The 288,358-nt window shown below is 43.0% G+C and overlaps 4 protein-coding genes, 1 non-coding gene and 1 pseudogene across 6 annotated transcripts in view; 4 read left to right on the top strand and 2 right to left on the bottom strand.

Annotated features, from left to right (window-relative positions):
• Positions 1-934, top strand: part of LOC147888630 (uncharacterized protein At2g39795, mitochondrial-like) — a 1,658-nt gene extending 724 nt beyond the window's left edge. Inside the window, exons 2-3 of the mRNA XM_087392848.1 lie at positions 1-150; positions 237-934. The exon at positions 1-150 is cut by the window's left edge and continues 202 nt beyond it. Of these exons, the coding sequence (XP_087248974.1) occupies positions 1-150; positions 237-396 (310 nt within the window). The 3' untranslated portion in view covers positions 397-934. The remainder of the gene's footprint in view (positions 151-236) is intronic.
• A 38,125-nt stretch (positions 935-39,059) lies between these two features.
• TRNAR-CCU (transfer RNA arginine (anticodon CCU)) lies at positions 39,060-39,132 on the top strand. Its single transcript has one exon. It is a non-coding gene; the product is annotated as a tRNA-Arg (tRNA).
• Positions 39,133-48,744: 9,612 nt separating this feature from the next.
• LOC147888628 (uncharacterized) lies at positions 48,745-166,202 on the bottom strand. Of its 2 annotated transcripts, XM_087392199.1 has the most exons (12): positions 165,611-166,202; positions 158,979-159,129; positions 158,802-158,892; positions 149,220-149,444; positions 141,569-142,099; positions 107,414-107,574; positions 102,029-102,373; positions 79,736-79,848; positions 79,471-79,591; positions 52,194-52,399; positions 49,568-49,664; positions 48,745-49,304 (listed from the first exon to the last, which is right to left on the bottom strand). In XM_087392199.1, the coding sequence occupies exons 1-12, from the start codon at positions 166,035-166,037 to the stop codon at positions 49,229-49,231; spliced, it is 2,544 nt and encodes an 847-aa protein (XP_087248325.1). In that variant the 5' UTR covers positions 166,038-166,202; the 3' UTR covers positions 48,745-49,228. The 2 variants fall into 2 exon arrangements, with proteins under 2 accessions (XP_087248325.1, XP_087248326.1); XM_087392200.1 differs by lacking the exon at positions 149,220-149,444.
• Positions 166,203-178,881: 12,679 nt separating this feature from the next.
• LOC147888627 (small ribosomal subunit protein uS15) lies at positions 178,882-183,343 on the top strand. Its single transcript, XM_087392586.1, has 5 exons — positions 178,882-179,035; positions 179,518-179,590; positions 182,415-182,553; positions 182,652-182,838; positions 183,003-183,343. The coding sequence occupies exons 1-5, from the start codon at positions 179,013-179,015 to the stop codon at positions 183,034-183,036; spliced, it is 456 nt and encodes a 151-aa protein (XP_087248712.1). The 5' UTR covers positions 178,882-179,012; the 3' UTR covers positions 183,037-183,343.
• A 7,000-nt stretch (positions 183,344-190,343) lies between these two features.
• On the bottom strand, positions 190,344-192,512 carry LOC147888626 (RAN GTPase-activating protein 2 pseudogene; annotated as a pseudogene).
• A 69,098-nt stretch (positions 192,513-261,610) lies between these two features.
• LOC147888625 (E3 ubiquitin-protein ligase UPL1-like) lies at positions 261,611-286,367 on the top strand. Its single transcript, XM_087392192.1, has 15 exons — positions 261,611-261,717; positions 262,259-262,354; positions 262,446-262,652; positions 273,480-281,618; positions 281,729-282,070; positions 282,193-282,403; positions 282,487-282,782; positions 282,920-283,272; positions 283,400-284,543; positions 284,635-284,781; positions 284,877-284,957; positions 285,101-285,326; positions 285,423-285,562; positions 285,687-285,793; positions 285,892-286,367. The coding sequence occupies exons 1-15, from the start codon at positions 261,685-261,687 to the stop codon at positions 285,992-285,994; spliced, it is 11,625 nt and encodes a 3,874-aa protein (XP_087248318.1). The 5' UTR covers positions 261,611-261,684; the 3' UTR covers positions 285,995-286,367.
• Positions 286,368-288,358: the final 1,991 nt, after the last annotated feature.

Genomic DNA, 288,358 nt, shown 5'->3' with positions numbered 1-288,358 from the left:
GATGACGATCAAAATTACCAGAGGCGAGGGCAAACCGTTCCTGGAAATCGTGTGCTGCAATTTCGGAAAGGATATTCACGTAGAGAGCGTGCTCTTAAAAAACCCTAACTGCGATTACAAGGACATTCCATACGAGGGACCCGACATCTCGTAAGACAGATCTTTTGTTTTGCAGCTATAGGGTTCTCTCTCCCGGTCTATTTCCTCCAGTTCTAACTTTTCTATAATTGTTTCAGGAAAGTTGGCGGCGATTTGAAATCAGGCTTTCTAAAGTACTTGGCAACTCGAGGAATTGATGGTCCCTTGGGAAAGTTCCTCATAGATTTTATTTGCGACAAGAAGCAGCGGGAATATGCGAGGTGGCTTAAAAACATCGAACGGTTTGTTCAAAACTGAGTCCTATTCATCGAATTTTCTGTGGCGGGATGAAATGAAGGTCGAACCTACTTGGATATTTCAGGCTTTTCGCCGCTTGTACCATTTGCTTCTCAAGAGTTTTTGACGTTCACATCAAACGTTTACATCATGTGGATTCAAAATTTCTGTAGTTGAGCGAGATAGTTTTCTCCGCAGTGGACAGGGAGCTTTTGTGCTGTTTAAATAGCTACAATAACCCGATGCTCTGCCAACTGAAGAAAGTGGCTGTCTCATTATACACCTGAGTACATGGCAATGAAGCTAGTGTTTAGAATTTTGCCATGCTCTGAACTGCAATGCAAAAAACTCCTTTGCATGCGCCATTTTTGTAGGTTGATTTTCATAGGAAGCCTTTCACAGGTAGCTGATCTGGAATTGTTTCCTTTTGGGGCCAGGCTGACATTGAAGAGCTGACGCAACATCAGCCTTTGATGTTGCCGTTGTAATGACATAATATCAACAAGATTCACTGTCGAGACCCTTAAAAGGGCTTCAATGGGTTTTATTCTTTGTTCTAGGTTTTTTATCCAACTGCCCTCTTTTACTGGCACTCCTTATACTTTAGCAAGGATCTTAGCATTGCACCCTTTGAGCATTCTTATTCTTTTGTCCGGTGCACACGCGCTTTCTTATTCCTTTTTTGGCCTGCCCCAAGGGGGAAGGGTATAGTGAACAGGGTGTGTTCCATGAAAGCCAAAATTCAGAGATTTCTTTTTGTGAAAGTCTAAATTTTATGATTGGTCCACCTCCCCACTTTCTATATCTTTCCCTTGGAATTCTCCATCTTTTTCTCCACTTTCTATTTCTTTCCCTTGGAATCCTCCACCTCTCTGTCTCTCTCTCTCTCTCTCTTCCTCCCCTCTTTATCTCCTGGAGTCTTCCTACACACCATCTCCAGGGTATTCTTTTTCTCTTTTTTGATCTTGGGCAGGCCTTATGAATGATTAAATATCATTCACCTTGTTTTTTTCTTTTGTTTGGTGCGCAAGCAAAAGCTCGATCTGTTGTATCGTATCTTGAGCTTGTCCTCGCATGGCATTTTCTAATGGCTTTAGGCTACTTCATAAGGCTCCTTGTAACAAACTGACTAAATACCAATGTTGGTCCTGTGTCATGAAGGGAATATTGGATTAAAGCGGGCAGCCTTACTTTTGGAATTTGTTCACAAGGATATTTCCAAGATTTAAACAAGGTATTTGGCATACTTAGTTTCATTGGCAAATGATTATGCTATGTTGACTCCGTGTTTGCTCCTACTCCAGACACCAAATGGAATATACTATCAAATTGTGACCACCACAAGGTGCCAAGTTGCAATTGTTGCAGCTACTGACATGAGCCGAGACTGTTTCCCCAACCAAGAGCAGCATAAGGAGATTTTTTTCCCCTAGGGGCTGGGGCATGTGAAATCTGAGAGCATGCCATTGTAGTGGACTTGCTGCTCTTGCACACTTTGTGTGGATGCTCTCCCTATATTGTACTCCACAAATCACTTCCTCTGTGATCAGCAATCCAAGAATCAAGTGGCAGTATAGTTCAAACTGTTTTTTGTCACGTGTTGTCACTCATAGTTGCTGTGAGCTCTCTGCCAATCACTTGCTATTTGACTAGCAGTCGCGGAATCATGTGGCAGTATATTTCGGACACTTAGTTGATCTGCACACTTGTTTCCAGATAGGAGACATTCAAGTTTCAGCCATCTCCTTGACCTTTCCCATGACCTAGTCTGCCTTTAGCCTCTGTCGTCCTGACAGAAAGTAAGAACAGTCTTGACAGAATGTGAGAATAAACACTCTTGCATAACCATAGCATGTTCATGTGTGGATGTGGATGTGCTTATGCATATCTATCGCGTGCTGATGGCAATGGTGAGGATGCCAGGTGAGCAATATGTATGATGGAATTGATGGCTTTCAAGTTTCAACCATGTGGGTGAGCTGTGAGGTTGATATGGGTGAGCTGTGAGGTTGATAATCTGCATGGAGTTTGTGTTTCTTAAGCTCACAAGGAGAGAGCTTAAAGACTAAACAAAAGCAGCTTTTGAAGAGCTCAGCTCTTAAAAGTGTGGAGAGGCCAAAGCTCGATGTGGGCAAGATGAATAAACAATTTCCTCTTACTTCTGAACAAGTCAGTCACTAACCCTTTTTTTTTTCAATGACAACTTAATGAAGGCAGAGTGTTTAATTGGTTGTAGTTGATATTTGATGAGTTGAATATAGCCAAATTATGATTCTCTTTTATGCACGAGGGGCAGGAATTTGTGGACATTGCTTTTTACAAAGAGCTGCAATGGTACCTCTTCAACAGATTTTTCTTGCCCGATATGTGATGTTTGATGGTCAAACATATTGTAAGGTGACCAGATAAGGACAACTTCAACCTTTTTAGAAGTCACAACACGAAGTATTTTTTGAAGAGGGGAGCTTTTTCTTAAATTAATTTTAGAGCAGATTCTTGACACAACTGCCACTGCCATCTTTCATATTGTCAAAAAAGTAGGAAGGCCAGAAGAAAAGCTTTTCCAACGAGTCCCTTTTCCTAAAAATCCATAGTCTCAATATCTAAGGTAGGTGGGGGCCAATTCTTTCGGATCGAAAGATTCCTAGGTCATCCTTGCCCATTCTCATGGCCCCTGGATTGATTGGGATACCTCTCCATGCATGAATGGCCTTCACTTGCCACCACTCCAACTGCCCCAAATGGGGTGGTCCAAGATTGGATTTTGGGGAGCCAATAACAAACCGTCTTCTTCACCCAGGAGCTAGAACTACGGCATTTTTGCCAATTCTAGTGTGCATGCTACCTTGTTGCACTACTCATTCCATCTCCAGCCCAGAAGTGAGGAATGTTTTCTCGCTTTTTGTTGGCGGTATGTGCATCTCATCAAGTTTTATGGTTGAGCTTCATTCTTGGTGCATTGGTGTGGGTTTTGAATTGTCATGATTGCTTTGAATGTATCAAGAGCTAATTGTTGTATTGTTGAGCTTCATTCTTGGTGCATTAGGTGCAAGGTGGGTTTCAAATTGTCATGACTCCTATTGAACGCATTAGGAGCATGCAAGGTTGTGGGGGTGGGTGAGGTAAGTTTGTGCATCAATTTTGAGTCAGTAAGATGGCCATAACCCATTGACCTTTTGTGGTTTGTATGATCGATAGATGCTTGTTTGGACTTTGGAAACATTCATGCATCATTGGTGCAAAACTCTCCAACACAGGGCGGGGGGGACTACTTGCCTTAAAGGCAAAGTTTTGTCGACTACGAAGTTTGGCTAGACTCTATTATCTTTGCTTGGAATGGAAAATGTCTATGTTGGTACACCCATCAAAATGGAGTTTGAAGTGCAAGTTTTGTGCTAATTTTAGCTCACATGCTTTGCCCTAAGGGTGCACTAAAAATGCTAGTTTCGGGGCTTTCTTTCTAGCCTTTTCAATGGGGCTTGCGACCCATGGAACACAAAGATAATGATTGGTTCATGCACAATCATTTGGAAAAGGGTTTTGCAAATTGGCTTGGAAAGAGGGTAAGTGGGCCACTTGTAGCAATTAGGAATTCCTTCCTTGCACCCTTGATTGTGAAGAAACCATTGATCGGATGCATGAAAGGGGAAATAAATGCTACATTTGGGTACCTTAGAAAACTAAAGGGGATGATTGGTGTAAAGGGAGAATCGCCGCTTGATTCATAGGATTAGAAGGTTGTGCAACCTATATATTCCTAAAAGCATTTTGTTCGAAAAGCGTTACATTAAAGAGTGGGTCATATTTGCAAATCTTTGTTCACTCTTGCTTTTGCCCCTTGAGTTATTGCTTGCACTTTTGGTACCCTTATTGTTGAGCGAGGGTTTGTGTTACAGTGGGCTCATGTAGTTCCAAGGGTTGCTCCCCCCCAAACACAAGAGTCAATCTCGCCTCGAATTCTGCTTGCTGACATTCCCAAGCTCTTGCTCACCTCCTTCACCATTGCTCCTTGTTTCTCTACCTCTTTCATTAGTGGCTTGCTAGGCTTGTAGCTTTTGTTTTGTAGCCTCTTGCTCCTTCACTTTACAGGCCTTCATGTTGTCAAATTATTGTTAAGAATTGAGGATTAGGGGGGGTTGGTTGTCCACAAAGAGTAATCTCAATGCTCTCATGATGCTCACCTTTGATTTCTAGCATCTTGCTATTGGACAGAGATACCTCAACTTCCACCGAGGTAGCTATGTAGGTGGAGAGCCTCCACTTCATCCCATGTTAGCATTATTATTAGGAGGTCTTGGGCTTCATTATTGGCTATCCCATATGTATCTACATGGTTGGACTCTCTTCACATATTGCCCCTTCTTCCTCATTAGTCTCTCTATTTCATGTTCAGACATGGTAACTCATCAAAAGATATAAAAATTGGGTTTAGGGGCCATACACTTGTGTTTCCAAATCTTATGGCTACCTTAGAGCTCTAGATGTAACTCTTGTGGATCTAGACATTTTGTACTTGTGTCTAGACAATACATAACTTTTATCTACATAGTATATAATTAGTCCAAATTTAGCAACATGATCCTTCCAACTCCTTTATGAGTATCACTCGAACGCCTTCTCTTACATGACTCCAAAGACAACATGCTACCCTCCATTCCCAAATGATCTCTAGCTAAACATATTTTGCTTATTGCCTTACAACTCCTTTATGAGAGTGTCTCTCCCATACTTCCTCTTACATAACTCCAAAGGCATCACTAGTGTTGGGCCATTGTTGGTTGCCAAGTGGTAGCCCAAGGATGTGCCAGGAATGAGGGATCCCATACCCTCGTCCCCTAGCCATGCAAGCTACCTCCTTTTCATGGCATCGGCTGAGGCATCTTCCTACAAAGGCATCACGTCATTAAGCTCCACCATTAGGGAAAAGCTCATCTGAAAATTTTGGTTTCTTAACCACCTATTATGCAGATCAATGATCAATGCGATCGGGATTCACATATTCTTTTCAAAAAGGTTGTGGAGATTCCTTACATGTGGATGACATAGCACCATTGAGAAAATGTGCTTTCTATAATCCTCATTTAGAGTCCCATCTAGGGGAGCAATCAATCTGTTGAAGTATGTGATGACATTACCTCCTTTTTGTGGCATCGACTGAGGCATCTTCCTACAATTTTATGCCAGTCAAGTCATTGTAGCTTTTGGTTGCTAGTATCCTCTCCTTCCCTCTTCTATCTTGCTCTCTCTTCCTACAAGCTTCATAACCTTGTAAGCATATACTTCATATTCCAAGAAGAAATTATGTAGACTTGGCATGACCCCCCCCAAAAAAAAACCCTTGCATTGCAAAGACAAAAGTATGCTTAAAAAGTCCATAAAATCAGCCATGGTTTTATATATAACTTTAGGGTTGAGCATTGTGTTGGAGTCATGGCTGAAGGAACCTACAAGATGCCATATCTTCAAGAAGAGAAATCAATTAAATTAGCAAGAGAACGATGCAAGCATAGATAAAGTGTCCTAATCAAGCCTTCTCTCCACATGCTAATCTAGTGCTTCTATGTTTCTTTCTCTCTAGAGTTTGAATACTCAGCATCATATTCTCTCTAAACGATTCTAGCTTCACACAATATTCACAACAATGATCTTTTTCTATCCTTTTTGCCAAAAGTAGATAGGATCATTTATGTTTAAGCCATTCTACAAGATTCCTTTTTGCAATCCCTCACTCCTTATTCGATGCTCCACTCCTATTTGACCCGCATATGACCTCTTACGATGCATCTTGATGCGACTCTTGCTTATTTCTTGCTTGGTTCTTCTCTTATAATAGGCCACATGAAACAATATAGACCATGTTGTTTCAACTTATCTTGCATAATGCAACGTATGGAACTGTAGATTACTTTCTTCTCGAATGAGCATAATGGAACAGGGTCTGAAATCTCATCATGTTGCTATATTCACCCTAAGTCTAGAACTCAATGGTAAGAATGCTATGTGAAGATGACTATATGATGCATTCATGATGATTTACTATTGCAAGAAATCAAGTGTGATTCTTTAGGAATAGTTTGCATGAATCAACGATAAATTCCTTTGGAAGAATTTGCAAGAAATCACGTGTGATTCCTTTGGAAGAAATTGTAGGCATGTGTCGGAGCCAACATGTTTTTTTTTAAGGAAAAAAAAGAAAAAACGGGTCGCCTTGATGGACATGGCCACCAGGCAAGGGAAGGGGAAAGAGGGGAAGGGGAGAGGGGAGAAGGGAAGAGAAGAGGGCAAGGAAGGAGGGAGAGGGGAATGAGAAGGAAGGGAAGGGGAGGGGAGGGGAATGGTAGAAAGGGGAGAGAGTTATGATGGAATGAGTGAGGTATGGAAGTTGGAATGAGTGAGTTATGGAAGGGGTGAGAGTATAGGTATCGAAACCCTAAAACCCCTCCCCTCCCATTATGTTCCACTCTCCTTCCTCCCACTCGCCCCCTTCCCTCCCTTCCTTTACCCTCTCCCCTTCCCTCCCTTCGACTCTCCCCCTCCCCTCCCTTCCCTTACCCTCCCGTCCCCTCCTTCCCTACTCTCCCCACTCCCCTTCTCTTTTATCCCTTCCCTTCCCTTCCCCTTCCCTTCCCTCCCTCCCCTCTCCCCCTCTTCCCTCTTCTCCCATCTCCCCCCCTCGTCCCCTCCGTTTTTTCATCCCTAAGAAGAAGGGAGGGGAGGGGAAGAGAAGGGAGGGGAGAAGGAGGGGGAGGGGGAAGGGCAAAGGGAGAGAGGGGGAAGGGGAGGGTGACCTGGATTTCCGGTGACCTCATTTAAGGGGTCGACGGCCATAGCCGCCTGGCAATGCAAGGGAAGCAGGGAAAGGGGAGAAGGGAAGGGGAGGGGATAAGGAGGGACAGAGAGGGGAACGTGAAGGGAGGGGTTGGAAAGGGGGGAAGGGGGAGGGGACGAAATAAATTATTAAGTAATTGTTAATTAAGTAATTTTAAATAATGAATTAAAAAATTAATTAATAATTTTTAATTATTTAAAAAACAAAAAAGAAAAGAAGAAATTGAATCATTTAAAATTTGAAAGGTATTTATTTACACCATTATTAAGTCTTGGAGATGCGATGTCATCAACTCTTATATTTGTCAAAATTCGCTTTAACAAACTACTTTAAAAAACTTTCAAATTTTGCTTACTTTTCAAGATATTTTTGGGTTTTTAGAGGATTCTAATTTTTTAAATATTTTCTTGATGATGAATAACCATAAAAATTATTTTGGAGAGCTCACAAGTCCAAAATTAATGAAATGGGTGTTGATAGAACATTGATTGAGTCTACAATCTAGGCTTAGTTTGGTTGAGATCTTTGAATGAAGAAAGTTGCCACTTTATGTAAGGAAAAACGTTGAGTTCAAGTGATTGGCTCCTTTTAGTTGCATGGAGATTTTCCTTACCTTTGAAGAAATTTTGCATGAACATTTCAAAACTGATGAATTATCACCCCCCATTGTTGTTCTTCTCCTGGTTCCCTTTTTGAGAGGCCCTGCATGGTGCCCCTCTTGCTCACCATGAGTGCTCACTACCCCATCCCATCCCCCCACCCCACTCTGAGCTTCTTTGAGGCCATCAAGACCTCATTGGCATTGGCTAGGTTGATGAATACAGTGCTAGTCCCCGTCACCTTCATAGTGATGGTGTAAGGCTATGAGCCCCAAGGGTCTTCCAAGGCACCTATATCAAGGGCGATTGTCCAAGTTAGCCAAATGACTTGATTGGACCATGGCCCATCCAAATTAATTTTAACAACAAAAGCATTCGTGTTCATCACTGAGGTGTATAGGAGTAGACCAAAAATAGCATCCACAAACAATAGTGGGATAGTGTGGTGGTGGTAGAGACACATTGACATATACAATAGAGTAGATTTAGCAATAGGAACTCAATGAGAAACTTGTTGGGAGGTGGCAGGGTCAATAAAATGGCACCCTTAATCTACCTATAACTGCACAAGTATCACATACAACCCTAAGTGATTAATGGCACATGGAAACCCTAGGCCACATGACCATTTCTGTTGTACACTGACACAATGACACACTATAGGATTCCATTATGAACACCCTTACAATGTCATCTAGCAAAGCCTAAAAGGATCTAATATATGATCCCAAATTTTGGTAATCTTGCATTTGGAATTCATATAACATTTAGTAGATAAATTTAGAAAATATTAATAATATGCCCCAAATAGTGTTGATATTTAAATGAATGTAACTTCTTCTTGTTGTATTCGAATTGATAATCAAAGGGCAAAATAAGTTTTTGTAGTGCATCTATTAGATAGTCATAGATTGGCACCTAGATGTTCAAAATGGAAAACACTATTGGTCTAAAAAAGCTTTGGAGGATTATTAATGGTATATCTATTGCATTCCTACCAAGCGATAATAATCATCAAGCCACATGGGATGAGAGACCTAAACAAGCTCTATACATGATCAAAGTCAATGTGAAAGATGAGAGAGAGAGAGAGAGAGAGAGAGAGAGAGAGAGAGAGAGAGAATATGTTCTTTTGTAAGTGACTAGCTTAACATTGGTTGAAATAAAAACCACCATGTTGGTTGCAACTACTATGCTGGTTGTGCTGGTTGCTGCAACCACCATGCTAGTTGCATAGGCCAACTATGTTGCTGTAGCCACACCATGCTAGTTGCATAGTCCACCCTCTATACATTTTTATACATTAAGTTACTCACTTGTATGCTAAAGCCTTTATAAATACAAATGTTTACATGCACGATTCAAAGATTTGTTTAAATATACAAGTTCACATGCGATTCAAGTGCATAGTAGCAAAAATATTACAAGGCAACCTTATGGGAACTTTATTTGCAGCCCACACAAAATTCATCTTTGCCATATTGCCTTGCAACAAGCCCTCCAAACAGGAATGGGGCTCTTCAGTTTTAGTTGTTGGATTAAACATTTACCAATTTGGACCAATTGACTCCATATAGAAACAAGTAACATATAAAGAAACAAAATGGGTTCATAATTCTATTTTAAAATTTTATTTTCACTTAACCACCATTACAAAATAAGGTGGGATTGCATCTCTGACTGGATTTTAATACACAAAATACTTGCTTAATTAGACTTTTACAATCTCTTGCAAGCACATGGTTGAGCAATGGATGCATCAAGCTGGGATGGCATCATACTATTAGTTTGTTGGCTGTGACAAGGTCTTGCTTCACAACTTCTGGGTTTCAATGATACACAAGGCCCCCTTTGCTTTCTTGTGCTACAAACTTGTAAAAAAATACATCCAACAAAATCTTCATTCAGCAATGGAAAAAGATGACCTTTTCTATGATGGCCTTGAACTTTTCTACTCACGACTTGCATATATGCACCTTCTTCCCTATGTGCAATATTGATGTTCTTCCACTTCTTCTGAACTTTCTAGCTCAACTATTGTAAGGTTCGTGAGCCCTTAGTAGGGCTACAAGAATTTCCTTGCATTTGAGCAGACTTTTGCAACCCATTTTCGCCCAAGAGCAACGAATCTCCTACATAATCATGTTTGTCAAGTGCAAGCTACAATGGATCCAAGTCACAATTTCGTGGGTCTATGTTAGTAGGCTTAGAGGAGCCCATTCCTAACAATACGGTTGCAATTTGAATAGAATGAAAAAATAGTTTCATAAGAATCAAGACCACACAATTGAACAAAAAAGACTTGGTTATATAGTGATAACATTGTCCACATCCAATTCACTCTAGGTTTTAGTGGTGACATGTTGTTGCCCACCCATCTCACTTCGGACATTACCTTATATAACGAAAACCACACATTATTTAATATCCCTGAGATGCACAACAATGAATCACTTTATTGAAGGTGAAAAAATTCTAAGAAGTGATGAAGTGATGTAAAAATTCAAAGAAATGATGAAGTGTGATATCTCTTTATTGCTTTATTGGCAAAAGCCATCGACTCAATGATGTTATTATCTATAAATATGAGTCAGACGTAACTGAGTATGACTATCTAAAGTTACTGTTAAAATAGATTCATTCTAACATTTTGCGTGATAGAGCTACGTATGCATTTATATGAGTATATGGAACTTCTACATAAAAGAATGATGGTGGTTATTATTTAACCACACCGGGATAGTCAGTATAAGAAGTACATTGAGAATTAGCTTGTGATTAGAGAAAACTAGCTTGGTGTTTTGCAGCCATCCTAGTGTTTGTAACCAGCATGGCGATTGCAACTAGCCTAGTGGCAACAAATAGTGTGGTGGTTTCTACAAGGCTGATCGCTTGCAAAATCTCTCTCTCTTTCCCTCTCTTGCATAAATCATAGTGCATAGACAATAGTGCTAAAGACTCATAACAAGTGTCCTAAGATCCCTAAAAGGTGTCCAAAAGTATTCAAAGGTGTTTAGAGAGTGCCAAGGGAGATGAAGAATCATGAGAAACTTCTTGGTAGTCTTAAGTAGTTCCTACAAGTGCAAAAAGTGATTAAAGTGGGAACATTGCCTAGAGATCAAGCTGAAAAGTTACAAGTACTTACAGAGTGCTAAGGGAACTATGTAGTCTCTAGCGCTAACTCACATGTCATGGGGATCTTGGAAGAATGCCGTTGGAGTCTCCACACCGGGCAACTCCAAGTGGGAGCTTTGCATGCACGAGCCTCACACTTGTGTCGCCCAAGTGTCTGTTAGATTGTGTTCATGTGATGCCACAAGAGTGAAGAGTGGAAGAGCGATGAGGGAAAGGGGAATGAGAGGAGGAAATGGGGAGGAGAAGAGGAAGGAAGTGTGGGGAGGGGAGTGGCAACCACAAGGCAACCAACAATGGAAACAAGAGGACTCAAGTGTAAGAGAATGTAGAGAAAGAAAGAGAGCTTGTATCCAAATGTTGCAAGTACACAAGGAAGACCAAAGTCAGACTTTTGGTCTAAATACATTCCACCTTTTGAAGAGAGGGCTAACCCTTGTACTCTCTTGTACCTCTCTCATTCTCATATTACAAACACTTGGGCCCATATGGCTCCAAGGAAGATAGCATATTCTAATCCTTACCCACTCCTACTTCTCTGCTTACATGAATTGTTAACTGTTTGTGAATAACATGCCCTCCTTCTTATTCACAATCCATCCCTAGATTGTGTTTGGTACATAATGTCGAACTTCAAGGCATTTTTCATGATTCTATACTGATCAAATGTCCTATGGGAGATTCGGAAAAATGGGAGGAGTGGCTTTCAAAATTTTCTCAAACATGTCTTCAAAGGTTTGAATATGATGACCATGAATAATCTCATAACTTGAGGAAAGGCCTCCTCATTAAAGTTGAAAAGAATTTTGGAGGTGTGGGATACTTTGACAAAAATGTATAGCACAAATACGCAATCCAGGAAAATGGAGCTCAAGCAGTAGTTGCATAATGTGCAGAGAGAAAATATGAGCATCAATGACTACCACATGAAGGTGAAGAAGATTGCAAATGCACTTGCTTCCATTGGGTCACTAGTGGAAGATGATGATTTAGTTTCTGTGACCTTGAATGGTCTAGGAAAGGATTATGCACAATTCCGGACATCCATTGCCGTCCGTGAAAAATTTCCTGATTTTGAGGAGTTGATTGCTCTTCTAATTTCGGAAGAGCAGAGAAATGGTGGTGCATCTTCTTCAAGAGGAACTTCAAAAGAAACTGTCTTCTACTCAAATGTTGAAAGAGGTAGAGGCAGAGCAGGCCGATTTGGAAACCATGGTAGAAATCATAATATGTAGCAAATTCAAGAAAACTAGTCCTATGGAGGAGGACGTGGTAATCTTAGAGGCAGGGGGAGCCAAAGAGGTCATGGTGGATGGCAGAGAGGCCAAAATGCAAACAACAATGTTGAATCCTACTACTATGGTAAAATGGGTCATATGGTTAAAGACTGCTATAAAAAGCAGAATGACATCATGATTGGAAAATCATAGCAAGGCAATTATGCATCCTCTAGTAGACAGGGTGATGATAGAAATGAACATTTGTTTATGGTGCACCATATGACCAATTTTGTGACAAGTGCAGAAGAAAGCAATGATGTGTGATATGTTGACTCAAGTGCATGAAACCACATGACAGGTCATGTAGAATGGATGGAGGATGCAAGGAAAAATGAAAGACCAGGATTTGTGGAGACTGGTGATGATATTGAACATCCTATTGTGCAGATTGGTAAAATTCCTTTGTCTATGCAAGATGGGAAAAAGAAATACTTGTTTGATGTATTTCATGCCACAAATATCACCAAGAACCTAGTTTCTATTGGTCAAATGGTTGAGCAGGGCTTGCAGGTCAGATTTAATCCTCATGGTTGCTTGGTTGAGGATAGCAAAAATAAACGTCGCTTGATAGCAAAAGGGAAGAAGAAGGGCAGGATGTTTACGTTGGATGTGGACATGCCTGAATTGAGTGTAGCAATGTTTGCACATGGGACCGGTGTAGTTGAAGATATTGATATCTAGCATAAATGCATTAGTCATGTTAATGTACAACAACTTAAATTAATGCAAGCCCAAAATATTGTTGCAGGATTGCCTAAGTTCAAGGTTGCAGAAATGCATAAGGTATGTGAAGCCTGTCAATTTGGAAAACAGGCAAGGAAACCATTTCTTAGACATGTTCAAGAGAGTAAGAGGCCATTGGAATTAATCAGCTCTGATGTGTGGACTACTAAAGCTGCATCTATTGGAGGCTGTCATTATTTTGTCACTTTTAGTGATGACTACAACAAAAAAGTTTGGGTGTATTTTATGAAAAAAAAAAGTGAAGTGTTTGGGCATTTCAAAGCTTTTAAAGCTATGGATGAAAAAGAAACAGGCCTGCAAATAAAATGCCTAAGGTCAGATGGAGGGGGAGAGTACCTCTCAATTGAGTTTGCAAGGTTCCTGTAGGAGCATGGCATAAAGCAGCAATATTCATGTAGTCATACCCCATAGCAAAATGGACTTGCAGAAAGGAAAAATAGGCATATTGGAGAGGTATCTCGTGCCATGCTCAATGGAAAAGACTTGCCAGATTATTATTGGGCTCCCACTGCAGCAATACATGGCATAATGCCACAAGAGAGGTATACTGGTAGGAAACCAGATATTTCTCATTTGAAAGCTTTTGGTTGCATTGCCTATGTTCATGTGCCAGATGAGTTGAGATCCAAGTTGGATCCAAAAGGTGAGAAGTGCATCTTTATTGGTTATTCTCTACAGCAAAAAGGGTATAGATGCTATAACCCTTCTATGAGCTACTCATAAGTTTACAGTGAGCAGAGATGTTGTTTTTGATGAGATGAGCAGCTGGTATAAACCAGTAAATGTGATTGACAATGTAGGTGCACAGAATAGTAATGCTGCACAGAATTCAAAGCAGCAATCACAAAATATTAGTGGACTTATAGTGTCCTCTAGCAGTGGTTCACATACTTCGCCATGGACAGGTAGATTGAGATCAGGAGGATCTCCTCAAAGCAATGCATATAGTGGTATGCAAGTATCACGAAAAGGAAAAGAGAAAGTAGATTAGCACATGATTGATGTGAATGCAGGTCATTCTTTTGTGGATGGTGAATCCAGTGGCTCAGAACAGAGCCTTGATGATGAGTTGGGTATTCCTTCTATTGTTACACCTGGAGTAAGGAAGATAAGGGATGTTTTGAGAGCACCTGGTAGTGAACCTATTTTGCGTAGGTCTACCAGAGCTAGGTATCCTATGGATAGGCTGAAATATGATGGATTTACAGCGATTCACTATGCCTATATTGTCAAAGTGATACATGAACCAGAACCCGCTTCTTTTGCACAAGCCATGGGAAAAGAAAAATGAGAGAAAGCCATGGATGAAGAAATGGATGCCTTGGAAGAAAATGCTACATGGGAATTGGTGCCTTTGCCTAAAGATAATAATGCAATTGGCTGCAAGTGGGTTTATAAGGTGAAGCATAATGCAGATGGTTCACTGAACAGATACAAGGCAAGATTAGTTGTCAAGGGGTATGCACAGACATATGGCATTGATTATGAAGAAACATTCAGTTCGGTTGCAAGGATGGCAATCATAAGAGCAGTCATTGCTATGGCTGCATCAAAGGGATGATTTACATCAGATGGATGTAAAGAATGCCTTCTTGCATGGTGATTTGCAAGAAGAGGTCTATATGGAGCAGCCACCAAGTTATGTTCATGTTGTTCATCCTAATTTTGTTTACAGGTTGAAGAAAGCCTTGTATGGCTTGAAGCAAGCACCTAGAGCATGGTCTAACAAGATAGGACAGTATCTTGTCACTATTGGCTTTCAGATTTCCAAGGGAGATTTCTCACTTTATGTGAGATGAAGATATCCTTCATGTGAAAATGGTGTTGAAGTAGAAGTTTGAGATGAAGGATTTGGGAGAGCTGCGTTACTTCTTGGGCATTGAGGTGATAAGATCCACAAGTGGGATATGGCTCTTGCAGAGGCAGTATGGATTGGACATGCTGTCCAAATATGGGATGACCGGCTGTAAATCTATTTCAGTTCCTTTGGAGCAGAATGTGAAGTTGAGCACAGATGCAGGTGAGCTTCTGGAAGACCCTACTATGTACACACGCATAGTAGGAAGTTTGATTTATATGACTATTACCAGGCCAGATTTGAGCTATGCTATTGGGTTGGTAAGTCAGTTTATGCAGGCTCCAAGGAAATCGTATTTGGACGCGACTAGATGCATACTGAGGTATGTGAAGTCCACATTGCAGTATGGACTATTTTATGAGACTGGGGTTCAGATACACTAATGTTGATTGGGCTGGTAGTATTTCTAATAGACGATCTACCAGTGGATATGTGTTCTCTTTAGGGAGTGCGGCAATCACTTGGAGCAGCAAGAAATAGCCTACAGTTGCCTTGTCGAGACAGAGGCTGAGTACAGGGGTGCAGCAATGGCTGCATGTGAGGCAGCTTGGTTGCATAAGCTACTTTATGATATGCATCAGTCTACAGATGGGCCAGTTGTCATTTATTGTGACAACATGAGCAATATACACTTGGCAAATAACCCAGTCTATCATGCTAGAACAAAGCACATTGAGGTGCATTATCACTATGTGCAGGAGAAGGTTCTACTAGGTTTTATTTATCTAGTTTATGTCAGCACAGAGGATCAGGTAGCTAACATAGTGATGAAGGCATTGGGAACAGAGAAGCTGCGCAAGTTCAGAGACCTGCTTGGTGTGCAGGAATTGGGATTGAGCTCGAGGGGGAGTGTTGAGATATCGATCTCCACTCGTGATATGCCATGGTGACCTTTGTGCATTTATCTCATCGACTTGTTAGCTACGGATGCGGTTGGTACACCGCCCATGAATTATTAATAGCTATCTTTATGTACTCTAGTTAGTGGCTCAGTTAGTATGCCACCTAGGTTAGCTGAGTTTGGTTTGAGACCCACATATAGGGTTCACCTATTCCTTTTTTGGAGAGAGTTCTTTTGGCTTTCACAGCTAAGGAGAGGAAAATTGTTTTCAACCTCCACCTTTTTTTGTATTCCCCCATTGTATATGTGAGAAAGCTGCAAGTGAGACTCCTTACTTCTCTCCCACTCTCTTCACAGGTACAACTTACACTTCTCAAGGACTAGTTTCAGGTATCTTAGGTGATCATGCACAGGTCATCCAAGAAGAATTATATGAAGTCCCTTAGGTACTCGTTGTAGATGGTGATCATCAATTGCTAAAATGTGGCAGGCACATTGGTAAGTCGAAGTATCTTTACTTTGGCTTCATACACACCTCCCACTTGGCTACAAAGGCTATCTTATGTTGATCCTTAGTTCAATTAAATCTAGTGTACAATTAGTCATGTACAATTAGTCATTTGTAATGTGCTCTCTAGCTATGCCCTCTCTGCTCATCTCCACTCTTCATAGGAGCATGGTTCTGCCTTCCGCTGAGGCTGTGAGAGAGATTGAGTGATTGAGAGATTGAGCGATCGAGTGTCTTCATTCCATTGATGAGAGAAAATGAGGAGAAAATTCTATCCATTGTGTTGAGAAAATTTCCATTGAGAGAGAGTCAAGCCCTCTCCATGAGGCACCTTCATCAATCTTTTCTAACTCTTTTTGTAGAGTAGCTTTTCACCTTCATTCTCATTCAAGAAGCTCTCCATTTTGCTTTATGGAGCTCAAGTTATAGGCATTTCAATCTCTGCCTGTTTTTGAAGGATTTGAAGGGTTTTGTACTCAGATTTTTGAGTTTTTCTAATTGGGCGTCCTTTGGAGACCCCAATTCTCCCCTAATGAAGTGCATGTTCGTTCACAATGAATGGTAAGTATAGAAGGCATTGTTCTCAATAGTGGTTTTCTCAGTCTTTTGTCATGTTGTAATTGTTAAATCAAATTATCTTTGCGTGTTTCCTCTTGCACAACATTTTTTTGTCAACGTTGTAGTTCGTTGTTGCGAAATCAGCCAAGCATAATTAATGCATGTTGATGTTGCAATTGGAGTATTTTTTATTTGATCATCAAAGAAAATATAAGGATCCATTTCTCCAATTGATGGCATTGTTTTAGTAGCAATGTACGTTCGTCAGTAGTGCTCGTATTGATGTATGTAAAGTTTCTCGTGCTACTTGTTAGTGGTAGAGATAGTGCAATGTAGACAGCTTGTTGTGAGTTGATATGATGTGTGTTGAGGATTGCATTCCCCATCTTTCGTATTCTTTTTGTTGCTAGAGCATTTGTACTAATATGTGTTGTCATTGCTTCCTTGATTGCCTAGGTTGTCACCTTATCTGCTTTGGTTATGTATGATGTACAATACACAACTGCACCATGCAAGTTCAAGATGTATTGTATATCAGTATTTGCACTCCACAGTTTAGTTATTATTGGATTGAAATTGTTTGTGTATACATCCTTAGGTTGCCTCTATAGCAATATTGTGGGTTGTACAACTCTTGCTTGAATGCAATAGATATATTCATCTTCTAATATGTTTAACTTTGTCAAGAAGGTATCAAAATCTAAGTTCATGATTGAAGGGCCTTCTAAGGTCTTTTCAAGATTTTTAACATTGTCTTTTACTGTATGTGTCAACAGCCCAATCTCAAGCGGAATGATTATCATTGATTTTTGCATAGGTGACCTAGGGAAACCAAATTTGCATTTCTTGCTCCTCTTTTTGCATGTGTGCCTGTGTTTATGTGTTTGCAACTCTATGTTGCTTGATGCCACCCATGTGTTGTCTGTTGTAATGTATGTGTCTATGAAGTTAATAACATCCTCGTCTGTAGTGATGCCATACCGCAGTGCATTTTAAACCATAGCAGACCATGGTCATGTTGGCTCCCATGATTTTGGAATTCTGTTACAAAGAAAAAGTCAACCACTTTCCCAATAATGCTGTCATCTCGCTTTAGCAACCTCTTAATTGCTTGGAACTTGTTGATGTAGTACCTTGTTATTGTGACCATATTTGATTTGATGAGCTCTCTTGCTATCATTTGTGAGGTGACTCCCTTAGTATTGGCGGATGTGTTGTGGAGCTTTTGAAGGCATGTCATTAGTGGTTCCCAAAGTCTCTTTGCAGAAGACAATGTGATGAAGAACATAGGATGTCCCAATTGTCTAATCATTACAAACAAGTTCTTCTTTAACTTGTACTTGTAATATAATGATGTATGAAGGCATGCAAAGTCTCAGTATCCTAAGTTTGATTGTAGAAGCTTCTCGATGTTTGTGTCTTCTATTGTATCCCTTGCTTTTAGCATTCTTCCACGTAGCTATACTTTTCTCATATGCACCCACGTCAATGAGAGAACCTACTGCACAAGAATTTTGACTGTCTTGAAGAATAGGTTCTCTATATAGTATGCAAATTGATAGTCCATGTTCATGAGCTCCCATTGAGCTATTTCTTGGTAGCGCCTTCCTGTAGGGATGTTGTAGTTCCTTGAATTTCCATAGAACAAGGTTGGGAAGATGCTGAGTGGAGAAAAGCCCTCTGAGGGAGCAACTATGGTTGTCTTGTCCTCAAAGTCAACAACTTGTTGTGTGGTATATATACCATGTACCAATGTATCTATGTAAACTTCATCTTCAAGATCAATGCAATTATTGCTGCTTGTGGTTTCTTCGTGGTTGTCCATGTAGTCTTGCAAGTTAAGTATGTGATCAATCCATAATGGATTTAATTTTACATTGTTTTCCTTGTACAGTGGTTGTTCTAGTAGCTCTTTCAATGCACATATAGTTAATGTTGGATGTATAATCCCGCTCATGTAATTGTGCGTGTACACAAGTTTTATTTGTATTGTTGCAACAGCCACTGTGGAGTCATCCATGAGGAACCTTGGAAGAACTATCTAGGCCCTATCGATATTTGTGAGAATGTTTATGTTGTGGCCATGCAACCCATATTGTCCATCGTATGATAACTCTCTTATTTGAGCAAATGGGATTCATATTGCTATGAGCCTAGCTTCAATTTCATTTAGTTTGCATGTGTATGCTATTTTGTTCAGTAGGTGCATGTTTTCTTTTGAAAGTATAGGTGCCTTGTGTTGTTGTAATTACTTTGTACAAAGTGAGCATAATTTTCTTTCTATTTGATTGCTACTACAATGGACATTCTCCATGTGTTCATCTGCAGACACAGGTAAATGTTGCTTAAGTCATACCAATACCATTCATAGCATTCATTTGTAATGCAATGAATCTCCTAACTTTGTAAACTTTCCTCTCTATAGCCTTTATGATGTATCGATTGCCATGGAGACTGTTATGAAATAGTACAACAATTCCTAAGGTAGGCAAAAAGTTGCGCCTTCTAACTACATAACAAAGTATCCCTCATCCTTCTCTGTCCATGTAATATACACTTGTGCTTGTTGATTTCTTGTCAAAGGAAGGATTACATGGTTTGCTAAAGTTTGATAAACTAGAATATGATAGCATTTCGCATGTTTGGACCTATTTAAAAGAAATACCCTTTCCCATCATACTTTAATAACTTGAAAGAGACATTGAATGTTGTTCATAAAAATTTCAAAATGTGAAATAACAACTTAGAATTCATAGCACTTTCATTTAATTGAAGGAGATTTACCATGGGTAATGGTTGATGGCTTTGATAGTGTACTGACAACTTGTACCATACAAATGTTTGATCTTGTTTGTTGTACACGCTTGCTAAAATCAAATCGAGAAGCTGATCAAATGAATAATCTTCAGAGAAGAATCTTATGCATTGAAGAACATATGTATTTGATGGATGTTTCATCTTGAACTCATTAAGCTTCATAATGTCGTACTCATGTAAGTGTGTGGTTTCTTGGTCTATTTCAATCTTTGCGAGTACAATCACAAACTGCACAACAAAGGAGGATTTATGAGAAAGAGAGGTAGGTTGTTGTGACATTATGTATTCCTCTCCATACGATTTAATGGACCAACAAATTCAGACTCATTCCTCTCATGACGATTCAATGATCAAGACCAACCTTCAATAATGTGAGCATGCCACAAGAAACAACTCTACAGCCCGTACAATCTCACATTAGTTTCAAAATACTAGCAGGAGGGGTAGTATTATGATAACGTGTGTTCAAAGCACAGTGCAAGTGTTTAAGCAAACACATTCAAATGGCACCACTGAAGCATGGCACCCCACAAATTTTGTAGCATTGGTATTAAATGAAACTCGATGTCAGTGATCCTTGATTATTTACAACTCCTTCTAAGATGAACAAATTTAGCATGTACACTCTTATCCATGCAAGACACTTGGTCAAACCACATAATACGATATTAATTTTCAATTGAAGGGCTGCTTTGTTACTACCTCCATATCCTTATGAAGAACTCACCACCTTTGGAGAATATTGAATGCGCAATCAAAGTGTCCTCAAAGTGTCTAAGGTAACACATTTGAAAAACAACAGAAAAGTATGTTGTAGCTGGAATTTTCCACCAGCTGTATTAAAATCAAAACTGGTCCGGTGCTGTCATTATGGTTTACTGGTGGATCCAAAAGTTCAGCAATGTCCAACAAGAGTTATCCAAATGCCAACAATCCAGCCTATAAATGAGGGTCTTTCTCTCACTTTCTTCTAGTTTATGTGTAGTAGTTGTTTCACTTTGAGACAACTATGAATGTAAATTCTTCTTAATGAAAGGTTTTTATGCCCAAAAAAAGAGTGTGTGTGTGTGTGTGTGTGTGTGTGTGTGTGTGTGTGTGTGTGTGTGTGAGAGAGAGAGAGAGTGAGAGAGAGAGAGAGAGAGAGAGAGAGAGAGAGAGAGAACCTGGAATGTGCATAGAATTGTGCACTTAGAAAGAGAGAGGAAGGAAGAGGCTCTTTATAGGAAATTCATTGTCAAAGCAGGCTCAAATCTCTATTGTAACTCCAAGGCAATCTGCAATAGTTCGTTGTCTCCTTTGGCTATTTTACTGGTTCGCAATTAGCTGTAGGTCTAGCATGTAAATGCTATGGGTTCAGTCACAGCAACTGTGGCTAGTCAGTAGTGTAGAGACTCTAAAGGAGATGGAAGCATAGTCCCTAGAATTCATGCTTTTGTTTTTTGGAAAAGCAAATATGAAAGCAACCTAATAGCAAAGGAAAATTGACCCCCTAGCTTTTGGAAAGCATCTAAAAGAAATCTTATACCTTTCTAACCTATAGCCTTGTGTAGGGTCCATTAAAAAAAAACACTAGTCAGGAATCGCAATTTGCAGCAAATTCCCATTCATCTTTTTGGACGAGTATTCATCCTTCTCTATGCAAAACATAACAGCAACAATAGCATTACAATTCCAACTACAATCAATCTTAGATTCTGGTGGAAAAATGATCAAACTATTTGATCTATCACATTAAAATCGGAACAATACAGTATCTTGAGCTTGAAACTTTTGAGCACATGTACAAAATGAAATGATAAAGATGATTAATTTCAGTAACATGGCATCAGGAGCATGTTGACTAAGCTGTAACATTGACGTGACATAATTAAAGACTGCTCCAATCGATTTCAAAGAAAAATTAAAGGTAGAAACAAGGAGAGTGGAAAATATATTGGGACAAGTCAATGTTTATAAGGCAAACTGATTTTATTTATCGTGAACTAAAAAGTTCGAACAAACAACTGTGCACACAGGTTATGTATATACATCACCCAGAAAAAAACATTGATCTTCCATGTTAGTGGGAAACCACTTATTACAGCACAAATTATTTAGGAAGGAGCTCAAGCAACTCGGTCCCTCGTGGTGTACATCATCATCATACATTGGGATCAAATGCTATGATGGACCTAACACTGTTCATAGTAAAGTTGCCGATAGGCTTGATGTCGAGGACAACAAATGAGTTTGTACAACGTTGGCAACATGAAGTTCTAGAAATGGAGTGTCTATTTGGAGAAGAGCACTGACATGGTTCTCGCAAATTTGTATGGCAACATATGATGCATCCGATAGGAGGATCCGTCCAGTGAGGTAGGGAGTTTTGACTATACGCTACATAGAGTCATAGGTAAAACAAAAAGGATGACCCGACTCATGGCTCACTTGTATGCCACCACAAGAAGTGCACTAGTGGTCAATAAGCTAAGTGTTTAGATGAGTGAAATGAAGCACTCCCGTCACCTATAAAAATTACTACATGAATCATTGAGACAAAGAGAATAATGTACGTACTAGACACCTTTGGAATGTCAAAATAGGATACCTTCCGCCCATACCCCAAGTTCAAAACTTGGCTCGTTGTGAATGCTTGCTGCAGTTCTCTCTTTTGGTCGTCTAGAATCTTAGCTAGAAGAGTAAAATAAAAAAAACCCAAGCCATTTACTAAAGTGACATGGGCCGCTTTCCAACACCAATACCCAAGCTAAATACGAAGAAACTTTTTTTAAAAAACAAGTAGAAAGTGTCAGAATGTCCGTCAGTGTGGACATCGCAAAGAACTATCGGTGCGAGAGTCGGTGTCACCGTCGATAACATATGGCCACCGATGTCGGTGTGGGCGTCAGTGTAGTTGTCGGTATATAGCGACACTATAATGTCGATACATGTGTCAGTATATACTGATGTTTTTACATAAGCAAAAAAAAAATTTGTGGGGTAGGATGGGGCTTGTTTTAGTCCCATCCTGCCCCACATAATTTTTTTTTCATTAGAATCATGATTCAATGTTACAAATGAGGAGGTGTACATGCTACAATTTGCAAAGAAGGTCTACAAAGTAATAGCAAATCTGCGAAAGTAATGTGCTACAAAATAGCAAAAGTGCCAAACTCCAAAATGGCAAATCTGGCGAAGTAATGTGCGAATGTGCTACAAAATGGCAAAAGTGATGAACTCCAAAATGGCAAATCCACTGAAGTAATGTGCTACAAAAGGGCAGAAGTGCCGAAATACTGAACGACAAAAATTTTCTATCCTACTATTGCTCCTCTTTGTCTTCCTCGCCCTTCGTGCCCTGTTCATCCTCCTTGCCCTCAGTCTCTCTATGTGTGTGCTCCTCACCCTCCTCACCCTCGATCTCTCTACATGCGCCTGATCCCTCGCCCTCCTCTTCTACGAGCCTAATCGCTTCTTCTTCAGGCTTAGTCTCTTCGTCCGGATCTATAGATGGGTCGAACGTGCCTCGCTAAGAATGAAACAAGTTAGAAAAACTAAGAATGTTGATTGTATGACAACAGTGATAGTCAAATGATAACAAAGAGAATAGGGTATACTCACATGATGTGCCGCCATCCTTTCCCAATCAATGTGGACTCTGTCTTTCTCCTTCTCCTTAAACCATGCCTTGGCTCCAATCCTGAATGCCCTTCTGTACTCCTCATTGTTTGGAGGCATTCCAATCATAGATTCCTATGGATCCAGATTCAATTAGTTAGATATGAATAACAAAACATTTGAATGATTGAACATATTAAATTTTTAGTAGAAGATAAATATATACTCACCACCCATGCCTCGTTGCCAAGCCTGCCATCACTCCCGAGGTGCGAAGGACCTACAATCTCTAGGCGTATCCTTGTCGCCCTTTGCTACGGCTCAAACGCATCTGGACTCTCCTTGTGCTCCTTCTTCACTCTCTTCCAATCTTTTGGGCCCACCCACCCTAGCTTATGCTCCTTAACAAATTCCATTAATTCGTATCTATGAGACTTAAGAGCTCCCCTATCTGTGTATGGCATGGCGTTTCAATCAAACTCATACCTTTTAGGATTTGGAAATTGTCTCGTGAGGGCATCTATGATGGCCTCCTTGGCTCTATTGTCCTGTTGGTGGTTCTAAGGTTTGAATATATTCTTGGGGAAGTGGGTGCTCACCAATCTCCTCATGTATCTTGTGACCGCCTTCTCATCATTATCATGTATAACCTTTGCAATGATGTTCACTTTGTAAGATAAGTCCTCAAGCGAAAGAAAGTCTGAAGGATGTGGATGGAGTAGCAGAGCTAGAGCAAGGGGTGGAGTGAGCACTTAAGGAGCGAGGAGTAGGGGAGCGAGTGGTCTCTAGGGTGTTGTGGCTTGTGAGTGGAGAGGGCAAGGGACCACACTGCTATTGCATCTCATGATATAGGGGAGACCTGGAGCGGTGGGAATGTGTAGACTCATCTACATCTCCTGTGCCACCAGAGCATCCTCGACCCTTACTACACTTTTTGGACATACGATGGGTACGCCCGGATGATGATCCCTCAAAAGGGGCTATAGGGGATGGCTATTGAGTAGGCAAAGCCATCGATGTCCCTAATCTACCCCCGAGGGGTGTATTAGAGAGAACTATGGAGGTCCTCTGGGATAGGAGAGAGAAGAATCTCATTGCCTCCACATCACTCATGGCTGCGACAAACTCATCAGGTTTCCTGACGAAGCCATGGGCTACTAGCAAAGGAGTTCCCCGAGGGGTAGTCCCCTGAGGATTTGGCCCATGGGGAATCCACCCAATGGTAGTCCCTCGAGGAGTCAACTGAGTGGAATCAAAGTCCTCTAGAGAGTAGAGCCCATGACGTCTCCTCCTACAAAGGGGTCGCATGATCACGGGGTACGTGTTCTTCGGACATGCGACGTGATGACATATCTAATTTGGGGCGATTGGACAAACAAGAAAACAAACACAAACACAAGAGCGGGTAAGAAGCGAAAAAAGCAATAAATACTTACACTTTACTAAAAATACAATTTACTACTTAAAACTCAAATTCAATTTACTAAAACTATGAAAAGACAATTTACTTAATATTTAATTATATATTATCATATATCTCCATAAAATACATTACCATATGTATCCAAAAAGAGTATTCATATACAAAATTTGTCTCCAAAAGAGTGTTCATATACAAAATGTACTCCAAAAGAGTATTCATTAAAAAAAAATATCTCTAAAAGAGACATTCTCATGCATATGTTAAAGAAAGAGGAGGTCTATTGATCTACATTACTATCGCTCGTAGTGTCCTCCTTCTCATGGCTAGATGGGTCACTTGGGACCTCATCTTGCATGCCTTCTAATATATACTGAAACTCTTCTTGGACGATGTATCCATGGTCTAAGAAGATGTCTACACAATCAATGATGTCTTTCATAGTCTCCTCCTTGTTTATTTGTGGCTCGAAGTGGTCTCTCCAAAGCTTGCGACGGATATCGTGTAGGTTGGTTCTTGCGACCCTCAAGTAATGCTGCTCCCTTGACAATCGGTCTCGCCCCCACCCCCACACTTGCACTTTGACATTAAACTTTATCCAATCTGCATCATGCAAAATTTTTTCTGCTACATGTTAAAGCAGAGTTTTCTATGTGCCGAATGGTGGCAACATGGGGAAGCAGGTTGGAGTTTAGGGAATACTGTCGAGGAGGAGGGCGGGCCATTTATAATCTATTGAAACAACCAAATACGACATATAAAATACATTACAAATCATATTAGGGCACTCATTCAAGATCCGTAAAAAAATTCAAGGTACAAACAAGCTACGATCACATTCACTTCTATTCAAAAAATTAAGGGTACCAACAATTCAATATATATCACACATGCCAATATATTTTGAAATGATCATTCTAAAAAACTTTATTGCATCCACTCTCCTTTATTCCACAATCTTTGCACCACACATCCCCAATCACTTTATTCCTCTTTATCCTCCTCAGCTTTTGTAAGTTTAATTCTTTGCTTTTCCCTTCTCTACTTCATCCTCCTTCAATCTTTAAACTCTCCCCTTGTCTCTTCCTTGTCTCACACCATTCCCCTGCTATATCTCTCGTCGTTCCCTTCCGGTCTATTGCTCATTCCCTTCTCGTCTCGCTCTCTCATCGTTCCCTTCTTGTCATTCCTCTCCTTCCACTCCTTCAACTTTGCTACTACTGCTGGTTGCTCTCTCGTTGCTCTCTCGTCATTCCCTTCTCGTCGCTCTCTCTCTGCTACTCCCGATGGCCCCTAGTAAAGAAGCCTTGATAACATACTTGGAGGAGTTGTATCATCAGTATTATGATATAAAGGATGGGGAGGTAGATGTAGCATCATTCCTTGGGGCACATCTGTTCCCTCCACACATGGCACGGACATGGATTATTCTGACCATGACAAGATAGATCATGAAATCTTGGAGGATTCTATGGAGTGTATGATGCTGAGCTAGCTACATCCAAGATGAAGGCCATATGCCCAAGGAAGCTCCTTGGAGTAAGGAGCAAAAGAAAAAAGAAGTGAAGAATAAGAAGAAGAAGAAAGATGGAAAAGGAGAGGGTAGCACTTCATCAAAGACCAGATGATGAGAGGACCAAAGTATTATAGAGAGTACTCCGATTTGGAGAATGTAATTACAGTTTCTAGTATATGAGAGGAAGCCCTCTCTTGGATATTTTTAATGCTCTAAGAAGTGATTATGTTGTATCCCCCTCTTGGATATTTGTTATGCTCTATGAAGAGATTATGTTGTATCCCTCTCTTGGTTATTTTTTATCATGTATATTTTTGGAAAGATGAAAGAACTAATTATGCTAAAAGAGAGAAGAGAAGAGAGGAGAGAAAGAGAGAGCAGAAGGAAAGAGAGAGTTGAGAGAAGAGAGGAGGGAAAGAGGTGAAAAGAGAGGGGGGAAAGAGAGGAAAGAAAGAGTGGAGGGAAAGAGAGGAAAAGAGAGTGGAGAAAGAGAGGATGGAAGAGGAAAAGAGAGGGGAGAAAGAGGGAAAAGAGAGAGAAGAGAGGAGGGAAAGAGGTGAAAAGAGAGGAGGGAAAGAGAGGAAAGAAAGAGCGGAGGGAAAGAGAGGAAAAGAGAGGGGAGAAAAATGGTGGGACCCCGATCCGATAGAAGGAGTTAATGACTAGGTTGTCTCTATATTCGGGCACATATACATGTGGCACAACCAAAGTGACAGTGTCACAATTGTCATCGTCAGTAAAATCAACCCTTAAACATATGGGATATGATGCCTCCCTAGACTTATAAGTTCCATATTTGACTAAGAGCCTCCCCTCAAATGCAAACCGGAATTGTATGAACTTGGACAACTCTGCAATTCGCAGTACTACAAGTACATTCCCACCTTGCACAAAGTTAGGTGGAGCAGCAATTAGTGTTGTGGTGACACACTCTAGTGCTTGCAAAGGAGGTTGATAAATGGACCTAGCTACAGGATCACTCAATGAATTCACATCATCGGATGTTTCCTTTTTCACTAATGAGTTTTTACTTACTGCAAGCAAGCGAACAAGCATGTTAGATGAAGATCAATAGAATTGAAACATTTTCTACACATACTATTGTGCCCACTCGTAATAGCACTTAGGTTGTAACAATGACAAGAGTGCAAGTAAGACAATGGAATCTACAGCAAAAAAATCTCCTAGATCCAATCACTTCGACATGAAAGGTCAGTACTACATTGTATGACCAAGTTGTTCTCAAAGTCTCCCAAATAGGAAATTTTGCTTGGAGTATTAATTAAGGCACATAGATCACTAATTCTATCCCAAAAACAAATGAAAGAAAATCAATTACCACACATTCAATACACAATGTCGATGGACTAGAATGGTACGAAAGAGGGAATCCAATTGCAAAAGAATTTAAATTCAATGTCAAACATGAATAAGTGGTCATATATTAAAGAAATGTTGTTTCAAACAACATAAAAAACCTCATAAACATGTATGTGCTGCTTGTTGAGAATACATTTCTTTATTTCACGAATACAGACAAAGAAATCATGTTCAAGCACTGGACATAAGTCCATGCTACTTGCTTTTAAACAAGAAAATTAGTTACTTTGAGTCTCAAAGAATAATAATTTTATGGACATTTCAAAGCAGCATTACAATTCTGTTTATTCTTCCATGGGTGGCACATGGAAAGAGTTTTTGGACACAAAATCCTCAACTGTCCTGGCATGGTTTGCCAATCGGTGTAGATAGGGAAAGAGATGTGAGTGGAGAATTGTATCCATGCAATCCCCCATAAAACTGGGTGGGACAATGTACATGTTTGTGGGATTTTGATCCATCTTCTCTGCATTGTCATCCACAAACAACATTGCCAAAGGGTCAAAGTGTTGCCAATCGATGTCGAGCAAGTGCTTCCCAAACTTGGGCTTCGCACACCCTTGTCCTCTTCCTACATCTGTGGCCTATGTGGTACATATATCCTGGCTATACTCAAACACAAAGAAGGGTGTGTAGCCAGTGGATTGGCAACATTATCCCTTTAGTAGGCCCAACAATCTCTGCAAATTGTCCTATTGTACCGAGCTCCAAATAGCCACATCAAACTATGTTCCCACCTCATGTAGGAACTCGGCCACACTAGGTCTTAACAGGACCTAGTGGCTCCGCAACTCTAACGCCTTGGCCGACAAGGCACCCTAAGTCTTTAGCCTCCTATGCAGCAACACCCCATTCAATTAAAAAATCACCAGCTTCCTTGAAGCTGGGGGCAACTGTTCATAGCCACAAGCTTGATGAGATTACAAAAGTGCAATATAGCATAATGGAAAAACCAAATTGTACATAGCTGAATTTCAACAAACATTCATGCATATGTCAAACTCAAATCCATACTCTGCCTCTTAGAAATCGTGCTTCCCCTCCCTCTATGGCGAGGCACAAGACTCTCTACCCCTCTTGCACTACGGCTTCTACCAAATCTCTGCACCCTGCATTGCAATCGAGGAGCACGTCTCCATGTTCTGAGAAGGCCTGCAACAACCTCATCCAAAACAATCATCGACGCTGCATGCCACCTACCATGACACTAAAAATCAATGCAAGCCCAACTTGTGTTTCAAACTTTGCCAAAGCTATTACACAATTGCTAACCAGTACCTCGCATGGGGATATCATTCGCATCACGCACCCATTCCACAGTGCTGATCCCATCCTCCACGAAGTCATCCAAGGGGGTGGCCCTATGCTCCTTACCTTGGCACATGTACACCATTACATGCAGCATGTGGACCTACATATAACACATACATGAACAAATAAGAATATGTGTAACATATGCACCATTCTTGAAAAACCCTTTCATGATTACAGCATGTACCTCTCGTCATAGTGTCCTACACATGCATTCATTGCCTTGTCATCAAACATATTATGAAAACTAGAGAAGGAAAGGGAAAAGTGTCCCATTATTGATCCTTACCTTCCACATCACCTGTACGATGATTGGAAGAGGGTTTTTGTACCAATGCACTTTCGTAGTGCCTTCCTCCTGTGGGCATCCAGCCACTCTTTCTATTTAGTTGACAATCTTCGGTGGATTGCCACATCTGATACGGCACCCAACACTCTCGCCTCACAAATCAGGTCCAAAAAAGTGGTGGTGACAACCCCCTTCTATGCTAGCTTGGGGTCGAAAGCAACATATTAAACAATCCTTCAACAAGGGCAAGGCAGCTAAAGGCTCAGTGCATTCATTAGGAATCATCGAACTCACCTGTAGAAGAGCCACTTGTTCAATAGGCCACACGAGTAGCACGTTCTCTTTGAGGTCTACTTCAGCCCCATCCTTGTTGATTCCTTTCAATGGGGCCTTATCATACATGCACGAAATGATGACACCAATGTTGTCGAATCGAATGCCTTCCGCCTCATGTGTCTGACGGATGCATGCAGAGCCATAGGATCGTATTTGTCATCATACAAGATGACGATGTCACCTCACTTGAATACGGGTGATGTCATTCTTACTAGGATGCGGATTGAGGATACGGTACAAAGTCAGGGTTTGCAAGACCTACATTCATGGCACAAAAACCCTCATTACAAGACAAAAAATGGAAAGATAGGGGGGGAAAGATAGAGGCCTTTCTGAGGCATGGAGAGAGAGAGAGAGAGAGAGAGAGAGAGAGAGAGGGGGGGGGGGGGAGGGAGGGAGAGAGAGGGAGAGGGAGAGGGAGAGGAAGAGGGAGAGGGAGAGGGAGGGAGAGAGAGAGAGAGAGAGAGAGAAAGAGAGAGAGAGAGAGAGATGTGTGTGTGTGTATGTGTGTGTGTGTGTGTGAGAGAGAGAGAGACAGAGAGAGAGAGAGAGAGAGAGAGAGAGAGAGAGAGAGGGGTACCTTGATAGCTCACTAGGCAGTCGGGGGGGGGTGGGATGGGTGGGTTTATATAGCCAAGGGGAGGGGGGTAGCTTTTCCCAAAAGCATGTTTTTTAAGTTTTTTAGAAGCTTTTTTTTTGTAAAAAATCTTCTTTTAAAATAAAAAAATTTAAATAAGGGGCCTTGCAAAAAAAACATGGCCCCTTTTTTAATTTTTTCTTTAAAAAAGAGGCTTTTTAATAAATTTTCAAAAAATCTCTAAACAAAGGGTGAAGTTGGTGCCCAGAGGAGGGCGCCGACTTCACCCTTTTTTTGGAGATTTATTTGCAAAAAAAATTTCTAAATCTTTAAAAAAAAAATAAAAAAAAGGGCAAAGTTGGGGCCCTCCTGTGGGTGCCAACTTTGCTCTTTTTTTTGTTATTTTCATCCCCAATTTTGTTTTCAAAAAAGTCCAAAAATGAAAAAAATTATGCTAAATTTTTTACCCCCTAGTAAAGACGGCCCCTTTTGAGGGTCTTCCACTTCGAATAGTCAAGAAGCTAATCTCCTCTTGAGGAGGGGTAGACCACTGTGAATTTTAGAGGGGATCTTGTTGATGAGGCTGCGGACTTTGCCATCGAATCTTCTTGGAAAGAGGTTTGGCGGGGGTCTCATTGTTGTTGAGGCTAGCATTTATTGCTATCTTGCATACACATTGGCTGGCATTGCACCCGTATCATTGAGCTTGTTGATAAGTTTGTATGCAAGTCTGATATTTTTGCATTTAGGCGACGGCTATGATGTTTGGCGGGGGTCTCATTACTGAGGCTGCAGACTCTTTTGCCAATTCATCTTGAGTTTTGGCGTAGCTTCTTGTCCTACTTGTGAATTCATTGCATGCTTTGAGAGTATGGAATGAAAGTGTGTGATAATATTATTAATGCAATGTATTATGTGCCTATGCAAAATCGTGTTAGTGCACGTGATGTGTTGATTAGGTAGGGACTAACTATATGCTTATTTGTGGGATTTGATAAGGAAACTAAGACTCAATCATCCCTAATACGAAATTGATTAGGTCTTCCTAAATGTGCAAAAATGTGCATATGCCAGTGAGTGTGCGTGTAACAATCTAGTGCAATCTATATGTGCAAAAATGTGCATATGCTAGTGAGTACGCATGTAACAATCTAGTGCAAACTATTGAAGACTTAGGATTCCTAAAAATTTATTATTGTTGGGGATGGCTTGCGTGTTGATGTATTGCTTTAATCGGCTCTTGTTTATGGTAGTGTGGAATTGGACTCCGTCTAATGTTTCTAGCAGCACAGCTTGAACTTCAGACTCTTTTAGTGGTCTTGGCATTGCTATGGGGACACTGCCACTTGTGTAATTCTTGAAGTACTCCAGCACTTCAAGATCAGTCTCTGATGGTGTTGAACTAGACTGACATGTCTCATGTTTACTAGGTGGCATAGTTTCATTTACCAATTTGTTAGGCTCTTTTTGACTTTCTTTTTTTGAAGTCTCTTGATCGAGTTTCATCTGCACATGTGGCTTATACTTCCGAAACTTCTTATGTTGGCAACTATGGGGTAACTTTTCCACTAGTAAGGTGTTCCCAAGTAAGGGTTCATTTGCTATGCATACTCCTTCTAGTCCCTCAGGAGACCATTCAAGAGGTGGTGGTTCTGATTTTGAGTGAGCTGTCTTTGCAAGATACAATTCCACGATCCTTGTTTGGACTCGTTCGAATTCATTGAAGTGTTCGGCCTTGGCTTTTCTGCGATTTCCTACTTTCTTGCGGGATCTTCTGATGTTATTCAACTTTGGAGGTTCAACTTTTGGGAGCTCGACTACCATTAGGGCATGCAAAATGGCTAAGTCATTATCAAAGACTTGATCTTCAATTTTAGCATTCTCAGCCTTAGTTTCAAGGTCCCAAGGAAAATCGGAGTCATCATTGGCATGGGTATCTTCTTCAGGTTCATTATTCCACTCGAGGTCAGCCATAAAGAATGGCACCTCTAGATCGATTGGTTCTTCATGTGTAAGTGGAGGATCTACCTATAGCACTTTAGCATCTATCTGTGAGAAGATGGGGTCTAATGAATGGCAGTTGTTGATGGTTGCCAATGTTTGTATCCAATTATTTACATTGCTTTATGAATCGCCCACTATGGCATGCTGTTGCAAGGGAGGAGCTGATTTACTTGAGATTGTTCATTGAAGATGTGCCATCCAATGCTCTAGGCACAATTGGTTTTATAGCTGTTGTCCCCACATTCACCCTGATTGCGGTGTCATGATTTTGGATTGTCAATCTATTAGTTCCCCAAGTATGGAGGACTGATACTTCCCATAACCAAGGATGTCCCGATAAGATCTGATAGGATTTCTTGGAGAGATTCAAGATTGTGAATTAAAGGGAAAAGAGGACTTCTGCGACCTTTGTTGACACGCCATTCACTATTCTCAAGGGTTTAGCCCGTGAATCATAGGCAAGGCGTATGTTGAAATTAGCCTTTTGCGTTGGTGGGAGACCCCATTCATCATAGAGCTCCTTTGATAGGACATTTACACTTGCTCCACCATCCACTATGGCTTGGACTTCATTATATGCCTTGTGGATCAAAGGCACAATAATGTTGTGTATGTCATCTCTCTCACCCATCCGCACAGGGATATCTTCGATGTTATTCATAGGTGGAGGGGGATTTGCAAGTTCAATCCATCCTTTGAAACTCTCCGAGAGATTGGGACAATTCTGTAGGAGGATTTTAATGGGAATTGACACAAGGCAACTCACGATGCTAGAGAGTGCGGCTCCTTCAACTTGACGTGGCTATACATTATATAAGCTCAAGAAACTGATAGCATTGGAGAAACTCCAATCTCTGAGGGACCAACAAAAACTCACACAATAAACCTCTCCCTTGAAGGGGAGGAATCGTCCTCAAGACCTCATGTATGAGTTTATATTGAAGATAATAGAGTTTTCTTCACAAGCTTAATTGTTCATCCATCTTTTTTCATTGGGAAACAGCTTCGACAAGAAGATGAAACCAAACTCAAAGCACTCCTAATGGAATATCGTGACTGCCTAGCATGGTCATACAACGAAATGAAAGGAATTTCACCAGATGTGGCAATACACACGATACCTATAAGGGAAGGTGCCCACCCTAAGGTATGTGGACCTTATCGCACAAATCCTAAGTATGGCACCATGGTTTATGAGACGAGCTGGAAAAACTCCTAGATGCCGGATTCATCTACGAGATAGAGCACACTGATTTCACCCATTGTCATTGTGCCTAAACGCACAAGAAGCTCAGAATATGCGTAAGCTTAAAGAATGCGAATGCCGCCACAATTAGGGATCACTATACCCTACCCTTAACAGAAACAATGTTGGAAAAGGTGGTGGGCTCCGAAATATATAGCTTCTTGGATGGCTTCAATGGTTATAACCAAGTGCAAATTGCTCCTAAAGACCAATAAAAAATAGCATTTGCTACAGAATGGGGAATGCATGGGAGACCATGAATCCTTGAAAGAAAGACTCTATTAGTTGGAGAAGCATATAGAGACAAGACTAGTCAACTACCATGCCATGACAACAGAAAAACGCATAAGAAAGGCATGGTTTAACAGAAATCTTAAAGCTAAAGACATCAAGGGAGGTGACTTGGTCTTGTTATACAATGCCAAAGTATACAAGGGGAAACTGAAGTATCTAGGTCAAGGACCCTACCAAGTAAGAAAGATGAATCCCATCGGAGCTGTGCTACTAGAAACATTGGTTGGAGTCCAATTCAACACAACAATAAATGGGAGCTGACTGAAGCACTACTACTTCAACACGCAAGCCATCCCTGACAAAAACAAAGATTTGGGAAACCCAAGTCTTCCTTAGTTAGGATTAGATTGTATCACGAGCACTCACTTGCATATATACGGCTTCACACATATAGGTAGCATCAATCGATTTTAACCTAGGGCTCAGAAGTGATGCCTGAGTTCTAGCTGACCTATGAAATCCCAGCAACAAAAAAAAGCATATAGTTAGTCCCTACCTAGCTACTAGGTCACATGCACTCACACACTTTCGCTTAGACACATAGATGATTGCATGAATAATTGTGACACACACTTTCATTCCACACTCTCAAAGCATGTATAAAAATAAGATCTCTCACAAACACACACAAAGGCCATACTTGCATGCCAACTAATCTAATGATCAATGGTACACCACATGCACATGGATGTAGGTTCAAAAAAAATGCGGCCACTAAAGAGGATGTGCAAAAAGAGCCCACCGCCTCAACCACGAGACCCCCTCCAGAGTTCGCAACCATCTACATCCTCTCAACCATGGCGACCACAGGAATTTGTGGTCTAGAGCAATAGCTCCAAGGAGGATTTAGTGCATAACCAAGAAGAACAAATGCCACCCTAGTCACCACCGGCCTACACAACCATTGACGAGGCCCAGTCACTAGAACTTGTTTGGCCACCTACATCGTCTTATGCTCTTTCCAAGGAAGCAACATCTTACTTAGAGCAAAGGGGTCTAGGCAATTTGCATGAGAGCCTAAAATCCTTGGAGGATAGTCCTACAATGACCACATACATGAGGGACTTTCTCCATTCTTACCAGTCTAGCAATGCACAGGTTGGCAAGTACGGTACCATCACTGTATATCAGAGCCCACTCAGCATTATCATCCAAGGTACATTCATTCAAAGGGCTTTCTCACTCGCAACTCAAGGTGCCAAATACCCTACATGGCCTGCCGATGCAAAATTTCTCAAAGTACAGCCTCTCCTTGCCAAGGGCACATTATTCCATAGGGACGGCATATTACTTCACACCATCCTTAACCATCCCCTCAGGAAAGCAGCACAATTCCTATCCATAACTCTGGGGGCTAATTGTGGCAAGAATCGATCCCTCCACTCCACACATGTGTTTTGCTGAGTAAGACGTTAAAGCAAGATTGGATCTAGCACTTAGTCATCTTCTTTACAAAAAAACTAGATGGTACATCAGGCCAAAAATGTAAAATTCCACACTTATTGGCTATAATCATAAAAAAAGAGCTACAGGAATGAGAAATGGCTTTGCCCCAATCACCAAAACCAATTGAGGAGTTGGGCATTCCCTTCTCACCAGTATGGGAGCCATAACCAACTTCTCCTACTATCACATTGGCAAGTGCAGATGCCTCAGAAGAAATGCCTATTCTGGAGGTCGGAATTGCTGCAACCAATATATTTTCAACAATAGTAGCAACCAAAGCCTGAGGCAAGATCAGCACCAGATTGTGAGGCTACATTAGCACCAGAACTGCCCATTGATGCCATGCCAGTTGATGAGCCACAAGGGGAGCTAGTGCCAGATCAATAGTATGACTATTGTACACAAGTGACTGAAATACCATTGGAACAACCACCCATAAGGACTATAGAATCATCAGGATGGCTACATGGGCACCATTTGTATCAACAATGTCGTCAGTCCTCATCACTGTCTATCATTCTCCAACATTAAGCTAGCCAAATGATCCAAATGTTCAAACTATTCACTAGCTTGGCCAAGGAAGAATATGAAAGAGAATTTGACAGACAAACTGCAACAGAAATCGAAGACCAATTCCAAGCAATCACCATAGAGGTCAAGGCACTTTGGGTGTAGATAGATGAGAAGGAGGTAGAAGAAGTGCCCATGAACCAAGCTCTCCAAGCTCAAGAGAAGGTAGTGAGACCAATTCCAAGCAATCGCCATAGAGGTCAAGGCACTTTGGGTGTAGATAGATGAGAAGGAGGTAGAAGAAGTGCCCATGAACCAAGCTCTCCAAGCTCAAGAGAAGGTAGTGAGGGATGTGACCTCCAACCTCCACCAAAGTCAAACATAGCTGACAGCAGTAGTACAAGCAATGGCTATCCTATAGACCTACTATAACTCCTTGACCTCTGCACATGCTCAGTAGACGGAGGTAGTGGCACAAGCTCAACTCACTCTAATTCACAAAGAAGAAGAGGTCTAGGATTGCAAAGACAAGCTTGAAGACATGAAACAGTCTTTGGTAGTACGTGCCTTTAGCATTGACGAGCTTACAAGAGAATGCAGAATCTTAAAGGACCAACTTGCTACCGCTAAAGAGGCTAGCCCTTCACAAGCACAAATCTTGGACCAATGGTCCAATACCAGTGAAGACATTCCTCAACAAGCGAAGGTCACCTTGCAAGTGAAAAAGCTTAAGGAGGCATATACATCCATCTACCAAAAATACAAAGAAAAAATGGAGGAGATGCACTCCCAAAAGATAATCATCTCCAAGCTTGAACTCCAATTGCTAGTGCACAACAATGAGGCAATGGAAGACAACACCAATGAAGCCCCACTACAATGCACAACGGTGGAGTACGAAGAACTTGTGACTACTCTACATGTGAAGAGGTTTCTATTGTCATGAATTATTTCCTTAAGGGTGACCATATTATCCACATAGGATGTTGCATTTGCTAAGTGTTGTAATGAGATAGCTAAGAATCGATGCAAGGAGGGTTTATTTGCATCTACCAATGTACAGCTAAAACTACACCTGCATGGAATGGTGGACTTCTAGAAGACCACCACAACAGGAATAAATGGCAAAACAGTAGTGATGACTACTCTTGAGGAAATAGAACCTTCTAATCAAGATTTGTGATTTGAATATTGAAGTACTGGAATTTTCTTACTATCTGCCGTTGTCATTTCCCTAGGGTACTTCATGGTCTTCCATAAGCACCAGAGTCATGGTGTTAGCTACATCGGGAGATGTGGGATATGAGAAGCAAGATCCAAAATGGACATAAGATGGTTCTCCCCATTCCACCCATTGCAAAGAGGTTCCTCCCATCATTGAAATTGCCATTGCAATCCAAATAAATGAGGGGACCTGGACGAAGAAGGTGATACTTGTGATGAAGTTCCACTTGCTATTTGTATCCCCTTAAAATCCTCCATCTCACTATTTGTATGCCCCCATTTCTCTCTCTTTCTCTCTCTCTTCTTCTGCGTCTTCTTCTTCTACTTCTTCTTCTTCAATTTCTTCTCAGCTTTTAATTCCCTCCCTTTTGAGTGCACCATCTACGACAGGCCACATGAATGAAATTCATCTTGTTGTTAATCTTTGCTTTGCTTGTATTGCTTGCTGTTAAGGCAACTTCTTCTTGAGCTGCTTGCTCTTAATAGCTGCTTTGCTAGTTTGATGTTATGTTTTAGCTACGCTTCTGCTGCTATTGCAAATGTACTGCGATGCACTGTTGTATCAAGGGCTGGCGACATCAGATTGAATGCACAATGGCGACACAAACAGAAAGCATGACACTAAGGTATTGGACTTGCAAAAGAAACAGGCGGCAGACAAATTTACGCAAACACGACTACCAGCCTGCCCAACTGAGGTGGCAACATGACCAACCTTGAACAGGAAGAACTCAACGGAAAAAGCCTTCAAGAAGGTTTTGATGCCATGTTACAAATTAGAGCGCAATGGAAAAGGAGACTAAATCTTGCGAGAGAGGCAGCTAGATACAAAATGTGAGTGGGGGAATCCCATACGCTGTCACACTTCAAGTGTGTATACAAAGGTTAGGGTTCCTCCCCAACTACACACTCACACACACTACAGCAGTTAGCCATACATGTTCAACTTTTAACTCACAATACACAAGAGGTTTCAACAGTCAGCTCCCCACGTGCGAGGCCCCAAATGAGGAGGGCATGGGGGAGGAATGACCTGTAGTAAGCTAAGTGGTCAAAGAGAAGACATGTAGGTGGATGAGAAGGCTGAGAGAGTAGAGAGTTGCCCCTGCGTTAGGATACAGTTTTTGACATGGGCAGTAGATAAAGTAGTGCAACTGGTTGCAACAGTCCCTGAAATGGGCAATGAATCAGTATAGCAGTTGTATGGCTACAAGACAGAAGGTATGGGGGCCTAGAGATGGTTGACATAGCAGCTATAGACAATAGCTATGGACAAGTCGATAGAGAGCAAACAAGTGGTAAATATAGTCAGGTATAGGTGATTGTACAACCATACGGTCGGTCATACAGTTGCTACTGTTTGCAGATTGAGAATAGGGCTAGTCCCTGATCAATACAATCTGTCATATCAGGTCAGCTATTCTATAGGGTTTTGGTTGGCGACATTGAGGCCCTATAAAAAGCCCATTTAGGAAACATTCAGGTAGTTCAACCTGTTGCAATTTCATGCACCCCTAGGAGCACTCAGGAGGGTAGATCTACACGTAAGTGGAAGAGCCTGGCAAAGGAAGGCTGATAGGTGAACTCAACCTCAGAACTACTGGAGTGTTTGGAGGCATATGGTGAATCCCATAGCAGAGGTTACGACATACAGAGTTGTTTGTGGTATTGTACCTACAACACTTCTACTCTTTGATGAGTACGATAGGTTTCTTTTATCGACTTTGACATATTACATGGATGACGTTCCATTTAATGCTACTACAATTCTAATCTTTGATGAGTATAATAATGAGTTTTTTATTACATGGAGATGTCTTTATGGAGACTTTTGAGAAGTTTCATGTGATTCATGATCATGTTGCAGAGCCATATGATGATGCTGGCATGCCCATGCAGAAAACTATTTATATTTATAAGTTACGCATTTCTCATTCATCAAGTCCTGAGAAAAAGTTAACCAAAGACGGACTCGTAATTTGGCCTAGGTAAATCCTTAAAGTACCCTTCAAATCAATCTTGCCATAAAACTGAACTCTTATAAAAAACTGTGGAATTCATCAGGCACTAAACTACAGTTTTTTCCAGCTTTGCGTCTGGCAAAAGCTTGAACACTTCTATGTTTGATGGTGTCCTTGATATAGACGAGCAGTTCATTTTTCCTGATCAAGGGCGCCAAAAATGGAGTTCACTAGCCACTGGAAAGTTGGTGAGTGATGGAGGGAAGCAAGCTGAAAATTTCCAGCGCGGGGAAGAAGAAAACAGCGCAATGTATGTCGATAAACGTTGAGCTAACGTCCAAGCCGCTGCAAGGATGGTGGAAATTGTATATATTCTAATTAAAGTAGTACAATATCGTTTTCAAGTGGCGCCTGTAGCTCAGTGGATAGAGCGTCTGTTTCCTAAGCAGAAAGTCGTAGGTTCGACCCCTACCTGGCGCGTTTTTGTCCGTGGGCGACTCTTTTTGGAAAACTCTTGAATGCAAAGAGCAGTCCTTCAAATTTAGCTATCATCAAAGCAATCGGTTTCAAACCATGCTGCCTTCATGTCTACGGGCTGTTACGGGTTGCATTGTAGCATGAGCTGAAGAATTGTATTGCATCTCTTTTTTGGCTTGCCCCCAATGGATACGTCCTTAGTACACGTTTGGTTGTGAATGAGAACTAGAATGCTTGGCCAACTGCTAATTGATTTAACGGCTTCGAATGTGCCACATGGCTTCCCAAGATTTTAACGTTTCATAAAACGCTCTAGTGCTAGCCAAGTAAAAATGCACAATTTCTTTCATTTTCTTTAATCTTGATTTTACGATTGGCTACTATGCTAACAGTTGCACGGCGGTCTGTGTCGGGCATGGCTTCTCAACACAATACATGCATGGTGGTTTGTGGTAGGTATCTGCTCTTGAGGTCTTTGATGGTATCTATACCGTGGCGTAGTGTCAGGGTAATCGTCGAAGCATGGCAGTCTTTGTATGTCTTGCATGGAGTGGTGTGTGGCGATCTGAGGGGCATCTTCGATTCGATCATGCATGATCTCGCTTTGGTGTCCGGTGAAGCGCTACATTTGGGGCTTCGTCATGGAGGTCTGTTGTGCGGGTATTCTTTGGTGGTGTTTAAAGCATAGTGGATTCAAGGTTTGGTGGCCTTTGTGGGTGTTCATGGATCTTTGGCATTTTCGCTACCTGGAACTGTTTCACATCTTGGTTACCTTCAATGGAGCCTACATGCAATTCCTAATTGCATGTAGGACTTGCAACTTCTACATGCAATTTCTACATGCATGTTCTACCTGCAAGTCCTACATGCGATTCCTACATCCATGTTCTACATGCAACTCCACATGCAACATGCAACATGCGAGTTCTACATGCAACATGCAACTCCTACATGCAACTTCTATATGCAAGTTCTACATGTAGAGAGAGAATGTCTTACAATTCCTACATGCAGAGAGAGAAGCTCTCCAACTTGTATAAATACCCCATAATGGAATGAAGCCCACACTCTTTGAGGCATTGTGTTGAGTTCTACTTTGGTATTCCAAGCAATTGTCTACGCTGCCTTTCATCAAATTGCGTTGTTAAATACACTGCCTTTCATCAAATCACGTTGCTAAATAATCCACTGAAGTAGTCTATGCTTGCTACGCTGTCTTTCATCAAATTGTGTTGCTAAATACACAAACAACACCAATTGATCGAAAGAGTCTGTGAGCCCGAGATGACTTCAATTGCGGGGCGTTCTCTTGCCTAACGGGCGTCATGCAAAGAGGGCACATTGAACTCGCACCCAACGGAGAAGAATGACAACACAAACCACTGGACTCCGAACTTGCATCGTAGGGTTTGTCATTTGACTTCTCTTGTTCATGGTTTCCAAAGTTCTTCCCCAATCTACAGGAACTCAAGGAAAATGTAAAGAAGTAAGAAAACGAATATAAATTTGAAATGAAGTAAGATGAAGCAAAATGAATGAAAAGTAAGAAACCTCTCCCAAAAGTAGTGCTTTCAGTATCCATGGCCTCTACAATACCATTGGTTGTCTTGCTGGCCTCCATAGCTTGTACAGAAGATAAACGAAAGTACACAACTCGCACAATAACAAGTAGGACTTGCACGTAGGAGTTGCATGTAGAACGCGCATGTAGGAATTGCAAGTTCTAGCATGTTGAGGATCCTAAGAGAGATTATTTCTAGCCTTATGCAAGTACAAGCGGAGCTTTGCCACTACTCTACACACACATTCTGTGCTACCTAAGTCCATGTTGGCACAGAGACAACATACTCCCGGATCCATTTGATTACCCGTCCTCGGGTTATGGCTTATTGCAAGCACGTAGCTAGGTTGCCATGCCTTTAGTCCAGTGGATGTGGAACTTGTGTCGTGCCAGTCGATCCTGCTGTAAAGCCTTGGCACCATACAATTTTTGCTCAGTTTTCAGGTAGCCTGTATCCACCATTTGTTCGAACAGAGATATGTGGCATGCTTCTAAGAAGATCACTCTTTGATAGAGTCGGCTTGTAATCTGAGCATCGACCCGTTCATTGGGATTGAAATTGAGTGGAGGCAAATGGCCATCGAGGTATCATGGGACCTCCAGAATGTATTCCAATGTTTTACAGAAGATACCACTTAGGTGAAGGAAGCGATCAATGTGTGCTTGGATCATTGTGCCTTGGAAATTTCATTCTACACTAGAGTATGGTTTGATCATTGGCCAATTAATGGTGCGACCTTCATCCAAAGTGTATATGTTGGCTTCCCATTTTTTACATTGTGGAACTGCATAGAACTTGGGATGGGTTCTGAGACATGGAGGTGCACATAGGTACTCTTTCAAGAAGATTACATCAAAGAGCTTGGGATGGTGCTAATCAGGTTGTGGATCCAACTTGCTTATCCAATCTTCACTAATTTGATGCTGACGAATGTTGGTAGGGAAGTTGTCCAGGGTCCATCTACCTCGAGTTTTCATATCAGGATATTTGCTCCAAAACTCCTTGATGGGGTTACTGGGAAGTGGTATCTCATCAAAATCATACCCATCATTGGAACTTGGCATGGGAGTGCGAATTAGATTATCTAGATCCTGATATTCAAAATCAAATACTGTGTCATTTTCTGCTGATGGAAGCACAAGTAGTGTCGGAGGTGATGACGAGGCAGGGAGAGAATCTAGGGACATGGGGGAGAAATACGAAAGAGTATTAGTTGTGGAAGGGGGAGCAGAGGGGAGGGGGGGAAGAACTGGGCAAATGGTTTGGGCAGCTTGGTAATCCTCGAGGGTAGGATTAGCAAGGGAAGGGAAGAAGCTAGGTGTGAGGGTTTCATAAGTTTGATTGTTGGGTTAGTTGAAAATGGTGAGAGGCATGAGCAAAGAGACAATGGAGGGAATATATGTTAGGATGGAGCTCGAGGAAGGTTAAGAGGGTGGTAGCAGCAAGGGTAAGTGATGTTATGAGGTTGGCAGAGAGAGTGGTTAGATATGGGAAGTTGGATGTGAGATAGGCCCTGTCATCTTCTGACACTTCTTTCTACTGGTGCAATGGGGTCATCAGCTGCATGGGTGGGATGTCAGTTATGTCATGCCATGCAAATAATAACTTACCTTTATATTCATGTGGGGTGCTAATATATTTGGAAAGATTGTGTTGGTACATGCCTATGCTTTTGGACTTTGTGTTTGAAAAGTGGGAGATAAGAAATAGGCACCTAGGGTATCAGAAGCACAATGAGTTCAAGTAGGAGGCAAGTTATCACAAATCAAGCTGATAACATCATAACACATTGACATCACTCATTGATATTGCACACAATATGGTTGATGAGACTATGGTTGGACTTCGTAATGCAATGTCAATCAACAAGTACAAATGGATGCAACATCCTCCCCCTCCCCACATAATGTTCATGAGAGTTCCAGTCAAGGTACAGCTATAGAATTTATTGAGGCTTCTCGAGTAGCATAAAGGAGAGAAAAAAATAATGGGAGTGAAAAACATAAGTCCGTCGACTCAAAATGGGAGTTTGCAATTAATTTGTGTGACTATGTTGAACGAAAATGAAAATATTATAATGAAGTGACATATACAGGTGCCCCTTGTATAAGGGTTCACCTACTTGGCTCTATAAACAAATCTATTCCACTTTGCCATGGTCCAAAGGCAAGCGCAACTACTCGACAATTAAGGGAAACTATGGTCAAATGGAGAAAGGCAATAAAGAACAATTTGGCAAGTTATAAGTGATAATTCCAATGTCACATCTACCGCGGTTCCAACAAAAGCTCAAACTCCATCCATACAAGTTATTGCATGTAGTGAGGCTACTTAGGCCCGTTTCAGTAGTGTTGGTGTAAGCATGTCTCAATCAGGGAATCAAGAATCATTGGCATCTATAGCACGTAGAAATAGAGTTACTAGTGGGAGTGCAAAATAAGACCATGAGGCAACCATCAATTGTAGAGAGTATTTGGGAGTAGGACCTAGAGATGGCTCAATATGTTCTTGGTCGATCAATTTTGCACTCTAGTTATCCTTTAAATATGGTTGATAAGTTGACATGCAAGATGCATGGAATTGCATTACGCAATACATTTATAGGCTTATTACAAGGTTTTGGATAGTATTGAAGACAAGTTGTTAACTTGACATAACTTACTACATCAACAAAGTAGTGGTTGATTAATGAACGACTCCATAAAGCTGCTTGATCTCCTTGAACTCTATGTGCATTATACCTTCGTCATCCTCACATAGTGACTACGTAATTTGCACATGGGTATACATGGGCTACATGAACAAACATGGGTTTTCTCAACATATTGAACCTCCTCCAAATGACAATGAGGGAATTCCTCTCAAATGATGATGAAAGAACAGGAACGAGGGTCTTACCACAGTTACCTTTCAAGGATAGTGTCTACTCATTTACAAAATGTGGAGACATAACACATAATGAAAATGACCTCTCCGAAAAATCCCATAAGGATTTGCTATTGAGACTTCACCTAAGAACATGGACGAGTCTATGAAGCAAGGTGAACTTGTCATCGAAATAGCCCTTGACTTGTTATTGAGTGTGTGCAAAGTTTCTCTTCTCTTGTAGATTGCATGTGTGCCTAATTTTCCTTTTGATAATTCTTGTTTGTCTTGTACATGGTATGTTGATGCACATGTTGAGAGGCCTTGTGTTTGATTACCTTTTCTGGCATCAAATTTGGCTCACAAAAACAAACTCTTTTGCCTGATGCTTTATTTTTGTATAGAATGTATGTCTTCTTGGATCTTGGAATTTGATTCATTGTTTTTTAAGAGGAATGCTTAAGAGAGTAAAAGATGAGGTGTTCGATGATGAGGTTTAGCACTTACATGTATGGATTTGGAGCCCATGGGCAAATATGTGGTATTGACAATGTCAATAACTTGAGTTGAGTATACCTAGTTTAGTATTGATTTGCATTAATATCATATGTGGTACTTATATCAAATTCCTATTGTCACCTAAAGATTGTGAAAGTGCATGCTTGGAGATTGTTGGGTGTTTTGTGCTGCCTAAAGCAAATATTCAATATGAACACTTATTCACCTAAGGACTCTTGAGGAGTATGCCTTGAGTTTGAGATTGAGTGCTTGACATGTTAGTGTCTTTCTTTTTCAATGGGGTTTTATTTGTACATCTATTGTGTCTAAAGTGGAAAAACTTGTGCATGTGTCTGTGGACCTAACCTATGTGTTTAGGTGCAAAATTACAAGGTTGCAAGATTCAAGAGAATCATATCTGCAAGTTTTATTCATTGATGCCATGGTTGAGAAACCATGATAGTATTCATGGTTTGGTCCCCAAATGGAGTTTTACCAAATTCTACACCTTTATTTGTTTTTATCTTTACCAAAATCAAAATTGGGAATAAGTTTCTTGGAGAAACTTTTGTCATGTTTTTCTTTGGATTTTTTTGTTGAAGCTTTCTAGTCTTGTACTAGAGTCAATAGGCATGTTGGCAAGCTGGACTAGTATAGGGAGTTGACACTTTAGTTCATATCTAGATATGCTTGTGGCAAAAGTACCTCTTCATTTTGTAAGATGGATGGTTGAATTGTGTTCCATTCTTCAATGATGCATGCCTCTACTGATTTTTCTGTCTTTAATTGGGACTTTTTTAACTAGGAGTGTTTTTTTGTGGACAAGCCTATGACTCCTATCATTGATTGTTGTGGGCCATTGATCCATCCTTGGACGACCTTTTGCAAAGTCCTTGATTTGGCCCACGTACGAGACTTTTTCAGCTTTGTTGGGACCCAGACAAAGTTGAGATGGACATCTCGGAATTTGACTTACAAAATCGTGCAAATTTTTTAATATACCACTAGGATTGATTATATGATACTTGAGTGTTCTAGCAATAACAGCCTAGCAACCATTGGCAATGTAGTGACCAAGACATTACTCCATGAATTTTGTAGTGGATTTGCAAAATGAGTGGTCATAATTAATGTCAACCTCCTCAATCTTAATAACCTTATAAGAGACTTCATTTCATGTGGTATCAAAGCCAGCTCTATGCCCTAAGTAGCTTCGGACAACAATGGATAGGCATGTGCTTATTCACCTTAAGAGAAGTAAACTAAAGAACTCCTTAGTAAAGGTGGCAAGAAATTAGACATTAAACTATAGATGAGCAAAAGGTGGCACATAGCCATCCTCCCCATCTCTAATTGCATGTAGTCTTTGCATTCTAATTAGTGCATCAAAGTGGTGCTAGCATTTAAAAATAAAGTTCGAGAAAGACATCCATTCATCTCTAATTGCGTTGTTTCGTCTTTCTCACAAACTAAGAGACATTGTTGATGTTTGTGGCTTGGTGCTAGTCCCTTTCAAATCATCACCCCCCAATGAATCGAAGGCCCAATAGGTGCATGCCTTATTCTACCAAAAGCGATTGATAACTTCTTTTTCCAACTCATGGCAATGGTTGCTTGTTGATATACCTTTAGGACCTTTTACTTGTTGTAATCCCACATAGAGTTCTATAAAGCCAACTTCTTACCATCAAATTCTTGGGCAACAGTCAAGTCAATCTTGCATGCCTCTATGAAGTGGATCTCACCATCTCCTCTCAAGCAATTAATCCAAAGCATGTTGTTTTTTTCCACCTATACCACAATGATGAGGTCCTCAGAGCCTTGAGATATCAAGATACCTTTGGCATCCTCAAGTATCCTCCTCTTTAAGTTATCAATCTGCTACTAAAAATTTACTATTGTTGTTGCTAACTGCATCCCATCTTTACTGTATTGCATACCCCCACAAAAATGCCTCTCGAATAGTCTCCTTTACTAACTCGTGCTATGTCTTATCCCAGACTTACCCTCAGAATTGAAGTAGCCTTGTTGCATGCATGTGCAAAAGTTGAAGCTTAGGTGTTCATGCAAAGATTTGCATTTGTCAAGCTATAAGATACACATGTTAGTGTATTTTGCGAACATTGATAAGCCAAACTAGCTCTACTCTATTTTCTCTCCCTACCTAGTTTATGATTAAATCCCTTGATTTGCACACCCTCAATCAATACTATAGTATCTACTCACATTTGCCAAATGTTACAGTATGCTACATATTTACATTTAGCAGACATATAATACATGAATGCAATTAATGCACGCAATGCAACAATGCATGAAAACACAAGGATAATACATGCAACATATAGATGTAAAAGAAAAGACAAAATAATATCCCCTTGAATGTGGAAGATTCAAAGAACTTGGATCTAGGTTGTCATATCAATCCAATAAAGGAAATGGAATACCTCATTCAAGCCTTGGAGAGTAAAGGAGAGTTACCTCTTCTTAATCCATTGACAATGGACTCTATTGAGAAAAAATATATTGGTGATGGGTCTAGTACAAGCGATAGTACAAGCATTACTATTGATAGTATCCCTATAGAATAGTAATAGGCCTTGACTAATGGTAACAATCACACTATCCTTGATTATACTAAAACTATCTTTGAGACTTTTTTCGAGAAAACTAGCGATGGTTATTGCCACACCACCAGCGATAGTATTACATATCCCAACTTTGAGGACATTACATGTTACAAGTAATTTTATGTAAAAGTATGCATAATATTGTCCATTGTATGAGGGTATTTTTAATCATAAACAATTTCATAAAAACCTTTAACCGAAAGTTACTAAAGAAACTATAACCTTTTTAGTGAAAGGCCTATCTACTATTAAGTAGCCTACTCAAAAGAAAAAGCACCATTATAAGAGTAAAATTGCAAGCATCATTCTAAATATTATAGGGATTAATCTTTAAAAACTTATGCTATATCAATCTTGCTCTAATAAAAGCCTTAAGAATGCCAAAAATTTCCCTTTATTCGAAACTAAAAAAGAGCCCCTTATCCAAAACATATGGAGTCTTAGAAGAGCCTCTAATTATGTTTTTGTCAAGCAAAAAGGGATTGACTCAAAACATATTGGGTCTCATAAGAGCCTTAAATTGTATCTTTATCAAGTGGAAAGGGACTAAATCAAGCAAAAAGGAGATGAATTAAGCAAAATTGGTATTGCAAGGCAACCCATGTAGTAATGCCAAAAGTAGGTCATCAAGCTTTTACTTTGGTCATAGCATGAGATGCCTTGGGTAATAGTTTGAGTCTAGAAAGACACTAAATGCATCATGCTTCACAAGGAAGATAGTAATATGACAAGGGATCCATTATTACAAGGGTGTAATAACAAATCTCATGATATGAATTAAGGTAGTGGTGTTTGTAATTGATGAAAGTAAGGAAACTAGATGTAAGGATTCAAAGGTGCAACATTCCAACAACTTATACCTTGCCATATGCACATCATACTTCCACCATGCCAAGGGTGAACTCATGCTCTGAGATAGTGAAGTTCATAATGGAGAGTTAACAATAGTTTGGTGGCAAAACATGACATAAAAGTGTCCTTTGATGTTTGGGTAAAAAATTCACAAGTTGATCTAGATATATTTTTTGAGGATGCCCTTGAGGTAGACTCGTAAGTCTATTTTTTAAAAATATGAGGAACATAAAAAAGCATCATAAATGATTACAAAGTACCCACAAAAGTGTAGTAACACTAATTTTCACCCAAGGAAGATTCAACACTGGTTCACAGCAAATCTTGTTTCAAGAGTTTTGAAATACCCACAAGTCTTTTACATATAAGCATTTTTTATTGCTATCACTCATTCATGACAGCCCTCTAGACCTTTGAAGGTTCCTACGATATCACTTAATCCTTGTACGCTGAAATTAGATAAATTGCAGCATCACCAACAATCATAATAAGGTTTTTTGTTTGGTTCTACATCATGTTGGGTCCCCTAAAAGCTCATTTGCTCCATAATATCATATTAAAGGCATATACTAAGTATGGTTGAGTGTCAAATAATGTGCAAAAGATCAAATATACATGATTATCAGCATTCATAAAACTTAATTTTGAGTCCATAAATCATAGTAAATATGATTATAGCAATCTAGACATATATGTTATAGTTATAAGTAGTCTATGGGACTTTAAAACTATGGAAAAACCATTTTAATTAAGAAGTTTGGCCATTTTATCTAGAAGTTGAGAAAACAACTTGAAATTTTGATGCCAGCTCCACCATAAGACTTAGGTAAAACTCAAAGTCATACATAATAATTCCAAGTTTTTTCAGCACTTCAGCTATTATGGTCAATAATCAAAACCCCAAAATATATTAACGATTCCTTAGAGTAATTCTAAGAATTGTAACATGATACAAAAGTGTCTGAAGATATTTTTCTGTCGTTCTACCAAACTAGTGTTAAAGAGTTGGTAGGAAGTAAAAAGTGATTTTGCCTTCCCAAAAATGATCTTGGTGGAGATCTTACATACCAATTGCACAATTATTTATAATCTGTGAAGAGAGACACATTGATACTGAGTATCTTACAAGATAAAAAACGGCATGGAGGATAAACTCACATTTTCTATTTACTAAACACACCAATGATTGGACCCAGGTCGATACTTGCTCCTGGAAAACTAGGCATATTAGAGCGCAGGCAAAATTTTCATGTTGAAATGCCTGACATACCCAGCCAATTCAAAAGTAAGTTTGACTACCACCAGTTTGCAGACTTCTTGCTATTTATCTTGTATCTATTACTGTAGCTGTGAAATAAAGTTCCAGAAGGTACATAGAAAGTCAATGCCAATAGCAGTATGAAAGACTTGCATGGATATTCTGCTTTGCATTGATTTCAAACTTCTAACAAATGATGGTTCACAATGCAAGGAGGAGCATGATCAGCTCAATACCTCACACAAATGTATGTATGTACAATTCTTTGTGCGTGGCAACCCTCTCTAATCATAGACACAAGACAAGTTCACTTGCAGAGGTTGAAAGCAAGTGCTGTCGAAATTATATACAAATTTACCACTACAGCAAATGAGCTACAGTATTATAATGATTGGATGCTGTATCTATGGTACAATTTGCCCAAATAAGGTGCTTCACCGGATGAGACGAGAACTCCGCCGCTTGTTCCTACTTGCAAAGAACTGGAAGAGCAATGCAGTTGACATGACACTGCCAAGTAAAGCAGGAGATCAACATAAATATCACATTGTAAAAATACACATGTATTCAAATGCCAGCTTCTGGGAATCCATTAACACGAGTATCAGTGTACATTGTAACCATGCAACATTGCTGTGAGGTGTAGCAACAAAATACATCGTCTTGAGCCCAATGATACTCGAGGTCAACAAATAACGTATGAGCCTTCAGGATGGCATAAATGCATGTTAGGACCTTTTGGAGTCACTAGCCTAAGATAGTTAGGATCATACCTAATGCCTGCAATTGATATCAGATTCCACAGGAATCCTGTTGGCTGAGTCAGCCCATTCTGAGCATGGTACTGTACCTCTAAGTATCTGTGATGAGCTGCACATTCCAATTTTACAAGGAAATAAGTAAGAACCGTCTCGCACAATCGACCTTTCAGAACTCTCGAAGATAAAGACATAAAATAGAATGGTAAAGGTCTAAAACTCGGCAGTATTCAAATTCTTAGGGGATTCATACACAGCATAAGCCTTCAAAGCTGATGCCAGAGGAAGAGATATTTCTGATTTGAAGTTGAACCGTGTGAAACTAATGCAAAATAATGACGCATTTCCTGACAGATGCAGATAGTGTATCTTGAATTAAAAAACCAGCCCATTTGGTAACATTTTGAAGACAACCTAACCTTGTTCTAGACCTGGGATAAATCGAAGAGGGGGACGCTCTTTCAGAGAATCTAGTCAGACATACAGATGGCAATTGCCTTCCAACAAAAGCTCTATGCAGTGCATCTGCACTTCTCCCAGATGGAGCAGGTATGTGCACTGACCTGGTCTCATACATGGATGACAGTCTCAGAAGGACTCAACAGGTAAGGAAGTGACTTGCTAAGCTGACTCCCAAAGATAACACCACTGTGCACTCCAGCAGCTACCTCCAGGCCAGTAGAAGGAACTAAAAAGGACTGGGGGGGAGTTTCTCCCACTCATTGTGCCCTTACGTTTTGAAGTGACCTGCAATAGACCTTCAGCTTTCCTGCGCCATACTCCTTAGACCCTCTCCCTACACACTATCCCTAAGCCTCGGGCATTCAGTGCTCTAGAGGCCACTCCTGAATTGAGCCTTTAAAAAACCATGCAGCCTAACCTTTGGATTTCCACTTGAGATCTTTCTTAGTGCTTGCTTGAGTTGCTCAATCTTGCTTCTTCATATGTCGCTAATCAGTCCAGTCTGCAATAGTAATAGACATAGCGGCAGGTGATATCATGCTGGCCACCAAAGGAGCTATACTGGAAGTGCTCCATTTTTTCAGGGCTACTTGTAAGAAATGTTGGAGTGCCTCCTCATCTGGCAGGCAGGCTGTTGATGAATCATGCTGTAGTAGATTGAGGAAGAGCCTCAAGAACCACCCATATTATGGATCATTGGGTTGGGCATTCATCTTTGGAGCAGTAGTGTGCAACTCTGCAATGCTCTCCAAGCTTCATCCTGATGGTCGAGAGCTCATGCAAAAACACCTCACTCAAACTTTTCTGATTTGAGAGTCTGATGGAATTTGCCTTGCAAATGATGTGAACTGGCCTGCTGAGAACCCACTAACCAGCGAGGTAAATATGTAGAGGATCACAAGTTCCGATTCCACTCCGTTATCCTTGCAGGCTGTCCTCACATGAGCATCTGCAACCTCATGGAGTGCCAGTTCAACATTTACGTCTTCACACGTACTATGTTCCGAAGTTCTTGTACCCTAATACTCTCTACAATTCAGGGAGCCAAGAAAGATGCAGCAAAGAACTCCTTGTGCTGGTCGTGGGGGTGTAGGTGCCCATCCCACTAGACATGTGAATGCCCATCATTCTCTTGTTGGCTGTCTTGTTGTAAAAACTCACTGATCATGCTCGCTGAGTAGGGATCCGAAACCATCTCTGAAAAGGCAGTGATACCGACCTCTAATCTCGTAGTACACAGGGCATCTAAAACGATATGCTCCTTTGACCGATCTCCCGGGAATTGCACAAGGTGCAGGAGTGACCCTCTCTAGGTATGCCCTCCGCCCGACCACTCAATACGGAGACGGTGTGATGAGACCCAGAACTGCCAGATCAAAATCCTCATGGAGTGGGGTAGGTGGATCCACGTGCATTTTGTTGGGTCGATGAAGCCCTCCGCTGAAATCCGTAGGCAGTGGTCCCTGTAGAAGTTGAGCTTCACTGGGAGTTCAAGATGTGCCAACCAAGTCTTCCTGTAAGAGATCCTCTCGGATGACCTGGTTCACCTCATGATATGTGAGCGGGATAGAGGGAGCCTCCACGCTATATTGGAAGGGAGGTAGCCTATCTATGTGGAGCCCCAGACTCTCAAACATCTTCATGTACGTGCATATCAACACCTCTGGTCACCCTCTGCTGCCAGTGCCCATGGAGGAAAAATTCTTTGGAAGACCAAAGGGCCTATGAGACTAAACAAGACCTAATACAATGAGATGAGGTGTGGAGTCTCTAAACAAGCATCAACACCCATGATGAGCATGAGAAAAACCATGATCATAGCAATACCGATACATCAAGTTAAATTTCCACCACAATACAACCCCTAATTGGGAGGCGAGATAAGTTATGCACGCTTCTCACTCCTCTTGGTTTGCTAGTTTCTCTCATGAGGATGCAGTTATATTGATAGGGCTATACCCTCAATGTTGTTGGTATTTGTCTTGTTTGAGAATCCATCTACAACGTACAATTTTGTGATCCATACTAACATGTGGTAAGTCTTGAGACTGTTATCAAAATCATACGTGTATATATCATAACACTTCTAATAAGAGCATGTATGCAAAGAGAGAACATTTTTAACCCCCTAGCATCCAACCAAGAGGAAAGAAATTCAGTCCAAAAGCTCTTTGAATACCTGGATTGATTGCTGGATCCATTTTCAACACACCGTCATGATTACAGGAATGGCAGTGCAAACCTTCACCATTGTTCTCCCAGGATGATTGTTGTGTTACATCAGGAGGGTGACTAACATTTCCGCTATTCTGTGAAAGGTGCCCACTTTCTTGTATAAGCATACAAGGCAATGATTTGCATGAGTTTTTAGGATGTTGCTTGGCTCTGCACCACAGATGGGTAAAAAGGTTAGATCAACAATTAAAATGCTTTCAACTATCATGTGAAAAGACTGTATTTATGAGCATGAGCAGCAAAAACTACATTCGACCACCAACCCAAACTAAACCTATGTAAAAAGAACTAATCACCTAGTGCAGTAGGACTGATTTCGTTTTCCATTGCTATACGCTAGAAGAATTGCCTTGGCAGGACTCCACACATCAAAAAACTACCTATAGATCAAGGACTTTGTACGAAATGGTGATTCTTCATTGTGGCATCATCAATTTAAGCCTTAAGTCATTGCTTCATGCATCTTTCTTCAGTGTGCATGTTGCACACCTGACCTTATCATTTCAAGGTCGTTGTTTTACCAAGCTCATCTTCTTGGCATATCAATGGTAAGCGCATCCCTGTGAGGCCCCTCGATTGGGCGTGGCATACAAAAAGTATCCCAAAGCCTCTGCCGCGAAAAGGAAAAGAAACAGAGCCAGAGGACAGCCCTGTCACATTTAGAGAGAGAGAAAGAAAGAAAGAAAGATATATTAACGTCCATGGAAGGCCTCGCGGGCCTACTGGACAAAGTGCCGATAACACCAACAGGGAAAAAAACTCATACAAGCCACAAAGGGCTGGAGCAAAGGGCGTTCTAAGGCCCTTGCTGAGTACTATGCTGAAATAAAGAGCTCAATAGCTCAAGCAAAATCACATACAAAACGTGTCGTACCATATCATATCATGTCATGTCATATCATGTACTATTTGAAGTAGGAAGAGAGTTGGAACTGGGAGTGGAACTCAAAACCGAAACCCGGCACTGTGGCGGCTCGTCTATGAGTGGCAAAAATGTCTCGGATCTGCATCTGTCTAGCCGTCCCACGCTATGGTGGCGGAGGGGCATGTGGTCTCCTTGATCTTTGAACCCGGTGAGCTATGTTTAGAGTGACCCCTCGTCTCGGGTGGTCTCCTTTGAGGAAAGCTATAATAGGTCGAGCCTCAATCGAGTGTGCTCTGGTCATTCTCTGTGTCACGGGTAGCCTCTACAATCCTCTCTCAACAATCCATACTGCCCACATAGCAGCTAGCTCCTCCTCCACCTCATGGTGTCTTGGAGCTGACTCAAATGCATAGAAATCAGTGACATCCCGCCATGTCTGGTCAACCTCTATATCCTGTGGTCTGGTCCCCTCCAGTTGCTCCTTGATCTATCATAGCAAGGTCTCCTTGTGTGGGCGCATCTCAAGCAGATAAAGCCCAATACAAACCTGGTCATGGGAGTGGATCAGTCGCAACAATTGGCCGAACTCACTCCCATCGTGATAGAGACAGTGGTATAGCCCTCGGATCTCGCAGTAGGCTGGACAGGCACAGAGAAAGTGCTCCTTTGTTTCAATCTCTCCTAGTGTACATAGCATGCAGATCTGCTGCTCTCTGGGTATACGTGTTGCTTTCCCTGTCTCAATCCTCAACTGATGGGATGAAACCCACATCTACCCAATGGCGATCCTTAGTGCGTGTGAGACTCCTCCTTAGGAATTGTAAAGTCTTCGGTGATCCTGCTTTCTCTCTATTTGGCTTTTTTAAGCATTCTTTGCAGCAATCTTTCTTTGATTGCTTGCAGACCTATTGCATAGATCATGAGATCTTTTTAGCATATACTGAAATTTTCAGTTCATGTAATTGTAGCACTTTATTTTTTTTTTTTCAAGTAAGAGAAAAAACCCGCGAGAGCAAGCTCAAAGCGGAATACATCATGAAATCATGAGGATAAATAAAACCCCCTCAAAGTGAGGTGGAAAACAACCAAGGCTGAGGCTGAAAGTGCCACCTCAACCCTGTAGGAATCTCAAAGAAGAAAGGAGAATCCTTCTATTCCCTGCAAAAAGAAGCCCTCCTAGCTGAGACTGCACGGGAGTCTCCCTGCATACTCGTCCATACGGCCATCAAGGTATGTATGGTGTCTGTCCAGATACTAGCCAATGTTTGCGAGGGATGAACCTGAGTACACTCCAAAGCCTCTGTGCATCTGGCTCTCCAGATATGCCAAGATGCTATGCTCGCTAGAATCTCCCAAGAGGTATCCACAGAGGCATGTACAACTACAAAAGGAAGGTGTGGTACCACATCCAATGAACATGACTCAATTTGATGACGTCGAATCGAAATGGCCCGAGAGGAGTCAAGTCTCTCATAGAATACATGAGGCCCTGTAAGAGAAAGCCAAGCCACTGAGCCCCATGTCATAAAGAATGGGGAGTGGGCAGAGTTATTGAAAATCCTGGCTACCCCCATCCAAATCATCCTTACTTGTCTGCAATCCCATAAGCAATGCTGAATAGTCTCCGAAGCAAAGAGGCAACAAGGGCAAGTAGGGTCGGCTCCGAACCTGGATCTCCAAAGGTTCACTGCAATCCCACCATGGATAGAAAGCCAAAAGAAGAGAGTGATCTTTCTATTTCTGTGGGATTTCCAGAGTCTCCTCCAAAAGCACCTCTGCAGATCCGCAGTGATATCAAATGTCTCCTAATGAGGAACTCTGGAAGGTCTCCAACCTCTACTACTGAGCTGAAATCTCCTGGCATTATTGACCGTGTAACAAAAGAAGGGGATGCTCTTCTCTCAATGTCTTGCGTCAATCCACTCCCACTCTCCAGGGTCCCACTGCAAACACCTAATGGGAACTCCCCCGCAGAGCCAAAGCCTCCAAGATCCGGTGGAGAGTAGCCTGGGATCTGGGTCAAGGAACCACTCTGAATCTTATCCCTGCACCAAAAGACCTACAAACCTGATAGGCTGAAAAGCAGACTCAAGCAAGATGTCCTCTGTGGACCTGAGCAATCTGCCACCATCCTGCACACTGAAAACTAAAGCATCCTCATGTGCATCTCGAAAGGCCAAAACCTGAAGCGGAACACTGCCTCTCGTAAAAGTACCTGCCCAAGTGGAGCAAGTGAGTGGCATATCATCTGTGTCTACCCAATCTGCTGGAAGGGCTGCCTCAATTTGCAAGATCCTCCCTGCACTCCCTCTGAGATGTCCTGTCAATTGAGATTTGATCTCCTCTGGAAGCTTGTGGAAAGCTTTCCAAGATCCCAAAGATGATGCGGATCCCCTCTCCCACCTGGACCACTGCATGTAAAGTGAGGCACCAAGTGGTGGTCTGCCATGATCATCCAAAATACTGTCATTCCACATGATCGGTTGCCTATCAATCTCTCTTCACTAGAGGAAGGAGGAATCCTCCGAAGAGTGCTCCTGAAATGGGCCCATGCTTTCAGAATGGCAACCATGAGAGGAGACGAAGGTGATCTGAAGTGTGCTATGGTGAAGATCCACCTTATACTTCTCATCCAGTCTCCTGCTGAAGAAGGTGTGCACATCTGTATGCTACTCATAAGAAAGGCCTTCCATGGTTCCTGCCCTAGCATAAGTCCCCGCACCACCATCTTGCAGAGTAAAGCTCTACAAACACTGTACATCTGGATCAATAATATTGAGACCCCCTTCCTGTGTAGGGAGGATGAGGGTCTCCCAAGCCACCCTAGCTAAGGCATCTAATGTGCCATTAAGCCCACTCCAAAGAAAATTTCTGACCGGTCTCCTGAGCTGAGTGATGCAATCCCTAGAATGGCACCAGCATGAACAAACAAACCAAGCCGTGGTCAAGAGGACCTGGTTGACCACCACAACTCTCGAGGCAAGATCCAGCTTGACTGAGCTCCAAAAAAGAAGCTTCCTCATGATGCTCTCCAACACGGGAGCAAACTACTGCGTGGAAGAAATATTCAAGCTGACCTGGCAACCCAAATACCTGACAGGCACACCCCTTTGAACCCGAGTGAATCCTATGTCAAGCCCCCAAACTGGAGTGTCCTCATCATTGATCCAAAAGCCATTGGATTTATGTCAATTTATTTGCGCCCCTGCCGCCAAGTAAAATAAATCCAATGCTGTCCTAAAAGAAGTGAGCGTCTGTGGAGTGGCACCCAAGTAAACTGCTGTGTCATCTGCCAACTCACTGTGAAGTAGCTCCTCTTCCCTTCTGATGGAAAGTCTCAGCCCAAAGATGTCAGCTTGAGATCTAACATAGATACTCATAGCTTCGGCCACGAACAAAAAAAGAAAAGAAGCAAGGGGGCATCCCTGACGGACTGATCGGGAAATCTGAAATCTCTCACCCCTTACCCCAGCAATAAGTACCTGGCTTTGGGCTGATCTGTACAAAGAGGAAACACCTATGATCCAAGCATCAGTAAAGCCAAAACGTAGAAGGGTGCCCTCCGAAAAACCCCAATCTACTTTGTCATAAGCTTTCTCAAAATCCAAAAGTAGAATGGCTAGATTCAGGCCGCTCTGCATGGCCCACTCTGAAGCTTCCCAGAGAGAAAATATTATAAAAAATGCTTCTCCCATGCACAAATCCCGTCTCAGTGTCACGAATAAGATCTAGGAGAAGGGACTGCAATCGGAGGCTGATTGCCTTGGCCAGAATCTTGTAACAAGTCCCCAAAAGTGTGATAGGCCTCCACTGGGACACTAGATTTCTGCAACCTCCTTTCGGGATAAGGTGGATGAGACCCTCTGTGAGCGACCTGGGCATCTCGCCAGAGTCCCAAATGCCCTGCAGGACTGAAGTAATGTAGCCTTCAATCATATCCCAAAATGCAATGAAAAAAGAAGGGGTAAGGCCATCCCCGAACCTGGGCACTTGCCCTTGTGAAGGGCTGAAAGTGTAGTCTTGAACTCTGTGTTGGTGAAAGGTGCATCAAGCAAAACATGCATATCCGGTTTCACCAACAAAGGGATGCTCTGCCAAATAACCTGTCTAGCATCCTCTCTATCCCATGTCTCAGGATCAGCAGTAAGAAGGGCGGCATAAAAATCTGAAGCTATGCGCATGACATCATCTAGATCTGTCTGCAAAACCCCATGTGAGTCAATAAGCTCGGATACACTCTCTACTATGTCTAGGGCCAAGAGTAGAGAAAAAGTGTTTATTGACTCTACCACCCATCTGAATCCAGAACGACTCCCGTGCATGAAAGGCATACTTTGCTCTCTGATCAAGCAATATCTGCTGATGAGCCCTTGCTGCAACAAGGCGCTCCTGAATCTAAGCATCTAAAGGCCGTTTCTACTCTTCCCTCTGCAAAGCTACCAACTGCTAGCGAACACCAATCTCACGTCTAAGAATATCTCGTCTCCTGGTATAAGCAACTGAGAGGTAGAAGTTGCTAATACCAGAAAGGGCAGCAGCTACATGTGATGGAAATGGCTGCCCACCCTGGACATGAGAAACCCATATCTACAGGGCTGCCTCTGTAAGGTCGTCCTCTATGTACAAGGCATCCGGAATCCTGATGCTGGCAGACCAGTCTCTCAAGTGAGGCTCTGAGATAGCCAGCACAACAGGAAAGTGATCTAAAGTGGAAACCCCAGCAGCAATGCATACTGATCCACCTCTATCTAGTGCCCAATCATCTACATAGAATCTGTCAATGCGTGCATGAATAGGCATGCTGCCTCCTGTTCGACCAAGAGAACAGGAGGGACTGTGGCTGAATAAGAAAGGCATTGTCCAACCAAGTATCTCTGCCACAGTAGTGAAAAACGAAGGCATCCCAAGCTGCTCTCTCCAAATAGTGAAGTCCTTCTCTATCCCCTTTTTTGTCTGACGGTAACTCAACCATGTTAAAGTCACCTCCAATCACACATGAATCCGCAGTGGGGGCCCAGTAGAGCATACACGTTCCCCTCTAATGTTGGAGGCATACAAGTTAAGGAAACCAACCTTATGCCCTCCAATCAAGAGAATAATCCACTGAGCCCTAGAGGGAATAATGACTCCGTGTCCAACAACTAAGGGGAGAACCGACTGTGAAACTAAAATAGAAGTGCCCCCCCTGGTGCCCAAGGCAAGCAACCAAAAAGTGTGGCCAGAAAGCAACTTGCCTGACTTGGCACAATCTCTAGAATCCAGTTTGTGCTCCTGAATAAATAAGATATCAATGGAACCCCCAGTAACACCTGGATGAAGTTAATCCCGGATCAGCTGTCTATGGCATTGATGTGGGACGCCACCTAGTCCCTATATGTTCCAACTAATAATCCTCATCGACGGGAGGATGTAGAGTGGAACACCTTACCCGACCTAGAGCGAGGAATGGAACCAAGTGGTGGAAAATCAACACGGGAAGACCTCGTGCTCATGGAGCGAGGACTGGAACCCAGTGGCGGAAAATCAACAGGGGAAAGAACATTGCCACCTGAAGAAGAAGCCCCATCGGTAGGAAACCCAATCACTGGCTCACCAAAAGTAGAGGACACAAACTCCTATGGGAAATATAAAGCATCCACCAGGGCTGAAAATGAGTTCCTGTGAATCAAGCCAGACACCGCAGTGCAAAGGATCCCATTTGAGGGAAGAGGATCAATAGTGTAAACCATCCCTTCCCCCTATCCAAGGGAGGAAGTGAGGACTAGCCTCAGAGACCTTTATTGCCTCAAGGAGAGGGTCTGGCACCACTGGTTCTAGGGGAGAAGCTGCAACCAGGGAGGAGGTCGAAGCTGAAGCATCTCAGATTGTGCGAGGTGAGACTGGAGGGACAGCCCGAGGTGAAGCAGAGTCCACTAGTGTAAACCATCCCTTCCCCCTATTCAAGGGAGGAAGTGAGGACTGCTCTCGATCCTATGTTTGCCCAGCCTCGGAGACCTCTATTGCCTCAAGGAGAGGGTTTGGCACCGCTGGTTCTAGGGGAGAAGCTGCAACCAGGGAGGAGGTCGAAGCTGAAGCGTCTTGGATTGTGCGAGGTGAGACTAGAGGGACAGCCCGAGGTGAAGCAGAGTCCACTCGTGTATCCTTGTGAACTAAAGGAAGGATCTGCACACGAACCGGAACCCACTGGTATGCATCGGGTGCTCCTGAGGTAGAACGTCGTGAAGCACTTGAGGTAGAAGGTGGCGGTATCAAAGGAGCCCTCAATGGAAGAGCACTCTAGCAAGTAGGAGCTATACCACCATCCTGAGGAGGACCACCATGTGGAGGTCGAGGAGCAGGTGCTGGACCTGTACCACCCCCCTGTCGAGGCCGAGGAGCAGGTGCTGGACCTGTACCACCATTATCCTGAGGAGGACTGCCATGCGGAGGTCGAGGAGCAAGTGCTGGACCTATACCACCCCCCTATCGAGGTCGAGGAGCAAGTGGTGGACCTGTACCACCCCCTGTCGAGGCCGTGGGCCGGTAGCTGTACCAGAGGGCTTCTTGGGTCTTTTCTTCTTCCTGGGGCAATCCCTAGCAAAGTGTCCAATGGTCCTGCATATCCTACACCGGTCCTGCCTGCCTGTAATCTCTACTCTCTGGCAAAAAAAGGAACCATCCAGGCACTGGATCATAACATGGTCCATCATGAGGTTAGGATCCTTACAGAGGACCCTAACTCTAGGTACCCCATCAGCCTTGGTTGCCTCTGCTACAACCAATGGCAACCCAGGGAGGGGTGGGATCTCAATAACCGCGCCGAAATGCTCCCCAATAACAGAAAGAAGTCGATGGTAAACATGGGGAAGCCTGGGAAATCCGATGAAGAGTGAAAAGGTTTTCTTATCTGCCTCCACTGGGTCAAAACCAATATCAAAGGCATCAAAGAATATCTTCCTGTGTCCCAGGTGTAAAAACTCAACTTTGAGCACAGTGCTCGCAGCCTCTGGAGTGTCAAAAACAACCTGGAAAAAACCTCGTCCCAGAAGACGAACATCTAACAATCGTGGAGTGAGGTCTGGGGGAAGATCCGCAAGCATCCAGTCTCTGGCTTGGGATCTGGAAGGGTGAGACCAGAAGATGCGTGCGAGCAATGTGGTAGAGCATTCAATCTCTACGTCCTTCTTGAGCTGCTGCAACTCGTCTTTAGAAAAAGGAATAGTTTTCGCGGCCGGTGGAGGTGGAGTAGGATTGGCTGACGGAATATCCATCGCCAATCCAGGTGAGGAGGCCGACTCGAACATTTTTGGGGCTCCTTCCGCTCCAAAAAACGCTGCGGGAGACAGGAAGAAGGAAAAAAAATGCCGAGGGTAGGGAGCGGGGTAGAAGGAGGGCTGAGGCAGAAGCGGGGGGAGGGAGCAGGGTAGAGTCAACGGGGAAGCGAGGAAGGGGAAGCAGACTCAAAGGGGAGGGGGCAGCTGAGCGGGAGAGGGTAGAAGGAGGTAGAGAGGGAAGTAGAGGCGGAGGTAGGGAGCGGGTAGAGGGGAAGGGTAGAGGCAGGGGAAGGGTAGAGGCGGGGGAAAGGGGTAGAGGCGGAAGAAGGGTAGGGGGAGGGTAGAGGCGGGGGGAAGGGGTAGAGGCGAAAGAAGGGTAGGGGGAGGGAAGAGGCGGGGGGAAGGGTAGAGGCAAGGGAGAGGGGAGCGGGGTAGAGGGAGCAGGGGAGAGGTAGAGGCGGGGGCAAGGGTAGAGGCGGGGGTGAGGGGAGCAGGGTAGAAGGAGCAGGGGAGTAGGAAAGAGGGAGCAAGGGAGCAGAGTAGAGGTAGCGGGGGAGCAAGGCAGGGAGGAGCGGACTGAGAGGGGAGGGGGCGGGTTGAGAGGGAGAGGAGGGGAGGAGGCAGCAGGCTGAGAGGTGAGGGGGCGGGCTGAGAGGGAGAGAAGGGGGAGGAAGGGGGAGGCTGAGCGCGGGGGAGGGGGAGCAGCTGAGGCCGAGGAAGGGGCTGAAGGAGAGGGGGCAGCAAGGGAGCGAGGAGGAGCAGCAGCTCGAATCCTTGACATATATTTTACATCATAGCACCTTATTTTGAGGTTGCTACTCATATAATATAATCAATCAAAGATTTCACCCCCAGAAAAAGCATGTAAGACTCCTCTGTCCTCTAGGGACTGGGGTTTGATGATGAATCCTATTAGAATTATTATTATATTCTAGGCAGTGACCAATGTAATGTAATAAGTGAGTTAGGGGCACTTTTCCCTCTTAGAGGTTTTTCCCCCTGACCACAGTCTAATCTCTAACTACGGTTAGTGATTAGATAGGATTTTGTCACTTAGACAAAACCCTTATCTCTTTCTTTGTACTACACTTCAGTCACTTCAGTTAAGTACACTTTGGGAGTGAACTACGTTCAGCTCACTCTCCATCTTGCTCACCCTTGCTCTCTTGCTTTTTCTCACATTTGGTATCAGAGCACTTCCTTCCCTGACCTGCTCCCTACTCCTTGCTCTTCTCTTCCAGCTCCAGCTCCCGTTCGTCCGTACAGCTCCATCGAAACCTATCGTTCGTACAGTCCCGTACAATTGTACGGATTCCGTACCAGCTGCTTGCTCCCGCCCGTACACCTGTGCATTCTGTCCGTACAGTCTGTCTGACTATACAGATTTCCGTACATACGTGTCAATTCTGTATGACCGTACGACTGTCGGTACAGATTTCCGTACTATCCGTACAGATTTCCGTAATGTCCGTACAGTTCGTTTGCACAGATTTCCTAACCGTCCGTACAGGATTCCGTACAGTTCCGTACTTGCAATTTTTTGCAAGCTGAAGGTGTCCGCTGTCCGTCATTTGCAGGCAAGGTTCATTTGAAAGTTCAGCACATTGTTTGGCTTAGCTTTTGGGAGCACATTTGAAGCTTTAGCAGACATTGCAGTAGATCTACAAGTTTTAGAGAATTTTGGGGCTTTTGCAATTGCACTGCAATCTGGCAGTAAAATTTGGGGCTTTTCATGGCCCTCTTCTGTATGCAATTTCCCGCAAGAAATTGGGGCTGTTGCATTTGAGTTGCAATTTTGCAGGTAAAAGAGCATTTTGCAAGTTTGCAAGCAGTTCCGGACTCGGTACGAGTCAATTTGCAGACTCTTGCCACTTTTTGCAAATTCTATTTGCAGATTTTTGGCCATTCAATAGAGCATTGAGGTGCATTTTGAGCCTTTGATAGGCTATGACAGTATTTGTCACTGTGGACAGATTTTCTTTGCAGATTTTACTTGTGCATTTGACATCCCAGAAAGGGAATTTACTTGGTCAGTTTGCTGTGTTTTTTGAGATTATCTCGTGAAAATGGCTCAGAACAACCCCAATGAGGTGTTCGGAGTTCACACAAGAGGATAAATTGGATAACACCAACTACTCCTTGTGGAGCTTCATGGTTCGCAATATCTTGGTTGGTAGACATCTTTGGGATTATGTCAATGGAGATGAAGCAAGACCAGATACAGCAGCTACACCTGTCACTCCTACAGCTAGAGGCAAGGGTAGAGGTGCAAATGCAACACAAGTAGTTGGAGCAGCGGCTCCAGGAGCTTTCACAACAGAGCAGAAAAGATGGGACTCTAGAGATGCACAAGCTATTTCAGTGATTTCTCTCTCTGTCAAGAGGTTCATTAAACCTCACATTCGGTCATGCAAGACATCTATGGCAGCTTGGGAGATACTAGAGAGTATGTTTGCAGCAAGAAATGATGCCAGAGTTTCCTTTCTTAAGCAAGAGCTTTCCCATACGCATATGGATGAGGAAGATTCATGAATTCTCACCTCACAAAGCTTCAGGACTTGAGGGAACAATTGCTGAATATTAATGAAGTCATTCTGAATTCTGACATGATCACCACCACTTTGAATTCTCTTCCCTAGTCCTATCTTAGTTTCCACACCTCGTTGAATTTGTCATTGAGGGGGGGCAGCAATCCTCTCTCTTTTCACGAGTTGGTAGGACTTCTGTTACAGGAGGAGCAGACTCGTAGAAATATGGCAACCCGGGCTGGCGAGCATGCCATGCTTTCCAAGTTCGAGCCCAAGGGTAAAGGGCATCAAAAGCCACATGCCAATCAGCCCACACATCAGGATAAAGCTAATTCAGAACAGCCCTCTTATCAGGCTAAGGGTGATGCAGTTAAGCAGAAGAAGAAGGGCATCTGTCATTACTGTAAGAAGCCAGGTCATTATATTGGAGAATGCAAGAAGCGCATAGCCAAAGAGAAGAAAAGGGATTCCGGTATGGCTGTGTCAGATGCATCAGCACCTCATTCTCATGATGGGGGAGATGTTGCAGCCAACTTTGTGAAAGAACACTATGCCTTTCTGTCTTGCACTTTAGATTTTTCAGTGGGTAGTTCAGATGCTACAGCCACTAATGATGATGACCCTTAACGCTTTTTTGACTTGCAGCTATGATCCTTCAAAGGATGCATGCTCTCTCAGTGTCAATGAGACACTAAATACTTGGTATTTTGATAGCAGTGCTTCAAAGCACATCACTTCCAAGAAGAGTCTTTTTGCATCTCTGCACCCACTACCTACCAAAAAGAAGGTGACTTGCGCAAATAATTCTTTTTATTCAATGTGTGGAGTGGGAGACATTATTCTCACATCCACTGATGGCACATATTTCAGAAATTCAGATGTTCTCTATGTGCCAGGCATAAATAAGAATTTGCTTTCAATGTCCCCACCAAATAGAGGAGGATTTCAGGTCGTTTTCTTTGATGATAAGTGCGCAATCAGAGACAAAGAAAATAACTATGCTTTGATGTTGTCTGGCACTTTGTATCGGGGTCTTTTTCAGCTTGATTTATATGAAAAAAGATCTGATCTAGCATTATCAGTGAGCACTACGACTGTTGTGAAGCAGAATGTGGAGTTATGGCATGCCACGGATGCCACGGATGGGCACATGAGTTATGGCAGCTTAATGAGACTTCACAGGCATGATATGGTTGATGCATTACCTCCATAGAGTCGCCTCCTCCTCATGCATGTGAAGGTTGCATCCTTGGCAAGATGCATAAACTTCCCTTCAAGAAGGATGGTGCAGTAAAAGCTACACGAAAATTACAGCTTATTCACAGTGATCTCTGTGGTCCCATGAGGACATCTGCTTTTGGGGATCCTATCTATTTCGTTACATTCATAGATGGCTTCACCAACTACACTTGGGTCTATGGTCTCAAGGCAAAATCAGAAGTGTTTATGCATTTCAAACACTTTGTGGCTATGGTTGAGAATGAGACTGGACTCAAAGTGCAGACACTTAACACAGATCAAGAGGGAGAGTACATGTCTCATGAATTTGAGGCATTTTTGAAGGAGAAAGGTATCACGCATCAGCTTACAGTGAGGCTTACACCTCAACAAAATGGCAAAGCTGAGCGGAAGAATCGCACTGCCATGGAGATGGATAGATGCATGCTTACAAGTAAGAAGTTGCCTCACAAGTTTTGGCTTAAAGGCCTCATGTGTGCCACCTATATTTTGAATCGGGCTCCCACAAAGGCTTTGAAGACAATCACTGCCTACGAGGCATGGCATGGGAGAAAGCCTTCAGTGACCATTTCAGAGTTTTTGGTTGTGTTGCATATGCCCACGTGCCTGTGGAGTTTCAACACGAGTTGTCAGATAAGGCACTTAAATGCATTTTTTTGGGATATAGTTCACAAAGCAAAGGCTATCGTCTCTACAATCCTACTACACACAAGATTTTTGTTAGTAAAGATGTTATATGCTCTGAAAATTCAGCACATACACATGCTGAATTTCAGATTCCAGCTTCTCTAGATGATAAGTTTGAGGGGATGCTTCATATAGCATTTGGTTCTCTCGCTGAAAATCAGAATTTACAACCTCCTCCTCCTGATCCACATGTCCCAATTCAGCCACCAGCTGATTTTGTACCTCCACAAGGTGTGGATGAAGTTGTCAGGCAAGCGATTCAAGAGATACATGCAGCCAAAACAGTCCCGAATTGGTTGCTTCAGACTCTCAGGGAGAGTAGGCTTGAGGCCCCATTGCCTGGCAAAACTCGTAGTGCAGTAAGGCACGCAAGGGGGGCTCTTTCAGTTGCGATAGCTTATGCAGGGACTCTTCTTGATAAAGAAGAGCCTGCCTCTTTTGAAGAAGCAAAGGATAATGTGCATTGGATGGATGCCATGCACAATGAGTTGCAGTCCATAGAAAAAAATCAGACTTGGGATGTTGTGGATTTGCCACTAGGTAAGCATGCCATTGGTACCAAATGGGTTTTCAAGGTCAAGAGAAAGCCAAATGGGTCTATTGACAGGGACAAGGCACGGCTGGTTGCCAAAGGCAAAGCACAGAAGAAGGGCATAGATTATGAGGAGACTTTACTCCTACATCCCGGATGACCACCATACGGTCAATTATTGCAATGGCTGCAAACTTTGTGTGGAATGTCCATCAATTGGACATAAAAACAGCTTTCCTTAATGGGCACTTGCAAGAAGAGGTTTAAGTCAAGCAACCTCCTGGATTTGAACTTTCTGGCAATGCACTTCAGGTTTGCAAGCTTAACAAACCTTTATATGGGCTGAAACAAGCTCCACGTGCATGGTATGCCAAGATAGATGCATTCCTGGCAAGTAAGGAATTACACAATAGTCCCACGGAAAGCACCCTCTACATCAAGAAATATGGGGGGGATATTTTGGTCATCATCTTTATGTAGATGACATGCTGCTCACAGGGTCAAATGAGGATATAATTGCAGATTTCAAAGCTGAGTTAAAAGCTGAATTTGACATGACAAATTTGGGCATGTTAAATTTTTATTTGGGGATCCAGTTTATACAAGACAAGCATGGCATCGTTATGTCTCAATCCAAGTATGTGCAAAAGCTCTTGGATAGGTTCAACATGCATGATTACAAGCCTATAGCCACTTCCATGGAGCCGAGGCTGAAGCTTACTATGTACGGTGCAGATCAATCAATGGATGTCACACTTTACACGCAGGCTGTTGGATGCCTAATTTATTTGTGCAATACTAGGCCCGACATTCAGTATGCAGTATCTCAGGTGAGCAGGTATATGCACAGCCCAAAGACAACACATTGGCAGGCTGTAAAACACATCTTCCATTATTTGCAAGGCACAAAGTCTTTTGGCTTGATGTTTCTGAGGGGGGGTGACTTGCATATGCATGATTACAGTGATTTAGATTGGGTTGGAGACTATGATACCAGGCAATCCACTAGTAGTAATTGTTTCTTTTTGGGCAATGCTTGCATTTCTTGGCTAAGCAAGAAGCAATCTACAGTGGCTACTTCCTCATGTGAAGCTGAGTACAAGGCAGCTTCCTAGCAACAACTCCAAGTCTTATGCAGGTGTTTAAACAAAGATGGATGCCTATTGCCACTAGGGTGTGCTTGAATCCTGAGGTCTACTCAGAGTGGGAAGTGCATTGAATGCAAGTGACATTGAATTCACTGTGTATCGTATTTGCTGGTCTACCCAATTAATAAAGATATACCGAAAGGGGTGCCAAGGGTTTGGGGACAATCTGTGTCCTTATGCTTGATGAGCAGGAGCACTCTAGCTCCCGATTTGTGTTATTTGCTGAATATTTTAATGTGAAAGCATTTGCTGGTTGGTTGTCTAACACCACCCTCTTATTGGCCTTGAGGCTGGTTTCACTGTCATCTCAAATGGCCGGTTTTTACTACTTAAATTATTGCATCATTGTTGCCAGTGATGAATATATCATCCACATACAATGTTACAAGCATTAGATCTGCTCCTTTCCTCAAGTAATAAGCTTTGGATCTGCAAAGCTCTTTCCAAATCCTCTTTGAAGAAATTGAGCGGCAATTCTTACATACCATCCTCTCAAGCCATACAGAGCATTTTTCAACCTGCACACAAGTCGTTCCTGCCCTTTTTGAAAAGAACTTCTCACTGCTCTCCTCTTCCAACTAATCCTTTAAAAATGCAGATTTAACATCTGTTTGGAAGATAGGCCAGCTCTATCGTGCAGAAATAGAACATACAGTTCTACTTTACTGACTTTAGCCATGGGTACAAAAGTTTCACGACAATCAACATTTTCAATCTCAGCATAACCCTTTGCTACAAGCCTTGCTTTATATTATTGAATTTTTCCCTCAGAATCTCTCTTGATTTTGCAAATACATTTAGGCATATTTTTCTTGTGCTAACTCACATAATTCCCTTGTGCTAACTCACATATTTAACTTGTGCTAGCTCACATAATTCCCAAGTATTGTCTTATTTTTTCCATTCCAAAATTTTGGCAGCTTCTTTAAAGAATACAAGCTCCTGCTGCATCCCTCCCGCAAATGCTGCATTAGAGAAGCTTGGATACTTCTCTATCAGATTTTTTACACAAATGCTGCATCCCTCCCACAAATGCTGCATTAGAGAAGCTTGGATACTTCTCTATCACCTTTTTCACCCTACCTTCTAGGTCCTTCTGATTGTGTCTGTTAGGGGTCCTGTATATCTAAATCTTTTATCAGATCTCTGTACCTCCTGGCAACCTTTTTCTCTTGAGTATCAGGAGAACCTTGCTTCTCAACTACCTTTTTCTTACCCTTCTCAACAACATGTTTACCTTTGTCAACCTGTTTGCCTTTGTCATTCTGTTCGGGCTGTTCTACCAGAACCTCAGGATGATACATCTTCCTCTTCAATTTCAAGAGTAAACGGCTGCTGTCTTCCTGCTGTTTCCCAGTCTAAGTGTCATCACGTTCATATAAAACAACGCCTCTGCTATATATGAGGCTTCTAGATCATACAAACTATATGCTTTCTTCTCTTCTGTGGTGATTTTGAATCCAACATTCTCCTCTTCTAATCTAGACCATGCGCAATATGCATTAGTAGTGCAACTGCTGCGATGCTTTACAATTGGCTTTCTGCCAGTGAACGCCTCCTAAGATGTCATTCCACTGACAACCTTTGCTGGTGCTCTACTAAGTGAATATACAACTGTATTTACAGCTTCAGCCCAAGATTATTTTTGCACGTTTCTGTCTTTAAAACATACCCCTAGCCAATTTCAAAATTGTCCTAATTTTTCTCTAAGCCATCACATTTTGTTGAGGGATATCCTTGTGTTCACTTTAATCTTTACAGTAATCATATTGACATTTAATATTATTACTTTGTTTAGCTTTAGGAATAAACCAGTATTTTTTATATTACTTTTTGCTACTAGCCATTAAGGCTGAACCATCCCAATTACTTAGTTTCCTAATTTGTCTTTTGGTTTCCTTGCTCACAAGGTAAACATGGAGCCAAGGGACTGTGGGGGGGCTTCTCTTTATACAAAAGCATGGTGAAAAAGCTGTCCCACGAGTTAGATATATTGTTGAGAAGATAATTTACCACCGTTGATCTAGCATCTTCTTGACATGCTTCAACAGCCGATCGAGCAAGTCCTTAACTTCATGGTCATTTACATTCTACCACTCTCTCATCATAATCTTGCTTAGCTGCCTTTGTATTACCACTGCTTTTTGCATGCTAGCATCCTCATATGTGGTTTAAGGCCTCCCATGCTCTAGCACGTAAAAAACTTTCAATATTTCTAACCAAATGGATAATGTTATCTTAATACTCATTATGTGAGAGTATGAGCCTGTTGACTCTTCTCTCATCATAACTTGAAACTTATTCCTAGGTCTCTTTTGTTTCCCTTCAACTATTTCCGACAATTTCCTGCATTTGAGAATATAGTTTTATAATGTACAGCTTATTGCAAACTTTTGCAGTGTTTGATTATAGCTTGTTGATTCCTATCATGCTTGCCTATGTTTGGTCTCAAATGTCTTCATAGAAGATTGATTGCCATTTGTAGGAGTGATATCAGTGAGCATGATTCTCCGTCGCCGCACGTACGCAGATCATTACTAAGGATTGCAAAAGGCTTTGCTTGCAGCCATTGGTTTCCATTCTGCTACAATCAGCTCATCACTTTTCGTTTTTAAGCTCCTTGTTAGAACCTAAGGGGGTACACCTGTCAACTATGCACATACCCGACAGTTCGCACTAGGTATAGGGGTCCCATACCCTACCCCATAGCCATGTAAAATCCTAGAGTATCGAGAAGACCCCCGGGGTTACTCTAAGCCCTAATACACTTACATTTTATACCAGGCACATTTAGAAACACCCGATAGAAATGGAGGGAGCACGAAGAAAGAGAGCAAGAAAGAAAGAAAGAAAGAAAGAAAGTTTATTAAACTCTTCGGAAGACCGATGGGTCTATGAGACTGTGAAAATCTTGATACAACGAGCTGTGGTAGTGGAGCTACTAAACGAGCGTCCATACCAATGCAAAATGCAAAATACAAAAAATGCAAAAATGCAGAATGGCAGTACTAAGTCCTAAGTACAACATAGTCATGTCAATGGTCGACTATATATATCAATCTCAGCATCATCATCAATATCATCATCATCCCCAGCAACAGCAAGATATCAGGATGGATGAGGCAGTGGAGGCATGAAGTCGGCAATAGAGTGATGTCGGCCACTCAGAGGTGCGGTCCTGGCACGTCTCCTGGTCGTAGCTCTGCGTCTAACCAGGGCTACTGTGACCCCCGTCGGTCGGGCTCCGACTCTAAACAAGGAGGGGATGTCTCCAAGTGTGATCTGTGTGTCGACCCTCTGTCTGGGCTATCGGGTCACAGGCTCTAGGTCACGGTCATGTCGAGGCCTCGTCTCGTTGGGGTCCATGTGATCTAGCTGAAAGAACTCCGTGATAGAGCTCTCAGAGGGATCAACCAAGGAAGAAGTCTGCTCCTGTCTCCGTGCTCGGAGTATCCTCTCGCGGTGTCTAAGTGCCTCATGAATGAAACCTGCCAAACACCGCTGGTCTGGGTAGGAGAGGAAATGGGATAAAATCCCATAACTATCTCTGAAGAGGCAGTGAAAACGTCCTCGGATCTCATAGTACACTGGAAACCTGAAGATGATATGCTCCTCTGTCTCAACCTCCTATATGTCACATAGTGTGCATATGCGCCGCTCCCTGGGTAGGTGCTCTGCTCTGCCGCTCTCGATGCGAAGTCTGTGTGAAGAGACCCGGAACTGCCCAAGAGAGATCCTCATCGAGTGGGGTAGGTGAATTTGTGTGTATCCTGGTGGGTCAATGAAACCCTCCGCTGTGATATGTAAGAAGTGATCTCTGTAGAAGCTAAGCTTCACTGGGAGTTCATTCGGTTCCAACCAGGTCCGAAAAGTATGTAGCTATAGTAGATCCTCACAGATAACCTGGTTGACCTCGTGTGATAAGAGGGGACAGAACGGAGCATCCATGCTATACTGGAAGGGAGGTAGTCTATCCATGTGGAGCCCCAGTCGCTCAAACCATCTCTCTGTACGTGCATACCAGCACCTCTGATCTCCTCCTGCTGCAAGTGCCATAGAAGAGAATAGAGCTATCCATGGTAGCCTGCTACGCCCCGAGGTATAATCCCCATATTCCCTAACTCGATACAGATATGTGATGACCTGAAATGCAGCATCTAGCTACAAAGGGGGTGACCCAAACTCAGCCTGAATGATCTGGTGAGGAACGGATGACTTACCACGAATCATCCGTGATAGCATGAGAACCTGTAGAGCTCCACACAGGCCCACTCTGAATCCGACAAGTCTGGCTCCCAACAAGGGCTGCCGTACATCCCCGCTGGACGAGCCAAGGAGTCAAAAAGAAACCCCTTGGTACTTGGATCCTGAAAGTGTGAGCGATAGCATGAGAACCTGTAGCCGCTCCACACGGGCCCACTCTGAATCCGACAAGTCTGGCTCCCAACAAGGACTGCCGTACATCCCCACTGGGCGAGTCAAGGAGTCAAAAAGCAACCCCTTGATGCATGGATCCTGAAAGTGTGAGCGGAAGCACTGCCTCTCTGGCCTGGCCAGTGAGGCATACCCTCTACTCAAGCGTGCCTGCATCACAGGACTCATAGTAAAGCTCGGTCTGGAGAAGATAACCCCAAGATAAGTGTATGATGAAACTATCTCAACAGATGACCCCACAACCAAAAACTCTGAAGTGATCCACTGATGGCTTTCTCCCATGCCATGCCTCATAGGGAGTGATTGTCTTCAAAGCCTTTGTAGGAGCCTGATTCAAAACATAGTTTACACACTTGAGGCCTTCAAGCCAAAACCTATGAGGCAACTTTTTACTGGTAAGCATGCATCTATCCATCTCCATAAAAGTGTGATTCTTGCCCTCAGCTTTGCCATTTTGCTGAGGTGTAAGCCTCACTGTAAGCTAATGCGTGATGCCTTTCTCCTTCAAAAATGCCTCAAATTCATGACACGTACTCCCTCCCTCTATCTGTGCAAAGTGTTTGCACCTTGAGTCTTGTCTCATTCTCAACCATAGCCACAAAGTGTTTGAAATGCAGAAACACTTCTGATTTTTCCTTAAGACCATAGACCCAAGTGTAATTGGTGAAGTCATCTATGAATGTAACATAATAGAGATAACCACCAAAAGCAAGTATCCTCATGGGACCGCAGACATCACTGTGTATGAGCTGTAATTTACATGTAGCTCTTACAGCACCATCCTTCTTAAAAGGAAATCTATGCATCTTGCCAAGGATGCAACCCTCACATGCATGAGAAGAAGGTGACTCCAAAGGAGGCCATGGTTGTCAGACATGTTAAGACACGACACATTAGACACGCTTCAGACACGAGTGTCTAAAGTGTCTTAAAAATAACAAACGTAAGACACGTCATTGTAATAATAAATATTTAATTAATATATGTATAAGAATACAAGTGTACAACTTGCTAGCATAGCGAGCAGCTAGATTCTAAAAGTACAATAAGTTACACTTAAACAAAGCACTTGTACAATGTACTCAGGACTTCAAAGGTAAAGTTTAGACTCACAGCTCAAGAGCTTGCAAGTCATGACTCAACTTTAAAGATTTAAATTGACAATTAAATCTTGATTTTAAAAATTCCAGATAAACAACTTAACAAGAGCCTAGAGGGCTACATAGATTATATACCAATCATCATAGATCAATAAACATAAATATCATGACAACAATCTGTCAATCACATGTGACATGAATGAAATCTACATCCCGATACATATCATAGGAAACTTTCGACTCTCAAGATTCATCCTAATCCGAATCTGTGAGGTCACTGCCATTGCTAGATCCAAAGTCGCCATCAATGATAGCATGGTTAAGTCAAACTCAATGTTTGTTGTTACACCCCACCCACAAAAAGGGAGAAAAAAATAAGAGTGTCTAAAGGTGTCTTAAGTGTCATATCATAAGACACGAGTGTCTCAACAACCATAAAGGAGGCAATGCATCAACCATAGCATGCTTTTGAACTGTCATTAAACTGCCATAGCTGTATCCATACCTGGCATAACTCCACATTCTGCATCGCAGCAGTAAGAGTGCACACTGAAAGTGCAAGATCGGATCTTTTCAGTGAGAGTGCTCGCTGAAAGTGCAAGATCGGATCTTTTCTCATATATATCAAGCTGAAAAAGACCCCGATACAAAGTGCCAGACAACATCAAAGCATAGTCATTCTCTTTGTGTCTGACTCCACACTTCGCATCATCAAATATAAATTGAAATCCTCCTCTATTGAGAGAGAACACCGAAAGCAAATTCTTCTTTATACCTGGCACATAGAGAACATCTGAATTTCTAAAATCTCTGCCATCAATGGATGTAAGGATGATGTCCCCCACTCCACACACTGAATAAGAAGAATTATTTGCACAAGTCACCTTCTTTTTAGTAGGTGGAGAATGCAGAGATGCAAAAAGGCTCTTCTTAGAAGTGATGTGCTTGGAAGAACCACTATCAAAATACCAAGTCTTCACTGTCTAATTGACACTAAGAGAGCATGCATCCTTTGAAGGATCATAGCTGCAAGCCAAAAAAGCATATGGATCATCATCAATAGTGGCTGTAGTATACCCACTGAAGAATCTGAAATGCAATACAAAAAGGCATAGTGCTCTTCCACAAAGTTGGCTGTAACATCTCCCCCATCATGTGCATGAAGAGCTGATGCATCTGACACAACCATACCTAAATTCCTTTTCTTTTCTTTAGACATACGCTTCTTGCATTCCCCAATATAATGACCTGGCTTCTTGCACTAGTGACAAATGACTTTCTTTTTAGGCTTATTTGCATCACCCTTAGCCTTATAAGAGGGCTGTCTTGAATCAGCTTTATGCTGATGTGTGGGCTGATTGGCATGTTGCTATTGATGTCCTTTTCCCTTGGGCTTAAACTTAGAAAGCATGGCATGCTCGCCAGTCCGTGTTGCCATATTTCTTCGTGTCTGCTCTTCCTACAACAGAAGCCCCACCAACTCGTGAAAAGAGAGAGGATTGTTGCCCCCCCTCAATGACAAATTTAGCGAGGTGTGGAAACCAAGATAGGACTCAAGATGAGAATTCACAATGGTGGTAATCATCTCTCAATCCATAATACCTTCATCAATATTCAGCAACTGCTCTATCAAATCTTAAAGCTTTGTGAGGTGAGTATTCATGGAATCTCCCTCATCCATATGCGTATGAGATAGCTCTCTCTTCAGGAAGGAAACTCTGGCACCATTTATTGCTGCAAACATGCATTACTAGAATCCCATCTTTCCTGCTCTGTTGTAGGAGCCACTGGACCAATAGTTGCTCCAATTACTTGTGCTGCATTTTGACCTCTACCCCTGCCTCCAGCTGTAGGAGTGACAGGTGTAGCCACAGAATTTGGCCTTGCTTCATCTCCATTGACATAATCCCAAAGATGTATGCCAACCAAGGTGGTGTGAACCATAAAACTCCACAAGGAGTAGTTGGTGCCATCCAACTTATCCTTGTGTGAGGACTCCAAACACCTCGTTAGGGTTGTTCTGAGCCATTTTTGCCAGATAATCCTAAAAAACACAGCAAATTGAACAAGTAAAATCCTTTCCTGGGATGTAAGATGCACAACCATAATCTTGTTAGAAACATGGTGAAGGAGAGAGAGAGAGAGAGTGTTAGGGTGTGAGGAAATGACGCTCAAATGAAGACATGACAAAGGCTTTCATTCATTCATCAAGTGTAACAAGACAAGTGAAGTACAAGCCTTATATAGGCTACTCACTCACACACTAGCACCTAGTGCATATGGGATAAGTCCCATGATGACACGTGGCACGCACACAAGACTCACTCACATAGACTAGTACTAGATCACCTAGTACTTCACACTAACACATCACATCACCACACTCTTTGACTATGATATCTCCAACACCCCCCTTCAGAGCAAAGAGGTGTGAGACCCAACACGCAAGAGTAGACCGATCCCCCCTCCACCACAATACTGCAAAGAGCAAGTCCAACTATCCAACACCTCCCATGTGACAGGTACTTCTTAGTCAACTTGTGACAGGCAAGGGAAAACCATCACTCGCCATCCCCCCTTACTCTAAACTGGGTGATCAATACCATCAACCAAAGTAAAACACAATACAATCATTTTTGGGGGATAACCCAGGGCAGAGGACCTCTTATTGACTCCAAAGACATTCAAATTAGAGGGACAACTCAAGGCTGAGAACCTTTATGTGACTCAACACAAACACACATAGCATCACTGATGAGCATCTATCACCTCAGAGAGGGATAGATCATGTAATATAGTAGATAGAGCTTGCTCCTGAGGTCCAGTGGATGTGGCATATATATCCTCGAGCTTGTCCAATGTCTCCTTGGCTGAAGTAGTGAGGTCAAGATGATGAAGTAGTTTGTTGGCCAACCTCAAACCAATAATCGCAAGTGCCTTCTCATTCTTGTCATCCCAAGCTGATTGGTCTTCACCATGAGGATGAGGCTCCATGTGGGCAAACTGAGGTAAGAACTTGGCAGCACCAGATGAAGAACCAGCAAGTATGGCGGCTGGTCTAGGACTCCCAAAATGCAATAGTAGACTCCACGTGTGGAAGTGGGGATATAGGTGGCTGTAGGTGCTCCAAATACAAACCCTGATCAAAACACAGCAAGAATATGCTCCAAAATGCAGAACTGAACCAGAAATGGAGCCCTTGTGGTCGAGACAAAAGCTCCAAATGCTGCAGTAGGTCTGAAATGAGCAAGGCGGCTCCATAGCACAGTCCGAAATGATGTACCACTGTTTGAAGTGCTGCAGCAGGTGTGTAGGTGTTCCAAAGCACAACAGCAGGTCCGAAATGTATAAGGCGACTCTCTAGAACAGCTCCAAATGCTCTGAAACAGCTTTGTTGAAGGCGGCTATGCAGCAGCAGGGCAAAAGTGGTCGAAATTGCCTTCAAGGGCCTCGAAATGCTGCCAAAATGTTCTCGGGTGGTCGACTCTGCTGCAGCAGCCTTGGAACCCGAGGTTCGGCGATGAAGAGCTTCAAAAGGTCTTCAAAGGTCCACACGTGCAGGCGTGCCTTGAACAGTGTGCCGACCAGCAAGCTAGGAGGTTGCCAAGGGAGGTAGAGCACTCAAGGAATAGAGGCCGAAATGGAGCAAGCTATGGAGGTTGCAAGAGGCAGGAATGGAGCAGGCTAGGTGGGCAGGTAGGACTGCAAAAGACTGCAAGAGAAGGAGGCGGGGAACTGAGGCAGCCGCAAGAGAGAAATGAAGCTTGAGCTAGAGTGACGAATTAGGGTTAGGGCAAGGGTGACGTGGCAGCTATGGAAGGTGGCTCTGATACCATGTTAGAAACATGGTGAAGGGAGAGAGAGAGAGAGAGAGAGAGTGAGTTAGGGTGTGAGGAAATGATGCTCAAATGAAGGCATGACAAAGGCTTTCATTCATCCATCAAGTGTAACAAGACAAGTGAAGTACAAGCCTTATATAGGCTACTCACTTACACACTAGCACCTAGTGCATATGGGATAAGTCCCATGATGACACGTGGCACTCACACAAGACTCACTCACATAGACTAGTACTAGATCAGCTAGTACTTCACACTAACACATCACATCACCACACTCTTTGACTATGATATCTCCAACAAATTTGCGAAGGAAAATCTGTCCACAGTGACAAATACTGTCACAGCCTATCAAAGGCTGTGGTGCTCTGCAAATGCCCAAAAATCTGCAAGAAATCTCTGCAAAAATTCCCAAATGTCTGCAATGTGACTCAAACTGAGTCCAAAAAAGCCTGCAAAACTCCCAAATTGCTTTTTCACTGCAAATTGCAACCCAAATGCAAAAGCCCCAATTTCTTGTGGGAAATTGCATACAAGAGAGGGCAAATAGACTGAAAGCCCCAAATGTTGCAAAATTTGCACTCTGCTTGCAAAAGCCCCGAATTTCACTCCAAAATTGCAGTGCTAAAAGAAAAGCCCCAATTTTCTGAACAAATCTACAATCTGTGTGCAATGTCTGTCCAAATTTCTACAATGTGCCTCCAAATAACTCAAAAGCCACAATTTCTCTGCAAAGAAATAACTGTATGCCAGAATAACCTATAATGTTGATACTTGTACGGACGGGACAGGTACAGAACAGTACGGAAGGCTGTCAGGCACCTGTAGAGAACATGACGGATGACTGTCATGTGGCTGTACGGAAGACTGTCAGGTGGTTGTATGGCGCTGTACAAATGCAGACTTTACGTCCGTTGTACGGCTTATAGGCGCAGAACCGTACGTTGTGATCTAAACATGTATGGACGAACTGTGGGTGCACCTGTATGGACTTGCAGATTTGTACGACGTAGACTTGTACGGCACTGAAGCTGATACAGATTGTACGGACAGATACATACGGCGCTGAGCTAATACTGAAATCCGTACTACGTACAAACGATTGAGCTCACTACTGTATGGACGACGCCAAAGCAGTTGTACGGACAACAAGTCCTTCACGTACAAAGACCTGTGTGCTCTATACGGAATGGCAGGAACTGTCGTACGGACGATGACAATGTGGGCCGGGCGTTGCTTGTACGGCTAAGCAACAAAATGTAGGGCTGTAGGGACAATGCAGCGGCAAAAGCTTGGGCAACTCGACTTGCAGGAGGAGCTTGGGCAGGGAGCTAAGCTTGGCAAGGTCCGGGAGCTTGTCTTGCTCTGATACCAAATGATGGAAATGGAGGGAGCATGAAGCAAGAGAGCAAGAGAGTGTGAGCTGAACATAAGTACACTCAATAGTGGACTGAAATGAAGTGAGTACAAAAGAGAAGTGAGGGGCTTTGTCTAAGTGACAAAACCCTATCTTATCCACTAACTATAGTTAGGGATTAGACTGTGGTTAGGAGGGAAAACCTCATAGAGGGAAAAGTGCCCCTAACCTACTTATTACAATACATTGGCCACTGCCTAGAATATGATAATAATTCTAACAACACCTTTGTATATAAGACTATTCAAGCCCCCACTTTTGCCACATGAAATGGACCTTTTTACATCCCCTTTCAACCCACAAGGGAGAATGCTGATTCCCCAACATTCCCACAGGCCAAACATGAGTGAATATGGGCACTCTAGTCAACTCATCATCAAACTACACAAATACTATGATCACAGCACGTGGAGTCCATCATTAGGAGCTACAACGCCACCAGTCTCGTAAACCAAAGAATGTATCAAATTCAGCCACCATCAATAGGCTACTATTACCAACCTCTACGCAAACGAATCTGCTTAGAACAAGGCACTGCCACAGTACACAGGCTGATCTGTCACGGGTCCTCACTTCATACGACAACATGTGCAACAGGACACGAAACAGACGCGCAAGTCAACAGCCCACACAACCACACGTTAACAGCGCAACAGAGGCCAGCCCACAATCCGCCAAACACTCTAGCTCTGATACCATGTTTGAGCTTAAGGGGTACACGTGTCAGCTACACACACCTGAAAGCCTACACTGGGTATAGGGGTCCCACACGTTGCACCATAGCCATGCAGAGGCCTAGAGTATCCAAAAGTCCCTGGAGTGATACTCTAAGGCCCTAGCACAACACTTTATACTAGGCAAATTTAAACACTTTTGTATATGGGACTATTCAAGGCCCCATTTTTGCCACACGTCATGGAACTTTTTGGGTCCCCTTTGCATACCCATGAGGGAGAGATTTCCCGAACAATTCTAACTTCTTCCGTTTGAATCCTCAAGCAGCATCGTGCTTTGTTGACCCAATGCTGCAATGGGCTTGATACGTACAAAGTAGATCAACAATTAAAAAGCCCTTTGTAAATTGCCTTGTCAATTCTTGCAATTGTTGACTCACACTACTTTGCAGGTTATCAATCCGCATATGTGCTTGGTCCCCTCTGTCAAAAGATTCTTTACTATTGTCATTCAGAAGGTTCTAAGGACAGCTGCTCTAGTTGCTTTGCAAGTTGTTGATTTGCAAGTGTGATTCATCCTCTCCATCTTTACTATTGTCCATCAACAAGGTTGTGTGCGCCACCACAGATCTTCGTATGATTTATCTTGCCTTGTTGCAAGTCAACGCTTATCATACACATTTTTTAGGATTTGCCACCATGTAACTTCCTGCTCAGCTGCCCGCAACATAGCAGATCCTAGTCTGAGAGAAGAGGTGCAAGGGAGAAGCCAGTAAGGGTCACGGTCAAGCCTGCTATGTAACACTAACACAGTGTGCCCAATCATAACAAACATACATGCATGCATAAGCTCTCGCCTGATTTTTGCTTCCCTAGAGTGAGCGAAAGAGTGAGTGCATGTCCGTGCGACACATTGTAAAGCCACCAACATGATTGACCAATAAGTATGCTTCTATGTCGCACCCATCTCCTTCATCCATAATGGACGCATGAGGTGGTATGCCACCTCATCTGTCCCCTTAAAAATCTTTAACCTGCTACTGATGACATGATGTCATAGCAACCTAGGCCCTAAAGTCTAGCTACCACTCTTGGAATCTATTACTAATCCTATCCACTAAATCAACCCAAGAAACCAGTGAGTTAATCCAAGTTCATCACCACCTTTTCCAACATCTGACTGGTTATTATGAACTAGTTCTAATGGGTTTCACGTTAAGACGTTTGTTTTCCTTGGCTGCTGTAGAGATTTATTCCTCAACTATCAACGTGGTCCTTTCATTTTTTAAGAATTAGATAGCATTCCCACTTCTGCAGAAAAGTAACTTTCAGGGACACGATGTTTACGAAGGAGAACTGACAAGCATAAGGGAAAACATGTGTTATATTATACTTCTCCTCAATACCACGTCGACCCAATGAATTTAAACTTTGATATAAGAAATACTTCTCAAAAGACCCTAAAGGTCATCAGGTATGCCTAAACCCTGAATGCCATTCCTTACCGCCATTGGTGTGAAATCTTTGCAAAAAGGTCATCCGGTATGCCTAAACGGTTCTCTGTTAAAAAACCTGCTGGCCAAGTGGCTGATAAGAAGTCACCCAATTCAACCGATGAGCTCAGTCCTGCAAAATCGACCAGAAACAAATCCTGAAAATGATCAGCTACTATGATCTCCCCAGAAACTTACCCTAAATGTTGAGAGGTTCCAGTTGTAAAGAATCCACAGAAATAACAATTTAGAAAATAGGATTTCAGGAAAAAATTGCCTATAGATGCTTGCAAGCAAATCTCATTGATGCAAAGCTTTTGTAAGGTAGCAGGCATCCTTCCAGGAACACATCGCCCCTCTCTCACAGCGGCAGCAGCAACTCCAGAAGCCCTTTAGGAAAAACATGTATGCACTCAATCTCAGCAGCAGTTGTACAAGACATATATCATTTGTACAACTAGAATATATCCAATCGTACAAATTTAGAAAATTTGTTGTTCTAAAGTCCGAAAATCTACACAGAAAATAAAAGAGAAAACGAGAATAAAAAAGATATCTATCTACATACAAGATGAGTTCAAACATAGCACTTTGACTTCCATGTAAAGATTGTGCATCCACATTGTACGTGCCAGTGACATCATGATACAATAATTAGAACCCTTTGGTACAAGCACATGTAATTTAATTATGTCACTTCCTAGAAAAAGATGGTTTGTGGTTCCTCACAAAATTACATCACCTGACATTTTTCCAAATAAAAGAAATTTCTATCAATGCTACCATACAAATCAGCAATTCAAAAAGCCATAGAAAACATGCTGTCAGAAGAAACCCTATTTCCTAACAACCTAACTCACTGCCTAGGGAATCTTTGGAACATGGCCTAACAACCAGGGTGGAGGACAATACATCTAGCAAATACCTCGCTCTGTCAAAACAAAAAAGATACATGCGGGCCAAGCCTTGTCGAAACAATCCCGCCTTTTGGCGGTCACCCTAGATCTTGAAGTCCGGCACTCCCAAATGGCACACACGGTGTAGATGATATCCTGCAAGATGGCAAAAAGGGTGGCTGCTCGGGAAACCTGATGGCTTGCTATCACAAAACTGAAACGGGCAACCAGATGTTCCAAGCAAAGATGCTGGACATTGTCTCCAACACACTATCCTCTGACGATTGCAAAGGGCGCAGGCGGCAAGCAGGTGCCATATCCCGTGCCTCTATCCTAAAGACATGATAGCGCTGGATCGCATGGCACCCCTTCGTCAGCCAGCCCTCAAGCAAAATCTCGTTGTAACCTTTGAGTCCTAGCAACACTCCGGAGAGCACCCATCGAAATCCTCTATGTTGCGGGGCAACCCCAAAGACAAAGCAGGACCTTCTCTATATCTCTATCTACACAACGGAGACATCTACAATATGTGAGAGTAGAGGGAGCTGAATGCAAGAGTGAGAACAAGAGCAAGACGTTGAGTGTGCACTAGAAAAGATAAGATGAGTACAGGGTAAGGATAGTTTTTTCCAAGTGACAACACTCTACTAATACACTGACTGTGGTTAGGGAGATACACCTCCTAGTGAGGGAAAAGTGCCCCTACCTCACTTCTTAATAACATTGGCCATAACTCACTTCTTAATAACATTGGCCACTGCCTAGAATATGCCAATAATTCTAACACCCCCTAGCACTGCCAAAGTAATGTACAAGGAAATGATCAATCACCAAAAGAAGATAAGTTCAAGGCACTGCGAAATGCCTCAAACTTTCCATGTGGAATTGCTTTGGTGAAGATGCCTGCAACATTGTCATGTGTTGCAACATAGATCATACTGATCTCCCGTGCATGTAACTTCTCTCAGACATAATGATAATGAACCTCAATGTGCTTCGTGCGAGCATGAAACACATGGTTCTTTGCCACTGCTATAGCACTCTAACTATCAATGAGAATTGGAGACGGACCCTCCAATAAGAGATGAAGATCAACAAACAAACGACACAGCCAAACACATTCAGCTTGACTTGCAAATAAAGGAAGATGCATTTTACAGCATGCCAATGTGTTCTCGTTGGGCATTGCATATACCGACTCACCTGAGATACTGCATGCTGAATATTGGGCCATGTAATGCACAAATAAATAAGGTGTCCAACAGCCTGGCTGTAAAGTGTGACATCCACGGATTCACCTGCATCATACATAGTAAGCTTCAGCCCCGGCTCCATGGAAGTGGCTATAGGCTTACAATCTTGCATGTTGAGCCTATCCAAGAGCTTTTGCACATACTTGGATTGAGACATAATAATGCCATGCTTGTCTTGTATGAACTGGATCCCCAAATAGAAATTTAACATGCCCAAATCTGTCATGTCAAATTCAGCTTTCAACTCAGCTTTGAAATCTACAATTATTTCCTCATTTGACCTTGTGAGCAGCATGTCATCTACATAAAGAATGAGGACCAAATTATCCCCCCCATCCTTCTTGATGTAGAGGGTGCTTTCTGTGGGACTGTTGTGTAACCCCTTTTTTGCAAGAAGGCATCAATCTTGGGATACCATGCACGTCGGGCTTATTTCAGCCCATATAAAGCTTTATGCCGCTTGCAAACTTGAAGTGCATTGCCTGAAAGTTCAAATCCAGGAGGTTGTTTGACATAAACCTCTTCCTGCAAGTCCCCATTAAGGAAATCTGTTTTTATATCCAATTGATGGACATTCCAAACAAAATTTGCAGCCATGGCAATAACTGACCTTATGGTGGTCATCCGGGATGTAGGAGCAAAAGTCTCCTCATAATCTATGCCCTTTTTCTATGCATAGCCTCCTCATATTCTATGCCCTTTTTCTGTGCATAGCCTTTGGCAACCAGCCGTGCCTTGTACCTATCAATGGACCCATATGGCTTCCTTTTCACTTTGAAAACCCATTTGGTACCAATGGCATGTTTCCCTGGTGGCAAATCCACAACATCCCAAGTCTTATTTTTCTCAATGGACTACAATTCATTGTGCACGGCATGCATCCAATGCACATTATCCTTTGCTTCTTCAAAAGAGTCAGGTTCTTCTTCATCAAGAAAATTACCTGCAGAAAGAGCTCCACATGTGTGCCTTACTGCACACTGAGTCCTGCCATGCAAAGGTGCCTCAAGCTTACTCTTCCTGAGAGTTTGTAGCAACCAATTCGGAATTGTTCTGGCTGCATGTATCTCTTGAATCTCTTGCTTGACAACTTCATCCACACCCTGTGGAGGAACAAAATCAACATGTGGCTGAATCGAGGCCTGTGCATCAGGAGGAGATTGCTGAAATTCTGATTTTTCAGCATGAGCCTCAACTGGGGAATCAAAATCTATAGGAAGCATCCCCTCAAAAACATCATCTGAAGAAGCTAGAAGAGTAAATTGAGCATGTGTATGTGCTGAATTCTCTAAAAAGATAACATCTCTACTCACAAAATCTTGCGAGAGGCTGGATTGTAGAGACGATAGCCTTTGCTTTGTGCACTATACCCAACAAAAATATACTTTCGTGCCTTGTTTAACAACTTATGTCGAAACTCCACAAGCACGTGGGCATATGCAACACAACCAAAAACTCTGAAGTGATCCACTAAAGGCTTTCTCCAATGCTAAGCGTCATAGGGAGTGATTGTCTTCAAAGCCTTTGTGGGATCCCGATTCAAAACATAATTGGTACACATGAGGCCTTCGAGCCAAAATCTGTGAGGTAACTTCATACTAGTACGCATGCATCTATCCATCTCCATGAGAGTGCGATTCTCTCACTCAGCTTTGCCATTTTGCTGAGGTGTAAGCGTCAGTGTAAGTTGATGTGTGATGCCTTTCTCCTTCAAAAATGCCTCAAATTGATGAGACATATACTCCCCCGCTCTATCTGTGCAAAGTGTCTGCACCTTGACTCCTGTCTCATTCTCAACCATAGCCACAAAGTGTTTGAAATGCATAAACACTTCTGATTTTGCCTTAAAACCATAGACCCAAGTGTCATCTATGAATGCAACATAATAGAGATAGCCACCAAAAGCAAGTGTCCTCATGGGACCGCAAACATCACTGTGTATGAGCTGTAATTTGCAAGTAGCTCTTACTGCACCATCCGTTTTAAAAGAAAATCTATGCATCTTGCCAAGGATGCATCCCTCACATGCACGAGGAGGAGGTGACTCCAAAGGAGGCAATACATCAACCATAACATGCTTCTAAAGTGTCATCAAGCTGCCATAGCTCATGTGCCCATATCTGGCATGCCATAACTCCGCATTCTGCATTGCAGCAGTGGGAGTGCTCACTGAAAGTGCAAGATCGGATCTTTTCTCATACATGTCAAGCTGAAAAAGACCCCGATACAAGGTGCCGGACAACATCAAAGCATAGTCATTCTCTTTGTCTCAGACTGCACACTCAGCATCATCAAATATGACTTGAAATCCTCCTCAATTGAGAGAGGACACTGAAAGTAAATTCTTCTTTATACCTTGCAAAAAAAGAACATCTATAATTCTAAAATCTATGCGATCCGTTGAGGTGAGTATTATGTCACCCACTCCACATACTGAATAAGAATTGTATGCACATGTCACCATCTTTTTAGCGGGTGGTGCATGCAGAGATGCAAAAAGGCACTTCCTTGAAGTGATGTGCTTGAGAGCACCACTATCAAAATACCAAGTGTTGAGTGTCTCATTGACACTGAAAGAGCATGCATCCTTTGAAGGGTCATAGCTGCTAGTCAAGAAAGCATATGGGTCATTCTCAAGAGTGGCTGTAGGATCTGGACTAGCCATGAAATGCAAGACAAAAAGGCATATTACTCTTCCACAAAGTTGGCTGTAACATCCCCTCCATCATGTGCATTAGGAGCTGATGCATCTGAGACAGCCATACCCAATTCCCTTTTCTTCTCTCTAGCTATTCGCTTCTTGCATTCACCAATGTAATGACCTTCAGTAGTGACAAATGCCCTTCTTCTTAGGCTTCTCTGCATCACCTTTAGCCTTTCGCCAGCCTGTGTTGCCATGTTCTTTCTTGTCTGCTCTTCCTGCAACAAGAGTCCTATCAACTCGTGCAAAAAGAGAGGATTCATGCCTCTCCTCAATGACAAATTCAGCGACTCAGGAAGAGAATTCAAAGTGGTGGTAATCATCTCTGAATATAATCTCATCTGTATTCAGCAACTGTTCCCTCAAATCTTGAAGTTTTGTTAGGTGAGCATTCATAGAATCTCCCTCATCCATATGGGTATGAGATAGTTCTCACTTCAGGAAGGAAACTTTGGCGTCATTTCTTGCTGCAAACATGCTCTTTAAAATCTCCCAAGCTGCCTTCGAGGTCTTGCATGACCGAATGTGAGGAATGATAAACCTCTTGACTGAAAGAGAGATAACTGAAAGAGCTTGTGCATGTCGTGAATCCCACCTTTTCTGTTCTGCTATGGGAGCCACCAAAGTAGCAAATGCTGGTCCTACCACTTGTCTTGCATTTTGACCTCTACCCCTGTCTCCACCTATAGGAGTGACAAGTGTAGCCACAGTTTGGCCTTGTCTCATCTCCAATGACATAATCCCAGAGATGTTTGCCAACCAAGATGTTGCAAACCATAAAACTCCACAAGGAGTCGTTGGTGCCATCCAACTTATCCTCCTGTGTGAGGACTCCAAACACCTCATTGGGGTTGTTCATAGCCATATTTGTCAGAAGACTCAGAAATGCAGCAAACTAGACAAGTAAAATCCCTTCCTGGGATGTAACATGCACAACCAAAGCCTGCCAAAAATTCTGCCCACAATGACAATTGCTGTCATAGCCTATCAAAGGCTTGAATGCACCAAAATGCTCTGCAAATGCCTAAAAATCTGCAAAATATACCTGCAAAAAGTGGCAAATGTCTGTAATATGACTCAAACTGAGTCCAAAACTGCTTGCAAAGTTCCCAAATAATCTGCCAACTGCCAAATCGCATACAAAATGCAAAAGCCCCAAATTCCTGCAAGAAATTGCACCTGAAAGGGGGCAAATCAACCAAAAGCCCCAAATTTTGCAATTATCTGCAAAAGCCCCGAATTTTGTCTGCAAGATTGCAAGCAGAATCGAAAAGCCCCAAATTTCTGGAGCAGATTCTGCAACCTGACTGCAATGCCTGAAACAAACAAAATGCCCCAAATGTTCTCCCAAAAAACTAAGCCAAACAATGGCTGTCTGCAAAAAGCGCCTGCCAAAGAGCGGCTGCAAGTTTCACTTGGAAAGAAAATCTGCACGATGTACGGACACCTTCAAACTGTACGGAACTGCCAGTACGACAAGGTACAGATGTACGGGTTGTACGACGAATGCACGTGTGAGCTGAGCGCGACAGGCAAAACTGTACAGACAGAATCCGTACACCGTATGGAACTGTACAGTGTAGATGTATGGAGCTGGAGCGTAGAGAGAGTACGGTGGGTGTGTACGACGACTGCAATGTACAGGTTGTACGAGAGCTGCACGGACGGGCTATACGGGAACTTCACGAACGGGCTCTACAAGAGCTTCACGGACGGGCTGTACGGCCAAAATGGCGACATATTTTTGTACATTCGTACGGATTGTACGGACAACAAAGTATAGGCTGCAGCTCCAAGATGCTGGCGTGAAGGAGTGGGAGCAGATGCAAGAGCAACCTGCACTGATACCAAATGTGAGAGTAGAGGGAGCCAAATCCAACAGTGAGAACAAGAGCAAAACGTTGAGTGTGCACTAGAAAAGATAAGATGAGTACAGTGTGAGGATAGTTTTGTCCAAGTGACAAAACTATACTAACCCACTGATTGTGGTTAGGGGGAAAAACCTCCTAGTGAGGGAAAAGTGCCCCTAACTCACTTATTAATTACATTGGCTACTGCCTAGAATATGCCAATAATTCTAACACAATCTACGCGTATCTGCTCCAACCATGGGCCAATGGGCAAACCTCCCTGCACCACCATCCAAAAGAAGTATGACATCTTTCGTGGCCTGTGGCTGGTCCAAAGTCATGACTAGAACGGGAGATAACCTCCCACGCAACCTTCTACTCCACCCAATGACGCTCTCTCAAGGGATTCTACGTTGCCACCTCCAGCTATAGATATTTGACCAATGTGTAAAATGTACAAGAAGAAGGGAATACCATCCGCCCTATCCAAGTGCCCTACTTGTATAGGCCAAAACCACTCACTTGGATCCCACAGAGTCTCCCGAAGAGGCCGACCCTCCCATAACCATAGATGCTACTGAGCCGCCTCCTCCCATGCTCAGACTAGAATTGGGTCAATAGTCCGGTCCTTGCCCAAGCGGCCCACTACATTGATCCTTTGCCACTCGCACAAGTACATTGCCTCGTCAACCCCTAGGCCTCCTACAACCTTGAAAGGCCTCCAAGGCCCAATCTGTGTACTTTGGAACGTTAGGAGATGAGGGATTGCTGCAAAATCTAGATCTAGAGGATCCTCTGTCACTCAAGCAAATCCAGTGCCTAGTCAACCTTGGAGTTTCTTGCAATCTCGGGCTGAAGAATGCCTCCAAGCCCCACTATGTGTAGTCTTGAACGATGGCCGAGGTCTTGTGCAGCCCCTTCCACCAATACTCTAGGATCGCAGCCTCCATCTCCACTATCTAAGTGCCTTGAGAGTGCTAGAACTTGTGCCTCTATCTCTATGGGAAGGGGTTCCATGTCCCCAAATAACTAGCTATGCCACTATCTAAATAAACCATCCGATGTGTGTCCTCCGCTCCAGAGAGTGTGTGTGTAGCGTGCGTGCTCTAGTAGCCATGGCGCCGATTCCAGCCCTCACCCGGCTCTGTTGGTGATCTCGACCTGCCCCTACTGCTGCCTATGGTCCGCTGCTATCAACCACCTCTCTAGAGCTCCTCTGGTTTCTTTTCCACCTCATATTCAGCCCCCTGCAGCTCCTCGTTTTGTGTGTATTGTCGCGAAACCTCTGCCTTTCAGCCTCGTCAACGTTTTCGTACACCTGTACGGTTGCCGTACAGATTCCGTACGCTGTCGTCCCGCCTGCCTTTCCATACAGTCCCGTACAATGTCGCCGTACAATTTTCCGTACGCTGTCTTTTCGTTTGTCGTACAGTTTTCGTACACCTGTACGATCACCGTACAGTTTTCGTACAGTCCCGTCCCTAGATCCGTACACATCTGTTGTTTCATGTACTTATCCGTACAGTCCCGTGTTTGTTCGATCCTTTTTTCCTTCTTGTCTTGCCACAGTTCCATCATGGCCTCAAATTTGGAAGTTTGTACATATGTTTGAAAAGAAAGACCTGCAGATTCTAAGCGTCGCCTATCCGAGCCTGCATCGCAAGATGATCAACTTACTGTCGAAGCTCAGTACATGTTTGACACCCTTAAGAATGACTTTCAGCAGTCACGACAAGAATGGGGCAAACCGGTTCCAGAGGTCACGTACAAATTGAAATTGCCGTCCCTCGTCAATCCTCTCAGGAAGTTGTCTCAAACTGCGGTCATAATTTTCTTTCCAGGAAGAATCCCAGCCGCTAGTGATGTCGCACAGTGGATTAAGTCCATCCTTGGGGGATGCCTTGTAGAGGGAGTGTATTTTGCTTCCAGAGGCTTCTATGAAGTGCATTTATCAGATGCTTCGTGCAAGCAGAGGCTACTTGAGTTCTCTCCCCTGTTTTATGGGAAGCAGATGGTACATGCTATGCCCTGGTCCCCAAACAAGGATTATCAAAGTCTTATACGACATCATTGTCCTATATGGGTTGAGGTTGCTAACTTCCCGGATTATATGCGTGAAGAGTTGCCTGGCCTGGCTGCTTCTTTGGGACAGGTCATTTGTCCTCGACGGCCCATGGGAAACCGTAACAGGTTCTGCATTCTCTGGGACACTGATACACCTACCTGTCCTTCTATTGCAGTGGAAGTTGAGGGAGTGCAATTGGGAAAAAAGTATTTTGAATTGAAGTGTGAAGTGTTTGCAGGAGCTTGTTTTGCCTGCCACAAGTTTGGGCATCTAGCCTCTGAATGCCAGATGGTTCTCCATCAGCCCCCTCCCAGTGCCTTGCCACCCCAAAAACGGGACAAAAATGAGAATTTGCAAGCTAAGACAACAAATAGAAATGGAGCAAAGAATGCTAAACCAATCAATCAGGTGCAGTCACTTGCTGGAAAAGGAAAAGATAAAGGAAAAGAGAAGATCAAAGAATTTGCAGGGATTGATCAGGATGGTTTTCAACAACCTAAGAAAGTGGTTGTATTGAAGCAACGCCCCCTTCAATCTCATCAATGGGATGCTTCTTCTCCCTCACCCGGACAGGCTTCTACTTCAGCTCCTATCCTTCAAAATTGGGTGGGGGTACTGAAGAAGGGCATCCCCATATGTGATTCAGAAGAAGGGGAATATGCTGTGTCTTTCATGGATCATGAAGGAATGCTGCCCATGCAGGCAGAGGCTTTGCCTCTCTGATGTCTTGTTTTATTTTGACACTTTCCTGTATATACCTCTCTCGTGCTCCAAACACTTTAAGTGCTTTACATATAATGTACAGAGCCTCTGCAATGTCTCCAAGTGGAGGCTTTTATGGAATTATGTACATAAAATGCAGCCAGATATTGTTTGTTTGCAAGAACATAATCAACACTCCATGGTTGGTCATCATGATTATTTTGGCGGCTATGATATATATTATGCTGGTACCACTATCTACTCAGGTGTATGCATACTGGTTAGCCATGAGCTGGGACCTCAGTTGGCCTTCAATGACAGCAGTGGCAGATGGATGGTCATACAATGTAATGTCAATGGTGATATTTATGCCTCCCACACCTCTGCCATGAGGGCTTCATTATGGGATTCTTTATGCAGATATCCATGGAGATCCAATGCATTCATCTGTGGAGATTTCAATAATTCCCCCCTTCCAAGAGACAACACCACTTCAAGATCTCATATGCTATCATTGGAAAGGCAGAAATGGGACAGCATGCTTGTATTTGTGCACGCTAAAGATTTATGGCTGCTACTCCAAGGGTCAGTGCCTGGATATACTTTTCATCATAATGCACTTACAACATACTGGGCAAGGCTTCACAGATGGTATTTGTTTTACATACAACAATTTGCAGATTTTAGCCCTCATCTCTTTATAGATTTCTCATTGGGCTTGTCAGATCATGCCCATTGTGGATGAATTTGCAGCTTGGCATGCCTCTGGATGATTTGCCACCACTTTCCAGTAAATTATTGCATGTTAATCAGGCTTTATTTCCAACATCACTATTTTCAGCAAATGATCCGATTTGCAATTCATCCCTTGCCTTTGCATGCCCAGGAGGACATGAATTATGCTTGGGACAGTTTTGTCTCTCGTATGCAGAATGTCATTAGGGAGTATGACAAATGGCATATGACTGAATGGAGGAATGAGGTTAAATGGGCAAAAAGGACAGCACAACAATTGACTGAATTTTCTCAGTTAAGGCCTCTCTCTGATTCAGAAAAGGATACCCTCTCACATGCTCAGATTAAATTGACTATTAATGACCAGAGGAAATTGCACAAATGGTAGATCAAGGCAAGAATGAAGCCCCTCATGGATAAGGGCTGCTCCTCAAAAGCCTTTTTCCGGGGCCTGCATGCTACTCGAAAGAAAAACTCATGTCTAATGTTTCCTTGAGGGTTAACTCCACAACAGAAGCATAGGTTGGTAAGGAAGGCTTGTCCCTATGTGGCCCAAAAGAAAGGGGCCCATCCAAAGCCCATGCCGCTCACCACATCCTCGACCTCTATGGTTACTACCACTATTTCACCACCATCAGCTGCCTCATCATCTACGCCACACCTCTCCTCCCCCTCTCAGTTTAGATGCCCCTCCGGTACTCCCACCCACCATCCCGATCGGGCCACACACCAACCAGGTCATTCGAGAGGATCTCCTACAGCTACACACCTTTAGGACCTAGTTGGAGCCGAGGGAGCTTCCAATGAAGCTGAGTTTCTACAGAGATTACTGTCTTCGTATTTCGGAGGAGGGATTCATCACGCCACCGGGGTACACTGAGCTTCATATGCCTCACTCATTACGGATCTCCATCGGACAGTTTCGGGTATCATCACACCACCTCCGCATAGAGAGCGGCAAAGCAGAGGGGATTCCTAGGGAGCATTGCATATGCATATTGTGCGACTGTCAGGAGGTTGAGTCGGAGGAGCATTTTATTTTCAGGTGCCCAGTGTACTACGAGATCCGAGGTCGCTACCATTATCTCTTCAGAGAAGGCTCTGGGCTCCTTTCCAGATTCCTCGCCTACCCAGATTAGAGATGCCTCGCAGCCTTCATTCACGAGGGGGGCCGACACAGAGAGTACTTACTCAGGCGACAAGGCTTGGCCACATCATAAGACACCTCTCAGAGCAGAATCACAGAGTTCTTCCCATCGAGTGACATTGATCGTCCAGTCTCTAGCCAAACATGTGACAGAGACCCCAACCCGACGACCGTAGCACGACACACGAGACATCGAAGAGACACACAGATCACTCTGGGGGACCTCCCATCATTGTTTAGACCCAGGATACGTCCCACGGGAGTCACAGTGGCTCTGGTCTTGCGTGTCGAGCCTCGTCCAAGAGACCGAGACGCACGGCACCCCTTGACAGGCGCCAGCGTCCCATCACCAGCTATGCACAGCTAGGGCGACATGACATACGGAGGATTCCGCTCCGCTCCAGTCTTTTTCTTTTCATTGTTACATCCAAATGTATTTGATTATGTATGATCAGACTTTGGATTCAGCACGGGTGATGATGCTCGTTTCAGTAGCTCCACCCTTACTGTGATTTGTATCAGGTTTTCTTCGAGTCTCATAGACCCATCGGTCTTCCGAAGACTCTAATAAAATTTCTTTCTTTCTTTCTTTCTCCAGCATCTTCATCACAGGTCTCCTCTCCAGTAGCCTCATCACTAGCCCCACCGGCCACGGCTCCACAGTACTTTTCCCTCATATCACCTCTATCTCTCAATCAGCCACCCTTCATCACCTCGTCCGGCCTCGCTACTCCTACATACCACTCCCCCACCCAAGTCACGCTGTCCCTACCCTCAGTACAACCTCAGCAGCCCACCTTCATTCCAACCCCTCTCGAGATCCAATTCCCACCTGAACCAGAATATCTTAGGCCCCCACCAAATGCTTGGGACTCCCTACTGGCTGAGATGCACACCATCCAAGCCCGTCAGGCAGAGCTGACACATTACACTCAGGAGCACGCCCGATACACCCAGGAGCACACTCGCTTTATACACAAGCAGGGCACCCTTATCCAGGGGCTTAGACATGACATCAAACAGCTTCAAAAGGAGCTCGGACCCCTAAGAGCAATGCCTAGAGGGACCCCAATCACAGAGATGGAGGCACAGATAGCCACGATACAGTCGGCTATAGCAGAGACGACTAGGTGGGTGGACGTGGCGAAACGGGAGCCTGCAAAGGCAACCGTTTCAGCCACCATACAGGAGCAGCAGCAGAGGGCTTCGAAGGCCCTCAACATCCGAGTACGAGGGATCACGCAAGACAACACTAGCACCACTACAACACCCATGGAGGCGGCGATCACTTTTGTGACCACCACCATGGGGGTCCCTGACCATGGCATAGAGAGAGCATGGCGTGTTGGGAGAGACCCCAACCAAGAGCAACCCCTACTCATTCGCTTCAGAGATTCACATGCTCGACTAGCAACACTCCGACGCCGAGCTGTTCTACGAGAGCATCCCACCCTGTCCATGGACGAGGATTTGACACCACTACAGATTGAGGAGCAACGAGTTCTTCTGCGACAACGGGATGTTGCCCGCAAGGAGGAAAAATGAGCCGTGGTCCAAGATGGTAGGTTGTTGACCGACACCCATCGGGCCCCCACCCGTACCCCCTAGGGGGACGGGACCTATGAGACTTAGGTTTTCGAGACCCTAGCCTGCACCATTTGAAACTGTAATGGTACCTTATGGTCAGACCCAGGGAACTTCTCGGAGTCTTATACAGGACGAGACATAGTCTTTTACACAGAGACACACCAGAGCCCAGAGCGTCCACTACCGATAGTCAATGGCTACACATGGGAATCAACCTTCACGGATGAGACGAGGGATACAGGAGGAGTTCGAGGATCAAGAGGGGTCGCAGTATTGTACAGGTCTTCCATCGCTGGAGCCATCTCCATTGAGCGGAAGGACGTACACTCCTGATTCATGTGGATCCGGATCCGGCGCACAGCCACTCGTGACCTTTTCATAGCAATATGCTACTTCCCGCCAGACCCATCCCACTTCGCCAAAGTGGCACGAGAGGAGGGTGAGACATCGCCATATGCACCCTTACATCAAGATATCCCAAACCTTTCAGCCCACGGGGAAGTTCTCCTTGTTGAGGACTTCAACGCTAGGACGAGCACGCGCCAGGCACCACTCCTAGACTTTCGAGACGACTCTATCATGCTACCAAACATGGACCTAGACGGAGCAAATATGACCAGGATCTCATCGGACCGACACGGGCCTGTTACACCATATGGACACGCGCTCCTTGATCTGGACAGGATGCATGATCTCATCATTTACAACAGCCTTGACCTATGGCCTTCCTCAGGTGGTTTTACTTGCTTCCCACACGGGGGGGGCACTAGTGTAGTAGATTACATCCTGAGATCCCCTACCTTCACTTCATGTATCACCGACTTCACCGTAGCACCACTCCCTCCAGGAGCTGATCACACATACATATTCTTCACTATCGCCACCCCACGCTTAGCCACACCACGCACACCACATAGGAAGCACAACACCTACCACGACATACACTTTGATCACAGCCTCTCACCTGCCTACTCTAGAAGCCTAAACAGACTCCTAACCTACATCGATCACATACCACTCATAGAGGACTGTGCTGCGTCCAGTTGTACTATGGTCCGCTAGCGCTCTTGCGAGCCCTCCCTCCCTCGCCATAGCCTACCTCCCTATTCCCCTTGCCCGCCTCGCCTGTGACCTCGCCTCGCCCGCCTCGCCCGCCCTCGCCTCGCCTTGCGCCCTCCCCTTGCCTCGCCTTGCGCCCTCCCCTCACCTCACCTGTGCCCTCGCTTCGGCCGCCTCACCCGCCTAGCCCGCCCTCGCCGCGCCGCGCCCGCCTCACCTCGCCCGCCTCGCCGCCTCACCTCGCCCACCTCGCCTCGCCCGCCTCGCCTCACCCCGCCCTCACCTCGCCCGCCTCACTGCGCCCGCCTCACCTCGCCAACCTCGCCGCCGCCCCTTCCTTCACCTCGCCTCGGCCCTCCGCCCTCGCCTCCGCCCTCCGCCCTCCGCTCGCCCTCGCCCTCGCCACGCTCTCGCCTCGCTCGCCGTTTCCTCATCCACACCCAGGCTCCACCCTCGTCTAACTCCTTCCCCTTTTTGGTGGCAGCCTCTTCCTCATCGGAGTTCTCGCAGTTTGTCTTGGCGGTATGGCGGCTCCCTGCCCGGAACCGGAGGCCCAGCCGGACCCCCCCTCTTCAGAAGCCTACCGCGTGATCTTGACAGAGTAACAATCGTCCCGGGTACAACAGGTTGCCAATGACTTTGCCCACACTTCAGTCTATGGCAGAGTCATTGGACACTCCCCCTCCAGACCAGCCATCAGGGATTGGCTGCAATCCACGCTTATGCTAGAGGATAGCCACATCAAGGAGGTGGCCCTTATGGGAAGGGGCATCTTCTGGCTTAAACTCTCCACTGCGAAAGCTGCGAGCAACCTGATTGCTGGTTCCCCCACATCGGTAGATGGAAAGATCATCATGATAGTCCCTTGGTACCGAGGATTCAGCGCAGCGGACTTTGATGCTCGTTTCTGCATACCTCGCCATCCAGTGACGCTAGCATTTCCAAGCCTTGCTGCTGAGTTGCGGCCGATAGTCAGGGACCTAGGTTCCCACTTATGCTGGGTGATGCATGACACTTTTGTCGACGCGGTCGCTGCGGCAGGAGCTCCCAAAGTCCGTGTGGCCGTGGCAGATCCTGCGTCCCTCCCTGCAGTGATTGAGATTGTGACAAATGCTGGCAGCATTACTCAGAGCATGGTAGTCACAGGTCAGCCTGGCCAGTGCCTGAGGTGTCATGGCTGTGGGCACTTGGCTGCTGCTTCTCCGTGCTTCTCCAGCTCCTCTCGGCCCCCCCCGCAGCCCCCTCCCCCTCCCTCCACGCAGCCACGTCGGGAAGAGCAGAGGCAGCCGGAGTCCGGTCCAGAGGTGGCTGGCGGCTGGACCGAGGTCAGAAGGAAAAGAGGAAAGAATAAGAAGCCTTCTGACAAAGGCAAGGAGGCAGAGGTTACCCAGCCGACAGCAGCGCCTCAGAGACCTGACAGGCAGCCGCCCCAGGGTCCAAGGAGAGCTTCTTCTTCGGCTGTAGCCCGTCCTCCGCAGCCTCAGGCCCCCCTCTCCTCCGATCCCCAGCTCCCCCCCACCCAGCCCCAGCCCCTACCCCAGCCGCAGTCTCCTCTTCAGCCCCCACCTCTTCCTCTTCAGCCCCAGTCCCAGCCCCAGTCCCATCCCTCCTCCCCCGCCTCTCTCATCTCTTCCGCAGTGTCAGCTTCACCGGTGGTTCCTCAGCCGCGTGAAGCCCCCACTCTCCCACCTCCGCCCCCCCGCTAGTTGCTTCCGTGGAGTCGGTGTCGCCTACTCTACAGCCTCCTTCCCCTCCCTCACCCCAGGCAGGACACCCTGAGACTGCACCACCCTTGGAGCAGCCTTCCTTGTCAGCTAGCCCGGCCCCCTCAGTTGCAGATTATGGCGGGCCTCAGCTCCAGGAGAGAGAGCTTCCTCGCGACTTCTACAGATCCGGTCCCTGGGATTACTTGGACGTGGCCGATCTCGGGACCTTCCCAGCTTGCCTCGACATCAGTATCTTCCTGCTCCGTTAAGGGGCGGATGGGAAGATCGCAGCCTTGGCCCCGAGGGATGGCCCCAGCTTTGCCTTCACTTTTCTCAGCGACGGCACCGAGATTTGGACAAACGACTCGGTCTGGGAGGCTCTCAGAGAGCAGACGCACGCTCAGATCTGCTCCTAGATAGGCCCGACGGGTGGACAGCTTCTCGAGACTCAGTGGTCCGAGGGTGACGTGCGCCTACGGTGGCGATGCGCCGCCAAGCGTTTCAGACTGATTGTGATCCTCAGGCCCCCTCTATCGTGGCCCCTCCCCCAGGATGTCAGAGCATGGACACCACAAAACTTCGCGCCTTTTACAGGATGACTACTTCAGAGATTTCGAGTTGGCTCGAGAAATCGTTTGTCCATGGCACCAAAGGCCTCACGCCTTTACTAAAAGTTTTGAAGAACGGGCAGGATGACCTCGCCTCCCCCTCCAAGCCCTCACAGAAGCATCAGCGACTTCATTCCGAACTACCAGCCTCTTCCTCGACCTCGGCCGCGAGCAGACAGTTGTTCGCAGCCTACCAATCCTCATCATGAGCTTACACCTTGTCTCCTGGAACGTGAACGGGTTTCATTCTTCTGGCATCCGTGGTCCCAGGAAGCTCATCTTGAGACAGGAACCTCAACCAGCAGTGATTGGTCGTTTGGATATACTCCTACTCCACGAGCATAAGCTTTCAGTGGCTCATACCCGTAGCTACGGGAAGATCCTCCCTGGACGCTCGCACACTTATTGGGAGCCCTCGATCGGTGCACAGGGGAGGAGTGGCGGTGTTTGCACTTCCGTTTGCGAGTCGGTTGCCCAGGTAGTTTTTGGCCATGGTACGTTGATCCCAGGCCGTGCACTTTGGGTTGGCCTAGAGTTGGAGGAAAAATAGGAATCCTGAACATCTATGCACCCACAGACCTCAGACGCAGAACCACCTTCTGGAGGACTCTCACAGAGATTCTCCCAGACATGGACTCGTGGATTGTTGGAGGTGACTTCAACAATTTGGAGACTTTGGAGGACCAGCAGGGCAGAGGACCAGAGTTTACAGGTATAGCTCAGGCAGAGCAGTCCGCTTGGGACTCCTTTCTCTTCACGACAGGAGGTAGGGACAACTGGAGAGACCCGTCCTTCCGCCGATGGCACGGGAGCTTGGACTTCTCATGGGGCTTCCGCAGGGAAGGGGGCAAACTTCTGGAGAGATTGGACAGATTTATATCAGTGATTGGGCCATCAGCAGAGGTGGTCAGGTGGGTGTAGTGCCAGGGACGACGCTCTCCCACCACGCGCCAATGCTCTTATCACTAGACTCGGCAACTTAGTTCCTTCCTCCCCGTTCATGCAGGATTCCTGATTCCATCTTCTCTAGGGAGGAGGTGCGCAGTAGTATCGGTAGCCTTTGGGACAGAGATTGGGACGGGAGCGTGGATCTGGTAGAGTCGGTGGCGCAGGCTCTACAGGAGTCCATCCAGATTTGCCAACTCGCAACCCTTCAGGTTCGCCAGGAGTGGTGGGGCAGAGAGAGAGCTCTTCGTAGGGACCTCGCCTCCATTCAGCGGCTCCAGCAGGCAGCTCCGGGTTCGGAGGAGCTTCGGATCCAGGCCCTTCGAGCCAGAGCCCTTCTTGAGGAGACTCTCCAGCGTCGCTCAGAGTTTTCTTATCATGCCTCTCTCTCCTACTGGGCTCGGAAGGGCGACCGATGAGCAAAGAGTTCTTCAGGACGCATGGCCAAAGGGCAGCAGGTAACCAGCTCCAGAGTCTTAGGACAACGGAGGGGCACATCATTACGGACCAGGAAGAGGTCTTGGGGCTGGCTACCGACTTCTACAGGGCTCTTTTCCGGCAGGAGCAGCTTGCCCCCCGCACTAGACGTTCCCGTGAGTAGGTGTGGAGGCACATTCCGACCCTTGTTCAGCCCAGCATGCAGGCGACGCTGATGGCACCTTTCACCATTGTCGAGATGCAGGAGGCCTTGATGGCCATCGACGGGCGGAAATGCCCTGGGGAGGATGGGCTTTCTAGAGCTTTCTTCACATCTTTCTGGGATCAGATCCATCAGCCCCTCCTAGCAGCCCTCCAGAGGATTTTCAGCAGTGGTCATATGCCAGAGAGCCTCTCTTCGGGATTGATTTGCCTCATCCCGAAGGGAGGGCCTTTAGGACCTGGTTGGAGCCGAGGGAGCTTCCAGTGAAGTAAGTTTCTACAAAGATTACTGTCTTCGTATTTTGGAGGAGGGATTCATCACACCACCGGGGTACACTGAGCTTCATATGCCTCACTCACTACAGATCTCCATCGGACAGTTTCGGATATCATCACACCGCCTCCGCATAGAATCTGCCTGCACAGCAGAGGGGATCCCTAGGGAGCATCGCATATGCATATTGTGCGACTGTCAGGAGGTTGAGTTGGAGGTGCATTTTATTTTCAGTTGCCCTGTGTACTACGAGATCCGAGGTCGCTACCTCTGTCTCTTCAGAGACAGCTCCGGGCTCTTTCCAAATTTCTCACCTACCCAAATCAAAGATGCCTTGCGGCCTTCATTCACGAGGGGTCCGACACAAAGAGTACTTACTCAGGCGACGGGGCTTGGCCACATCATCAGACACCTCTCAGAGTAGGATCACAAAGTTCTTCCCATCGAGTGACATTGTCTCTAGCTGCAAACGTGACAGAGACCCCAACCCGACGACCACAGCACGACACACGAGACATCGAGGGGACACACAGATCACTCTAGGGAACCTCCCGTCATTGTTTAGACCCGGGATACATCCCACGGGAGCCACGGTGGCTCTGGTCTTGCATCGAGCCTCATCTAGGAGACCGAGACACACGGCACCCTTTGACAGGCGCCAACGTCCCATCATCGGCTATGCACCAGCCAGGGCGACATGACATACAGAGGATTTCGCTCCGCTCCAGTCCTTTTCTTTTCATTGTTACATCCAGATGTATTTGATTATGTATGATCAGACTTAGGATTCAACACGAGTGATGATGCTCGTTTCAGTAGCTCCACCCTTACTATGATTTGTATCAGGTTTTCTTTCAGCCTCATAGACCCGTCGGTCTTCCGAAGACTCTAATAAAATTTCTCTCTCTCTCTCTCTCTCTCTCTCTCTCTCTCTCTCTCTCTCTGCACGATGGGGATGTGCTGCCTGCTGGTGGCATGCTGTCTGCTCGTGGCCGCTCACAGCCCCTAATATGCTGAGGGTGCGGGCGCACCCCCCCTCCATGGCTATGGTGCTGCCTTGGGCTGTGTGCCTGCCCTTGGCAGCCCCCTAGCTTGGCCTAGCCAAGCTTGGATGCTAGTGCCTCCCTCTGCTATCGACTCCCCCCCTCTGCTGTCGACCCCCTGTGCTGCGACATTTCAGGAGATACCCGCCTGCAAGAAATTCCTAATCTGAACCAGAAGGACCTGCAGTGGAGACAGACAGTTCAGTTCAGCTCAGTCTCGTGCAAGACAAATGTGAGTTGGTTTCATAGGCCAATCTAGGCACTCGCACATATATTGCATCCTCTGTGGAGGAGAGAGAGCCAAGCATTGTGTGAGGAGCTTGAGGAGGTTGGACAAAGTACATTACTGCATTGGTGGATGGTAATGTAAATCTTGTGAGGACGCTCGAGGATCAGTGTCTCATGTTCCACAATAGTACCTCCATGTTTGGAAAACCGACTGCTTTGCTTCGAGACACACAGTTGCAGCCTATTTCCTAGTGGGAGAAGTATGGCATTTCCACCCCAAAATTGGTAGGGTTCTTATCTCTTTTGGTAACATATTTCGTTGTTTGTATTGTATTCTTTCTATGTCTCTTTCATTGAATATTTGCACTTATTTGTAAATTGCAGAGACACATTGCCATGAAGGTTTTGTTGCAAGACTATACTTCTGGCCCGTGTGGGAGTTTTGTCATTGCAATTTGAGATTGCTGGAGCAGAAGGGGAATCCCATTGAGCCACAACAATTCAATCCCAATAGAATTGACATCAACAACACCAAGGACGTTCCAGACATTCTTGAGGAGAGAGACATTTACTCCATGCTATATGAGGAGATTTCAGCTCCATCTCATGCGACACAATCTTCTGAGAGGGCTCGTACCAATGCTGGACCACCTCCAGTAAATGCAAATAGCAATGCACCACGACCTCCAGCAAATGATGACACCTTTGAGAAGTCATCCGTTGCTAGCGAGTGAGGAGAATGAGGAGAATGTTGAGGATACGGAGGATGACTAATGAGTCATGAGTCGTGACCATTGACTCAGGACACTTTTTGCTACTCTAGTTAGTAGTACTTTCATATTTTGAGTCTTGACTCTTGACTACTTCAGTACTTTGATATTTTGCTATGTACTCTTTTTTTATATTTTCCAACAACATCGGAGTACCTATTTAGTATTAGCATCATTTCAGCTTTGAAAATTGAACCTCTTGTGACTTGTCATGAGTCATGACTCATGTGATGCATTGACATGAATCATGATCCATTATTTATAATTTATGTATCTTTCAATTCTGAAATATGAGCATGTCACCATTGACTCTTGAATGTACAATGATGTGTTGTTAATTTTTAGGATAATTAATATGTTTCAAGAATCAAATTTCAAGTTCTAAAGTCAAGTTCTCACTACTCAGTGACATATCCAATGTCTATGCACTATGTTTCATGAGTTTTTTTCAAGTATTCGAGCTCTAGTGGTAAAAATTTAGAATGTTTTGATTTTTTTGGAAAAATATATATATTTAAATACCCTATTATGCATGAAACGTTTTTACAGACGTTTTGGTTTTGCCCCGAAACGTTTTCGAAACTTGCCGTTTCGAAAGTCCTCGCCTACTATGCTAAGTGCTACCAAGGAAAGCTATCATAAGCAATGATATAGTGGTTAAGCAAGGCTGCCCCTTCTCACCAACTCTTTTCAGCCTCTTATCGATGATTTGGAAGAGTGGATGAGAATACACAGCAAGGAGGGGTTTCGGATTGCAGGATATGCTCTGCTAATGCTTATCTATGCAGATGATGTGTTATTCTTCAAAAAGATTAAGGAGAGCTTGCAAGCACATTTGCATACACTTAGAGAGCTCTACAGACACTCGGGGATGCAAGTCTAAGACAAAAGTAATGGTGATTGGGACATGTAATAAACAGTATGTCACCGTTGAAGGAGAGCCCCTGGAAACAGTCAATAACTATGAATATCTAGGATTGGAATTCATGGACAACTACAAATGGAATACATGTGTGGAGAGGAGGATTCTAGGAGGATTAAAAGCTATAGCTTCCAAAACAAATGCAGGAAGGTACATCTGTCAAATTGGGAAATGGGAAAGTTTATATCCACTATGCATGTGTAGGCAGTAATCCTTTACGGATGCGAAGCTTGGGCACCCGGACGCTCTAGGATCTACTGGGTAGGAATAGAAACTTTACATAAACATTTCCTAATAGGGAGGTTAGGGGTTAAGGCACAGACACCCTACCCTATCCTACTGGCTAAAACGGGTACCAGACCTCTAGAAGGGGAAGTACTATGTCAATTCATGGCTTACCTCGACAAAGTTGAGAAGATGCACGCTGGTATAATACCACACAAGGCAATGGAACCTACGCAAATCATGTTGTGGCAAACAGAGGGAATGAAGTGGATGGAATCATGGGGTATAACAGCTGCTAATATATCAGAAGATGCATGTGAAATCAGGAAGATAGTGAAGCAGAAAATGCTACTGAAACTATGGCAAACCCTGATTACAAACAAATGCAGTTACAAATAAGAAATTAACTCGATGGATAGCTACGGAATGCATAAATACCACGGGAAGACATCAATATTTAAAAGAATCTAATTCTGTAAAATCCAAACCCGTTCACATGATCTTGAGGAGGGGAGGGGTAGGTAGGCAAGACCCACGATCCATAGAGAAGAAAGGACCTACAGAATCTACCCCACAAGGGACGTAGAAAATGAGCAGCATCTACTCCTAAGATGTAGAGCCTACACACACATCAGAGAAGTTTATGAGGACAGCAGAGATAATTTGAAAAATCTGCTGTAGCAGCCAGCCAAAAAGCTAGGAAGCTACTTGAAAGAGGTTTGGAACACCACAACGAGGTACTAGGACTAGCACACAAGCTATCCCAACAGGTACTCATTACATAGCAAGTTTGTAATATTTTCTCCCACTGGATGTAAGGGACCACTATGCTGATAGTGATCACCAGTCCCATAGATCCTGAAGGGTCTCACACAGACTTTAATACAATCATATCATCTCTCTCTCTATCTGTGTGTGTGCACGCACGCACGTGCACACTTTTTTTTTTTTGCAAAAGAAATTTTGCCTTAATTAAAATTTTACATTCATAGCTGTCCCAGAGTGGGGCAGCTACTACTCATAACTAAAAACAGTATACCAAACTGGCACACAAACACACAGCCTTCAAGCCACCTATTCAATGCAGGAAGTACCTTAATGTAACGGAATGATGGAGCCACAAGAAGCAAAATATGTCCAACAAGTGTATACATGATACCTCCAATATCTGAACCAGAAGTCAAAACCAGACACCAAAACAAAGTGAGGACTTACATCTTTAAAGATTCCACAGACTGAATAAGGCCCACCACTGTATGCTTGGCGTGATGACCACTATAGTTTTCCCTTGCCGAAAAGATAACTCCTCCTGAACCATTTAAACTCCAGCCTCGCTCGCCTGATATTAATGGTACAGCTAAACCTCGGGGTGTTGGAGAGTTAAGATAATAAAGAGCTGCTGGGGCATTCAAATTAACAGCAGCAGGCAAACAGATATATTGTGATGGAGCAGCAATGGAAGCAGTTGCATCAACATCCACCAGCCGAAAAGTTTCCCACCTTGATGCACGAATACGACTTGCTATGAGCTGTCCATTAGGCTCAGCTGTCAAGAAACGCCTACACACAATGTTCATGCATCATTGAAAATACCCTCAGCGCATTCAAAGATAAGATTTCGAAAGTATTTGCTTAAACTCGCAATCAAGTCAGCGAATACAATTTTGACAGCATCAAAAATAGCTAAATAGGATAAAGTGTCTATAAAAAGGCTATGAAAATGTCACTAGAAATGTAACAAGGAGCAGAGTCCTACCTAGAAGCATAATATCAGAATCATATGCTTAACACTTAAGAAGGTGATGTGTCAGGAAACCATGATGGATTGAATGAACTTCATTGAAATCCTACTAAATTGGTTAGGAAGCAAAAACAAAAATAAATGCAGAGACTTGAAGCTTCGAATTTCTCAGTCAAATGGTCAACTGTGACAGACATTGGCTTGGATGTTGTTGAAGCAAACACCTCCTGTATAACCTCTATGGTTATGGTCACGGTTTAAAACATTCAGCCTGAACAACATTTTCTTTGATCTTTATGTATTTTAAGTAATACTGCAGCTGTACTACATGGAATGATTGATCAATATGGACATCAATAATCAGCAAAGAACAGTTGCGCCACCAACTCAGATTCAAACCAAACATAATCTCCTGACAGAACCTGGCACGGTACGTGAGTAGCGTCAACTAGTTCGTAGGAAGAAACAGGAATTTATCCACCGAAACGAGGAGGAATTATTGAGCACTTTGTTTAGTAACAACTCCAAAGACTTTTGGTGGAGATTCCTAGAGAGACGACCCCCCTCACCTATAACTGATACTAAAGTTTGGTATGACTATGTACGCACGTTCTATGACATGCGGAATCAGCCTGCTTCATGTACACTTCACCAAGGGGGGTGTTAAGGACGCTGTGATGAAGCTTCATAACGGCCGAGAGAAAGATCATGAGGGGCTATGCATTGAATTCATTGCATATGGGATTAACATTCTCGCCCTGATCTTAGCAAAGCTCTTTAATGAAGTTGTTTGCCTTGGCTTCCCACGCACTTGGACCCGTCACCCTTAATACTATCGCACCCATCCACAAGGCACGGGATCCCATGAACCGGGGAACTACATGACCATTATGATTAGGCATGTTATGTCCAAGAATTATGCATCAATGCTCAATTCTCAGGTCAGTCGATCCGAAGAGATGCGGGGGCTTAGAGCTTATGGACAGGTCGAGTTCCGACATGATCATGGGTGTAGGAATAAAGTGGAGACAAGTTGTGAACACAAGTGAGCAAGAGTGCACACACAAGAAAGCTCCAATAGAAATGTTCAAATGAAACACTACAAGTACTTGGTATATATAGTATCCAAGTACTACTCGTCAACCATAGGGTGGACTTTATGCCTACAACACCATATCTTTGTAATATCTTACAAATCCCCCCTCAAAGATATGGATGAAAGTACCCTGGAAACGTCTCAAGTGTACCTTGCAATACCTAAAGTACCATGGTTGCACAAATTCATCTAGATGGATATGCAACCTATGGGAGTACATGAAAACAATGTCATTGTGTGTCACTTCACAACCCCCCTTGACATTGTGAGAATGTCTCTGATCCCCAAGCCGTGTCGATGTCGTAAGAAAAGATCTATTGACAGGGCTTTGGTGAAGATATCCGCCACATTGTCCTCAGATGGACAATAGATGAGATCAGTGAAGCCATCAGAAATACAATCCCGTACATAATGATAATGATTTTCAATGTGTTTCATGCGAGCATAAAAGACAGGATTGTTGGCTATGGCAATGCAACTCTGGCTGTCACAGAAGATAGAGTTTGCTTCGCCATACTGTGCATGATGCAAGTCATGAAAAAGCTTTCCTTAACCACATTAACTCCGTAGTGGCTGAATTTGCAGCTTTGTACACTGCTTCACTGGAGAAAAGAGAGACTCGCTCTTGCTTCTTATTGAGCCATGAGATACAGGCTGAACCAAATGAGAAGCAATAGCCAGTAGTGGACCGTCTGTCGTCAATGTCCCCTGACCAATCTGAGTCTGTGAAACCACTCAGCTTTAGATCACAATCTGAAGCATAATGCAAGCTAAGAGAGAGAGTACCATGGACAAATCTGAGAACCCTCTTTGCTGCATTCCAATATGTGATCGTGGGACAATGCATGAACTGACTCAAAAGCCCTGTGGCGTAGGCAATATCAGGCCATGTGGAGCATAGATATATCAAACTGCCAACCAACTACCTGTACAAAGTGCCATCAAACTTTTCAGCAGCATCATGCTTACTCAGTTTGAGTCCCTTTTCCAATGGAGTAGCCACAAGCTTACAATTCTCCATTTTAAATTTCTGCAATAACCCCTTCAAATACTTTGTTTGTGACATAGAAATCCCATCATGGGTCTACCAAAACTCAATGCCAAGACAATAATGCAATAGGTCAAAATCTGTCATGTCAAAGTTGTGACATAAAGCGGACTGCACTGCTGTAATTTGCTGCGAATCACTGCTAGTGAGTATGATGTCATCCACATATAGTACCAACATGACCAATTCTGATTTTTGCTGCAAAACATATAGATTTGGCTCTGTCTAAGTGTTTACGAAGCCCTGGGACAGCAAAAACTGATGTATCTTATGATACCACGCACGAGGTGCTTGCTTCAGCCCATATAGAGCCTTCCTGAGCTTGCATACCTTGTGCTCTTGTCCCTTCACCTGAAAACCTTGGGGCTAAACCTTGGGGCTGACGTACATAGACCTCCTCTTTAAGATCTCCATTGAGAAAAGCGGTCTTGACATCCATCTGGTACACTAACCAGTCATAAAACGCAGCAAGAGGGATGACAGAACAAATGGTGGTCATCTTGGCCACTAGAGCAAAAGTCTCCTCATAATCTATCACCTCCTCTTGTGCATACCCCTTGGCAACCAAACGGGCTTTGTATTTCTCAACTGTGCCATCTAAATGGTATTTCACCTTATAAATCCATTTCGTGCCAACCACATTTTTCCCAATGGGCGCATCAACCAAGTCTCATATGGCATTCTTCTCAATGGATTTAATCTCAGCTTCCATAGCTTTCTGCCATGCTGGATTATACTGAGCATCCTTGAAGCTCTGAGGTCATCAAAGCAAAATTGAACTTTTCCTTATTTTTCTAAGTGCTAGCCCTGGTTTTCCCCAAAGTAAGCTGATCCTTAGCATCACCATTTTAAGTAAATTTGAAGTACTATACATTTTGTTTTCCATGACTAAAAGGTATTCCTACACATCAACTGGGACATTATGATCTTCAAGGTAATCATCCATGTCATCAGTGTCCTTGTGCAGAGCCAGTGACACGGCAACTCAGATAGCGGATTGACGCACCGATTACACTTGGGGACATTCCCTCGATGTTCAGAATAGGGGTGACACTAGCAAGGGTGATTGAAGCCCTTGTTAGGTGTAGAGTTGTGACTAGGAGATCTGCATCCACTGGGAGTCAACGACATTCTATATATGCTTTCATGCTATCATTCCCTCGTCAAGGTGAGGATGAGGATGATGATGAGGATGAGGATGAGGATGACTATTTTCCCTGGATATGCCTATGTAGGATACAGTTTTTTTGGCTTTTGTATGGGTGTGGATGCTTGCTTAGTAGCTCCACCCCTCCAGCTAGTTTCTATCAGGTTTCTCACAATCTCATAGAACCATCGGTCTTCCGAAGACTTTAATAAACTTTCTTTTCAGCTTGTATGTTGTTTCATTAAGCGCAACACTCAAAGTCCTACTTTTGCCAATGGGGTGAGGACTAAGATATTGGCCACTTACCGCATACGGGTGATATTTTGTTCATTGTACCAATCTAAGGCGGAGGGTTTTCCCCTAGGTCCAATCATTTTAGGATTTCAACCCCACTTTAGGATAAGAGCTTTTCCAAGTTGCACAGCCTGATTTAGGGTTTCATTCCTCTTACTTGGGCTAATAATTTGCTTGAGCATGTCCACCTTGGTCAGTGCTCTTTATTCAGCAATGTTTCTCTCTTGTTTCCTTCATCAATTTTAGTATGGCTGATAGATAATCAGTTCAGTTTCTGTGTCTAACCTCCCAGTAGTGTTCTAAGGCACAAAGTTGCATTGTTTCTCTACAAACCTGCTATGCAACAATTTGTTCCCAATTTGAAGGCAGCTAAAAGTAGGAAAAAGCTTGCGAAAAGATTGTATGAATACTGAGAATGCAATTTGACCCCAAAACAGCTCAGCAATCAGTTAGGAAGCCACACCACTATGTGAAATAGCGTATCATATAACTTGTTTTGCACAGCCAGAGTGAACATTCACTACATCTCTTAACGTGGTGTGTAGCGGAATGACCCAATCATCTATGTAAAACTGCAAATCCTATCATGCATTTTATGGATGCAAAATTGAGTATTTATATGTATGTACACAATTTTTATTTTAAAAAACATTAAATGAACATTCATGCAGATCCCTTAACATGTACATGGAATAACCCAAGTCATCTATGTGAGTCTGCAAATCCTATCATGCATTTTAAGGACACAAATGGAGTATTTATATGTATGTAGACAGTTGAAAGAAATTTATCGTTTTCCTTGGCAATTAAATGAATTGTATGTTCAATAACACCATAGCCTACCACAATATTCGAAACTCCACTATAGTTTGGTGGTCTCAGAAGACTCTAAAAGAATAAAACTCAGCAGGAAAGTGTTGCAAATCTAGCAAGTGCATGATCTTCGAAACTTATATAACTCTCTTGATTCTTGAAGCAGCAAATCTTTGAGCTTTCCTTGAAGAAGATTCCTAACTGAACCTTTGTGACAATTAAATCATGCAGATTTTCTCATGTTCTACATCAATTGTTTGCAGAAGGCCCACCACATACGACTCAAACATTCACACATCAATTTAAGCCAAACATGTAAATTCTGCACCTCTCGCTCATCGAAAGTCACAACCCTACCATGCAGGAAAACATTCAAAAGTACCAAGACCCAGGTAAAACTATGTCCATTCTATTAGATTAACTAGCTAAACCTAGTTCTTCTAAACAGCTATTCCACTTACTGCTTGCCGTTCACCTTCCGGACAGTCTTGATTGTAAATCCCACTACAGCTGCATCCATATCTACTATTCCACTTGTTGCACCAATGAAGCATGCTGCTGTAGTTGGCTTTATCTCGAACAATGATGCCGTTGCAGGAAAATGTACACCAGGTTCACCAGACTGAAAACAGGAGGTGAAAAATAACTGTTTGTTCATACTGAATATTCTAATGAAGAAGGAAACAAAAAGAACAAGAACTGCTCATGAATTCCATAAGATCAGGCCAGGAACAAACTCTTTGATTTAAGCACACAAGATCAATAATATAACACGGCGTACTAAAAATCAATTGCACTACTTATGGCTACAATGACTTCTTTTTGCAGATTCACAGGCAATAGTCACATGAAACACAGTTGACACCTCCATGGTGCTGAGTTTGATTCTAAATTTAAAATACATTTTTCATTCAGGTTGTCGGTGACACAGGAAAATAAAAAGCATGGTATAAGCTTGATGTATCATTTTTCCTTCCCATGGCAATGATTTTGCCATGATGTCTTGGCCATGTAGATTGATCATTGTCAAGGAAATTCTCACATAATTTTTTCCTAAGAGAATGATTTTCTTTCCAAACGTCTCCTAATTTCAGTCCTTGCTATACAAACCTCTATATATCATGGTGTATACACACTATTTTTCTGGGGTAAAATCCATTTGTCATTATATTACATAGAACAGTCCCAAATAACAAACAAACACACTTTTTTTTTTTAGTGAAATCTTTTATTTCTGCATGAGAAACGCCAAGAAGAGGTAAAAACCCACCAATAAGTACAAAGGAAAAATTTACAAGTATAACCTCAGAGACAAAAACTCCTGAGGTAACCATAGTAAAAAGTTACATATCCATTGGAGCAAGATCCAACAGGACATCTGCCATCTTCAAATTATTATCTTGCAAAAAAGGATGTAACGGAGTGACAATACCATTTATAAAAAAAAGTTGTTTTTTCCCCTTGTGGTTCTTCTTTATATAAGCTGAAAGCCTGAACTTCTGAACCACAGGATCAAAAACCTTCTACAAACAAGGATGAAATGACTCCAACAAAAAAGGAGCATCTGGATCCGAAACAGAGAGGCTTGGTAAAGGAGGAGGCATCTGCACAAGCGTCTCGGTGGAAGGAACATGGAACTCCAGAGAAATATCTGCATCTTGAATAAGAGTATATGGAGCTGAAGGAGACTGTAGATGTTCTTCTACCTCATGCAGATCAACAAAGTCATGCAGCATCGAAGAAGAACTTGACAGAACAACTTCAGTTGTCAAAACAGCAACAAGAACCGGATCACAAGGGACCTGTAAATCTGAAACTAGAGGAAGAGGATCCGGAACAAAAGGATTGGAATCCTGAACCATCGGAGCTTCCTGAACTTTCTTTCAAACTTTAGAAGATTTAAACGCCTGACTTCTTGTGTAACGGAAGAAGAGAGATAAACTGCAAGAACTGAAGCAGAAAGAGCAAGATTCGTATGAACAGGAGGCAATGAAGAAGAAGATGGGCAAGCTCTAGCAAAATGGCCTAATTGGCGACATTTGTAAGAGGCATTAGGAAATGAAGCAAAGTGAAGGGCAATCTGGAGGGGATGAGAAAATCCAAAGTCCAACTCCAGGCAGGAAGGAACCAATTGCTCTATATCCCAAAGAACGCACACGGGAATATCTCTGCTTGTGACCAAGAACTCCTGTTTTGGAATGAAAAGTACAAGGCCTAGCAGAACTGCAAGAGAAGAAACATGCTGAAGAAGCGGGACTGGTAGACTGTAAAAGTAACCCAAACAGGACAGAAGTGGAGAAGGGAGCGTGCTGGATCAAAAAGAGGATCCCAAGGCATAATTACTGCGAAATGACCCGCCCCGTGAACTCCACCCAAAGTCAGCAAATGGAAAACAGTGTCCACAGAGGCACAATGAGCAAAATAAAACCCCTTTCCCATGAAAACAAAAGAGGTAATCTTGCCAGCACCCACTTTACTTGGAGCCCAAGCTTGCAAAGTAGTAACCGACCTAACTCTTCCATAAAGTACAAGCAAACACCAAGTTGTTGTTCCTAGTGAATGCTTTGAAGTAGAGGCTGAGGGGAAATAGTTCGTCGTAGGAAAATTCCAGCAGCAGAAGTCGAATTCATCAAATGAACACATATCTGACAAAGCAGATCTTGTTGAAGCGAGGAAGAAGGGAAGGCAGAGGAGTCAACTTTGATAGCCTTCACCCCTGCCAAACTAAAAGGGGAGAAAGAATCTCTTTTCTTCTTGCGGGCATAGTGAAACATAGAGAAAAGGGGGCTAGAAAGGGGAGGAGAAGAAAAGAGAAGGGATGAATTAGAAGGAGAGGCAAAGGACGGTTGAAAGGAACCAGAGGATGGCAAACAAAAGACGGATTGTAGGGAATCAGATACAAAAGGGTGGCTAACAAGGTACGGAAAGCAACGGACAGGGTACGGATGGCGGCTGGCAAGGTACGGATGACAAGGTACAGGAGGGTACGAACGTTGGCTAATAGGGTACAGCTTGCAAAAAAACAAGTACAAAAGGAGGAATCTGTACGGCAGGCGGAATTGGTACGAACAGGTTCTGATGTGACGGGTAGGGCGATGGATTCTGTACGGGATGCTGGAAAGGTACGAATGTTGGCTGAATAGGTACAGAGGAAGCAAGGAACTACACGAGAAAGTACCGCACATGTACGGTGGGAGACGAAAGAGAAACGGATCAGGGCAAGAAGAAAACAGCGACTGACGGGAGTTGTACGGACAGAGATACGGGCAGCAACGGGGGAGCAACAACAGAAGAGGTCTCCATGGCAATTCATTGGTTTTCTTAATTCAACGCTGTTGAATTAGACCTAAATCAACATTACTAAATTAGGTGGTCAGCTCACATTCAGACTGGGAAATCAAACATTCTCTCACACTAGTTGACCAAGTAGGAACTCATTGGATCAACCTTACCCCTAAATAGCTGAAGTAGAATTTCACAATTGCTAAAAGGAGAAAATTGAAAATTGAACTAAACCTAAATTGAGGAAGGGATCATAAGATTTGGGAAGTGATTAGGCTTGGATAGATCATTTGGGTAATTATTAAGGAAACAACTAAATCAAAAGTGTCAAATTTAGGGGCAAAAAATAACTACAATGCCAAAATGTTGAATTAACCTTAATTTATGACACTGAATTAGGGCTAATTCAGTGCCATTGAATCATGGCTAATTGAGCACCGCACTGAGTTAGCTGAGGAGTTGCCAGTTGGACCTAGTTGACTTCCAATTAATCCTAGGTTGAGTTTCTTGATTGAATAGAGGAAAAGCTAGTTAAGTGGCTAGACCAAACATTGTTGGAGGCACTATCTTCTCGGTTAGGCTCATATCTGCAAGCATCCTTTCGAACCTCATGTGTATGAAGGTGGGTCAAGATGAGTGATCACTTAGGATAGGTACAAGCTATATGAGCTCACATAGAGTGATATCTCAAGCTTAGAGGATTCCATGGGGTTTAAAAGATAAATGGGTGAAAACCCAAATCCAGGGGCCTACAACTCTAGTTTGGTTTGACCCCATGCCCCCACTACTTCCACTAAAACCTCTCGCCTCAAAGAAACCTTTTCCAACATGATGGGGAGGTTTGGATGATCTAATCTTGACATGGTGAACCCATTTTCTAGACAAAATCTAGTGCTAGAGGAGCCAAAAGGCCCACCCCAATCAACCATGATGGAGGCCATGTGGAGTGCACCAAGTCCCACCATATTGGTGAATATGGCAGCACTACATATGCAATTGTATGAGGGAGGACCCTCATTTAGTGACACATTTGAGCCAAGGATGCCACGTGTCTATCGGTCACAAAATCCTATGGCTTAGGTGAATGAGTAGACTAAACCTAGGGAGGACACATTACCTAGAACATTGGATTCTCGGGCCCAATTGCATCCAGCTTGGGAAAACAGCTTAGATAGTACTCCTTATTTGTTGGCTTCTCCCTATAGACCGGTGCCCAACCTAAGCTCTCACACACACACTTTTTTTTTTAGTGAAATCTTATATTTTTGTGTGGGAAACCTCAAAAAGAGGTAAAAACCCACCAAATAAGTTTTTTTAAAAAATTACAAGTAAAGCCTTTGAGCAAAACTCATGAGGCAGCCAAGTAAAAAGTTACATATCAAGCTAGAGGAGGATCAAACACAGCATCCTCCAGCTTCAAATTATTGCTTTGTAAAAACTGATGCAGTGATGAAACCACACCATCAATAAAAACCAGCTGTTTTTTGCCGTTGTGATTCTTTTTTATATAGGCTAGTATCCGAAATTTCTGAATCACATGGCTCTCACACACACACTTTTTTTTTAAAGGTGAAATCTTTGATTGATTATATTATATGAGTAGCAACCTCAAAAAAAGGTGCTACAATTACATCAACTAAAAATTTCAGTATATGCCAAAAAGACCTCATGATCTATACAGCGGGTCTGCAAGCAATCAAAGAAAGATTGCTACAGAGAACGCCTAAAAAAGCCAAACAGAGAGAAAGTAGGATCACCAAAGACTTTACAATTCCTATATGTCCATAAAGTCCATAGTGCCCAGTAGCGAACCCAAACGAAGAAAAGATGAAACTCCGGTCTGGATGGATCATAGTTACCAGCCGAAACGGAAACGGAAGAAACGGAAGAAATGGAGTTTTCGGGCCCCGCCGAAACGAAAACGGAAGAAACGGCAATATAATACAATTTATGTATAAAAAATTATTTTTTATACATAATATAATTATCAATAGAGTGCAAATCATACATAATACAAATTACAATTATCTATACTTGAAGGCTGAAGCTAGCATCAATGCATCATTCATGCCTCTATGATTCTAAATTCTTGAATGATGCTTCAATAATCTGAAATCAATATGTATCATGAGTCATGACTAACAAGTTTGGCATTACAAGAATCTGAAATTTAGAAGTTTGAAGTACTTTAAAGTTTAAACTTAGCACACAAGTTGAAACTTGAAACTTGAAACTTGAAACTTGAAAGTATCCAATGTCCAGACTCCATAGATGATCATGATTCATGATCCACAAATTTCATGATCATGACTCATGACTCATGAGTCATGCAAGACTCAAAATAAAAGCACCCATGGATGATATTAAAAAAAGCAGCAGGACTACTGATCATCTGCATCATCCATGGACTCCTCGTCATCGTCATCCTCTGCATCCTCAGATAAGCTTGAGGCATCTGTGTCACTGTCTGAAGAAGAATCATCAACATCAGGATCAGGACCATCGGGTGCAACTGAAGTACTAGCACCATCTCCAAATGATCGAGTGTATGATCGTGTGTGGTGTGCTGGTGCTGACAGCTCCTCATACAACATGGTGTATATGTCCAGCTCCTCCCGTGGGATATCTGGTATGGCCTTCATCTTCTCCACGTCCACCTTGTCTACATTCACTTGGCGAGGTTCGGGGCAGCCAGCGGTGAACTCAAGGAGACGGAGGTTGCAATGACAAAACACCAACCGCTCCAATTGAGCCGTGCTCAATCTGTTCCTCTTCTTTGTGTGAAAGAGGGCCCAAGTGCTCCGGTTCCTCTCACAAGAACCGGAACTGCAGTCCTCTGAGAGAACACGTATAGCAAGGCGTTTCTACCATAAGCCAATTAAGCCGAGATAAGTATCAGGAACTTGATAACTTTAAACATATTTGTAGTAGATAAAACTTAACGACTAAGCTCTAACTAGTGGCGTTGGAACTTGTCTCTTAGACTCTTACCAAAGTAGGAGTACAGTTGCCATATTTCTCCCACCAGGAGAAAGGTTGCAACTGTGTCTCTCGGAGCCTGGCCGTAGGTCGACCAAAGGAGAGGCTGTGATTGCGGAACAATAGAAGTTCATCCTCCATTCTTCGTTGCATCTCCAAGTCACCACCCGTCCAATTTTGTAGATACTGTTGCATCCCCTCCTCCAACTCCTCATTCTCATATTGCTCTTGACTGCGCCAGAGCGGATGCAATACATGTGCCACCGCATGGATTGGGCGGTGGAACCAATTCCACCGCTTATTCCATATAGCACGGATGGACTCAACCCTAAATCATGCCACAAGAAATTAGAATGCATTATGCATGCAAAATTCATAGACTATAGATAATAGTACATACATAATATATATCTGAAAATTCCAAGCTTCATGATAACAAATTGCCATTTAGTAACTACAATAATTATACATATTACAAAAGTAAAAAGTCTTACTTATCAGGCGATAGGGAAGTCTTTCTGTTGAGGGCCTCTCCAATCTTGTCCATAAACTCGTACAAGAGCCCTAATGTGCTTCCCTCCATGTCCGTGATGCGAAGCACCATGTAGATAGGATTAATCGATTTGATTAATGCCTCCGCCTGATTCCACCAAGACTCATCCATGATCATGCGAAAAAATTTGATAGACTTTGCTTGGCCTCTATCATCCCAATCTCCCCACTCCCGAGACACAACCGTGCGCAACAAACCCTGGCGCACTCGCACAAGCCTCTCCACCACTATGAACATGTAAGCAAACCTTGTGGCTGGAGGTTTCAATAGATCAAGGTCACTGTAAGCCCGATAGATGCTGAGGATTTTGGGTCTCTTCGTAACAAACTTCACGATACTGCGGGCTGTGGAGAAGATGGCATCAATCCAAGGTATCTTCCCTAGGTCCTCGATCAAAAGATCAAGGCAATGTGAGGCACAGGGTGTCCACACAATCTTAGGGAACTCATCTTCTAACATGGCACCCATTGACACACAATTGCTGCCATTACTGTCACCACCTGCACCACACTCAACACCTATCTCCATAATGGCTGCCCGTAAATGCTCCCAAATATACAGCCCTGTAATCACTGTACCTGGAGTGGAAGCGTCTATGGCTCTCAAGAACATGGTTCCCTTGCAAGAAGACACTAAAATATTGTACACATTCCTCTTGCGTGCATCTGACCATCCATCGCATAAGAGTGTGCATCCATATTTTTTCCAAGTCTCTTTCAAGGGCTTCATTTGGTCTTCCACACATTCCCTCTCTCTTCTTAGCTCTCTTGTCCGCAAGGCCTCATATGTAGGCCCTTCCCATTCATACCCAATGCAGCTTACGGCTCTCATGGCCTTCCTCCATCGTGTAGTCTTCGCCACATGAAAGGGTATTGCACACTGTATGAAGAGCTTTGTGAGCTCACTAGTGGGCTCCTTCACTGCTTGCTTTTGCAAGCGTGCTTGAATGCTAGACCTTTGCAATGATCCTCTTTTCCCCACACTAGCATCCACACTAATTGATCCATGTGGCAAGGGTGTTCTCCTGGCACTAGGACCCGCGCTCGATGTAGTTGATGCCCCTCTACTTCTCTTTGCAGAACCCAATGTGCTGGCATCATCCAATGGCTCAGTGTCAGCAGCCTCTACTTCATCTTGCAGCCCTTGTCCTCCACTTTTTGCAGCCAAGGCTGCCATACGCACACGCTTTCATTCTGTTAGGCCACCTTTCACTGGAGTAGGCACGAACTCACAAGGTCCTACATCCTTGCTGGGAACACCTGCTAGATGGTCTTTCACCCGTGTGACAGACCCCGTTTTTCTTATGCCGCAATAGTTGCATCTCCACTTCTTGGAGCCACCGCCCCCTTTATAACTATCCAGGAGGGAGACATGGACCCAACAAGCATCTCTCGGCATTGAGGAGGATGGAGAGGTGAGAAGGAGGATGGAGAGGTCACAAGTGAGAAAGGATGGGAGGTAGACCGTAGAAGGAGGATGGAGAGATAGAGGTAAAAGCGGATGGAGAGGTGGAAGGAGCCTGGAGGATCAGAGGTAGAAGTGAAGGAGGATGGAGAGGAGGAGGATGGAGAGGTAGAAGGTAAGATTAAAGAGAGGATGGAGAAAAGAAGGATGGAGGGATGAAGTCTGGAGAGCAGGCTGCCAAGCTGCAGCTTGCAGGATGGAGAAGATGGAGCAAAGGATGAAGAGGATGGAGAGAGAAGGATGGAGGTCCAAGAGCAAAGGATGGAGGAATGGAGAGCTCAGAGAGCTTAGAGAAGGTGGAGAGAGCAGCAAGGATGCACAAGAGGAGTGGAACCGGCGGGAGGCGGCGAAAGATGAAGAGAGGCGGCCGAAATCGCTTATTTAGGGTTTAGGGCAAAAGCAGGGTTTATGAAACGGCGTTTCTTGATGAAACGCCATTTCCGTTTCGTCGTTTCCGTTTCTGCCCACGAAACGGGCGTTTCGTGCAACTATGGGATGGATGAAACCCAAATAGCCAGAAGAACTTCCCAAACGGAACAGATGGGAATCTTGCTCGCAGGTGCTGTCGAAGCAGATCAAAAAACTCACGAGAGCACGGACAATGCCAAAACAAGTGAGGCATAGTCTCCGTAGAAGCAGAATATCTATGGCAAGTGCAGGAGCAATGTGTCGATGAGCTAATAGATGTCCAGATGACACACTCCCAAAGAACTCGCCACAAGAAAACCTGTTGCCGAAGCGGTACTTTATAGACTAAAAGTTGTTGTAATCTTTCCTCCACCACTTAGCTGGGCGATGCATTCGCCAAACAGAATCACCTCTCTCTGAAACCCAAGGTTGAGGCAAAAGGATTTTATACAATGCAGGTACAGTAATCTGAGATAGCCTCAAACGACGAGAAGAGGACCCTGGAGAAGTCAAAGTCCAATCTTCCAGTCGGTCCTGGAGTTCCAAAGGAGGAATCAGAACAAAAGGCAAAAGCATAGAAGTAATTTGTCGCCACAAAGGACGATAATGAGAGCCCAATCCATATGTAGTGGCTGCTAGAGAAAAGGGGAGCACAGTACTAGCATCATCTATAACATCAGCAACCGAGGTGATGCCTTTAAACGAGACAAAGAAGGAACGTCGAGGTTTCTGTAAAGCCAAGGGAGGCTGAAAGACTTTCAACCAGTGAATGCTTTCAGCTCTCAAAGAATTCCCAAGCAAAGATTGCCGTCCATTCCATTCCAGATGAGAAAGAACATGCTTCCAGTCAACAACTAAGCGGGAGACAAAAGGGCATCCAGTCAGTGCAGCCAAAAAAGAAATCCCAGTGCTCCAGTTGCCAATGACCAAACGCGGAAATACTGATACGAGTGACTGAAGTCCTAATCATAAGAGCCCAACGCTGATCACCTTGCAGAAATTGCAGCAACATTTTCCCCTTGTGGGCAAGAATATGCACATGAATATCCGTGATGATCAATCCACCATGCATCTTGGGAGAACAAATGTGATGCATCGAAAGCACCCTGAGACTTTTTCTGCCATGTTTGGATCGCCAGAAGAGTTCCATAAAGACAAACATGAAAGATGTAAGATCAACCTTAGTGAACATGATCAATGGCAAGTAAAATTGAATATATGCCACAAGGATGGACTGCACTATTCGAAGACGAACGTGCAAAGGCCAGGTTGCCAGTTTCCAATACTCAAGCTTTTTTCTAAGCTTAGCCAAAACCCAATCAGTTTGTTATCGACGAGTGAGTTCCCACCCCAAAGAGTAACCAAGATGACGAACAAACTGAGTGGGTGGAATGATATCCCCGGGCCATAATAGACTATGCCAGTCTTCGGAATGCAAAGGGAGCAGCTTAGACTTCTGAAAATTAACATGAAGACCAACTGCCAAACCATAAATAGAGAGGGCCTGCATCAAGGCACCAAGATCATGGGGCGTGTTCTTCAGGGTAAAGAAAGAATCATCAGCATAAGCTTGAGCAGCCATGCTGCGATTAGCATCCAATTCCAAACCATGAAGTGATCCTGTAGCCACAGGATGATCAATAGATTGCAGCATAAGATGAGTAGCAATAGCATACAATAAAGCACTGAGAGGGCATCCATGGCGGACCGAACAACAAAGAGTCCACTCATCACAGATATCCCCAAAGATAATGCAAGCCGCATTGCTATCTCTCTAAAGCCAGTAAATAACCTGCTACATTTTTTGTCCAAACCCCAAAGCTCGCATAGTTTGCGAGATGAAATCCCATTGAACTATGTCAAAGGCTTTTGCAATATCTACCTGTAAACAACTTTATCTATAGCCTGAATCTCTTTCCCCGCTATCTCGTTAGATCAATCACGGGCGATGGCATTCGGTTGTTCCACCCAGCCAAATTCTCGTGGATAGCAGATCGTCAGATACATACATTCCTTCGTTATTTTCCTTCATACTTATCCATGAGACCCTCATTTCCCTAGATAGTTCTCCTTGCCAAATGTCATCATTATAGCCTCTCCACTTGATGCACCTTTTTACCCCTCTCTTGGAGCACATTAAAAACCACTTGCCCCTTGGCATTATTGCACATTTAGGTGCACCTAGGCCTTAGCACTCAGAACTACCTAGTCAATGCCATTCCACCCTCACCTAGGACCTTGGCAGTTACTTCTCTTGACCATTTCAATTACTCACACATACAAAAGTTGGTCATCTAAGAGAAAATGCCCACCGATCTATCCGAGGTCATGCTATCTCGGCTAGAGCATAACATTCCTTCCCTCTTCAAGCATCAGCGTCCTCGATGATGAAATCTGGGAACGCTCTCCGTAACTGGTATACGGATTCCCAGGTAGCTTCCGATAGAGGCTGAACATGCCATGCAACCAACACCGTGGGTATCTTCCGATTTCGTATTTGCATTGTTCCTCGGTCCAGGATTCTTGTTGGCTTGCGCCTTGCAATATCCTCTATCTCCTGAAACAAAACCACACCTTCGATTAGTGAGTCACCTGTATGTAAAAATTTCTTTAAGCGCGAAACATGAAAAACCGGGTGCACCTTACACCCCTATGGCAATTCTAATTTATAGGCTGCACTGCCTATTCTCTTTAGAATTAACCACGGCCCACAGTATCGAGGTGATAACTTAGGACACTCTCCTGAAGTCAACGACTTCGAGTGCGAAGGAATTCTGAGAAAAACCTTTTCTCCTTCCTTAAATACTCTTATAGACCGATTTTCATCCGCATACACCTTGGCTCTATCCATAGCCTGACGGATATTAGCTCTCGCAAGTGCTAGCATCTCCCGCATCTGAACTACAAAGTTCGCGGCACTAGGCACTTTCTGAGGTACTCCAACTATAGTTGGATTGGCTGGTCTATAACCATAGTTCAGTTCAAACGGACTGAACCCGGTAGATGAATGTTTTCTATCATTGTAGGCAAACTCCAACAATGGCAACCACTTGTCCCACGTATGTTGCCTCAATGACACATATGCCCTCAGCATATCCTCTAAAGTCTGGTTGACTCTCCCCGTCTGACCATCCGTCTCAGGATGATCCCCACTACTCATTCCCAGCTCAGTCCTTAGTGTCTCAAATACCGCTGTCCAAAAATGACCGGTAAATCTAACATCTCTGTCTGACACTATGGATCTCGGCAATCCATGCAGACGAAAGATATGTCTAATGAACAAATCCGCCACTTGCGGGACACTAATAGACTCTCTAGTCGAAATGAAGTGAGCCATCTTGGTTAGACGATCAACCACCACAAGGATAGAATTATACCCTCCTTGTGTTGCAGGTAGCCCTACAATAAAGTCCATGGAAATGCTCTCCCACTTACTTAGTGGTATTTCCAAGGGCTGTAAAAGTCCGGGTGACTTCACCCGCTCAGCCTTACTTACCTGACACGAGAAACACCGTGTCACATATTCATGAATATGCTTTTTCATCTTTGGCCAAAAGAAATCTCGCTTCACGAGATCATATGTCTTCTCGACTCCTGGATGTCCCGCACACGGGCTATCATGGCATTGTCGAATGACTCTCTGCCTGAGATAGTTCTGACCAGGTACTACAACCTTGCCATTTCTAACTAGCATACCCTCCCTTATGGTATATCTTGCATAAGTTTGGCCTTTTCTGGATGCCAGGTCATCCTTTTCACTTTCCCCGAGTTTTAACACATGAGCCTTAGTCCATAAGCTCTGGACAAACTCGTCCACTTTTTGAGTTTCTCTGATCTCGGTCATTAGAGCACTCTCTAATACCGTGAAACTCAGGTTGTGCATAATGCGAGACAACGCATCGGCAACCTTATTGTCTTTTCCTCTTCGGTACCGAATCGTTAGATTAAACTCCTGCATGAGCTCTGCCCACCTAGCTTGGCGGCCCCTCAAGTCAGGCTGTTTACAAAAATGTTTCAGAGTATCATGATCTACATCCACATAAAACTCTGAACCATACAAATAATGCCTCCATGTTTTCAAAGCATGGATAACAGCATACAACTCCAATTCATGAGTTGGCCAATTCCTTTGAGAGGCAGAAAGCTTCTTGCTTTCAAAGGCTACTGGCCTTCCCTCTTGAAGGAGAACTGCTCCTACCGCAATGCCACTTGCATCGGTTTCTAGGAACAACGGTTTCTGGGAATCAACTATTTTTAACACCGGCCCTGAGACCACAGCTTGTTTTATGGTGTTAAAACTTTCCTGTTGATTCTGTCCCCAAATAAAAGGTACTTTATCTGAGGTCAGATCAGTCAATGGCGATACTATTCCGGAATATCCTTTGATATGCCTTCTATAAAACTGGACAAATCCCAAGAATGATCGCAACGCGGTCAGACTTTGAGGGATTGGCCAAGTTAGTATCGCAGCCACTTTCTTCGGATCCATTTCTACCCCCTGGGGAGTAATTATGAACCCTAAGTATTCAAGCCTAACCATACACAGTATAGTTTTCTTTTTATTTACATAGAGACTGGCTTTCCTCAAAAAACTGAACACTACTCTTAAGTGTTCACGATGTTCAGTAATACTTTTACTGAATATCAGGATATCGTCAATGAAATGTACTACGAACTTTCCGATATACGGACGTAGTAAATCGTTCATAAGCATGACGAAGGTCGCTGGAGCATTGGTAAGTCCCAAGGGCATTACCAAAAACTCATAATGACCAAACCTGCTCCTGAAAGCGGTTTTATGCACATCCTCGGCTCTAATCCGGATCTGATGGTAGCCACACTTAAGATCTATCTTACTGAAAATCACGGCTCCATGTAATGCATCTAGCAAATCATCAATCCGAGCCATCGGATACCTGTGCTTAACAGTGATATTATTCAATGCTCTGTAATCTATACAGAGGCGAAATGTATCATCCTTTTTCTTCTTTAATATCACTGGCGAAGCAAAAGGTGAGAAACTTGGTTGAATCTGCCCCAACTTGAGGTATTCTTCCAGTTGTCTACGCACCTCCGCTTCTTCAGCAAAACTCATTCTATAGGGAGGTCTATTTACAGGTTCTGCCCCCGGGATCAGTTCAATCTTATGCTGAACTTTCCGCTCTGGAGGTAACCCATAAGGTAGTTCATCCCTAAAACATTCAGAGAACTCCTCTATTATAAGATTAGCCAGCTTGGCCATCTCACCACTTTGCGTAACATCAGTGCTCGCCGAAGAATCATCCACCAGCTCTACCGATGCTGTGCAAAGGAATAAAAACTCTACTTGAGCCTTTCTGATTTCCATCACGGAAACCAACGGTCCCTGAGGTATATCTTTTTCACCTCGCAAGACATAAAGCACATCATTCATCTTGAATTGATACACGCCATTCCCAGGGCTATATTTGCATGAGCAAGCTTGGTCATTTCAAAATCAAGCTTCTCAGCATAGTCCTGAATCCGAAGCTCCAACTGGGTAACCCTTTGGTCCCATACTTCAGTTGAACTTCCATCTGCCATCCTGACTGTGTACGCATAGTCAGATGGACTTGTCTTTAATTTCAGCCTCTTCACGAGCTTGGAGTTAATCACATTGTGAGTTGACGCCGAGTCAAATAACAGAATGACATCATGACTGGCCACTTGCCCTTTCATTTTAATTAACTCCGTATCATTAAAGGCCGTATACCCCGTTGCTGCGGGCTTAGATAGGATGTTATCAGGTGCACTCGTCACTAACTTAGCAACAGATACACATAATAAACAAGGTACTAACCTCTGAGAAGGTCCCGCCAATTGCATCTGCATATGTTCCGCATTGGGACTCTCCTGCATTTCTACATCGCACATACATTCCTTCGTTATTTTCCTTCATACTTATCCATGAGACCCTCATTTCCCTAGATAGTTCTCCTTGCCAAATGTCATCATTATAGCCTCTCCACTTGATGCACCTTTTTACCCCTCTCTTGGAGCACATTAAAAACCACTTGCCCCTTGGCATTATTGTTGGAACACTGAAAGGAAAGAGTAGAGTTGACACAAAATCAGAATACTTGCATATGGAATGAAGAAAAGTGAGGTCCTTAAGTAGGCACCTCATACAAGCTCACTGACATCACTGATGACCTCAGAGCTCCACAATCATCTCCTCAATCTGCTCCTAGATTCACTCAATCATCCTATGTGGCTTTTCCATCACCTAACTGTGCTTGTGGGCACCTAACTGTGCCTCTAGCACTCACACATAGAAACATAAGGTGTGCCTGAGGCATACACCTTGAGATATCCCAACAAACCCCCCCTCAAGGAAATGCCTCAGGCTATGTCAAGGATACATCTAGTCTCATAGTTTCTCATGCCATCTCATGGTGGTCAAGGATAAATCTATGGCTAGGTTCTCATGCTAGCAAGGGTTCCCTTGGGTGTAAGGTAAACAAAAAGGGATACAAACAGACCTTCCAATGGTTATCTCCCCTATATGTACATGCACACAATGTCTGTAGGACAAGTGGATCTGAAAGTCATATCCTTCATGAGAACAATTATCTTGTCATCTCCATAGTTGTGTAGAGAAGTCTCACTCGGTAGTGTCCGTGTTGATACGCGAGCAGTTGTACAACAAACCTATTTTAGCCGTTGTCTGGAGCGCACCTGCTAATGAGGAGTGTTAGCTACCTCTCTTAGTCCTGTGTTTCAAAAGCCAACATATGAGTGTGGCATGAGGTGTTGTCACCCGATTGAGGGGCATTATTAAAGTCACCACAAATAAAGGCATGTTGTCGCCATGGATAAGTATGCATGGCAGCCCAGATCAAAGCTCTATCACGAGAAGACTGGGGGGCATAAACCAATGCCAATTCAAAAATTTCCCCTTGAACAAGGCATTGAATAATAATCCATCTACCATGGCGATCATTGAGAGCCACAACAGGTTGAAGGTCGTGCTTTACCAAAAAAGCCACTCCAAAAAAGGAGTGCTCTCCAGCATATAAGATATCATAACCAACAAAATGGCCTATTTGACCAATTATGCTCTTGCAAAGCAATTATATCAGGCTGCAATTGCCTAATATACATGCATACCAGTTTCCATTTGCGACCATCACACATTCCCTCTACATTGAGAGTAACACACTTCAGATGATCAAGCATATTTATAGTTATGGGACAGGTATGTAGAGCAACTAACGGGCTGCCTACGTCTGCATTTCCACCTCAATGTCCGGGCCTCTGCCCTGGGATGAAGCATCAGCCTGAGGAGAGGACAAAAGTGCAGCAACTTCTTCAGGAAAGAAGGTCCGATTTGCAATCACAGCAACCCAGCTCAAGCCAACACCAGAGTTTTCAGCAGAAGTCTTCCAATGAGAGGATGCACCACTCCAAGGCAAAGGTCGCCTGGGGGAGATCACTTTGCAGGCACCGCAGCCCAGCTCAAGCCAACACCAGAGTTTTCAGCAGAAGTTTTCCCACGAGAGGATGCACCACTAAGGCCAAGGTCGCCTGGGGAGATCACTTTGCAAGGAGTTTGCCATCAGTCAAAAATTTTTCCCCCTTCCCCTGAGGTGGAGAGGACAAAGGCACAGGGAAAGAAGCATTACCATGTGAGACAGCCAGGGCTTTGCCTTTGTCTTGAACAGAGAAAAACTGTTTGACCCCTTTGTTTTTTACCACAAAAGAGGCATTTGCATTCTTATTCAAACACTGAACCATTTCAGCTTACACTGGCATCCGTGGAGCTCGGGAAGGGCATTGTGAAGCCATGTGCCCAAATTGCTTGCATTCAAAGCAAGCACCTGCAAGCAGCCCCCACTTGAGCTTGTAAAAGGCACTCCCCATGGAAACATTATTCACAGTAACCGAGTATGAAGCTGGAGTGGGATGATCTGTATCCCACAAAATGCAGAAGCAATTCGAATTTCCATTGCATCGCGGTGGACATACCACCTTACCAAGGGAAGCTGCAATTTTAGGTAGAAGAGAAGACAAGCATTGAGAAAAATCCACAACTTCTACCCAAACAGGGCAACGATGCCAAATCAATGCCCAATAATCCTGGGTGAGAGACTAGGGCAGCCATCTGCTGGCCATAGAAAAGAGGAGAGTGCTCCAGCAAAACTTGACGGTGCTCTTCATCAACCATGATGATCTCAAAAAAGCCCCTCGTTGCATAATGAACTTTTTTGACATAAGAACCACCCACGGTTCGAGTCAACCAATTCCCAACATCTGCAGCAGCAGGCATCCGTCTTGGGAAAAAAATTATAATGGCATGCTTTGCATACTCCTTAACTGGATCAAATATATCATCCACTTCCACCGTAATGCCAGTGGTGGGAAGTGGATCTTTCCAACCTTTACGAGTATCTTCAAACCCTTCATGCATAACCTCATAAACAAGCTGATCCTCAGCACAGTCATGGAGGGAATCATCTGAATCCATCACCTGTTTTTGTTTCTTGTTGAAAACCGACTTATCTTTGTGAAAGGTTTTTTCATAGGAATAATCCGCCATTCGAGTTAAGGAAAAAACTTGAAAGCAGCAACGCTTTACAAGGAGGAAAGCACAACAGGTACAAAACTCTACCGCTTTTTCCTTGCTGTACGGACAAAATCGTACGGATTTTTGTCAATACAAAATTTATTTTTTTTCCTAACAGGCAAACTGTACGGATTTCCCCGACTGTACTGACAAAACTGTACGGATTGTGCTGAATTTTCTAACTGTACGGACAAAATCGCACGGATTTTTGACAGTTTAAAAACCTGACATGTAAATTGTACGGACTTTCCTGGCTGTACGAACTGTACGGATTTTTCTTCTCTCGCACACACACACATACGCCACACACACACATGTTCTTGTACATACACACTCCATGGCAAAACATACACCTGATATGGAGGTACATATTGCTCTCACACACACACACTCCCGCACACACACACATACCCATGAACGCACGTTACACTCACTTTTTCTTTGGTGAAATCTTTGATTGATTATATTATATGAGTAAACCTCAAAACAAGATGCTACAATTACATCAACTGAAAATTTCAGTATAAGCCAAAAAGACCTCATGATCTATGCAGCGGGTCTGCAAGCAATCAAAGAAAGATTGCTGCAAAGAATGCCTAAAAAAGCCAAACAGAGAGAAAGTAGGATCACAAAAGACTTTTCAATTCCTGAATGTCCATAAACTCCATAGTGCCCAGTAGCGAACCCAAACGAAGAAAAGATGAAAATCCAGTCTGGATGGATGAAACCCAAATAGCAAGAACTTCCCAAACACAACAGATGGGAATCTCGCTCGCAGGCGCTGTCGAAGCAGATTAAAAAACTCACGAGAGCACGGACAATGCCAAAACAAGTGAGACAGTCTCCAAAGAAGCAGAACATCTGTGGCAAACTGCAGGAGCAATGTGTCGATGAGCTAATGGCTGCTAGAGAAAAGGGGAGCACAGTACCAGTATCATCTATAACATCAGCAACCGAGGTGATGCCTTTAAACGAGACAAAGTAGGAACGTCAAGGTTTCTGTAAAGCCAAGGGAGGTTGAAAGGCTTTCAACTAGTGAATGCTTTCAGCTCTCAAAGAATTCCCAAGCAAAGATTGCCGTCCATTCCATTCCAGATGAGAAAGAACATGCTTCTAGTCAAGAAGCAAGCGGGAGACAAAAGGGCAGCCAGGCTTAGTGCCATCAGTGCAGCCAAAAAAGAAATCCCAATGATCGAGTTGCCAATGACCAAACGCAAAAATACTCATATGAATGACCAAAGTCCTAATCATAAGAGCCCAACGCTGATCACCTTGCAAAAATTGCAGCAACATTTTCCCCTGTGGGCAAGAATATGCACATGAATATCCGTGATGTTCAATCCACCATGCATCTTGGGAGAACAAATGTGATGCATCGAAAGCACCCTGAGACTTTTTCTACCATGTTTGGATCGCCAGAAGATTTCCATAAAGACATACATGAAAGATGTAAGATCAGCCTTAGTGAACATGGTCAATGGTAAGTAAAATTGACTATATGCCACAAGGATGGAGTGCACTATTCGAAGACGAACGTGCAAAGGCCAGGTTGCCAGTTTCCAATACTGAAGCCTTTTCCAAAGCTTAGTCAAAACCCAATCAGTTTGTTGTCGGCAAGTGACTTCCTACCCCAAAGGATAACTAAGATGACAAACAAACTGAGTGGGTGGAATGATATCCCCGGGCCATAGTAGACTATGCCAATCTTTGGAATGCAAAGGGAGCAGCTTAGACTTCTGAAAATTAACATGAAGACCAGCTGCCAAACCATAAATAGAGAGGGCCTACATCAAGGCACCAAGATCATGGGGCGTATTCTTCGGGGTAAAGAAAGAATCATCACCATAAGCTTGAGCAACCATGCTGCGATTAGCATCCAACTCCAAGCCATGAAATGATATTGTAGCCACAAGATGATCAATATATTGCAGCATAGGATGAGTAGCAATGGCATACAGTAAAGCACTGAGAGGGCATCCCTAGCGGACCGCACAACGAAGAGTCCACTCATCAGAGATATCCCCACAAAGAATGCAAGCCGCATTGCTATCCCTGTAAAGCCAGTAAATAACCATCCGATCAATCACCATTTTGGCAATGATCTTGTGAATGACTAACATGAGCGTGATTGGCCTCGAATCACCAAGTTAATCACATAGCTGCATTTTTGGAATCAACTTGAGAAGACCCTTTTTCCATGACACAGTCATCTGTTAATTTTGCCATGCTGTATTTACCATTTGCAGCAAGGTGAATTTAAGAAGATCCTAGAATGCAAGAAAGAATTCAACAGTGAGACCATCCCATCCTGGAGATTTCCATTTGCCACAAGATCTCAGTGCATCAGACAATTTCCTTTCAATGAAGGGATGTTTAAGTTCCAAATCCTGAGCATCAGACAGAATTGGATGAATATGCTATAAAAGAAGCTGACGTGCAGACACGACCCGAGGAGAAAGAGTATCCACACGCCCAAAATGAGTGGAGAAGTGCTGAGCATCAAATAGAATTGCATGAATATGCTACAAAAGAAGCTAACGTGCAGACACGATCCGAGGAGAAAGAGTATCCAGATGCCCAAAATGAGTGGAGAAGTGATGCACACATAAATCAGCAAGCTCTGAACGAGATGTTGACCAAGAACCATCACGCATTTGGATCCACCGCCGACCGATATTGGCAGCATGTCTTTTGTAGTGTAAACTCTTAAAACTTTGCTTCAAAGAGCAAACTTTATCCAAAAAATCCCGTTGTCTAGATCGGATTTCCCATTTAGCAAGCTTTCTGCGATCATTCGATTGAAGAGACAATTGAGCCTGACATAATAGCTTGCTTTCCTCTAAAGACAAAGGGCGAAGATAAGCAAGCTTGATCAAACTCTAGGATTTGCCATAATCCCGAATAACTACTTGCATCCGAGCAACAAAAGCCTGTCAGGCCTAATCCAAACCAATGTGTATATGACGAGAGAGAGGCTGAATAGCATCAGACACCGACCTTCAATCTATTGTCGCTCTCAATGATCGCCATAGTAGATGGATTATTGTTAAATGCCTTGTTCAAGCGAAAATTTTGAAATTTGCATCGGTTTATGCCTCCCAATCTTCTCGTGATAGAGCTTTGATCTGGGCAGCCATGCATAGCTATCCATGGCGACAACATGCCTTCATTTGTGGTGACTTTCATAATGCTCCTCAATCGGGTGACAACACCTCAGGCCACACTCATATGTTGGCTTCAGTTGATCCAGTTTGAGTTTTTGCTTCAGTTGCGCGCCTACTTGATCTCTGGAAGGAATTATAACCCATCCTTCCGGGCTAGGACATGCTTGGACAAATGGTATCAAGTTGATCCACAACATTGTGATGCCTTTACTTGTCAAATTTGGGTTGATCATGCTTTCACACATTCGGATCATGCTCCTCTTTGGTTGAGGCTTTCCTTACATGAATTTCCCACTAACAAATTGCCTTGCTGAAGGCTTTTGCTAATTATTAATAGTTTCGTGCTTTACCAAAAAGCCACACCAGAAAAGGAGTGCACTCCAACATAGAAGATATCATAACCAGCAAAATGGCCTATCTGACCAGCATACATATGCTGATTATGCTCTTGCAAAGCAACTATATCAGTCTGCAATTGCCTGATATACATCCAGACCAGTTTCCATTTGCGACCATCACACATTCCCTGTACATTGAGAGTAACACACTTCAAATGATCAAGCATATTTACAGTTATGGGACAGGTATGTACAGCAACTAACGGGCTGTCTACGTTTGTATTTCCACCTCAATGTCCAGGCCTCTGCCCTGGGATGAAGCATCAGCCTGAGGAGAGGACAAAAGTGCAGCAACTTCTTCTTCAGGAAACAAGGTCCGATTTGCAGTCACAGCAGCCCAGGTCAAGCCAACACCAAAGTTTTCAGCAGGTGTTTTCCCATGACAACATGCACCACTCCAAGTCCGAGAAGGCAACGGTCGCCTGGGGGAGATCACTTTGCGAGGAGTTTGCCATCCATCAGTCCAATTTTTTTCCCCCTTCCCCTGAGGTGGAGAAGACAAAGGCACAGGAAAAGAAGCATTAACATTTGAGACAGCCGGGCTTTGCTTTTTTCTTGAACAGAGAAAAACTCTTACCACAAAAGAGGCACTTGCATTCTTATTCAAAGGCTGAACCATTTCAGCTTGCACTGGCATCCGTGGAGCTCCGGAAGGACATTGTGAAGCCATGGGCCCAATTTGCTTGCATTCAAAGCAAGCACCTACAAACAGCCCCCACTTGAGCTTGTAAAAGGCACGCCCCATGGAACCATTATTCACAGTAACCGAATATGAAGCTAGAGAGGGATGATCTGTATCCCACAAAATGCAGTAGCGATTCAAATTTCCATTGGGTCGCGGTGGACATACCATCTTACCGAGGGAAGCTGTAATTTTAGGTAGAAGAGAAGACAAGCATTGAGGAAAATCCACAACTTCTACCCAAACAGGACAACGATGCCGAATCAATGCCTGATAAACCTGAGTGGGAGACTAGGGTGGGACATGGACCATCTGCTGGCCCTAGAAGAGAGGAGAGTGCTCCAGCAAAACCTGACGCTACTCCTCATCACCATGATGATCTCAAAAAAGCCCCTCGCTGCATAATGAACTTTTTTGACATAAGAATCACCCACGGTTCGAGTCAACCAATTCCCAACATCTGCTGCAGTAGGCATCCGTCCTCGGAAGAAAATTATAACGGCATGCTTTGCATACTCCTTAACTGGATCAAAGATATCATCCACTTCCACCATAATGCCAGTGGTGGGAAGTGGATCTTTCCAACCTTTGCAGGTGTTTTTGTTTCTTTTTGGAAACCGACTATCTTTGTGAAATGTTTTCTCATAGGAATAATCCGCCATTAGAGTCAAGGAAAAGGCTTGGAAGCAGCAAAGCTTTACAAGGAGGAAAGCATAGCAGGTACAACAGCAGCAGAATCTGTACGGACAACAATACGGACGAATTTATACAAAAATCTGCGAGTACGGATTTTCAAACAATACGGATTTTTTGACTGCACGAACGAAACTGTACGCAATTTCTGACTGTACTAACAAAATTGTACGGATTTTTTTGGGTGTACAGATTTTTTTGGCTGTAAAGACAAAATTGTACTTATTTTTTACAGCACGAAATTTTTTTCCCCCGAATTTTCTAAGAAAGCGTACGGACACAAAACAGGCGTTAAATGAAACCTCGAGGGCATCAAACTGAGGGAGAAACAAGCAGCTGCAACGTGGGAGCACGAGGGCTAGCATGGGATCTCTCTCTTACACACTCTCTAGACCAACACACACACAAACACACTTTTTTTTTTGTGGGAAGAAATCTTTTATTACTGTAAAATAATTACATTCATAGTTACTTCGAAAGTGGAGTAACTACTACTCAGCTGAAAATCTCGATCAATCAAACGAGTCTGAACGTAATCATAGAATGATTGCTGCAGAGACCATTTGAAAAAAACAAAAGATGAAAATAGGGGATCACCAAAGACTCTATGATTTCTGTCCATCCATAGAGTCCATAGGGCCCAGTAGCGTACCCATACAAAAAATAGGTCAAAACATTGTCTAGCTAGATGAAAACCAAACAACCAGGAAAACCTGCCAAAAGTAACAGTAGGAAATCTCGCTCGAAGCCTCTGTCGGATGAGAGCGATGAAATCACAAGTGTGTGGACAGTGCCAGAAGATGTGAAGCACAGATTCAGCATAGTGTAGACATCTGTGGCATCAACCGGAGCATTATGTCTATGTGCGAGTAACTGGCCAAATGGAAAAATGCCAAGTAGGACTCGCCAAAGGAAAAGCTGTTGCCAAAGAGGGACTTTATAATGCCAAAGGAGACGTAGTCACTTTCTCCACCACTTTAGTGGGCGATCCATATGCCAAACAGAATTTGCTCTGTCAGAAATCCAAGGCGGAAATAATAACACTTTATACAGAGATGACACTATGATATGTGAGAGCTTCAAAGGACGGGCTGAAGAGGAAGAAGAATGTAAAATCCAATCCTCAAGCCTATTCTGAAGTTCCAAACGAGGTACTGGCAAGAACGGTTGAAGCATTGCTGAAATCCGATGCCATAAAGGACGATAATGAGCGCCCAAACCGTATTTGCTAGCAGCCATAGAAAAGGATAAAAGAGTGCCATCATCCTTAAGTACATCCGCCACAGAAGAAATGCCTTTGAAAGAGAGAAAATAAGAACGTCTAGGTTCTTGTATGGCCAAAGAAGGGTGGAATACTTTTGACCAATAAATATTCTCAACCCTCAAAGAATTTCCCGACAAAGAATCCCGGCCATTCCATTCCAAGTGGAATAAAATATGTTTCCAATCAAGAAGCAGATGAGAGACAAAAGGGCAGCCTCTGATCTTGCCTTGGATAGAGCCAAATAGGAAATCCCACTGGGTAGGCTGCCAATGCCCAAAAGCAAAAGTATCAATATGTAATAAAAGAGAGCGGATCATGAAAGCCCAAGGCTGATCTCCTTGCATAAACTGCAACATCATTTTCCCTCTATGAGCAAGTAGATGCATTTGAATATTGAGAATGTTCATATCCCCGTGCATCTTTGGAGAGCAGAGACGATGCATAGAGAGTAATCTAAGACTTTTCTTGCCATTTTTTGAACACTAGAAAATTTCCATGATAGCAGACATAAAGAAAATCAGATCTGCCTTAGTGAACATGATGAGAGGCAGATACAATTGTATGTATGCTATCAAAATGGATTGCATTATTCGCAAACGAACATGTAATGGCCAAGTTGCAAGCTTTCAATATTCAAGTTTTGCCCTCAACTTTGTGAGCACCCAATCAGTTTGTTGAGAACGGGTGAGTCCCCAACCTAAAGGATAGCCAAGATGTCGAATCAATTGAGAAGTGGAAACAATTTCCCCAAGCCACAAAAGACTATGCCATTCATGAGTATGCAACGGCAACAATTTTGATTTCTGAAAATTGACCTGAAGACCAGCAGCCAATCCATACGTAGAAAGAGCCAGCATAATCATGAACAGATCACTCCGAATATTGTTTTGGGGTAAAGAAAGAATCATCAGCATATGCTTGAGCGATCATGCTGCGGCTGCCAGGAATCTCCAAGCCGTGCAACTACTGGCCAGTGTCAAAAAGGTGGTCCAGATATTGAAGCATTGGATGAGTGGCTATGGCAAAAAGTAAAGCACTTGGGGGACATCCTTCCCGAACAGAACAACCAAGAGTCCAGGTTGTAGAAATATCCCCTGAAAGTATGCAGGCAGCTTTACTATCTTGATATAGCCAAGTGATAACTTGCTGCATTTTTGTGCCAAATCCCAATGCCTGCATAGTCGATGAAATAAAATCCCACTTAACAGTATCAAAAGCTTTGGCAATATCAACTTGCAATAGCAAAACATCCTACTGCATATATTTGGCATATTCAATTCCAACATAGGCATTAGCAATGTTATCTGTGATATGCCTATGCGGAACAAAACCATATTGCGCAGGATGCAACCCATCATGTAAAAACCCCTTTAACCGATCGACAATCATTTTGGTAGTAACTTTGTAAATGACTGGCATAAGGGTGATAGGTCTCCAGTCAGCCAAAGATTCACAAATTTGCCTTTTTGGAAGGAGTTTAACAAGACCTCTCTCCCATGTGTCTGGCATTTTCTGATTTTGCCAAGCAGCGTTTACCATATGCAGCAATGTATGCTTCAAAAGATGCCAATATTCTAGAAAAAACTCAACTGTAAGACCATCCTATCCTGGAGATTTCCATCCACCACAGGATTTGATTGCATCTGACAATTCCCTCTCAGTAAAAGGTTCCTCCAATTCCAAATCTTGAGTAGTGGAAATAATAGGAGAAACATGCTGTAACAGTAAATTTCTTGCAGACAGAACCTGCTGCGAGGGAGGAACCACACACAGACACACACACACACACCACAGTCTCACACACACACAAGTGTGTGTGTGTGTGGAGACCCGCACCAACCATTGATGCTTATGTTCTCGTGGATGATTACTTCACACACACACACACACACATGTGAGCTCTGTGTGTGTGCGCATGCGCATGTGTGTGTTCATTCTTTTTGTGAGAGATGAATTTTTTCCAAACCTATCAAGGACACTTTTATGTGTAGCGTACCATAGCATTATCAAACGAGTATTAAGTCCGCAAAGAGGCTGAATATCCATAGAAAAGAGCCAAGGGGCAAGCTGGTTTTCACAAAGTACATAGTTACCTACATCATTTGGTAGCTTTACGAGACCTCATGGAAGCAAGTTAACTTGGGGAGAAAGAAAGAAAGAAAGAAAGTTTATTAAAGTCTTCGGAAGACCGATGGGTCTATGAGACTTTGAAAATCTTGATACAACAAGCTGTGGTAGTGGAGCTACTAAACGAGCATCCATACCAATGCAAAATGCAAAAATGCAGAATGGCAATACTAAGTTCTAAGTACAACATAGTCATGTCGATAGTCGACTATATATCAATCTCAGCATCGACATCAATATCATCATCATCATCGACAGTAGCAAGATATCAGGATGAATGACACAATGGAGTCATGAAGTCGGCAATAGAGTGCCATTGGCCACTCAGAGGTGCGGTCATGGCACGTCTCCTGGTCGTAGCTCTGCGTCTAACCAGGGCTATTGTGACCCCCGTTGGTCAGGCTCCGACTCTAAAGGAGGGGATGTCCCCAAGTGTGATCTGTGTGTCGACCTTCTGTCTGAGTTGTTGGGTCACAGGCTCTGGGTCACGGTCATGTCAAGGCCTCGTCTCGTGGGGTTCCATGTGATCTAGCTGAAAGAACTCTGTGATAGAGCTCTGAGAGGGATCACACCACTGGTCTAGGTAGAAGAGAAAACAGCCCAAAACCCCATAGCTATCACTGAAGAGGCAGTGGAAACGTCCTCGGATCTCATAGTACACAAGACACTTGAAGATGAAATGCTCCTTTGTCTCAACCTCCTGCATGTTACACAGTGTGCATATGCACCTCTCCCTGGGTAGTCGCTCTACTCTGCTGCTCTCGATGCGAAGTCTATGTGAAGAGACCCGAAACTGCCCGAGAGATCCTCAACGAGTGGGGTAAGTGAATCTGCGTGTATCCTGGTCGGTCAATGAAACCCTCCGCTGTGATATGTAAGAAGTGATCTCTATAGAAGCTAAGCTTCACTAGGAGTTCACTCGGTCCCAACCAGGTCCGAAATGTGTGTAGCTGTAGTAAATCCTCACGGATAACCTGGTTGACCGCATCTGATAAGAGGAGAAAACGAAGCATCCATGCTGTACTAGAAGGGAGGTAGTCTATCCATGTGGAGCCCCAATCGCTCAAACCATCTCTCTATACGTGCATACCAGCACCTCTGGTCTCCTCTTGCTACAAGTGCCATAGAAGAGGATAGAGCTATCCATGGTAGCTTGCTACTTCCCCGAGGTATAATCCCCATATTCCCTAACTCGATACAGATATGTGATGACCTGAAATGCAACATCTAGCTATAAAGAAGATGACCCAAACTCAACCTGAATGATCTGGTGAGGAACGGATGACTTACCACGAATCATCCGTGATAACATGAGAACCCGTAGCCGCTCCACACGGGCGCACTCTGTATCTGACAAGTCTGGCCCCCAACAAGGGCTACCGTACATCCCCACTGGGCGAGCCAAGGAGTCAAAAAGCAACCCTTTGGTGCGTGGATCCTAAAAGTGCGAGCGGAAGCATTGCCTCTCTAATCTGGCCAATGAAGCATACCCTCTACTCAAGCGTGCCTGCATCACGGGTCTCATAGTGAAGCTGGGTCTGGAGAAGATAACCCCAAGATAAGTGTATGATGAAACTATCTCAACAGATGACACAGCAAATGTGAACTGTTCCTTACGCATGATGGCTCGAGATGTATTGAAGATCATGACCTTGGTTTTACCCAAGTTGACCTTGAAATCATGAGACTCACAAAAGGACTGTAGTGCGTCTAGGTGTCTCCGAAACCCCTCTGCTGAGGAAGACAATAGAGCCACATCATCTGCATAGAGCAAAATCTGAATCAACGTGCCCGCAAGAGAGCAACCTACACCACCATGTGTCTGCATCACTGTCTCAAGCTCGTCAATGTAGAGGCCAAATAAGGTAGGCCACAAAGGACATCCTTGTTTGACCCCGATGGTGCTCATGATCTCGTCTGTCCACCCAGATCCTGCTCGAACTCTGCCAGAAACTCTCTCGTAAAGTGCCATGCCAGCCCAAATGATCTCCTGGTCATAACCCAAGTCCTGTAGGCACCGTATGAGGCGAGCTCTCGGAACCAATGTCTTGCGAAAATCCACAAAGCAACAATAAACCCTCTGCTTCCGTGACCTCGTCTCCTCAATGATACATCTGAGCGTGAGAATGTGGTCCATGGTTCCATGATCACGCCGAAATCCAGCCTGTCCTGCTACTCTAAGTCCTCGACACTTTGCAAGTCTACTAACCTTGGAGTCAAGTACTAATGCATAAATCTTGGACATGACATGTCTAATCATAAAGGTCATGTAGTTGTTCGGGCTCATGGGATCCCCTGCCTTGTGGATAGGTGAGATAGTGTTAATGGTCCAAGTGTGTGAAAATCCCAAACAAACAGCTTCATTAAAAGACTTTGCTAAGATCGAGGCTAGGAGGTTAATCCCATATGCAATGAACTCGGTGCATAGCCCCTCGTGATCCTTCGCTCGGCCATTATGAAGTTTAATTACGGCATCCTTTACCCCTCCTCTAGTGAAGAGGGTGCCTGATGTGGGATGAGGCATGTGCGAGAGGTTAGGAACTGACTGATTTGGGATGTCATAGAGTGTGCATGCATAATCAAACGAGATCTGAGTGTCAGTGAGTGGCGGAGGGGACCGTCCTTCTAGAAATCTCCGCCAGAAGTCCTTAGAGTTGTTACTAAACAAAATGTTTAGTAGCTCCTCCTCGTTCCGATGAACGAAGTCTAGTTTCTTCCTCCATACCAGTCTACGGTATTCACGTAGCGTATCTGGTCTGCTCGAAAGACTGTTTTTGGTTTCGAATCTAAGTTGACGGCATAAAGCCTTACACTCATCATCGTACCAACTATTACAAGGTACGGTTCCAAGGGGTGGTGGGCGAGTGGAGCGGATGGTGTGGGAGAAAGCGTGAATGGCAGCCTCGTGTAGTGAGCGGGTGACAAGGGCAGCACGATCCTCTAAAAGGGGTATGAAGTCAATATAAGCCAGAAGTATGTACAGACGGCCAGTGTAAGAAGGTGAGTGATCCCGAACAAAGCGTATATCATGGTAGGTGGAGTAAGCACTGAGTGGGGTGGAAGGTGTTGTGCGAAGGGAGGTGGAGATGCTAAAGAAAAGGTATGTATGATGAGCCCCTTGGGGGAAAGGTGCTACAGTGAAGTCAGTAATGCGAGATGTGAAGACAGGGGATCCCATGATGTAATCAACAACACTGGAGCCCCCCCCCATGTGGAAAGCATGTGAAACCACCTAAAGCGGGCCATCTGTCAAGACCATTATAGATAATGAGATCATGTATCTTGCCGAGGTCTAATAGGCCCTGCCCATAAGATGAGAATGGACCTCGCCTGTCAACCGAAACCCGTAGCATACCTGCCTCCTCAAGGTCAATATCTAACAGTAGAATGGAATCATCTCTGAAGTCAAGAAGTGGTACCTGACGGGCCCTTGTCCTCCCATTGAAGTCCCCCACTAGAAGGACTTCTCCACGGCTAGAGAAGTCAACGATAGATAAAGGGCAGCAAATGAGAATGTCTCATCATCACCTCGGATATCTTTGGCAAAGTGGGAGGTCTCAGGGGGGAAGTAGCAAACTGCGACAAACAGATCCCGACTGTCCATGTGTCGAATCCGGATCCAAAGAAATATGAAATGTGTATCTCTCTGCTCTACTGAAATGGTTCCCTGAAGTGTGGATCTGAAAAGGACTGCAACTCCACCTAAACCTCGAACTCCTCCTGTACCCCTCGTCTCATCTCTGTAGGCAAACTCCCATGTATACCCACTGACTATTGGAAGAGGACGCTCTAGACTCTAATGTGTCTCCGTATAAAAGACTATGCCATGGCCTGTATAGGATTCCAAGAGTTCCCTAGTTTAAACCATAAGGTACCATTACAATTCCAAATGGTGCAGGACAGGATCTCAAATATTTGAGTCTCATAGACCCCGCTTCCCTATGTAGGGGAGGGAGCAGGTGCCCTACAGGGACCTGTAATAAGTCATCCCTCACGTACCATTGCCCACTTCCCCTCCTTTCGGGCCTGATCCCGCTGCTACAGCAAAGAGCGCCTCTCCTCAACCCTATAGAGGTGTGAGATCCTTATCCATAGAGATCGCTGGCTGATCTCGAAGGACTGACCTATGTCGTAAAGCTACAAGTCGTGCCTGAGTGTCATAAAACCGTATGATCAGGGGTTGCTATCGGTTGGGATCTCTCCCCACCCGCCATGCCCTCTCTATCTTGTGCTCAGCCACACCCAGGATAGCGGCCACAAACGCAGTCGCATCTACCATCGGTGTAGCCTCAGTGCGTGGGATCCCTCGTACTCTGATGTTGAGAGCCTTACTTGCTCTCTGGTGCTGCTCCATCAAGATAGCTGAAACGGTTACCCTTGCGGGTTCCCGTTTGGCCACGTCAACCCATCTGAAAGTCTTCTCAATAGCAGATTGCATGCTCGCAATATGTGCCTCGACCATCGGGGTACTCCCTGGGACAGTGTGTATGGCTATGACCTGTCGGAGCTACATGATATCCTGTCTGAGTCCCTGAATAAGACCTGCCTGCTCCTGTATAATGCGGCTCTGGTCCTAGTTGAAGCGGACCTGCTCCCGTGCGAAGCGAGTCAGCTCCATCTCACGCTCACGAAAACTATGTATCTCCTTGAGCAAGGTCTCACAGGCCTCTAGTGTATCAACCCACCCATGTCCATGCTGAAATTGTGGTGACTGTGGCATGAAAGTGTGGGACTGAATCCGAAAACTGGACAGTGACTGAGTGAGGAATGGAGATGACAATGGAATGGATGAGGCAGTCCCAACGAGGTGTGGGAGCATAGGCTGACTGAGAGGGAGAGGGGAGAGTGAAGCATAATGCCAAACAGTGTATGACACCTCCGAAGTAGGGGTCATAAGCTGTGCGAGAGCTGTAACAGGAGAGAAGGGGAAGGGAACAACAACCGGCGCCATGGGCATCAGTATGTCACTGATCGTAGATATAGAGGGAGCTGAGACTGGAACTAGAGCTGAGCCTGAAGGGGGGGACTGAAGTCGAAGTAGAGATAGAGATAGAGGGAGATGAGGCTGGAGCTGAAACCGAAACTGAAACTGTAGCGGGAGTTGAGGTTGAGGTAGAGATAGAGGCTGAAGAAGCTGAGGCAGGTCCTGCCTTTGCCTTGTTGTCTACCCCGAGTCCACTTCAATTGTAACGTGTGTTTACATCCTCTAATTTCAATTGTGTCGTTTGCCTTTTTTTTTTTTTGGTCGTCTTTCTTGGCTTTGTCCCCCATTTCTCTTGGACCCTTTTTTTTATTGTTTTGGTGGGTGCAGGTCTTAGTGTCCGACCAAGAGCGGGAGCACCAGGCCCCCCCCCCCATAATGGGAGGCACATCCAGTGCGAGGTGGTGGAGAGGCGGGGTGGAGGCCTGAGGTGGAGAGGCAGCCGGGAGGTGGAGAAGGAGAGGCTAAGGTGGCGACGAGTTTTTTTTTTTTTTTTTTGAAGAAGAAGAAGAAGAGGAAAAAAAAAGGTGACGAAGGTGGTGAGGAGCTGAAGCGGGAGCGAGAGGAGCAAAGAAGGGGGCGGGGTATGTGAGCAAAGGGAGGGGGTGGCTAGGTAGGCTGAGCGTAGGGGGGGTAGGGAGAGGCTGGGCGTAGGGAGAGGAGAGAATGTAGAGCAGAGCGTGAGGGAGAAAGGCGGGGGGAGGGAGGTGGAAAGGCTGAGCTAGTGAGGGGGGGCTGAGGCGGAGAGGCTGAGCAGAGGGGAGGCAGAGCAAGTGAGGGGTGGCTGAGGTGGAGAGGTTGAGCGGAGGGGCTAGCCGAGAGGCTGAGCGAATATTAAAAGGTGTTGACTTCAAGAAGACTTTCATCATGCTTCCCAAACTCAACCTATGAAGACTAACAAAAGAAATAGGAGTATATTGTTGGGTATGGGCTAACCCCCTTGTGTGGCTTGTATGGTCTAAATGACGAAGGGTTGATTGGTCTCCTTGTGGCACTTGATGACAGGTGGATTTGTGGCATACTAATCCCATCAGCAATGTGGGGGTATTGAGTGCCTTGGATATATTAAAGGATGTAACCCCCTCTCTCACATCCCGAGAGACTTTTTGGGAGTGGGGAAGGGCTTGGCACGGCTATGGAACGAGGGTGTCAGATCCCCCACACCCGGTGTCCTCCTTTGACGCGTGGCGTTTTCCGCGAGAGCCACGATGGTATCAGAGCCCGTTGGTGATAGCTATTGCGTGTGACTGACCCGTGGTGGCGGATGTTGCTGGATAGTCTGGGCTACTGTAAAGGGTTGTGATTCGAGGCAAACATGTGAAGTGCGACTTTGGGCGGCGGAGTTATTCCAAACCGTGGTGGTTGATTGTTGTAAAGTGCGACTTTATGTGGAAAGGCGGTTGCTTGCACCGGCAATTGACTGTCTATTGTGTGGCATGGACTTTGAGGCACTTTTGGCGTCTTTGGTTTGTTGACCCCATTATAATATAAATGACAAAGGGTTGATTGGGCTCCTTGTGGCACTAGATGACACGTGGATTTGTGGCATACTAATCCCATAAGCAATGTGGGGATATTGAGTGCCTCGGATATATTGAAGGATGTAGCCCCCTCTTCATATCCCACCAGCCTTTTTTGGGAGTGGGATAGGGCTTATGGGACAGGCGTGAGGGACCCCATACTCAGTGCCCTCCTTTGACACGTGGGGTTTTCTGCAAGAGCCAAGATATAGTAGCTATATGAGCATGTATGCTGGTGGATCAGGTTGACAAACATGGTATCAAAAGTCTCCACTTTCGATATTAGAGTCACCCACTCTATTTACTCTATTGCAGCTTTGGAAGGCCCAGGGAAGCAAGAGATTATTGCAGCAGCCGTACAAACACCAACATCACAGCTGATTTCCACGGTTAGAGAGCTCATCCAAGTGAAGTGACAGCTGAACCCAAGGTTGATATCCAAACAAAGATCCCAGAACATCACCTTCGGAAAGAGAATGCTATGAAGATTCGAATAGGGGGAAAACCCAATTGGCAACACGAGGATGACACTTTCGAGGAGGCAATCGACAGAATCAAGGCAGCAGTCCCGGCCATTGATTGGTCAGCAAGCCCAACTGATGACAAGAATGATGATGAAGAGGAGTCTTTCCCAGTTTATTTATCGCCTAGGAATGGACACGTTGTCATCACCTTCAACTCGAAGACACTCAGGAAGAGGATTCTACGACAATCCTATAAGCTGAAGGGGACAAAGATATGGATTGCTGAGGAGCTTACAAGAACCCAACTGAAGAACAAAGCTACCGAGCTTGCTAAGATTCGGGCAGCCACGGAAGCAGGAAAATGGGCAGTATATCGTGATGGTCTTGCAGTGATTAGAGAATTTAAGACAAAATCTAAAGACCCTCAGTCTTAAACTGATGTAATGGCCACTCCATAGCCTAGTACTTATATATATATACCTTTGTAAGACTAGAATAAGTCCAATCATACAAATTTATAATTTTTTGTTGTTCTAAAGATCAAAAATCTATAAAGAAAAAAGAGGTAAATAAAAACTTTTATGAAAAGCAAAAGGAAGACATACTTAGCAAGCAAAGCAACACTTATGTCTTTAGAAACCCAATTCTAAAGACCCGCGGAGTCTCTTGGGCAAACCCAGTGCTTACCAAAATACGTCAAATAAACAAAAGAGAATGAAAACAAGAAATAAAGAAGAAACGAAGTAGGTGACTTAAGCAAAAATAAACAAGCAAGTCAAGAAACAAAAACTTCCAAAAAACTAGAATCTCTCTCTCTCTCTCTCTCTCTCTCTCTCTCTCTCTCTCTCTCTCTCTTATTTAAAACATAAAAAGTTAAATGGCACTTTACACTTATGTCTCGTTTCTGCAAAGAGGCAAAAATACATTTCTAACTTAGAAAGCACAAGTATACTCAAACAAACTCTCTTTTGAAACCTAGTACTTAGTTCCTTTTATGTTTTATGTTCTATGTGTTTTGTTTTTTTGGAGGAATTTGATGATACTCCCAGGGAGGTTGCCTATGGCCCTCTCTGTACTGATGTATAAGCAGGTCTCTTTTGTCCCATAGACCTTTTTAGGTCTCCAGTGGACATTAATAAACTTTCTTTCTTTCTAAGCATAGACCCGCAAGAACAAATCATAATGGAATATGCATAAGGCGGAGGGCTCTCATGATGAGGTGCGGCTGATTGATGCAACAACACTTCTACTTATGCAATGGGCTTGAACTGAACATAGAAAAAAGAAAGATAAAGGTGGTTGAAACTCGTTAGGATACTGAACCAATAACTTTTATGGCAGCATCCAGTTAAAGCTATTTGCACTTATAAAAACCTGGGAGGGGAGCTACCTTCCAAACATAATTGTACTATGTCGAGAGAAAAAGGAGGACTGGAGTTGATACTATACCTTTCAAAACACATAGAGATAGCTGAGGAGTGCTTGTTTGATACACTTGTCACGACAGTTCTGCTACATGGGTTGAGGCCTAGGGAGGAAACCGATCATAAAGAAGTTGGAAAATGAGAAGAAATTTCAGTTTCTTGGCAATCAAGAACGCAGTATATATTTCATTTTCCTCCAAGAGGCTATTTGGGATAGAGAAACATGCAGCAACCACTACACCTGATATCACACTGCCCACATTTTCTCTTCTTTGTAATCTTGTTTTTGATCTGGTAGGCTGAACGCCATTGCTTACCAAGGATAGCATGATAAACATCATTGTGTATGTGCATGCTGTGCAGGTGCCTGCACAGCATGCATGTGTCTACATGCGTGTCCTGGCTCACATGCAGATGATAGTTTCTACTGTACAAGTTTAAGCAACAATCATCTCTGTCAGTGCCATGTTTCTATGAGGGATGCTTTTCAAAAGATGAGTTCCAACTAACGCATAATTCATCCAGGAATAAACAATAAACCTAACACAAGATACCTAAGAGACACTTGAGGAACAGGATAATGCAAGAATGCAAATGATAACACAATGCAAGCAACTGTTAGAATTTACCTGCAAAACTCTGCCTCCAGCATCAACGAAGAGGTAAACATCTCCATGATCTCTAGGCGCCGTTGCAGCCACCAGAGTGTAGAGAGAATCACCATGAGCCCTAAGTCTCCAAGCACCAATAGTTGCATCTTCTAAGGAGTTCAGACGACATGAGCAGACCCTTCTCGATATATTGTCTTCTATTCTAGACCCTCCAGGATGTCTAGAAAAAAATGATGTATTCCCATATTCTACATTTGTTTCACTTCCCACAAAACCGCCATGGACACTTTGTATCAGAAGCCGGGACCCATTTGCAAGCTCTAAAACGAATTCTTCCCATTTGTGCCTGTAAACCTTGTTGCATATCACCTTTGACAACGGTTCTGTGCTCACATAGCAAAACTTATCCGACATCTTGGCGTTGTTGCAGTGCATAATGCTAACCTTTGGATGGCTCTTTTGATTTAACAGCCGTATTTTGAAAAATTCATGACCCTGAGCTTCATCAAGTTGCACTGTGGACAGCTTTCCATCGGCTTCTGCACTCAACTGGCCCACCAAAACAAAACCAGCAATTTTGCTTTTAGACTGCTCAAAAGCCACAACTTTTTGTCACATGACCCATCAGCTTTTCTAAAATGTCAAACAATTGCTAACTTTGTTTCCTTCCCTTCATCAGAAGAAGCAATACAATGGTAAGCCATCAGGAAAGTATATTATCACGCAGAATTCATAGCATGGAGCTTTATTCCCACCTTCAGAAAGCATCCTGCAATTCATACCATACAAGTAGACTCCCACAATGTATGCAGTCTCCATGAGTGAGACATCAAATATCCTATGCCATCCTAAAGGTCAGGATGCATCTGTATAGGTAGTAGTCAGCATTTCCTTGGCTTGTACTATGGACTGTGATGCACGGCTAGATGTAGGAGACTGCCTGTGGCCACCAATCTATCCTATAATTTCCAATGATGCCTTCGATATTCTTACTCTCTAATATATTTCACTTTGGCTAATAGCCTCACTCTCTAGGATCTCCCCTAACCCCCAAGGTAAACTACTAGCAACACTCTCAAGTTGAATCCTATTAAGACCTATCTTTCCAATTGTAGCCTTTTATGCACATTCTCCCATCTATAACATTCCAAGAAGCATCTAGAATATGTCCAAATTAGGTCTTCAACTCTCCTAGCTCAACTATAAATACCACCACATCCACCCTCCTTGAAGCCTCTACTAACAGGGAAGACTTTCCTATTTTTTCTTTGTGGGGTTTCTAGTTTCCAAGGTTTTATTAGACATTGGGTATCCACATGCCTTGTAAGAAAATAATACAACGTCTATGCTCAATAGATAACAGGATCTCGTATGCAAGAGAGAAAACAAGATAGCATGGAGAATCAAAAATTTGATTACTGTAGAACTGATACAATAGATGGCGCTGCCTCCCAACCATGCGCTCCTGTGAAAGAAGCTTCGATGACGTGCCGAAAACAGTAGAAGACAGAGACTGGATGCTAAGGAATCAGGGTTGCTGTAGCCAGTGATGAAATGGGCTTCACGGGCTTGCTCTTATATAGCCACCAGTCGTAGTCGGTTAGGCTCAATTGGGTGGCCGACCCAATCCACCCAAAACGGTCGACTGGGGATCGGTCCCGAAATAGGCCACCGGGTGCGCAAAACAAAGCAACTATCCTATGGTCTCCGTTCGGCCCACAACCATCCGGGATCATCTGAGGCTCCAAACGGGCCCCGCAACCCGAGAGTAGGCTGCCCCGGAAAATGCTACGTCTACCCTCAGTGCGGTCAGTCAAGGGATGCCTTCCCGCACTTGCATGTAGCCTAGTTGGCAGTGTGCCAACTCTATCTGAAGCCGTCCAACCATCAGGCCACACATGGCCCCCATCTGGTGTCCAAACCAAGACCTACCGGATAACCGAGCTACTCAAATGCCTTCTCCTCATATGGGGGGCTTACAAGTAGAGTTAGCTGGTTCCCGCGTAGTTACTTAAGTGTGGAGCATTGATATCTAACACCCCCCCTCAATGTCCACCCGCAAGTGAACTTACTTTTTCAGTCCAATGCCAAGTCGATGAAGATGCCTCTCCAGCAAGTCTCTTCCAAGAGCCTTCGTGAAGATGTTCCGCAGGATTCTCTGTAGTCGGGCAGTACACCAAGTCGACCTCTCCATCCATGATGAGCTCGCGTACAAAGTGATATTGAATCTCAATGTGTTTTGTGCGAGCGTGGAACATCGGGTTCTTTGCAATCGCCATGCAACTCTGATTGTCACATGATAACTGCATAGGCTTGTTCTGCACTGCACCCATGTCCCCTAAAATCCTCCTCAACCACACTGCCTCGCAAGAAGCAAAGCATGCAGATTTGTACTCGATCTCCGTAGAAGAAAGAGCAACTGTGGGTTGCTTCTTGCTGACCCATGACACAACACTAGATCCAAGTGAGAAACAGTACCCTGTCATTGATCTTCTGCTGTCCACGTCTCCTACCCAATCCGAGTCTCAGAATCCGATCAAGATGTTACCCTTGGTATAGGTGATGCCATAATCAAGTGTGCCTTTGATGTATTTCAGCACCCGCATCCCTGCCCTCCAATGGTTCTCCTGGGGCTTATTGGAAAACCTGCTTAGTACACCAGTCGCAAAACTGATGTCCGACTGTGTGTTACACAGGTAAATCAAGCTGCCCACAAGCCTTCTGTACTGCGCTTTGTCCCCACCAGTGGTGATGAATCCTCGTTTGAGAGCTTCGCGTCAACCTCCATAGGGATACCAACTGTCTTACACTCAGCCATGCCAAATGCCTTCAGTATCTCTCCAGCATACTTCAGCTATGAAATGAAGATTTATTTCGGCTCCTGCCAAACTTCAATCCCCAAACAAAAATGCATCAGTCCAAGGTCTGTCATTTCAAACTCTCTTCCTAACAAATGCTTCGTCTGCGAGATCTTCTCTTCATGGTTCCCTGTTATGACAAGGTCATCCACATAAAGAACCACGATCATACACCTGTCTCCTTCTCTGAAGATATACAAATTTGCATCCGATGGGCTCCTCCTGAACCCGTTTTGCAGAAAGTAGGGATCAATTCGCTGGTACCACGCTCGTGGGACCTGTTTCAACCCGTAGAGTGCCTTCTTTAGTTTGCAAACTTATCTTCTGAACCGAGGATCTCAAAACCTGGTGGTTGTTCCACATATACCTCATCCTTGAGATCTCCATTCAAAAAGGCGGATTTCATATCCATCTAAAACACGGGCCAACTTCCCTGGGCAGCAAAAGCCAAAACACTGCGAATTGTGGTTAGTCGAGCTGTGGAAGCAAAAGTATCTTGATAATCAAAACCATGTACCTGTGCAAATCCTTTTGCCACGAGCCGAGCCTTGTACTTATCCAACGTGCCGTCGGACTTGTACTTGGTCTTGTACACCCACTTGGTTCCGATTATCTTGCGTTTTCGTGATCGATCTATAAGGTCCCAAGTATTGTTCTTCATTATGGAGCCATACTCCGACTGCATAGCCTCCATCCACCTATCATCGCCCTGTGCCTCTTCAAGACACTTGGGTTCATCAGCACGGATCACTTCTGTCATCAAAGCATAGTTGACCAAGTGTTCATGCGTCCTTCTTTGCTCCTCTAATCTCTTGGACCGGCGGTGTTCGGATAGTTCCTCCTCAATGGCTGGAGGTTCTCTGCCGTCCAAAAGCTGCTTTACCCACTTCGGGAATGGCCGTTGCCGTTGTGGTTCTGCAGACTCTTCTTCATCTTCTTTGTCTTGAATCCTCCCAAGCACCGTTAGGGGAGTTCGGTCTGCTGTTGGTGGCGGTACTGGATGGATATCTTGGTCCTAGTTATCTGGGAAGGAAGCATCCTCCTCCAATTGATGCGGCTGTTCTGAGAAGACCTCATCGTGACTTACAATTACCTTCTTAGTAACAGAGTTATAGAGACGGTAACCCTTCGCCTCTTCACTGTAGCCCAAGAAAATACACTTCCGGCTCTTCGGTTCCAATTTGGTCCTGGTAGCATCAGGGACATATAAAAGGTACTTTATCTGAGGTCAGATCAATCAATGGCGATACTATTTCGGAATATCCTTTGATATGCCTTCGATAAAATTGGACAAATTCCAAGAATGATCGCAAAGCGGTCAGACTCAAGAATAGTGCTCTGAATTACCCATGGCTACTAATCGAAGGGTTGTAGCAAACCCTTGATATGTATCCGACAGTCCATTCAATGTGGTATTGACAAGCTGTGAATTTGGCACCACCTCATCAATGTTGGCAAGCTGTTCCATGAGGTCCTTAACCTTTGTCAGGTATGCATCCATAGAGTCACCTTCATTCATACTGACTTCCTGTAATTGCCTTCTCAAATATGCAACACGAGCTTCATTGCGAATCTGATAGAGAGAAGCCAATTTATCCCAAGCATCCTTTGCTGTCCTACAAGACCCGATGTGTGGAATAATGATTCTCTTGCATGATAAAGCAATGCATGAATGTGCATTTGCATCTCTTGCATCCCATCTTGACTATTCTTGAGTTGGAAGAGCAACAGCAGGAGTGCTAGAGGAAGAGGCATCAGGAGTAGTACCCCTTGCAGAGGGACCAGCAGTAGAGGCAACCAGTGTAGCATTGGCTGGCCTCAGATCAGCCCCAGAAACAATATTCCACAAATGCTTTGGAACAAGAATATGTTTCATGAGATAAGACCACATTGGATAGTTGGTGCCATCCAACTTATCATCTTCACGAAGAACTCCAAATAAATCTTGATTGTTCCCAGCCATAGCAAATGTGATACCGTGAAAAAGACCTGAAAACCCAAAAGCCTCAAGGCTATCACTGCAAAAAGCTGGCTGTCCAAAAATGACAGCAAATATCTGCAAATTTCTGACCCAAATCAAAGGGCAAATGCAAATCTGATCCAAATGTGACTGTGGCAGGCAATGTTCACTTCAAAAACAGCAAATCTGGCAAAAGCCCCAAATTTATTGAGGGCAAATAGGCCAAAAAGAGGGCAAATACAGAAAAGCCCCAAATTTTGCTGAAATTTTTGCAAATGTGACCCAATGTATGCGAATCTGACTCAATGTCCTGCAAATGTGACTCAATGTTCTCCAATCTGTCCCAATGTATTGGAATCAAACGAGAAATTGCAAACCAAATCCCAAAAATAGCCTCAAGGCTTGCAACTGCAGAAATAGGACTTGCTGTCCACAAATTGACTGCAACAGTGCACCTGTCCCGAAGTATAGACTTCAAGATGTAGGCTTTCCAAACTGTTGAAATGGCTTGGGAAGATTTCAAACAGTAGAAGGAGGATGAGGAAAGCAAAAGTCCTCAAAAAGCCCAAATTTTTTAGAATATACTGCAAATAATTCACACGTGTCAAACCTATACTGAAATCCCGGGAATAGTACGATCTGTATTGACAAAATGTATGACTGTACGGTAGTTGTACATATCAGGTACAATTGTACGGAGGCTGTACAGATCATGTGTGCTGAATCCAACGTACAGCTATATGGTACGAATAGTACGATCTGTGCTGATGCAAGTACGAGGCTGGTATGCTTGTACGAAGAGTGTACGGATGCAGGTACGAGGCTGGTTTGCATGTACAGTCAGTATAGAGCAGGTACAAATGTACGACGATGTAGGTACAGAGTTGTATGGCAAATGTACGCAACGCAGGTACGTACGACGACTGTACACAACGCAAGTACGTATGGCGACTGTACGCAACCTAGATACGTACGACGACTGTACGCAACGCACGTATGACCGTACTGGATCTGTCGCAAGATCCGTACATGTCTGTATGAATGTCCGTACAGTTGTACGGAGTGTACGGAAAGGGTGCACATGAAGACAAAACTCTGCTCTGATACCACTGAAGGGTCAGTGAGAATGAAAGGAGCACGTACAAGGTACAAAGGTCAATGAGAAACGCCATCACGTCAAACTAGGATTATTCAAAAACAAAGGAGTACAAGGTACAAGTACCTAGATCTAGGACTAAGTGTCCTAGGTGTCACATAGGACTAAGTGTCCTATGTGGCCTAAAAGACACTAACACTATAAGTGTCTTTATTTATGCCTACAAGGCACATACCATGGCCTATAGGGCATCACTAGAACCACCAGAGGATGGCCTACAAACATGTGCCACCATGTCCAAAAAATACAAGGTATTCTGAGACGTTTCCAGAATACTTCGGCCCATACCATGGAGGGGGGTTTGTAGGCCATCTTCTCACGGTCGTATTGATGCACTCTGGGCCCTGGTATGTGCCATGTAGCTTTAGTTATTGGCACTTAGGTCACCTAGTACTTTTAGTGTCTTATGACACCTAGACTAGTGGTACCACTAGGACACTAGGTCCTAGGGTTCTCTTTTATAGTACTTTGTACTTTCATTTTCATTTCTTCTATTTGATGTGACGGCTTCCACTTCTTGCTCCACTCTTGTGCATCCTTTTGCTTCCGTGAGCCTACAACCAAGTCTACGATAACTAAAACACTTACTCAAGTTAAGCCGCTTTTCTTGATTACCATTTGCCAAGGAGCTCATCCCTCACAAGTTGAAAAAAGCACACTTCTGGTCCTAATATCTTGCATCCTTGTTTTTCAATTTGGGATTCGATTTAGTACAATATGAAACTATGCCCATAGATACCTGATTTCATATATCATAGTACATTCCAATAGCTAACCTTTAGTGAAAGGTGGTGGAGAAAACCAAACTTCAGCATGGCATGGTTGAGTCTGCGAGTTTGTGTATAGGTGGCTGAGCTTGTGGACACGTGGCCAAATGCATGGCCTGCATGGAAGTTGAGAGCATCTACATGATTAAGGGTCAGGTCTTTGCTTTGATCTCGCCCGGTTTTGGGGTCTAACTCTTGGGCTGTTCCTGAGATGTGATCCAGAATCAGTGCACATGATTAGGGGATGCAACTCATTTCTATAAGAAGATTGCCTAGTGTTGAGGTGATCGCAGTAGCTAATACTTTCATCTTGGCATTCTACATCTAGCCTATCTTGTAAACACTCAAATCCTCCAACAAGCCCTGTAGGGATGCAGAGGATCATTGCATGCAGTTCTCTCTGTAAACATTCTCACATGCAATAATCGCTTTTAAGGTTTTGCGGTCTACTACTTCATAGTAGTCAGATATACTTTTTTCGTTTGATTGAATATTGCGTGTGTAGAATTTGATTGCTTTACTTCAGTAGATGCTTAAGGAAAGATTCACTTTCCAACAGCACAACCCCTGCCCCCCCCTTCACACACACAAAGATTACATCCAGCCATTGCTAAGAGCCTCGTTGAGCAAGAGGGAATTTGTACAACTCAATTTTCTGCCAGTCGAGCTTGTTGCATTAAAAAATTTTAGGGAGCCAAAGAAGGATACGATGGAGAGGCCGAAGACCATGCACATTGCTAGGACTCACACACACACACACACACCTTCTCTCTTCCCACAAGAATTAAACGGTAAAGGGGGCTGCTCACCAAGGACGGGAGATGGGAGGTTTGTGTGTGGTTTGGAGTTGGGAGGGATGGCATTAAATTCAGCCAAGACTCCCTCATACAGGAGGCTTTGAGAGCAAAAATAGCACTTCAGAACTTACATTAAACATCCCATCTGCAGTTCGCATTGTACATTTTGATAGGTACGCCAATGCATCACGATCCCACAAAAAGTGCTGCATCTCAGCTTTGATCCTGTTTGTTGCTGATTGACTCCCTGAACTTAAGAACTCGCCATGCACGGCAGATTCTCTCAATGAACCCCAAAGAGGAGGCAGAGGTGGAAAGTTTATGTCGATCAAAAACTCTTCACAACAACATGGAGCCTGCATTTTTGAAAATAAAACCTTTATGAAATAGTCTTAGTCCTGAGAAAGTCCAGCAACAGGCAGTATGTATCTTGGACCTATTTCACAAACAACACAGATGATCAAATGGCAAATAAAACTTCAGACAATACATCCTGCTGTTTGTTTCATGTTGTACTAGATACAAGCATTCGTGCAACACCATCTTAGATCAAATGGCACATCGTGCCGTTTGTTTCATGTTGTACTACAAGCTTGGCACAGATTAACTCCTACTTTCAATGTCAACTATATTGTTCCATTACCACTACTTGAACTTAAATCATTCATTGTCAACTCCACTTGCACCACTTTCAATGTCAACTCCTACTTCCATTACCACTATTAATTAACTCCACAGCAGGGAAATTACACAATTGAAGAGACACCGTCTCCATCACTATAAGCAGAAGGGATAACAATGTATGAGCTTTTGAAAAAACATTGCCAGAGGTCCAGGGATGTAAGTAGACTCATATTCAAATGGACAACTCAATTCACAGCAATTAAAAGTACAGAGCCTTAGATGACAACGTATCTTACAATTGAAGGCACTTGGAAAGAACTACGTTTCACACTCCTTGCCCAGATCAGGGACCCCCTGCTGTCCCCCCCACTACTAGGCTTCTGCTTGCTCCCTCTTTGCCCTTGCTCCACCTCCCTCCCTCCTTCCTGTATCCCCTCCTTCTGTCTTTTATTTGTTACCCTGCTGCAATCATGTAGGACCCCCTCCACTTCTTCCCTCACTGCTACCATCATCCCTCCCAGCTGCTTTTTGTGCTGTTCAACCCACCCGTCTCTCCTATCCTTCAGTCCTGCTAACCTTGGCTAGCCTAGCTTCTGAAGAGTTTTCTGCTACCTGTTTCTTCTCCCCTTTTGCAGCGTGTCTTGCTCCTCCTCACCCTGCTACCCTATTCTACTCCTCTTCCTGCTGCCTGCCTTCTTCTTGGCAGCATCTGCAATGTTTCTGTCTCTCCTTCACCCTTTTTCATCCTCTTCTTGGACTTCCTTTTCTTCTTCTTCTTTTTAGCCTTTTCCTTCTCTTCATCGGGCAGCATCATGTTGCCTCTAAGTACAACCTGCATAGAGGAGTCAGGTGCACCAGCAACAGACCTAAGCACCAATGCAAGCACCCCAGTAATTCCTCTGCTTCAAAGCTTAATCCAGACCCTACAAAAATCTGTGGAAAGTCTTATGCGAAAAACTCCAAGCACAAACATTCTTCAATCGTCCACAATAATCGCTTGATAAACCCAATCAGATAATTATGGACCCTGCAGTTTGCAACTTACTTTTTTATTTCTGTTATTCCACCAGGTGGGATCTTTGACATACTCTCACCATACCCACTCTGCATGTTGTAAATCATTGCACGACAGACCGTATGTAGGCAATTATTGACTACCTGAACTCTGATATGATTAGCATAATACATGAATTGCAGCATGCAGGTCAAGCCCATGAATGTAACACTCCTCCTGTTCGTTTTGGGTACTATTTTTGCAAGGATTTCAAACCATCTTTTCTGTTGCAAGGTGACCTGCAGCATAGAGGTGACGTTGTAGCTGGGTATTTCTATTGGAACTTTCCTGTAATTTACAGGCTTTTTTTTCTTTTGAACAGTGCAAATTTTGGGCTAGCCCATGGATGTAGTAATAAGAACTGAAAAAATGAAATAAGATGAGCTATCCACAGCCTGCTTGCAAGCATATTATACAACACAACAGGATTATAAAGGACAAGAGCATTCCAGGATCCATCAAATTCAATCCAGCCCGTGGGTTTGTCATTTGTTATCAGCTGGTAATTGTAAAAATGAACCAGCAAGTAGCCCTTGCAATCTGTGCGGATGTTGATAAGTAAATCTGGTGGAGGATGATCCAGCTATGGTATGCCCAAGATTGAGTCCCTGTATGATTCCTTCGATGGCTCTACTCCCTCGGCAAGGGATCCACCACATACACTAGCCTAAACCTCACTAACACATACCAGTTGGACGAACAAGAGAGTCAAAGAGACTTAGTCCTAGGAGACTTCGACAAAGAGAAGGGACTTAGTCCTAGGACCTTGAAAATGTGACTCGAAACATTTTCGCTCAAGTCTGGCATACCCTCTTCTCAATCTAGCCTGCATAGCTTGAAGATCAAACCTGAGCAGAGCACTCCCCAATAGGTAAGGACGCCACAATCTCCACTGGTGGCCCATCGAAGGTGTATTGCTCTTGGTGTGCTGCTGCCCAAGATGTGTTGAAGATCATAACCGTGGTTTTCCCAAATCATGTGTCACGAGGACGTGAAAGTATGGGACTTTTGATTTGCGACTCCCGTGATTTGCACATGACTGCCTTGAGCCTCTGGGGCACGAGGGTCCGGCCATGGGGCGGGACTTGGGGAATTAAAATTCCTAGTGGGCCCTCGGAAATAGTGAATGTGCACCCAATTACTAGGCAATTAATTCCTAGGGCCAAAATGTGCAACAGGGGGGCCAAAAGAGTGGTGCAATTAAAAACTGCTATTTTTAGCATAGGACTACAAAAGGGGCCCAGAGCTCTTATTTTGGGTTCAGTTGGCCAAATCAATTTCAGAAGGAGCCAGATCACCAGTTGTGAGCTGCCAGAGCCTACCACGTGCTGCTAGAGCAAAATCACCTTTTACCAGGAGCTTCCAAAGCCTGCCAGGGAAAATCGTCACCAGCCAAGGTCAGTTCCAGTGCATCCAGGGCCTGCCAAAGAAAATCGCACCTGCTCCAAGAGCTTGTTGCAAATTGCGATTTCAGCCAGGGTGTCCTTTGCAAATTGTGATTCCACTTCCAAGTCCTCCGGGCTGTGCTAGGTGACCGCGTCCTGTTCTAGGTTTGTTTCCAGGTGTTTCCAGGCTGCTATAGGAAATTGCAATTTGTTTCCAGGTGTTTCGAGGCTGTCCCAGGGAAATTGCAATTTGCTACCAGGCTGTCCAGGCTGTGCAGAAAAGATTGCGATCTATTTTCTGGAGACTTCCGGGTGTTGTTGCTGATTTTAGTAACTTTCCAAGCGTGGGTGAACTTCGCTTCTAAGCTGCTCTTGGGACTGTGCCAGGGCAGAATCAGCTTTTCTCAGCAAGATCTAAGGTTTTCCAGCCCAGGTGACCTTTCTTCTGTGGATACCGGGTAGAAGAAGTTCCTTGATTGGTTGCTGGCTAGCTATTGCCTTTGGTTTTCTTGCCTCGTGAAGAAAGGTTGATTTATGATGTTGGGCAGTGGCCAAGGAGGCTATAGATTGAGGCAACCCATTAGGAAGTGCTTTGTTGATTGATTGCACCAGAGTTCAGCTGTTGAGGGCTTTGTCTTACAGTTGTTCAGCCGTGTTTGGAGGGTTGGGCACTTGGTTGTGCGATTGTAGGTGTGGCTCAGACAGTGGATTCTATTGGGGTCTCTGTTGCATGCTTTGGTTGGCTGAGGATACAGGATTGCCTAGGGATTGGATGCTGTTCACCGTTTGAAGTTGAGCAAGGAATTACAGGCTGGGCTGGACGGGAAGTCTGAGGGCGTTGGTTTGCCTATGGAGCAGCTTCCTAGAGACCTTTGTAATGAGCCTCTTGGCTCAAATGAATGTTAAATAAATACCTCAAGGGGTGCCAGTGTTTGGGGCCAATCGATCTCTGTGTTTTTTAGTAGGAGCGCTATAGCTCCCCTTTGGTTCAAAAGAAGGATGGTTCTTGGCGTATGTGTATTGATTACCGCACCCTGAATAAAATCACCATTAAGAATCGCTTCCCTATACCCAGGATCAATGATATTCTGGATAAGTTGAAGGGGGGAGCTGTTTTCAGCCGCATTGATTTGAAGAGTGGGTACCATCAGGTTTGCATACATCCAGAGGATGTCCATAAGACGACGTTCAGGACTTCTTTTAGGTTGTATGAGTTTTTGGTTATGCCTTTCGGACTCACTAATGCTCCTGCCACCTTCAATCGTATGATGGACAAGATCTTTCGAGACCACAGAGCCTTTGTGGGTGCTTTCTTTGATGACATGATTATGGGACTTTTGATTTGCCACTCCCATAATTTGCGAGTGACTGCCTTGAGCCTCTGGGGCATGAGGGTCCGACCATGGGGCGGAACTTGGAGAATTAAAATTCCTAGTGGGCCCTTGGAAATAGTGAATGTGCGCCCAATTACTAGGCAATTAATTCCTAGGGCCAAAGTGTGCAACAAGGGGGCCAAAAGAGTGGTGCAATTAAAAACTGCTATTTTTAGCACATGACTACAAAAGGGGCCCAGAGCTCTTATTTTGGGTTCAGTTGGCCAAATCAATTTCAGAAGGAGCCAAATCACTAGTTGTGAGCTGCTAGAGCTTGCCAGGTGCTGCTCGAGCAAGATCGCCTTTCACCAGGAGCTTCCAGATCCTGCCAGGGAAAATCTCCAAGACCAGTTCAAGTGCATCCAAGGCCTGCCAGAGAAAATCGCACCTGATCCAGGAGCCTGTTGCAGATTGCGATTTCAGCCAGGTTGTCCTTTGCAATTGTGATTTCACTTCCAAGTCCTCTGGGCTGTGCTAGGTGACTGCGTCCTGTTCTGGGTCTGTTTCCAGGTGTTTCCAGGCTGCTACCGGAAATTGCGATCCAGGTGTTTCCAGGCTGTCCCGGGGAAATTGCGATTTGCTACCAGGCTGTCCAAGCTGTGCAGGAAAGATTGCGATCTATTTTCTGAAAACTTTCGAGTGTTGCTGCTGATTTTGGTGACTTTCCAAGCGTGGGTATTCGCCTCTAAGCTACTCTGGGGACTGTGCGGGTTTTCCAGCCCAAATGACCTTTCTTCTGTGGATACCGAGTAGAAGAAGGCTTGTCTTTGCCTGCTTTTGATGTTCCTTGATTGGTTGCTGGCTAGTTATTGCCTTTGGTTTTCTTTCCTCGTGAAGAAAGGTTGATTTATGATGTTGGGCAGTAGCCAGGGAGCTATAGATTGAGACAACCCGTTGGGAAGTACCTTGTCAATTGATTGCACCCGAGTTCAGCTGTTGAGGGCTTTGTCTTGCAGTTGTTCAGCCGTGTTTGGATGGTTGGGCACTTGGTTGTGCGATTGCAGGTGTGGCTCAGACAATGGATTCTATTGGGGTCTCTGTTGCATGCTTTGGTTGGCTGAGGATACAAGATTGCCTAGGGATTGGATGCCGTTCACCGTTTGAAGTTGAGCAGGGAATTACAGGGTGGGCTGGACGGGAAGTCTGGGGGCGTTGGTTTGCCTCTGGAGCAGCTTCCCAAAGACCTTTGTAATCAGCCTCTTGGCTTCAAATAAATGTTAAATAAATACCACAAGGAGCGCCAATGTTTGGGGCCAATTGGTGTCTTTGTTTTTTAGTAGAAGCGCTCTAGCTCCCTTGTGATTTGTGGTGTGGTTCACAAAACGAATTTAGACAGTGCACCAGTCCAAAATTAATGAAATAGGTGTTCGTTGTGCATTTATGTCACCGATTTGTTAGCTGCAGATGCGGTTGGTACACCACCCATGAATAATAGCTGGATGACAACTATCTTTATGTACTCTTGTTAGTGACTCAGTTAGTATGCCACCTAGGTTAGCTGAGTTTGGTTTGAGACCCACATATAGGGTTCATCTATTCCTTTTGTACTAAGAGAGAGAGTTCTTTTGGCTTTCACAACTAAGAAGAGAAAAATTGCTTTCAGCCTCCACCTTTGTGTGTATTCCCCTTTTGTATATGTGAGAAAGTGTGGAACACCGGCACATAAATCTTGGACATGACATGCCCAATGATAGTCCTATAGTTTTTCGAGCTCATGGAATCCCCTACCTTATGGATCAGGACGATAGTGTTAAGGTTCCATGTGTGAGGGAAACAGATCCATAGATCAAATGACTGTTAAGACAGGCAATCTCCAAATGCAGAGGCCAGGGCCAAACAACTGGCCAGAAAGGCCAAAACTGACAAATCTCCAAACACCAAGGTCAGGCCAAATAAATGGCCAAAAAGGCCATAACTAGCCAACCAAAACTGGCCGACCAGATCTGGCCGGCCAGAACTGGCCGACCGAACCGACCAGATAGGTCAAGCCTATAAAAGGCTGTAGCCCCCTGGCTACTTAACTCACCTTTTCTGGAACAGGCTGCCGCACACCTGCGCTCCAGTATTGCCGCTGCCTCTGCTTCCTCTGCCTCCACTCCTGCATCCTCTCCAGCTTCCTCTGCCTCCACTCCTGCATCCTCTCTGACTTCCTCTGCCTCCACTCCTGCATCCTCTCCAGCATCCTCTGCCTCCTCTGCCTCAGCTTTAGCATCTCTGCCTCCTCTGCCTCAGCTTTAGCATCTCTGCCTCCTATGCTTCAGCTCCATCATCCTCTCCTGCTGCTGCTCCAGATCAGCATCGTCTTATATCTCTACTGCTGCTGTATTATTTTCTCCAGATCTGCAGCAAACCTTTGCTCTTTTGGCAATAGGTTACTGACCCAGATCTGGTTCAGTTCCAGCTAGTGGAGCTAGTGCAAAGCCCACTTCAGTTGGCTGTTCTGGAGGACTGATGTTTGCTCCCTCCACAGTTTCTTTCTCAAATATTTCTTATCTTGTATTGAGTTCCTTTGGTGATATATATTTCTTCTTCAGCTATCATTAGTCTTCAGTGTTGTTTTATATGTCTCCAAGAACTTTCTTTATATGGTATCAGAGCAAGGTGTGCCTATCGACACCTAAGCCTTGACATGGAAAGCTTGGAAGATAGATCATCAACTGAAGATGTCTTCTCCTTCTTCCCCGAAGCGATCTCAACACGAATCGACCTCTATTCAACCACCACCCTCGTCATATGTCGAGAGAGAGTCTGCAAGGATCGAAGGTGATGAATACGTCTCCAAACTCTTTAAAGAATTTGCTGAATTTCAGAAATGGAAGGAACTTGAAGCAGGTACCCGCACACCTCGTGCTTCTTCTTCTCCACGTTTTCCTTCGATACGTCAACAAGGACCTCTATTCAACTCGGAAGAAGCTGAGCAACATCTCAAGTTCGGTGCCGATGAAGAACAAGTATACCCTGACGAAAGAGGACAGGCCGGCATGAGGACAATGGATTATTCGACAATGCCTATCCCACAAGTATCAGTGCAAGGTATGTTGCCCTATTCCCTTGGTGCAACTCCGTCTGTTATGCAAGGCATAGAAACGAGTAATCACGAGGACACACATCCATACATGCATGTGAACACTCATAGACGAGAAAGAAGAAATGCGTCAGACAATGAGTTTGCTTTTGGTTCTCATTCTTCCTTCCCTCTCATCCCTCTCATATCTTCCGCTGCCATCTTTCCTTCAGTGGCTTCTCATCCTCCATCTTCTCTTATGCCGCTGGGCTCCTATAGTTTATTTCCCTATATCTCTCCCACTGCCCCTTTTTCCCCTCTCATGTCATATCCCGCCTCTCATGTTTATCCCTCCCCCTTAGGGCCTTCTCCGAATCCTTTTGTTCCTCCGATGGTGCCGCCTCTCCCTCCTCACTCCGCTCCTGTTCTGAGTCCTCTCATGCATCCACCGGTTGCTTCTCCCTATCATTCCCTTTCTTCCTCTCACCATGTCTCTGCAATAGCCAAACATGCTTTTACTGATATGACTCGTTTGAACGGGTCTAATTATACCACATGGTCAAATCTCATGCGCCATGTGCTTGATTCTCAGGACCTATAAGAACTCATTCAAGATACTGAACCGCAACCCGATCCTCATGTTTATCCTTATCAGGTACTTCGCTCGTGGCGACATTGTAATGCCACTGCCATTGTCGAAATCATGCAAGGTCTTTTGCCTGAATTTCACTCTCAATTACAGCATTTTGACCTTGCCTCTGAGCGATGGGCACATCTCACTGACCGCTATGCAGCCCGAGATCGTACTCGCCACATCAATCTTGACCACGATCTCCAGCAATTTCAGATCACTGCTAACCATGATCTCAAGGTAAAATTGGCAGACTACCGGCGGTTAATTGCTGAATTTGCCACAACTAGTCCTCCCAAATCCGAGGATGACCAAGTTACTTTCTTTTTGAACAAACTCCCGCCCAAGTATTTTAGTTTTATGCAGCAAATCATTTCTCAACCCTCCCTTCCTACTTTTTATGAGTTCGAATGTCAACTCTTGCGTTATGCTCGTCTCTACTCTCAGGTCCACCAAAAACATAGTGTTCCTGCTTTAGAGGGGGCTCTTCTCTCCGGGATTCCTTTGCCTCCTCTCCTACATCCTCTCCAGCTTCCTCTGCCTCCACTCCTGCATCCTCTCCAGCATCCTCTACCTCCACTCCTGCTTCCGCTTCAACATCTCTGCCTCCTCTGCCTCAGCTTCAGCATCTCTGCCTCCTCTGCTTCAGCTCCATCATCCTCTCCTGCTGCTGCTCCAGATCAACATCGTCTTATATCTCTACTGCTGCTGTATTATTTTCTCCAGATCTGCAGCAAACCTTTGCTCTTCTAGCAATGGGTTACTGACCCAGATCTGGTTCAGTTCCAGCTAATGGAGCTAGTGCAGAGCCCACTTCAGTTGGCTGTTCTGGAGGACTGCTGTTTGCTCCCTCCACAGTTTCTTTCTCAGATATTTCTTATCTTGTATTGAGTTCCTTTGGTGATATATATTTCTTCTTCAGCTATCATTAGTCTACAGTGTTGTTTTATTTGTCTCCAAGAACTTTCTTTATAATGACTTCATTAAATAGCTTTGCCAAGATCAGGGAAAAGGTACTTAATCCACACACACACTTCTTTTGTTTTTGTAAAAGAAACTTTCCATTTAAAAAAATTTACATTCATAACTGTCCCAGAGTGGAACAGTCACACACACACACAGAGCAGTCCATTTCTGCTTTCTCCAATGTTGTGTGTTCTCTCTGTCTCTCAAACTTCATATAAGGACTCTTTTAAACAACCCACAAAGCGCAACAGAGCTTTGCACAGCACTTTGTAAAGAAGGATTCTGTAAAAAAGAAACTGAGATATGACAAATGCATATCGCAACAAGACTGCTTTGACTAAGTTGAATTGAGAAATTTTACTCCAAAAACCAGAATCTCATGTACAGCTCACAAGCATCTATAATCATGAGGTTTGACCTTCCTTGAATAATCAAAATCCCATCAAGAAGATCAAGCATTGTTATCTATCTCATTGTCCAATAATTAAGATTGGTGTCATGCCTTTACACAAAAACACAGGTTTAGATTGCCAAACGGACAAAACGATTGATCACCTCTCAAGCAAAAAAACTATTGAAAAAATTACAAGCAATTACACAATCGATGCAATAGCATACTATGAATCAATCTATGCATTCATAAAGACAAACAAAAAGCAAAAGAGAAGATCTATACCTCTGCAGCTGCAGATACTACTGATCCGGCGGAACATAAATATTTCCCTGTGTGCGCCCTTAAGTTAACTCGAACAGGAGCCCGGGACATCCTATAAAGGATTTAGAAAAATTGGTGAGTCTACTGTACAAAGAAGCAAACAAAGATGCTGACAAGCTACCAGTAAATCCTGCTCACCAGTATGGTCTCCTGGCATGTTTCCAAACAAGAGCATATTCAATCAGCTGAAATACTGCCCTTTTATTGGCCTTTTGAGCACCAACCAGCAAGAGACTATTGAAATCCGATGTCCAATACCCATCTTCAACGTTACTGAATACCCTGACATCTTTACCATGAGAACACAACCGCCTTTTAGTGCAAATAACAGCCATGGTACACTTTTACAAAACTATCTTAGCAAGCCTTTAGTGATCTTGTCAATTCCAGCATCCCCCCACTGGTAAAAAAGCAATAACAAACAATGCTTGATAATGCACACAATTATTGCATCCCTTAAAGAACTACTTGACAATAAGCACACGTCAACAGAACCAGCAGCACATAAACACCAGCCTTACATTTTCAAGCATCAAAGATGATGTTGAAGACAAAAGAACCCTATCTAAGAATAAAGCAGTGTATAGATCAAGCAGAAGGTAATTGGCTGACAAAAATAAACCAAACTTTACAGCCATCCAGAAAAGGAAAAGATATTGCAGATGCTACAATTCAACATATTGAAAGCGTATACAATTTTAAGGACCTGAAAATGCTGCATACCTCTTCAAAGTCTAGATCAAATTTAGTCCACTTTGAGCATGCAAGCCCTTGTATAACTTCACACGAATGGGAGAGAGATCAAAACGCGTAAGAATACCAGGACAAATAGCCAAAAAGGCACTCCCTTCATGACACACAAAAGATGTACAAAGAGACAAGGAGTGTTGGAATGGTCACCTCCCCATCTATAAACCCCCATATGAGGAGAGCGTGGGGGAGGGAGACCTAGGGCAGGATGTGCCCAAGAGAAAAGAAAGAGAGGGGGCTGCCACATGGGCAGCACCTCACATCAAAGAGAGCAGACATGGTGCGGGATTGCACAGACAAAGGCGCCTATGTGGAGGGCATCTGTGTGCAGATGGACAGCCTGCAACAGAGCCTACAGGTGGCGCAACCATGGAAGGGAGCAGCAGCACCTGGGTCGACCATTGGCTAAGGCTGGTGGGTCTGGTTGGAGCCAACAAATCAGGCCTGGAGATGGGCTGGCCAGGGGGGCTGAATCCCTGGAACAAAGCCTGAAAAAGGGCCTAGACAAGACCCTTATATAGGGCCCTGGTTGGACTGGTAGGGGCAGCCAACCAGATCAGTTTTAGGGCAGACAGAAAGTCGGCCAGTTAGGGGTCTGCCAGTCGGTTTTTGCAGCAGGCCTTGGGGCCTATAAAAGGAGAGGCCCTAGGCCTCATATATCATCCAACTTTCCAGCAAAAGCAGGAGCAGACAGGAGCAGCCAGGAGCCACTCCCTTGGGCCTCACACTGGGGGTGAAGGAGAGCGGAAGGTGTGCTGCAGACTGAGTTCCCTAGAGGCTGGACCTTGGCTGTCTTCCAGGGCAGCAAGGTGTTGTGATCATCATACCTTTTGGAGCAGCCATTCACAAGCAGGTTGGAGCAGTGGAACAGCTATCTTGGGGCCTACATTCAGGAGGACCAAGGGGGCCTGTGTGCTGCAGACAAAGCTTGGCAGGGGCTGCCCACCTAGGCTGAATCACAGGCAGTAAGGTGGAGAAGAACACACTAGACGGAAAGTCTACAGACGCTCGAGGTGGAGCACGCGGGCTCCAGTCTAGAGATAACTGGTAGATAGGAGAAGGACCTTGTGGTAAGATCAGAGGACCACACCATTGGTGGGACTCTGGATCTCTCTCTTTTGTATTGTGTCCATAGTTTTGGACGGAAATATATTATTTTGGTGGTTTCTCTATCTGGCTGGTTCATTGTCTATTGATGAGTCTGCACATTTATTTTATGCACGTAAGTTAAGAAGTTTGTGATTCTCCACATCCCACACCACACTGTGTGAGCTCCTGGACATTACTATCAGTCTTCCGCTGTGCGTACCCTCTGTTGGGTAATTTCTAACAAGGAGTGTTAACAACAATCACATAACATCCACAGGTAAGAAGCAAAAAAAACCATGATATCTAAGGACCTTGTGTGGTCCATCTTAGAAAAAAGACCCAATATTTCTCAGTCAAAGTTTTGAGCCAAGGCCTGACAAAACAAAAAGAAAGTCCTCAGCTTCAAAATCTAAACAAAGAGATGGAGATAACCTAAAATGAAAGCACACCTTACGAAGCATGTAATTATTTTCAGCACCACATCATAAGGGCAATTGGACACACTCTTACAAAACTCTACAGGTCAATATTGTGTTTGAGAAAGAAAAGTAAAGACTACAATGGGGTGAATATTCTGTTTGAAACACTGTAATATTTAAGACAGTGGCCAATGTATTAAGTAGTTAGGAAGGTTACGGCCATTTTCCCTTCTTTTTAAGGTTTTTCCCCTAACCACAGTTAGTGGTTGAGTAAGTGTGTAAGTTTTAACTCACCCGTGGTTTTTAGGGTTTTGTCATGTTGACAGCCCACTTTACCACAATGGGGTGAATATTCTATCGGAAATACTGTAATATTTAAGACAGTGGCCAATGTATTAAGTAGTTGGGAGAATTATAGTCACTTTTTCCTTCTTTCTAAGGTTTTTTCCCCTGACCACATATAGTGGTTGAGCAAGTGCGTAAGTTTGTTTTAACTCACCCATGGTTTTAGGGTTTTGTCATGTTGACAGCCCTCTTGTACTTCATACTTGGAACGTCTCTTCGACATAGCTCCAAGTCTTTCTGCTCTCTCCGTGGCTACAGCTCACATTTGGTATCAGAATAGGCTGTCCCCCTGCTCCCCCGCACCACTCCTCACCTCACCTGCCCTTAGGGACAACTTCTGTTTCGAAAAACTGCAATTTGTCACAAGAAACCTTACTGGACACTCCGTTTTTTGTCAGCCAGGACAACCATTTTCTACAAGCTTTTGGAGCTTGGATGACCCAATTTTGAGGTATTTTTCTCTGATTTCGAGCTGCTACAGTGTAGTTTCAATCTGTTTCTTGTTGTTGTTCCTGCTTTGGACTGGCCACCTTCACTTGGAGTTGTTCTAGAACAGGGCGACTTGTTTTGAGGCATTTGTGGAGGCAGGGTTGCAGTTTTTGGGGTACCCCTGCAGATTTTGGAGTGCAGCTGCTGTGCAGGCTGCATGGCATCCTCTATCTGATAGACGACTTCAAGGTACCTATTATGGAGAGTGTTTTGACAGGTGTACCTGCTGTACCAGCCATTTGGAGCAGTTTTCACGTCTGTACCTGCTGTACCTGCTGTCCTTATCAGGCCGCCTCTGATTTGAAACTGCCCAACCAGTTTTCGAGGTGTTTTGGACTTATTTTGGGGTCACCTCTCAGCTACAGCAAGCTTCCTACTGGCTGGACTTGTTTTCCTACAGGAAACAGCATTTTCGGCAGGAATTTTGGTTGTTGAATTACTGTTTTGACTTGGGTTGATCTCAATTACAGGTGTTGCCTCAGTTTCAGGTAAGAATACGGTTCAAAATCAGTAAATACAGTCATCTTTTGAGGTGTTTCCTGGTACACAGAATTCAGAGGGGTTGTGTTCAAGCATTATCTTGTTTGGGGCGGATTTGATTCTGTATCAGTACTGTTCAAACAGTCCACTTTGTCAATTCAAAATGGATATATTCAGGCTGCATTTGCCTAGCCAATATTCGCTTGTGGAACAATGTTTGTTGTTGGTGCAATATAAATCACACAAATTTTTGCGACTCTTTGTACGTTCATCTTTAAGATGGCTCACAATCAGAATCAAAATCCAAGAGTTGTTTTTGGAGTTTTGGCCCAAGAGGATAAACTGGATGGCACCAATTATTCCCTGTGGAACTTTATGGTAAAGAATCTTTTGTTTGCAAAGATTCTGGGATTTTGTTAGGCGAAGATGCCCGTCCAAGACATCTCCTAGTATACCTCAGCAAGCAACTGGTGTGGACCTCATGAGCAGGTTGAATGGCTTTAATGATGAACTCCCTGAACGACCCTGAGAGTCGCGCTTGTGGTTGTTATGTGATAGTCAACAGTCTGACGACGCTGTAGCAGAGTGGCTACTTGAGGAGGGAGAAGGGGAGAGTTCACCATATGAACAGGCTGTGGTGCTCAGCGTGAGCGGAGTGAAAGGGGCTTGAGCAGATGGAGTGAGATGGAGAGGTTGAGCTGACAGAGAGGGTGGGCAATGGTAAAGCTTCTTCTCTGTCATCTTGGAACAGCTCTTTTGTATCAGGTTTTGTCCATTTGGCTGAAGTAATCTATAAATGCATGATCTACTGTTCTATTCTATTGATGCACTGCTCCAAGATGTAAGTCTGTATGCATCTCTCTATGCCCTTGTGTACACATTAAGGAAAGAAGTGAGATTTGAGTTAGCACTGTGTGATTTCTGGGCATACGTTTACATAAACTTGCACTTTGGAAAGCGTTGGCTGTAGCAAGCAACCTCCACCTCTGTTTCCTAACAGTATGTTGCTGAAAACAAAGTTGTCTCCTTCTTGCGAGGGTCTGCTTCCTTACAGTGCTTCGGGTGTATCACAAGCGCAGATGAGGCTCTGATACCATATCAGAGGTCAAGTGGTCGCTGTAGCACCTGTACGCAGCAAAAAATGAACACGAAATGTTTCCAAAACACACCAAACAGTACACTGTAAATGAACCCACAGTAACACAGATATGCAGGAGATAAACAGCAGAAAAACTTCACAAAATACTCAATCTATTCATCCACTAATGTGGGAAAACAGTAGCTCAAGTATGAGCACAAATCCTCCTGCGTCTGCTGGGTAAAACACAGCCAGGTGTGGCTGACAAAGACCAAGTGAAGAGGAAGGCAGCTGCTGCCTATGTATGCTCCTGCGTGCCTGGCTGAGAAGGGCTTCAGTGGGATGCAGTCGGATCTAAATTCTGGCCCCCAAATAGGCTATATGCAAGCCATGGACCTGCCTATAAATCGTTGTCAATAGGTAGTCCAATGGGCCTGGTAAACAGCCTTATAAGGGCTCCACGTGGACTGTGTATATCAGCCCTCAACCAGGAACGAAAACCAGTCATCCTTGGACTCACATGTACCATCATGTATGGGCATGCGCACCCACAAAACCTGATGTCGTCCTCATATGGGGGCTCAGCGCTAGGTCAAAGGTCAAAACACCGGCATCATGTCAGGGGCATTGAGCAAAACCACACAGAAGCCCCTTTCCTTGGTGTCTACTCTTCATAAGACCACTAAGTCCTTTGTGGCGCTATGTGCCTTACAAAAACCTGCTTGTCACTCTGCTCGTCACTCTGCTCTTTCCCACTTACTCCTATCCATGTGCTGAGTTTTAGCTCCATGATAGTGCCGAAGGGGGTGACCCTACCATTATAGTTTTATAATGGCCTGTGTCTTCCCCTCTGAAAAAGGCTTCACCAAATGATCTCAATACACGTAAGTTGTAAAACTAGATAATGCTAGTGACAGCAACTCCAGAAGCTTGTAGAATATTCAGATGACATGCCTGGGCAATCTAGAGAGTGTACATTCTAGAGTCCTTCTAGAAATTCCGTTGGGTTTCAATTTTAAAGGTTGAAGGAAAGAAGGCTCAATGTACGAACATTGTCACAGCATGCACATGAAGGAAGAGGCTAATGAAAGCTGCAAAGTACAAAGAAGAGTGAAAGATACGCATCTTTAAAGCTGAGGACAGCATACATGAAGCATTGGAGGATAGGAATGCAATGTCCTGATTATCTAGATGAATCCAGGAACATGCCCAAACTCAACGAGTAAAATTGGGTCACATAACAGAAAGTAAGACGATAGACTGCAAGCCACGCTCAGGTTAGTCTTTCTTGGTCTCTCTTCAACAAGTACGTGTCATGGCATTTGAACAAATCTCAATTATTCGATAATACAGTGCAAAGGTCTGTGCGCATAAAAGATAATATAAGTCAAGCTCAGGTTGTCTCCCTCCCTTGGATCCTCCTTCAACAAGTACGTGTCATGGCATTCGAATTTTGATCAAATCATACTCACTCAATATAACATGCATATACAAAGGTTTCTGAGCATAAAAGATAATATAATTCAGCATCAGGTTAGTCTCCCTCTCTTGGTTGACAAGCCTTGCGAATCTAAGGTTTTTGGGTCTGTGCCTGTCTTGTCTGCGATTGCTGTGTGCGAAGGTCGCGCAACGGCCTAACTTCAGACTTTATCCTCTTGTAAATGTAAACTCGCCTACACACGCACTTTCCGATGTTAATACATGCCCTGGTTCTAATGCGTTTGATTTTTTTCTCCACTCTTGCGCTTGCATGTTTAAGTAGGGCGGCTAAACCTCACTCAGGTTCACCATATCTGAGGCAGAAGAAATGGCACCCCAGTGTTATGTTCTGGTTCCGCTGTCGTTCCCTTGATTATGAGATCATGACATGTAGTTATCGAAGGGCAAGCGCCAATCTTGGAGAGGAAAACCGAACGAAACGAGCCAGTAATAGACTTGATTCGTCTTGCTCCCGTTTTTCATGGGTATACCAATGATAATGTGCCCTCTCCCCTTCCACGACCAACAACCATTTACGTATGAAGCACCAGCTCACGCAATTAACCTTCTTGTGTCCTATCGAAAAGATTTCATTGAGTCGTGCGTGTGAATGAAGAAGGAAGAGACGTCGCTTAGCTTACATCCACGTTCGTCGAACTCCAAAGAAAAATAAAAAGCTTCGTCTCGATTTCCGTAGCAGCAGGTTCGTGAGACACAAATCAGCTGTCCTTGCCTACGTAAGAACCATGAATCGCCATTCGAAAGTTCATTGCCTTTTGCGCACTCCTCTCTAAGGTTTTTCATCCTCAGGCGATCCTGCCCGACGGCTGCCGTTAAACTGCCTTGGGAAACAAGTTGATGCAGCCCGGTATCAGAAGTTGAAATAAGCTGAAGCATGTATCGACCGTCTTCACAAGGTAGGAGAATGAGGCCCGAGCTTTCATCCTGCTGCTCCACAAATGTCACAGTTCTCGGGCCATCGGGGGCGACGGCAAGCCAACGATTACACCATGATTTTACTCTAAAACAGGAAATCGGAACTGGAAAACGATCGTTGTGATATTTCATCTTCTCGTGCGGGTTTCCGCAATGCCTAAGGTTGTAGCATTCAGTATGTTGTTACCGGGTACACAAAGACTTCGAGTCTACGGCCCGGAATCCACATTCAGCTGCCAAAATCAGAGACGCGATTTCCAACTGTTCACGTGAGGATCGAGGCCAGCAAGATGGGGGGCGATGGCACAATATTGGACATAAAGGAAGCAATGTCTTTCTTGGTAAACATAATCAAAGGCAACTATAATTAAATATATATGCCACCAGTATGGATTGAACCATGCGATAGCGCACATGTAAAGGCGAAATGGCCAACTTCCAATATTCCAGCGTCTTTTTAAGCATATCAAGGACCCAGCCCATCTGTTGACGACGAGTGATTGTCCATCCCAATGGGTAGCCAAGGTGGCATACTAACTGTGTGGGTAAAACTATTTGCCCCGGCCAAAAAATATGATGCCAAGCTTCTCATGGAGAGGGACAAATTTTGATTTCTGAAATTCACATGTAGACCAGCAGCCAAAAGAAGATAGAGCACGCATGAGGCATGAAAGATCCCTCTCTGTATTCTGAGGCCAGAAAAATGAATCATCTGCATATGCCTGTGCAATTAATGGCTTACTGCCAAGTGCCTCCAAACCATACAAAGCACCTATAGATACCAAGTAATCCATTTATCGAAGCATATGATAAGTAGCTATGGCATAAAACAAAGCACTAAGAGTACAGCCTTGCCCAAATCCCAGAGATTTCATACGACGCACAGAGAAATCCAATCAGGGGCCTGCCGATTGTCTCGTAAGAAAAGCGCAAGGCTGCACAAAAAACGGTGACGAAGAAGCTTAAACGATCTGGATAAGAAGAAGCGATAGCAAATCAAGCAGGGACGAAATGGAAAGGCCAGAAACGGTACCTAGAGGCGAGGAAGGAGCCGAAACAGGGAAGGGATGAGGCAACGAAGGAGGCGAGCTATCATAGACGCCATAGCCAGGAGCTCAGAATGAAGCTGTGCTTCTTCTCATATTTTGAAGAAGCAACTCATTTGGAGAAGACAGCTTTCCCGAGGCCCTTCCAACCACACCTGGTTTAGTGCACCTGGTTTGAGGCCCTTCTAACCACCCTTTGGTTAGTTTTAGGCCCTTCCAACCACACCTGGTTTAGAGCACCTTCCCACTTCACTAACCGCAGCTCAGTCAGCTACTACCAGGGCTATCCCAACCTTGCTCTCACCTTGCTTTCATGTCCTCGTGACCTTGGACTTCCATTATTTCAGATCAAGCTCTAAATGAAGTTGTGCTCATTTTGAAGAAGAAACTCATTTGGAGAAGACAAAACTTCATTTCCACCCTCACTAGTTTTCACTTTAACTTAACCATCAACTACTCTAGTTTGAGGCCCTTTTAACCACAACTATTTAGAGCTATCCCAACCCTACTAGCTACTTGTTTTCAAGTCCCAACTTCCATCATTGCCTGCTAGACTCAACATTTTCCTGCCAAGCTAACCTTCTCAAAATCTCCATCTCCAGCCTAGCCTTGGGCTACTAGACTTGAAGAACTAGTGTCAAGGCTACATTGAATGCCGCTTTCAACTTTGAAAGAAACTGAATAGACCAAGTTTCTTTTTCAGTGCAGGCTATGCAACCAGTGCAAGTTGATTATATAGTGAAAAGCATCTACAGATGGGGATGCTCTTTTCCCAAAGTTATGGCTATTGAGTGGGCAGCCCTCCCGAGCAATGTTGATGCAGGTAGGTGCTCTAAGAACCCTTTGACCCTCTCACTGGGTCAAAGAGGCACTATGCCTTGGATTCTTCACTGTACCCAGTGAAGATGCACTTCCTTCTCTTGGAATCCAACTTTGACGTATCGTCTAGATGCACATGTACGAATGCATCACTACATCAAGGCCATTGTTGCCACCCTTAAAAACTAGGAGCCTGCAAATCAGCAAACATTGACATAGCCAGTGAAACCATGCACCTACGTTTCCACTATTTTGCAAGTGTCCGCCCATTGAGCTCCCAGTTTAATCATGCTCAAGAAGTCATGTGGCCTCACAATCTCTCCCAAAAGAGAATCCAACAAAATCCAATTAATCACTAGTGGGCTGACACCTTACCAACAACTATACCAGCTCTACCTGGTGTTTAAGGCTTGCAAATGACCGGCCCAACATGGATGGAAAGCCATTTCTCTTACCCAATGTGGCAAATAGGCAACCTCGTGGATCCGACATCTAGTGGATAGTTTGTAAACCCCCTTATCTCTTTGTCATCTTATCCCATGTCTTGTGGATAGTTGTGAAACCCCCCCAAGAGCCTGACAACACAAAGGGCCTCAATATTGTGCATCAAATTATTGCCTTCCCTCCCATCACCTTCCAACACTCTCTTAGTGATGACCTCGATGCCATGTGTTAAAAAACTTTGGTCCCCCCAACGTCAACATGAGGGAATAGGAAGAACTTGCAAGTGTGTTGGAATCATGTCCATTACATCAATTGGTTTCTATTGGTGCGAGAACCTCCTTTGAGCCTTTGGTCACATGCCTTCCAAAAAATCCAAATTCTAAAGGGACATTTCCACAAACATGGCTCCTCGAAACGCATACATGCTCACAGCCATGAAGGGGATGAACACGAGCAACAAAGAGGATTTCTCCATCTATAGTGGTTGACGAGAGCACTGATCCAATAATCTCACCACTCCATTTTCTATCTATGCTTCTAATTGTGATGTTGTTATAACATTTCACCTTTGTTCTATCTTAGATGTAGTCACCTATAAGCACATTCTAATAAGTACGTGAGTTCAAAGAAAAAGAGACCATGAATGCTTATAAGCACTATCCATTTAGAGTGCCATGTATTTTGCTTGCTATAAAGTAGCCAAGTACTCTTTCAAGATCCCTTCCATCAATGGTCTTTCGTTGATGGTCCTTGGGCTAATTTTGCTAGCATGTTGAGGGCATACATAAGCAATTGGTGTAGGCATCATGACTAGTTCCTTTGCTTTTTGTAGATTGGCTTCCAATTGTTCAATATGCTATAGCATTATAGCTCCTTCGTTGCCATTTGATGGGGTGCTCTCTGTGCCTTCTACTTCGACCTTTGTTGTGGTCGAGATGGGGGAAACAGAATTGTGTTAGGCGGTGTAGTATTGCCTACAGCTACATCTACATCTATTGTTCCAAAGAACCACTACCTTTTTGCAACTTGCTTGGAGAATCAAAACCAACCATTCAACATGGTTGTCCCAGGTTTTGGTTAGATGTTGGAGAACAGTTTCCACCAGATCTATCAATGTCCCAACCTCGATCATTTGGGAGGGGGTCGAAGAATCCATGTAGCCTCCTTTGAGCTAGGCCTCTAGGAAAATTATTCAGGCATGACTGTCATCCATTGCCTATTGTTCTGGCTATAGCTTGTGGAATTGATATATTGTAGTCAATGTTTAAGACTCCCACGCTACTACCAGTCTTTTGTGATTTTTTCCACTGGATGTCTCAACTTTTGTACATTGCTTTTATAATGTTAAGTGCCAAGTTGAGCTATGTGACTTCAGTTTTCAAGGTGTCAACCTCAGCATACTTCAATTGATATGTCCAGAGAAAATGGTTACATAACAGTTACACTTCCATACAACATTAAGTCATTGACGTCTGGGTCTACCTTGAAAATCTAGACTATGGTTGGTGGGTTTAGACCTACTACATCAGTAGTCTTGGGGGTACCATTTCTGTCCTTGACTGGGCCTTAGACTCACCTTTTCATGTCTCCCTCCTTTGCTTCTTGGGATCCTCCAACTTGTCCAAATCATCTTTTAAGAATGGAGCAATCTTTGATCTAAGGGAGTTCTTTGCTTCTATAGAATTGGTAGAGAATGTGATCTTGGGGGGAAATGAGACCTTTGGAAGCTAGAGTGGGGGCTTGTAGGATCGCTATATTGGAATTGATGTTTTGATTGCCACGACTCAAAGTTGTCCTTTTGAGGTTAAGAGCCGAAATAGTGATTGGGCCTATTTGGGAAGAAAATTGTGAATACCTGGCCAAGCTAAGAATGGACATTCCCCTTGGTTAATCTTTCCACATATTTTTTGAATTGATGGAAGAAAAGGTGTCCCTAGGCCAATTTCTCTCCATCCTCTATTCATTGAATCCACCCATAGGTTCTTGCTAAAATGTTTAATGTTTTATTCTAGAGCTGGATGAGCTCCAAAAAGAATCAGTATCCAGGTACCAACCTAGGACCACAAACTTAAGGTTGAGGAGACATAATTCCCCTTTGTTGTCTCTCTCCTTTTTGCCAAAAATTCCCTCTATATCAAGGGTTGAGGCAGATGAGGCCATCTAGTATGAGCCGTAGGTGCAATGTACAAGCTTCACCAAGAGAAGATGATGGACCAACCATGCACTTGAACTTTATTGCCTTTCAACAACTGGGCTAGTATACTATTTGACTTTATTTGGATGGGTATCTGGTCCCAGGGGATGTTGGCTATGTCATTAAGACATGTGCAGCCACCTTTGGTTAATCAACATCATGGCGTGAAACATTATGATCATTTTGTATGTCACCATAGCGGTAAAGGCTTGGGAGAAGAGAGAGGATAGAGAGTTGTTGATATCTATGAGGAGAACAACGATGGCATAGCACAAAGCTTTTGCAGCAAGGGAGAGAACAAAGTGAAGTAGTGAGATGATCGTGAGGAGGCATGACATGTAGGTAATGGCAAGATGATTGCTATAGCAAAGGATATGTGCAAGAGAGCCACTCAAGGCAAAAGCAAGAGTGTAATGTCTATTGTAGGTGCGAGAGCTCATGGCGATGTCAAAGCTGGATTATGGCAAGGAGAAGATGCAAGAGCAGAATGAAAAGCCATTGTAGATTATTGTGTAAGAAGGGCTCATTAGAGGATTGCATGCTTTAGCATGCATGCTGACTAATGATGTTAAGCGAAACTTAATGGTAAAGGTGAAATGTTCCCAAAATGGGGCCTAAGGCTATAGCCATTAACTAGATTTTTGAACTTTTTGTAGTGCACTGTGCCTAATAAAAATGTGCTATAATACAACCCCTTGATAATCCAGAATAGTCCCAGACATTGGAGCTTGAGTTTTTGAGATGGAGGCTAATATGGGATCAAATAATAATACCACATGCTTCTCCTTAAAAGATTTGAATGTTTGAGTATCAATCCACCCACTTTTTGTAACACTATTGGATTGCATATATAATGTTGGAATTGATGTACGGTCTTGGATGCTTCACCAATGCACCACCATGCTTGGGAGAGAGGTTCCCTTCATGATGTAGTGGATTGTAAAGGTAGGTGTAGAGCTTGTCAAGGCTGTGGTACATTGCCACACATATGGGATCGTCTACTCTGCATGCTCCTATCCATAGATGAGTCTTTTTTCTCATGCCTCCTCCCCAGTTAGTTGGATCATAGTAAGCTGAATGTGCATGATCTCCATGATCATTCACACAGTAGTAGCTACAACACTTGCTACTTCGCCACGAGTTTCATAGTGCTGAGGATGGACATCATGCTTTCTTTTGATACAAGAGCATATGTTTTCAATAGCAAATGTCAGAGATAGGTGTTGCTTTCTTCTAGTGAAAATCCTAGAGGTGTGGTCTTCCGCAATAAGCAGGTTTGCATTTCTATCTCATAGGAGATGGCTACACATGTATATGATTCATGGTGAGCTTATTGCAGGGAGGGAAGATCGGATAGGCTTTTGATTAGGCAACTCTATGGTCAACATTATGAATGTATATGTTTCGGATTGTGGACAACAGTGCGCTACATTTTTGAAGCACTGATGATTGAGAGCCTCCAAGATGTGGACACTTGGATGGTTGGAGGTGAGCTCAACAACCTAGAGTTTAGGGAGGACAAGGCAGGGAAGAGCCTCTTTCTTGAAGATTACGGTGTCTGAGAGGAGCATGTGGGCAGTTTATACCTTCACCATACATGGTAGGGATACTTGGCAAGAGGCAGAGTTCTCCATCCTTCCTTATATCCCCTGCTTCAATATTAACATGATGGACTTCTAGAGAGGCTGGACATGTTCTATGTGGGTGATTGGGCCATGCATAGGGGGGGTGCCACTGGCATTTTGGCACGTACCATGATGTTTGACCACTCCTGAATTGTCCTACACCCTGCGTAGCCTCGTCCATAACTCCTCAAAAGGAGTATGCATTTTAGATGCCTTGCTCCAAGAGGTGGAGGTGGAGGTACAACAAGTAGTCATAGAGGTTTGGTGGTAGCCCACAACCTCACCAAAGGGAAGTTGGATTCAAAGAAGTAGTGAGGAGCTTCAATCATAGGCTCTCCACCAATGTCACCTCCTTCAAGCATGTGAGAGCACATTGAGATGGGATGTGGCTTCGATTGAGTATCTAGGGAGCAGGAGTAAGTGGCTTGCGAGATCATTATGAGTGCATGCGACTCGACCTCCATGACATGAAAAATCCATCATGCAGAGTTCTCTTATCACTCATCGAGGGCCAAATGGTTATAGTAGGATGACTTGATAACTAGATAGTTTTTCAAGACCACTAGGCCTTAGTCAGCAGGGACGTAGTTGCAAAGATTGAGAGATGTGAGTGGATAGATGCACTCTGATGCTCGAGAGATCCTAGAATTACCACATAAATTGATTGGAGCTTGTTTTAGTATGAGGAGGAGTGGTTGTTTGGACCGGTAGTGGTCTCTCAAAGCATAAGCAGGAAGATTGAGGAGACTTTTACTAGTGAGGAGCTTTTAGAGCCTCTCAAAGCATGAGCAGGAAGATTGAGGAGACTTTCACTGATGAGGAGCTTTTAGAGCCTCTCAAGGCCCTTGCTCCGCAGAAGTGTCCTGGAGAGAATTGATTCACACCATCTTTCTTTAGATGCTTTCTGGGAGCATATCCACACCCCCCTTCAATTGCCCTCCTAGGATATCTTTGACTCAGGTTCAATTCTTAAGTCTCTAAAACGTGTCTGGACTTGTTTGATCCCAAATGGGGGGGATCGGATAGGTCTTCACCAATGGAGACTAGTAACTCTACTAGACATTGCATACAAGGTCTTAGCCAAGGTTTTGGGTTTGTGACTATGACCCCTCCTACTGGATACTATTCATGAGACGTAGACATATTTTGTCCGCAAGCACAATATCTTGGAAAATATATTCACCTTTTGGGAGGCACTTTTGAGAAGGTTTATGACAGGGTGGAGTGGTCCTTTTTGGAGGGCACTATGCAAAGATTACACTTCTCAAAAAGATGGATTTGAGGGGTTTCATCATTTTTCGTAGGCACTTCTAGTCAGATGCTTGGCCACACAAGAGAGGACTTTTCTCTTTCTCACTCGATTTGACGAGGCTATCCCCTCACCCCCTTTCTTTCCTTCGTGTAGTTGAGGCACTGGGTTACTTTTTGCTCTCTCAACATGTGAGCTAGAGGTTCCTAGGGAGGTCATCTCTCGCTTCTAGTTGCATCACTGGACCAGCCTAAAGCCACAAAAGGTTCTTTACTCCTTCTAGGTTGTTGCTCATGGATGCTTGGCCATGGCTAGAGCACGTGCAGTGGATGGAAGCTACCATTGTCACGTCGCCAAAGTGTTGAAGATGCTTCGTCACTATCTATGGGGATGCCCTAGCATGCATAGGATGTGTTCAATTGCTCTCAGCATTGTGGCCAGCCGTGTGGATGTAGTGAGATTTTACTTGGGGGATGCTTGTGTGGCTTCAGAGGGGGGTCATGCATTCTCGATCGATTTAGCCTCTCCAGCCTACCATCCTATAGCATGAGAGCCATACATTAAGGCTATTGGAGTGAAACTATAGCACGTATGGTATTAAATTAACCATTGTCTTGCATACTTTAAACGTGAGGAAACATTATTTAATGGGATTTAAACTTTTCTATAAGATTGATCTCAACAATGCATTTAAGATTTGTTGACTCATCCATTCATATCTAATAGACATATTAAATGGGAATCTTTTACATAGAGCTTTTAGCTAGAGATCTAGCCTAGTAGATAAAATTTTGTTGCAAATGCTTTTAGTAGAAAGCCAACTGTTAATATTAGAAATTAATAATTAGAATCATGTATCAAACTATCCATGTAATGGTTGACACCTCTTAAATTATGCATAGCTGACCATTCAAACAATAGGTAATAGAAGAGATGGATTGGCCACCTTATATGGGGGAGTCATTCCTAATCTACAAGTGATAGCAAAAGAAATTTATTATCCAACCATCAAAAATATGTTGAGAGATTATTGCAAAATGCATGAAGCCTTAGAAAGATAAGAGTTACAAGGGTAAGACTCCTATATTACTTGTGCCATTATAGATTCCACTCATTCATGGGAACAAATTTCAGTGGACTTTGTGAGATTTGTTGTGAAATGCATAACTCTTTAGAAGATCAAGGGCTCCTATTACTTGTCCCATTACCTATCCTACTTGATAGAATTCATATTTATAAGTCCGGCCACACCAATTGAAATGCACACACAAGGTAATAGATACTGCAAAGAAAGGATAATGTATTCATATAGCTGCAAAACTCAAGAGACTACGTTGTGAGACAAGAGAGTCTCTGAACACTGAGCCAGCACGAAAATAGTAGTATGGAACACTGCCATGAGCTACACCTCCTCGATCATTTGCATGATCTTATCAAGAAGCTACCTTTGATTTTAGTTGTTCCACCAACCTAAAATTGCACCATCCTAGGAGTTTTGTATGCTCATGCAATAGACACATGTAATAGCCACATGGCACCAGTTTAATCTGCCCCCCTTCAATCTTAGCCCAACAAGGCTTGGTTACCAACACCCCCCTCAAGCTGAGGTTGGGTAGAATGATATGTTACATGAAGAATCCTTGCCAAAACAAAATCTCAGAGGACCCAAAACAAAAGGGCTGTCAACCCGAGTTGATAGAGGAAGAGAATAAAATAGAAGTACCAAATACATCTCTCATAAGAAAAAGTGAGGATCAAAAAAGGATTTTGTCCAAAATAAAACACACAACTAAACTACATACCAAACCAAACGACTTGCAAACTTCAAAGGACAACTCCATGTATCCAAACGACTCCTGACAGACTTGATAGTGATCTACGACCTTGCCTCAACCCTACGGGGTATTTTTGACGTAGAAAATTGATCATACGTTATTGACATTTGATGGACTCGTCCTACACTATGTGATATTATTGTGGCATGCACTTAGAAAGCAAACTTGTCATAATCTACCTCGCCCTTGATGACGCACAGATCCACCATCTCCTATGTGATTGCATGTGCACTATCTTTGCTACTAGTAGTCACAACTTCTCTATTTTGTTGAGAGCCAGACCTCCTTCTGATAGCAGTAGTCTTCCTTATGGGCTGACTTGCCACAGTAAGTGCTTTTCATGTCGGTCTTCTTCACTTGCTTGCCTTTCTCGGCTAGATATACGCTTTCACCAAATCCAAACTCACGTTTCTGATGCCTCTCATTGTCTAGAAGTGCAGCGACCATCTCGTTCACAGTAAGCATCTCACTGCTCACATAGAGGATCTTCACAATACCATCATATGATGAGGGAAGACTTGATAGGAGGACTGCCTTTATGTCATCATCTACTACCCTAACATGAAGCTCAAGTAACTATCTCAAGACAGCTCTCATTCTGCTCGTGTTCTCTAAGAGTTGTGTTCTCTTCCATCTTGAAACCAAAAAATTATTGCTTCAACAACACCTTTGACTTCTTTAACCTTGCACTGAGTTGTGTCTCAATAGCAACCCAATTTTCAGCCGCATTGGCTATCAAATCTAGATGATGGTGATATCGAGCTCCCAATGCTCTTCCTATGATTCCAAGAGCATGCAAAGTCCGACTCTCCCACTGTAATGAGCTGCTTCTATCGCCATCTTCCTTTTTCACTCCAAAAACAATAGGCAAGAGCCCCTTCTTCATGAGGTAGAGACGTACAATGAGCTGCCATGTAGAGAAGTTGGCTCTAGTGAAGGTAATTAGCTTTGCAACTTCTCCCTTTGATTCCATTTCTTGACCTCTGCATGGATGCTAGGCAAATAATTAGATCTAAATAGAAAACATGTGCATGCATGCAATTGACTTTCTCTCCACAAATCCTGAACGGATGCTCTGATACCAATTGATAGAATTCAAATTTCTAAGTCCTACCACACTAATTGAAATGCATGCACGAGGTAATAGATACCGAGAAGAAAGGATAATGTATTCATAGAGCTGCAAAACTCAAGAGACTACATTGTGAGACCTCTGAATACCAAGTCATCACTGAAATAGGAGTATGGAACACTACCATATCATCTTTGTGATCTTATCAGGAAGCTGTTTTGACTTCGATTGTTCCACTAACCTAAAATTGCGCCATACTAGGAGCTTTACATGCTCGTCCAATAGACACACGTAATAGCCATGAGGCACAAGTTTAATCTGCCCCCCTTCAATCTTATCCCAACAAGGCTTGATACCAACACTACTCATTCATGGGAACAAATTTGGACTTTATTGTAGGAATGCTACTATGATAGATTAAAATGATATCATTTGGACCATGGTTGACTACTTATCCATCAAGGATGATTGCCATCTAAGGCTTCATTAGTGGGTATGGGATAACTTAGCTCCAAATACCCTCATTTGGTTGAGGCTATGAAAAGCCTCAAAGTTAAGAGGGGAGGGAATGATGTAAACCCATGGTTGGCTCTATAATTGGGTGGCAAAAGGTGACATCTAAGATCACATAGGACCTTATTGTAATAAGGTAATTGCCATAGTTTGAGTGTCTTTGGTCCAATAAATTTGCTAAATTCTACTTTTTGCAATCAACTTGGACCATTTAGAAGATCCTAGTATGTGTCATTAGCAAGGGCAATGTAAGGTTGGATCATTAATATGTCATTAGTTCAATCATAAATGGAGCCATAAATAGCATTGGTTTGGCTCCATGGAGGCAGTTAGGTGGTGTCATTGCCATATGGCATTGGAGTAGATTGATTTAATAACCTTCCTACCATAGGTGCCCTAGGTCGTGATGAGTTAGCACACCAAATGAGAACTATTATTTGGTCCATCCACCTCACATTGTACACTTGCCCCATTTCAAGGCCTTATACCTTACTACTATATAGGTTGGATTAGAGTCCAACTATTGTAGAATCTAGTCATTCACTGGACTTCAGTGATTCCTTATAGTGGAATGAGGTTCATCTATTATCTTTGTCCTCCATAGAGGGATCTTCCATAGACCTACTTATAGATCCTAAATATGGCAAGTTTGAATAATAATAATGGTAGTAGATGGAGTAGCCACCCAACCTACCAAGCACCTTATTTCCAGGTCTAGGTCACCCTAAAGCAACAATCTAAAAGGAAGTCAAGATCTTATTTGAGCAAATGGTTCTTGGTGTGCAGGTTGTCTCATGACTTCTAGCCATTTGTACTAGGTTTTCATTTAGCCCCTAGCATCCCCCAACTGAAGGAGTAGAGCTTCCGGCTTTCTATTCTCTAGTGTTTGAGGGTATAGGGCATGAGCACATCATAGCAAGAACTAGAGCACAATACCTTACAATAGGATCTTTTTGACCCTTGTTCATTTTATAGCAAAGTGATTATGTAAGAACTGGAGGAGCTAAACAAAAAAAGAACAATTCGAGGAGCTATAATCAGTTCAATAATTTCAAGGGGGACAGACATGTTTATTAGCCTTGCTTCTTATAGCGCGAGATGTCAAGGTCTAGAGCAACATCTCTAAAGTCTATGCTAAATCCTCCACTTTTATGGGTCTATTCTAGGAGGTAGAGCATTCCATTCATTGGACATATCTTTTAGGCAAAACATATGGAAAGTAAGGGATAGTCAATATCATCTTCCCTCAAAAGGCCAACTTTCCATTAGGCCTTACGGATGTCTCTTTGTGTAAGGGTAGACACTTTCCAAATTGAGAGCTTCTTCGTCCATCTCCATAATTAGGATGTAAAAGAGGGTTCCGCCATGAAGCTAAGGCACAAACCACATTATAAGGGTGGTTACAGACCGATGCTCGTCGATGTATGGTTGCCCCTTGGTGAGGTGTGACTCGCCTTGCAAAAAAGGGGGCTACTCATGAGTGTGGGTAGCCATTCCTGCTAGCTCAAAGCTTAAAATGTATTCGAACTTTTACTAGCAATCGTAAGTCCTGTAAGTCAGACGGCTTGAAGCACGTTGACACTAATAGCTCTTGCAATAAATGCAGTCCTTCTTTTTTTTCTTGCCCATGGAGTTTTTGGCTTGGGTGGCCATAGGGTAGTGCGTCACCACCCTATGGGGGTTTATAGACTATGGGCACCCATGCCTACCCACGGTGCATTGAATGCATCTATGCCATGGGTGGACAATTTATGATCCGTGGGCATGTCCATTATGGGGTAATTTGTAAAGAACCTGAAATCCCCTTAATTTTCTATGATCTTTGCCTTAGGTGCACACGTTTGTTTTGTTTTGAGTGCTGCTTTTCTGTGTGATGCACCGACACCTGCCAAACAACTCACGGAGAACTCTTTCCCCCCACCTCATGCGTTGGGCGCCATCGCAAGTGTGGGCTGCTCTGTAATAACCAACCAGAGAGCAGAGAAGATAGATACTAGGTGGGGCTTGCATGCGGACCCAGGCCTTGAGGGGAGGGAAGGGGGAGTGGATACAAAGCCCCGGATGACAAACCATGGTTAGGAGAGAAGAAGAAAGGGGTGATGTGTGGAGGGCCGCAGATCTGAATGAGATGGACGGCTGAGGAAAGGAGAGGGGAGGGATAAACCCTAAACCGGAAGGGAGAAGGAATTCCTTTGAGGAGGGCAGAGTTTGCCGAAGAAGTAGAGTTCGACAGAAGACCGGTGACACTCAAGAAGAAGAACTCGCAGGAGTCGCAGCTCGTCTCGGCCCGCTTGCATCAAGCTCGTCGCCATGGGGCGCATGCACAGTCGTGGGTACGCTCCTATCTCTCTCTCTCTCTCTCTCTCTCTCTCTCTCTCTGTGCCGTTTTGCTCCTTGCCCTTCTTCCCCTGTCCTTGGTTCTCAAAACGCACATTTTTTCATCTCAGTAGTACATCTTTTACTGCATCATTTCGGCAGCTCCCCTAGCCCTTTTCTCTTCGCGTCCTGCCAAGCAAGCATCTGCTTTTATTGCTTAAATCGGGCGACTGAACTGCGTCGTTGCCCTTGGTTGGGCTGACCCTCGGGGACGCTGCCAGATGAATGCTGGGGTTTGGATGAGTCCGTAATGAACGAGGTTTTCGCAATTCATTCCTTCTGAGATAGGCCTATTTATGGAGCAACTCTATCCCTCTTAACTGTGTCATGTGACTGTGGTTTTTTACTTATTAAAGTAACCTTATGTTTGGGTTTCCCTTCGAGTGATGCCTTTGTTTCCTGCTCTTCCTTACTGATTTGTACTGCGGTTTTTCTGCAGCAAGGGTATATCCTCTTCAGCTCTGCCGTATAAGAGGACTCCTCCAAGCTGGCTGAAGATTTCTAATCAGGAGGTGAGTCTTGCATTGTTGATGCTTTTTGAGCGTTCGGCTTATTAGATATTGACCTGTTGGCAATTTGTGTGAACATGAGCGCCGGAAATCATGTCAAACTCTTGCATCTTGTAGCATGCGAAGGGCAAATGGTTAAGACTTGTGCTTATTTAAGAAGGTGACCAGTATTTAACATTGTGGGGGACCTTTAGTAACAATGATCTTGCTTATCATTTCTTCAGAATAGGCATTCATCATTTCATTCCTTAATAGTATCATCAAAGTGGTTGAGCTCCTGTAGAGGGATCTTAAGCTGCATTCTTGCATTGCCTAATGTTGCATGGACGCGGGTCTCCAAGGATTTCAGAGATTATGGGCGCAGCTCTGTTCTTGAGCAAGCGTATTCACGATAAGAAGGCAGTCTTTTTGTTCCTTGGCTTCCTTGCCACAGAAGTATCTTGGATGAGTCAGTTAATATGATTGTTGCTCTTAAATTCTTCAGACATCCTAGGGTCTACCTGGCGAGCAAACATGTTTAAAAAGATCTAGTGAGGTTCAGAAAGGCTGCAGTAATTTTGTCATGCTGCTAGAGGTAAAGAACTTATTTGAGAACGTTGATAAGTGCTTTTAGATGTATTAGCAAAAGACAGGCTGGTCAGAACAGGACAAATTGTGTATTGAAAATGGCATGGGGACATGCTGTTTAAGCAGTTGATGCGTTGAACGAGGCAGAAAAGTCTCCCTATGTTAGATATCTTGGGCTCTTTCATTGTGAAGTTGTACTCGCTTTGCTGCAGTATCTAGTACATTCAAATATGCATTTTTTCCAAGAACTTAAGCCTTTCTATACCCATCTCTACCCGTAGAGGGGATCATGTCATACCTCTTCATCTTTTGCCATTGTGTTTGTCACTCAAAGTGGACTTCTCGCGGCCTTTTCAGTGTTGTGCTGCAATTTGCTAGTCCACTCATCAATGGAAGTATGTAAGAGCCTTTGGGTCTTGGTGTCTCGATTGATTGTGATTTCATGTACTAGTATGATCTGAAGACCTTGTGGGGCTCTATTGTCAATGACAAGCTGATCTAAATTTGATTTTGAAGGCCTTGTGGGGTTCTATTGTCAATGACGAGCTGGTATAAATTTGACTCACTATGGTGTACGATGATTTAGTTCTTTTGTCCAGATTCAGATACAATTGTTGGGGACTTCAATGTTGAGGATTGGCTGTAACTACTCCCGGAGAGTGTCTCGAAAGATTTTGTGAAGTCATGTACTAGTGTGATTTGGCGACTTTGTGGGAGTCTATTGTCAATGACAAACTGAATTTTGAAGACCTTGTGGGGATCTATTGTCAACGACAAGCTGATGTACTATGGGGTATGATGATCTAGCCCATGCAGATCTTTTGCCCGATGCTGATACACTTTGGGGTACGATGATCTAGCCCGGGGACTTGAATGTTGAGGATTGGCTGTAATTACTCCTTGGGAGTTTTATTTTTGAGGGTTGAACATTGATGCAGGTGATCTAGTGATCCGAAGTCTGACTAATTGAAGAGTTTCCCTGATAAACTACCTTTATTCAGCTTCATTCCCTTAACCAATATGCTCTGTTACCATTATAACAAGCATGAAACATTGACATAGAAGGGGCCTGTTGGAGAATTAGAGGAAGAGAGTGGAGTGCACAAGATGATGTCCTTTAATGCAATATTTGGGTAGAGGCCAATGAACTGTTGGCAAGCATGCAATTGGAGGTAGGGCGATATGGGATTTTTTCAAGATTCTTTAAACTTATTTCTGGAGCATTGGCTGTACTTGCAACTTAGTCACATGGTTAGAGAACATCTCTAGGACTCCCTTGCTGGAGTATGGGATGTTGGATTTTTAAAGGCCAGTTTTATATACATAATGATTCAAGGAGTACTTGCACTTCAAAGATACGAGAGGTGTCAATTTGCCTGGTACACATGGGTGATGCAGACATAACCTTTTAGACTTATTGTATGGACCAAGTGTTTAGCAAATTGCATGGACACCTCGTTCCTATGGCCTGGTGCCAAGTTCCTACAGCGTGGCATGTTCTCTTATAGAGTAACTTAGCTTGCCTTCACAGGGGCTCGTGTGTGTACATGATGCTTGAAGAAGAGTGGGAGTACTTGCATTCCAAAGGTATTGAAGGTGTCAATGTGCCTGATAGTAAACTGGTACACGTGGGGTGATGCATAAGTCAATTTGCATCAATTTCAATTTCCTATGGCCTGGTGTCAAGTTGGCTTGTAGGTGTACTGCAACTTAAAATTTAGAACAAGAAAAATCTGAAATTGTACGGTTGGATATATTCTAGTCTTACAAAGGTATATATAACTTGCATTTTAAGCTGTCTTAAAGAAAGGCTCTGCAGTGGGGGGGAACCTGCAAACCAATCTCACTATGCAGTCCATGAACTCCAGACTATTTTTTAGGAAGAGGACAGGGCATCAGCTTGTTTTGCTGTGTTTTCCAATGTCACATGTCCGTTGGCTGCAAGTCGAGGATACTTTTATTTTCTGCTATTTCACCTATAGTTTTCTGTAATGGAAGCTGCCTAGGAACAGAATGTCCCCAGTCCTGCATCTTTCCTAACACTGCATATGCACCAGCTTGTTTTGCTGTGTTTTCTATGTTACGTGTCCCTTGGCTGCAAGGTGAGGATACTTTTATGTTCTGCTATTTTACCTATAGTTTTCTGTAATGGAAAGCTGCCTGGGAATTGGACGTCGCCAGTCCTGGGTATTCCCTATAACACTGCATATGCACCAGTCTTTGGTGTGATTCTTAGATTGAAAGTGTTGGCCGCCTGCAGGTTGAGGATCACATTTGCAAGCTTGCAAAGAAAGGGTTGACCCCCTCTCAGATTGGTGTTATTCTGCGCGATTCGCACGGTATTGGTCTAGTTAAGAGTGTTACTGGCAGCAAAATCTTGCGAATCCTGAAAGGCCATGGTAATATACAATGTCCTCAACGGAGAATTAATCCAATGTTTTCAACAGAGAATTTAATATGTTATGTTTTTTAACTATTATGGTGGAATTGTGAATAGGTTTGGGCCCAGAAATTCCAGAGGATCTCTATCACTTGATCAAGAAAGCAGTTGCTGTGAGAAAGCATCTTGAGAGGAACAGAAAGGATAAGGATTCCAAGTTCAGGTTGATTTTGGTTGAGAGCAGAGTACATCGGTTGGCTCGATACTATAAGAGAACCAAGAAGCTCCCCCCAAACTGGAAGTAGTAAGTTAAACTTTTTATGATGTTGTTGATGCCGTGTAGGTGTTGTTTTTCTTTTGCAACATTCTCTAATCAGGAAATAGTGCCTTAAACATGTTCAAAAAATAACGTGCAAGTTTTGGGCTGGTTTCAATGTCACTGATATTTGCCATCTTCTGTCTGTGCAGTGAAAGTGCCACAGCAAGCACGCTCGTGGCTTAGAGTTGGAGATCAAGCTGTTTCATGTGACTGTTGGCCCTGCTTTTCCATTTATGCAGAGGAGAAAGAAACTTTATTTTTGTCGAGGGAAAACTTAGCTGTCTTCACTATAGTTTCCTGTCCATGCAGGTTTTAAATTGTTTTTAAGCTTACTATGGATGTGCTGGTGCTTTGAAGTTAATGCTCAGTTGTTTAAGTTTTGCATTGTCTGACTAGAGTGTGCAAGTTTGTGGACTAGTAATACCCTACCCTTACACCCAGTATCTCTTCAAAATTTTAATATATACTGTCATGTATTCTTTTTTTAGTCTATTACTCTTTAATAATGTAGTTATTGTGTTATTAAATCAGTCTTTAATACACATCACTTCCTCTGGACACTATGTGTACATAAGAGCTCAAATCAACCTTTGTTTTTGTGGAAAATAAAATTGTATTATAAAGAGTTGCAATACAAAGAAAAAGAAATACAGCCCCAGCAGCAAACTTTAAAGCCCTTAATGTTATTTTGAATTCAACGAATCTGTTTCTGAAATAATTTGTTTCTAGGAGCTCAGCATCGGCTAGAATAGCTCCTCTTTGTTCAGTTCCATTTCGGTCCCTTCTATCATGGTTGATTCCTAGAGAGTGATGTGAGGTTTTAGCTAAGGCCCTCTGAATTGCTATTGCAAGACGAGCAATCTGATAAAGTATATCATCTTTTTGCAAAGGCATTGTCCTAGTGTTATGAGATTTGTGACCTTCACGTTCCTCTTCATTGCTCTAGTCTAGGGGGGAAACTTTGGCCTATGACAATGAAGATATGTCCTCACTAAACTTCTTTTATGAAATCCTTGCCACACGGCCGTTCCGAGTGGATTTGAGATGGTTGATTAAGACTTTGTGTACGATCCATTTGAGAAGGAGCACCCGCAAACACAAGGAATCTTGGATCAGTTCGATGAAGAGTGACCTTGCTTCCGGCGCATGTAGTAGTCCTCTACTGCGGGCGATCCCACCTTTGGAGGCTCAAAATACCTCACCCTCTGTGTGAAGGCTCCAATGGCCTCCAGATTGAGGGAGCTCCTGGATGATGCGATGGACTTTTTTGCATTGCATGTAGCTAAGAGATAGTGGAATTCGATAGTTGTGAGTTGTGGGTAGATTGCAAAGCAAGCAGGATTAGTGCGAGGGCAGGAAGCTACACTCTCAAGATGTACAAAATAGTCACAATTGGTGCTTATGCTGCCAACGAAGATAACGACGAAGGAGGTGAAAGACCAGTTGAACCAAACTTTCCGCACACACGAAAACAATCCAAAGGCCTATTTCCGCCAATGGTTGGGATTGACGGAAAGTCGATCCTGGCCGTTGGATCAAGAAGCCTTAATCATCGTAATGCGTGCTCCACATAGCAAGCAAAATCCACCTGGAGACACTATCCAACGGTTCGTGATGATCGCCTCACCACAACCATTAGATCGCTGCTTCTTGCCTGCGTCAGTTCGCCATGCGGCCTGTCAACCCACCACGCGAACGCATGCCATCTCTAATTCTTGAATTAGAACGCGACAAATCAAAAGGAAATCGATCTGCACAGCCATCTTTTGATGGCTGGAATTGCTGATAGTCACAGATTCCGATCGAAAACCGATGCGACCAGCTCCTAGCCTAACGACCGGGTATTGGCGTCCTCGGTTTCCTCTCGGGAATTGCCTCTCGCCTTTGATGTAATGGAACAGTCCAAACTCTTCTAATCAATGTGAAGGGTCCCTTGGGAGAAGAGCTATATGAAGGATACATGGCTAGTCCCTTAATCAACACCTCATTCCTTAAAAGAAGAGGAATATAAGATAAGATGATTAATTCAAAAGCCCAAGATAGAATAATGGGCTGTAAGCATTTCTACTATCATTTTATTTTTAAAAGTTGCTATCTTCGGGATATTCTTCATTGATGATACAAGATCAGTTTTGAAACCATTCTATAGAAAACGAGTGTCATTCTACGTTGTTTTTTCTACTTTCTCTTCCTTGTGTGAGCTCAGATTTCAAATTGATCTTGAGAGTAGTGTGTCATATATGCTATACTATTGTTATGCATGACTTTATTGATATTGTTCATGTGTCTTTTGGAAAGAGTTTCAACCAAAAAGATGTTCGTATGATTATATGTTCAGATTATCTCTTCCAAGGATGGATAGAAATCATGCATAGATATGTCAAGGGAATTTTACCAAATCAAAGGGTGGTAAAGTAGGAGAAATCAATTAATCAAAGTGCACTAAAAGACTAGATATGACAACGTTCCACTGTTTAGGACATGGAGGACTCCATGACGTGGAATCTTAGAGAGAAAGATGATTTTATTTGGTTCCAAGGCAACAAGCATCAAAACCATGGATGAAAGGTGTTGGGAAATGAGAAGTGATAAAGTCCTTCAACCAGAGATTGTTACGTTCCTCGAGGCAAAGTCACAAGACAATATAGGTAAGAGTTGGGAGGAGCTGAAACATTTTTATGATATCAACAGGAAGGACAAGTATGAGATTATATTTGGGTATTGCAACAAGTGGCTAAAAAACCACTTAAATCCCAGCAAGCTGACAAATCAACATAATAGAAAAGGATGGAACTCCCACATACACTAGAATGTCTCTAATATTATCTCTTATGAAGTAAAGCATCAACTACTCTTGGCTTGCCTCTACAATTTTTTCCAAGGTGACGTCTCGTCATAATCGAAGGCCCCGCTAGGGACTTGCTCCCTTCCGTTCAATCTTCTCTACTGTTTTTGTGCTGCTCTATCTTACATCTTTGTACGGTTTGATACAACACCTTGCCCCCTTTTTCCTCGTTGCCTTGTTGTTGCTCCCCTATCCTAAGCATACACTGTCCATATCCTTCCCGCTTAAGTTCTCTTCCCTCTTCTTGCTCTTGCTCCAATCGCTTCAGAGCCTCCAATCAAACACTATTCTCATAGGGATCGCTCTCTTGATCCCAAGAGAAGGGTTACAGAGGGTCCTGTTGATGACAACCTGGATGCACAATATGTCATCGACACACTTCATAAGGAGTTTCATCAAAGTAGACAGGTGTGGAATAAACTTGTTCTAGAAATCAAGTATAAATTGAAGCTTCCTTCGTTGGTGAATCCCCTGAAAAACCTTTCCTAGACTTGCTCTTGCTCCAATCGCTTCAGAGCCTCATGGAGCTTTTTTGGAAGAAAAAATCTTGCAAGGAGGGTTTGAGGCTGTTAAGAATGCCTTATGTATGTTCTCCCAAGATGTATGGGAGTCTTAACATACTTGACATTCAATTTCACATCCTAGCCAAGAAGACTACTATGCTTCCTACCTTTTTTTAGCAAAAACAGCCATGGTCTATCATATTGGTAGACATGTGTATGAACATGAGGACACATGCTTATGTGGATTGGATTACAGACCATTGGGAGGTGGTCATTGTGGTAAATTCCAGGCTGTCCTTTCTCATCTTCTTTAGTACAAGAATGCAAGCGGGTGCTTTCTAAAGTTAAATGGTCTCCTACCAATTCATCTCAACCCAACTCTCTTCGTCAAGAAAGCATACACTGTAGCTCAGTCTTTCATATGCCTCTTGCTTTACAAAAACCAATTTGGGCATACAGTTTGATGAAGCTTGGGATTCATCACATTGATGATGCAATGGATGCTTAGGGAAATATATTTCCTTTTCAGATGCTTGTCGTCAGTGCATCATCAATCTATATGGAGGAAAATGAGTGATTTATTCAGCCCCTTCTCCCACTTCCTCCGTTTGATGAATCTAAGAGATTTCAAGATTGGTACCTCATATTTGCTACTCCAAGCTTACGCCCACTTTCTTTGCAATCTACCACTTCTTTGAAAGTTTATAGGTTCATTCTGCCTTCTCCATGGATTGCTTAGCATGGGAATACTCTATGGCATCTTCATAAATCTCTTTCCTGGTGGATGTCAATTGTGTGGAGAGAGAGAGAGAGGATCTATTAACCTCTGCCATACCTCACGGGTATGAGACAAAGGCCTTCTAATTCTAGAGTTACTAATAAACTTTATCCCGGAATAAACTCAAGGACAAAAATTTAATGTTGACGAAACAAGTGCATTTAATCAAGGCCCACCCAATGACCATGGATACGTGGAGATCACAACTTGGAGCAATCTATGCTACCCTCTATGAAGCCATCCTTTTGAGGGCGATGCCCGTACTCTTTCAAATCATGGAGCAATCAGCTTCAGTTTACCAATGCTATATAGCCTACTCACACAGGAGATGCTCTTCATCTCTTGACACTGGTTTTTGTAATTCAGTACATGAAATTTGAAAGGGTGCAGACAAGGATTGCCTGGATGCCTGGGAACAAGAGGACAACACCATACATGACACCATTCAGCTTGCCAGTAGGCAAGGATGATCTAGTGCTTCAAGACCCCTTTGTAGAAATACTATGAAGCCATCCTTTTGAGGGCGATGCCCGTACTCTTTCGAATCATCTCACAATCAGCTTCAGTTTGCCAATGTTATATAGCCTACTCACACGAGATGCTCTTCATCTCCTGACACTGGTTTTTGTAACTCAGTACACGAAATTTGAAAGGGTGCAGACAAGGATTGCCTGGATGCCTGGGAACAAGAGGACAACACCATACATGACACCATTCAGCTTGCCAGTAGGCAAGGATGATCCAGTGCTTCAAGACCCCTTTGTAGAAACAGAACACTCATGTTTAATGTGAAGATAAGATGGGTTGGGGCAGAGCACATCAGCTCCAAAGAATGGTGGCTCTACTTCCACGATGTCAGCTGGACACCAACCGAGAGAAATTTCAGAGTTCATTGACATATTGAGCAGAATTCATCAAAAATGGGTTGTGGGTGGAGGGAATGGGCTATAAAACTCACCCACATGCAAAAAATATGGAATTTGAGCTCCTTAACAAAGCATGAACTGGACAAAACACTTGGTACCCATGGTAGTTGAGAGATCCCTGGGGATTGCTGACCTCCCTAAGGGAGTTTTAAAGCAAGTGCTGAAATGTTCCTATGCCCATATGGTACGCTTGCAAGCAAGGAGAGTGTCTCTCCAAGGACGTGAATTAGGTAGGGGCTTAGCCTGTTCTTGCAGGGCTGATCGGTCAGGAGCAGTTCAGATTTATTCATTCCAGGTATATCCTGCATGCTCAACATTGCCTGTTGCAATGGACTTTCCCTCCTGTGCAGAAGGCAGGCCATCACGGGATCCCTTGCCTTGTGGATAGCTGTGATAGAGTTGAGGGTCCATGTGCGTGGGAGCTGCTTCATTGAATAGCTTTGCTAGGATTTTCATCCTGTATGCAACTCAAACTCTGCTGAATCAAGACTTTGACAAATCCTATGACAGGCTGAGTGTTGTCTCACCAAGTTAGAGTTTCAAGTGAGGTTTTAGAGTATGGTAAAAGCCATGCCTTTTGAGAATCAGGACTTTCACAAAGCACTCAGGAGTCAGTCCCCATGGTATTTGAGAAATCCCTGGGGGTTGATGACTCCCTTAGGGATTTTAAAAGCAAGTGCTGAAATGTTCCTATGCCCATATGGTTACGCTTGCAAGCAATGAGTCTCTCCAAGGACGTCAATTAGGTAGGGGCTTAACCTGTTCTGCCAGGGCTGATCAGTCTGGAGCAATTCAGATTTATTCATTCCAGGTATATCTATGAACGTGCTCAACATTGCCTGTCGCATGGACTATACCCTCCTGCAGAAGGAGCCATCATGCTGAATCAAGACTTTGACAAATCCTATGACAGGCTGAGTGTTGTCTCACCAAGTTGAGTTTCAAGGTGAGGTTTTAGAGTATGGTAAAAGCCATGCCTTTGAATCAGGATCACAAATCCTATGATAGGTTGTTTCAAGGTCACAAATCCTATGATAGGTTTTGGTTGTTCCACTAATGTCAAATCTAACTCATGTAAGTACCAAGATAAAAAAACTACCACTAGTAAATTTGAGTAATATCACCTTTTGCTGGAACGCTCAAAACGTAACACTAAAGCTATAACAGGTTGGGCAAGAATTTAATTGTTACTTATGCAAAGTAACAATGCGTTCGTAAGCAAGGCACGTAACACAAAAGCTATAACAAGTTGCGCAAGAGTTTCATTGTTACTTATGCAAAGTAACAAGTCGTTTGTAAGCAAGGCCCACCGTCTTGTTCATTCATACCATTCCTTCAACCAAACACCAAACATCCGCTCATCACACATCAGTCACATTAGTTAGACTGTCCCAACAAATCATGAAATCCCCTGTAAACAAAAGGTAGACCTTTCACCTGCACATTGCCAATAGGAAAGGAGTCAGTTATGTGGAGAATACAACAACCCAGTTTCTGATTTTAAAACTCCCCACCCCCACTTTCGCATCTTTTGACCTCATCCTCAGACAGCTTGCTTTCATATACAATGGGTGTCACTTTGAATGATTAAATAAGCAGACCGTTCACCTGCATATTGCCAATAGGAAAGAAATCAAGTTATTTACAGGATCAACCACCTCATAAGATCAATGCAACTTATAGTTTCATATACACTTCCTGAATTCAGATATTCAAAGACTAATTCTGGAACTGTACATATTGACTCCCCAATTTTCACTAATCCCTCACATTATAAGCTTAATGTCACCAGTATACGAAATCAAGTTATTTACAGAATACAACCACCTCATAAGATCAATGCAACTTATAATATTCATATACACTTCCTGAATTCAGATATTCAAAGACTAATTCTGAAACTGTACAACCCCTTTTGACTGCCCAATTTTCACTAACCCCTCACATTATAAGCTTAATGTCACCAGTATACAGGAAGCGGTTACATAAACTTTGTAAACAAAATGCTTCAGATCACAATATATTTCTTTTCTCAGGGGCAATTGAAACAATTATGCCATCTGCGTGCAAACATTCCAACGTTACATAGCATTAGGAGTTAGGACAAACACAATCGAATGATCGAACAGTTTTTGTGCTCTGTTGACAGAGGCCCTGAAAAGTATGCTTTACTGCGAGTGAAGACTTGATGGGTGTCTCACGATCCTTATGTCCTAACCTATATTTATTGTCAACAAAATGAGTAAAAGCACACACCCCAAAATTAGCACATGCATGCACACCAAAATGATTTATTTTTTTAATTTACAAGTTGGAAGAGTTCAATCAGAGTTTCCTTCAGATACCAAATTATTTACATCCTCCCCTTTCAATTTTCCCTTCTCGGAAGCCATGTATGAAAACAACACAGAAATGCTGTGAACACAAACTTCCCATGAAGCCATATCAATCCATTTGCAAAGACACTTCCCATCAAAACCACACAGAAACAAACTTCACATGAAGCCATATGATTCTGTTTGCAAAGACAAACAAAACAACTATGCTCAGTAAAGGCGGACTTGCATGGCACCAAAATCATTTGAATTAAGGAAACGTAGTAAAAGTGCTGCCTTGAAGCAGGCACTGATAAGTAAATCCTTCACTATTGTACTATTGTGAAGATGACCGGTGTCTGTCGATATATGTGTCCTATAGAACATACTTCCTGTGAGCTGACATACATCATTCAGGACTGCTCAGAGATCGAAGTCCTTGAATAGGCTCCATGAATAGCCTGGCTGCGTTAGCAAAGCATTCAAAAGGTTAGCTAGAAATTGATTGACAAACATGTATTATCTGTCTGAAGTTCACATCCTAACACTGCTCAACTGGGCTTGCAAATCATTATCAATATCTCCGTCCTCCCCTTCCTCTTCGACTTCATCTTCCTCATTGGGCTCCTCTTCGTTTTCGTCCAAAGATCCCAGCACAGACATACCATGGGTGCCCTTCTGCAGCACAGCTTTCACAGCTTCTACACCAGCTTCCGAAATGTGGTTCCCATTTATACTGAGCAATTTGAACTCTGGCTTTTGGACAACTGCTTTTGCTGCAGCACAGGCTCCTATCCTTCCCATGTATGTTTCGTTGAAGTCCAGCTCAAGGAGGCCTTCATGCCCGTTGAGGAGTGCCTCACACACAATCACCACACCTTGGTCTCGGAGTTCATTCTCAGATAAGTTCACTTTAGTAATATGGGGCTTTGATGCGATGCAATCGGCGAGCCTTTTCGCAGATTTCACTGTAATTTCATTCCCAGCCAAATCCAGCACTTGAAGGCCGGGTGCACCTCCTTCCAGGGCCTGCAAGACTGCTTCCATTCCCTTGTCCTCGAAGCCTAGGTAGCTCAAATACACTTCCTTCAGATCCATGTGCTGCTTCAACGGTTTTGCCAAAGCTATGCCTCCCTCTTCTCCGAAAGGGTTGTCTCGCAAATCAATCCTTTTCAGGCTACGTCCGGCAAGCAGAGCTTCCGCAAGCGCAATCCCCCCTTCACTCCCAATCCTGGAGGAAGAGCATTGGAAATCTTCTAGAACAGGGGCAGCACTTTTCACAAGCCCTGAGAGAGCTACCGCACCATCGTCCCCGGTCATGTTGTTGTGGAAATGCAAGATTCGCAAGTTCTGGGCTGAAGGCAGTAACTCGCAAATGGCAACAGCAGCCTCCTCTGATATTCCATTGTTCATGAAGTAGAGCTCCTCCAAAACGTGCTGCGATTTCAAAAGTTCCGTGAAGGCCCTTACCCCTTTTTCTCCCAGCGCGTTGTCGGAGAGATTGAGCGACTTCAAGTTACAACCTTCAAGAGCGCACGAGAAAATGGACATGACCAGTAGTGCCTCCTCCTCGTTCCTACCAGCAACAATATCGGCAAGATTAACTCGAACAAGCTGGGATCTCAAAGAAGCCAAAACCTTCCCTGCAACTCTAGCAGCATCCTCTCCAAAGCTCCTGTTACTGAGGCAGATGCTGGAAAAGGCATTTCCCGGGACTGTTAGCGGTTTCAAAAGATCAGCTGCAGCTTCCTCCGACAGAAACTCCCGACTGCCACCGGAGATATCGAAAACGGTCTCCACGGAAGCCAAATCTGCCTCTGCCGCAGAAACAGAGCGATTCGCAGCGCCATCAACAGCGGAAGCTCCAGCTTGCTCGGGCGACGCAGACGGGCCCTTCTTCAGGCATTCCAGCATGAGGCGGCTGGCCTCCTTGGCGTAGAATTGCACGACAGCGATGTCGGAGGCTTCGTGCTCGGACTCCTGCTCAGCGGCGAGGAAGGCCTGGCCTTCAATGCGCTCAGCGAGGAGGGAAGCCTCGGAGGAGCCGATGAGGCCATAACGGTGGGAGAAGAAAGAGACGGAGGAGAGGTGGGAAGAGAGGCGAAGGACGAGGGTGGAACGGGTGGAGGGGTTAGGGGGCCAGAGGCGGATGGAGGGGAGGGGGGAGCGAGGGGGGGGGGGGAGGAAGGGGGGGGAAGGGGAGGAGGTTGCGGCAGCCATAGCTGGAAGCAGAAGGAGCTTGAACAAGAGCTATGGCGATGAAGAAAGCTTCAAGTTTTGGCTATGGCGACACAGAGCTTTCCAACAACAGAGTATGATGATGAAGAAGAAGAAAACCTTTTTTTTTTGCAATTAAAAGGAGGGAAAACCTTCCCTCATTTATCTCCATTGCATTTTCCCCTTGCGTCCGCCCCCCTCTCTCCATTTAAACCCCCCTTTGCGTCCGCCCTTCCCCCCCCCCCAACGGTCATAAATTTTGTATTCCAGGTGCTTCCCACGTCCTCCGAGAAACACTCCGAGCACTTCACAACTCACATGCTTTCTGCTCGAATGCCAGAGTTCATTCCTGCCGCAAGCATATATGCCAGTGACCTCTGCATGGCATGGAATCTGTTTCCACAACGGGAATGCTGCGTCGCGCTATTGCAGATGCAGAGAGGGGGGCCTTTGACGCCCGTCAGCCCTGCGTCTACTTCCCACCAAGCCCTTGCGCAATGTTGCATTTTTGGCTTCCATCTGTTGCGTGACTTGTTGTGAGCAATTAACCATAAACCTTGATGATGCAAGAAACGTTGTCGTTTAGCCTTCAAGCACCACGTAGCCCGACTGGAGACTCCAGAATTCCATCTAAAGTGGGGCCAAGAATTGCTAGCCTTTAAGCACCGAGGAAGACAGGGTTCCACATGGGAACAAGGCAAGCCTTAGGGCATAATGGCCAGCAACCGCCCACGCGGGCCTCAAACTACGCCTAGCTTGTGGGCAACCAAACAAGTCGTGGTGCACTATCGCACACGCGCACCCATTACACACCAAGCAACTTAATAATTACTCTTACTTCAAGAAACAAGGTGTTTAGAGGTCCAATGGGTGCCCGCCACTCAAGAATTTCACAGACTGAACAAATGCCCGCACCAACCTCATTGCTTAGGTGACATTACCCCTTTACACACAAAAACTAGAAAGGAATTTGCAAAACTGCATGCGTTAATTGCAGCGGTGCAAACCTACTAGTCGACAGGGGATTGAGCCCCACCACTGCCACCTTCCATTCACTAGCAAGCACTTGCGCTCTTGGCTACCCAATAGCTTGGGCAACCCGTAATTTCACAACAAACACATTTTTTATGATTGTCCGCCACGCAAACCTGCTCACTCGCTCTGTAAAGGGCCTCACTATTCCCAATGATGGAGCAAACTTCCCCTTGTAATAGCTCCCCAAACATCACATGTTCTTGCATTGTTTATCTTGTTGCTATATAGGCTACGATGACTTGAGATGTACTACATGTGTGCACGGCTCGCGTGTCTCATGAACACACTCATGCATCCTAGTGCATCCATATATTAGCTACATCAATCACTCACAATAGCTCCGTGAAAGGCATGTTCTTGCAAGGTTTATCTTGATGTTATGTAAGCTAGAAGGTTTATCTTGATGTTATGTAAGCTAGAACAAGTTCAAGTGTATTACATGTGCACAAGGCTCACATGCGAAAGAGTCAAGTAGATGCCCACCCACATGCCTTAGATGGAAGCACCAACCTATATAACACATATTAACATAGGGATGGGTCACAATTATAGAGTGGTGGCACGGAGGGAGGAGCCACAACCTCTTACCTCACCTCATTGTGCATTTAATTCACAAATGGGCACGTGTGTGTGTTTTGTCTACAAATCATCACAGCAATGTGTGTGCATGCATGCGTGTGCATGTGCACATGTGTGCATGTTGTATCAATCAATACAAAAAACCACAAACAACCTTCCCTAGGGCCAATGCTTGCAGTAGATTTTGCTTGACGTAAAGAGTTTCACCAAAAGAGGACAACCATCCCATTGCCATTGCCCATGGCTTAAGGATAGGCTTAATGAGTCCATCACGGGCTTGTGTCCTCATTATGTACCTCACCTCCATATAGCCGTAGCGAAGGAAGTGACCATATTTAATGTAAGAATGTTTTTAGAAACAACTCTTGAATCCCTTCACACAACTGAAAAGCAAAAGGTCATGCAAAAGGTCCCGGACATGTGTCCACTTTGGGCCAATTTTTGTATAAGGTCTTCTTTTTGGGAGGGCTGACCACCCCGTTAATATATTCGGCACTTTTTTCTTTTTAAATTTCAAAAAAAGAAAAAAAAAGGTTACGTTAAAGCAAAAGGTTATGTTAAAGGCCACACAAATAATAAAGAGAATGAGGCAAGTGTTGGGAAGTATTAGAATCCATGTGCCTCCTAAGAGTTCCTTGCCTTCAAAATTGATGCTCACATTTATACCCAACCTCTTGCATCCAATGATTCACCACCCATGACGAGGTGCACGAAATACCATGTTTGAAAACTTCAATCTTAAACTTGAGCTTCCTTTGGAGCAATGCTAGTACTCTTAAATTTGAAAAGTTCAATGTCAGTACTCTTAAATTTGAAAACTTCAATGTTAAGTACTCTTAAATTTTGGAGCAATGACTACACAACATAAGTAGTTTAGTACTCTTAAATTTTGGAGCAATGACTACACAACATAAGTAGTTTCTAAATCTTTTTATAATAAAAAAGTGGAATTCCAAACTTAAAGGACACCCAACTTAACTAAAACTTCACAAGTCTTTTCACCCAAAGGCACCAATAGATTCTAATTTTTGTCCCAACCAATGACCATAGAACAAAATAAAGTGTCTTTAAAGTATTGTCACCTATCAACTACTAAAGACTCCTACCACTTCGACAAAGACTATTTAAAAGTGCCATAAAGAAAAATATACGTATGTAAGTGACACACATGGATCACTAAAGGCACCTACCACTCATACAAAGACTACATTAAATTCTCTTATGCAAAGCAAATTCATTACAAGACACACTTTCCTTTTAGAGAAGCAAAGTGTTGGAGAGTGTGCTTGTCTTAATTTCACCCTTTTTAGACAAGCAAGCGAGGAAAGTGTTAGTTTGCATGCCAAGTAGGTTGAGAGAGAGCCAGTCCATGCCTGACATGCATGGAGAGCATGGAAGGGGGAGCTCAATGAAGCGCCCCTCCGTAGTGACCCGGCCTCTCCGACTGCCCCTAGTGAGTGTGGGTGTGAAATGAGCAAGGATGGTTATTCCCTGCAGCAACCGCCCCCCCAAGAAGGTGCAAGCGAGTTGGAAAAGACAGTTCCAAGAAAGGCGAATGATGAGGTGGTGGACTCCGAGGAGAAGCAAGAAGTAATGAGCAGGTTCCCTCATATGTCGAGATCCTCGGCAAGAAAATACGCAGTGGCTTCTCTCCTGTCCTCGAGGAGGAAATCAGAAGGATGCTACTGGCAAAGGTGACTCGTAGAGCAAGGGAAACATAACGGAAGCCTGGGTTGAAGGCAGGTAAAAAGCATGCAGTGGCATGCAAGCTGCAGGTCGAGGAAGTGCGATTTGAATGGGAGAAGCTCTCGAGAGGAGGCTCTACTTGTTCTTTACACGAAGAATCACATCAGGCGAGGAGCTGGCTGAGTTCATGTCCTACAAATGTGAGCTGCTGAGAAATACGTACTCCACTTGCTTCATGGGCAAGGGGTTCTTCCTGCTCCAGTGTATCTCCGAGGAGATACGCAACGAACTGCTGGGCTATGCCTTCCAGTTCTCTGGCTCTCCAGTGTTGGTGCTTCCTTGGAGCCCAAACTTTAGCATCGCCTATTTTCTGCTCCACGACTGCCCGGTGTGGGTGGAGTTCCCCAACCTTTCGTAATGGACGGGGGGACATGGTGCACAAGCTAGCGGCAGCCCTCGGAAATGTTCTCCAGATCCGGCCACCACCTGGCAATCCAGTAGCCTGAAGGAAAGCATGGATTCTGTGGGACAGGACGCAAGAAACTCCATACTTTGTTGAGATCAAAATGCTGGGTGGCCCATCATCCACACAACAGGTCAAGTTCTCTCCGTTTCTAGATGCATGTTACGTCTGTAAGAGGTTGGGCCATTTTGTGAGGAATTGCCCGAGTAAAACCCCCAACATCAGTATGGCTATGGGGGACAAGGCGGAGGATTCAGAGTCTAAAGGAGATGAAGGAGGAGCCTAGGAGATTGATGGACAACCCACACATGCTAAGGCCCCAAACTCCGAGAACACATCATCGGGTGGGATGGAGGATCGATGTTCTCCCCCTTGAGATCAATGGCAACTTGTCAAAAAGACAGGTAAGGTATCATCATGTAAGGAAGCGTCAAGCATTGTGTCCTCACATGCACCATCAGTACAGGAGCACATCAAGATCGATGGGAAGGATAATGGGAAAGAAAGCACAGCAACCCCCCAGGTAATCCTTCCCCACTGGATGATAAGCCTCATCGCCCCAATGGTGAAGACAAGGAGGAAGAGCTGTCGGATGCCTACCACTGGAAGAGAGTCCTAGAAGAGAAGTCTACTCATCAAGAAAAGGGAACCAACTCCACGGGTCCGTCGCACATGGTCCCCATAGGGGGCTCTCTAAATGCATCAAACATGCTGCGAGAGGTTCGTTGACAAGCAGGGAGAACATATTCAACTTCCTCAAGGATGCATATAAGGCCCTCATGCATTAACCACAGCGGTATGAATGGAGGTCCGCCAATGGATATTGTTTTGGGTGTTAAGACTATGTGTTGGAATGTCAGAGGTTATTGTAGCAAAATTATGCTTAGATGTAATTCAGAGGTGTAAGCCAAATGTTGTGATGTTACAAGAAACAAAGTGTGGGTGCGAAGATAGTTCGTGGGTAGCCTTTGATCAATTAGGATATGTCAACTTTTAAATCGCCCTAGTAGAGGGAGAGGAGGTTCGACAATGTTAGTGCATAAGTCCACCCCTAGGAGGTGTTCAAAGTGCAGGAGGGATGGGCGATAGGGGTGAGAATTTGTAAAGACGGATTTGTCTTCAATGTAGGCAACATCTACGCCCCTAATTCTACTGCTTAAGAGAACCAAACTGTGGCACAAGCTAAAAAATGCAGTCGTCGTGGATGATCATTGGATCCTTGGCGGCGATTGGAATTGCACCGAGTCATTGCAGGATGGTCCCATCTCAGAGCAGTGATCACAGGAGAGAATTGGGGCTTGGGAAGAGCTTAGGCCCTGGTGGACGTTTGCGAGCTCCCACCAGAGATGCAGCCATAATTCACATGGAATAATCGAAGGGTGGGGTAGTACTTTTGTGCCAGTTGCCTGGATAAAATCTATGCGTCGGAAGAGGGGTGGTGGTTGAGACCCCCATTCATGAGAGGCTTTGTCTCATCTCCACAGCCCTTTTTGATCATGTGCCTGTTAGATATCAATGCTCCACTCTCGTATAACTACGCGGGAACCAGGTAACTCTACTTGTAAGCCCCCTATATGAGGAGAAGGCATTTGAGTAGCTTGGTTATTCGGTAGGTCCTGGTTTGGACACTAGATGGGAGCCATGTGTGGCCTGATGGCTGGACGGCTTCAAATAGAGTTGGCACATTGCCAACTAAGCTACATGTAAGTGCAGGAAGGCATCCCATGACTGACCGCACTGAGGGTAGATGGAGTATTTCTCGGGGCAGCCCACTCTCGGGCTGCGGGGCCCGTTTGGAGCCCCAAATGATCCGAGATGGCTCTAACGTGCGGTCGGTGCCCTATTTTGGGACTGACCTCCAGTCGACCGTTTTTGGGGCAATTGGGTTGGGCGGTCTCCCAATTGGGTCTGACCGACTACGACTGGCGGCTATATAAGAGCAAGCCCGTGAAGCCCATCATCATCACTGGCTACATCAACCCTGATTCCTTAGCATCCAGCCTCCGTCCTCTACTGTTTCCAGCATGCCATCGAAGCTTCTCACATAGGAGCACACAGCTGGGAGGCAGCACCATCTATTGTATCTGTTTTACAGTAATCAAATTTTTTATTCTCCATACTATCTACTTTTCTCTCGCATATGAGATCCTGTTATCTGTTGAGCACAGACGTTGTATTGTTTTCTTACCTGTGGTATTAGAGCTTGGGCTCTAGCAAGAAGATTTGGTAGTGTGTTTTTGTTTGCGAGCAGATTGTGAGAGATGGCCCAGCCCGCAAGACTGCGAATCCCACCGTTCGGCGAAAGTGGAAAGTTGGACGGCACTAACTGTCCACTCTGGAAGTTCAAGATGAAGACCATCCTAAGTGCATACGAGTTTTGGGATACTGCTACTGGGGTGGATGTGAAGCCGGTTGCGAGACCGAATCTAGCCAATGCAGGACAACAGATAGTACCAACTGCAAATCAGATTCTCGCGTGGACAAGAAGAAATGCAGATGTGTTGTGTTCTATTGTCTGCAGTGTAAGTGATTCTGTGATGGCATTAATTCAACATGTCACCACAGTGGAGGAGGCATGGACGGTCTTGAAAAATCAGTATGAGACCACGAATCAGACGTGGATTCAGAATTTGGAGACTCAACTCACGAACAAGAAACTGTCTGAGTCTGAAAAAGCAGAGAAGTTCATCATCAGGGTGAAGAATCTGCGCGATCAGATGACTGCAATTGGCATCACCATCACCAGCGAGAATCTAGCACGAAGGTACATACAGATTCTCCCACCAAAGTACGACGATCTTATTACGGCACTGAATATGCAAAACAAAAATTTGCCCCTCAACTTTGAGGATTTCAGCACGATGCTTCTGGAAGAGGAGATGCATCAAAAGACGAGGACTAGAGAAGATTCAGATTTCTCAGCTGGATCAAAGAAAGGTAAGGGTAAGGACTCTGGTAACCCATCTTCTTATGATGATATAAAGAGAGAGAAGAAGATCAAGTGCTTCTATTGCAACAAGGCAGGGAACAAGCAGAATGAGTGCAAGAAGAAGATTGCAGATGAGAAGAACGGAGTAAAGAAAGAGTCCAGCAACAGCACATAGGCAGTACCAATAGAGTTGTTCATAGCAATTGAGGAGATTTGAACGGAGGCAGTTCATGTACCTGCAGATGAACCTTGGATTATTGACAGTGGTGCATCGCGCCACATGACCAGTCAGAAGGATTGGTATACCTCTCTACATCCGATAGGGAATGACATCCTGGTAGTAGTCGACAATGATGCAAAATGTCCAGCGAAAGGAAAAGGTACGATTGCTCTCAAGTCAGATGGAGTTGTAAAACAATTGTCCGATGTTCTTTATGTGCCAGATATCAAGAGGAACTTGTCCGTTTCTGTGATCACAGATCGGGACACTTCCACTCGCCATGATGTTGAGATCAGATAGAGGTGGAGAGTTCACATCAAGTGAATTCGAAAGTTACTGCAAAAGTCACGGGATTAAGAGGCAAAGACCCCCGCCACATACATCACAGCAAAATGGAGTAGCAGAGCGATCTGCGTCATCTATGAAATGGGCAGGAGTATGATGAAAGGGAAAGATTTGCCAAAGACTTTCTGGGCTGAGGCATGTAACATGGCAGTTTACATTCTGAATCGTAGCTACACGAAGGCTGTAAACGGGATGACTCCACTGCAGGCCTTTTCTGGTAAGAAACCTTTAGCTACACATTTTAGAGTTTTTGGATGTGACTGTTTTGTGCATGTCCCTGATGCTAACATGACCAAATGGGAACCGAAGAGACGGAAGTGTATTTTCTTGGGCTACAGTGAAGAGGTGAAGGGTTACCATCTCTATAATCCTATTACCAAGAAGGTAATAGTAAGTCACGATGTGGTCTTCTTAGAACAGCCGCATTAATTGGAGGAGGATGCTTCCTTCCCACACAACCAAGACCAGGATATCCATCTAGTACAACCACCAACAGTAGATCGAACTCCCCCAACGGTGCTTGGGAGGATTCAAGATAAAGAAGAGGAAGAAGAGCTCGCAGAACCACAACAGCAATGGCCATTCCCAAAGTGGGTAAAGCAGGTTTCGGACGGCAGAGAGCCTCCAGCCATTGAGGATGAACCATCCGAACACCGCTGGTCCAAGAGATTAGAGGAGCAAAGAAGGGTGCAGGAACACTTGGTGAACTACGCTTTGATGACAGAGGTGATTCATGCTGAAGAACCCAAGTGTCTTGAAGAAGCACAAGGTGATGATAGGTGGATGGAGGCTATGCAGTCAGAGTATGGCACGAGCGTGGTACCAGTGGATTGATGCCTACTTTCTACAAAATGGGTTCAAGAGGAGCCCATCTGATGTAAATTTGTATATCTATAGAGAAGGAAGCAGGTGTATGATCTGTTGAGATATCGAGCTCCACTCATGATATGCCAGGGTGACCGTTCATTTATGTCATCGACTTGTTAGCTGCAGATGCGGTTGGTACACCGCCCATGAATAATAGCTGGATGACAGCTATCCTTATGTACTCTAGTTCGTGGCTCAGTTAGTATGCCACCTTAGTTAGCTGAGTTTGGTTTGAGACCCACATATAGGGTTCTTCTATTTCTTTGTACTTGAGTTCTTTTGGCTTTCACAACTAAGAAGAGGAAAACTGTTTTCAGCCTCCACCTTTGTGTGTATTCCCCCATTGTGTATGTGAGAAAGCCGCAAGTGAGACTCCTTCCTTCTCTCCCACTATCTTTACATGCTATCAGAGCCTAGTTCATGGTAAGGAGCTCAAGAAAGCAAACTAAGTTCGTGGTGTCCTAGTAAGAGGACCAGTGTTGCTTTCCCTTTTCGAGTTTGGGAGCAAATCTCTACAGGTAGCACAGTCGGAAAGTGCAAGAGTGCATTGTCTCAGATTGAGACGCCCTTCGCGGTGTGGTGAGAGGGCAATATATGCTGCAGGATCAGGCAAACCCTCGGTGACTTTATTTTTCTGATTCGAGGCCATTTTGGGGCCTGTTTTGGAGGCGGAAGTTCTCCGCAAGCACTAAGAAAAAGGCCCTGTTTTTGCTGTGCGACCACTACTCTACAGGTTGGTGAAAAGTTGTCATAGAAATTGCATCGTATGCCTGTGCGCAGAGATACTGGGAGTTACAGAATCATCCTTATTGCCTGTTCATGCAAAATCGTGACTAAGAAGTGACTGTGTGGTCAAATACCACTTTCGTTAGTTTTGCTGATTTGCCTGTGTGAGGTAGAAGCTGTGTTTTTTGTAGTGAGAATATTTTGCAGTGTTCTGTAATGGTATTTGATTCTCTTTCACAGATTGTCATTGAAAAGCTTGACAAGAATAACTTCCAAGCATGGAAGTTTTGAATGACGAATTTCCTTATGGGAAAAGGCTATTGGGAGTTCATTACAGGAAATGAAGAAGAACCAATTCCTCCTAATGTTCCCAATCAACAAGAAATGCAGGCATTTAAAGGATGGCATGAGAGAGCCAAAAAAGTTATGTACTCGCTGCCTATCAGTATTTCAGATTCTATGATTGTGCATATTCAAGATGCAAGTACGTCAAGGGAGGCATGGGATACTTTGGCAAAAATGTACAGCACAAATATGCAAGCCAAGAAAATGCAGCTCAAGCAGGAGTTGCACAATGTGCAAAGAGAAAATATGCGCATCAATGACTTCCACGTGAAGGTGAAGAAAATTGTAGATGCACTTGCTTCCATTGGGTCGCCAGTGGAAGATGATGATCTAGTTTCTGTGACCTTGAATGGTCTAGGAAAGGATTATGCACAGTTCCGGAGATCCATTACCGTCTGTGAAAAATTTCGTGATTTTGAGGAGTTGTTTGCTCTTCTAATTTCTGAAGAGCAGAGAAATTGTGGTGCATCTTCTTCAGGAGGAACTTCAAAAGAAACTGTCTTCTACTCAAATGCTGGAAGAGGTAAAGGCAGAGGCAGAGGTAGAGGAGGCCATGGTAGAAATCATAATATGTAGCAAACTCAAGAAAACTAGTCCTTTGGAGGAGGACCTCTCCAATATGCCTGTTTTTCCTTTCTGCAAGTCCATTTTGCTGTGGGGTATGATTGCATGAATATTGCTGCTTTATGCCATGCTCCTGTAGGAACCTTGCAAACTCATTTGAGAGGTACTCTCCCCCTCCATCTGACCTTAGGCATTTTATTTGCAGGCCTGTTTCTTTTTTGACCATAGCTTTAAAAGCTTTGAAATGCCCAAACACTTCACTTTTCTTTTTCATAAAATGCACCCAAACTTTCTTGCTGTAGTCATCAATAAAAGTAACAAAATAATGATAGCCTCCAATAGATGCAGCTTTAGTAGTCCATACATCAGAGTGGATTCATTCCAATGGCTTCTTACTCTCTTGAACATGCCTAGGAAATGGTTTCCTTGCCTATTTTCCAAATTGACAGGCTTCACATACCTTATGCATTTCTGCAACCTTGAATTTAGGCAATCCTGCAACAATGTTTTAGGCCTACATTGATTTAAGTCGATGTATATTAACATGACCAATGCGTTTATGCCAGATATCAATATCTGCAACTACACCAATCCCATGTGCAAACATTGATGCACTCAATTCAGGCATGTCTGCATCCAACGTAAACATCCTGTGCTTCTTCTTTCCTTTTTCTATCAAGCGACCGTTATTTTTCATATCCTCAACAAAGCATCCATGAGGATTAAATCTGACCTGCAAGCCCTGCTCAACCATTTGACCAACAGAAACTAGGTTCTTGGTGATATTCGAGACATGAAATCTAATTTCAAGGGATTAGTGAGGTATTTGAGGTGTACCAATGGGAGTGCTCCTTTTTGTGGGGCAATGCCATCTTGAGGTAGAGGGTGGGCAGACCTGCAAATAGCCCCTATTGGCTACTCCTCTTACACTGGGGACCACTCAAACCATCCCCCCCCCCTCAACCCATGCTTGACCCTTCTCCCATATGCACCTCCCCCAAACAAACCTACAAGTCATTCAAGAGGCGGTGGGCCCTTTTGGGTGAATTTTCCCCCCCTCTCAGCTTGTTACAGGCTTGCCCCCTCCTCTTCTCTAGTCTAGGTCCATTCTCCCTCCATTTTTCAAATGTGGGAACACATTTGGCATCTTCTCTGCCCCCTCTTGCTCTGGTCCATTGTGTTTCTCCCTCTCAACACCTCCTATAGCAGCTGCTCATTCTCTCTCCACTCCTAGCTATAGCACCTCCTACAGTAGCGGTTGCTCATCCCCCTCTGCTCTTTCTTCCTCCATTCCTAGCTACAGTACCTCTTGCAGTGGCTGCTCATCCCCCTCTGCTCTTTCTCCCTCTATTCCTAGCTACAACACCTCTTGGAGCAGCTACTCATCCCCCTCTACTCTTTCTCCCTCCATTCCTAGCTACAGCACCTCTTGGAGCTTCTCTCAAGCTTCAGTTGCACCCTCTATACCTTCTTCCTCTCTCTCCCTCTATTGGAGCTACTCTCTCCCTCCATGATGCACTTTCTAGTCCACTATTGCTGTTGTGACCTCTGTACAAGCATGGTGAGGAGACCATACATGTACTCTGTGTCCCACAGAAGCAAAAATGCACTGGGTGAATGGGTGCCTTGCACCTATAGCTTGAATGATTGGATCATCATGAGAGGATCTACCAAGGGTCCACATAAGCTTCCCAAGAGCAAAAGAGGTGATCTTTTGCATGAATGGAAGGGCCACATCATGAAGTTCAAGCTTGGGAAGAAAGGATTGCTTGCAAAGGTGCAACACATCTACATCGAGAAGGACATGCGCCTTCCTCCATCAAGCAATCAATCGACAATACCATCGCATTGTAAGTCTGCATTTTGTGTAAGATTTTGAAGTGTAATGAGTCAACTTGAAATTGTATTTTGAAATAGAACCAATGTAATGAGTGAGTTTGAAATTATATTTTGAAATAGCACTTGTGCATAGCAGATGTATTTCCTTCAGACTTTGAGGAGTGGGAACCAGTCGAGTGCTTCTTAGGTAAGTTTACTGCCATTCATGAGGATTTAGGAAGGAAAATGCATGCTGGAGAGAAGTCCTCTGCTTTGAAAGAGAGAAATATCTATTGGTATAATGCCAAGTACATTACTCCAAGGATGGCATTAGGCTATGGCCATCTTCAATGTATTGCAACGCCACAACTTGAAGACATGGATTTCAGCATGGTGGACACAAGAACAATGCAATCATACAAGGAAAAGATTGCAAAGGATGTGGGCATGGCCATGAAGTTTACATTTGGCTCTAAATGGGTAAGGTTGTCTTGGTTTATGCCTGTGCACATTTTTGCTTCTTGTTTTCATAATATCCAGATGCACAAAACAAAAACCATGTGATCATGCAAGTGCCTACATGAGAATGCCTTTGAGGAATTGCTTGGGGTGAATTGGGGAAGCAGGTCAGGTGAACAAAAGGGTGATCTGTTTCAATGCCATGTATGTAAGGACAACGTGGTTGTCAAGTACCACATCTCCCACCAAATGTTATATTTTGCTTTCCAATATAGGCACTGGAAGAAAATAGGTGACAATTGGCTCCCCGTTGACTCTAACGATGATGATAATACAGGGGAAAGATTATGTATGTTAAGAATGTGACTGTCACGTCACAGTGGACTCTCAGGGACATGCGGGAACACCTATTAGTCATGGAGGATGGCATGTCTGAGTCCTTTCACTTTACCTTAAATGGTGAAAAGGTAGGAAAGCATGCAGAGAAGCTCGTGCATAGTGCCACTTTTATCCTCCTGCAATATTGAAGATTGTCTAGAAAATGTGGAGTGGAGCAATTATGGATTTTGACATTTTCCAATTAATAGTGGTGCAATTAATTTTGATGTTTTGAATGGTTTTGTTTCATGTCAATGTCAAGTTTTTCCCAAATTTTTTATAATTCTTTTTATTTTTTATATTTAGAACATTTGGGTATACATAGGTTATAAAGTTACTTTAGTTTCAAAGTTTCACTATCATAGCCATAGTTCTCCTCGCTACCAAACTACCATGGATTCTGCTAGGTCTACCTTCCACGATTTTATCTCCCGTACTCCATTAATTGATAGAGAGGAGGAGTTATTTCTAGTCTTTGATAAGAGCATAGATGTCCTAGGCACCTACTTGGGAGCCCGAGATGATTTTGAAGACCTCATCAAGTACATGCAAGACTACATCGCGAGTTTTGATATCAACTTGATGAGTCTACAAAAAGATGGGTCCCCATTGATTATTTGAAGTACTTGTTCAATCAAGAACCCAAGTTCGTGAAGCGTTTAGATCACTTTTGAGCCTAGCTCACACCCCTAGGGTTTAGGGAGGTGGACACTTATGACCTCTTAGCATGTGGACTCATCGGAAACACAAGAAATAGGTTCCTATCCTGGGAAATGGCCTTTATTTTCCTTCTCCAGGAGGGACAAATGGAAGAGGAGGCCTCGACCTCAAGCCCTGACCTTGCCCCTGCCCTTTCTGATCCTCTTATTTCTGTAGATGAGCCCAACATCTACAATGAAGAGCCCATAGATGAAGAAGCTGAGGAGCGAGAAGCTGCATTGGCCCTGGAAGTGCTCTAGCGACCTCCTGAACCCCATTCTACTTCTCAAATTCCATCCACCTTGGGCACCACCTTTGTTGACCCTGCAACAATGATATGGTTTCTTGCTCCCCTTCTTGTCGATGGAGAACAATACCTCTTTCTCCATGACATAGAGGTTATGTTTGGTCCCCGGGAGGATGAAGCTCTTGGTATCCTATGTGGATACGAGGTGGACACGACTATGCAAGAACTTGGGTTTTTAGGACCAGATGATTCAATAGAAGAGGTTCTTGCTTTAACACTGGCCCAAATCAAAGATGCAGAGACATCAATCTGCTCCGACCTACCTGATGTTCCAGAAGAAGCCTCCACATCTCACTCCAGACACAGCAAGAGGCCTCTGGATCCATCCTCATTGACAAAGAGGAAGAGATTGAGCATGATGACTCCATGGTGGTAAGAAACTATGAGCTTTGAATTTCTTCTCTCTTGATATACTTTTGCTTTAATGGAATTCTAATGTAATGTTGGACTATTGCAGGAGGCATTTGAGGTCGACCTATTCTCATCTTAGCAATGCCTTGTTCGCAGTAGCTTCGGCCGAGATCACTCACTAGCACATTACCTTGGCCAAGCAAAAGGGTGCTTTGTGGTTATCCACAAAAAGTTTCTCCACATGGCACTGATGACCTCCTAAAGTGCAAGGCCTTGTCAAGAGTGATTGGTCATGCTGACATCAATCGCAATGCTGACAAGGTCATTTTGGTGAACCGCATGGCTACCCTCAATGCCTTTGGAACCAATTTTCAAGGTATGGCATTGACGGCAGTAGCCATGTCCCTGGCCAGCAACGACAATAGCAATGACTCTCTATCGACTAGGTTTAGAGCTAGGAGTGTATTTGGGAATTCAAAGCCCAATGTTCTTAGTGTTTTAGAGAAGAGAGAAAGGCTCTGAAGCCTTATTGTATAGAAATTTTATTTTATATGAATACAGCTATACTTTTTATATAGTGCCCCATTTTGTGTTCTTTTACAAAATTTATTTTATAGTGTCATTGTATTTTGTAACTTTAATTGTTGTTGGCATTAATATTTTCATTCACTATTCTGATCAAAAGCATGCGATAAGATAAATATTTGCGCTATAATGGTCATTTCTGAGCAATCCAGTAAGAATCTCACTGCACGGCAGTAGGAAAATGTGTTTGGCATCACGCAGGGAGCCCAAAAAAGGCAAAATCTGCTATGGCACGTATGGGGTCTATTTGACCAAGTCAAACAGGCCCCATATGCGCCATAGCGAGTTTTGCCTTTTTAGGGCTCCCCGTGTGATGCCGCTTGGTCAAACAGGCCCCATACATGCCATAGCGGGTTTTGTCTTTTTAGGGCTCCCCACACAATGCCGAACACATTTGCCTTCTGTTGCGCGGTGAAAAAATATCATTTGACCACTCAAATTCACACTGAACTTGCATAAACTGATGGAAAGCATCACGTAACATGTATAATAACATGGGAATAGTAATAGAACATAAAAATATCTTCTATTCATTGGCCTCAAAGGGCAGAGATTTACAAAATGATTCAGGTTACACCAAATGAACCTAAACAACATCTAGGGCCTAAGGGAGAGATCGGAGCGGATGCGCTTGGCGAGTGCAAGGTCCTTGTCCATCACTGTTACTCTTTTGGCATGGATAGCACATAAGTTCGCATCTTCAAAAAGACCTACTGTCATCTGCTCCATTGCCTCCTGAATTGCTCCCATAGCGCCTGAAGTGAAACACACATCACTCTTGTAATGCTGTGCTATTTCACGTACAACAAGCTGGAAGGGTGCACAGGGAATGAGATTGTCCACAATGGTTTGGAACTTGCGAATCTCCTGAAGTGCCTTCACTCTAATTTTTTGCGTCTCTGAATCTTTGAGGGACCCTGCACTGGCCTTTGGACATGGCTCCATGGCCGCTTGTCTGCTTTGAACTTCTTTCGCCTCTCCTCCCTTGCAACCACCTCTTCAGGCTCCTCTTCCTATGTCTGCTGGGTCGTTCGAGGTGGCCTCTTGCACCTAGGGGTCTGCTTTGTCCTTGGTCTCTTTTCCTTGTGAGGCTGTGAGACAGCAGGCTGAGGTTCTTACTCAGCTCGTACTAGAGGCTCCTCATATCTTATCATATCAAGGCACAGAGGGTTGATGGTGCTCTTGTGTGCGGTCTGCTTGGTTGGAGGATTGGGGCCAAGGTTCATTATATCTGCGAGCCTGCCAAATACTTCCTCTTGTTATGGCCCCTGTAATCTCTCCATCTCCTCTCTTTGCCTTTCTTGCTCCCCTTGTTGGTCTAGTTGCTCCACGCCAGGACCCCACGGAGGAGGGAGGGGTAGTTGATCAGGATTGAGTGGACTATTTTGGCCCTCTCAGGAGACCTCTCTACTTCCACGATTAGTTGTGTGGAAGGACTGAGAGGACCCCTCATCGTGCTTGGATCCTTCATCGTGCTGGGATTCCTCATGGTTTTGAGATCCCTAGGATCTCCCATGAGAGTTGGATGGTGGGGACTCGCATTGCTTGGAATCCTGATGAGGAGAACCGCCTTCAGATCCTTGGTGATCATTGCCCTCTTAGCCACTGGGGCTTGCAGTGTGTGCGGAGGCCATGGCGTTGTGAGGAGGACAATGGGTAGCGTCTAAACGGCATCCAATAGGTCTAGCAGTTTGTTTAACTCGTGCCATAGAAATGAGGGATTTTAGGGTTTTTAAGTGCTTTATATAGTCTTTTTTAAAGCACTTTAGGATTTTTCTTTTAAATTAGGGTTTTTTGAGTGCACCTCCTCCCCCCAGTCTTTTGTCGCCAGTTCGGTAATACTTAATCTTCACCATCCTCCCTCCCAACCGTCACCCCTCTGCCCTGCCATGTCGCAGATGCAATTCTGCAATTTCCAAACAAATTTGTGAATTTTGGAATCTATAATTGACTCAAAATAGTGTTAACTTTATTCATCAAACATTTTATATTTGGGGCTCTCTTAGGATCCAACGCCTCCCCTATCTGACTCTACGTTGCAACCAAAGAGCGCAATCCCTTGGCTCCCTATTGAGGACTTCCAAGCAGCACATCTCCTTGTCTTCTTGACATGTTGAACCACTTTTGCGAGACTTGAGACCTCTACCTTATTGCACTTGAGAGTCCTGGCCTCTAGACATCTATAAAACCAATCGAACATTTCATGTAGTGCATTGTTTCGCGTGATACCACCCCCATGCCTTGTATTCTTGAAGTATGTTGCCTTTGCTCTGTAGTGTGATTTCTCCATTCCTTGAGTATTCCAAATGGACAGAGGGCCCCATTGCTCCACAAACCATGGTGCATGTGCGTAAAGAATATGCTGTAAAGAAAAACATTGTATTAGAAACATAAACTGACTCAAGTTTAAAGCACAAAATTTCAACCTAAGGAGGATTACCATATAATGTGTAATATGTGACTCCCCCCATGCTTCTACCATCAATGATATGAATTCTCCCAATGTTGTCTTGAATCTCTCATAATAAAGCTCAGCTATTTGACCTTGTCTAAGCAACTTTATAAATCCATCAAGCTTTGTCCACAGTTTTGCTCTCAAAGTAGCAATTCTCGGATGTGAAGCTTGATTTGTGGTGCACTCACACAAATCTTTCCAGTACTCCCAACCTAGGGTGCTTTGAGCCAATGTATGTTTTTCTTTATCAACATTGTGGTTGGACAAGAACCTCCTTGCCTTTCCTCCACCCATTGACACTTTAGCAAGAAGATTTTGTGTCTTTCTTGATTGTTTCTTGTCCTACTTAAGCTTCACATTGCCTCCGTGAAGTCCCATTAGTGAGAGTAGTTCTTTAGCTTTTGCAATGCATTGTGCAGATACTTGCTATGGCCTCAAATTCCAAGCATAAACTAGATGGAGATAGAGTAACTTATCAAGTATACGCATTCAGCATGCAAAGTACACACGTGTACCCACTCCAATGGAATTGGTAGAATGGGGTCCCACTTAGGATCCTTTTTGTGATGATCAGGGGTTGCACTTTGGTTGCAAGAAAGGATGCCATTTTTCCACTGTAGGCTTCCCTTTAGCATCTTCTGAGAGTGGGTGCAATACAAGCATGTCCATTTTGCATCTGCACCTGTATCACAACCATACAAGCACTTGAGGGTCTTCAAATCACTAGCCAGATGACATTCAACTTGAAATGTTCCATGCCCATCCACAATTAATGTTTGCCCTGCCTCTTGTCTTCGAATAATCGACGGGATGCCGATTCTCTCCAAAACCCACTTCAATGTCTCGTGGCACTCCTTTGGGGTCTCAAAGGATACAAGCCACCATATGTCCTCAAATTGAGAAACCCTACTCAACTTCCTCATCCCCTTGAGCAAAATGCAAGGCGACATTCATTATACAAATGCTCACCCTCTCTAGCTTGTGCTCTTTTACCAACTGAGCTTCATCCATTTTTATAACAAATACTAGCTTGCCATCTGTACAATGAAAGAGAAATTCAGTAAGGATATAGAAATCAGAAGAAATAAAGTTGAATGTGAAGAGGGAATTTCTCTTACCTTCTTGTCTCATCCCATAGAATTTGACCATGGCTCTCTGCAAATTCTCTACATCCACGTAAACAGAAAGCATTCATCTCAAACTTTTGGATGCCAGATTTCTTTTTACTCTTCCAAGTCATTGTGGCACTTACAAAATGGTATCCTCCAAGCTTTTCTCTAGCACATTGGTTTGTTTCTTGATGTGCAAGCCTTACAGGCCACGGTGTTGGCAATGGCATTGTAGATATCTTATACTTTTCCTCCATAGCAGACTTGAAAATTTAGAAACAGAGTTGTAAGCTTCACGACTTACACCAGCAGCATCACAAGCTCCAAGCACCTCCTCTGCTTGGACGAGGCTCTTGAAATCCTTCATTACCTCTCTAGCAACTTGTTTACGTAGCCCTTTTTGTCTAGGGTCCTTCAACACTTCCATGACATCACTTGGCTTTATTAAACTTCTTAGAACATATGAAGGATCACTATCATACATTTCCATTGTTCTGATCGCATCCTCCATGAAATTCCTAAAGTAGAGTACAAATGAGTCTTAGTGGAAAGAATGCAACACCACAAATATTTTGGGGTAAGAAATTTCATTGAAAATTTGGGGAACTAACCTTGCAGCCCGTATTCTCCTCTTTCGGGCACCACTATTGGTTGACAAACTGAACAACATCATGCACTGTATGAAAAGGAGGACTCTTTTGGGTGGTAGGGTCTAAAGGATACAAGTTTCCATCCACCCAAAGGTCAAGATGCTTCTTCCCTTACAATCGAAGACTGTGGAGCACACTTTGAGGAGTTCCACTATATCCCAAAGAACATGTGCTTGCATATTTTGCCTCCAGTTGTAGGTTCACATGGTACTTGTTGGATATGTCCTCGAATGGTGCCATGAGTACTTAAAGAGAGGTATCAGTGATGCACGCTAAAATGTAGGGGAGAGCTGGCAAAGATGGAGCAGTGAGAGGGAGAGAGTAGCAAGGAAGAGGGAGGAGGAGAAGCAGATGAGGGCAAGAGGAAGAGGAGGAGAAGAGTAGGGCGACAGGTGTAGAAGGGAGGGAAGGAGCTGTTGTAGAAGGGAGGAGGAGGGGAGAGATGCTACAAGAGGGAGGAGGAGGGGAGAGATTTTGTAGGAGGGAGGAGCAGAGGAGAGGGATCCTAGGCAGCTGGAGAAGGAGGGGAGCGGAAGGAGGGAGGAGGAGCCAGAAGGAGGAGGAGTAGGTGTGGAGGAGGAAGGAGGGAGGAGGGAGGAGCAGGAGGGTGAAGTGAGAAAGTGCAAGTCCCTCCTTCCCCAATAGCTCGCTTTACAATTGTAGCCCCCACAATTTGATAGAATGTGAATCAAGAACTAGAGTGTCCCTATATGGATAAACATATCCATGCGGAACTACCAAAGTCATAGTGTTACAATTATGAAAATCAGTATAGTCATCCCTCAAGCCATACTTCACGAGTAACTTGCCCTCAAATGCAAATCGGTATCTTATGTATTCAAAATGCTCAACTATTCAAAGGATAAGTCGTTCCCACAAGAACAAAGCTATCTAAAGTGGGAACCAAATCTCTCGAGTTGGTGGGCTCCTGGCTATGCAAAAGAGGCTCCTTCATGGAACTCTCTAAACGTCCATCTATAGAATTAACTTCCTCATGACTCTCCTTCCTTGATGAGGAGTTACTACTTGCTGCATTTATGCAGCAAGTGCCCATTAGATAAATATAAAGCAGAAGAGTTCCTACTTGTAGGAATTATGCACGCATCTCCCATTAAAAGATTACGAAACACAAATTAAACGTTTTGAAACTCAAGTATGCATCACATCCAGTAGGATGAGGAACTATGCACGTGGGCAAAGACACCTAAACCAATCAAAGAATTCCGAAATCCATGTTTTTTTTGCGAAAATTGACCATTTTTCACTTTCAAAACCAAACGTTCACTAAGCCCACACTATTTTAATGGGAAGTATCTAGCTGGTTTGAAATGTTTTTTGGCCTGCCCATGGGGTAGGCTATAGTAATCGTTCAAGTTGTTTGTGAAAGTGAAAATTCAAAATTTTTTAATTTTCCTTTGCATTTTTGTGATTGGCTGCTTTCTATTTGTATCCCTTTAAGTCCTACGTGTTGCCATTTGTAACCCCATCTTTTTCTCCCCCTCTCTCTATCCTCCTTCTCTTCTTCTTCCTTTCTCTCTCTCTCTCTCTCTCTCTCTCTCTCTCTCTCATCTTCAAATTTGCTCCTTGGGCAAGCCATCTGAATGAAATTCAACTTTTATGAACAAGTTCAATTTTATTCAAGTGGCTTGCCCGAAGCTTTTTTATTGATCAAGAATTGATGTGTAGAGGAGGGAATGGTCGCTCCAGTAAATGTAATTAGTTCCTGAGTTATCTTTGAATTTTTCTCGTAATACTTGAACTTGCTTTTCTAGATGGATGGAAATATTGTTGTGTTAGTGGGCCTATCTGCGAAAATCCATGCATCCTTCATTGGGCTTGCTTGGCATAGGTCTCCACATAACAGCACATCACCATCTCCAAAGGGCTCTAAGTGATTGCGTTTGATCTCTCGCATGCATGCGCATGTTTGTTGCTAAGAAAGTGTTTGATCGATCAAAGAAACTTCGTCAAACATGACGAGCTTGACATTTTTATATAACGCTGATAGTTGTTGCAATTTTTTAGAAGATACGCTTGCATAAGCCAATGTCAACAAAGGCAACAAGTGCAATGCTGAATGGATGGTTGCACCTCCGATGATGAATGCTGCTCTACCTATGTATGCTAACAATAGGACTCTTGGTAGCTCAGTGTTTGATGTTTGCTTGTGATTATAATGTCATAGAAGCGTTTGGACTATAAGAAGCAATGTAAATGTCTTCCTAGTTCCTACGTTGCTGGTGAGGAATAAATGAAAGCGCACGTCACTTTCTATTCTTTTTTTGAGCATTAAATCATCCACTATGAGTCTTTGCTCTTGTTTCAGCTGTTTGAGCTTGAAGTGAAATTCTTCATTCAGCATTGCCTTGTTAGATCTAGATCTATGTCAAGGTCCAAGCCTTCATGGACTTTTCCAATGTTTGAGTCACTTGATGATGTTGGTACTGGGGTATTGAGTTGTGTGTTTTGAGATTCTTTGGCAATCAAGATGTTGTATCTATTTCTATTTTGCTCTATTTTGTCTTCAGTTGCTTTGTACATGTCATGCCAAGTTGGAAACACGTTATCCATTAGGGGAGAATTGGGGTCTCAAAAGGGCCTCATAAGGAATGGATTAAGAAATGGATTAGTCCTAATAAAAGGGCCAAGGTAGGTCCCAAAAAGTCCTAACCCCCCCTCACCTAGGTGGGTTAAGCCCACAAGTGACCCCACCTCTTACACCTCTTACACAACTCTTACTCCTAGGTGGGAACCAAAAAATTCAAAATTCAAAAATTCAAAATTTGAATTCCCTCCCTCCTCTCTCCTCCCTCCCTCCCTCCCCTCCTCACTCCCTCCTCCCCCTCCGTCCCTCCCTCCTCCCCCTCCCCTCTCCTCCCCTCCCCCTCCTCACTCCCTCCTCCCCCTTCCTCCTCCTCCCCCTTCCTCCCTCCCTCCTCCACGCCTGCTCCTTCTGCCCTCCCCCTCCCTCCCTCCCCCACACCTGCTCATCCTTCCCTCCCCCTCCCTCCTCCTCCACTGCTGTTCCTCCTCTCCCCAATGATGCTAATACAATCATGATCAAGGGCAAGCCTTTTGATGGGACGGTCACCATGCTTCCCAAGACTAGAATTGCATGTTATGTTCCTTGGACGTCTTCCCTTATTTGCAAAGCCAAACGCACAATCTCCATAGTTGTTGGGACCGTAGCCTTTGTTACAACTTAACCATAGTTTAGCCGATGGTCCTCTTAATAAATGACGAGCAACTATAAGTTACCTCTAGGTGTGTCCCTCTACAATCACTTTCTCTAGATCTTGGGAGCTTGGAAGGGTAGGATTTTTACCAACACCCTTCAAGAAAAGGTAAAATCTTGCCTACTTTGCCAAAAATCCCAATGTAGTTCTCTTACCTTTGTTGCTTGTGGCTTCCCAGAACTAACCTAGAACTCCCTTACCTTTATTGGCAGTTGTGAAAAAGAATCATTTTCTTCATTTTAAATAGAAAATTTTTCAACCTTCTAATTCTATGTATGTCCTTTGAGTTATCTTGTGATAGGCATACATAGCAATGACTCTTGCAAACTTTGCCATATATTTTTCTAAAGAAGTTTCCCTTTCATAATTCCTTAGCTAGATTTGCACACTACAATCCTATTTGTCCTATTGAAAGTAGGTAGCAATTTGGCAAAAGGACAAAAATTGGTACAAGAGAGAGTGTAGCATATAAAAATTATTGGTGTGAGAAGCGTGGAGAAAGGATTGGACAAGGAAATAATTTCAAATAATCTTTTATCTATAAATAAGGTTCATGATGTTTCTAGCGCAATGGTAATGGACACGTGGAAAACCTCCTTCTCCAGCTTTGAGCTACGACAAACTAGAGGAGGTTAGTCAAGATTTCTTTTACAAAATTTATTCAATCTTGCTGCTATTTGGAAATTTTGATTGCTTGTGCCAAAGGATGTTATTCTAAGGTTTCAAAGAGGGATTCATGAGGCATTGGCTTCATTACAAATATGATGGGATTCATTAGATTGTATCCTTTACTTGATAAAATATGTAAGAAATGAGTTTTTCCAAGGGCATTTGTTTCCTGTTCAGTCCTTGGACCAATCCCTATCTTGGTATGTGATGAAAATGTCTCAAGTACAGGTAGAGGCACAAGAGTTGATCTAGTGAATAGGATGCATCTTGGCGACGACCTTAAAAAGGTATGGGTGCATTATGATTACATTCGAAGAGTATGTGGATGGACAACAATGGCAACTCATGTCTATGATGTATGGTAGAATTAAATTATTTTAAATTGTGAATTTGTGTACTGTATCAAGATAATATATGTGGAATTTTAAAAAAAGGAGAGCATGATACTACAATGTGTGGGACCTATCAACCATTGCCAGCAGTGAGTTTAAGGAGGAGGATGTGGAGGCTTAGATTTTGTCTTGGAAAATGTAAATGATGTTATGGAATTTAATCAAGCAGAGCTCTGTGGGTTTGATGAGGCATAAGCATATTCGCAAAAGCGGTTTGCACTGTCTATAATGTTGGGACAAAAAATGTGGTGAAGGACAAGTGCGATCATGTATTTCCAATTGGGAATAAGGTCTCAAGAGGATAATTGACAAATATGTATATTAGAGGTTTAGAGACACCCGATTGCAACTATGTAGAGCATGAAGAAATGTGAAAACAAAGGAAGCTGGACAGTAGAAATCCTAAATCATGAGAACATGGTGAAGAAATAACCATGCGAGTTCAAGTGGCATTCCATTGTTGGATCGATGGATGTTTATGGTGGGAGGACATGATAGGTCATCTAGGAGACTTTATGGTTCAAGCAAGAGTTGTGACTTTGCAATATTATCATTAGTGGTTTGAAATTTTGTTTTGTGTGTTAAAAAAATGCTTCATTGATTTGGGATCTTACTGTCAGAGACAAGCACATTTGTTCCATGCAAGCATATGTATGTCATTTACCTTCATGTAGAATTGTGTTGCACTATACCTCCCCAAGCCTTCAAACAACGAGGGAGAAAACTGCCTCTAGAGTTGGAAATAGTCACTCACCAATATTACCAAGTGGCCTCATTTTCCCACATTGTTCGATCTCAATACCACTTGAAGAGAAAAAAAATGAGCACATTTAGAGCAGCTCTTCGTGAGCTGCTGGAGATGGAGGGAGCTGCTGGAGTGCAGTATTCTAGCTTCAGCATAGATTTATGTTCCCATGTGTAGCAGTTGGGGCCAAATTGTACCCTGAAGTGAGCTCCCCTCCCTGAATCTGCAATCCGGTCACCCTGTCCGCCAATGGGAGAGCTCAAAGGATCTTTCCTCCCTAGAGTCCAATGTTGGGCTAGAATCCCAGAATTCAAGTTGTCGGGGCTAGCATTTGACTGCTAGAGAGCCTTGCTGAGCCAGCACTCAAGCGCCATGGAGCTGGAAAAAAATCATGCTAGTAGGGCTCCCGCAGAGCGCCGCTCTTACGATTCTTGCACACGTGGAAATTTCTAGGGTAGGGTTTTAGGGTTTTATAAGTGCAAATGCAATGTTCATGAACTTGTATTATTGTGGGGATGGTTTAGCGATAGGGTTTTAGGGTTTTTTGTGTATAAGTACAAATGCAATGTTTAGGAGCTTGTATTGTTGTGGCGATGGTTTTCAATGTTTGGTTATGGGGAACGCCGTGTTTTATTGTGTTGATCGCGAATGTTTCCTGCCTTGCTGCCCTAGGATGATTCCAAGGCTATGGAGAAGGGTCCGTAGGCCACTGCTTCCTTCCACAATTTTACCCAAAAACTTTGATTCTGAGGGCGGAACAGCATGCGCAACCAGGGCTTCTTGTGCCTTGCCCCTCGTCTCTCCTTTGTGAATTGGTATGCTCCAAAACTTTGGTGTCTCCTGCTCTACAGTACGCTTAGCATAGGTTTGGGGAAGAAATCTCAACTGTTTCGTTGATCTCCTCTATCTCTTGTTCCGTAGCCTTTTAATGGTCCTCCCTTAGCTTGTTCAGAAGCAAACAAGACCTGTTTTGATCTGTGAAAGGTAAACTTTGTATGGCCCCATTGTCCAACTCGAAGTCCCTGAAGACGTAGTTTGTTTGTACTTCCTTGTTTAAGAGCTTACTCTTGATGCTTGTGAATGTTATCACACTTAGAGAGTTGCTTGGCCTGTCAAGGAATGCTATAGCTGAGTTTTTGCCTTTCTATCTCGAGTGTCTCTTTTTTGTGGGTTGTCACTTACTAGCTTCTCAAGTTTTGTTCGTCCTATAAATCATTCTTGCAGTTTACCAACAAATATAATATTATGTTGCTTTGACAAGCACTTTTTCATTTGCCTACATAAGTATATCCCCACATTTATCTGGTCTCTGTCAGAATTGTCCTTCCTTTCCGTTTTTGTTTGGTTGATTGCATGGTCCGAGTCCTGCGATACAAGGGCCAATGATTTAGAATGTGTCACTGCTGAAATGCAAACTGATGCAGATAAGTGAACTTCGGTCTTCAGAATGAGGCTCTATACTCCCCTTTGAGATATTAAGTCCACAATTCTGTGGATTTTGGAGATTCATTTTTTTCAGGTGTAAAATGTGGTAATATGCTTTTCGTCCTCCGTGAGTTGGTATCTTGAAATTTCTTTACATTTCAACACTTCATAGTGTGAATCTCTTTAATTCTAAGAGAAGTTCCAAGCAATCCTTCGCAGATGTGAAGGAATGTTTGCAACAGATTGCAGTAGGCATTGAATTCTCAGCCAGTTCAGTTACTTCCGGACTTTAAATCCCTCTTTAGCTGCATTCCCTTCTTCAGTTTTGTGTGGTACGTCTAGAAGTGCGAATTATATCTTTCTTTAGGGATACACATGACTTAATATCTCTCATAGTTCATTATAAGAGTGATTGTTTATTTTACTGGCCTATTATGCAGGAATATGGGAAATATTGTGCTTATCCTTTTCTTTATTTCTTTCTTTTTGATATATGCGCTTGTCTTGTTGTGAACATTCTTAAGGAGTTTCATCCCATGACTTTTTAGATCTCTGAACTGAGTTGTACAGCATTCTTACATTGGTGTCATGGTTATTGTAGTTGAAAGGGCTGCTATTCTTGCAGTGATAGTTTTGAACGAATAGCCTAGGCTGTTAGTTGTTTTAACGAGTAGAATGACCTGTTTACGATAGGTTAGAAAGATCCCTTGGGTCTCAAGGTGGGATTTATAGACTATCAATTTTCAATTTTAGGTAGATGGGCTTTCCATTTGTATACCATTTTTAATCAGATGGTTTTTTAATTTACAACCCAAGCCAAGAGACTGTGATGAGAGAGAGGGGGGTGGGGGGACAATCCACATCATCAAATTCATCAAGTATGCATGTGGAGGTTTTGCTCACTCTCATTCCTTTCAGCATAGTCCACAGCAAGCGCTACCATAGTCCTAGTTACATTGTTAGTATTGATGAACTTGAAATCACGCAAACTATTCTATTGGTGTGGTAAAACAAATCATTGGTAGCCTCAAGAAGTTACCTATTTAACCTCATTCTTCATAGCGTGTGCACCTCAATGATCAATGGATTAATTTCATTGAAGGTAAATGACTTAAAATGGATTATGCAGTCTCGGCCAAACTATGAAGATTACATAACCTCAAATTGGATGTGGTATAAATCTTGATTGTTCATAGTTTGTAGCAGGTGCTTGCCTAGAGGTTCAAAGTAATTGCAACGTTCTACAGGAGTTTAGGCCTAGTTTTGCTTGAAATTGTCATGTACCATCTCAATCCCACCTTGCTTCCTCTTATTCATCCATCTTTTATGCAAGTTTAGACTCACCCCTAGAGTGGCAAGACTTTTTTGATAACCTCTAGCTAAATTATGAGATTTTAGTTGCTAGATTTGATCTCCAAAAGGATGTTGATGCTATATATCCTTACCTTGTGCTCAACTGCCCCCCTTAGCCACACACACAAACTTTCAATATCATAAAGCTTGGATAATAGAGGGACAACATAATACCCAAGATTTTCCCTCAATCTCACACACATGGTTTGATGGTTTGGATATCTACACATGAGCTTTGGATAGTTTGATGGTATCAATGGTGGCTTCATGGTTGTGGATGGTAGTGGCTTCAAGTGACAAAGGCAAGGTGGATGGTGATTTTTCATAATGAAGCCTCATAAGGGCTCTAATCATTGCGTCCTCTTTCTTGGTCACCAATCCCATCGTTGATGCTATGGTTGCATCCTCCAACAATCCCATCACAACTTTCCTATCTATCGATTAGAAGATCTTTGAGTTCCAAGATTTTGGATCCTCCTCCCTCATCACCTTTGGGAGAGGCCATAAATTGTTGATCTTCTTCTCATGAAGAGCAACTACCCCTTGCCTTGCCGCTGCCATCACTCCTTGAAATTGTTGTGTATCCATGGATCCCACCTCGCTCCCTCCATCTTTCAAGCAAGTTTAGACTCACCTCTAGAGTGCAATCTTTTTCTAACAACCTCTAGCTAGCAGGTGAGATTTTAGATGCCAGGTCTAGTCTCCAAGAGGATGTTGATGCTCTGCATCCTCACATTGCATTCAACTTTTTCCCTCAACCACACACACACATACACACACTTTCAATGATGTAAAGCTGGGTTGATGTAAACACCTAGGCTCTCCCCTCAACCTCACGCACAACTTTAGACAGCGTGATGGCATTGATGGTGACTTCATGGTTATGGACGTCGGTGGCTTAAAGCAACGAAGTTAAGGTTGATGGTGTAGATTCGATATGTAGACAAGGATTTTAAATGAAGCCTTGTGAGGCCACATGGCACTCAAAATAACCAAAGATAACAAAGGAGTGATGGAAGTAAATATGGTCTATTGGGCAAGCATGCATCATGTTTGAGGGAGGGATAATGTTGGGCAAGGCACCCTAGATTGCAAGGAAGAGGAGCTAGTGCCATATGGCACATCTCCCAATCCCCCTTCACTCTAGCTCTTCCTACCATGTGGCACAACTCTTCCTTAAGATATAGTATAGATATAGATGTTATGGGAGATCTCCCATGTGACCCATCCTAGTGGGGAACCCACGTGTTGTGAGAGGAAAAAGAATAGCTCATTTGCGCTAAATACCTAAGTAGCATTGATTCGAGCATCTGTACAAAATTTAATTGTGAAGGCTAAAACAATGAGTTGCAACAAAAAAGTCACATGCAAGCGGGCACAAAAAATGAATATAACAGAATTGAAGATCCTCTTGCTACTTGATTTTTTGTATGCTTGTGATTGTATTCACTATATATGTGTACCCAATTGCCTAGTTGTTCTCATTGTGTGTTTGCCTCGGCTCACTTGTGAACCTACCTCTACATTTTTGCTTGGAAATGCAATGGATAGAGTAGTTTATGGCCACCTCTTGCTGCATGGCTATGAGTCTAACAAATGTTACAAAGATTGCAATGAATTCTATTGCATTTAATTTAAAAGAAAACAAGGTCTACAGTATGGAAAACCCCTAAAGCTATTCGAAGCATTTTGTGCCCTTCGTGTAAGTTCAAGGATAATTGAAAGAATGTAAATGAAAACTCTTCAATATGGACTTGATTTCTCCACCCAAACTTGCCATTCTATTGGAACTCTTCCTAGCTGTAGTACACCAAGACTCAAATCTAGCTTTGAATCAAAATGTTGAGCACACTTTCAATTAACAAAATGAGAAAAATGCGAGAACCATGCAAGAGAGGGGACCTCCTCTTTCTCCTTTTTAATCCATGCTAGTTCCTTTCTCCTTCGGTCATCATCTTGGGGTAAAGACAAAGACATGACTTTGACAATACTTCAACTGCAAGCTACCCGCTACCCAAGAAGGGATAAGCCACAAAGCCAATGAAGCTCCCAATGAAAAAAACAATAGGAAAAGTATGATGCTTCTTACCTTCTTCAGATGAAGGAAGACGTTTTGAGAAAGAAAAGGATAAATCCAACATTATTCGCATGAAGGAAAACTTTCTTGAATTCCTCGACGAAAGCTTGGGCATTTTTGCATGCAAAGGGCATCCTTTCGTCCCAACTTTTGCATTTGCTGGTGTCTTTGTAGGCTCCTTGTTAGTGCTACAAACAACTGAATTGCTCCGTTGGTAAGATAAGTTGAGGTTTTGCCATAAGCTTGAGGCTTCCATCGCTCAATGTTGGCACTTACACACAAAGCCTTATGGGTAAAACGGAAGAACCTACTATATATCTCATGAAGAAGATTGGGGGCTTCTCTTGGGTTCTACTACTACAAATTACTTTAGCAGTGGCGATCTTGCAAGTGTCATTCTGGCCTTCATTGCAATGTTGGCAGCAACAATTGTCTGTATGATCCGCGGCAAGGCCACAGCACTGGGGAGATTATCAATTACATGTCTATCGATGGTTGAAGGAAAAAACACAAATACTTATGGCAAGATGAGGAACGTAGTTGAGAGCTCACAGTGAGTAAGAGGAGCCAAGACCACCTGAAGCACAAACCGAAAAGATGCCTATCTTCGGAGTTTCCTTTGGCAATAGTCATGACTAAAAAAACAACGCTCTATTGACCTACTTGACAAAGGATAAAGAATTTTGGCGGAGCAGTCACATCCAAATCGAGAAAACGCTCCTTGATTTTAGCTCAAGAAGAAAAAATAAAATCACGGAACTTCAATCATGCGATCGCCATAGATAGGGAGTTAGGGACTGAATACGCCATTACCAAAGTTTATGTTGTGCCCCCGTAGATATCCCCCAGTCTCTTCCTCTGCGCTATGCTCTAATTCTTGCTTGGAAGCTTGAAAGCTCTCCTGTGCCTTGACAAACTACTCTCTTCTTTGGGCTTTAGTTATGGCTCGCTTCTCCTTAGCCTCTCTGTGTACGACTCCACATAATCTGCTCTCTTCTTTTCCAGCACTTCCTACACTCAATCCCGCCTATCTTAGTTGTCGCACTTGCTTCATCAACGTAAAAAAATTCCCAGCATGGAGGAGGAGATTTTTCTTGCGTCGCAGGTGGAAGACGATGCGTTCCAATGGCCACTTCGTTCGTTTATGACAAATGTCAGTTCGGGAGACTCTGTGTTTGTCGCCTGGCCCAACCCTGACCAAAGTTTGCCTTCTCATGCAAATGAGCTCTAAGGTTGACAACTCTTCTCAAGCTATCATGGTAGAACAAGAGCCAATGATCCAGGAGTTACGTCTGAGGAAGGATGGCCTTTTGAGACACTGGATGTCAAAATGCTAGCCTTGAGTTGCAATCTTTCACTCGTTGCAATTCCAGGCGTAAGGAGACGGATTTAGAAAGAAGACTTCCTTAGAATAATGCTCTAAGGTCACAACTAGACCTCCCAGGAGTGATGGAAACAACTCTTGAAGAGAGATGGGAATTGAGTGGTGCCACGAGTGAGGTGAGAGGGGGAAGAGGTGAGGAGATGATGGAGGAGGAAATGAAGCGGGGAAGCAAGAGAAGAGGGAAATAGAGGAAGAGATGAGAGAAGCGATGAGGGGGGATGAAATAAAGGAGAGAGCAAAAGAGTTTTTAAAAAGAATCATGGGTTGGAAGGAAAGAGGAAGGTTGCACCTACGCGGAGGATTGTAGGGTAAGTCTTGTAATGCCAACTCCAACAAACACGTGGAAACTTCTCCTTAAAGAATAGAGTAGAAGTTGGCCCCTCTTTTACAATAGAGGAAATTAAATGCTGAACATTAGGATAAATATGAAACAAAGCTAAGATGGTTGTTCAATTGCATATGATACATGTAGAATGTCGACGTTTGCTTGTTTTTGACATCTTTTGAAACAGAGGTGATAACTTGTGCTTGGGAATCGATGAGACAAAAGTGGGGCTTTTATTTGTCTAGAAACTCCCTTCTTTCCTTTGTTCTTTTGTTGCTTTTATAAAAAAATTAAATTTATAAGATTGTATATATTGTAGTCTTATGAAGATATATGTTATAGTCATATGAATATATATGTGAAATTGGGATTGTTATAGTTGTTATGGTCATTTGAACCTAGCCAAAGTTGACAACCTCTAATTCTTTTGGCCCATGATGATAAGTAAGAACTATTGCTTCTCCAAGCACCCCCTTTGGAGACTACGTCCCTTTGTATTAGTTTATACCTATTCATTCCTAATTTTTCAATAAAGTTTCGCAAAAGGAATTTTTATCTTGCTAGAAATTTTTGAAATTTTGAATTTCAATTCTTGTTAAAAGAACGATAGTGCAAGTGCCTACATCCCTAGGGTAATTACATCAACAAATGTCATTGTTATAGTAGTTGAAGGCCAATTAAATGCCACAAATATATGTTAGAATATGGGTTAAAATATGTTAGGATATAGGTTGAGCCTCCATTGCTCTTGTTGAGGGAAACCTACATTCTCCTTTCGTTTGTTCTCATCTTGCTTATATTGGAGCTTCTTTTTAAAAACCCCTCTAATCAAAGTGTGGACTAATTAAGGTTTAATCAAAATAGGCAATAAACACAACCATCACAATTTGCCAACATGTGCTACTTAACAATCCATCTGCTTTAATTCACTCTTTTTAAAATGTACTCGCATTAAAATCCTTTTGTAAATATGAGTGGCCAATCCCATGCTTGCACATACATATTTGGTAAGCTTGGGATATTTTTAGCATTTCTAGCATATGCATATACTACTATAATGCCCAAGAACACAACCCTAGACAATGGCATACAATGGATAGAACTATTGGCCATCAAACTTTGATTCTAAATTTTTATTTCTACTTTCTAGATTTTAAAGTTTACAATTGGGCCATGAAAGTGGGTATCCACTTGGGAATCAACATAACATAAATAAAATAACATGAGTAAGGGCAAGCCAATTGCATAAACAATAATATATAGATCATCAATGATTAGTCATTAACCATCAAATTCATCGTTTAGGACACGATTGTCAAGGAGAGTTAAGGCAAGTACTAAAGCAATGAATCAAAAGTCAAGACCCATAAATCAAGTACAATGTGTTTTAAAGTACCACCTAGCTACTTGTTGCATTCTCTTATCTACTCTCCAAGGAGCATCATTGGCTTGAGATCACCCCTTAGAGTTCTCTTAGAGTTATCATCATCATTAATGTCTAAAGTACGCGATGAATCTAAAGTAGCAACAGTAGAGACGGGTGTAGGTGCAATTGATGTAGATGCAATCCTTGTATATCCCCACTTTCAGTTTATAATTGTGACATGCATTAACAATTCTTGCTCCTTAGTGAGGAGGGCATACTCATAATTGTCCTTGTGTAAGGTGACGTAGATGCTCCTCAAGTAAATCCCCCCTCCTCAAGTAAATCCCTCATGCACGTTATCTTGGTTCACCTCTTGTGGACCTTGTGTCGTCATTTTTTGGAGAAGTTGTAAGTGTGCATGAACGTACACAAGCCTACCAAAGCTCAACTTTAAATTTCAATAGGTACACTATATTGAAAATTGGCTATTAGCATTAATTAACGAGAGGTGATGGAGAATGGAAAAAATTAACGTACACGAAAGCTAGGCATTGGGGCATCAATTAAGACAGGCATCGATTAAGCTTGTGGCTGTAGGAAGGTTCTAGCTTCCTCTCGAATCCTCACTTGCTCCCTTGCTCTCTCCTTATATCTCCCTTCTTCTTTCTCTCTCTCTCTCTCTCTCTCTCTCTCTCTCTCTCTCTCTCTCTCTCTCCAAAGACTCCCTCTCTATAGTTTGCCGCCTCTCACTCGGTCAGTTCTCACTTGCCTCAACTTAGATGATTAATCAAGCACAAACTTAGGTTAATCAAATATACAATGCAAACGACTAATTGCCATTGAGAAAGCCAGAGAGGTGGAGTGAGGGAGAGTGAGAGAGAGCAAGAGAGACGCAAGGAGGGCTCTTGAACTAGTAAGAATCATGCACACCTTTGGGCATACAAACATGGCATGTCAAAAACATATTCCGATGAGAATCCAATATAGGTTTCACTAAAATCAAAAATTGTACTTGAGGAGCATGATAATGCAATCCCACCCCACTAACTCCAATGCCACTATGATTTTTCACCAATCCCTACTTAAACCCCTAATAACGTACACCTTAGATTTTTCCTTTCATTCTTTTTCTCCAAAAGGTCACAAGTACTCATCTCCAATAAATTCACCCAAAAGGACAACAAAAGATCTTGTATTGCATCTTTTTTGTGCAATGGGATCTTGGAAGCAAGGGCCACCATCTAGGAAGGGCAGATTAATTTGGGATGTCATATAATGCGTGTGCATAATTATACCAAACTTGAGTGTCAGTGAGGTGAAGGGGATCGTCTCTCTAGAAGTCTTTGCCATAAGTCCTTGGAGTTATTACTAAACAAAATGTTCAATAATTCCTTGTTAATACAACAAAAAATCTAAATTTGTATGATTGGACTTATTCTAGTCTTATAAAGGTATATGTTCAATAATTCCTTGTCATAGTAGATGGTGGATAAATTCATGTTTCTTCTTGCGAACCAATCAATGAAACTCGTATATCATGTCAGGTTCGATCAGAAGGTTGTGTGTGGTTTCAAATTTGAGTTAACGGTGTAAAGCCTTACATTCATCATCATACCATTCATTGCAAGGGATGGTTTCAAGTGGTGGTGGGCAGGAAAAGTGAGTAGTGTGAGGGAAGGTGTGAAGTGAAGCCTCATGGAGTGAGTGAGTGATGCAGCGCAATCGTCTAGTAGGGGAATAAAGTCAATATATGTGAGGAATGTATAAAGGCGTCCTGAGTACCTAGGTGAGAGACTACGGTTGAAATGTATGTCTTGATAAGTGCTATGAGTGATCAGAGGAGTGAAGGGTATTGCGAGGTGAGGTATGGAGAAACATAAGAAGAAGTAGGTGTGGTAAGTCCTAGGAGGGAGTGGTGCAATAGAGAAGTAAGTGATATGAGAGGCAAAGGCAAGGGATCCTATAATGTAATTGATGACGTTGGAGCCTCCTCCATGAGGGAAGCAAGTAAAACCACCCGAGGAAGGCCATCTGTCAAGACAATTGTAAATAATGAGATCATGCAACCTACCAGGATCTAGCAGTGCTTGCCCATAAGATGTGATAGGGTCTCGCATGTCAGCTGAGACTCGCAACAAACTTGATCCTCTAGGTCATTGAGGTCATTGTCATGTAACATAATAGAATCATCTCTGAAGTCAAGAAGTGATACTTGGCATGCCCTTGTCCTCGTGTTGAAGTCCTTGACCAAGAGGACTTCCCCATGGCTGTAGAAATCAATGATGTTCTGATAGACAGTTGCGTATGGTGATGTCTTAGTCTCCTCTCGAATATCTCGAGCAAATTGTGAGGTCTTGGGTGGAAATATCTGAACAAATCCTAGCTGTTTATGCGATGAATCCAAACCTCGAGAAACCTAGAGTGTGAGTCTCTCTTCTCTATTGAGATAGTTGCCAAAAAAGAAGATCTATAGAGGACCGCTACTCCACCAGACCCTCACACTCCTCCAATGTCCCTCGTCTCATCTCTGTCAGTTGCTTCCCAAGTATAGCCACTCACCATTGGTAGATGATGCTCCGGACTTTGATGTGTCTCTATATAGAAGACTATCTCATGACCTATATAAGATTTTGAGAAGTTTCTTGGTTTCGACCAAAGGTACCATTACAGTTCCAAATGGTGTAGGACAACATCTCAGATTTTTTAGTCCCATAGACACCGTCTCCCCTATGTGGGAGAGGGACCCCTGTGCCCGACAAGGGCATGCAAGGAGTCGCCCGTCTCATACTACCACCCATTTTTCATTCTTTCGGGTCTAATCCCATTGCTGTATCAAAGTGCGACTCTCCTCTACCTGAAGGGGGGTGAGATTCTCATCCATGGAGATTGATGGATGGTCTTGTAGAACAAATCTACGTTGTAAAGCAGCAAGTCGCGCCTATGCATCATGAAAGCATATAATGAGAGGCTGCTCTTAATCGGGGTCTCTTCCCACATGCCAGGCCCTCTCAGTCCTATGCTTTGTTACCCTTTGGGTAGTGGCCATAAATCTAGCCGCATCACTCATCCGTGTACTCTCAATCCTAAGGGATGCCACAAACTGTGATGTTGAGATCCTTATTGGCTCATTGCTCCTGCTCCAAGAGAGTGGCCGAAATAGTTGTCTTTGATGGTGGCCATTGGTTACACACAACCATCTTGATATCTCCTCAAACATAGAGTGCATACTCGTAAGCTATGACTCCAAAACTAGTGTACTCCTTGGAACTGTATGAATAGATGTGAACTCCTCCTTGAGCCGTGAAATATCTTGTCTGAGCCCCTGGAAAAGGTCAGCCTGCTCTTGAATAAAGCATGCCTGCTCCTATACAACATGAGCTAAATCTTGGGTGTATCTGGCTTGCTCTTGTGCGAAGTGAGTGAACTCCACCTCTTGTGCTCATATACTATGTACGAAAGGGTCTATGAGACTGGAGACATGGTCGACGGATGTGACTATTGCACTTGTTTGATGCAAAGCCAAAGCTCAAAGACTGTAGCAAACCACATGTTGCCTGTTGCTAGCACTCTATAATAGGCTTATGCCACCGTAGCCTTAAAATCACCAGGCTCTCGCTTGGGCTTGATCCCCCCATTAGCATCTAGAGGACCATCACAGTGATGCCACACCATTGCTCACTCTCCCTAGTCTTAGATATTTTATGTATTAGTGTTTCTATGTTTATGTTGTTTTCTTGGGTGCAGATACCCACTTAGAGGGTCCATCCAATTAGGTCATTGTATCTAGTTTTTTTAGTCTAGTAAACATGGATGGACGATCCCCAAGCTTGATTTGTGCTTTGAATCACTGATGAGTCTATCTTGTCTCTTGCTCTAGGCCTCAACTCTGTTTTAAAGGAGATTTCTAATGTTCTGCCCAAAAAACCTCAAACACATATATCCTCTCCTATAGCAAAAGGATTATGAGAAGGCCAAGTAGGAAAATCTTTGCTTCAAATGTAGTATTGTGTGAGGCAAGGATAGAGGGCTCTGGCTCGATTTTCCTCTCAACCACAGATCTAGAAGGGGCTCCGTTTCAATCCACACATGAGGTCCTTTCTCTCCCTTTGACCTTCTCTTTCAAACTCCTTCTAGAATCCTCTCCCAAGCCCAGCAGTTGCCTTTTGGCTTCTTTTCATGGTGCCATTTGTCCCATAAGGGACCTTACCATTAAATCCCTCTCATGGGCTCCCTTAGGCATCCCTTCTTTAATGCCTATGCCTAGGAATAGAAGCCCTTGAAGCCCCACTATCTGCAAGTCCTGTCGTTGAGCCGTCTAGTTTTCCACCTCACCATACAAAGTCTCAGGCATCCATGATTATGGCTAATGTAACATTCTCTTCCCCTTAAGAATGGTTTATGTCCTCGAAAACAAAATTTGGACCTCCTCAGTCTATCTTTTCACTTCACCAAGTATACGGTATGTCTTGTTCTATCTTCTTGTCTATCTAAAATTCTTTCTGGTTCATGTGGTAAAGTAGTAGGTTCAATAAGTTCAACTAGGACTTCATATCCAATGAGATTATGATCATCTCCTAACTTTTGTTTTAGCCTACTTACATGAAAAAATGAATGTACTCTACATCCCTCTAGTAGGGCTAATTTATAAGCAAGTTCTCCAATTCTCTTAAGTATTATGAATGATCTACAATACCTAGGAGACAAATTTGGGCAATTACCTATCTTTAGGGATTCTAAAGATTCAAGTACCTTGAGATAGACACTCTCATTTCTTCAAACTTCAATCTTCTACATTGGAGGTTTGTTTAACTTCTTGCTCTATCTTGAGCTCTATCTTGAGCCCTTCTAATGCTATCTTTAGCTAATTTAAGCATTTGATTCATATCTTCAAGAAAGTCTTTGGCCGCTAGAATCTTTTTTTTTCTGAGTCCCATTGCAACTGGGGCTCTAGGTTGAAATCCATATATCATCATGAATGGACGAAACCTTGTAGCTAAATGCTTGGCACAGTTATATGCAAGTTCTAATTTGGGCAAGTATTGTTTCCAATTAGTTTTTCGTATACATACATATGCTCGAAGCATGTCCTCAATGACTTGATTGACCCTTTCCGTGTGACCATCACTCTATAGATGATCCACGATACTCATATTCAAAGAAGTTTTCCACCTCGTAAACACATCCCTCCAAAAATGATTGTTAAATTTGCTATCTCATTCACTAACAATACAAGTGGCGGGTAGTCCCTATAATCTATAGCTATGCTTCACAGATAGCCTAGCTAATTCTAGAGTTTTGATCTCTTCTTTGGTTGGAATAAAGTGAATCATCATAATCAATCGATCCATAATTAAGTAGATGGAATCTCCAATGGATCTAGGAAAACCTCCTACCTTAAGGCATTCAATCTTATTAACTTGGCATTTTTGGCGCTTTAATACATGATCTTGAATGTCCTTAGCTACTCCATGCCAAAAGAATTGCCTCTTCAAAAGCATATACACGTCTTCTAAATTCCCAGATGTCCAACACTCACACTATCATGACACTTAAAAATAATTTGGCACCTAATGTCATTATCTGGGACACATACTTTACCCTTGTAGGGCAGGTAGCCATCTTCAATAGTATATTTTTTTAATTGGGTTCTTTATTCTTGTGGTGCAAAAGCTCCTTGATTTGTTGGATCTCTCATTAATTGCTTCCATTTTTCAAAAAAGGAGGGATCAAACTCACGATTGGTTCATTCGATCCACTACCTTCAAGACAAAAGTAGATGCTGTAGCTACTTTTAACTTCTTAAAGCTATTATTTTGAGATTCATCCCATATGAAGGTACTTCCCTTCCCGTTAAGCTGATCCATCATGTGAACATCAGTTTTAGCATAATTTTGGATGAGTATCCTATAAAATCCATACAAATCTAAGAATGTCAGCAATTCTTGTAGGTTTGTAGGATGTGGCCATTCCAATATGCCCCCAAGTATTTCATTTCTTTTGCAAAGAATCCACACTTAGAGTCTTTTACAAAAATAGAGTTATCTCTAAGCAATTGGAACACTTTCCTTACATGTCCCAAATGCTTTTTCCTCAGTTTACTATAAATAAGGATATCATCTAAGAATATTATAGCAATTTTTCCTAAATGTGGTCTCAAGACACTATTCATAAATGTCATAAAAGTTGTTGGAGAATTAGTTAAATCAAATGGCATTACTTTAAACTGATAATGCCTGTACCTAGTACAAAATGATGTCTTAGGGACATCCTCTTCTCTAATTTGGACTTAGTAATACCCTGATCTTAAGTCAATTTTAGTAAATTATTTTATCCCTTGCAATTGATCAAAGAGCTCATCAATGCGAGGCATATGAGACTTATTTTTTTATGGTGATTTATTTAAGGCTCGGTAATCTATACATAAACGCATAGTATCATCCTTTTTCTTTACCAATAAAATTGGTGCAGACCAAGGTTAGTTACTTGGTTGAATTTGGCCCTTCTTGAGGTATTCATTTAATTTTCTTTCAACCTTAGGTTCTTTCATTTGACTAAGTCTATATGAGGGTTTATAAATAGGGGTAGATCCAGGAATTAAGTATCTCTTATAATCTACTTCTCTCTTGGGGTCAGGCAGATCTGATTGGAAAACATCTTTAATATCAACCATTAAATTATTGAAAGAAGATTTGTACTTTGTAGCATTATTAAGAAAACTTTTACTTCTTTTAGACACAGAAGAAATATAATCCCCAATAAAAGTAAGTTCACATATATATACCTCGCATTCTTGTTGGTACAAAAGTTGTTCCAATTCCATCGAACAAATAAGGGGAGAGTTGGGTACATCATGTTCTCTCTAAATCTATAAGACTCTACCATCTTTTTCAAATATAATGGAGTTAACTCTACTGCAAGTTATGCCCAAGGCTATACAACCATTCTCAACCAAGATAAATATATGTACTGTCAAGATGCATGATTTGGAAATCCAAGGCATCCTGATAACCTTGAATATCCACCTGTACACCATGTATCATGGAGTCCCAAACCTTTTTATCGTTGTCCTTTTCCATAGAGACCACATATTTATGCGTACTTGGACTCTCATGCAACTTCAATTTCTTAACTAATGAATAGTTTAAGAGATTGTATGTGGCACTATTATCGACCATAACTATTCCTTTTCCCCCCTTAATTTTTACATGCATCTTCATTAAATCATGAGGATCAAAGGTGGGTTGCTACATTGTCTGAAATAGACAACATATATTGGTGATGTCCTCATGATTAACATCTACCTCGATGTACTTTTCAATACCTTTAAGCGGTAACACCTGCGCAATGTGTATTTGTTTTTGTGGTGGTTTATTTTGGGCTTTAGCTCCCAACCTGTTTATTTTTAGGGCAGTTCAACTTTGCCCAAACATTAAAGCAAATATTTTCCTCCTTGGCCTTCTCAGAATGCTCTTTCTTTACGATAGGATATCTTTGTGTTTGAGGTTTCTTGGGCAGAGTTTGAGAAACCTCCATCTTAAATTGTCCCTTCCTTCTTAAATTTGAATATCTATTTAGCCTTGGAACACAACTAGCTTGTTTTGAAATTCTAGATCTAGATTTTTTCATAGTATCGTTATATATCTGGGCATATTTACTAGCTTCCTCAAAGGTTTTGTGACAATTTTTTCTCACCTTAACCTTGAAGGTGTCTTTGAAACCTCTCACAAAATCCCTATAGTTTGCTCTGTATCGAACTAGAATGTTCTTGCCAAAACTTAGAGTATGCCCTCCACCAACAATACAATTGGCCCAAACTTCCCATGCTCTTTCTATCTCATTCCCATGTTAGAATTCTGTCAGGAAAGTTTGCTCAAACTTAGCCGCATAATTTTGGATCTTATCAATTTCCTTGGGGCTAATCCACCATTTATATGCTTTGTTTCCAAGGGAGAGGCTTGCGTCCACAACTTGATTTTTAGGAGGGGTATTCCTCATTCGGTGGAAGTCTTGCCACTTTTGCAAGAACATATTTATCCTTGTTTTGTTCTTTCTCTTTTCCATTGAATATTGGTGGCTTTAAGTCCTTAAGAATGTTCAAGCTTTCTTTAAGATGAGGTCACTGCCTGAAATTGATTTGGAGGAGTTGGTGTTTTGACATAGGAATTACCGATTGAGAATCAAATAACTCAGATATGGCTTTAGTTAGAGTATTTAATGTATCATTGATAGTCCCTAACTGTGTTTCTATTTTTTGTGTCCAAGTTTCTAGTTTGATGAATTCTGAAAACGCCGTTTTCTTGCTTTCCCTATTCATTTGATCTCTTTCTGGAGTCGTCATTTTAAAATGACAATTTTTTAGAACTTTATAACAAAGATAAAAATGTGTTGCCCACTTCCCTAGTATTTTTTCGAGGCCTTGGATTCACATGGACTCGCTCTTTCGCTTCACGATAGATCTTCACTTTCGATCCCACTCTTAAAATGTACTTCGTCCACGAGCTCGATCTTCTCGATTTCAATCTAAATCTTTTGCTTTAAATTTGGCGAGGCTAAGAAGGCTAGAAGAGCTAGGGGTCTTTTGTTTTTTTTTAAGTCCTTGGTGGTGGCAAAAGAACCTTAGAGAGTGAGAGGGGTAATAAGGTTGTGGTGATGTGGCTTTTTTCAAGGGTTTATAACCTTTAGTGATGTGGCAATCTCGATGATTCTTCTCTATGTTGATATCGTCACATCGCCGTCCCTTGAAGTTCAATTTCCAAGAGAGAGAGAGAGGGATAGCCTAAAGACTATGCTGAGAAAGAAATTCATCTCAATGAGCTTTAGTGGGGCTGGTAACATTTGCGTAGCAGTTGAGTGTGATTTCAAATGCCCAAACTTAGAGTATGCCCTCCACCAATAGCACACAAAGCCAATTGTCTCCTTTATCACTTTATAGCTTTAGCACTTCACTTCTTTGAGCAAGTTGCAGTAGCAATAGCAAGATGGGCTATTAATAACAAGATACACCACCACATCTCATTCCAATAAAAGTATCCATAACCTGTCAAGAACTGCAAACATAGCAAGCCGACCAACAAAGAGCTCCTTTGTATTGTTCAAGACCATTGGCGAGAGCACCAAAGCAACTACGTCATTCTCCCAAATCACAAAATATTAGATGTCTTCTATCCTCATCTTCTCAAGCCCATCTTTAAACAATAGCCTTCATCTAAGAACCTTGGGAAGACATCCATCGTAGGTCTTTCTATGGGAGTCTGGGCTAGGTGGTTGCCACCAGTTCTAACGATCTACAACATGCCAACATATATGCCTTAACCAAGCTGTCCTCAATTCCTTCTCTGAGTTCATGGGTTGGACAATTTGTATGTAATTTGTAATTCACCACGTAACCTTGCTCTGGTACTAGTATTATGTTGAAGCAAGGATAGAGGGCTCTAGCTCTATTTTCATCCTAGTCACCACTGATCTACATGGGGCTCTCTTTCGATCGACATGCGAGGTCCTTTCTCTCTCTTTGACCTCCTTCTTCGAGCTCCCACTAGAATCCTCCCTCGAGCCCAACGCTTGCCAATTGGCTTCTTTTCATGGTGCCATGTGTCCCACAAGGGACCTTACCTTTAAACCCCTCTCATGGACTCCCTTATGCACCCATTGATTAATGCCTAGGCCTAGGAATAGATCTAGACCCAAGACCTTGAAGCCCCACTAGTTGCAAGTGCTATCATTGAGGCCTCTAGTTTCCCAACTCACCATAACCAAGCCTCATGCATCCATGATTATAGCTAACGTAACATTCATCGTCTCCCTATGTTTGCATGTCCATGTTATCTAGCTAGAAAAACTCAGTCATCATGCTCTGAGTGGAGTCTTGCTATGCACCTTGATCTCATTGATGTGTCATGAGCAAATGGTCTTCGTGTCAGACAACCTCATGAATGAAAGTCACCAAGCATCTCTAATCTGGACATTACAGGGCACTAGAGTGGTGTCTGCTGAACCCAACCCTGAAGAGATAATGGTAATGGCCTTAGATCTCATTGTACACAAGGCATTTGAAAGCAAAGTTCCCTTTGACTCAATCATTTTGATCACACACAAAGTATAGATATGACCCTCTCTAGTATGCCGTTAGCCCACCCACTCTAAATGTGTAGTTACTTTGTCAAAGCTTTGTGGGAATATACAAAGTAGCAATAAGCCCTTTGTCTCCATGCTCTTGGCTCCTCAATTGAATCACATGATCTACCCAGAAGCCTACGTATCCCTTAGCCCTAAGTCCCTAGAACTTTGCAAACTAGATAACCTCTGGGTTGAGCACTGATGCATAGATCTTAGACGTGACATGGCCAATCATAAAGGTCCTCTAGTTTTTGGCTCATGGGATGCCCTACCTTGTGAATGGGAGTGATGGTTGTTAGGCTCCACATTTGAGGAAAATTGGTGCGAACTGCTACGCTAAACAACGTTGCTAAGATTAGGGACATAGTGCTTATTCCATATTAGTATGAAGCCCCTCATGATCTTTCACTTGGCCATTATGAATTTCAAAGCTGTGTGTTTGACGCCACTGGCTATGAAAAGTGTGTAAGAGACAGGGAAATTGTGAGAGGTCAGGTGATGGCTGGTGCAGAATGTCATATATTGTGCATGCATAGGAGTGCCATAGTGTGTAAGAGGTAGGACAAGGAAATTGTGAGAGGTCAGATGATGGCTTGTAAGGAATGTCGTATATTATGCATGTGTAGGACAGGGAAATTGTGAGAGGTCAGATGATGGCTTGTAAGGAATGTCGTATAGTATGCATGTGTAGGAGTGCCATAGTGTAGTGTCCTCTCAGGGAGAGGGGGCTTGTCCCTCAAGAGATTTTTGCTAGAAATAGAATCTTTACTAACCTCTCCTCATTCTAGCAAACAACGGCCTGCATCTTTCGGTGAGCTAGATGATGACACTTGCACATCATCTCTGCCTCATTCAAATGGTGATGTTTAGTCTCAAGTATGAGTTGATGACATGGAGCTTTACACTCCTCATCATACTAGCTATTGTAGGGGACGAAGAGGTAATGGGAAAGTGGAATGGGTGGTGTGTGCAAGTATGTAGGGCAATCTCATGGAGTGATCGAACTAATCATAGTGACTCAATTCTCTAAGAGCAGTATGCCCTTGATATAAGTGAGTTAAGTGGAAAGGAGTGTGGGGTACTTAGGTGCAAGGCTATGGACAAAGTGTATGTCATGATATGTAGTGTGTGTTGGTAGTGTTGTGTGCATCAAAAAGTGGGGGATCGATATACTCCTAGAAGTGGTGTTGAGACAAAGAAGTTAGTCATATGCAAGGTGAAGGGAGGGAATCCCATGAGATCATGTATTTTGCCCATGTCCAAGAATGCATGCCCCAAGGATGTGACTATGACTCACTGGGCTCTATAGAAATCGGGGAGATCCTATCTCCCTTGCATCATCTAACAACACCTGGAAATAAGATAGAGTCATCACAAAAATTCAAAAGGATACCTCACGTGTGCCCATCCTTGCTTTGGGTCCTCATCAAGGAGACTCCTCTGTGGCTCGAGAAATCCATGATGTCTGGGTATAGAGATGCATATGGGGAAGGCTTGCCCTCCTTGCATGGGTCTCTAGCCAATTGTGAGAGCCAACATACTCCATATATATATGTATGTATGTATTTATGTACGTACATACGTACGTAAGTATGTTTGTATGTATGTACACACACACACACGAACAAGATAGATAGATAGATAGATAGATCAATAGATAGATAAATAGCTAGATCAATCGACATATCGATCAATAGATAGATCGATATATTGATAGATAGATAGATAGATTGATTGATTGATTGATAGGTCAATAGATCAATAGATAGAGAGCATGCACTCAAAAAAATTTCCCATGCTTGCCAATAAGACACATGCTTCAGGGATACATCATCTACGATGGTAGCTTATGCTTTGTTTGATCTATAAAAAGCTAAAAACATGCCTTTGGTATTCTATCAACATCTTTTAGAGTGTTTCATTATCACCATTTCAAGTTGCAACAATATGTGGCAAGATCTTGTATCTAATTATTAATATCAATGAGTATATTGGCTACTTCCATAGCTTCTAGTGAAATAGATGTGCCTGAGGCAAGAGGCAAAGATGGATCATGATATAAATATTTGATATGATGCTCTGGTCATGATAGATCTAGGATAGTAAATTGCAATGAAAACTATTCATTCTTTCTTGGTAGAGGACTTTCCCTATGAGAATTTTCCAAGATCCATCTAATCCTATGTTGTGCAATGAAAACTATTCATTCTTTCTTGGCAGAGGACTTTCCCTATGAGAATTTTCCAAGATCCATCTAATCCTATGTTGTGCAATGAAAACTATTCATTCTTTCTTGGCAGAGGACTTTCCCTATGAGAATTTTCCAAGGTCCACCTAATCCTATGTTATGTGTTGTAGATGATAACTAGTGTTCTAGGGTCTTCAATAGGCTAGGTTTTAAACTATATTCACACTAGGGTTCTAATGAAGTCCTTTCAAGTTTATTATATGATTTGAGGGGATATCTAGTCTAAACTAGTTGCTAGGAATCTGTGATTGGGTTCTAGGTACTGAACTAAGTCAATTTCTAGTTTTTGGTCCTTAAGTTCTTCTATGGGAAATGGTACGTTTAAAGTTGGGGGAAAGTGTGTTTGGCATTTATAAATGCTGGGGGGATACTATTAGATATTTCTAAATAATACTAGGCTATTATGATGCTGAAATTTGGATGAGGTTCTATCCAACTTCATGTCTAGGCTATCCAAGTTGGGCCAAGCTGTCAACTTCATGCCTTGACTGACTACATTCATATTCAGGTTGTTTTTAGGGTCATTATGAGTAGATTGGCTCTAATGGGTGGTTGAATGAGGTTTAGGTTGGGTTAGTTTTTAGGTTTAATGCATTATTCAATTCTTGTTTGTTTGGACCTTTTTCTAGAATGATGAATTCCACTCAAGAATGACCTACTAAATTCTAAATTTGAGTAAATTGGCAATGCTACATAGGTCACCCTTACACAAATATGGCCTATAAAAATAAAAATTTGGCAGTCATAAAGTGGTGATCTCTAGAAGATAGGTAACTGTTCACTCTACACTACTCTACTTTGTATTGATCATAAACATGAATATATACCTGAATCCCTTAGGGCTAGGATAAGCGGGATATTCAAGAAAGGAGAACACAAAGGAATAGATGCACCATAAAATTGAGGCAGTCGATAGAGCGAGTAGAAAAATTGAGAGAGCCCAAAAAAGCAAGCAACAACTTGTTAAAGCAGTAGGAAATTCAATCAAGCAAAGAAAGAATCTAAGTATCCAATAAAATAATTGCTTGAAGTAAAATTTATACAAAATGGGGGTTATGTGTCAGATTTCTTGGAATTGAGTAGTCCAAAGTTAAGGACTATTTTAACATGACCCCATTTGGGTTTCAATTACCTCGGGGGATCAATCATAACCATGTAGCATAGCACTTTAGTGCACTGAAGGGTATTTTTTAATTGGGGGACCTACATGCCATTTATCTACATGAGGGGATTATAAGATAGCAACTTAATGTAATTTGTATATGTAGATTCATGAAGGAGTATCACAATTTTAAGTTTGAAAATGTAAACACATACAGGGGTTTAACCAATTACATGAGAAAATCTAAAAATGCAAGAATAGATTAATTTTGAACCCATGCTTTATCGGTTAATGAAGAGTGATCTCGTGAGTGCAATTAAAAGGTATAGGATGTTAAAATTTGGCTTTTTTTTTTGCCAAAGTCGGCAGTGTCTACTCGCTCCCTACTATGGGAAACCTTGCTTTAAATTTTGTGCAACAAATTGGACAAAAATTCACAAATTTCATATTCTGATGCACATAATTTTTTGAGATGGTGCAAAAAGGCATGAGATTCATTTCATGCCTTGTCATTTGATTTGATATGTAACATTATGCCATTTGTTTTTGAAATCTAAAGATGCCGGAATGTTAAAAACTTGTCTTTTAGGCCAAAAACACAAAACTTTGACAACTTGCAAGGATACAGGGATGTGAAAATGTCATCTTTTGGGCCAAAACAGGGGGTGCATTAACGCACTCCCTATTTTGGCCCAAAAGATAACATTTTCACATCCCTATATCTTTTGATTTACAAGTCCAAATGGGGTCATGTTACATATCAAATCAAATGGCAAGGCGTGATTTAGATGATTATCATGTCTTTTTGCACCATCTAGTAAATTTTCATGCACTAAAATATGAATTTGGAGTCAATTTGTTGAATTGGTTGGATTAGTGGGATGTAAGAGTGAAAGAATTGTTCCAAGAGTGAATAGAGTTAAAAAGATAAGCACTTACATATTCATGAAATCTAGGCTAATCCATTCAAAGAATCCTTTGGAACACCTCACTTTTTGAAAGGTTGCATTGATGATCTCAATTACTATGGTGGAAAGAGAGAACTTGTTTGCAGTAGGGTTGTCTTGTATACTAATGATGACTTGGCAATGAAACATACCAAGTCTCTTATAAGTGATGTGAAATTATTGTTCATGGCTTTAAAGTTATGTGCATATTTAACCTTCTAGCATTGAGGAAACAACATGACTTTTGAATTTTATTTTATTTTTTGCTACTCAAATAGGGGATTTATAAATCTTTTATTGTTTTGTATTGGTTGCTTTTTTTGGCTCGTTCGCTTTTTGTTGATCGATTTTTGGTAATCCTCCATAAAATCTATGATAATTCAAAGATGTTTTCCAAGTGCAAGTATAACTTGAATGAATTCCAAGATGCTTAGCAACAACAACTGGAAGAACTCAAACAACAAGTACAAAACAAGAGGAGGATCAAAAAAACAAACTTACTTCATGTTGTGTAGAAGAAAATAGTAATATATAATACTTAAAATAAGAGCTAATTAAACTCAAATGAATGCTAGCAATTGACATTGGGCCTTATCAAAGATCTACATCATTTTTTAGAATAAAAAATGAAGTATTAACAATTTCAAGATGATAAAGAACTCTCAAGCCAAGATCCACTCAACAATCATGGTTAATAAGGACTCCAAAGAAAATCCCTCAGTCAAGTTGCAACCCAACAAAATGTCAACATGGACCTATCGATAAGAAATGCAATGATCATTCATCATCAGCAACTACAAGTTTTCCACTCCGTACAATTGGATATAATCTAGATAACCCAAGACATACTTGGATAGAAGATGAAGTTCGACATGGATCCTCAAAAGATGCAGCATCAATAGACCATGCAATATGCTATAACAAATATTGGTACCTTGAAGACAATATGAAGAGCCTAAAAAGAGTGACTCTATGTCCATTAAAATGGGACACATACCAAGCATTAAGTCATCAAATACAAATGTTACTCAACGATCAGAGGCATGCATAATCAAAGGAATTGCCACAATCCAACCCATCCATAAGAAAACAATGGGATTGTACTTTTGGCAAACACATTTCCACATATGAACCCGAATGTCAGCTTTCTATACCAGTCCAACTTGCCAACACTCTTCACTACTCAACTACAAGGCTAGCAAAGCTTTATCAAAATCCAAAAGGCCAACAAGAAAGAAGTTTCTCCATGAAACATGTTCCCATTGATGATCCTAGTCCTCGAAAGAAGAAAAAATAAAACAAATAAAGAACTAGTATGGACCAAATCACAAAGAACAACATGATTTCATAGCCATGGTATCAATGAATAAAACTTACAAATAAGATTCTCTCACACCTAGACATTTATGTTAGGTTCACAAACACACACACACACAAAAAATATTTTCCAATTTAGACACAATCATTTCATGAATAAAGCCCCGTTGAATAGAGAAGGGCACAAGATGTCAAGAACTCAATCTCAAAATCAAAATACAATCCTTAAAATTCCTTAGGTGAATTAGGTGATCATAATGAATATCTACTTCAGACAACACAAGACACCCAACAAGCTTTAAGCATGCACTTTCACATTCTCTAAGTGAAAATAAGAAGCTCCTGTTAAGAGCACAAAAGATGACATCAATACAAATTAATATAAGAAACATGTACTCTCACTCAAAGTTATTGAGATTGTTAATACCACCAATTTTCCCATGGCCTCCAAAGTCATACATGCAAGTTCTAAGCCTCATCAATGATAACCTCATCTTTGTTTCTCTTACAAACATTCCTCTTGACAAACAATGAATCAAATGCTAGGATCCTAGAAGCTCTACCTTCCGTATACAAATAGAACACATCAAATAATAAAGAACATTTTTAGCCAAAATTGATGGCAAACACTATAATCAAACACAGGTTCTATCAACATGAGAATATGCATGCTAGGGAGTATAAGACAAAGAACAAAACATGCCAATTAATATCAACATGCGACATTTGATACACACATTATTCAATACTCTCAACATCAAGTACCCAATATTGTGCCACATGACTGACCTACAACTCATTTTTGTGCAATCCACAAGATAGAGAAACTCTGGAAGCACTCAACAACATAACAAGGACTACTTTGACAAATTGAATAATAATCATGTTAAAAAGAAGTCATATCAATTATGGAGAAATCCAACTCTGGAACCCACAAAACTCCATGGAAGGAACATAGTTCAAAATACTCCCATTCAAAGTATTAGATACCCTAGGATGGATACTCAAATCAATCTAGGGGAGTTGTTAACCCAGTGGCAACAAGTATCAAAAGCATAAGCAGTAATAGCCAATATGAGATCAATGTATATCAGCACAACTCCACTTGTAATAAAATTGAGCTTAAGAGTAGATTCAATGGATATATAGCCAAAATATTGTCTAGAAAATATCTAAATGCTTATAAAATCATGATCTAGAAAGAGATAAGCTAAAACTAGAGAGAGAAATACTAAGACCCTACACTTTGAGAAGGTTCTACACTTAGTGTAGAGACCCTAGGAGGTCCCCTATAATTTGTGTAAAGACTATTGAAGGTCACCTATAATTTGTCTAAAGACGATTGGGAGTCCACTATAGTTTTTGTAGAGACTCTTAAAAGTACCCTAGAATTTCTATAGAGGCTTCCATGTAGAGAATCTTAGAAGTACCTAGAATTGTGTACAGACTCTTTGGAGTCCCCTACAATTTGGATAGAGACTCATGGAAGTCTCTAATACTTTATGTAGAGACTATGCCATACACATTGTGTAGAGACCAAAACTCAAGAACATGTATAAATGTCTTTTAATGGAAATAAATCCCACTCTTTGGGCTTGAATATTTAGTTGTCTTTTGTGTTCATATGCTTGATCTCCATGTGTCCAAACTCCCTCAATACTATCACCTCACCCATGTTCACTCCTCCTCAACCCTTAACCCCATGAATCCATGAAGGAGACTACTCTCCACTCCTCAAACCTAGACCTCTTTTTCAACCCTAAACTCATCATAAAACCTACAATTGTTTCTCAACCTTAAACTTCTAGTTAGATTTCTCAACCATGTCCTTCTTCTAAACCCTACAAATCTTTCCTAATCCCTTGAATTCCTATGGAGGTGAGAACCTCCATCAAACCTATGATCGTCAATTCTTTGCCACCTAAGCTCATTAAAAAACTACTTTCCATGATTTAGCCTACACCTCTCATTGAAATGTGACCTAAGACCTTGCGCTACAACTATGTTCACTATACTACGATGACCAACTAACTATGATTATAGGTGAGTAAATCCTTGAAACATGAACTATGAGAAAAAGTGACAACAAGGAGGATGCTCCATCATAAGAGAATGGAGAGGAAGATATACACAAATGAGATGGAGGGTAGGGAATTCAAGAGATGCTACAATCCATAGAAATGCTTGGGCATGGATAAAGTAGTTGAGTAGATAGAGCATCTTATAATTGGCACACATTTGTCTTTGCGACTTTCCCATATGAAGAAGCAAAGCAAGTGTAACATTTGAAATCACTCCTTAAGGATTTAAGGCTTTCAAGTAAGGTATGGCACATGATGCCTCCACTATTACTAATTTATCGAGTATGGATAAAGAAGTTGAGTAGATAGAGCATGTTTTCTTTACCACACATTTGTCCCTGCAACTTTTTTTAATGAAGAAGCATGCAAGTGTAGCATTTAAAATCGCCACTCACTCAAAGATGGGTAAAGTTTTCAAGTAAGGTGTGGCACGTGATGCCTTTTCATTGGTGAATATTTGTCCCTCAACTTTCACATCAAAAGAAGCATGCAAGTGCAACATATGTAGCTACTCCCTTGGGGATCGATAAAGTTTTCAAGGTAGGTATGGAATACAATGTCTTCATTCACATTCATGTTTCAAGTTCTAGGTAAATGCTCATTCATGTTTTGATTTCAAGTCTCCTAGTTGTAGAGGTGTTAGCTTTGGGGCACACCAACATGAAAGTCAACCCAGGTGCTAAATGCTTTCTCTTGCTATTGGTGTCTCGAGGTGTGTTTTGACTAATTTGTTGCTGATTGGAGAAAAAAAAACACTGCTCCTAGCAACTGGGCAAACCCTCAAACTAGCATGAGTGTCAAAGTAGGTGGTAAATGCCTACTTTCCTGTTGATGTCTCAAGGTTTTTCAATGAATATAATTAGACTACAAAAAACTGCACTACTTCTACACTCTTGCTCTATCACTATCTCGAGGTGTTTTGATGGATTTGAATCTAGAATGCACAAAAAGGCAATGTTCCTAGTGACCAAGTAGAAATGAGGCTCAATTTGGCTATTGAATGCTCACTCTAGCTATGGGTGTCTCAAAGTGTGTTTTGATAGATCAAATTCTAATAAAAGAAAAAGACATTGCTCCTAGTGACCAAGAATACCCTCACAGTCATGTCAAGGCTGAGATTGAAGTGCTAAATGCTTTCTTTCTCTCCCCTCACTCATTTTTTGTTTTTTTACATTAAATGTAATTCTTCTTTTTGATCCTTGTAACTAAGCAAATCCTCATGCCAACATGATAGTTAACGCAAATGGGCTTAGGTCTACACTTAGATCAATCTCTTCATTTGAATCTCCCTTTCTTGTTTAAGCTTGGATTGCTACACAAATATGTCACAAAAGATAAAGAGCTACCAATGCTAAAACTATGTTTGCATTTGGAATAATTCCACACAAAAAACCGAGAATGGCATGGACTACAATGCATACACACATATATTATGTGTGGCACTACCCATCATCAAGAGGACAAAGGAGGGATAAGAGGTCTTTCTCCACCAATCAGTATTCCTCTCCAATTGACTATATCATGAGCTCCAATGTGAAATGATTTTCTCTCATACATTTCTTCGGTTGTAAATATGATCTAGTCTACTTATCACTCACTTGCATGCAATCCACCATGCTCTCAAAAGCCACAACTGTGTAATTTTACATACATAGTTTCATATCACTGTCTCATCACTGTTATGTGAGAAAAAAACCTTACATTTAAGTCCTATCAAGACCATGCACCAATGGAGCCTTGACGCATAGTCAAGATAGATAATTGTCAAAAATAATGGTAAATAGCACTATGGTTCTCATGAGGAAGTTTGCTACCCATTGAAGATATTGACTCCCACTCCAGTCAGGTCCATGCTACTCACAAGTCACCAAGGTCCAAGTTGGGAATTTGATTAGCAGCTCCCTACCTCCCAACTCTTTATCCAGTAGATTAAGGGTATGTTGGGTTGACTTATTTTAATTCAATTGAGTTTTGATGGTATTCTTCCACCAAAGGACTTACTCCCCTTCTAGTTGCTATCAAAATGTCACAAGGACAAGATTGAGGAAAGCATTGAGTGCTAAGAAAGCCTTAGCCTGGAGGTTGAGCATAATGACTACTGTGTTAAGGTAGAAGAGGAGGGAGCTCTTTGTATATTTTCCAAATGTGCAACTTGGAACCTCCAATCTGTGTACAACATTTTTACATTTGAATAGAGTCATTGAGGAAGGATTAGTTAGAATGCCCAAATTGGAGCATTTCTACATAATCTAGACCTTGATGATCGAGTAGAATCTATCCATGCCTTTCAGAAGAATGACCATTGTCTCCAAACTTAATCCAAGATCATGCACCAATGTTGTCATTACTCTCTTGTCAGTTAGGTAGTCTTGGAGAAGATTGATTGCTCCCTATAACTGCTCTTGAATGTTGCTCAAACCTTATGTAACCACCAACCATTCCTATTGGAGTGCAATCTTTTCTCTAGGAAGGCCTTAAATTTAGATCTTCAATTCTTTGCACTAAGAAAGAGTGGTTTTAAGTTCGATCTTGATGGATCTGTCTAAATACTCTCTTTCTACTTAGCTCCTCTAAGAATCACCACTTACTTTCATGCAATAAAGAGCATAGACGAGCATTCCCTTTGGGACATTAATGTGTGCTTTTAAATCTTTATTTTGGCCCTCTGGTTCCATTAGAGCCCTCGTCTACTAGATTCAAGGTCACTATGCATTTGAGCGAATGTCGCTTCAAATTCTCACCTTGATTCTTTCAAGTGATCCTTGGTAGCACTTATGTGAGTATCACAACACTCCAACTCCTCTTCTAGAATAAGACTCTGGCAACCTCCTTCTTAGCTCACGTCTTATACTTTGTTGTCCTCAAATTTTGCCTAGTAGCCTCATCACTATAGTAATGATCCTAGGTGCTTAGGAATGAGCAAGCTAATTTTAACTTGTTCTAACTGTAGTGATCTCTAGCTTATCTCTAGCTTATAGGGTCACCCCAAGGCCATTCTCCTTTGATCAAGGAACTTGTTGCACTTGGATGTAAGGACAAGTACCAATTCCCTTTCTAATTGATGCATTGAAAGTCCTTGAACTTGTTTGATAATCAATGTGGGGCTTCAATTGGCTATGGGGCTCTTCCTTTTCTTATTTCTTTTCTTTAGTGGGTTGTGTCATACATTTTGATTGATGGGCACATTGAGATTCAATGTGCAAGGATGCACCTGAACTATAACTCTACCTCAGTTTCATCCTTATGAAGTAGGCTACTTTATATTTTTGAGCCATCATTGTATGGGGCACTTTGCCCTTATTCAAGCAAACTTGTTTCAACTTCTAACTGGGATTGGGGGGACAAGTGGGTGCAAGAGGGAGCTCAAGAACTTCTTTTCACTATGCATTTTTAAAGTGTTCTAACTAACCCAAGGGTGTTTTTTGTAAAATTACATACTATTAATAAGTGCATAAGACATAGTTCTTGGTTTTTCACTTCCTAAGTGCATCTTCATCTACAAGGTGATGTATATGGTAGAATTTGACATATTACATGCAAATAACTTCAATGTTTACAAATGCTAGATAAGCTCTCTTTTTTATGGGAAGGAATTTGTAGCACCTTATTGATGGACAAATACATGCACCACCTTATAATGTACGTCTTATAATTCATAACAACATGCAAACAAAGATGGCTATCATAAGTTGAATCACAAAATTGTAGACTTCTTCAAATCATACTTGAAGAATATATACAATTTTCCCTCAATTATGCAAAGAAGAGAATCAAACATAAGTCCAAGAGTGAATCCCATTTACAAATTGCAAAGCACTAGCCCCTGAATGCCAACTCTCTCAATGGGTGTCTATAAGTGTGTCTCAATGGATTTGACTTTGATTGGAGAAAAAAGGCATTGCTCCTAGCAATCATGTAGACCCTCATGCCAGCATGCAAATTTTATTCAATTCCCACTCTTGCTATGGGTGTTTCAACATATATTTCAATGTAGTTAATTCTAACTAGAGAGGAAAGCATTTGACTCCTAGTGACTAAGTAGACACTCATGATGGCATGAGGGTCAGCTTAGTTGCTAAATGTTTGCATTTTATGGGTGTCTTGAGGTGTGTTTTAACATACTTGATTCTAACTATATAAAAATACTCTACGTTGGGTGACCAAGGAGACGCTCCACTGATGTGAGGGTCAATTCATCTATTGAATGCTTGCTCTTATGAGTGTCTTGAGGTGTGTTTCAATGGATTCAATTCTAATTAGAGATAAAATGTTGTACTCCTAGCCCTCACACCAGCATGAAGATCAAATAAATTGTTACATGCCCTCTCTTGCTATGCACGGTAGAGGCCATCCTCCTCTTACCCTCTCAATCATGGCTCTCGTAGCTTTGGATTGAATCACATTTGATGCTAACCGGAGGAAATAGGCACTACTCCCAACGAGATAATGTGGACCTCATGTTGTTATATGGGTCAACTTGATTGGGTGTATGCCTGCTCTTATTGTAGATGTCTCAAAGTTCATTTTAATGAATTTGATTTTGACTAGAGAAAAAAGGCACTACTTCAATTGACCCTCAGACCGATGTGGTCAACTTAGTTTGTTGAATGCCTACTTTTGCTATGGGTTTATGAGGTGTTTTTGGATGGATTCAATTCTAACTAGGGAAAAAGACATTGATCTTAGCAATTGAGTAGACCCTTGGGTTGCTATGGGTGTCTTGAGATGTGTTTTAATGGATTTGTTTTCTACTAGAGAACAAAGGCACTACTCCTAGCAACCAATTAGAGCCTCACATTGGCATGAGGGTCATCTTGTCTATTGGATGCTTGTTCTTACTATGAATGTCTTAAGGTGTGTTTTGGCAAGCTCAATTCTGACTATAGAAAAAAGGCACTTCTCTTAACAACCAAGTATACCCTCATGCTAGCATGAAGAAGTGACAATTCTCTATGGCCAAGAAACTCATGAGGTTTGATGACTAGTAATTAAATTATTTCATATTCCATTGCAGCTAAGTGTAGCTAGCTCCTCAATAGAAGGTGGGTAGCATAGGTAACCATACATAATTACATTCAAAAGATTTGATAGGCCTGCATTTTTTAAAGCAACCAAGTCAGTCCATACCAAAGTGAGGCATACGGTCAAGCCATGAGAGCTTCCCAATACAAACAGCAAACAATAAATGGAATAGCTAAGGCAGAGGCACTTGAAGGAGATATATAATATTTTGATAAGTTGATTGGCATCAGAGGACTACTTATGCAATGTTAGGTAGGAATACAAAACCCACAATTCTACAAATACAAAGCCCACAATTCTAAGATCAAGGATTGTATATTCACATAATCACATGACTTTTTCGATCATCAACAGTCATGAATAAGACTTTCACAAAATCATGCATGCAATAACAAAAAACCTTGCTGGTCTAAAAAAAAAAGAAACCATCTATTTATCACCGGTACTTTGCCATTTATTGTTAGTACTGTTTTAAAATACCACTGACAACATAATTTTTCCACTAGTACAATACTTGTACCATCGGCAAAAGACATAGTGCCAGCCATATATTTGGTTGTGATTTTTATCGATAGTAGTAATCCTAATACTGCAAGTTTCATGCCTATTACACTAACAAAGGATCATTTTTGGGTAATAATATGTCTTTAATTAGTGGTAATAGCTTTTTTATTAGTAGTATAAATACCATTGCAGTAATATAACGGAGCCAGTCATTCTTTTTTAGCACTTTTGATTTGAGAGGTGATTCCCCTCTCCTATCATAAGCCCCTTTCTAGGGTCTGGCTTGGAAGGTAGTCCTTGGCCCCCATGCTTACAAGGCATGAGAGCTACATGGGATCATGCTTTGGGTGTAAGTGCTCGGGCTCTCTCAAAGAGAGGTGTGAATTTTTGTTAGTCTTTTATTTGTAGATAGCATGTCATTTTTCCTTTTACAAGGCAATATGATACATATTGCATGCATGTAATCCAATTGTAAAAAGAATGCATGCATACAATATGATATTGCATGCTTGCATTGCAATCAATATGTAGGACGCATCGTGTATTGTGTTGCATGCATGCAATCAACATCATATTACATGCATTGCATGTTGTATTTGTAAGTGTTAAAAATTTCTTCTATCTTATGCACATATGTAGAATTGTATGTGTTAAAATTTGTATAAATTTGTGCATGTAGAATACCTCAAAATACCTTGTGTGCACCATCTTTTCCTAGAACATTCACACAATACTATTGGAGATGCTAGGAGATGAGCCACCTCATAATGACAGGGCCAAAAGAGCAGGAAAGAGACCTTTGACACAAGAGGAGTGAGAAGAAGAGGAGCATGCTTGTGGGTTTAATCTTCTACCTTTGAGATTGGCACCTTGAAGGCTACTATAAACGAGCTTAATATGGAGAGAAAAGTAGCCAAGCTTCAAGAAATTGAGTTCTAGCAAAGATCAACCACCACTAAGTGAACCCTCATCTAGCAGTAGGAGCGACTACTGCAATAGAATGAAATTGACATCTTGCAAGATGGATTGGCTAAAGAAGTGGCAAGAGTGGCAATGTGGGGGCTCTCAGCTCAAACCAAGGAGCAAGTCATCCTCCCCAAGGGCATTACATGGCACTTGGGGTGTTTGGTACAATGACCACATTTTCAATGGCTCGATCAAGATTTTGGGCAAGCAACAGGGGGTTTGAGTGATAGGTCTACTTCAATTGGGTGTTCAAGGACTATAAGAAGAGTTGCCTCTTCTTCATTGATACACCTTCAATCCATTTTGCTTGTACCTTCTGACTTTACCAAGCCAGTACCTATATCTCCCCAAAAAAATCTAGATCATGAAGTCAATCTTTTGCCAAGTATGATAGGGAGTATAATTGGAAGATGACTGAGTTGGATCTCATGAATCCCATTATACCCTAGTCTATAGAGAATAAGATTCAATGGATCAAACATAAAGAGATGTAGATAAATCCTACAAACTCTTTTTGATAGTCTATCCGACCTAGATCTTGTTCGACTATGTTTCAAGGATCCAACTATCTGCACTTGGAAGAGTTCATAGGGATTGTGTGTGAATAGAAAGCTGTTATGATTTAGCTTTTACCACCAATGTGTAGGTGAGCATGATTGTGAGATAAACATCTTTCAATAGATATTCATAAAATGAAAATGGTATTTTTCCAACTCTACTTTTCTTATACTTGTATCTTTCGATCAATATTTTTTTAAATAAGTTTTTATGTGTTTAAGTTTGTTAGGACATGGGAAGATTTTGATTATTCTTTTATTAAGCTAGTGTCCGTTAGGCTTGGCCACCATCACTCTGGGACGTTTAATTGGATCATCACTCATGCCATCAATTCCATAATCAAGCTAGTCATAAAAAGTTCACCCCATCATATTGGCTATCAGACATGATCATTGATCTTTCCATCAAACATGCCGTTGATTTAGCCATCAACATGGGCAATTAAAATCACCATCAAATTAGCCATCAAAATCATCCACCATTGAGTTGGTCAATGGACTCAGTTGTAGAAATGGCCATTGTTGAATTTTGGAACTACACATTAAACACAACAATCAATTGAGCCATCGAATTGGTGGTCCATCAAACTTGTAAACACCTCCTTTGGATTGCTCCCCTTGATTGCTCATCATCCAAGAAGAAGTCGTTTATTCTTTTATTATCCAATATAATTGTTCTCCATGGTGAATCACTCCATATTGTAGTATTATGACTTATGTACTAAATTTCTTTGTGATATTTTTCAACTTTCGATTACTTCACTCAAGAAGAACTCTCAGTTAATCAACCATTAACTAGCATAATAGTTTTCAATATTGGAGTGCTCCACACGCTAGTATTATGAACCCAAGTTATTATGAGCATCCTTTTCTGGCCATTGCCCCTAGCAATCAAGCGGACCCTCATGATAGCATGAGGTTCAACTTGATGGTTAGATTCTAATTTTGAATCTCTCTTTCTTGAGATCTATTTCTTTCCATTGGCCTACAATGATGATACAAGAAGTCTACTTCATGTGATTAAGTAGACACTCACATCATTGTGAGGGCCAACTCAGCTATGCTAAATGCTTATTGTTAATCTCCCTCCCTTTGGAATGTGTTTCTCTCTATTCTCTATGATTTTCTTATCATAAGGCGTAGCTTTGTTCTTATGTAATAATGATATTGACCTATTGGACAATGCATTAGTATGTTTTTGTTGATTTGTTGATTGTATGAAAAATTGTTACCTTGGTGAGAATGAATAATTTTTTGAAATTATCACATAGGTAGGAGTGAGACTAGGTTCAGATATGGAGGCAAAAATAAACAATGAACACAAATACACAAAAACCTCTAGTACCCAATGACATTACTTGTTGGCATGGGTTATATTTAATTTTAGTTGCTCAATTATTGGCTCTTGTTTGCTATGTGGTCCTCGAATCAATTTGACATTGGTTGTGAGATGGATGAGGTTGAGAGAAAGAGGGTAAGTACATTGGATCGAAAAGAGTCATTGCCAAATATGCAATCTAGAGCTAAGAGAAAATGGGGCAAGTACATTGGATCCAAAAGAGTCATTGCCAAAGATGCAATCTAGAGTTAAGAGAAAATGGGGAAATGTAAAGCTAAAATTTGGATCCAAACCATGTGACAATTGGTTTAGACTAGTCATGATGAAGACAAGTAATGAAAAGGGCTTCCGCTTTGGTACGAAAAAGATAATTGTGCTTGGTTGCTAATCCAAATGAGCAAAACGAAAGCTATTGAACCTTTGTTATGGCTCATCTATGATGAGAAGACAATACTCTATCCTCAAGGGTATAAATCATTTAAGAGTTGGGTGGAATTCGAGGTGTTCTATGAGCAAATTATTTCAAAAGCATAAAACATTCTCTTGAGTTGCTCACCATCTGCTGATGCCACATCTACTTTGGCTATTGGCACTCATTTAATCAAATTCATCATCTGCTACTTGTTTTTAATCTTGGAACATGTTTCTCTATGTTTGCAAAACATTCAAAAGGTCAATGGAAAGTGACTATTGAGCTATTAGTGAGCATTGCTATTTCTTTACAAGCTCTATATTAGCTTTCTATGGCACTGCCTATTACTCGAGATGTCTAGGAGATGCGCAATAAAACTTGTTAGTTGTGTTGGGATCTCAATTGGAGCCTTTGCAATCTTTCTATGCTTGCATGTCGGACTACACTATTTATAGTTAATCACTAACTTCTCTATTGAAGATACATATGAGTTGTGTTGGCTTTATCACTAGCAACTATGCTTGTTGCAAGCTTTCTTTAAGTATTGATATACAAATGAGTTGCATCTCCTTTGTCACTAGTAACCATGATTATCACAAGATTTTCTTTTCCTACTAAAGTGATTAGCTACAAACATTTGACTCTTACTCATCTTTAAGCTTATAAGATCTTCAAGGTCATGCCACACTAGTTACTCATAGCCCTTTTAGCCTCAATAAGTGCAACTTCTCTATTGAAGACACATATGAGTTGTGTTGGCTTTATCACTAGCAACTATGCTTATTGCAAGCTTTCTTTAAGGATCGATATACAGATGAGTTGCATCTCCTTTGTCTCACTAGCAACTATGCTTATTGCAAGCTTTCTTTAAGTATTGATATACATATGAGTTACATCTCCTTTCACTAGTAACCATGATTATCACAAGATTTTCTATTGCTACTAAAGTGATTAGCTACAAACATTTGACTCATACTCATCTTTGCATCGAAGCATTTCTCTATGGGTGCAATGGACCTTTGTTTATATTCTATTGTTGGTTAGTCACCACTGTTGCTCTTTTAGTTTTTTTGCACTTCATTTAGCTTCTAAGGTTAGCTAAAATTTAAATCCCTTTTCCAAAAGGGCACCTCGTCTTAGATGAAATTTGTACAAGTTCCCTTGTCACCTTTCATAAACCTTCACATGCATAGGGTTTCCCACAGAGTGAGTCCGTCTCACTCTTTACCTTTCTTAAATGTTTACACACACAAGATAACCCATGTAGTGAAGCCCTCTCACTTTTTCTCATAGAAGCACACATAGTCCTAAAGCACAACAATTGGATACAAACCAAAAGAGGGACATGGAATCAACATGCACTATACCTATAAAAGAGAAAAGTGAAAGCCAAAAAAACTCGCAAACAACTTGCAAGGATGAAATAGGATATGGATCACATGGACACATATGATACGAAGAGTTTAAAATTTTTAGATGTGAAAAGAAGGGGAATATATCTACACATGACGTATAATCCTAAACATGATGAGGAATTGTTGGTCGATGATGTTGCTACTCTTATCTCCTCCTTGGGCTTCCTATTGCCATCCTCCTTGTACTACCCCATGTATACAAACACAAGGGTTCCAATACCCCCCCTAAACACACACATACACATGGGTGTGGAAAATAATAATGACTTTCATGGAAGAAAATCATATGATTGGACCACTTCAATAGTTTAGGAATTTGATTAATGTACTTGACTTATAATTTTAACTTGTTGTGCTTCTTTATATACTCATTTCTTTTACTATATGCTACCAATACGTATTCTTAAAGTTTGAAATCCAAAGTGTTGGGACAAATTGATGTAATGGGGTTGTACCAAGGGATACAAGGTCAGTGTGAGTTTGTGTGTCACCACATGGTGGTGGTTAGTGTATTTAACTGTATTGAATAGCCTAAGATAAGGAAATCTTTGGCCTTGGATAACCTTAGAGGAGGAGTATTTTGCCTTAAATCACCTTGCCAAATTTGGTGGCAGTACTTAAATTCTCCCCCTCCCCCTTTCTCTCTCTCACACACACACTACTGAAGTGGTCTCATGGGATGTCTTCCTCCTACTAAGCCATCAACACTTCTTTCTAAGGGGCTCTTCTTCATATGCCTCCAAATCAATATAGACCCTCTCTTTCTACTTATATCTCCTTTAAGAATCACCACCCTTATAGTATGTGTGAATAAGCATGTATTAAAAATACCCCCATTCTTGAATTTTCACATTTTGTCATGAAACTGATTAACACTCTCTTGCATCTATACAGTTCTTAAAATTTAGACACCCCTCCATAAATCTACTCTAATAAATTACACTAAGTTTCTATTTTGTAAATCATCTCATGTATGTCCCCCTTATGAAAAAAGTACCCCTCAATGCATTAACATGCTATGTTATACATTTATGAGAGTGAACCCTCGAGGTTGCAATTCTACCAAAAAGGGTTGTTTGGATGGTCTTTGCACTAAAATATGCCAAACTTTTTCAACCAAAGGATTTATGGCTAATGAAACTAATAAGAACCTCATGAAACTTATTTAGAACTATAAATTCATTTGGCTTTCATCTACCTATGGCCTGAGTCATTCCTCCTCGACTGTCAATATCCACAATCAATTACAATTAATCCACAATCTTCTAATTTAACATGCTTGTTGAATATTTATTGAGGAACCCCATAGTCACACCACCTTCTCTCACCATAGATATAGATCTGCGAGCTACACTATCTAGTTTGCATCATGGTTGGGATAGTCAAACACAATCAAGTTGAGGGATGACCATCTGAGCTAAACTTCAACCTCTCCAATATGGTGAGGATGGTGAAATTTGTACATCAAGATGATTGGAGTGGTTTAAATCTACATCCACATGATTGGTGGATTATTTGGATTAGGAGATGAGGACTTGGTTCCTATTTAATGGATGCCCATCGCCTTTGTATGGTATGGATCATTCTTAGCCTTCCATGTTACAAAGGTGATAGCTGATCTCATATCTTGTATTGGATCTACTTCTTGTGGTCCCCCATCTTCATCTCTCTCCTTCCCACTTCATGAGCTTCTCTCCTTGTTCATTTCAACATTGTATCAGAGCTATGGATCTTCTCCCTTCTCCATTCTTGACAAGTGTAACTCATTGTCCACTTTGTCGAAGATCATTCTTACATTGCATCGTTCTATGTGCATTAGTTATTGCTTGGTTACTGCTGACTATCCACATCTTTGCTAATGTTGAGTAGAGACATTTCTATTCTACCATTACTACTTCTATTGGTTCCCAGGGGGTTGCTCTGTCTCACTACCGGTAGTTTCTATTATGTGCAATGTGGTTGAAGGGTGCCTTGTTAATTTTGTTTCCATTGCATCCTTTTTTTCTTCTGAGTGGAGCTTTTTTACTATTGGTTTTTTGTTAGAATAATATTTGAAGGTTACTTGGGAGATTTGTTGCTACTATTGAAAGAATATGGTTCATCACCAGTTCTCCTTGTTTGTCACTGATGTTAATTCCCTTCAATCACTAATTTTCAAAAGGCACATTTCTATAGTGGAGGGAGCTAAAACATTGTTGAGATCTTATACTGAGAGTTCTTCTTTGAAGGCTTCATTCTATTCATTTCCGGTTCTTCAATCTGGGGATTTTCATTTTGTGGCTTCTTTAGGCTATAGACTATATGTAGCTTCAATAATTCTCAATGGTGGCCAAAGAGGTTGCCCACAGTAAGCACAATGTAGATGCATGCTTCCTTTGTTTGACGTTGTCGATCTGCAATGAGTTTTTTTTCTCAAAGGTTTCAACGCTAAGGTTGTGTGAGACCCCTTCTAATTTTCCAATAAATAAAAAAACTTTCAAGGCCTCTATCTCCAAAGGTTCCAAAGGCCCTACAAAAATGACATGTGGCTGATTTAACTAGCCCCTTGCCTCATTTTTAGGTAAGGTTCTTTAGGTAGGTCAACCATTGAGTTAATTGCCCCTTTTTTATCCTTTTATGGTCCTTTTTTACTCTCATTTTAAAGGGCTTATTTAGACAATCTGAGAAATGTTTTTTTTGCCATTTGGGTTTAGTACCTTGGTGAAGGTTACGTTTATGGTTTAAGGCCAGTTGTTGCATAGCAAGAATTAGTTCCTTTTATTAGCAAAATTTTATTATTTCTTGGGTGTCAATGGCCCAAGATAATTTTATTGGCAAGCAGGTTCATATATGGCAAACATTTATTTATGTCTTGTTAATCAAGATCTCACTTTTGCCATATATTCATGGGGGGGAAACTTGATCCAAAGATTGCAATTTTTTCACATTGCCTCATAGATTCGTCCATGTTTTTGGTGACATCTCAATGGCAAAACATGTATGGGAATTTTGGGAGAGGTCACTTTCATAATGATACATTTCTTGAGGTTATTATTCCTTTTTTATGGCATTTTGATGCGACATGCCTATTATTTCTCCACATTTTGTAAAGGAGTAAACACTGCCCTTGAGCTTCGTGAAAGCAAAGCGATAAGACCCTCCTTCTTTCATATATTACCACCCACATTCAAGAGGAATGCCCTCATGGCCATTCAAAGAGGTGTTGTCCTCATTGGTTGGAGGACAATGAAGTATGTAGAGAAAATTCAAGCATGTTCATGCAAGGTCATTCATATCCATGCACCAATCACTTGGTCATTGTGTCAAGATGATCAAGTTATAATGCAGGTGGATTTCAAGGAGATCAAACAATTCTATAGAGTCATCTAGACTGAGCAAACAATACTTTATGGATGTAGTGACTTGTGTCAAATTAAATTTTTTGTCTTCTAATATTATGAAAAACCTTGTAATCAGCTTGTAATTGATAAAGGCTTCTCCTATGTTATGTCACATGATGATTGTGCTATACTCTACCCAATTTGTATTGAGAGGGAATGTTGAGATTTGTACATCAAAATCACTGGAGTGGTTTAAATATACATCCACATGATTGGTGGATGATGATATCGGATGGGATTTTGATTAGGAGATGAGGACTTGGTTTGTATTTAATGGGAGGCCACCCTGTTTGTATGGTGTAGATTGTACTTAGCATTTTGTGTTATGAAGGTGATAAACCTAATCTCATATCTCGGTTTGGCTCTACTTCTTGTGGTCCTCCATCTAATCTCATATGAAGGTGACAACTAATCTCATATCTTGTTTTGGCTCTACTTCTTTTGGTCCTCCATTTTGTGTTATGAAGGTTACAACTAATCTCATATCTTGGTTTGGCTCTACTTCTCATGGTCCTCCATGTTCATCTTTCTCGTTCCCACTTCATGAGCTTCTCCTCTTCCATTTTAACAAAGGAAAGGCATCAATGGGAGCTCTTGAAAGACAAAGCTAGTGATGTCTTCACCTTCTTGGTCATGGGAGTAGAAAGTAGAGGCTACAAAAACTCTAGTAGAATCTAGTAGTGTGTGAAATTGAACTAGTGATAAGGTAATTTTTATCTTCCTTCTTATCATGATGCCCTTTTTGAGTTATTATTGATGCAATCATAAGGTAGGTTGGCAAATCCATGGAAAATCTTCCTTTCCTAAAACTAAGGGGAAACTGCCTTTAAACAATGGGATAAGTGGGGCATTAACTATTGAATTAAATGTCTGAGATTGCAAGTTAATATAGATAGCACATTGGAAGGCTGTATCGATTGCAACTTGTGACTATGCATAGTACCCATGTCACTCAAGCTACTCTATCAATTACATTTAACTCTAACTCAAATTGCATTGTCCTTTGCATGCTTTACAACAATCCAAGATTGAGTTTGAAAGGAGATCATAGAGCACTTACATCTTTGCTTGAAATTTGATTAAAAGTTCTCTCTTCATTGGGACTTTTTTAACAATGAACATTCAATAAGTATCTACTCCTTACGATTGAGCAGACAGTCATGGCAACATGAGGATCAACTCAAGTGCTAGATGTCAAGTTTTTGAGTTTTGAGCTCAAAACGTTAATGTTTTCTTTGAGTTGCAAATCCTAGTTCTAGGTCGTTGTTCTCCTGGCTCTAGCTTTGTGCAATGGTCCCAAGTTTCATGTTTCTATGATGTTTTTCATATTTGAGATTTGGTTTGAGATTCCCCATTCAAGATTTCAAATTGATTTTGGATTTGTGGTTCCTATATCCTGGTTAGTAACTTTAGGTTCAAGATTCCAAGCTTTTCAATTTTAGGTTCTATGTTCAAGTTTGATGCCAATTAAAGTCACTTGATCTCTTTTGAAAGGCTACCTTAATCTTGTGAGCAACACCTTCTAAGTCCATTAAATCTTAGGTACTTGAGCTTGATGCAAGTGTGAGGTTTAACTTGGTTGTTGAGTGCCCACTGTTGCTATGCGTGTCTCAAGGTGTATTTTAATAGATATTAAAATAGTTATAAGCAAAGATCTGATGTTTTAAGGTAATGGTATAATGGAATCCCCTTGAAACTTAAGGTCTCATGACATCAAATATCAATGCCAACCTTACAACCTCTGAGGCAATGGGATTAGAACATACCATTTCATCTTGATGCCTAAAATTGGATGGTATATTGTAGGTCTCTTGTAGGAAAAAGGGCTTTATCCCCACCACTAACATATCTAACCAAAATGTGCAATGCCATGGACTTGACCACGCAAAAATAATTTCAACTTGCTTGTTTGCTCATCAATCTCATCCACTACTCGGAGGGTAGAGAAATGATTGGATTTGATCCAAATGGGCTAGTGTCACATAGCATGTTGGGGCTTAGGTATACCTACAAGCCCAAAACATTTTAGCCACTATTCCTTTTCAATTTGAACACATAGACAAATACAAATGGTTACCTAATTCTCCAAAGTTAGTGAAACACTAGCCACATCTATTCAATACATGACAAAAAATCTAGATTGAGCATTGGGTGAGTAGAAAGTGAGTATGACTCAACACCAATACTGTACACCATCACAACATCCATTTGAGCGATTAGTTGAACTTCAATCATGAGGGCATTGTTAATATGGTAAGTGTTGTGTTCTTTATTTATTTTCATCCTCCATATTAACAAGGCCTCACTCAATTAGTAGTTGAAATTCAATGATCAAACTGTTGCTAATATGATAAGCATTGTATTCTTTATTTAATTTCAACCCCTATATTAACAAGTCTTCTTTCAAGTACATTTTCCTGTCCCCTATTTTTGGTTAGGTTAAAGGCTTCTAAGGCTTGGAGTTATGCCCATGATGAGCCAAGCTTATCAAATTCTAGGATTTCTTAAAGGGATGAAAACGGCATTTTCTAGGTTATTGGAATAAAGATGACATTGTTTTACCCAAAATAAAAATTTATAGCATTGATCCTTCTCTCTTGCATTACTTTCCTTATCTCCTTGAGGAATTCTGAGCCCCACTATGTTTCTACTATGTGCCCACCTAAAAATGATTACTTGCATTGATTTCCTTGTCTTCTTGAATAATGTCCAGTCCCAATGTGTTTCTATTATTTTCCACCTTAAATTGATTGATTGTCCTCGTGTGTGTCTAGAGGTGTACTTTATGTGCTCCCTATTGCCAATAGCATTGCAAGAGGTGTAGCTAGAATATCCCCTTGCATCCTTATTACTTGATTAACACATGCAGGGATGTCATAGAAGATGCATGCATGATCCATGCTCCTACCTTAGCATCTTTTGGGTTTTCAAATAGGTTTTTGGAATATTGGAGCTCATTCTTGAGCCATGTAAGATGGTATGATGCCCTTTCTTGATTTGCATTGCATCTTGTGACCTACGAATTGAAATGAGTTAGGAGTGGGTAAGAGCTATGTCAGTATTGCGAGGTAGTGTGAAACATTATACAAGATAAGAAGGAAATCACCTATGTGCAGCCGAGTTGTATGATATAGTGTAAATCATTAGTTCAAGGACCCTTGGGAGCTTATAAGCTACTCCTCCAAGTTGTATAATGTAGTGTAAATCATCACATCAAGGACCCTTGGGAGCTTATAAAGCTGCTCCTCCAATCTTGGGCCTAGTCAAGTTTACCGTAATTGACAACCTTTTTCCCTCCTTGTGTGTCTATCAATGTGGGTCAAGGAAAGTAAAAGGCATGGGTAGTTGGGGAGGGGGGGAAGACACCATTAACAAGGGGGAAAATTGAGTTTTTCCTTGCTTAGTATCCTTCTGCCATTATAGATAGAATAGAGCCTTTTTTATTGATCCCTTATTTTTCCAAAACATCCGTTTCCAAACAGAAAGTGTCAAGGAAAGGGTAATGCTTTTACAAATACATCACTTGGGCAAATAGTGTATTCTTAAGGCATGTCGTGAAATGTCGACTAATTTTGGATTCAATTCATCAAGGCATCCTTCTCTTTTTATGTTGTTGTTTGTGCTAGTTCATGCACCTTTCCATTGATAGGAGACACAACTTTTGTTCAACAAATAGATTTTAGGTGTTGCATTTCCATGCATTGAAGTTGTTTCCATGAAAAATTAGAGTGTTTGGCACACAAAATTTGGCCATTGACATCATCATGTTTATGATGGATGCAATTGGGTTGGGCAATACACAAGAATAATGCCTTATGTGCTCATTGTCAATTAGTGATTTTCACTTCCAGTTTGTTTGCTTAATTTTGCAACTTGATCAAAGAACCATGTAATGGAGGTTATGCTCTTCAATACAGTTTTGAGGAACTTGAATTCCAAGTCTAGGGCAAAAGGATATGCCTCCCTAGACCCCCAGATATTCTCTCTTTTGGATTCAATGCAATACCAAATAAGACCCTTAAGAGGCTTGCCCTTTGATGGAATTTCCAAATTTATATATAGAAAAACATCCAAATTGATGCAAAAAATAAAGATTACCTTTAAGTGCACCTTGATTTTTGTTTTTTGCACTTCGACAAAATTTTGCTTCAAGGTAAGTTACTATTTGTGAAGGATCTCCCTTCATTCGAATTTGTCCATTTTTGGACTTTGACCTAATCTTAGAAAATGACATAGTTGCCATTTCTCTATAGGGATTTGAATTCTTGACATGCTTTATGCTAAATCCTTAGGCTAACCACTTATTTCCTCTAAGGGTTGCTTGACCCTTTGCTGGAGGGCTATGATTATAAGCATGTGTCAACATCGGAGGCACCTTCCCTCTCCTTATACCTTTTGTTTCTACAAATTACGTAATGCTTAACTATCTATCGTGTTTGTGGGATGGTGGAAGGTGAGTTGGCCTACCCTTGGAATATAGGAGACATGCAAAGAAAGTATGGAATTTGCATTAGATTGTCACATCCATGACATCACTCTATTAGACCCTTTCCTCTATTCCAAACCTTTGGTTGATGTGATGTATTTATTGGCTAATTCATTGACTCTTAAATAGAATTATGCTACAATATTGTCTAGCTATATTTCATGGTGAGTATGGTCATTCCTGATAATATAATTATTTGGAATAATTATTTTGATTAATGTAATTTGTAGTCTCTCCTTTGGTATTAGGCTTGTTGGTAATAATGAGTTAGGGAAGGTGGATTCAGACCACCAACCAGGCATGATAATAAGTTCACTCCCTTACAGTCTTAGTCTCCCTTATTGTTGCATTGACCCTCATACTACTTGCTAAATTTTGGCATTTGAGTTTAGTAAAGAAATTAGAGTTATTGTGAGCATGCCTTTTGGTGGTCATGATTGCATTGAGTTGGCGCATTTAGTTTGGTTAGATTTTTCATTGCATTGAATAGCTTTAGATAATGATTTTTTTGGCCTTCACTAACCTTATATGAGGAGTCTTTTGCCTTGAATAACCTTGCTGAATTTGGTGGCAGTATTGAAATATCTCTCCCCCCCCTTCTCACACGCCCATGCACACATGCAGACACGCGCACACGTGCGCACACACACACACGTGTGTGTGTGTACTTTTGCTAAGGCTAAAGAGTATGTCACTCGGTGCATGTACATGAATATAATGAAGGAGCATGTTTGAGTTGCTTGCATCCATATAGGACATCAGGGGTGCAAAGATGTGTTTTTTGAGGACTAGGTGCTAGTAGTATGGAATGGATGAGGGAAAAAGCACGATGAAAATAGATTAAGAGAGGTGAAGGTGGATGGAGATGGAAGGAAATTTTGGTTTTTTTCTTTTCAAGAGAAAAAGAGAAGAGATGCTTTTGGAAGGGCAAAGTGGTGAGACAGGGGAGATAGGTTTTTCTTTTGTTTTCCGCACGCACCCACCTAGTGACACACGCATGGTCTGTGCAAGCGGCATATTCATGCGAGATGTACTTGTCGAGAAGCAAGGGGTCATCCCTTCTCCTAAAAGGAAGCAGGACGTGGTAGTAGTCGCTTAGTTTGAAAACAAATCGCTTCTTTGTAACAAGATTTGTTGAGGAACGAAGGAAGCAATACGGGGAGCCGTTCAGTGTGTGGCATTCCCGATTGTGAGAGAGCGGGCAGCACCAAGGTGAGGCGGGGGCATGAATAAGTATAAGGGAAGAAGAAAGAAAGATAGAATGCCAAGTCGGTGAGAGGAGGGAGCCCTTATTTTTGTTGAGGTCATCGATGTATGCTCCAACCAAGCAACCTCAAAGAAACAAGGCAAAAAAAGAAGAAAAAGCCTAATAATAATTTCCCCCCTTCTTCTTCTTCTACTACTATTACTTACTACTCTTCTTCCTCAAACACTTAAAACACAAATCCATCTTCTTCTTCATATACTCTTCTTCTTCTTTCTCTGTCCAACACTCAAGCCCTTCTCCATCTCCAGCCATAGCTTCCATCTCCATCGCCATAGCTTCCCTCTCCCCCCCCGCCCCCCCCCCCCTGTTCCCCCTTAGCCTCCCTCAAGAACCCCCCTTAGCGCCCTTCGCTTTCCTCCTCATCCTTTACTCTGCCCCCCCCCCCCCCTCCCCCCCCCGGCTTCTTGCTTTCCCCCACCATCCCCCTTTCTCCCCTCCCCCCCCCCCCCCCAACCCGCCTCCGGTGCATGAGAATCTGTTACAATAGGTGCAGTAAGCGGCCGTTATGCGAGCTTCATCCACGACCTAGGAGAACCGGATTCGGCCATGAAGTCTCGGAAGAAACGGGGCGCCGATATGGTAGGCTCTGCATATACCTCTGCCACTAGGGTCTTTTGGAAAGATTGGGAAATTTGATCGACTGTGCCACTTCATTCGCTGCGGAGGGTGCCTTTTGAAGCTCTCAATCTGTGATATTCAGCCTCGGTTTTGCAGCAACTAAATGTATCTTTAGATCGTGACAGTTGCTTTTGTTAGCGTTTTATTTCAATAAACGTGCTCGGTTGTTAGAAGAAATAGATCTTTTCAACATGAACTTCGAAAATTTCAAAATCAAATTGAATCGGGGAGCTAGGGTGCTTAGGGTACGGTCGAGTGAGTCTAAAACCATGTGGCTTGAGCTCTTTTGCGGATATAATCAATTCAGAAAAGCTTTCAACAGCAGGTCTTTATTCAGCACAGTTATAGCTGACCCTTGTTTTTGGAGCCTATTGCTTGGCTACGATGCCAGCTTATGAGTGGAGTGCTGAGCAGTGATGGTTCTAGCGTTACATGGATTGATATATTTTTGCTACGTGTTCTATTTTTTGTTGGCTCTGAATTATACGTGTGCTCTTTGCAGCCTCCTAAGGTCAAAAACTTCATTCTTAGTGTTACAAGTGTCCCTTTGGAGAACATACAAGATCCTCTTTCGCAGTTCTCTTGGGATTATGAGAAGGTAACATCTGGTGCATGCAAGATGTAAGTTGAAATTTTTAAGCGCAGGCAGCGTGCTTGAATAATCGTTATGAGTCTGACGTTTCCTGCAGGGAGATTTCCATCACTGGGTCGACCTGTTCTATCACTTCGATTCGTTTTTTGAAAAGTTCGTGAAACCGAGGAAAGATTTGCAGCTGGATGGCAACTTTTTGGAATCCGTTGATGAGCTTTCAAAAGATGCAATTCTGCAGATTCTTAGGGTCTCACGAATTATATTGGAAAATTGTGCAAACAAATATCTTTTTCGCTCGCATGAGGTAAGAAGTTGCATTTTGTACTCTTAAAAGCAGAATGGTGTTTTCTTGAGCAGCTATATTTTCTTCCTCTGAGTCTTAGAAGCCCTAGGGTCTCACGAATTATATTGGAAAATTGTGCAAACAAATATATTTTTCGCTCGCATGAGGTAAGAAGTTGCATGTTGTACCTTAAAAGCAGAATGGTGTTTTCTTGAGCAGCTATATTTTCTTCCTCTGAGTCTTAGAAGCCCAAGATGGAAAAACTCTTTGTGACACCTGCCCCCCTTCTCTCTCTCTCTCTCTCTCCTTCTCTCTCTCTCTCTCTCCCCCCCCCCTTCCCCCGCTTTTCCTAATATCAGAAACAGACAGCATACTTGGGAGCCTTTGCAATCTGTGAGAGACCCCGTTGGCCTTTCGAAAGTCATTGACTGTAGGCAAACACTCAGTGAGGGAAAAAAGATGCATCACATGTCCTGTTCTGTTTGATTGTCTACTACAGGGTATTGTAGGGCAGTAGGGGACTTTGCATCTTGAGACCGTGTTTGATATTGTACTTATCAACATGGTGTTGACCGCTACAGAAGTGCTAGTTTTCCTCCTAAAATGGATGCCATGTCTTTGTTTTGGTCAACATTTTTTGTTTTTAACGAATTCTCAATTTCAAAATGGGTGGTTATCCTAGGATGCCTTTTTCAATGGGCTCTCTGACTTACAATATGGTTGGAAAAACGGGGTAATGGGTTTTCCAGCAATGTCAAATACATGCTTGGTTGTAAGCAACTTTGAGAAGCAGACCAACCAGTATGTCTCCTGTCTTGACATTCAAAGACATCAAAATTCTTTTTGGAAAAAAAAAAGATATCAAAAGTATCCTGCATATTCTCTAAACGATATTTGGTTTTGCTGTGTACATATGCATTTATCTCACTTCTTTATGGTAGCCAGCCTAGCGCCATGTTTTCCTTTTCTCTCTTCTCATGAGACCACATACCTCCTTTCAGACCCTTTATCTTCATGATTGACATTTTTGTTGTTTGCGCTCAGAGAACCCTCCTCCAATAAGATTCGTGTTCCCCAGTGCCTTGTTTGCGCCCACAGAACCCTCCTCCAATAAGATTTGTGTTTCCTAGCACCGAAGAAACAACAACTAGCAACCGCTTCTCACCCTGGATTTCTGCATGTCTGTCTGCGTGCCAAGCTAGTGCTTTCGAATCTGGGGTGGCGGTTTCTTATGGGGACAATTTGCAGTTGCCATCGGCGTCTCAGACTCGGCATTTTCTGCATGGGATTGTGCTCCATCGCAAGAAACGATGATCATCATTCACCAAGGCGATTGCACCTATAAACGATTGGATTTTCACAAAATCATCGAAGTTCAGGACAGCCATATAATCAATGCACGCCCCCTGTCCGCATTTTCCGCAGGGATTGTGCTCCATGGCAAGAAACGACGATCGTTCACCACGCCGATTGTAGCCATGATTTTATTCACATTTGGTTCTAAGTGATGTTATAACCTTGAAGCCAATCGTCTGAATCATCCGTCCCATTGTTTTTATATAGCAGGTTACAGAAGTACGTGCAAACAAGGATTTTGTCTGCCTTTGATGTTTGTCTACTTTTGCTATTTGTTGTGGTATGCTTTTTGAGATGTCCTCTGTCTATGTTTTTTTCTGCTTTCTGCATACGGGTTTTTTGTTTTGTGCTTGTATTGTTTAGAAATTGTATCTCTACTCCCTTTCTTGTATTTATTACAACGGAAAATGTACACACACACACACACACACACACACACACGTATAAACCTAACAGGAGAATTATGAAGCAATATCTAAAGGTCAACGGACTGTGTCAATGCCAACCATCTATTTGATTAGATGGCAAGTTGGGCTGCATGCATGTGTGCTCGATAGTTACATGGTCAGTATAGACCATAAATATGCTCTTCTTCCATATATTTTAGAAAAACAAAAAGTCTAAATTTGTGCGATTGGGTATATTCTAGTCTTACAAAGGTATATATAGAAAAAATGATGTGCCTTTTTTAAAAGCATGCAAAATATGGATAATCAAGAAATCTACTGTGCTACAGGCGAAATGTTTGGACACATTTGTTGGCAACTATGCTCACATCTGAGTACATGGTCAGCAAGAATCAGCCATATGGCTGCATCAGAAGCCACAAGGGCTGGAAGAGAACACAAGGTGTGGAAGAGGGCAGATCTGATACAAGGACATTAGCAGCCTTTTGGGCTGGCAGGGCCCAGCACAATGGGGCAATGCTGGAGGCAGACCTGACCAGAAGGTGAGGCAGGTGGTCAGACATGCTAGCCCCACTGTGGATAACCACAGACCTGATGGCCAGATGTGAAGGGGGTTCCATTTGAGTACTTATTATTGTCCACATTAGTGGAGCTTTATATACATGATTGTTTTGCTGCCTACACGCTGATTAGATCTCTCTAGATCTGTGAGTGTTTATGGTTGCATTGCCTCTGTACACGTCTTCTATTGATACAAGCCTGGGTAATTCTGGTATTCATTTCCAATGCATGGGTAAGGCATTGAGAAGCTTGCCACATCTGAGGCTTTTCAATCATACAATTCCTCTAAAGACTCTATCTAGTCTCTGTATGACTTAGAAACCTATCAGTGAGTCTTAGGGGCCATGCCCACGCACAAGCCTCAGTAGCCATTTCATGCTGTCCTTACTGTTGACAATGAAATTGAGTAAAGACATAGTGAGCTTGGAATTAGGCAATTGTAGCAACTGGAGATGTAACCAATTGTGAACGTCGACTAAGTTTGCCAAAGGCTTTGTAATGAGCTTCTCAGATCTACTCATAGGGGTCATCAACAAAGCTGACCAAATATTGAAGAATGGTGAGTCGCATGTAGCTGTACCTAACCTCTTACATTTGATGGTGTCATGCCTGTGTAGTCATGTAGTGTTTTCACAGTTAAGTTGAGGTTCGGCTCCTAGGCATTTTCTTTTGTGTAAGTTGAGTGAGAGTGGCTCTCAGTTGTTTCATCTTAAGACAAATCACCGAAGCCTTTCAGCTTGAGCTGCCTGATGATTTCGATATAAGGCAGGGGTAGAAATCAATCAAATAGATAAAGATAAGGAATATGAAATTATTCATGTTATTTTTTGGGTTGATTTTTAAATTTCCATGTTGAATCCTACTCCTAAGGATAAAAAATTGTGACTTCTATCTATGGCATTCTGTTACAAACATGAAGCTTATGTTACTCTCTCACTAATTGTGCTCATACTGATTACTAGGTGTGGAAGCGTGAAATACTAATTGAGAGAGACACCATGGGCATGTATAATACTCATCAGATTATATACAAAACTGCTACACAGCAATATGCTAACTTCTATCTTTATTGTGCTTGATCACCAATTTGCCACTGAGTACAATTGCTGGCTTTTCTCAACAAAGGGGCTGAATACATCTGCTTGATCCTCATAGGAGAGTTGCTCGATACTGCTCACTGTAGAGGCTAGGGTTTGCTGCTCATGACTGAATTTGGCTATGGCTGATGGCTGAGAACTATTCCCCCATAAGCACTGGATATTGAGAGGCTGGTGGCTGTAGGTGCTCCTGGGGAAAGGCTGATTGCTACTGGCTGAGTTGCTGCACTGGCCTGGCTGACGTGAGGCTGTTCTGCCACTGTTCTGCTGTTGTGGCGGCTCTTTTGCCCCACTTTTGGCTGTGTGTAGTTTGCCCTGGTTGCTGCTGAACACCTCTGTGAATCACGTAGCAGCTGACCTTCTGCTGAGATCTATAGAACCCCTGGCTGAGCCCTTTGAGGTGTCCTTGTGATCAACCCAAGATATTGGGAGAAAAGAAACCTGAAGATCAGCAAGCCAACAGCAATCATGTGCAAACAATGAAGATCGACATCAGCAGTTTATAAAGAAGACCCAGCAAGGATGTCAAGACGATGTGTTACCTCCATCTCATCTTTGGCACATTGAAGTTAACCTTGCCAGGGCGTCTTTACAATAAATTGTTCTCCTCTTCCATTAAACTACCGCAAAACGGGGACACGAGTCCTATGGGATCATGTTATTAAGTGATGCTGCAACCCCCTTCAAATGAAATGATACTGCCTTCATGTAGGGCACCTACTAATGGTAGAGCCTTTGACACCCAGATTCTCTGAATTACTTGTGTAAAAAATCCTAGTGATTTGATATCGTTAGCGAGCAAAAGAGCAGAAAGAGATTGTAAGGATAGGAGAGAAAAATAGCTGTATTGAATTGGGATGTCTGAAGGCACATCTCTTGAAGAGCTACATAAACAATGTGCGTACAAAAGGATATTTGCATGAAGGGAGGAGACCTTAATTAGAGATCGTACAATGTATCGCAAGTTGTGGTCTATTGGTATGAGCGATGAGGCTGATACTTGGAATACATCGTGCACTCTTGTGAAGGACCCCTCTCTTCATACACATCCTTTTGTTTGTGTTGCTCTTCACTGTCAGTATCGAAAGCTAGCAACCAAGAAGTGCCGAGTAGAAGGGACTGGGAGCATTCCATTCATCATGGATTCAATGAGAAAAGGGTACCGTGTGAATTAATCAAACTGAGTCATGGACTGATCTGAGTTTTCAGCAAACACATCTCTACTCACAATGATCCTGTGTGCTAGACGATTGTAACCTTTACTCCATTGCTATAACCTACAATAATGCACTTGACAGCTTTATCATCTACGTTGCCTCTCATCTATTGAGGCACATGTGCGTAGGCTAGGCATCCAAACATCCTAAAGTAGTCCACTTTGGTTTCCTATCATACTTCCCTTAAAAGATGTGATGGTCTTCAAAGTTTTTGTGAGAACTCGTGTGGCAACCTCTTTCCTAGAGTCAATGGTCATGTATCTTGCCATCTCCATCAGACACGTATTCTTTCTCTCAGCAGCACATTTTGCTGAAAGGCTTAGTGCCTCTTTCCATATAGTAGTGTCTTAAAAGCATCATACATTTTTTTGTATGGAGGGTTTGCACCCTGCAACTTGTTTCATTTTCAACCCTTGCAACAAAATGCCTCAAATTTTGCTTTTGAAGGATAGACCAAGTAATCATCAATGAAGGTTACCAGTCACCACACACATCATTGAATTCCACATCATTTTTGGTAGGATTTAAGATCTAGATGAACTTGCGTTAAACTTTGATTGGGAGGTGCACCAAATGTATTAAAAGAAGTGATGGGCCGACAGTCAGCCATGTGGAAAGTTTCGAGGAGCTCGTGAACATAGCGTTGCTGAGAGACAAAATACCCCCTCTTAGTCTGCCAAATCTCAAGACCCAATAAAAAATGGAGAAGGCCCATATCCGTCATCTCAAATTCAGTTTGAAGAGCAACTTTAATGGCAAGGATATGATTGGTATGACTTCCAGTAAGAATTAGATCATCCACATAAAGAATGATGAAGGTATGAAGCTGTCCTTCATGAAAGAGATAAAGATTGGGATCAGCCAGAGAGCGATGAAGTCCTTGGCGGCAGAAGAAGGTATCAATACGCTGATTCCAGGCCCTAGGAGCTTGCTTGAGACCGTAGAGGGCCTTGCGAAGGTGACAGACCATGGAAGGAGAACGAGAATTAATGAAGCCGGGTGGCTGATCCACATATACCTCTTCATGAAGATCACCATTCAAAAATGCAGATTTGACGTCCATTTGAAAGATGGGCCACTGATGGTGGGCTGCAAGAGCAAGGATCGTTCAGTTGGTGCTCATCCGGGCGGTAGGTGCAAAGGTCTCCCCATAGTCGATGCCGGGTCGTTGGGCATAGCCTTTAGCCACCAGCCGAGCTTTATACTTGTCGACAGAACCATCGGAGGCGTATTTTGTTTTGAATATCCACCGGACACCGATTACGGAACGGTGTGAGGGACGAGGAACAAGGTCCCAGGTGTGGTTCCGAAGAAGAGCATGAATTTCCGCTTCCATAGCCTGTTTCCAATGAGGCTGGGCCAGAGCGTGAGGAACGGTAGTGGGCTCGCGAGTGGCGAGGATGCGAGACATAAGGGCGTAATTGACATGGAGGGGATCAGAAGAGGACGGTGGGGGGTGGCGATGAGAGCGACGAGGCCCATCATCAAGGTGTGGTTCGGAGTAGGGATCCTCAAGACCGGAGGAGCGGAGAGTATCAATGAGCCATCGCGGAACATGTATTGAGCGGGGTTCCAAAGGAGGAGCAGACGAGGGTGGAGCCGGAGAAGGAGGCGGAGGAGAGAGAATAGGAGGTGATGTAACGGGGGACGAGGCAGGTGGAGGGAGAGAGGGCTCCGGGGCATCGGACGGATCTCCAAGAACAGGAGGAGAGTCGGAGGATGGCGGAAGGACCTGCTCGTCGAAAAGGACATCCCTGCTCACGGAGATAATGCGGCGGCGAGGATCATATAGGCGATATCCAGTGGAGACGGAGTTGTAGCCTACGAACAAGAGCTTGTGGGACTTAGGATCAAGCTTTCCACGATCAGATTTAGGAATATGAACATAAGCATCATAGCCAAATACCCGAAAATGGAAAACATCGGGCTTAGATCCATAGTAAGCCTGATAAGGGGTCATGCCTGGGACTGCTGATGTCGGAGAGCGGTTAAGAGTATGGATTGCGGTCATCATGGCCTCGGCCCAGAGAGACTGAGGGAGTTGACTGTGAGTTAGCATGGTCCGAGCCATTTCAACGCCGGTACGATGTTTACGTTCAACCACGCCATTATCAGAAGGGGTACCTGTGTTGGCAAATTCCCGTTTGACACCCTGACTACTCAAGAACCGATCAAACTCGAGAGAGGTGAACTCACCACCCTTATCAGCACGAAGAATTTTGAGCGAGTGGTTGGATTCTTTTTCCACCATGGCTAGCCAGGTCTGGAAACGACTGAAAGCCAGATCCTTGTGGGAAAGAAAATAGATCCAAGAATAGCGACTGAAGTCATCAACAAGGAGCATGTAGTACGAGGCTCCCCCCAGTGACATAATTTGCATAGGGCCACATAGGTCGAGGTGAACAAGACCAAGCGGAACGGTGGCACGGCGAGAGGCATGATGGGCGAACGGCTCGCGATGTTGTTTGCCCAATATACAAGAGGGACAGAGACCTTGGCGAGTGCCGACGTTAGGGAGGCCGAGGACAAGCTGATCACGGAAAGCACGATGGAGAGCATCAATGTGTAGATGACCAAACCGATAATGCCAAAGGTCGCCAAGAGAGGTTCCTGTAAGGGAGGGAAGGGCGACAAGCTTGTAGATACCATTAGTAGAATGGTCGGTCCAAACCGGCTGTCCGGTAGCACGATCGCGGATGGTAACAGAGGCCACTTCAAACTCAACCTTCATATTGTTTTGACAAATTTGATGAACCGAAAGGAGATGAAAGCGGAGAGACGGAACATAAAGAACACGAGAAGAGTGTTTACCCCCTTTGCCATCAGGAATAATATCAAGAGAGCCCTCTGAATGAACAGGAATAGAGTGCTCATCGCCGATGCAGACACGACCAGAATGAGGGGTGAGATCCTGGAGCAGCGAGGAGGAGGGGGTCATATGCCGAGAGGCCCCACGATCAACAATCCATTCACGAGCATCGGAACTATGGAGAGCCAATGACTCTATTGCAGGAAGGGGTACCGAATTCAAGAGCTCAAGGTGAACAAATGCAGGAGTGGGGGTAAGGGAGGCATCAGTCGCAGCGGCCAGGGGTGCGTCAGCTCGTTTGTGTTTGCGGTAGGGACAATTGCGCCAATAATGGCCAGGAGTGCCACAGTGATTGCAATTACCTTTGGGAGCAGGACGGTCACTGGAGGGATCTGGAGAAGATGAGTTAGTGGCAGAGGACGGGGCATTCTTGGATCGAGATTTGGGACAGTGGGCCACAAGAGCCTTAGAAGAACCATCAGAGGTTTTAATGAACTGTTCCTCCTGATCCATCATCATGGGGACAAGTTCCTCCCAAGTGATGGTGCTGAGGCGGCCAGAGGTAATAAGAGAATAATAGAATGCTGCATATCGACTGTCAGTAATAACATGAGATAAGAGAGTAATAGCCATATCTTCGGAGGAGATAGCCTTGCCTGCATGGAGGATGTCCTGATGCATGCTCTGCATTTTATTGATGTGGTCCCGTATGGAAGGGGAAGTAGCCGGATCGAGGCGACGAAGCTGAACTTCCAAGGAGATACGTTTCATGGGAGTGACGCGAAGATACATGCCATCAAGAAATTCCCAAATAGCACGTGCAGAAGTAAGGTGCTTGATATGATTGAGAACCCCTGGTTGACAATTGAGAAAGATGAACGAGCGTACACGAGCATTCAATTTGTCCCAGATAAGAGAAGCATGTGGCTCCTCCTCAGGTGACGGACGAGGGATCCCGGGATCAACAAACTCAGCAAGATCATAAGATTCCAATACAGACACCATCTGAATTTTCCAAAGAGAATAGTTGGTCCCATCTAACTGCCGAGCATCTGGAAATGTAGGAAGAGTGGGAATACGTATAGGCTTGTCAGACTCTTGAAAGAAACTGGACATAGGGGGAACGCGAAGATCCGGAGTAGAATCCTTTGTTTCATCAGCGATAACTGAAACCAGGGAGTGGACAGCAACCAAGGGCTGAAGAGAACGGGGCTGGTGAACAGATCAAAGTCTAGAACAGGGCTGCCGGCAGGCAGCAAAAAAAAATATATAGGGGGGAAGAAGAGAGCTCTGTAGTCAGTGGGAAAGAGAGTTGCTGACGAGGACAAGCTTCTTCAACTTCATCAATACAGGAGTTCCAAGATCAGAGAGTATTCTGGTGCTCTGATACCATATTAAAAATGGCAGCGGAAGATGCAAACAAACTGAAGCTATAGAACCACACAGAGAATACTAGAGATAACAAAATGTGCCACAACTGATCTGCTGTAACTCAGCCCCTAAACCAGGGCAGCAACTGAAATACAAGGTATCTTGAACAAGATAAGAAATAGGAGCTGCAGGAGGGGCTGAACTGAAGCAGAGGAAAGGGGGCACAAGGAGGCTGCAGAAGGGGCTGAACTGAAGCAGAAGAAAGGGGCACAAGGAGGCTGCAGCCTGAGAGCACGGAGGCTGGAGAAGCGTGAAGCGAAGAGCCAGGGGCCTGGGAGCGAAGAGGCTAGAGGAGCCTGAACCAAGGAGGCAGGAGCCTAGAAAAGAGGAGGCTGAAGGAGCCTGGGCGAAGAGGCAGGAACCTTGGAACGAAGGGAACTGTAGAAGCCGGGAGCGAGGAGGCAGGAGCCCCGAAGAGGAGGGATCTGCTGAGGGAGCGTGGGCAGCCAACAGAACAGCTGAGGGGAGGCTCCGGTGGGGATGGCCAGGAGCAGGCTGTAGACAAGAGCCTGAAGAGCTGCTGGAAGAAGTGATAGGGATGAGAAAGGGAGGGAGTCCCTTTTATAGGGAAGGCCAGGGGGGGGTCGGCCAGATGGCCTAGACCGACCAGCCTGGTCGGTCAGCCTACTGGGCCGACCAGCTGGTCGGCCAGAGCCTGGTCGGCCAGGGGCTGGTCGGCCAGCCTACCCCCTCTGGCCCCCTTGCTGCGTGGGAGCTGGTCGGCCAGCCAACCCTGGAGATGCCAGTCTCAACAAAATGATGCTCGATACTTGTGAAACTTGAAGAGTATAGGGTCCCCACTCATTTAAAGGTCTTTAAAAAGTTTCAATTTCGTGTGACCTTTAACTGATCCATCCTTGGGGAAAGCATTCCAATGCATTTTGCCCAAAATATATCCCTCACATACATGTCAGGGAGTTGATTCTAGAAAAAGCATATTCAATACCATGTTTTGTCTCTGCAATAGCTTTAAACTTGCAAAGTTTACATGCCTAAATCTAGCATGCCATAACTCTTTCTCTTTTATGATGGTCGCCAAATCTGTCCAGCTGGTGCAACCCCTAGTACAAAGTGCCAGTAGTGACCGACTGATAATCCTTTTGACTGTCCCTGACTACAGCATAACCTCTTTTCCTAAAAGAGAAAATTGAAAGAAGAAGATTCTTAATCCCTGGCACATAAGTTGCATCTAGAAGACACTAATCAGCTTCATCAACTGAGCATATCTTCCCAACTCCTGTGATGGGATAAGAAGAATTTTCACCTTCTTGCAAACCGGAGTAGGTTACAAATCTGCAAATAATTCCCCCTAAGTTCAACCACACCTATTGATGTGTCTTCTTGGGTATACTTGTGTGCAGATATTGAGTGTTGTGATTCTGGGGACATTGTTACGGGGTTTAGGGCTATGACTCATGGAATTAAGATTGCTCTGTTTATTTTGTTTTAGAGGATGAGTTCGGGCATGCCCATGTATTCATGTAGACATGTTTGAAGGTGTCGTCCTTTCAATAAATTTTTCTCTTAGAGTTCTGTCCTCATGTCGAGTGTTGCGGCTTTTGGGAACTGTCTTGTTGAAAGATATTCTCTTTCGCAAGTGTCTAAGTCACAAATTTGTAACATCCCCTCCCACCCCAAAAAAATCTTGATGGAAATGATGAACAGGTGTAGATTAGATCACTATAGATTCTCAAATAGTGACGTACAAGTTTAAGGTACCATTTCAATTCAATGTGTGTCACCGGAATCGTCCAGGTCTCTCCCTGTGATAAAAGTCGATGTTGAGTGTTGTCTTGGCAAGGTCTAGGTTGGCATCCTCATCTTTTGGACATAATCTTCTTCTGAGGCAAGAACGATGCCTGGCACAGTGTTTAGTAAGCTTCTCTGTTCGTCTTGGTTGTTTGCATGATGTTTCTTGTCTTCTCTGCTCTAATCTGACAATATTTCCACTTGTATGCTTTGTTTTGCAGCACATAATGCTTCTTCTAGCCTCAACAGATCCCGAAGTTGTCATAGCTGCATTGCAAACGTTAGCGGCACTTGTCAGGAAGCCTGTTCAGTCTAATAGACCTGTTCGATGGCATGGTGACCCTACTGTGAATGGCCAATTATTCTCTTTGTCTCAAGGATGGGGAGGTAAAGAAGAAGGTCTTGGGCTGTTATCATGTGCTGTCGAAGGTGGTTGTGATGCTGCTGCAGGTCAGCTAGGTTCAACTCTTCACTTCGAGTTCTATGCAGATGGTGCTTCCGGGGACCCTGACTCTTGGGAAGGATCTGGATCCCAAGGGTTGCAAGTCATCCACATCCCAGATGTTCATTTGCGGCCAGAAAGTGACCTTCATCTTTTGAAGCAGTTGTTGGATCAGTACCGTGTACCTTTGAGATTGAGATTTTCTTTGCTTACAAGATTACGGTTTGCGAGAGCATTCCATTCACTTTCCATGCGTAGGCAGTACATTTGCATTCGTCTTTTGGCTTTCACAGCCCTTCTGCAGTCTAATCCAGATCATGAAGATTTGACAGCCTTTTTTGTCAATGAGCCAGAGTTTGTCAATGAATTAGTGGCACTATTGCAGTCAGAGAATTCTGTCCCAGAAGATATCAGAATTTTAGCGGTACTTGCCTTGGCTGCACAGGCACAGGATCGGCCTCGGCAATCAAACGTATTGATTGTTGTTAGTGCAGGTGGACACAGGGGCATCTTGCCAAGCCTTGTGCAGAAGGCTGTCGTGTCTTTGACAACGGGAACAGGAACTTGCTCTGTTGCTTTTGCTGATGCTCTTTTGTCTCTAGTTACGGTTCTGGTGTCGTCATCCTCAGGTTGTGCGGCACTACGAGAGACAGGTCTGATCCCAACATTACTTCCGCTTCTTAAAGATACCAATCCACAACATGTTGACCTTGTTACATCAGCTGTCCATATTCTTGAGGCGTTCATGGATTACAGTAACCCAGCGGGTACTTTATTTAGAGATTTGGGAGGACTAGATGACACAATCATGAGATTGCAGTATGAGGTCTCACATGTTGAGCAAGCTGCAAGAGATGAACAAGAAGATATGCATGCCTTAGACAAAGGCAAGGCTCCTATGCTTGATAACAGTGACCTGCAGATTATGGAAAGTGGATTGCATCATGAGGCATTGATTCCATATCGGCAGCGACTCTTGCTAAAGGCACTGCTTCGTGCTATTGCTCTTGGAACCTATGCATCTGGCAACACGACACGATTACATGGATCTGAGGAGAGTGCTCTTCCTGCATGCTTGTGTTCTATTTTCAAGCATGCGAAGGAATTTGGAGGGGGAGTGTTTTCTCTAGCTGCCTCTCTGATGAGCGACTTGATAAACAAAGACCCTACTTGTTTTCCAGTCCTTCATGCTGCTGGTTTGCCTGCTGCTTTTTTGGAATCAATAACTGCTGGTGTGCTGCCTTCTTCAGATGCTGTTGGTTGCATCCCGCATGCACTAGATGCGCTTTGTCTTAACCACATTGGCTTGCAGGCAGTGAAGGACTGTAGTGCCTTGAAGTGCTTTGTGAAAATCTTTACGTCAAAATGTTACTTGAAGGCTTTGTCTGGAGACACACCTGCATCAATTGCCTCTGGTCTGGATGAACTAATGCGTCATGCACCTTCGTTACGAGGGCCTGGAATTGATGCTTGCATTGAGATACTAAAGACAATTGCAGTTATTGGAGGCGCAGCTGAGGAATTCAGAGCGCCTGGATCAGATGCAGAAAATCCTGATGTTCCAAGTCCTATGGATACAGATCTTGAAGAACAGACATCGGTTTCTTGTTCGAAGGAGGATGAACTCAAATTGGTGCAGGGGTCTGATTCAGGGACAGATAACTCACAGGCAAATGTGGAAACGTTTCTTCCTGAGTGCATAAACAATACCGTGCAGTTGTTGGAGACCATACTTCAAAATGCAGACACTTGTAGGGTGTTCATCGAGAAGAAAGGTATCGAAGAATTGTTACGCCTGTTTACACTTCCCCATCTCCCAGTTACTTTTGGAGGATCTTCAACCGCATACAACATGTCTCTGACTTTTAGAGCATTCTCCTCGCAACATGCTACTACCCTCACAAAGGCAGTTTGCAATGCTCTGAGAGAGCATCTGAAGATAACTCTTGGTTCTCTGGATTCTTTAAATGGTATGAGACTGTCAGATTTGGATGGTGAACCTCGTATGAAAATTGCTCGCCATCTTTCTGCAGCTGAGTGTTTCCTCTCATTAATTGCTTTCCTTGTGCGAAGTTTGGCTCCTATGATGGTGGAATTGAATAGTTGTGGCAGTGAGATTTTCAGCAGTATTGGCAGTGTTCACAGATGGGTGCTGTGGCAAATTTCCATTCTTGATGATAGCAAAGTTGAACCAAAGCGAGAAGAAGAATCTACAAGTAGAGCTCCTGGAGGTACAGGAATGAATGGGGGAGCCAGGGATAATGAGGATGAAACTGAAGCATTGCCTGTTCTTCGCTATGTGAATCCTGCTTCCACTCGGAGTCGTTGGGGATTTGAGTCTGATTTGATTCCTTTGTTACCTACAGAACAAGGTGATCGGCGTTCTCGAAGGGAGCATGTGACCACTGAACTTCTAAACCATGTGGCACGGCTAGGGCGCTTAGCACGCCATGCTGCTGTGCGTACTGTCCGTGGTGACATGGAGAACAGTGGGAGTCCAATGGAAGTTCCTTCGCCTCAAGAACCATCAAAACGGAAGTCTGCAGACACTTTGAATTATGAGATGATGACAAGGCTGGTCACTACAGCTCGAGGACTATATGTGGCACTGGGGAAGGCCATGGCAGTTCCTTCCCGTCGTCGTGATGATGCCGTCACAGTGAGTCCAGTAGCCAAGGCTGTTGCCTCCTCTTTAGCCACCCTCTTTCTTAACAATCTAACTTACGATGGATGTGTGAGCTCTTCATCTTCAGAGGCATCAGTGTCAGTGAAGTGCAGATATTTGGGGAAAGTGGTAGAGGATATTACAGCTTTAGTCATGGATAGTCGAAAACGATCCTGCAATACAGTAATGGTCAATAGTTTATATGCTCATGGGACAATCAAGCAGTTGTTGACAACATTTGAGGCAACAAGTCAGCTGCTTTGGAGTTCTTTGCAGAACACTGGCTGTCCAATGGAAACTGAGAGTGGCAAGGTGGAGTCTGAGAAGGCTGAGCTGAAAGCAGGTGGCCAGGCATGGATTTTTGACACCTTGCGGAACTATGCAAGGCTAATGGAATATCTGGTGACCTCTTCCTCACTACTGGTACCTTCTGCCATGGCACAGCTTTTGGTCCAGCCTGTCAGTGGTGGGACCGTCTCAATTCCCAAGGATCCGGAAAGCTTTGTCCTGACTCTCCAAGCGCAGGTTCAAGAAGTGGTTCTTCCCTTATGGAATCATCCTATGTTTCCGCAATGTAGCACAAGTCTTATTGAATCGTTCTGCTCCATACTTATGCATGTTTATTCAGGTGTGACAGATCTGAAAATGCAGAGAGCGTCTGATACAGGGACTGTGGGGAACCGACTGAATGGATCTCCTCCCGATGAGTCAACAATTACAATGATTGTTGAGATGGGATTTTCAAGATCCAGGGCCGAGGAAGCACTAAGAAGAGTTGGACACAACAGCGTTGAAATGGCCATGGAATGGTTGTTTGGTCACCCCGAGGAGACATCTCAAGAAGACGATGAACTTGCTAGGGCATTAGCTTTGTCATTAGGAAATGGGAGTGATACACGGAAAGATGATGCAAGTGCTAAAGGAAAGGATGTTGTCATTGAGGAAGCTGGACCACAGCCTCCTCCAGTAGAGGGCATGCTATCCACTTGCATGAACTTGCTGAACACGTCTGATACTGTTGCATACCCTTTAGCAGATTTATTGGTCACTATGTGCACTCGCAGTAAAGGCCAAGATCGGGCAAGAGTCATTTCATATCTCATCCAGCAGCTCAAGCTGTGCAAAGTGGAAGAGTCAGACAGTGATACGAGTCCCTTGGCAACTATTTCGCATGTACTGGCTTTGGTTGTGTCAGAGGACAGTGCCTCCAGAGAAGTAGCTGCTGAGAATGGCATCGTAAGTACAGGATTGGACATTCTCAGCTCTTTCAGTCCAAGTGCAGATATAGGGGACAAGCAAGCTGCACCCAAATGGGTCACGGCACTCCTACTTGTTCTTGACTATATGCTGCAATATAAACCTAAGGTTGATTCTGATACACCGAATATACAGGTTGCAGTAAGCTCCGACGATATGACAGCTGATGCCTCAGGATCAACTTTTGCAGATAAAAAAGCTGACGTTGATAGCCCACAGAGGAAATCATGGGAGGCTATCTTGGGAAATCCCACTGGTTACATAACAGAGCACGAGCAGCAGAGGACCATGTCTGTTGCCTGCAGATTCCTTCTGATGAAGCTGCCTGCAACAACCATGCAAGCAGTACTTCAACTCTGTGCAAGGCTCACAAAAGTCCACCCTATTGCCATGCAGTTCCTCGATGCAGGTGGTTTATCAGTGTTGCTTGGTTTACCAAGAAGCTGCCTTTTTCCTGGGTTTGACAGTGTGGCTGCAGCAATTATTCGCCATCTTCTTGAGGACCCTCAAACTCTCCAGCAGGCCATGGAGTCTGAGATTCGACATTCATTGACAGCAATGCTTAGCCGACATAATGGCCGTATCTCTCCTCGGATGTTTCTAACCACAATGGCTCGGGTAGTGGCTAGAGATCCGGCTATCTTCATGCAGGCTGCTGCTATAGTTTGCCAAATTGAGGAATCAGGAGGGAGACCATATGTGATTTTGACAAAGGAGAAAGAAAAAGAAAAGGAAAAAGAGAAAGAGAAGGAGAAAGTCAGTGAAAAAGAGAGAGAAAAAGCAAAAGGTGCTCCTATTTCTCATGACGAAACAAACTCTGCACTTGTGTCAGCTGGTATTCCAAGGATGATGGAAGCAGGAGCAAAGCCCTCAAAAGGTCATAAGAAAATTCCTCAAAGCTTTTCACATGTAGTTGAGCAGTTACTTGATGTCATTCTTCATTTTTTGCCTTCAGGGAAGGAAAGCGATGGCCAGTCTAAGGTTAGCAGCCCTGGTTCAGCCACAGCAATGGAGGTTGATGAAGTTGCAACAAAAGACAAAGGAAAAGCAAAGGTGGATGAACCTGAAAAATCAGAAAAACCCTCTATGTCAGAGAGCTCTGCTGCCCTTGCAAAAGTTACTTTCATTTTGAAGTTGACAACAGAGATAATTCTAATGTACTCTGCAGCTGTGAGTGTTGTTTTAAGGAGAGATACTGAGAGTAGTCAAGGGAGGGGACCTTCTCATCATGGTGGTGCTGAGGTTCTAGGACATGGAGGCCTGTTGTATCATGTTCTTCATAGACTTGTGCCTAACTCAGTTGGTAGTGCAGCAGAGAAGTCAACAGAGGATGAATTACGAGAGAAGCTCTCAAGTAAGGCAGGCCACTTTCTTGTGGCAGTTTGCATGCGTTCAGCAGAAGGGAGAAAACGAGTCTTTTCTGAGATTGCAAAGGCAGTCATTACAGCATCAAGCGGTGCTGAGATAAGCCCTCAAGAGGGCTCAAAGGCACCAGATAGAAAAATGCGTGCCTTTGTAGATCTTTTGAATACAATACTTTCATCACATACATCTTCTGGCGGTAGTCAAGCACCTGGAGTATCGACAGAAATGGCAAAGGCAATGCTTGAAGCTGGGATGGTGCAGGCTCTGACATCAATGCTCCAAGTGATTGATTTGGATCACCCTGATGCCCGAAAGCTTGTGGATGGTATTGTGAAAGCACTGGAAGCTTTGACTAGGGCTGCTAGTACTGGAGATCACATATATGGTGCTGACAGTAACAATGCAAAAAAGAATGCAGAGAACATAGATAGAGATGCTGATCAGAGAGGGCTTGTTCCAAATGGGGAATCATCTGATGGTGGCCGTCGTGAAGAAAGGATTGCCCATAGAGTAGAGGAAGCAGCAGTGCGAGTAGACCTTCAAACAGCCATAAGGGCAATGCAGGCATTAGTGGGCAATGATACTGGCAGGGATGGGCAGAGAGATCATGACATGGGCATGGAGAGAGATACCAATGATGATGTCCACTTAGAAGTTGAAGATGAAGAGTTCATGCGTGATGTTGCTGAAGCTGCAGAGGACCTTGCTGAAGATGTGGCTGCAGCTGCTATGACTTTTAGGATGGACCATGGAGCTGATGATGACTTGGGAGAAGATGATGATGATGACGATGACGAGGAAGACATGGATGGTGATGCAGGTGAAGAAGATGACGAGGATGAGGATGAAGAGGATGAAGAAGAAGATGAAGATGACCTAGAGGATGATGAGGTTGCTCTTTCTCCTCCTGACACAGATGTGGAAGACCATGAAGATCATGACCTTGAAGAAGAATATGATGAGGACATGGCTGAGGAGGATGATGATGAAGAGGATGAATGGCGAGAAAATCGCATAATTGAAGTGCGTTGGAGGGATGGAACAACTGGTTTTAACCACGTTCAAGTACTAGGGCATGCGGATGGTGGAATTCCAGATTTTTCAATGGACCCATTCCAGGGTATGAACATCGATGATTTGTTCAGTGCACTTCGTCGTACTGGAGGAATTGATCGGCGCCGAGGCTCTGCTTATAGACCATTTGAGAGAACTGGAAGTGAAAATACCCGGACTCCTCGACACCCTCTCTTGACTCGGTCAAATACGCCTGCAGGAACAGCTTCAAGTGGACTTTCTGGAAGCTCCTTGTGGACCTCTGCAGGGAATGTAAGTAGAGAAACAGAGGCCATACTAGGAGGTGGTATGGATGTCACACGTCTTTATATGTATGATGGTTCAATGTTATCAGACCATGTAGGTGATGGTTTATTTGGTGATCGAGGTGTGGGAGGTCAAGTAGGGGCTTTTTTGGACTTCCCCATGGATCCAATGTCTCGAATGGGAAGAAGGGTTGGCAGAGCTGATAGCCGCTTCAGCACCTGGACTGACGACAGTCAACTTCAAGGAGGAGCACACGATGTTGCTCTTGCGCAGGCTATTGAAGAACAATTCATGTCACAGTTTTCCAGTGTTGCTTCAGCTGAGGAACAACCTTCTGTTCAACCTGCTGATATTGGCAATGCACCAACTAATGTTGATGGAGGTGGAAGGGTCTCTGAACCAGTAGATAATGCAGAAGGGACCTTTACAGAACCTGGTGCAGAAGTGCCTCAGGGGAACACTATTGATGGCCAAGTTGAACTGCCTCAACCTGCCCAGCTGAACGAAGGCACCCCTACCCGTGTTTTAGGTGCTAGTGACAGTCGTGCTTACCATGTGAACAACGAATCCCGGAATGAGCAAACATGCAATTCGGATCTTGATGTTCACATGCATGATGAAAGAAGTGGGCCCACAGTAAGGGATGTGGAGGCTGCAAGTCAAGATAGTAGTGGTAGTGGAGCTACTGTGGGTGAGAGTTTACGGAGCTTGGAGGTGGAGATTGGTAGTGCAGATGGTCACGATGAAAGTGAAAGGCATGCTGGTTCAGACAGGCTGAACTTAGGAGAGATGCGTCCTCCTGCTAGGGAACCGAGAAATTTAGCTGCTGAGGGAAGGACAAGACAAGGCGACACTGATGAAGATATGGAGGGACCTGTAATGGGTGTTCCACTTGGGGAAAGTAGTACTGGACTCTCAGTCCTTTTGCCCACTGTGCAGGACTCGAGGAATAGAGAGACTGATGCAGCTGCAGAGAGGGATGAGGGAGAGGAGGCCTTGCAAAGAGAGAATGGAGATGCAACAATTAATTCAATAGATCCTGCTTTCTTGGAGGCTCTCCCAGAAGATTTGAGAGCTGAAGTTTTGGCATCTCAACAGACACAGAGAACAAGCTCAGAGAATCAACAACCTTCCACAATGGAAGACATTGATCCAGAATTTCTTGCAGCACTTCCTCCAGAAATTCAAGCAGAGGTACTTGCACAGCAGCAAGCCCAAAGATTGTTGCAAGCCCAGCAGGTAGAAGGTCAGCCTGTAGACATGGACAGTGCATCAATCATCGCAACCTTCCCTGCTGAACTTCGAGAGGAGGTATGCAAGCTACTTGTTTTTTCCTTCATTGTATTTTAGGGAGGGTGCGCTTTTTCCTTGATTAGGAACATGCTATTAGCTAACTAAGGGATATCATTTTCTGCCTCCAGGTCCTCCTTACTTCTTCAGAAGCAGTACTTGCTGCTCTACCTCCAGCTCTGCTGGCTGAGGCTCGATTGCTACGGGAGAGAGCTATGAATCAATTTCAAGCTCGTAATATTTTTGCTGGACCACACAGACTTGGAAGCAGACGAAACAGCATTGATATAGGGGGCAGAGGGGTTCCTGCAGCTATAGATCGAGGTGTTGGAGCTGGTTCCGGATTTGGTTCTGGAAGAAGACCAACATCAGTTATTCCAAGTGGTGGGAGCAAAGGGAAGGAAGGGGATGGGAAGTCTCTTGTTGATACAGCTGCTCTAAAAGCAATGTTGCGTCTCCTTCGACTTGCTCAGGTCTTAGTTCTTGGTGGCATTTTACATTGATAAAAATTATCAGAAGTTTCAATGTTTCTATTCCTTCTGTACGCGTATTCACCATGGTCTAAAGCTGTTTCCATTGCTTCTTATCCTTTCAGCCTTTGGGGAAAGGGCTTCTCCAGCGACTGCTGTATAATTTGTGCGCCCATAATCCTACATGCTCCACTTTGGTACAACTTCTGCTGGACATGCTTAGGCCGGATGCTGAGGGACATATCAATGACGGCCCATCTGCAGATGGGGCACCCTCACATCGGTTATATGGATGCCAATGGAATGTTGTCTATGCACGCCCTCAGCTTTCAAATGGTAGGCCTAAACTGCTATCTTTTTTGAGATCTGTATTATAAGTTTTGCAATGGCCAAGGTAGATAACGTCCCTGCCTTTACAGGAGTTCCACCACTTGTCTCCCGGCGCGTTCTAGAAATTTTGACTTACTTGGCCAAACATCATTCCCTGGTTGCGAACTTGCTGCTCTATTTTGAACCAGTGACTTCTCTAGAGGCAGATTCAGAATCCCGAAAAGCTTTGGAACAAGTGAGGGATAAGGGTAAAGGGAAGGTCGATGGGGAGATATTACCAGAAGTATCTTCAGATGAGAAGTCTAAAGGACACGTCCCTCTTGTTCTTCTTCTGAAATTGCTGAACCAACCCCTTTATTCCAGAAGCAGTGCCCATTTAGAGCAGGTATATGGATGCATTCATGGTTGAAAAAGTTATCATGATGTTCTGGATCTAGTTTCTAAAATGTCAAGACACTTACAAACCTATTATTCTATATGCTTTGCATGATTTTTCTATGGCGATGTTTGTTTGTCTATCAGGTTTTGGGCTTGATCGAAGTTGTTACAAGCAAGGCTGGAGAGATGGTAGAGTCACGGAGCCTGCCAAACACAGCTGCAGGAGTCACCCCGTCTGTAAGGACTAGTCTTGAGGGTGGCCAAGATACTACTGGAGAAGGTGCAGCAGCTTCAATGAATGGGGAAGCTGGTGATGCACAAATTGATTCTGGCAGTGTAGGTTTGCAAACAGCTAGACCAAGTGAGAGCTCCCCAAATTGTGAATGTTTAGAAGCTTCTACTTCTGGCACAGAAGAAAGAATAGATCCATCTGCTATTCTTCTGAGTTTACCAAATGAGGAGCTTCGACAATTGTGTCTTCTTCTTGCACGTGAAGGGTGAGTGAGGGTGCTTTCACTTTTCCATTGTTAGCTTCGTGAGGGTGCTTTCACTTTTCCATTGTTAGCTTCGTTGTAATGCTGAACTCATATTTAGGTTTTTGTACTGTTACTGGTGGTGTTGCAGCCTCTCAGACTTGGCTTATTCCCGAGTATCCGAGGTGCTGAATAAGCTAGCTAATTTAGTACCTCCTCATCGGCGTTTATTCATCACAGAACTTGCTGATGCTGCAAAAAACCTCAGTGGGTCTGCTGTTATTGAACTTCAGAGCCTTGGTGATGCAGAGACTGTTGTACTCAGCACAGCTTCTATGGTTGGAGCAGCTAGTTTGAGAGTATTGTTGGCTCTCAGTGCTTTGACGGCATCAGGTGGCACGAAAGAGAAGGGTCAAGATAGTAGTGTGGACAAAGATCAAGAAGAAAGTTTGTCTGTAGTGAGGGACTTGAATATGGCCATAGAGCCTTTATGGCATGCTCTCAGTGTATGTGCAGGCAAGATTGAGAATAGATTGGTGACACCCTCCTCCTCGTCTTCCTTATCAAGTAGCTCTTCTATGATTGCTGGTGTGGCTGGAGGTGTTGCAGCTACACCGCCTCTTTCTCCTGGAACACAAAGGGTGTTACCATTTATTGAAGCCTTTTTTGTTTTGTGCGACAAGCTGAGATCAGTTCCAACTTCTTCAGGGAATCAGGAGCTCAGCGACGCAACAGCTTGTGAGATCAAGGAGGCAGCTAGTTCTGCTTCTCTTTCATCATCCTTATCCATGCAGCAAAGGAGACCGGATGAGAAGGGTGTGACATTCATCCGATTTGCTGACAAGCACAGACGTTTGCTCAATGCTTTTGTACGACAAAATCCTGGGTTGCTAGAGAAGTCTCTTTCTCTTCTCTTGAAAGCTCCAAGGTTGATTGACTTTGATAATAAGCGGGCATATTTCAAATCGCGGATTAGACAGCAACATGAGCAACAGCATTATGCGCCTCTTCGTATATCAGTGCGGCGAGCATATGTTTTAGAAGACTCGTATAATCAACTAAGGATGCGAACTCCTGATGAACTTAAGGGACGCTTGACGGTGCAGTTTCAAGGTGAAGAGGGGATCGATGCAGGTGGGCTAACAAGAGAATGGTATCAACTTCTTTCAAGGGTGATCTTTGACAAGGGTGCACTTCTCTTCACCACAGTCGGGAATGAGTCATCCTTTCAGCCTAATCCCAATTCAGTTTATCAGACGGAGCATCTTTCCTATTTTAAATTCGTGGGTCGTGTGGTATGATTCATGCTCCCTTGCTACTTCCGTACTGTGTTTTGACGACATTGTGTTTGAACTTGTTATGATACTGACTGCCATTTGATTGCAGGTTGCAAAAGCACTTTTTGATGGTCAGCTCCTTGATGTATACTTCACTCGGTCGTTTTATAAGCATATGTTAGGAGTGAAGGTGACTTACCATGATATTGAGGCTGTAGATCCAGGCTTCTACAAGAACTTGAAGTGGGTTCTTGAGGTACAAAGTTTTCTATATTATATGGAAAGAAATATCCTTCGTGTATAAGGTTGTGTTTTTATCTGCCTCCTTATTGGTCTCTTTGTGTCTGACAGAATATTATAACTGATATACTCCATCTGACCTTCAGCATTGATGCTGATGAAGAGAATTACATACTCTATGAGAGGAACGAGGTATACTGAGTACTGTTTTAAAACTTTGATGAAGATTTTGCTGTGCGCTTAAGAGTTTGATTTTCATGAAGCTGATCGACAGCTTACAGAAACATGGTATTTATTGATTGGCATCTTCTTCATCATTGATTGTGTTTGGGCAGGTTATGGATCATGAGCTTATCCCAGGTGGCAGAAATATCAGAGTGACTGAAGAAAATAAGCACGAGTATGTGGATCTTGTTGCAGAACACAGACTGACAACTGCCATAAGGCCTCAGATTAATGCTTTCTTAGAGGGATTCAATGAACTCGTATCTAGAGATCTCATATCGATTTTCAACGATAAGGAGCTAGAGCTCCTAATCAGTGGCCTTCCAGAAATAGACTGTAAGTAACTTCAAACATGGTTAAAGGTGTTTGAGATACTTTTCTGTGGTATTGCGTTTAACCCTTAACTAGTTAACACTGTATGATGCATTGCAGTGGAAGATTTAAAAGCAAATACAGAATATACTGGCTACACTGCTGCATCTCCTGTTGTCCAATGGTTCTGGGAGGTTGTACGTGGTTTTAACAAGGAAGATATGGCACGCCTGCTTCAATTTATCACTGGTACATCAAAGGTAACGCATTTGGAGTAGTTTGGTATTCCCTTGTTGATTTCATCATATAGTTGGGATGAGATCCTACAAAACTGTCCATGCACATCCAAGTCTCAACCCGAAATGCTGACGAGGAGTCTTACAGGTTCCACTTGAAGGCTTTCGAGCACTACAAGGCATTTCTGGTCCACAGAGATTCCAGATCCACAAGGCTTATGGAGCTCCTGAGCGACTTCCATCAGCTCATACATGGTAGGACTACTGTGATTTTCTGGTCTTCCCATTCGGCTATGTTGTTATACAATATCTTATTGTGATCATACTTTTCTTTTGTATGGTTTTGGTGGCAGTTTCAATCAGCTTGATCTTCCTGAATACTCCTCGAAGGAGCAACTTCAGGAGAGGCTCCTTTTGGCAATCCATGAAGCAAGTGAAGGTTTTGGTTTTGGTTAAGGAGTGACTTGATCTGGCCAAGATTGCTGTGCTATAGCTATGCTTTAAATTGTAATAATTTAAAGCAAGCATGACTGTTTCGGTGCAGGATCCAGCAGTCATCCCTTGGTTTTAGAAATTTGTCAAATAATTTTGTCATCCATGTAAAAGCTTTAATTTTATCACCACAATGGATAAGAAAATCGGATGGAAGGATGAGTGTAGTAAAGAGGAATCGGAAGCAGCTCATGAAAGCTGAGATTCGGTCTCGTTGTATATTCATATTACACGTCTTGAAGCAGAATAATTCTTGCAAACAAGGTGCAACCCTCATTCATTATGTATTTCTCTATAGAAGTTGAAATCTCAAAGTTTTCGGAGTATTCATTCTGAACAGGGATGCAGCCTCAATAGTCTTAAACCATGTTCCTTGCATATTATTTTAAAAGGGAAAACACGTGAATTTGAGGACATTGATGGAGGATGGACACAGTTTCAATAAATTTTGAAAAGTTAAACCAAACATGTAGGACAATGATATGAAATGTTTTGCTTATCATTGTCTACCTCTTGAAGGCAGAGACAGTCAGTTTGGTAATAGAAAGCGTGCACTCATGCTGTGAGCTCGTAACACATCATGCTGGAGTAAACTTATTTATGTGAGAGACTGTTTTAAAAAGATGTCTATCAGACATGTGCACTATGTATATTACTATCTTTTTAGTCCAAAAGATGGAGTTAACAACACTAAAACACTCTGCTCATCCTTTTGAGTTGTTTTGGTTTTGTTATTTTTTTCCGAGGTCATGATGGTGGTATTGTAGTAGATGATCCCTTTTTGTGTTACGAGTTTTGGTTTTGAGGTTTGGTATTTTCTTTCGAGCAAGGGTTGTTTTAAAAAACATTTGGTCCTTTTTATTTCAATGAATAGGTATTAAGCCCAATCATCGTATTGAATACATAAACTGCACCATGTGGGTGTATATACAGACCTGTTACATGTTACGCATTTTGAATTCTTCTTTTATTTTGGTATTAGAATTAGTGGGTATCTGGCGACATGATGTGACGTAACTTCAAATCCTGTTTTTACGAGTTCTTTGGGTATTAAATTGATTGTTACTCCAAGGAATAAACTGATGATGAAATTTGTTTCGCTGACTTAGATTTTAGGTATCCGTGTTTGGTGAACATAACATGAAGAACATTTAACATAATGTGAAGAACATGTGTGAAGTTATTGTCCAAGTTGAAAGAACATGTGTGAAGTTTTTGTCCAAGTTGTGGCCTGCTTATATTGCAATAAATTCTTTCTATATTTAAAGTGGTCTTTTGTCCTATCAGCTAAGTTGAGATATAGCTTTGTCAGCACTGTAGCCAGCCTTTCATTTTTGAAGAGTACTTTTAACTGCTCACCCTTCTAATTCCAGCCGCCCAGCACGAGGTTATCCAGTTCCATTACTCGAGGCAGTCACGAGGAGTCGTTTGCTATGAAATGCTCGTTTGGGAGGGACCAAAATTAACACATTTGCAACTTTTGAAGTGGCACAGAAATAAATTCATATCTTCCAAAATTGTCACTTGTGTCTAAACTTACATAGGAAACCCCTCCAATGTATCCATGGTATTTTCAAAGCTATTTATGTTTGGCTCTAAATGAAAACCTTGCTAATTCCAGCTGCCTAGCAGGTGGTTATCCAGTTCCATTCACTAGTAGTCTTCATGTGTGAGCCTCTTTGATGGATTTTTGGCCATCCACTTCTCGCCAATGTTTATCAAAATATGCTTGGTCAACCATGTAAACACCCAAAGTACAACATTTATAGGCATCAAAGAAAAACCACAACATTTCTTTGATAATACAACCAAGGGTAAAGATGCTTGATTATGGGTTGTATCTGTCTTTCGTTGCAAAAACCTCTAAGGCTAGCACAAGCTAGTGTTTTTGAGCATGGTTTTGCTCGCGATGCAAAATTTGTCATTGCCAATCTTTGGAACTATTGTTGTGTAGTTGCTTCATGTTTCGAAAAGCCTTTTTGTGCTTCTTTGAAATATCTCGTGCCATTCTCCAATCAATGATTCCAACACGACATGCACCATTTGGAGCAATTTTGATAGGGTACAAGTTTGTGTAGAACCATTGGTCTTGAGGCAATCGTGCTAATTCATCTAGGAGAGCATGGATAAGATGGTGGGCATTGGAACCCCAAAAAGTTAAATTCTTTGCACCACATATCCTAATCCAGTAATTGTATCCTCTAGTTTTCCTTTTGCATGCACTCTTTTCTCTGCTCCCCCCCTTAAGTGCAATGCATGCAGGACCCTTCATTATACGGTAGTTGGAGCGATAGGATCTCACCATTGAATTATAGTGTGATGGTCAAA

Source organism: Dipteris shenzhenensis, chromosome 21 (assembly GCF_047967505.1).
Source record: "Dipteris shenzhenensis isolate YYH24624 ecotype China chromosome 21, Dip_SZ_1.0, whole genome shotgun sequence".
Lineage (NCBI taxonomy): Eukaryota > Viridiplantae > Streptophyta > Polypodiopsida > Gleicheniales > Dipteridaceae > Dipteris > Dipteris shenzhenensis.
This window is presented reverse-complemented; position numbering and strand designations above follow the sequence as displayed.

What these genes read in the sequence shown, in the direction of transcription:
- LOC147888627 (XM_087392586.1), top strand. Translation starts at nt 179,013, where the DNA reads ATGGGGCGCATGCACAGTCGTGG. An exon ending in GGGCGCATGCACAGTCGTGG is followed by an intron (nt 179,036 to 179,517) that starts GTACGCTCCTAT and finishes GTTTTTCTGCAG; the next exon opens with CAAGGGTATATCCTCTTCAG. An exon ending in GCGAATCCTGAAAGGCCATG is followed by an intron (nt 182,554 to 182,651) that starts GTAATATACAAT and finishes AATTGTGAATAG; the next exon opens with GTTTGGGCCCAGAAATTCCA.
- LOC147888625 (XM_087392192.1), top strand. Translation starts at nt 261,685, where the DNA reads ATGAAGTCTCGGAAGAAACGGGGCGCCGATATG. An exon ending in AGAAACGGGGCGCCGATATG is followed by an intron (nt 261,718 to 262,258) that starts GTAGGCTCTGCA and finishes TGCTCTTTGCAG; the next exon opens with CCTCCTAAGGTCAAAAACTT. An exon ending in GTCTCCTTCGACTTGCTCAG is followed by an intron (nt 282,071 to 282,192) that starts GTCTTAGTTCTT and finishes TTATCCTTTCAG; the next exon opens with CCTTTGGGGAAAGGGCTTCT.
- LOC147888628 (XM_087392199.1), bottom strand. Translation starts at nt 166,037, where the DNA reads ATGAAATATCACAACGATCGTTTTCCAGTTCCGATTTCCTGTTTTAGA. An exon ending in CTGCAGATGGGATGTTTAAT is followed by an intron (nt 142,100 to 149,219) that starts GTAAGTTCTGAA and finishes TTGGTGGGCCAG; the next exon opens with TTGAGTGCAGAAGCCGATGG. An exon ending in TCTGTGGAATCTTTAAAGAT is followed by an intron (nt 79,849 to 102,028) that starts GTAAGTCCTCAC and finishes TTTTTCCTAAAG; the next exon opens with GGCTTCTGGAGTTGCTGCTG.